This window comes from Mastigoproctus giganteus, chromosome 4 (genome assembly GCF_048544385.1).
Source record: "Mastigoproctus giganteus isolate SK-2022 chromosome 4, ASM4854438v1, whole genome shotgun sequence".
NCBI lineage: Eukaryota > Metazoa > Arthropoda > Arachnida > Uropygi > Thelyphonidae > Mastigoproctus > Mastigoproctus giganteus.
The window spans coordinates 96,900,117-97,188,474 of NC_143578.1; the positions used below are offsets into that span (position 1 = coordinate 96,900,117).

The 288,358-nt window shown below is 38.8% G+C and overlaps 1 protein-coding gene across 1 annotated transcript; it reads right to left on the reverse strand.

Annotated features, from left to right (window-relative positions):
* Positions 1-114,940: 114,940 nt before the first annotated feature.
* LOC150086928 (protein Wnt-2b-A-like) lies at positions 114,941-238,540 on the reverse strand. Its single transcript, XM_090372327.1, has 5 exons — positions 238,233-238,540; positions 159,438-159,673; positions 139,498-139,778; positions 130,785-131,049; positions 114,941-115,217 (listed from the first exon to the last, which is right to left on the reverse strand). Exons 1-5 carry the CDS (start codon positions 238,538-238,540, stop codon positions 115,003-115,005), a joined length of 1,305 nt encoding a protein of 434 aa, XP_090228453.1. The 3' UTR covers positions 114,941-115,002.
* Between the last annotated feature and the right edge of the window lie 49,818 nt (positions 238,541-288,358).

Genomic DNA, 288,358 nt, shown 5'->3' on the forward strand with positions numbered 1-288,358 from the left:
GGCTGGAGAACTGGCGGCGCTACTGAAGCAATCCTAAAAGGCTCGCTCACGATAAAGAGTTTCTAGAAAAAACACTTGGGAATGTAACGGAACAGCTCAGTTCTTAAAGGATATAAAATGAATCGCATGTGTGTGCATATATATATATATTTTTTTTTTTCCCTCACATTTGGACTGCAAAGTTATAGTTGTCCTTCGGCATTTTCAGTAGCAGCATTATCCTTACTTTAGAACACGACTAAAGCATTCCAGAACTTGACTTTAGTAAATATTAAACAACTACAAATGTTTTTAGAATCAAATTGAAATAATGTTTCCTTATCTATAAGATCAATATATTAAAAATAATAATAGACATTTCATTGTAAGATATGTACAGGGTCGAATGCGTCCAGACTAACGTTTCTCAAACTATTGTCTGTGGAAACTTGAAGGTTCGTAGAGATACAGGGAGACGAAACTATTTTCTACTCCCCCGCCCGATTGCCGAAATGCGTCACCTGATCTTTAATGACCATACCAAAACCAGACATCGGGAACCTGGCTCCTTGGGTCACCGCGTGGCGGACCTGGCGTTATGGTAGTTTTTCCACTGCTCCAATGGTCTGCAAATAGTCTGAAATTTCTTATAAATGTTTAAAAACTGGAATAATTTAAAGCATAAAAAAAGTTTTATGTTAAGCTTGAGAGGTTCGCGGAAATTTTTTTAAGCTAAAGGAATTTGGGGGTACTTATGTTTGAGAACCATTGGTCTAAACAAAAAATAATCGTCTACGACCCATAATGCATGTAAGATGCTGCCTTAGACCAGTGTCAATCAAACATTTTCGGCCATTGACCCCTTTTGATTCTTGGCTTTAGCACAAATTAAAATATTTTGTTTTATTGTTCTCAATAAAACATTCTGATCGATAAACAAAAATATTTCTAGTCCACCTTCAGAATTTCTTTCCATGTTTAAAAGTATGAAGATTTAAAAATGTCCACCTGTCTGTACACAGTCTGCTGCTCGATACACAATCGCTTACAATTCGGATCCCAGAAATGCTAAGTAAAGTCTCAACAGCTTAGCTCTCGGAATTAGCGTGATGTGTGGGATTCATCTTTTTTGATATGCTATAATGACCTTCGCTCCTAAAAACCAAATATTGGTGCCACACATAATGAGCAGAAGACCACCTCCTCCATAACCCCAAGTACAAGGAGATGTGCAAAAAGGTAAGGTAAGCAGCAGCCATTATCAATCCACTGCAGGACGAAAGCCTCCTCAACAATTCATGTTGAGGGAAATCGACCATAATCTGCCATGCTGGTCCAGTGCGAGTTGGCAGATCGACCGTATTTAACAGTCACGGGTTTGAACCCCGATCTACTCAAAGAGAGTGTGCTACTGCACTCCCGCTCCTGCCACTCGACTACTTGCAAATATATCCCCAATTCGGAAAAGGCCATCAAAGGGAGACGTGAGTAATTGCATGGATTTCTTAAGGGGCAATCTTGTCTGAGCAGTCTGACTGGATACTATTACAATATGATCACATTAGTAAATGCGAATACCAACGGTTCATTTTGTATACCGACGCTCTCAGCGTGTTACAGGCTTTAATATCTGTGAGATATAATTCTCATCCAGTTCTGTCTAGCATTCAGCAGAAGATTCACTTCCTCCGAGAACGTGAATATGATATCCGCTTCTGCTGGATTCCCAGCCACATTGGGATTAAGGGAAATGATTTGGCTGACAATGCAGCCAAATCAGCAGTTCCCAATAATAATCGCTGCCTGTCAGTCCCTTATACAGACTGCAGGCGAATAATACACGAAAAGATACACTCCCAATGGCAGGATTCGTGGAATAGACAGAATGCGAATAAATTATATCTTATAAAGCCTTTAATTGAACCGTGGCAGTCTAGTCTGCGCAGGAATCGTAAAGAGGAAGTTGTTCTCGCCCGGACCCGCATAGGACATAGTCATTTGACTCATTCGTTTTTGCTGAGGGCTGATGACCCTCCTATGTGTGAGTCCTGTGGCACAATTTTATCAATTAGACACATTTTAGTTGACTGTCCAGATTTTAGCAATATCCGTTTTACCGCTTTTAGCCATCTGACTGAGCCGTATACACTCAGTCAGATTTTATCTGACAATGACAATGTGTCTGCTATTTTTAGCTTTTTGAAAGCAATAAACGTTTTTAATCGTATTTAAAATTCATGTTATTATTATTTCGTTTATTGATTTATCATTGTAATTAGATCTGGACACGGTGGCCTAATTAATTAGGTCACTGAGATGTTAAATTTTTATATATTACCTGGTCTTGGCGCATTATAGCCTTAGATGCTAATGCGCCAATAAAACCAAACCAAACCAAACAAACTATTACAATAGGCGCCTCCGTAGCCAGGTGGGCAGGAGCAGCAGTGCGTAGTACACGCTTCTTGATTTGACCGGGGTTCGAGCCCGTGACCACCAAATACGGAGGATGCAGAAAGGTCAGGGAATGATCACTGCATATCCCCGGAGCAATATCAAGCCCGTGACTACTAAATACGATAAATATTTGTATTGACGATTTATTGTAAACTCTACTGATTTGGTTGTCGTGCCGGAGTATAAACAGAAAATTTATTTTATTTTAATATGGCCTTAGTTGCTAATGCTCCTAAAAACCAAATAACAACAACAACTATTACAATAACAAATGAACTGAATGCAGAAAATAATTGTGACTTCTGATACTGTTGCACATAAAAGGCTGCTGTTCAAATTTGAGCAGTGTGGCATTAAGAACACAGTGCTATTATGGATAAAGAAAGAGCTGAGTGGGAGAAGACAGAGTGGTTATCAATGGGTACTGCTTTTCGTGGACTAATGTTATTTGTGGAGTTCCCCAGGGTCAGTGCTGAGCCCATTGTTTTTCTGTATTTATTATTGATATTGATGATAGCATATCAGGCTTAATGCCTAAGTTCAGGTGATACAAATTTAGCAGGGTAGTTAATCACAGCAATCAGGGTATGCTACTGTAACAAAATCTAGGCAAATTAGGCAGATGAGCTGAGGAGCGGCAGTTGAAGTTTAACATTGACAAATGTATGACACTTCATATGTGGAGTAGTAATCCCAGATTAACATACCAGCTGTGTGTGGTACCATACTCAAGGCAGTGGAGAATGAAAAAGACCTGAGGTAATTGTGCACAAACAGATTGCCAGGACAGCTCATGGTGTGTGGGGGGGGGGGGGTTGTCAGAGTTATATAGAAATATTGCCAGCAAAGAAAAGGAGGCGATTATGCCATTGTATGAGGCAATGGTTGGTCCACATCTTGAGGACTGCATACAGGTCTAGAGCCCCAATTCAGGGAAGGGCGTGGATTTGTTGGAACTGGTGCAAAGAAGAGTAAAAAGATTGGTGAGGGGAGCAAAATGAAGCCTTTCCTCGCAGATGCCTAAGGGGCATAAATTCAAATTGAAGAAAAGGTGGTGAGAGGTCGGATGCGGAAATTTGCCTTCAGTGTTCATCATTGTTGGAACAAACTTCCATCTGGTATTGTAGAAGTGGGTAGTTTGAATAAATTCAAAGAATTAGATAAACTGTTAGAAGGGATGGAGGGATGGACAGGTGAAGTTGGAAATGTTGTTATTATTATTATTTATTTATTTATTTTCCTGATTCTGTAAAAGCTCGCTTTCTTGCATCATTTTCCATTATTTAAACTTTTCTTGGAACCACTTGTGGTTCGCGGATCACAGTTTGTTTGTTCCACCGTCTTAGATCATTACATATACTACAGATATTGTGCTGTTAAAAAAAAAAAAAAAAAAAAAAAAAAATATTGCCCGAAATCAGTGTTTTGGGCATCATTTTTTATTTATTTATTATTATTTTTTTATTTCTCCTTACGCCCGTGTTAAGAATCGTGTAGGGATATTTTGCTTCGGCCTTGTAAATCCGCGTACGAGTATGTAACTAGGTTTTTTAAGTGTGATTTTGTTATCGTTTAATGAGTTTCTTTTTATTTTATTTATGTAAACCAGTATAGGATCAAGTTTGACCCCACTCCTATACAGTATTCAAAGAAGGTCACTCTTCTTTGAAAAAAATAAACAATCTATGTGGTTCCCTCCTCACCTAGGTAACTAACCAGGTGACCTTTGAATTTCCACAAGTGTCAGCCTCATTTACTCACGTAGGTAACTTATTCCAGTAATTAACAGATTGCTGGTTAAAAGAAACGTCATACAATATTTGAATTTATGGCCTTCAGTTCTAGAATCAATTATAATATCGGAAATGTCGCCTTCGTTCACTTTACTATCCACTTTCAGTCACTTCATTGGGTGACAAAGGTCCGTGGTAGTCAAGCTGTGTAGCTCACATATTCCAAGTCTTTGTTCATATTGACACCCTTTTGCTTATCTAACCAAGTGAGCGGACTCTTTCAAGAAGCTTGGTATCTTTTTTTTTGGTTCGATCTCCGTTCTTAGTGTATTCCAAGTGCTGTCTTACAATTGCCTTATACAATGGGATTGTGGCCTCGCTATTTCTACAAAAGAATATTCATTTACATTGGTAAGAGAAATTCTCTTCATGGTAGGAGATGCCGAGGGATCGATATATACTAAAATGAATAATTAAAATAAAAATGTGTATTGTTTAATGATATTTAATCTAAGTATGCAGTAAGCAAACAACTACCCGTTTTGAGTCCTGGCGGTTATTGTGCGAAATATTCAGTTTATCTGTACAAACATTGTGATCGTGACGATCACACTGTATACTTAAAATTAATTATGCTCAACATTAAACTTCAGTTTACAAATAAAATGTTTAAACAAAAATTGTCCACATAAATCACGTGATCGACACTATATATCTTCATACGCTTTATGATTTGAGAAAGTTCAGATTTTAGCAGCATCGTAATAATGTGTGGATTTTGGCAAGTGTTTAAAAACATTAAGCAACTGTAGCCTGAGAAAACCACACCGTGATGTGCTTCCTATAGCGCGCATCAACCTGTCGAATTCAATTACAAATTTAAATAGACCTTGAATTGCTGAAGTGTCTTGGCTGGTAAATCTCTCCTCTGACCGTTTGGTCGTCCCTGAGTATAAACAGAAAATTTATTTATTATTCAGTGATACTTTTCCGGTCTCCAAAAAAGTTACCATTCAATTCTACTTTGAACTTTACCAAACTTTCACCTTGTTAGTTAATTTATTCCAGTAATCTGCAATACGTTGCCGAGAGATAAATTTCATGAGTTTAACCTTATTTTACTCAGTGTATCTCTTATATATAGGATATAACTGTGGAATGAGATCAGTTTCCTCACTCCTCCAAGATGCATAACAGCCGCGCCTTGAAATTTACACTTCTGGATTTTTATTCATACGAATATCGATTAGCCCTCTCCCCTCACCATCAGGTCGTTCTTATTTGAACCTACTCTGGAAAACTTTATATATACACAAGCATGCGTGTGTGTACATATACTTACACTTTACCTACTTGCAAAAGTCCTATAAAAAATAGGCAGGCGCCGCGTGCTTTCCTGACAACAACTTGATAGTACATCTTAAATTTCATATCTGGTTTTGTAATAACCCAGTCTTTTTGTCCTCAGCCACTTTTAATTCCTCTCTCGTAGCTTTTTTTTTTATGAAACCCAAAATACGAGAGGTATTAGAACCTATAGTACTTAGCACGGTACTAAGTACTATTAGAACCTATAGTACTTAGTACCGTGCTTGGGTTGGAGTTTGAGAAGACGAAAGAAGATATTTGTTGACATTAGACTTGAATTTCTGTAGACTGTAATTTTCAGGAAATACGTATGAAGGAAGGTTGTTCCAGAAAACGGCAGTTGAATGAATAAACGGGGAAGATGAAAAGTTTGTTCTGTGAATTTGAAGTTGGACAGTAAGTGGCTGGTGGCGGCACATGTTCGGACTGTTTTGAAAGAGACAGAGCGGGAATAATAGAAGCCAATTCAGAAGAACAGTGCCCCTGGAAGTATCTGTAGAAAAGGCATGCAACAGAAACAATACGTCTATGAGACAGCGAGGGGAGAGACTCTGTTAGAGAGAAGTCATTAATTAACCTAACTGCCATCTTCTGAATGGAATCTAGAAGCCTGAGAGAGGTTTTGGGGGCACCACCCCAGATGTGGGAACAATATTCCATGGCAGGGCGGATTTGCGATTGGTACAGAGTGAGCAGCTGTTTGGAAGAAAAGTAACTCCGAGAGCGAAAGAGAAAACAATGTTTTTTTTAGATGCAAAGGAAGCGATATGTGTAATGTGCTTGTGTCAAGAGAGATTAGAAGTCAGAGTTATCCCCAAAAGAGATATATCAACTTGCCTGGAAACCGGAGTGTCACCAAAGGTAAGCATAGGAGCAGAAGAATCCTTTTTGCGAGATATGAGACAAGACTGAGTTTTAGAAGGATTGAAATCAACTAAGTTGTCTTTTCCCCATTGGAGACTTACCTGGAGATCCTTATAAGTAACTCCTGAATTTTTGTTCCCAGGCTGCAAAACTTTAAATAGAATCATTGAACTTTAGTTGCATCTTTTTCAGCAGCATAGTCCTTACTCACATAATTCAGACCATATCTGCAACCAATCCAAGTCATTTTGAAGCAACATGACCTAGTTCTGATCAATAACTTTTTTTTTTTTTTTTTTTTTTTAACTTCAAATCACCACCAAACTTTGACAGCTTTTCCTGAAAGACCCCACTCGCTTCACCTGTCTGCCCACTATTGTCGATTTATGACTACTCTCTGCCTCCTATCTTTTAGCCTGCTTCCGATTCAACAAAGTATCTTACAGATAATCGGGATTTGTTTCTGTTCATATTATAGTCCTTCATGTGGAATCGTGTCAAAAACTCTACTGAAGTCAAGGTTGACAATGTGGAGTTGTTTCTTGCATCCAACTGTTTTATACCTTTGTCACAGTAATTTCGTCATAGTAGAAACACTTGCTTCACATAAAGAGGTCGATCCGAATGGGAGGAATTCTTGTGAAGGCCATGTTTCTCAGTTGTAGATACAAATTTGTATTCACTTCTTGTTTTTTTACCAGAACACGTTTCCGTTTTCTGTTGGAAAACATCTTCAGTACACTATTAGTCGGAAGCTCAAAAAGTTGTTATATCCTTAATAGCATTTTAATATTCGTTTTAAATACCGAAAACTTATCAGTGTAATGAAATTTTCCGTTGTTACCCCCACACGAACCTTATTTGATCATTTTAAAAGTACAGAAATATTGAAGCTATAGCACTTAAACTAAAAACAAATTCAGTTTTCTCAAAATTTCATTTGTTACGCAGCCTTCTCTAGAGTACCCCTAAGGCTATGAATACCTTATTATATTGTATAAAAATATAAATTATACAGCTATTTACAATTAAAAACTGTAAAATAATGTTACCTATTTACAATTAAAATTTAAACTGTATCGCGGGCGTTCAAAGCAGTTATATTTCAAAATGCATCTAACTAAAAACAAATGAGCTTTCGACAAACAGTTTTTCTCAACCATAATGATTTGTACCTGGAGCCTTCCTAAATTTAGATGCAGGCTGATTCATGATACCGCGTTTGAATGATTGATGTAATCATCATCATATTATCGTAATCCGACGTTATATCTAACAAATAGTTCGGTTAGTGCGATTAGAATTTCAACATGTAAATTATATTACAGTACATGCTAAATTTCACTACATTATATTATGCTGTATTACAATTTATATAACTGTATATAGGTTTAGATTTTTTTTGCTTCAAGTTTAGACAATACTAAAAATTACAAACATGCTGCAAATAACTGAACTTGCTTTATGAACTGTATCATGGTTATTGGGAACGTCGAAATTAAACCCCTAGCATTGTCGCTGTTGTGGGTATTATTGCATCAGGCAATCATGTAACCAATCACTACCTGCAATTAAGATATTTAGAAATTGGAATTCTACGACAAACAAAATTAAATTAAAAATGTTCCAAAGTGGGAAAAAAAAAATTAATCCCGTTGTATACAAGATTCGTTAGCTGGAATCATTAAAGGCGAGTTTGAAATTAGAGTTTTTTAAAAAAAGGCTACGAATCACTGTGCTATAGCTTTCGTATCAAAATTCATCAATCTGTATAAAAAAACCAATAGGAAAGCGCGAAAATTAAGTAATCGAGAGATTAATGGATTCGTAAGCAAAAAGCGACTTAATGATTTAAAAGTTGGTTTATAAAAATCCTCTGGAAGCATGTCCTTGTGAAGCCGCGTGTATATACATCTCTGAATGACTCTAATTATACCTAAGCAGAATTATTAAATGTAATCCAACTTGCAGTGATTCCTCCAACCTTGTGAAGGTTGGAGGGAGCACTTTCCTCCGATGCTGCACTTAGAAGCGCTTTTCTCCACTTTCCTTTGTCCCAGCATAGAAAATGCTGGGATGAAGCTTGTCCTTATTAGCAATCTGGGAACCAGAATTCAGCTGCAAACAGTAGTTTGTATTGAGAGAAGCTGATGTTCATACCTCGGTTGTATACCATTGTATACAAGATTCTAGCCTTTGACGTCTCAGCCTGCTCAGTGTTGATAAGTTCCATAATTCCTTCGGTATGTCTAGATTGAAATCTCCATATAGCATTGCGGTTATGTCTGGAACCGTATTAGTTATATATATGCTCATCTCATTTCTGCTCAGTTAGGTATGTGCTCATCTCTATGGAATAGAAGGATGATAAACATATATTTGACACTTAATTTTTGATTCCTGTGGGAACCAATTATTTATTAATGGCACTGGAGTTTGTCGCTTATATCTGTTTTGTATATTTGTCTAGAAGTGCGTGTTTACCGGCTGATTTGCTTACTTTACGGGTTGAACCCCAGGCTTTTGCAATTACTAATGACCTTGCACAGATTGTTCATTTACCTACAAGAATACCGGACAATCCTAATCATACAGCCAATACGCTTGATCTTTTTCTCACAAACAACCCTTCTAAGTACACGGTCGAAGTGAGAGGTCCTTTAGGCACTTCAGATCACAACTTGGTGATTGTCTCTTCTCCAATGGAACCTTTATCTCATGGCTATTCCCAACCTCGTATTGTTTGGCATTACAAGAATGCAAAATGGGATGACCTGCGAGACTTCTTTTCTTCTTTTCCTTGGTCTGATTACTGTTTCAAAACTTCTGAGGTCAACGTTTGCTCAAATCGTGTCAGTGAAATTATTCTTGCAGGAATGGAATCCTTTATCCCACACTCCACTTTAAAATCTCGTCCTTTATCTAAACCTTGGTTTTCCAATAAATGTGCTAAGGCTGTCCAAGAGAAGAATGTTGCATATCGTAATTGGCTTGTTTCTAATTCTTCAGTTTCATTTTCTGCCTACACCAAAGCTCGCAACAATTGTAAAGCAGTTATTAATCAGTCCAAACTAGAGTTTAAACAGGCTAAGAGTAGAAAACTTGCTTCTTGCCCTAATGGTAGCCGAGCATTCTGGTCTCTTGCCAAAGCTATTGGCCGCAACTTTTGCCCATCTCTGCTCCCACCTCTGTCCAAACCAGATGGTTCTGTTGTCACTTCAGCCAAGGATAAAGCTGACCTGCTAGCATCCCATTTTTCTTTGAGCTCATGTATTAATGATCTTGGTAAAACACCTCCCACCATTCCTAACACGCTCCATTCAATGCCTTCTGTGGTCTTCCGTCAAAAGGATATCAGAAGGATTTTGATGAATCTTGATGCTAAGAAAGCTCCAGGTCCTGATGGTATTTCTCCACTTGTTCTCAAAACTTGTGCTCCTGAACTTACTCCTATTCTTTGCCGCCTTTTTTCACTTTCTTATTCCAAAGGTGTTTTTCCTTCTGCTTGGAAATTTGCTCATATCCAGCCAGTTCCTAAAAAGGGTGACAAATCCCTCCCGTCCAATTATCGTCCCATTGCAATTACTTCTACTCTTTCTAAAGTAATGGAGAAATCAATTAACCGCCAACTCTTAAACTACCTAGAAACCTTCCGTCTGATCAACGATCGCCAGTATGGATTCCGTCAGTGTCGATCCACTGGTGATATTCTGGCTTATGTTACCCATTTATGGACTAATTCAATGGAAAGGTTCGGTGAAACACAAGTAGTTGCTCTTGACATCTCAAAATCTTTTGATCGTGTTTGGCATAAAGGTCTTCTAAACAAGCTTCCATCTTATGGTTTGCCAACTGTTTTTAGTAATTGGTTATCCAATTTTCTCTCTGATCGCTCACTGAGGGTGATGGTAGATGGCTCTCTGTCTTCTAACTTCTCCACTAATGCCGGTGTCCCCCAAGGTTCAGTTCTTTCCCCCACTCTTTTCCTCTTGTATATCAATGACCTTCCATTGACTGGAAAACCTATCCATAGTTTTGCCGATGATAGCACATTGCATTCAACTTTCCATTTTGAGAAACCTTGTCCTGCTCAATCAACTTCAAGTTCTCGAAAATCTGCTGCCAATTCCTTAAATGCCGATCTTCAGTTAATTCTCCAGTGGGGCAAAGACAACTTAGTTGATTTCAACCCTTCTAAAACTCAGTCTTGTCTTATATCTCGCAAAAAGGATTCTTCTGCTCCTATGCTTATCTTTAGTGACACTCCGATTTCTAGGCAAAATGATATATCTCTTTTGGGGATTACCCTGACTTCTAATCTCTCTTGGCACAAGCACATTACAAATATTGCTTCCTCTGCATCTAAAAAACTTGGTTTTGTCTTTCGCTCTCGGCGTTACTTTTCTTCCAAACAGCTGCTCACTCTGTATAAATCGCAAATCCGCCCTGCCATGGAATATTGTTCCCACATCTGGGGTGGTGCCCCCAAAACCTCTCTCAGGCTTCTTGATTCCATTCAGAAGAGGGCAGTTAGGTTAATTAATGATTCATCTCTAACAGAGTCTCTCCACTCGCTTTCTCATAGACGTACTGTTTCTGCTGCATGCCTCTTCTACAGATACTTCCATGGGCACTGTTCTTCTGAATTGGCTTCTATAATTCCCGCTCTCTCTTTCAAAACAGTCCGAACACGTGCCGCCACCAGCCAACATCCATTTACTGTCCAACTTCAAACCCACAGAACCAACTTTTCATCTTCCTCATTTATTCATTCAACTGCCGTTTTCTGGAACAACCTTCCTTCATACGTATTTCCTGAAAATTACAATCTATAGAAGTTCAAGTCCAATGTCAACAAATATCTTCTTTCGTCTTCTCAACCTCCAACCCAAGCACGGTACTAAGTACTATAGGTTCTAATACCTCTCGTGTTTGGGGTTCTCATAAAAAAAAAAAAAAAAAAAAAAGAATAAGTTACGGATGATAGCCGCACTTTCTTAGCACGAAATGGGCTGACAACAGCCTTGTTTGAAGAGTACTTTAGAAATTCCGCTAATTATTGGGAATGAAATCCAGACCTCTCCAAACTGATGACAGACAGCAATGTATCGTGAAGCGTACGCAGAGAATCTACAGTGTTTTTTAGACTGGCATTTTTGTATCGTCTATATTTCGTTAACGCTTCGATGGGTATATGCGAATTGCATCTGATTTGTTTCCACGGGCTTCGTATAACATTAGGAAGCATATGTGATATTTTGCGTTGTTGGCTATTACCAGCTTTTTTTTTTTTTTTTTTTTTTAACTCTGTTACCAGATTTGTAGGTCTCGGGCCAAGTTTTAGTGATAAGTTAGTTAATGTACGCATGTGTTACGATTCAGCGCGTTTGCAAATAGTTAATAATTCATGATTTGCAACAAAAGAGCCGAGAGCAACGATTTTTATGCGCGAATCCAGAACTGTTAATTTTTTTTCTATTTCGTTTCTGTTAATTTGCCATATTATCCAGTTATTCCAGCGCACGGAAACAAACGTAACTGGTGCTTCAGCTGCAATATACGGTACATGGATAGCCTATGTGATATGCATAAAAAGAAAAATAAAGAAAGAAATAATAATTGCCGAATTTTTGTTGGTCATTTTAATGGGATGTTAGATGACTCGACAAATCTTTCAGGGCCAAATATGAAATTTTATGAAAATCCAATCACAGGAGTCGAGTTGCTAGATGCGAACGAACAGGCCGACAGATGGACATGGTGAAGACAAGCGCTTTACGCAGTGCAGCTATGGTTGTCTTGAAAAATGACACACAACCTGTGATCATTTGGCATAAAATTACATAGTTAGACGGTCAAGAACAGGAGTTTCCAACACGTAATGTAACGTTTTTATATTTGCATGCAATAATTTTTATTTTATTTTATTTTTTTATGTACTAACGTGCTTTGCTTGCAGTTTTGTTTAGTTGGTCATAACAAATAGGAACAAGAGTTTTTCGATCCTGTCTATATGAACTTTGTTTTACACCTAGACTGCATCTATTACAGGCTTCCCCCGCCCCGTGGCGCAATTTGTAGGTCTCGGGCGAAGTTCTATTTGTTTAATAATGACAAATCATTACCCCGATTTTAATGTGCACTAAAAACTTAAACATGTTGCAAAAATTTATAAAACAGGAACACATTGCTGTTAATTCAAAAATTAAGAAATAAAACTAATCTTTAATATACACTCACTGAATTGTGACCACTCCATCCGTAATAGACTATGCCGTGTAGTAGTGGTCTCCAAGCTTTTTTGGTCGCGCACCCTTATTTTACTTAAAAGGACTAGCGCGTACCCGGGAATAAAAAATTAAATTTATAAGTTTAATATATATTTTTTATTTATAAATTATTTACATGGAAGGCATTACATCTAAAATCACATTTATAAAATCATTTGTTCAGTAAGTTAAACAAGGATGGAAGATATACTCCGAGCACGTGGTTGCTTCTTTTCGGACGTGGGCGAAACCGAAATATAAAAAAAACATTTATTTATAAATTTCATTTTCCATTACGTTTCGAAAAACTAAAGTTTTCATAATGAATTAATATTGATTTACTGGGGATCATCTGGCGCACACCATGGATCATCTCGCACACCCCTAGGGGTGCGCGCACCCAGCTTTGGAGATCACTGCCGTATAGCTCGCAATATAATAAGCTGAACAGCTTCGTATACTAAAACAGTGGTAATTTGCATCTGGTCGTACAAGTCAGTGATAAAGTAACAGTTATGGGACGCAGTAAAGATATCACAGCGTTTCAAAAGGGCATGCGTATGGGATCTCATGCGCCTGATACTTCCATATTGGAAACGGCACGTCTTGTCGGTTTCTCATGGCCCACTGTGGTTAAGGTGTTCAAAAAATGGTGTCCAATGGGTCAAACCACCTCCCGATGACAGAACTGTAAAGGATTACGCAAGATGAATGTTCGTGGTGAGCGAAGGGTACAACCTGAACGGCAGATCACTGTGCGACAGTTGACGTTGGATTACAATATAGGGAATGCAAGGACAATATCGCAAATGACGATGCACCGCACACTCAGAAGTATGAGTTTCCATAGCACATGACCAAAGCGACACCCTCGCCTCACCGCTGATCATTGTCGACGGCGAATGCTGTGGTGTCAACAACATGCTAGTTGGACACTGGAAACGAGTGTAAAAAAAGTTCTTGTTTATTCTCTCCACCACCAGGTCAGTGGAGTTTACAATAAATCGTCAATACAAACGTTAATCGTATTTAGCAGTCATGGGCTTGAACCCCGGTTCACTCAAAGAGTGCTTCCTACTGCACTCTCGTTCCTAGCCATTTGGCTACGTCAGTGTTGGGCCCATTGTTGTTTTATATATTTATCAATGATATTGAGAAAGGTACGTCAGTCTTAATGTCGAAGTTTGCAGATGATACAAAGGTTGGCCGGGTTGTTAATGACAGTATGCTACTGCCACAAGATCTAGAAAAGTTAGACAGATGTTTACTGGTCGGATGAGTCCAAATACCTGGTGTAACGCGCCGATGGACATCTTCGTGTGTGGCCCAAGCAACACGAGTCCATGAACCCATCATGCATGGTGCCCACTATCCAGGGAAGTGGCGGTGGTTGCTTATTATGGGGCTTGTTTTGCTGGTAAGAACTAGGACCCCTGGTGCGTGTGGACCAACGTTTCATTGGTGAAGCGTGGTCATAGCGTCTTTGGTTGGCCGTGCAAGTGGTTTCTCACAAAACCGCACTTAGTGACACTGTGAAGATGCAAAACTCTGCGAAGCCAGATGAGTCTGAGTTGCGTTGAGTACTGTGCGTTATGTGTTGTTCATCTCGCCTCTTAGTTACTGGGAGGCGCGATCACCAACGAAGGCACTTCCCAGCATCCATCCACTGCACGAGGAGCCGGACCAGGACAGTAGGAGAGATATCTGATGGAGCCTCCCTCCAGCAAAGCAAGAAAGGAGAAAGCCCAGGAAGAGAAATGGGGGAGGTAGTGAGTTGGAGGGGAAGTGGAAGGAAAGGAGGAGACATATAGAGGGATGTCCTCAGACGAGCAGGAGTGCAAAATCATTATTGAGCTTAGTGTATAGACTATACCCGCTAATGGTTTTGCATTCCTGCTCGCCTGGGAACATCACCAAAACCGTTAGTGAGTGGTTTATTCACACTATCAACTTAGTGCGTAGTCTATACACTATACTCACTAATGATTTTGCACTCCTGCTTGCTTCGCAACATCCCCTATATGTCTTCTCCTTTCCTTCCACTTTACCTCCAACTTACAAGTGCAAAACCATTAGTGGTAGACAACCCTATACAAGGGGTAATAGGTAAAAGTGGCGAAAACAGGGCAGCTAGACAGCTTAAAAGGTGGGCGCAGTTTCCAAGTGACTCTGCAATCCTGTCTCATAAAGGGGTTGGCAAGGGCTGGGTCAAAGACCCAATATTCCTACGCTCAGAAAACTCAGCATCAGCAGTCTAGTCCGGGGTTTCCATTTTCCTATTTTCATTTCTTTCAAAAAATTGATAAGAATTAAAATCCGTATGATGCAGAGGAAAAAGTTTTTAATTATTATAAACCTGAGTTTTGAAAGGAAAAATAGGACTTTTCATCTTGCAAAACAGAGAAACCAAACTTATAAATAATACAAATATTTGCAGGCATGGTACTCTGATGTTTCATGCATGACATTAATTATGTCACTCATTCAATAAATACATGATTTTTTTTTTTTTTTTTTTTGTTGTTGTTTGTATTTTCTGTTTGGGCGGCTCCTAGAACCTAAGTTTATATCCGCCTCATTTCCCTATTCATATTTTACAGACTCTGTTAAGGTTAGGCCATATGCGTGTAGTGTAAAAAAAAATCAAGAAAATCCGTGCCGGATGAAGATAGAGAAAGTGAGAAAAAAAAGTTTTTCATCCCGCACGGGAGCATTTCATCTCGCGCGGGAGAATAACAGAAAGGAAAAAAAAAAACCCAACAAAAACAACAAAAAAAATTCTGTGGCAAGAAATTCCATTCTTCCACACATGTGCCCACGTCATCACTGCACTGGGCGCGAATTTTATGCAGTATCGCTTTACTGTCGGCCAGGAGAAGATATCCTCCCAGCTATAACTTACCTGCAAAATGTTCTGGAGGAATTCCCGAACGCTAAAATCGTAGTGGGCGCTGATGCAAACTGCCGTTCGCCGGCGTGGTTTAGTGAAACCGCGGAGCGACGTGGCGCGGTAAATGGACAACACCTGGAGGAGTATCTGGCAAACAGTTGCTATATAATCCTTAACAAACCAAACAACCTACCAACATTTTCAAACACGATGTGGGAAGCCACGATTGATGTTACTTTGGCTACCAGATCTCTAGCGGACCACATTGCATTCTGGACTGTCAGAGAAGACTGGACCTCATCTGATCACCGAACAATTACCTTTCAACTAAACCGGAAACTAAATAGACAAATGGTACATAGACAAATGCAACACAGATATGCTGTTGAGAAGGCAGACTGGCCTCTCTTCCAGGAGTCATTACGTACAGCTGCTCAAGCACTTGACACAGAAGGACTAGACCCAGATAGACACCAAGCTAAAATTGTCAAGCTTATCACAGATGCAGCAAACAATTCCATAAAGCGGAAAAAACCTACTCCGGGAGCTGTTCCCTGATGGTCCCCAGAATTACAACAACTCAGACGTGTGGCAAACACCTGCCGAAAAAATTTTCAACGTGCCAGGCGTAACTGGCCTGCAGTAGAGGTGGAAGCACTACGACAACAGTACCGAACGGCCAGGAATCAATATACAGCAAAGATCCGTGAACGAAAACAACGCTCCTGGGAGCACCTAGTATCCACAGTTGGAAACGACAACCCCTGGGGAGTGGTCTACAGAGTGACCACAAATAAACTCCCCAGAGGCGAAGTCATCCCCACAACCAAGAAGCCACAAAGGGAGTACACCAAAACGTGGCAGGAATCCATCAATAATATCCTAGATGCCATGTTCCAGAAACACCTGGATCCAACCACCCCAGAACAAACATCGCTCTGCCTAAGAAATAGTACCTACACAACAATCGAAGAGGAGGAGCCCTTTACTAGGATCGAACTGGACATTGCAGCCGCCAAACTAAGAAACAGGAAATCACCAGGTGCAGACTTATTAGAGCCAGAAATCGTAAAAAAGGCAGTTGAGACTATCCCAGAAAAAATACTAAATTTATTTAACCAGTGCCTAAAAGAAGGCTATTTCCCACACACCTGGAAAACGGCAACGCTTCGGCTCATCCTCAAAAATCCAACAAAGCAGCAGGATCTCCCAGGGTCCTACAGACCCATAGCCTTACTGTCTGTACTGAGCAAACTGATGGAACACCTTCTACGAAATCGGATAGAAACTCACTACTCAAACGCAGGCCTTCAATCCCGAAATCAGTTCGGGTTCAGAAAAGGATACTCCACGTAGATGCATTGGAAAATATTGTTAACGCCGCAACCACAACCAACCGAAAGTACTTCCTCGTCATCGCAATAGATTTTGCTGGGGCGTTTGACACTCTCTGGTGGCCAAGTGTCCTCGGCAGGCTCCGGGAGGCTAACCTGCCAGCAAATCTATACAAATGCATCAGTACATACCTCTCAGACAGATCAGTCACAGTCACTACTCCGTATTGCTCCGTATCACGGTTGATACACAGAGGATGCCCACAGGGTTCCGTTCTGGGCCCTCTTCTTTGGAATGTCGTCCTAGACGGCTTCCTTGGAAACCTTGGACAAATTGGAAACGTCACATCCCAGGCTTATGCAGACGATCTTATTCTGATGCTTGCTGAGGACTCCAGAGCACAATTAGAGAACTCCGCAAATAGAGCAGTCACTATCCTGCAAGACTGGGCTGACAACAACAAACTCACAATTTCTCCAACCAAGACATGTTCAGTCCTACTCAGGGGGAACCTAGATATTAGGAGGCCTCCCCAAATCAAAGTCCAGGGGAAAACCGTCAAACTCGCAACGGAATTAAAACATTTGGGAGTCATGCTCGATAGGAATCTATCCTTCACACCACATCTGACATACATCAGGAATAAAATCAGAAACTATTCTGCTCTCTTTGCAAGAGTCACCCGTAAGGACTGGGGCTTGAGGAAAAGGACCCTCGCCCTCTTCTATACGACAGTATTCCTGCCAGCCATTTCATATGCCTCCGGAGTCTGGTACCACAAAGCGACCACCGCGGTCAACAGGAGAAAACTCGAGACGATACAAAGATATACCCTGCTAACGATCTCCAGAGCCTGCAGGACGGTGAGTACTCACGCGCTGCAGGTCCTTATGGGTGCCCTCCCCCTGGACCTGGAGATCGTTCGTCGCGGTATCCTACACCACCTCAGCAAAGGAAAAACGTCCACCTGCCTGAACTACACGATTGACTTAGCCAATGACCCTAAAATGGAAAAGAAGCGACTCACACTGCATCTCCAACAGACTTGGCAAACCCGCTGGGAAAATTCAATCAAAGGTGAAATCACTCGGAAATTCGTGCCGACAATTCAGACGGTATATCCAAAATATCCCCACTGGCTGTCTCCAGGACTCCTCGTCACATACCTACTCACCGGACACGGTGCATTCAGACACAAGTTATCAGGCTTCCGACTCAGTGACACTCCTCTCTGCCACTGTGGCCAAACAGAAACATGGGAACACCTCATGTATCACTGTCACCTGTATCAAGATCTACGCTGCCGGCTCATCACTGAAATTCGATTCACACTGCAAAACCAGGAACACCTCATCCTAGAAGAAGAAGACAGCTACAAAGCGCTAACAAAATTCGCCCAGGGCCTCTTCAGCAGAAGACGGACCTTCCCCCAGCCGCAACCACTGCAATGAAGAGAATGCAAGTACCCATCAAAGCTGCCCATAATCAGAAAAACAATTCGACACCACTAAGGACCACCAGAACAAATGAAACCCCCAGGGATCCGACTTCATAACAGAAGAAACAAAATGAAATCGCAAATGCACATCCAAGCTGACTGGACTAAATAACCTCGGATGGGATCTTAACCAATGAATGGCTACAAAATAAACTGGACTTTGTAAACCTCGGATGGGACAATGTCCCAAAAATGACATTCCACCGACTGAAGAAACTGCAGAGCCTCTCTGCACACTAGCCTTATTGGCGATCTGACCTGGCGCCCTTGCCTGGTCCACTTTTCTCCCCTTTCCCTGGCCGGGGGGGAGGTGATGGTCCCTCTATCTCCTTCCCTCCTTGCCACCCACACTTTCCCTTCTGGTGGGGCATGGGCATGCCCCACCAAATTTTGGAGTCACCCTCCCTATCGACTCCATTCTTCTGTCTGTCGCCCCCCCAGCCTTCAGTCTCCCTCCCACTCTACCTGCACGCAAGCGAAAGCCCCACACATCCAAACTTAATTACAGCCAAATTTGATTCGCCCACAATTTTCGGCCTCACAATTCTAGCACAACCACCACGCGATAACCTCTCAATTTTTTTTTTTTTATTTATTTATTTATTTTATTATTTTATTTAATTTTATTTTTTTATTTATTATTATTTTTTTTATTTATTATTATTATTATTATTTTTTTTATTTATTTATTTATTTATTTATTTATTTTTTTTAGGTCCTAGCCACTGAAATCTCAGGAAACTAGGTGGCAGGACCTGCCAAAGTACTTATTTAAAATATTGGTGTACCTGGTCTGCCTCCACGGGGCAAAGTGTGGGCAACGTCTGGCCTCAGCAGAGGCCTGGCGGCTAAATGGCCAGAAGAACAACGGTACACAACACTACTCATCTACAATATCCATACACTTTTAAATCTCTGGCCTTTACAGTGTACTGTATCACACGACAATGTAAACTACGCGGAGATGGGGGAAACCCCTGGTGCCGTTTGACCCCAAACACACTTTACACTTTACACAGCTTTAGTGTGGGTTCTGTGTTGTAGCTGGTTTTGTGCTTTTGGCTACTTAGAAGTAACAATCACCCGGAAGACCGCTTCCAGGCACTCGTCCCTAGTCGCGGAAAGGCAATGCCTCCCTTACTACTAGCTCGCCCTCCTCCCTGAGGAAAGAATTTCTCAGGGAGGAATTAAATTCCAGTTAATGAGGGGGAAGAGAGGAGGGGGACTTCCCAGTCCAGAGAAATCTCAATCCGGGACTGACTGTGAGAGAGGAGGGCCGCAGATAGGAAGAGAGCAGCAGCCAGGGTGCCAGCTTAAAAGAAAGTGTGGGGGGGAGGGGAAATCATCTCACACAAGAAAATCCCATGCCAGATGAAGACAGGGGAAGAGAAAGGGAGGGGAGAATAAACTTTTCATCCCGCATGGGATGAAAAAGGAAAGAGTAGCATGAGAGTGCTATTGCTACACCAGCTCCAGGAACAAGTCTCAGAGCCATTGCAGAACACGAATAAGCCTCTTCCTCCGATTTGATATTCCTGAAATCTAATTATAGGTCCACATATATTACCAAGCCAAAAGACCCCATGAGGTAAAATGTACTGCATACAATTTTCGCCATCACACAAAAAAGTAAGCTTTTTTTGGATCCACATTTATACGATCTTTCGAAATTAGTTTTGCACTGACGCTGCTCGACAAAATTAACAGAACACGTAGAAAACGTGATGTGTAACTCATGTAGCTTGCGATGAAGCTGGACAGAATTTGGTATGGAGGTGGTGGCGTACCACGGAATAAAGGAGGAGGCAGTGAGAAACTTCGGACAGGTATAAGGAACATCTATAGGGGTTGTATAATAATTACCAAAAAGATCACACTACGGAAGTTGATACAAGATGCTATAAAATATAGTCACATGACATCAGTAGGCGTATGATCCCCTCCAACGGCTAAACAGGTCTGACAGTAGTGAACCATGCTCGATATAAGAATGTTTTAGCTTCTGTGGCAAGAAATCCCATTCTTCCCCCAACGCAGACAGCTCACCAAGTGACCTAGAAATTGGCTGTCGGCATGCAATGCGACGCCCAAGGACTCCCCACACATGCTCAATTGGATTTTAGTCTGTGATCGTGCTGGCCACGGCAGTCGTTGGATTCAGTTTTCAGATCCACCACTTGAGCTCTATGTGCAGTGACGTTGTCGTGCATGAAAAGAAAATCTGGGCCAACCGCACACCTAAAAGAAGTCGCGGGTGGTTATAAAATAAGTTTTCCTATTCAGGAGACTCGTGTCAAAACGGTTAGAGTTAGCGCTGTGAAAATCGGTGGGTATGTCGTTTAGGGTATGGGGAAGCGATTTGTAGAAGGGAAAAAAAATTAGTTCAAATTTCGGCCACCAGGAGAAAAACGGCGCTGCACATATGTAAAAGTTGTCATTCACTTCAAGACACGCTGCTTACGCAAATGACGTCCTGTTAGATAAAAGCAGAAAGGCCAACGCCACCGTCAATAACCATTATGGCTCTTACAAAAAAGGAACGTGCTCTTTTAGGAAAACTGTTCTACCAGAATAATAGTAGTGCTAATGCAGCACTACGTGAATATCGGAAACTTAGAGGTTTGCATAAAGGAGCTTTGACGTCAGTGGGGCTTCGAAAACTAATAAAGAAATGTGAAGCGACCGGAGAATTACAGGCAGGGGACGACCACGTATCGGAACCGAGGTAGTGGATGAAGTGGCGGTTGCAATGGTCAGAATGCGAAACACTACTAGTCAGTAGTGCCAGAGGTGTGTCAAGAGACTGGAACCTTCCTTGGTCTACTGTACGTAAAGTGCCTCGAATAATTTTACGTTGGTTCCCGTACAAGATTCACGTAGTGCAAGAACTAAAGTCTTGTGATCAGCAACAACGAATAGACTTTGCTCTACGATTTCTGGCTCGTATGGAACTTGATGATACATGGGCTCGAATGATCTTGTGGTCTGATGAGGCACATTTCACTTTTTATGGGGCTGTAAATGCACAAAACTTCCGAATATGGGGAACTTCTCGCCCATCTGCTGTGCATGAAAGACCACTACAAAGTCCATACGTTACAGTATGGTGTGGATTCACAGCTGATTTTATAATCGGACCATTTTTTTTTTTTTTTTTTGAAGAGTCTACGCCTCATGCTTCTCCCCCCGTAAGGTGTACGGTAACTAGTGCACAGTACTGCGCTCTTCTAAGAGATCACATTATTCAACTATTCCATCTCATGTTTACAGTGCCAATTTCTCTCCTGGTGGCGGAAATTTCAACTAATATTTTTTCTTCTACAGATGGCTTCCCCATTCCCTAAACGATTATTGTGCTGCATTAGCATTACTATTATTCTGGTAGAACAGTTTTACTAAAAGCGCACGTGCCTTTTTTGTAAGAGCCATAATGGTTGTTGACGGTGGCGTTTGGCCTTTATGCTTTTATCTAACAGGATGTCATTCGCGTAAGCAGCGTGTCTTGAAGTGAATGACAACTTTTACATATGTGCAGCACCGTTTTTCCCCTGGTGGCGGAAAATTGAACTTTTTTTTTTTTTTTTTTCTCTTCTACACATTGCTGTCCCATACCCTAAATTACATACCCACCAATTTTCACAGCGCTATCTCTAACCGTTTTAGCACTAGGGTCTCCCGAATAGGGAAACTTATTTTATAACCACCCGGTATATGCGAACACTCCTAAAAAGAGGTCAAAGATCCTAAAAGTGTGCTAAGAACATAATGCAAAATTAATAGTTGTATTAAAATGCAAAGAAAAGCGTTGGAGCAATAATACTAAATGCAAAAAGTGATAAGTATTCTGCCAAAAGAAAAAATATAGTATACAAGCAATTTTTCTAGAATTTTTTTAAATAAAAATGATAATATACGTGTGTATAAAGTCGCATTGGAAAGGTAAAAGATGTGTAATACGTATATTATCAATTTAATTATAAATATGCCAGATGTTTCAAATGAAATATTTTGTTCATTTTCCTTGTTTTTTTTTATTAAATATTTCCTTACAAAAATTTATTTACTAAAAAAAAACAACGGTGCTGACATTATGTTACTATGTAGATATTATTTTTCTCATATTGATTGTATAACTTGTTATTTTGAGAGGGGAGTAGTTTTATGAAACATATTTCGGTTGACCTAGATAGAATTTCATGTACCTTTTTCCCAACCTCAGATGGGTTTTTCAACATAATATAACGTCATATACCACGTAATATAGTTTGTACATGAGCCGTACTATATAGTATATGGTTTCCAATACTCAATTAATTTGTACATACCAGAACTACAAAATACATGCATGACAATATTTGGAACCTGTGTTCCGTTACGTTCGTGAGAATCTCACTATTGTTATAAAATTTAACAAAATTTTATTGTTAAATTCTACCCCTGACCACTCTGCTACGGAGGCCCATTCACCTGCCACAGATCAAAGTGGGTGGGGGAGCGACAACGAGATTATTGTACGCTAAACGCAAAGGAGCAGGTTCTGCATCCGATAGAAATTATCCTAACAGAAATATCGGTAGGAGATTACTAGAATAGAGTTCATTAACAATATTATTGTTCATACTTATTTATTGTGCACGTTGTTCAAAACTCTGAAGAAGATGGGCCGGGGAGAAATGAGTAAAAAAATGTCCATTAGACAGCCTCAGAACGTACTACCTAGCCTTACTGCATTACTTTCAATGGGAAACTGATTTTTGAGATATGCTTTTCCACGTTTGGATTTCCTGGAACGGTTAATGGTGTAACTCAGGGGCACTTGCACTAATTTAATATTCAATTTGTTTTATTTTATGGGTACCTTAAGCATTCGCTATAAAACATTCCCACTAAAGGAAAATTAAACGAACATTACGTCTTCCATATTAAAATTTATTAGTCTCAGTTTGAAATGTTGGCGATTATACCCAAGTTTTCTATATTTTTGCATACCCTTTTCCAAAGTATTAAAAACTGGAATATATGCTAAAAGGGACCTGTCACTGATAGTTTTGTTTCGCCTTTTTTGCGTAATGTGCGCACAGGAAATAGGAAATGGGGCTAGTTGTTTCTTCTGATTATAACCAGATCTAATATCAGATTAGCGCCGCTAATTAGCGGCGAATCTGCAGATATTAGATCCATTAGTCTGTTTTGGTTCCATTTTTGCTGAAGAATAATAATTTTTAAATGTTATCGCTAATGAAGCTAGGAATAATAATCATTGACAGGAATGCAGACAAGCACGATCCTGGTTTAATCAGCCACGAGAAGGGTATTCAATACAATTATAATAAAGACTATTTTCGTTATTTCTAACTCAAAACTATTATGAATATGAATATAGGACGCATAAATTTCATCACACGAGAACAGTATTCTTTTCTTATTTACAAGAAGCCTCTTATAGCACTATTTTCATTACGCTCAAATAATATTTACCAGGTAATTTACCGCAGAAAGCCTTACACACAGTAAAACACTTATGCTTGTTTACTGAGTAACAGCAAACAGAATAACAGCTTAAATATAAAGTATATGAAATCTTCTAATTATATTAATAGCAGACAGTAAAAATGCAGTAAGTTTTATTTTGAATTATTTTTATTTTTCATGTTAATATATAAATTGCTTCTTTTTTTTTTTTTTAAAGCTTTATATTGGACGGATGCGTTCTTAAGAATTAAAACCATTTTACTTTAATGACAGTTTTGCACGACCGTTTCTTGTGTTCGTCTCAAATTTCAGGTTACGCAACCACCTGATTTGTTTTGTCGAATCTTGAATTTTGAATCCTTCTGTTAATATCTGACAGCTGCTGTGCACTGAGTATATCGCTCTTATCACATCTTTTAGAATGAAGATGTGTGTTTGACACGTGTTCTACCTCGGGCCGTGTCACTGACGCTTCTTCGCTTGTGTTGACGGAATGCTTGGTGACATCTCTCTTTATTGCTTCTTTGGCAGTCGTCGGATAGTGTACCACCTTTGGTCAATTATCTCTGGTCAGTGAGAGTTGCGACTGTCATCGACACGCCAACGTAGTCTGACACCCACTGCTCGATGTGAAAAACTGTCAAAAATATCTGTTGATGGAAGGAAACTAAATGTCCAAGTTTTCAAGTAAAGAAAATGTGAGTTTAGAAAGTAGATAGACTGAAAGAGAGGGCTGCAAAATCATCCGGAACTGCGATAAGCAATGTAAAAGCTTAGTCGACGGTTCACAAGCATAAGGAAATACAACTAATCTAGCCTTTTCCTAGTACACATTTACACTCGCCATTTTCCCGATATCGGGTAGGAAATAACGAATCTAATAGAACCGAATGACAAAACTTATTGTACTCATCATAATGCTGTTTTAGGTTGTTTGATGGATGGTGTTTTCTACCGAAGTATGTGGTATTCGCAGATCTTGATCAATAAATAAAAACTGGATTTTGTTTTTATAATATACGAACATAGTACAGTATATCCTTTTACCCCTGAGTGTCTAATTTTTCCATTTTCATAATACTAGTTATGCAGAATTTAACCACCTCTGGTATTAAACTTTACGTATTCATTTACGAATGAATTTCGTTCAAGAAATATTTAACGATTCTAGTTCATGTTTTAATAGACGTAACAGATGACAGTCTTGACTGTTATCTTCACGCAGTTTTCTTAGTTTTTTCCGCTACATTTGATTCAGTCTTGACTTCGGCCTTATTAATTTTATTGGAAACTTATTGTCATATCTTGTTTGTGACCATTCTTAGCTTTGAAAATTATTACTTCACTGAAACACCAAAGGTTTATCACAAGGCGCTATATGGTTTCCTCTTCTTTTTACTGTTATTTTTTATTCTTTCTTTCAAAATCATGTTAGCTTCTCATTTGCTGGTGAAATCTTGTGCCACTGTTTTTATCGAACATTTGCATTCCAGCCTTTTACAGTCTGTCCCTTTATTTTTCTTTTTGATATTCAAGTTGTTATCAATTATATTATGCTAACCCCTAAGTGTAGACTTAGTTCACTGAATTCTTGGGAGTCAGTTGGGATTGAAATCTGTTTGTCTTATTTTAAACATTTTACACAATAGGACAATGACTCCTCTATTTTAGTCCTTAACTTTTTTTTTTTATCTCGTTCTCATATCATCCATTCGTTACACATCTAAAATTTCCTCAGTCGCCTACTCATCATTAATGAAACTCTTAATTTAGTATGCTAAGTGGTTATATATATAGTACGTAGAAAGTGTGAAGAAGATTTTTGTTTAATTCTGTTGAATCTACGGTATACACCAGAAGTGATTTCGACGAAATGGATAAGAAATGTAGCGATATATGGTAAGATGATGTGTCCAGGCAAGATATGAAAAAGAGAGAGAGAGACAGATAGTTGGCAAGAAATTAAAATAAGAAATGAAAAGGCGACAAAAATAAGACTACATTGCAGTATTTTTCACAAGTCTCTTCACTCCACCCTCTATGATTACTTAGCTTCTTAATACTATTATTCTTTTATTATACTGTGTGTATATATATATAGCAGCAACGCCAGGGATTTTACATTGGCTGGTGGATAATAGCCTTGGGGAACGGGCCCCACATCGAGATTCCGGTTCATCCCCCAGAGCCAACAACAGAATCGGTTTCAGAAATTATTTCCAATATAGTCATAAAGATATTATACTTTTGACATTATTTACAATATGTTGAATATTATACTACCTATGTGGACATGTGTATGTAAGGGCGGCACCTAGAACGTATGTTCAACTCCGCTTCGTATCTCTCTGAAGAATAGTACCACTACGAAAGGGCCAGAAATGTGTCTAGTGTAGGTTCGTGTGTGTTCTGTTATGTTCTGGCCTCTTGGCTACCCAGAAGTCACCTGGACAGATGATTCTGGGTACTCGTCCACACCACGGGAAGGTGGATCAGTCCTAGTAAAACTTGTACCGTCTCAAAAGAGACTCTGACCCACTTGGTGTTGCCAGCAGGTGGGCCAGGATCCTGCTGGCAAAGAAGAGGAGGAGGAAAAAATCCCGTGGTGCCGGTTGTGAAAAAAATTAAATAAATAAAATAAAATAAAAATAATAAATTAATTAATTTAAAAATAATAATAATAATAAAGCTAGTGCAGGTAAAAATTTAAAAAAATAATAATAATAAGACGAAGTATGACAAATTTAGAAAAAAATAATAATAAATAAAATCAATAAATATAAAAAAAAAACCCTTTTTTTTTTTTTTTTTTTTTGAATTTATCCTTTCTTTTCACCAGTGAAATCTAAGAATCACTTATCTGGTTTTGGTTTGCATTGGCATACAAGGCTTTCCGCCGTGTAAAAATGCTAGATGTAAAGGCCTACAGGGAAGAAAGATTGTCTGGATTAGTTGATCCACCTGGTTTGGGGAGAAATTGGGAATTACTCTCCGAAGTTGATCTCTGAGATCCTCGTACAGGTCGCAATCAAAAAGAAGATGGTACCAAGATAAGTGGCTCCACAAAAGCATAGGTCAGTAGCTATAAGCCCAAGTTGGTATAGCTTTTCATTCAGGGAGCTGTGACCAGTCACCAAGAAGGAAGTCTCAAGGCTGAGAGAGAACCAGGATCTTATGGATTTGGTCATTGCAAACTTTACCTCGGGGAGGAATCTCTTCTTTACTGTGCCTTGTGGAGATGTATTCCTCCTGGTTTTTCGGATGTTAACCAATTTGTTGTAACATCGTGTTTTTTCACGCTTTACATCTGCAGTGAGATTAAGCTCAATATCCAGAATACAGGCTGGTATTTTCTTTTTGATTCTGAAACAAATCAAGCGGGAGAGTTCCCGCAATTATCTGAATAACTGTTGTTGTTTGTTGGATTTATTGGTGCAAGGGCTACTAAGGCCATAATGCACCATCTGAATAACTGCCGTGGAGACAGTCCTGCATTATACTGCCTGTGTTAATGTGCAGTTTACCTAAAAAAAAAATAAATAAATAAATAAATTTTCTGTTTATACTCCGGCACGACAACCAAGTCAGTAGAGTTTACAATAAATCGTCAATACAAATATTCATCGTATTTAGTAGTCACGGGGTTCATTTTGTAATAACTGAGAGGAAAGTGGAGGTGAAATTGTTGAGGATAAACATAACAAAAGGCACCTGGGGTGGATGGGATCTATCAAGTTATATTAAAGGAGGCAGCAAAGGAAGTAAGCAAACCCTTAGCCATAATTCTGAGAGCTTCTTTGGACTCAGGGGATGTACCCATAGACTGGTGATGTGAAAATGTGACCCTAATTCACAAAGGAGGATCAAAGGCTGACACAAGTAATTATAGACCTGTGAGTTTAACTTCTGTTCCAGGAAAATTAATGGAGGCAGCGGTTAAAGAAGCAGCACAGGATCATCTAGAGAAGACTTCAGTTATAGCTTGGACACAGCATGGTTTTGTTAAGGGAAAGTCTTGCCTGACCAATTTTATTGGATACTGTGATGCAGTCACAAAAGAACTGGATACATGGAATAACTTTGATATTATTTATTGGGATCTTAGAAAGGCTTTTGATACTAGTAACGAATGGGCCTAGAGTACTGGGGTCCATAGTTTATAATATACGTAAGTTAGTTATAATCCAGTTTAACACAAATATATACTAACAAAATCAGTAGCTTTCGAGACGCGTGTCTCTTTGTCAACTGACAAATTAAATACAAAAATACAACGAGCTGAGTAAGGCACGTTAATCATGCGTCATTGCTGTTGCACGGACGTGCGCTGCTTTCTACACCACTGATCATCCAGCAATAAAACGGTTGGCTCTAGGATGGGATGTAGACGTATGCCTTTCTGGCGATTTAATGCCTTTGGATTGTTTACTATGTTGAGTGACTCTAGCCATAGGCGGTGGCGAAAGTGTCGTGAGTGGTCTACTATTTCAAAGTCGCGTTTGGGGTCAAGATCGTGGTTGGTGGCCCAAAAATGTTTCGCGACCGCGGACTGGTCAGTGTCGGCAAGCCGGATTGCTCTGTCGTGTTCCGTGAGGCGATCCTGGAGACGCCTTGATGTTTTTCCTATGTAGTAACTGTTACAGTCTCTACAGGTGATGCGATATACCACATTGCTGCATAAGACAGGTGTGACAGGGGTATTCACGCTGGAGACAAGTGAACGTAGGTTCCTGCAGGGTAATTGCACACATTTGATGTTGTAACTTCTAAGGACCTTCGAGATCCGTCCTGACACGCCTGGATAATAGAGAATGTAGGCGGACGATATACCGACTTGGCTCGGTGGCCTTTGGTTGGATGTGAGTTCTTCTGCCTGTAATAGGCATCTGCTTAGTACATGGGATGGATAACCACATTTGGTTAGGTCCGCCTTCACACGGGAGATCTCGTTACGCCTAATTGTGTCGGTGCTGGAATGGCTCGAAGCCCTGGAGAATAGGGTGCGGGCAGTGCTATTGAGATGGCTTGGTGCGTGGCCGGATCTGTAGTTAGTAAATTGACCGCACCACATAGGCTTGCGGTATACTGAGGTCTCTAGATGTGGGCCTACGCGATGCACTAGGACGTCCAGGAACGGGAGCGTACCGTTCACCTCTGATTCTATGGTAAACTTGATGAAATTAGATAGGGAGTTGAGGTATTCCAGCAGTGCAGTTTCAGAACAACGTGGTATTACGGTAAAAATATCGTCAACGTATCTACACCATGTTGTAATAGGTGTAGGTTGGTTCTGGTGTATCTGCTTCTCTAGATCTTCCATGGCGATGCTTGCTACTACGGAACTGACAGGGGCACCCATAGCAGTGCCATGTACCTGCTGGTAGAGTGAATCCTCAAAAGTGAAGATGCTGCTTAATAAGCATAGGTTGAGGGCGGTACAGATGTCATCAGTGGATAGTGATGTCCTGGATTGGAGGCTTAAGTCGTTCTCGAGGAGCCTTCTGGCGCAGTGCACGGCCTGTTGGACGGGAATTGAAGTGAATAAAGAAACCACATCAAATGATGCCATGACAGTGTTGTCACGGATTGAAAGGTCCTTAATGAAGTGGATGAATTCACTGCTATTTTTAACGGTGTGCGAGGTATTACCTATAAGAGGTGAGAGGAGGCGCGCGATATGTTTGAACAGTTCATACGTTGGGGCACTGCAGCACGACACTATTGGTCTGAGGGGAATACCCGGTTTGTGGATCTTTGGTAATCCATAGAATTGCGGTAGTTGGCAGCCAGTAGCAAGTAGAAGACGCTGAGTTGTGGTCGAGATCTTCTATCTTTAAACCATGTTTGGGTTTAGTAATAGGGTCTGGGCTTTCTCTCGGTAGGTCGAGCAGTCCAACACAACGGTCCCGCGCCCTTTATCCGCAGGAAGTACGACGATGGAGTTGTCTTTTCTTATAGATGATAACAAAGTTTGTACTAAGTAAGTACTCAAAATTAACAAAGTTTGAGTACTTACTTAGCCAACGGGTAGTTGGTTGGTGGAACAGACTTCCATCCCTTGTTGTGGAAGTTGATAGCCTAAATAAATTTAAGGCTCAACTGGACAGGTATTTCTAACGAACGGAGGAGTGAAATGGAAGTGGTTTTTTTTTTTTTTTTTTGGCTGATGCTGCATAAGCTTGCTTTCTTGCATCATATGCCTCTACTAATGCTAATTCTGCAATTACATCAAGTGTTTTCTTTCAAGGATAAACGTACTTAAGTGTAATAATCTAACTTTCAACACCTTAACTTCGTCAAATGATACATAAACGGTTTTCTTAAACATTTTTCATGAACTTTTCTAAAAATTGTAGAATTTAATGACTAATATTTATTATAAATCATATCACGAAAAAATACTAAATAATAAAGACATTAACTAATATACCAAGCACATACTAAGACAAAAAAGTAGAACTCATACATTGCCGCATTTTAGCAAAGAATACTAACCCGTATAATTGTAACATGGAAAAATTGCACTTTATACATCAATGGGATCCAAAATTTTTTGCTCTCGTCACACTTTGATTTAAAAAACGCTATATTTGCGCCATCTCTAAAGAGTGATTTCCAGTGAATTGTGGGGGGGGGTGTAAATAATGAGGAGACGTTATATCTCTTTATGTGTTTATTATTATACTTTGTATTATCTATTACTTCATTGATTGCAGTGGGGGGTGTAAATGCTGAAGAAATTCTCTTTGTGTTTATTATTATTATTTATATTATCTATTCCTTCCATACCTTTCCTATTTATTATATCACCATCTATCTTTTGTATTTGTATATCTCTGTACACACTCATTACCTTAGTGTTGTTCCCAGACAGTTTTCAACTTTTGTGATAACAACTCCCCTCAAAGCAATCTGACTGCTGTGTTATATTTCTCGATGTGATCATGTAGGCATGTTCCGGAGCCGCTGTACATAGTATCTTATGTACAGCGCTCCGAACATTAGTTAAGCTACCCCCTCCCCCCATGTACTTTGTGATGATACAGAAACTCTGTAAAACTGCCAGATATCCGTGTAATGTTATGTTTGTGCTGTTTAGTTTTTTTTTCTGGCCTCTGTCACCAGGAAGGCGATCACCAGGAGGTGAATCCGCCCCCCCCCCCATAGTCTTTGTCTGTCTTAGGAAGGACGAAAATCACACCCACTGGAGGTAGTGCTATACCAGTGGGTGCCAGCAAATCCCGTACCCACAGCTGCCTAAACTGGCGTACCAGCAAAAAAGTAAAAAATAAAATAAATGTGACCAGAATTCCCAGAACTGAGGGTTATTTTCTATATGGATATGTATTTTGGGCAGTATTTTATATATCTCTTGAATAATTGAGGAAGACGCACAAAATAAAATAACAAAGGCACAAATTACAATAACAAAACATTTATTATGCATTAATGCTATTTGTATAAAAGCAATATATCTTCTACTCAGTTACTTCCTTACTGTAAACATATAATTTCATTTGTATTAACTATATATATATGTGTGTGTATGTATATATGTGTGTGTGTGTGCTGTAGTAAAATTTGCAGAAGGTATACGCTGTGACTGTTACATATGCAGAGAGCATATTGTGCTTATTCACCTAAAAAAAAAAATCCGAGGGTATACCCTCCACTACAGCCCTATATATATATATATATATATATATATATATATATATATATATATATAAAGGGGAAACATCCCTAAAAAAAGATTATTCTCAAAATATACCTTACCTCTACTTTATATTACCACCGCCTGCCTCGTAATGTTCCCGAAGTCAACTAAACCTGTTCACTATAAGCAGACATTTACTTATCATTCAAGGTTTCAAAACTTCCATTTCAATATATCTATAATTCTTAATCAATACCGTTATTATTATTATTATTATTATTATTATTATAACAACCAGTGTATTTCCAATTTAAGAACCTATCACTGTAACTGTATAGCGCAACCTTGCCAATATAAAATGCTCTAATCATACTCTAACCAACAGAATGCCTTCTAAACAAATTTGAATCAATTCATACTACATTTTTACAATTCTTCTCTCTTTAAGTTTTTATTACACTATATATCTATTATTCATAAATTGGTAATTTACAATACCTGTAATTCATAAGGGATGCACATATCATCCAATTCAATCTCTTCTACTCAATTACCTCCTTTACTCCATGTTATTAATGAAATTACTTTCCAGTTGTACATTTATTTTCAACTTATCTTACTTGGATATTTATCCTCAATATTTACTTTGCTCTTACTAATTACTTCATTAATCCTTTCTAATATATGTATCTCACATATTTTCTTTTTTTTTTTTTTTTTCATCTTCTGTCTCTATCATAGCTGTAATACTAATCTGGCACTCTTGCCTAACATTACCAACATACATTTGTCATGTTAATTGCAATATAAAAGATATAATCTGCATTAATATTCACTTTTATGTACATTAAACATTAATCAGACATTTGGCTATTCTTTCTCCTGTTATTTTATTAGTTCTTTCAAAATACTACACTGTGAATGGTATCCAGAGTATTTTTTTTCTCCACACATCGTCCTCTTTCTGCGGATCCCGTCTTCCATCTAATGCAGAAAATCTGAAGTCAACTTAATCGTGGAAACTATTCTCTAAATCAGTGTTTCCCAAACTGGGGTCAGCAGACCAAGTTCCAGGAGGTCTGCGAAATGTTCAGAGGGTATCAAGTAATATGTGTTTATTTTCTTAAAAAATATACTGATAGAATCACAACGAATTTCGTTATAGAACATTGCTTATTTTCGATACGATTAATATATATAATTGTTATACATATTTCAAATTATTCGTTAATTATATATATATATATATATGTGATAGGAATCGGCTCGCAGATTTAACTTTTCACCATTTCCAAGTATACTAGCTAATAGTGCTGGATTTTAGTTTGCAATTTCTATTCTCTTATAACCGGGTTCATAATACACAATAGGCTACAAGTCTTCCAATGGAATGCTCCATCACCATTCCAGTTGTCGACTTTTTCTTTCCATTTATTTATTATTATTCTCTTTAGCTGTTTTTCCCTCATCTTATTGTATCTAATCACATAATTGTTTTAATGCACTGGTCAACTACTAATAATTACTATACATTTCGCTATGAACGCTCTCACTATTAAACACTACCATATATTTTTATTCTTTACCTGAGACTAGGTCGACGGGCCTGCCCTAGGCACTTGCCAATGAGAACTCTTACTTCAGAGTGTCTGCCTGTTCCTATTCATCTAAACTTGAAACTTTGAGTATCCAAATTTGTTTGTTTATAGCATTTTTTTTTTTTTTTTTTGTTTACTGAAAGTTTTTTTATCATGTTTGCTTTCCACTCTGTGCTCAAGCCGCCCTGTTTTGATTTTTCTGGCAAGTGATTTCCCTGAATCCAGTCCCCCAAAAGCCTTATATATGCAGCCAACTATATATCTATTCCTAAAACTATCCTAATAGCTTTTAAAGTTCTGTTTTGTTCTGTTCTACTTAATCGTTTATGTTCCTCTTTCAAAGAGTAAACTCGCCGCCTTCCTTTACTTTTACGGAAATCGAAATCCCTCCTGTATAATTCAGTATATATCTATACGTATATATATATACAGTATATAATATTAATAATATTATATATCTTTAATTAATAATATCTTTCCATTTCTCACCTACATACAAATATAATACTTGGAAAACTAGAGAAACAACTGTTTTATACTACTGAGGCTAGCAAAGATCTCTTTGTGACTGTTAGGGAAAAAAAAAAAAGAAATATTAATTTACAAGTTAAATTAAGAAAAAACAAAGCGACGATCACCCTTAGCAATGCGAGCGCATGACCACACAATTTGTTTTAATATTGAGGTGTATTGGTATCCATTTAATATACCTTGTCTTGAATAACCCCCCCCCCCCCATTATACCATTAATTGGTTTTGTGGTAGTGTTTCTAGTTTATAGCAGCATTGAAGATATAACCATGTTAGTGTAATACTAATAAAGGCCTATTTAGTTTCATAAATTCATTATATCAGCAGTTCAATTTTTTTCTATTTAAGGATGTGGAAAATATCTTTTTAATACTCTTTAAAACATAAAATTTTCTAATTTTAACTCATGTCCATGTTAATTTTCACAAAACAGGCTGACACCTCCTAACAAGTAGATACGGCTAGAACTAATTACTACGAAATCATATCAGAACGTTTACTAATTTAACAGATTATCCAGAAGCAGATTCGTAATTATGCCCGAAGAGATTCATAGGACGTTTACCAATATCTGTGATATGTCTCTGAGACAAAGAGCAGCTGTGATTATGAAATCAATTCAGCCCTCCAAACTGTAATATGCTGCAGCTTAAAATATCCTTTATCGAATTATAAATGAAGACAACAGTTAAACATGTTGAAATATTTTCCAAGTACATCACAGTCATATAATTTTCGTTTTATTGTTCACTGACGTAATTCTACAAAGTATTTTTTATACCTCTGCCCTTTTGTTTTATTCTTCACTACTTAAAGATATATCTTAAAGCAGTATCTAGACTTGCATTGAGAAAAGAGGGAAAATTAAATGTCTCATTAATTTAATTTACGAATAGCTAAAGTATTATTCATTATTGTTATCACTCTCTGTAATTCTTCTTTCTTTAATGAAGTTGCTTAATGCTCGCACTCGAGAAAATAATATCCATAATTTACACGCACGATTTTATAAAGATCATCAAGCAAAACAACACTCCCTTCCTCTCAAAATCTATCTTTTAAATATGTTAAGGATATAATTTCGGCAAGAATCTTTTAAACACCTTTTAATCATCCGTCGGAGAGTGAGCGCTATCAGTAAAGAACAGCGGGCAGCCACAGTAACTTATAGATATCTTGAAATTTCTAACTTTAGCCTTATCTATTTCCACCTATTTTATTTTTGACACGAAAATAGAATCAATTCCGAAATGCAGACAGTTTTGATGGCAACAAACTCTGAAGATATCGCATTCTATAGCGATGGCCATTAAATATCATCTTTAACACAAAGCTCGTGTTCCCCGTTCTGCCGACCTGTCGACTGCTGTGTGCGTTAACTTCAGTTAAATGAACTGGCAGTAAGGCTTTTAAGCACTTGTCACTGTTATCAACACCGGAACAGTCGGAGCTAGCATGATGAAGAGAGAAAGAGAGAAAGTCATCAGCAGAAACCTATTATCTCTTTCGTGATTCAAGCGGAGTAAAAGAGTTAGCTGTCTCCTAGGACGTGAAACGCAAAATAAACTCCTAATATGTGTAAAATAATTATTAGAAATATTCAGATATCGTTGAAGGTTGGGTTCCCCCCCCCCATCTGGGAAGATATTAAATCTGTTGTGCTTAGTGTTTCGTGATCACTATGTTCGATGAACAAGAAAAAAGCGATTAAAAAGTTTCTCTCGAAATCAAATGGTTATAGTGTTTCAAGGGATGCTGTCGTCTTTTTAACTCCCATAAACTTTTCCGGATTCTAAATCAATATATTGGGGTGCTTCTAAAACATGGGTCTGCAACCTTTCAGGGATGATGTATGAAAGGTTCACACTTGTTACGAGTTTCGGACGACAGTGATGAATTTTTGAAATCAAGGTGTCAAGAGATAAGGAAACTGTCTGCTGTTATTTTCCAAAAATGGATCTACAGTGGAAATCAAGTAGGAGGTTTTGAAAAGCATTTATGTAACTTCGCTTTGAAATTAAATGTAATATCACATTTGTTTTTCTCTGCGACTTTCGCGGCGGCCTGAAAGATATTAATATTGTAATCGATTTTAAAACTGACTTGACTGCACATTAACCCATTGATTTAATGATAACACTAGTACGCATTTTTTTTTAAAAATCTGCTTCTTTAATGCAGATAGGTGAACTTTTGTCTACTTTTCAGGTGTGTATAGTTTTCATTTGGACATTGTATTGCAACTAGTAGAGTGAACCACAGATAAAGAGGGCATCTGTTTTCATACATAGCAGTTCATTAAAGAAATGAACTGTTAGGTATGAAGATTGACATGCTCAGTATGAACATTTGTATCCTCTATATGCCGGAAACGTAGCATGACATGGTCATCTGTTGCCCAAAGCATTTCACGGGGAATGTTAGTGATATGTCTTGCGATGCTTGTCTTTCTTAATAGTGTTTTATTTTCCTACTTTTATATGTAGAAATGGTAAAAGCAATTTTCTTGCAATGATAAGTTGCTGGCACCACCAGTCTTGCACTTCACTGGTAGGTGCGTGATTTTTGGCGCTTTTAATGCACAGACATTGATAGTGGAGCCGGCCGCGTCTCCTTGTGCCAGGGATGGGCACCGGGGGCATTGCACCATATGGCGGCTGTTCCCAGGTGGTGCAATGGCCTGCTATTTACATATTATACTACACTTACACACGTTTTTTAGAGGTCCTAGCCACTGAAATCTCAGGAAATGAGGTGGCAGGACCTGCCAGAGTAAAATGCAAACTACTGGCTACCTGGTCTGCGTCCACGGGGCGAAATACGGGCAACGTCGGGCCTAAGCAGAGGTCTGGCGGCTAAATGGCCAGAAGGACAACGGTACGTGACACCACACACTCCACTCCAAGATCCACACGCTTTTAAATCGTTGGCCTTTACAGTGTACTTTATCACACGACAATGTAAACTACGCGGAGATGGGAGAAACACACTTTACACACACACACACACACACACACACACACATATATATATATACAGGGTGATTCACTACCAGTGCGACAAACTTGCAGGAGGTGTAGGGGGCACAAAGGCGAATTGGAATCACATAGCATTGCGGGGTCCGAAATACCTTCGTCATGCGGTAGAGGGCTGTTGTTGTTGTTGTTTGGTTTTTAGGAGCATTAACGACTAAGGCCATATTGCTCCGAGAATATGCGGCGGTCATTCCCTGACCTTTCCGCATCCTCCATATTTGGTGGTGACGGGCTCGAATCCCGGTCTAATCAAGAAGCGTGTGCTACCCACTGCTGCTCCTTCCCGCCTGTCTACGGAGGCGCCCGCGGTAGAGGGCGTTGAACGGGAGGTCGCGTGAACAGCGATCCCGCTGGAAGTCAGCATTTGCGAACCGGTTCCCGAGGCAGTAGGATGGACGAGTATTCAAACGTTGAACTGGCCGACATGCACCTCGCGTATGGAGCTGCGGACTGTAACGGGCGCGCCGCTCTGCTCTTGTACCAGGAACGTTTCCCGCACAGGCGTGCTCCTCATCATACGATTTTCGCACGTGTGCACAGAAGGTTACGTAAAACTGGTTGTTTCACGAGAGGTACCATGAATCGAGAGCGAACGACGAGGACGCCAGACAACGAGGAGAATGTCCTACGTCTTGCAGAAGGCAGTACGAGTACTCGAGCGATAGGCCAACGATTGGGTATTTCCCAATCCACTGTATGGAGGATACTGTCAACAAATTTTTACTTAACAATTAGTCATTTACTAGATATGATTTATACCGATAGAAAGCATATGACTCCCTCCATCTGAATATTCCAACAGAAGAAGAAATTAATGCTCAGGTAAAGTTTTATTAATGATTTTCTGCATGTTTATCACTTGCTATTTCATCCTCGTTCACCTGCAAGTGTCCCTCAAGGTCACACACCCTGCTGCGCTAAAGAATTAGGCACTACCGCCTAGAGCTAAAGTCAGAAAGAGCTTTCCTACAACAGCCAACCCTCCCTGGAGGATTAAAGAATTCAGTTCGCTATTACAATTTACCCTTCAGCATGGAAAAACAACCAACGGATTCAACGGAACTGACGTGCAGCGTTTGTATGACAGCAAATAAATACACGATCAAATGTTCACGGTGCAGCATCATAATTGGAAGTTGCTGTTCTCAAGTGGATATAGTGCGTTTAAATCAGAAACGACGCAAGAAGTTTCTGTGCACAAGTTGTAAGTCCACAAATGAAAATGATAGAACGGAACAACTGAATAAAACAACTGAAGCGCCACAAGATATCATAGACACTAGTGACTCAGAAAATGAAGACCCCTCCTCACAGTCCGCTAGGAAGCTAAATCACTCCTTAGCTCAAATCTTAGGCTGTGACACATGCCCAGAAGAATGTGAACACAAGAAAACAAGTGACGACCCCCAGGATATTTGTAACATTTTAGACCACACTATAGAAGCGAGCTGTATTGCATTTCAGACAGAAGATAAAAACGAAGCGAAGCACAACCAATTAGCCAACGACATACGGAGGCAGGGAGACTTACTAGAAGAACTCCTTCTCCCCATTTTCAAAACTCTCCAGGACATCCAAAAGGAAAATCACGAACTAAGAGAGCAAAACATTAAACTAATTGCCAGTCAGAAAGTAATGGATAAGAAACTCGACACCGTCCTAACACAGCTACAACATATTAACAGACGACATAATCAGACAGCTGAAAAAAACTTACGAGCTGGCCCTGCTACCCATCCTAAAGAATCAAATAAAGAGCATGATACTCGTCTCAGGACTACTCTCCCAGGCGAAATAAAAACAGTATTGCACGAAGCTGTTCCCCGCAGAGAACAGATACGCCCTGAAATTGTAGAAAGTAGTGAAAACTACTCCCCGAACAGAAGAAATCCAGACTGCAGAACGGAAAACAGAGCAGTGACAACAGTCGCTAGCACTGCGTTACCCGCAAGCCAACCCTGCATAGATATGAATCGCTGTTCCAACTTAGAGCCATATGCACCGAAACAACCTACCTACGCACAGATGGTTACTCTCCCATCAAAATCGGCTGACCAAAGTTCTACTAAAAGAGAAAGCCACCCGCTACCTACCAATCAGCAACATGATGCAACGCGACCAAATGGAGATCCTATGCATAAAATCCCTGTTTCCTCGCCGAGGTTACCCACAGGATATCGTCCTTGTCTTGCCGAAAAGTACAACATCACTTCGGTTCAAACGAGAGGGAAAATATTTGTGTCGCGAATCAACCCCAATATTACTCCTGGTGTCATCAGAGAAATGTGTGTTGAGGGAATTGGTATCGATGTTGAGGTACGTCAAGTACGAACCAGACACCCTGCCTACTCCTCCTTCACCATCTCTTGCCCCATTAATTGTGAAGCCCAACTACTGAGCAGAAACATATGGCCCAGTGGCACCCTTGTTAAAAGATACAGAGAGCAATCGACAAGGCCCACAACTAGTGCAGTGAACACCCTGGCAAAACAATAGCAATTAACGAACACCTCGCCAGTCTTCAAAGAAGATACAAAAGTCTCCATTTTCCTACAAAATGTTCGCAGCATATCCAATAAACTCCACACCTTGCAGAGCCTTCTAATCAATTCAGAACACTCATTTATCTGTCTGACAGAAACGTGGCTCCAAAATAATAAGCAGCTGAACGCTCTGACAGACAATTTAGGCTACAAGTGCATCGGTAGAGGGAGAGAAATCAAAAGGGGCGGAGGAGTAATGATGCTATATAAAACCGACTTCCAGATTGGGAAAGAACACAGCTCTAATTCTGATAACTTTGAAGCTGTTATCGCCACATTCTCTGGTGAGAACAGCAAGGTACAGCTTTGTCTTATCTACATGCCACCAGAACATACGAGGGAGATCAGAAATGAGTTCTTTACCTGGCTGGTATCAAACTTAGACGTAAATATTGAGACAATCATCTTAGGAGATCTGAATATGCCGTTACCGAGGAATAAAGATGCAAAAGCAGAGCTAGACGCCACAGTAGAAGCACTCGGAATGAAACAATTAACAACACCTGCGACAAGAGGATTACAGTGCTTGGATTTAATTTATTACAACGCGCAAGATGTTAACTTAATAGACAACTCCTTACAGTTTTCCTCCGACCACTCTGCGCTTTCAATGGAAGTTGCTCTTCGAAGACCGATTGCCGATCAGAACTGCGACACACATCAGAGTGATGAGTCAAATTTGATATTTTCCACAAAATATATCAAATGCGAGGTCATATTGCAATTCTTAGGGCAATATAACTTTCAAAGTCTACACAAGATGTCCACTGAAGAAGCCATAGACGAGATTTCGAGGTTACTCTTGCAGATCGCCCGTATAGGAGCAGCAAAAGTATTAAAGATCTCTGACAGAGCGAACTCTTGGTTCACTCCACAAGTAAAAGTTATGTTTAAAAAGAAGCAAAAGCTCTACCGAAAGTGGAAAAGAACTGGGCACCCGACTGATCGGACTATGTACAAACGCGAAAGGGCACAGTTCATTCGACTGAAAAGACGAGCATACTTTGAGGTTATGAAGGAAAAATTAAAAAAGGGAAAGAGAATAGTTAGCAAGAAAAACAACAAAAAAGAAATGACGGACCAGCTGTTTAGAGAGTGGACAGAAGTCACATTCGGAAAACCTTTGAATGAAAAGCAGAAAAATTGTGAGGAAAACATCCGCGAGATGCAGAAAATGATTGAAAAATTGATGGATTCCACTGGCACTAACCGAATTAGAGATAGAAACATATTACGTGAAATTAATATCAGCAGGGAAAACTTAAAGGAAGCTATTAACTCGCTCCCCAGTAAAGCAACGATCGGGCCGGACCAGTTCCCGCTATTCATGATAAAAATATGTAGTGCTTACATAATCGACCCGCTCCACCACCTCTTCCAGCGAATACTAAGTGAGGGGGTTATCCCGGAAAAATGGAAGACATATTATGTAAAACCAGTTCCAAAAATAAGCAATCCTAAAACCAGTAAAGATTTCAGGCCCATCGCAATCGGATGCTCTCTGCAAAAAATATTTGAAAAAGCAATCCTGAGCACCATCAATCAGCACTGCTTTGGGGACAGGCCAGAATACTTACATTCTGTGCTTCCTCGAAGGTCGACTATTACTAATTTAATGGAGACTCTACTCCGAATACAGTTAGCTTTAAATAATAAACAACAGTTGGACATCGTTTTTCTGGATGTTGCAGCAGCCTTCGACAACGTCTCAATCCCAGCTATAACAGTAATCCTCAAGGAGTATTTCCTCATTTCAGGAAGCACTTTAAGCATTCTCACTAACACCCTTCAAGAAAGACAAATTATCGCAATAAACGGGAAACAAACAGCATCTTACTGTATCTCCAAGGGAGTACCTCAAGGGGGCGTATTGTCCGCCACCTTCTTTGCAATAGCACTAGCCCCATTTTTAGCTCAAAACTGTGAACAATTTATTACATATGCTGACGATTTGAAATTTTTTGTAACATCTAAAGAACAAGAAACTGCACCCCATCTATCAGAGGAAGCAAACAAGGCAATCAAGAAGCTAGAAGAATATCTGCACTACATTGGCCTGAAACTTAATGAAAAGAAAACTGCCCAAATGACCTTCACCAACAAAAAGAAGAAAAATGAAATTACGATTTTTGTGAACAATACCAGAATCCAAAATTCCCCCGCACATGTTGACCTTGGCCTTAAGTGGGATGAAGGATTAAACTTCATACCTCACTTCGAACACATTAGGAAAAAGACATACGCAGCACTGTGGAGCACTAGACAAGAACTCACCGGTCTCCGAAGCCCTCATCTTATAATTCAATACATCCTTAAATGCGTTACACCGATTCCGTTGTACGCATCGACTATCTGGTCATCAGCCCCTGAGAGCAACATCAAGGCCTTCTTAGGAGTAGAATACTGGCTCCTGAGATGGCTAAACAATATCGCCGGGAAACCGTTTACCATCTCAAGAGCGGTCTTGTCTGCCAATCTGGACATCATACCCTGGAAGTATATCATCACAACCAGAAACATCTTAACTCTGGCAAAGCTACTAACGGAGAGAATAGATGCGCCGAAAGTGGGAAACGTGATCACTCGCCCTCGGATGACACGACCGAGAATAAACAGAGAAGAACCAAGTCTCAAGTGCCAACTGACTCAATTGGACTCTCTGGGGAGATTTTTCCCAGCAAATACTGTGAATTATTTTAATAATTTAAATATAGATCCAGAGAAACTGTGTACAGACAAAATGTATAGGACAGAAATCTTTGGTAATGTGTATCGGCAAGTATAAATATAATAAGAAGACTAATTTAATAATTTATATAATAATATTTAGCATTTAACAACCATTTGTAATTAATTAAACCAACTTAACAATTAATTCATTAACCACATATTCTGTGTTTTCATCTCCAAATTTTGTAAATAAGTTCATGTAAACATGCTTGTAAATACTATAATGTAACCACACCCTCTAGCCACGTGCTGTCTATGGGTGTCTCGAAAGAGAAATAAACAGATAATAATAAAAAACCAAATGAGTTCATACCATCTGCAATGCGTCCAATCATTGGAGCCTGCGGATTGTCCACTCCGGAGGACTTTTGCTACTTGGTTTCCTTCAACAGAAATGGTTTGCAAATGCTGACTTCCAGCGGGATCGCTGTTCACGCGACCTCCCGTTCAACGTCCTCTACCGCATGACGAAGGCATTTCGGACCCTGCAATGCTGTGATTCCGATTCGTCTTTGTGTCCCGTACACCTCCTGCAAGTTTGTCGCACTAGTAGTGAATCACCCTGTATATATATAATTTTTTTAACACATTCCCGCCGTTTATACACAAGATTTTTATTTATTTATTTTATTTATTTATTTATTATTTATTTTTTTTTTTTTTGCTACAATTGAATACAGGTGGAGATAGGCGTAAACCAGGGTGCCACCGTCGACAGGATTATATATACATGTAACGATAAGTGGCTCATCGATGATATTATTGGTTTAGGCCTAGGAATAGTCATTTTTGACCACATCTTTCTAATACAGTGATCAACTCAATCTCCATTCCAGTGGATTGACGAAACCACTTATGTTAGTACAAAATGAAAGGGACATTCCTCCACGGAACGTAGAGAAATTATTTCTTTTTCTCTGTACCTATATCAATCAAATGCGCCAACAAATGCGCTCGGCCTACGCACTGTGCTAAATTTTTCTGTAGATCCTAGTTCCGCACCAGATTGTTCAGTTCAGCTTAGATAAATTATTGTAGCTTCAAATTCACTAAGCTTACTTGAGGAACAACCAGAATCAAAGCCTCTGATGCAAGTTTCAAAAGTGATGAGGTTTAGTTGGATTGGTACATCTTCACTGTAGAAGACAGGACAAATGGATGAATTCAAATTTGGACATTGTATTGCAACTTTGCTTGATAATATATACTCTATATTTTGCATATACAATATAATGTGTAGTCACTTGGTTCATGCCACACCAAATGGCATGGTGCGATGAACACATTGTCTTCCCTATAGGTAGCAGACATAGTGTGAGGCCCATGATTTTTCTTTGTCACGAATTCTAGCACTAAACTAAGTATGATACGCTATCTTGTAAAAGTCAGCGACTATTTGTTTCTGATTTGGTAATGTAAAATTTTCACAGATGCAGTAGCAGAATCAGGATTGTTGATAGTCAGTGATACGACATTTTCTGAAAAAAATATAATAAACACGCTAATGATAAATTAACAGTTAAGACACTTACATTATTCTCTCTGACATGCAGGAAAAAATGAGTGTTTTTCCGTAATTCTATTAGGAAGGAAAGGTTTCATTCAACAAAAAATCACGTTTATGCTAGTGTAATACTGTTAGACGTCTTCTAATAATCAGCAGCCACCATTTAATCTTATTAAAGTAATCAAAATTTATATTTCTATTTACAGAATTTAGCAACCGTTCATTTTTTTTTTTTTTTTTTTTAAGTACGTTCTCATGTCTATATGCATAAGTGTCTGTTGTCTTTACTCTATCCGCCCGTCCACATTTAATATCTCGACTCTTAGTGGACGGATTTTCATGAAATTTTGTATTTAGCTCTGATTTGTGTAGCCAAACCAAATTTCATCAAAATCGGACAAAAAGAAATCTGGCTGTTATTTTTTTGTTTCATACATGTCATATATTGTGACCAAAATACTAAAAAAAATATTGGTATTAACGGCCCCAGGCTTATGCTCATAACCGTATGTGTATTATTTCTAGAGGTGTACGTTCGTGTGCTGATTTGCATGTTCTGAGGGCTGAGAAACCCGAAGTAATTCTCAAGCAGGAACCCTACTCTTTCTTCCAGAGATCGACTAACTACAGTCTCGACTGAAGAAGACTAGAAATTCACCCAGAAGTATCTCGGTTCGATTCCCGCTGACAGGAATCGAACTGACCCTTCTGAGGGAATATATGCTTCGCTTTTGTTTTAATCACAGAGAAATAAAAAAGTTAATTTAAGAAATAAAAATAAAATTCTCCAGAAATATAACGCACTGCTTACATTACGATTTGTTGATTTAACATTGACTGCATTGTTAGATGAGCATGATTTAATATTTATAAATGAGACCTGGTGAAATGATTCCATCTTGAATAAAGAAATTCATTTCAAATTGTAATGCTCGTTTACACATTTTATTTATTTGTTGCCTTGGGTTGCACCTTCGAAAGTTTGGCAACACCGATCTATAATGCGTATAATTTAGATAACTATAATGTACTCCCTTCCCTGTTTTTTTTTTTTTTTTTCCAAATGAAGGGTGGGAATACCCTCTAAAACGACACATTTAATCAAAACAAAAATAGATACATATATAAGGCAGTAAAAAGTCCAGGTTATAAATTTATCTCTCTGTACATTAAAAAAGTTTTTTCTTTTTTTTCTTGATATTTATTGGAGCCAATGGGAGAAGGCAAGGTAATTACAGCACTAAAAATGCAATTAATTATTGACAACTGCCTCCATAACGTTCACTAACCTCGTGCACGTGCTTAAACATTTAATGTTCCGTTGTAACGTTTTTTGTATATTAATGAATATTAAAATTCAAGAATTACCTCTAGTTTTCTCCATAGGATTGCTTCTCTTCCAAACTCTCCTCGTTTTTTTATACGATTCGAAATGTAAAACATTTTAAATTTCGAAAGTAATTTTAAAATATTTAATAACGTAACACTTATGAATTTTAATTGGATTTAGACAGGACATATTGAGCCATGTTTGCTCTTGGTTCATAGTAAATTAATGTATATTTGTATAGTTTGTAAATATTTCAGTTAAATATTTTAGTACTGCTCTTTCGGATGCAACACTAAAAGACCTCATGCATTATGGAACCCGAAGCAAAAGGCCTTTTCCTAAGTGACCTATGTAAACTGAGGTAAATAATTACATAGTGATATACTGTATATCCAACCTTGAGAATGCCGCGTGGTGGGGGAAGTAGTCAACGGGAAAAGCGGGATGTGAGTCATGTGGTACAAATAGGCGGGGCAGTTACGTCCCTGTAAACGCACAGGTAAATAATTAAATAGGTCGTTTCCTGATTAGATATCGAGCAGATGTATCGACAGGGTGTGTCTTTTACGTGGAAAAGATTTGATATACTCCGTATACCTCTACATTTTATGTAGAAAAGCGTGCGCGGGAGTGGGCGAGCAGGGGGCGAAATCCCCTAGTTATTATTAATAATATAATTTAATACTCGTGACGGGTACTGGCACCAAGTACACAGGGTGGTTGTCTGGGAAATCTCTGTTTATACTGCAGGTGTTCAGGATTGCGACCTTCTGGAGTTCCTTGTAGGTGTCTCTGGGAGACCTATTGCTGCTAGGCTGTTATGCAGGGTCTTTGGCAACCATACTAATGGTTGACACGATGATCGGGATGGTCGATACTTGTTATATATGCCACATCTCTTTGATCTTATGTCTGTGTACTTCCTGATCTTTTCCTCGTGGGTTTTCTGGATGTTGCCAATGTTAGGCAACGCTACTTCGATCAGATAGAAGTAGTCTTTTCCTTGTTGTCGACAAGGGTTATGTCCGCTCTGTTGTGCGGAATTGTCGTGCTGTTAGAGTACAACTTGTGTGTTGGAGTCTTTAGTACGGTCTGGGGTTTGTACTTGCAATACAGTACACTTTCATTGATCAACTGGTATTTCCTCGCTAGTTTTTGATGTATTATCCTGGCTAATCTGGTGTGCCTGCGACTGTGCTCCATCTGGGTGATCACCTGGCATCCTGCGGTGATGCGTTGGATCGTTTCTGAGGCAAGGGTGACATCGTCTACATGTGTCATTTCACAATCCGGGCTCGTTGGCGGTGTATTTTTTATAGGTCCTGGTGTTGATTACCCGGTCCTGGATGGCGAGCATGAATCATCTAGTTTCAGAGAAGAGGCTTCCGCTCGTTAACTATTCATTGGAAGCTGTTTTATCTATGCGCTCTTGATTGTAGTGTCTGCTATAGAGTGTCTTTTTGCCAATCTTTCTAGCTTCGTTTGTTCCACGTGGGCGAGATGGGTCTCCTCGCTTAGGTTGAGTGACGTATGCTGCTTGTCTATCTTCCTTATGGCCTAGTAGAGTTGCTTCGTGTTTTTCTGGAGGTAATCCTCAGTTTCGCTATCGCATTTTCTGTTGCTCTATGATCTCTATTAATCCCCTTTCTCCTCCTCCTTTCTGAGCTATGGTCAGTTTCTCCAAGGCCAACCTCGGGTGGTATTGGTGGCCCTTGGTCATCATTGACTTTGTCTTTCTCATGCCACCCTCCAGCTCAGTGTTACTCCAATCTATGATCCCAAAGGAGTATGTTAGCACTGGACTGCATTGGTGTTTATGGGTTTTACTATAATTCCCTCCATTCAGCTTCGCTTTGAGGCTTCTAAGTCTTTGATGCTATTTTTCGGTCAGGCAGGTCTTGATCTCCGTGTATGCTGACTGCTGAGCCTGCATTATCTCCAGATATTTCTAAGTCTCTGTCGTGGCTTCGATCGCTTTACCAGTCTGCAGCTGGTAGTACTGGCCAACTAATTTCCATTGATGCATTTCGTGGTTCTTGCATTTGTCTAGTACAAATTCTATCGTGATGTTATTGCTGAATTCTTCAGTGATCCGGATTAGCTGTTATTCTCTGTTTCCGACTAGAGCTTGATGTCATCCACGTACATCACGTGGGAGAGGTTTTGTACAGGTTTTTCTTTCCTTCTTTGAGGATATATCCATATTTGCTGTTATTCCGCATGATGCATTATGGGTTGCTAGGCAGAACGACAATGGACTCAGGGCATCTCCCTGGAAAATTACTCTCCTGATGGGAATCAGTCTGATTGGAATGTTCTCGACCTTGATGGTGGTAATCCGTTTTCTCCATCCAATGTTGCTTCTGGGAAGTTTGTGACTGTCGAATTGACTTTGTAGATCTTCAGCTTTTCTGTTAGCTAGTTATAAGGCTTTGCGATAATCGATGTAGGCTGTGTATAGGTTGCGTTGCTTCTTGAAGGCCTGCTCTATAACCGGCATCAGTGGTTAATTGCTCCTTGCATCTTTTGCTCATCGCTTGCATCCCTTTTGCTATTCCCCCATGATGTTCTGGCTCTCCAGGTAGTCTGATAACTTCTTAGTTATGCAGCTGGTCAGGATGCTGTGCATTGTTGGGAGACAGGTGATCGGCCTGTATTTCGCTAGGTTTTGTGTATCTTGGCCATTAGTGTTCAGGTATGCGATTCCTTCAGTAAAAACCTGGAATTGTTGCTGGGTGACTTATCATCAAAAAAAAAAAAACAATACAATTAAGTTTTAGGGTCACGCAGAATTTCTCCCATATATATATTGTGTCTGTAAATTGCGTGTGTTCTCTGGTCAATCTGCCTGTTTTGTTGGGCGAAAAAACCCCAGTTTCTCGGGGTAAAACCTTCTATCTATGCTTGAGACCGACTAACTCAGCCATGGAGTGAAAAAAGCCCATTAAAATTAAAGCTCCTCGCCTCATCGACGGGATTCGAACCCAGTCTTTTTCCACCCGGTGTGGGGAGGACCATGACGATACCACTGTGCTACGCGCACAGACTGACTTATCATCATCATCATCATCATTGTCATTGTATATAATTGCCTACGATGACACCTAGACAAATATCCATCTACAAAATGGGCCTGTAAAAAAAAAAAAAAAAAAAAAAAAAAGCAGGCGACTCCACCACCAGGGGGAAACACCCACAGGGGATATTTTCCACCTTGTTCCCAGGCTCTAATGAGCCTGAGGACGGGGAACCAGGTGGCAAACATTACTACTTCAGTGACTGTGCATCGAGCACCAACTCCGCTCCCAATGAATCGAGTGCAATACCATTGGGAGCCATCACCACACACCCTGGCTACTCACACCAGGAAAAAATAAATTGATAATAAATAAAAAAATAATTAGATAAATAAATATAAAAAATATATATATATATATATATATATATATATATATAAAATAAATAAACAGATAAATAATAATATATTTAAAAAAAAAAAAAAAAAAAATATATATATATATATATATATATATATATATATATATATATCGTGTTCTCATTGAAATTATGTTAATGATATCTAGTCAAGTTTACAGAACGGGTAGGTATGAGACATTCCTTTAGTCTGGCTATCGTTCTGCTCAAAGTCCCCGATGAAGTAGCAGCTTGATGGCCAAGTGAGGGAATGTTATTGCATTTTACTTTGTTTATTAGCATTTTTATTGTTATTTTCATTATTTAACATCATATTATTTTTAATACCATTTAATTTATATAACGTTTATAGGCCTCCCAGGCTAAAGTTAGTCTACATTTGCTAACTTGGTAGCCTGATCCATATACGCCTAATTGCCTACAGATTAATAACATTTAATTAAATAAAATCGACCAATATATATATATATATATATAAAAGATAATAATAAATTAATAATATTAATAAATAAATGAAATAAATAAATAAAATATTTAAAAAAATCTGACTTATCATCAGGCTGAACTGCTCTGCTAGGTGCTTGTATGTGCAAATGAACTTCTTGCACCAGTAGTTGTGCATGTTATTTATTCCTGGGGTTTGCCAGTTGTGGGACTTCGTGATCGACTGTTGTACTTCTTACCCCCGCATTGCCTTTGTGGGTAGCACATTTGGTAGAATCGCCGTCCTACCCACACCTGGTGGAAAAGACCTAAGTTTGAATCCCTCTTTTTTTTTTTTCCTTTTTTCACAACGTGGCTGCGTTAGTCGGTCTTAGGCGAGGTTAGCATGGTATTTTCCCCTGAAAACTCGGGCTTTTCGTCCAGCAAACAGAAATTCGATTTCGGAACACACGTAATTTACGAACAATATACACCAAGAAACATGGCCTGTCGCCCATGCTCCTAAAACCAAACAACCAACGAACCTCTCGCATCTCCCGCCCTGTTATCTCCTGTATATCCTTGGTTTTCTTTCGTTCTAGGTCTATCCAGGGTCTAACCTAAAAAATTCCTACTGTTTATGTATTACTTCACTGCTCCATATGTTGCCCCAGAACTCCTCGATCGTCTTCTGCTCGGGTGGTCTGTTACCGCCTTTCCGATACGCCAGTAGAAGGCTCTTTGATTTTCATCAAAGCTCTGTTGTTTATTTTCCTCTGTGAGCTCTCTTTCTATCGGTGTTAGTCTCTTGCTAAGTGCGAGGAGGTTCTTCTTTAGTTTGTCTAAGTATTCTACTACTACTACATGTATCTTATTTTTGGTGTCCTGCTTGCTGTGGCCGTTCTCTCTTGAGGATGCTCTTCACTTTTCCGGTAAACTTCTTATGCCTGCTCCCCCGTTGATACCGCCTATCTTGACTTAATTATTCTGTCATTTGCTGAAGCCTTCTTTCCCAAGTTGGCGGTTCCTTGTGTTTTCATTTCTTCTGGTCTCTCGTTTCTCTTCCATTTATCACAGTGTGTGGATTGTTGTCTGCGCGTGTAGCACAGTGGTATCGTCACCGTCCTCCCCACACCGGGTGGAAAAGGCCCGGGTTCGAATCCCGTCGATCGATGACGCGAGGAACTTTAGTTGGCTTTTTTCACTCCGTGGCTGAGTTAGTCGGTCTCAGGCGTAAATAGCAAGGTTTTTCTCCGCAGAAACTGGGGTTTTTTTCGTCCAGCAAAACAGGCAAATCGACCATAGAACACACGCAATTTACAGACATAAATACGGGTTAATGTATCCAATTACGGGAAACCCTAAAATAATTTTTTTTTGTGTGTGAATTGTCGATGCAATATGGTATTATTTGCCAATTGAGGTGGTCTGTGACTTGCCAAAGGATTTTATTACGTCTCTGCTTCGATATGTCATGGGCGTTTCTTGGGTCCATTCCTTCGTATTCTGTTAGGGCCTTCTTTCACTCTTCTGTTCTGGATATCATGACCTCATCGGTGTCCACTTCAGCTGCTCTGGGTTGTATTTCTTCTTGCTCTTCCTCATCTGGTTCCATGTTGTCCATATTCTTCGTAGTTGGTTGCCTACATCCTGTGTGATTTTTTTCCAAAATTGTAGGAGTGCAATTTTGGAAAAATTGCATTCTTTGTAACGAAGGTCCATCTGTGGTCTGCTATTCTCTGTTCGGTGATCTTAAATCAGGAATCGTTCCAACCAGTCTCTTCCTGTATATTGTCATATCGGTCTCTTAACTTCGTTACTTTGTAGTATGTTCGCATTCATTTCGCTGCTCCACTTCATGCGTTGACGTTTTCTTCCTTCTTGGGTGATCAGTTGCGCAGGAAGCACTTCCAGTTGGATGTTCTTTCCCTTTCCCTGTGGTAGCCATACGGGGGACAACGCCATTTGCTCCACTTTCTTTCTCGGGACTGTCTCCAGATTTTGGAAGCCCCTGTCTGCGAGCGACTTTATCCTGCGCCGAACTTGATGCAGTATGTTCATTACTGCTCTTCGACATCATCATCTGTGTATTAGAGGTGGACCTGTTTAGCTTTGGCTTGCGTTTAGTGGTGGTGTTAGTTCTTCCCAGCGACACCAGATGGCGCCACCGCACGATCAAGCCTCCACTTCTACCTTGGGGATGGTAATAAATAAATAAATAAATATGATCTTTATTGTAAGGTTCCTAGGTACACGCAGGTACCCTACCTTTACGAACCCTTCACGGCACCAAGACATGGGGATAACAAGCGGCAGAGATATCATCTCGCCGGAAATGTAATAAATACATAATAGGATAATAAATAACATACAGCTGATTGAATTTAGTTAAACATAAATTATAATAATAACAATAATACATCGAATTAAAATAAAATAAATTAAAATAAAACATGACAGTTTTCTTGAATTCAAGTTTTCCTGAAATTCTTGCCGAGCCGGAGCGATCTCACATCAGTTGATGGTTGTGATGTGAGATCGCTCCGGCTCGGTAAGAATGGTAGGTATGCTGAAGCGACTATCGCGATTTATTATTACTATTTATTATGCCGATCTCCCATAGTGATGGACCCGCATTTGCTCCCGCCAAGGTGGAACTTGAACTTGGTCCATCAAGCTGGTAATACAGTGTCGCAACCACTGGACCATCGCACCCGTTTTATTATTATTATCATCATCTCGACCATAAACTTGAGCCTGTTCGAATAAAATTGGTCCAGTTACCAAATTCGCTGATGGATGTCACCGACCTCTATCTTTTCCAGAATCCATAGGACACTTACTTGGATGTGCATCAGTTTGCATTAGCTGTTGTGCTACATGGATCTTGTACTGGTACCAGTGAACGTGTGTGTTGTCTTGTGTAAGGCTGTCCTTGAACATTAGTTCAACTCCACGTTGGTACACTGTGATGATACAGAATTCTGTAAAATGGCCAGAAGTGAGTATATTGTATTTTATGCGGTCTGTGTGTTGCTTAATTGTTTATAGTTACTTTGTTACCTAGAAGTAGCAGTCACCAGGAAGACTGCTTCCCTATACCCATCCACGCCACGAGGATGCAGAACACAATTATACTCTTACTGTCCATAATAGACTGAATCCCGCACTCCCATATGATTGAGGCCGAATCAGTGGTACCAGCAAAAGATTCCGTCCCTACGAAAGAGTGAAGAAACAGGATCATTAACAGGATCACTGGTATTGCATTATCTCCAGCACCCACTGGAAAGATAGTGGAATACCAGTGGGCCCTTGCAAATTAGCTGTTGAACCCTTAAAATTTATTGAATGAATGTTTCTAAAAAGTACACTGGTTTGGGCGGAAGTACAAAATATATGTAAAAATATTATTGATATGGAATTTCAGTTTGACGAAAACGTATTACCTAATCGGTTTTCTTTGCTGAAAATCTTTGAAGAGCTGGAAGAATGGAATGATTTATGGCTTAAGAGCTCTTGTTTCAATCGATGGTCATTGTTGTGTTTTTTTTTTTTTTTTTTTTTCCCCAAATAGCTATTTCAATAGGATATCTCGGAAACTGAAAAAATTATCTGGCTATTTGTGTGCAATTACCAACATAATGGAAAATTAATGAATGATGTTGAAATAATAATAAATTTCCATTATTTTGAAATAATTGAAATGAAACCATTTAAATTTTTAAAATTAAATAAAAATTTGTAATTCATTTAAGATAATTTGTAATTGATGATACTTCTATCAATGAGAACAGAAACTATATATATATTTCTTGAAATACAGTTTTAACACAGAATATCTATTAAAACATGTTTTTTTAAAATGCTGTCTCTTCGTTCCAATGGTCAGATGGAAGAAATTATCTGGACGTAAAACCGCTATTGCTATTATTACTATGCAAATTTAAGAAAAACTTAAATTAACATGTATGTTTTTTTTTCATATGCTCACGATAAAAAGAAGTTAAATGAAATATGATTGGGTAAAGCTGCTGATTTATTTTATTGCAGTACTGCTTAGTTATTCCCCAGATATCTTAATGTAATTATTTTATAATATATGAAACCGTATTTTTTCAACTGCAGTTCAACGAAAACTTTGCATTACTTATTTATTACTTAAATATGTAATGTGAAGTTTTTTCTTCTTAAAAGTTGTCTCGCATTTTAGGCTTTAGAACTCACTTTGTCTCAGTTGTGACCTTCAGCATCTGTTCATCCTAGATATACTTAAAAGTACATCGTGATGTTCGGAAAGATAAAATGACATAAAAACTTCTTTGGTCTTTGTGCTGAATGCAAGTTTTCATCATAAATGATTTTTTTTTAACTTTTGGTTTCAAATTACACCGCTAGATGGAAGTACTATTCATTTTCTGGGTGGGATTCGAATTGAGGGCTGCATACTTTATCGCAAGTTTTTCAAACACAGTAGCATCCTCTCTGCTTGATAAAGATTTCTTAACCCCCTCCTCCTCCCTCCCTTAACTTTGTAATGCTCTCATGATAAGTCTATTATCCCTCATGGACTAAACTTCTGGGCATTTCCTTTGGATGCCTTCAATTACTTACCTCGTTTACCAATTTCTTCTAGGCACTTTATCCGTTTTTTTTTTTTTTTTAAATTTAGGTCAACTAAGTATCTCTGTTTGTATGAAGAATAGCTTTTTCATTTTTAAAATCAACACATTTAAATTTTTCACATTTCATATTTTAGGTTTTTTTTAATTGATAATATTTATCATTGTTTTATAGGTGTTGCTCAAATGATTCACTTCCGTGATTAAGTGCACATCAATATATAATCATTTTAAAAGAAACAGGAGTGAAGATTTCTTTAAAAACACAGGCAAGTGAAGTTTTTTTTGTTTCACCTTTAATTAAGTATATAATATGGCATTCCACTGGCACCTGTGCATATGTGCTGCTTGCGATTATCCATTTCTGTCTGCTTTTGCCGATAGATGAATTTGTTTTACAAGTACAGTAGAACCCGGATAAAAAGTTTTCCAAGGGACTGGAGGTTTAGCACTTCTTAAGCGGGAAACTTCTTAGAAGGAAAAATGACCTAAGGGTGTGAAATTTTAATTACACAAATAAAAAGGAAAAGATACACATACATAAGTTAAAGATGATTTTAAGTACTATTTCAGAATTTATAAATATTTTACTCTGCCTATGGGAAACACTTTTAAACTGAGGATTTCTAATTGCTTAACGTTCTATTCATTAAACTCATTACCAAGTTGGAAGAATGAGCTGCTTTGGAGTTTCAACATACCTTAAAACAGGGGTTGCGAACCCATGTCACGTGTGACCAAAGTGACACGCATACAAATTTTTTTTCGGCATGCGGAATTCAGAGCGTCCCAAAAAATTTCAAACGTCATGCAGTGATTTGTTTGAAGTCGGAGTGGTGAGATATATTGACGAAATTAAGAAAAAAAATTCGTATATCTCACATTTATTCAGAACGCAAGTTTATGGTAGAGTTATATGAGATATATTTATTATCCACATTTAGTGTGGCCTCCATTTCAATTACGGTTTGTATGTGGCGTGGACATTGGAGATAATTCTTCATTAATTCTCATAAATATTTTAATTGCTATTTGTCCTTTTACAGATTGCTTATAATGTTAGCTCAACCAGCAAAGAAACAAACGTTAAAATAAAGAGGGGAGTAGCAGAGAATTTCAAGAATCTTGCAGTGAAAGATTTGGTATGTTTAAGCGAGGGTAGTTTTTTTTAAAAGATTTAGTCAATTTTTGCACGCACCCTTAAAACGATTCGCCATCCTTAAAAGGTCACAATTACAATGAGACAGAGCAACAATCCACTAATTCAAAACTGTTCGCAACCATCAGAGCTTAATGTGGTCTACATATCCAGTTATGGACATCGATGAAAACCATTGCAACATGTCACTTCCATTATATCAAAGTGTTTATACTAAAAAGGGTCTTAGCGCTGAAAGCCTCAGATTACGGAAAATTCACTAATCGAACAAGTTCGGGCAAAGCATTGTTTTAGTTCGTAGTAAATCACCGACCGAAGTAGGTAAAATGGCATCGTTTCTGTTATATCTCATATTGTGAAGGTCTTCACAACGAGTTGCCCTGATATTGGACTACCTCGAATAAGCAACGCTTCGACAAATGGATTCTCGAATAGGCAACGCTTCGGCAATGGACTCCCGGCGGATACCACCACTACGAGATACATGTACAGTGTATATCAAAAACGATGCCATTTCACCTACTTCGGTGGTTTATGGACTAAAATGATGCTTGGCACTAATTCGTTCGATTACCAAATGTTTATATTGTTTAATATTAAAAATAAATAATTTCCATATTTAAAAAACGTATTAAGTGGGAAAACGTTATTATAATAATACACTGTGGTAGTCTTTATCATGAACTTTTTATGCGGGAAAACTTTTTACCCAGGAAACTTCTTACGCAGGAAAATAGTACATTACAATATATAAAGTTGAAATTGGGACTTAAGAAACCAAAGGGCAAAATTCTTATGCTGTAATTTCTTAACCGGCTTCTACTGTGTTTTAATTTTGATATTTTCTAAGCTTTCGAAAATATAATCGCCGCTGTTGGGAGAAATGAGCTGTTGTGTTTATAATTAGATTAAATTAATATCTGTAATAAAATGTAACATATTTAACATGCAGAAGAGATTACTCATGAATAATGAATATGATATATTACAAGGACTTGGAGGCTGCAGGTTGCTTATACCTAAAGTGACCAGATTCTTAGTATTCCAATGCGGAACATCGATTTTACAACCCACCCAATAAAAACTTATAAAATAAATTTTCTGTTTATACTCCGGGACGACTAAACGGTCAGAGGAGTTCACAAGATAGCCAGAATACAAGAAACAGCACTGTATTTAGCAGTTACGGGCGAGAACCCCGGTTACTCCAAGGCACTTGTACGTATGCACCGCGTGCCTAACCACTCGGCTACGGCATTTACTTCTTTGAACTAAACTTATAAAATAAAATATCATACTTCTTAACAAAAATTAAAGCGCGTATACCATGAACGCACGAAAGATGTTTTATGTGAAAACATCCTTGCCTTTAAGAGGTTAGCGAAATGCATTTGTATAATAGTATGACGTTACAATCATACCTCCTGCAGTAGTAACTGGAGGAACTATGATTGTGACGTCATGCTATTCACAATCATACCTCCTGCAGGAGGAGTAACTTGCGACATCGAGACTAAATCTTCACAATGACAAGGAAGGATGATTGTGACGTCACAATCATACATATGTCACGGAACGACGTTCCGTGGTTGTTTTCCATTAAGATTATTACTAATTATATTACCACTCTTATACCACGTGAAATTAATTATACAAAGTGTATAATTTATTAAGCTATTCGCCTAAACTACTATACATAAGGTAACGTGTCAGGTATCTTACCGTACTGCCGACAGACTCCTCTTACCGATGCTCCCAGAAACCTAATACATATGATTGTGACGCCACAATCATATTTTCTGCAGTTACTATGCTGGAAGTATGATTGCAACAATACAAATATTTGACCGCAACATTTACATTTCCGTTACATTCCATTGTTAGGTGCCGCTATAGATGTATTTCATATCAATACATAAAAGTAGGCATAGGTACCTTAACAATATAATATCGGTGTAAATACACCATATTACATAAACTACATAAGTAGTGTAAAGGTATCGTTTGATTTTATCTCATATTGTGGCTCCCTTCACAACGAGATATCAGGTATTGCGTTACTTCGAATTAACAACGCTTCTCTAATAGAGGAGACTACTGTAATTTATTCTCAGTGGGCACCACCACCACCCAGACGGCACCTAAACGGTGCCGTCTGGGTGGTGGTGGTGCCCACTGAGAAACGGCACTCAGAAGGCACCGTTTCGGAGCTTGTTGGCTCAGTCATCGGTGGGCATGCAGGTACCCTGGTAATGCAAACATGCCATCACGGTTGTGAAGTTAACAGTGATGTATAACTGCCCACCCACCGATGATTGAGCCAACAAATTCCGAAACGGTGCCGTCTGGGTGGTGGTGCCCACTGAGAATAAATAACAGCAGTCACCTCTATTAGAGAAGCGTTGTTTATTCGAAGTAGTGCAATACCTAGTATCTCATTGTGAAGGTAGCCACAATATGAGGTAAAATCAAACGATGCCTACATAAGTTTAACTACTTATGTAGTTAAACTTATGGGTAACTATGGTGTATTTACACCAATATTATATAGTTAATTTGAACCCGTAACATATTATTCCTTGTGCATTTAGTCTTCTAAGTACCTTAACCATGCAATTAACTGCTCGATTTGTAAAACATAGTCCCTTTTTTAATGCGCCTATTGCATTCACCACGCCCTAGCATGTAAAAATTCAACTCTCAGGACGGATTTATATTTTGGACAAATTTATATTTGGACCTTTTAGAAAGATTTGTTGAACATTACAAATATTAAAATCGGACTAATAGTAATGCTACAATTATTATTTCTTTGTCCGTTCGTCTGCAATGTAATAACTCTTCCCAGTGGATGGATTTTAAGGAAATTTTATATTTCGGTCTGTAAAAAAAGATTTGTCAACCTGTGTTTGATTAAAATCACACCAATAGAATTCTAGCAATTGTTGTTTTCTTTTTTTGGAATATGTATCGCATGGGGCTGTCCACATACTGTAGCTGAAATACTGGATGTTATGTTTACTCACATGCGGAGAAACGAAATTTTCTCTGTTCGCGCGTAAATAGTGATTTATTAACGTTTGCTAATGCGCCTGAAATGAAATGCTCTGCGCATGTTAACTACCTTTTTTCTTTTTTTTTTTTTTTTTTTTCTGTAATGAGTAAGTGCAAACCTCAGCAATTGATTTTTGCTGAACAGCAAAATTTTAATCGATGGATTTTAACTACAGCGAAATCAACTGCTTTAGTTCATGCAACGCATTCTTTTAAGGAGCAGAACATATCTGTTAAATAGACTGCCCGCAACTCACCTTATGGTGGTGGCGCGGCTGCCCCACTAACCCCCTTCCCTCAAGAGTCAAGTCCGCAGCGAAAACGCTGTGGAGTTTAGTCTACTCAATCCCGGTGAAAAACCTCACGACCACGGTTTGAGACCGCCAAACTCAATGCTGAATGCCCCTGGGAAAATTCCCACAAGGGTAGTGCTGGAATCGAACCTTCATCAGTTATTCAGCAAGCGGGCAACGTTGCCACAAGCTACCGTGGCCCCGTATGCTATCGCTTTAATTTAAGTAATGTATTTCACATACGTTTCTCGCCAGTTGCGTGGGTTGTATGACGTTATTGCTAAACTTCCGTTACATTCCATTGTTATGCGTCGCTATAGATGTTTTTCATATCAAAAAACCTATACAGTGTATAGATTAATTTGTTTATTTATTTTTCCCAGAAATATCTATATTATTTAGGTATTTCTGTGAAATAATAATAAAAATACATCTTTTAACAATAAAAAGAATAGAAATTAAATATATTTTTCCGCGGAGTGAATTTTTCTTAATTCTTCATGATTTGCTATTTCTTCTTAAAATTCTTCACAAGAATTAGCAAAATTGCACTTAACTTGCACCATCTATGAGACAAAAGATGTCGCAAGGATGCAGAATAAAATAAAAAATGCAAAATCGTGATTTATGATATAAATATGGAGGCTACATGTTCAATCCGGGAGGTCGGGTCACTTTACGTATACCTGTTTTTGTGCGATGGATGAGCTTACTTTTCGGCGTACAGCTTACCAACTTGTGGTGTCGTTGATAAAATGGCTTCTGGAAATTCTTTTTCCAACAGCAGAAAAGCCAGTTTCCCACAAATATGTTGTCATAAAGGAAGCAAATCCATAATAGCATTGTCTGATAAACTTGGATTCTCATTTTTCACATTCAGCCACAATTAAGGAAGCGCATCTGCATCAAGCATATCTTTTAAGGAACCGTTACAGGATATGAATTGTTCACTAGTCTGGGGAGATGTTAACAACAAATGAGTTTCTAACCCATTCAAAACTCGAAACATCGATATCTTTAAAAACTGCTTAAAGAAAAACATCCAGTTGGCTGATGAAAAGTTTTTGGTTAGCTTCTGTTTTTTTTTGCCAGAAAAATAGTTAATATGACAAAAACGTTTCATGCTTCTTTTTACATTTCCAACTTGTTCATTCTGAGTCAGAGTATTGTTTGATGACGTTGCAACGATTTGTTCAAATTACTTGTTTCAAAAATTTCTACTAAATAGACCAGTTTCAGAATAAAATGTTCATTGTGAAATTGCATCATTACTGTTACTATTTATCACTTATAAACTTGTCAGTATCTGCTTTTAGTGCAAAAACCCTGTTAAGCTCTTTGGCACGAGAGAGAGCTGTCTTGTTGCACCATAAAAAAAAAAAAAAAAAAAAAAAGCGCTGTGTATTTTACCTTCATATTTCTCCCAATCAACTGTTTCTGACATAACACTCTTATAACAGCTTGCAGTACAATCTGCAGCGCTTTATATTTTTGGATGTGATTGTCTCTCTCTCTCTCTCTCTCTCTCTCTCTCTGAGACCTACAATGTCAGAAGATAGTGTGGGGGGGGGGAATGTTTTTTTTTTATCAGCGCATGAAGTCTTGGGCTTCGTCAATGTAGTTTTCTCACTTTATTCTATTCTCTTCTAGAAAATGTTTAATTCAATTGAACACTGCTAATGTTCTACCGTCGTGCGTTTGCAAAACAAACGAGTTGCGTAAAGCATTTTCGGGCGCATTCGTTTTCTTTCTTTCTTTTTTTTTTAATAGCTGAATTTTCATTCTCTAATGAAATAGAAGTGCAAAGTAAATAATAGTAAATAATTAATTTGTTACCAATTAATTACTAATCGGTTACCTAATAATATTGCAAATTAATTTTGACTTCACTGCACATGCCCCATAACGTAATATTAGCTCAACTTTTTGTAATACTTTATTTATTTGGTCCTTGATTTTAATAAGAATTGAAATGCGACAAGGACTTTAGAGATCGTCTTTGATTTAATAAAATAAATAACTAACAACGCGTACCTCACATAAAGTGTATTTAGGAAATATGCAGTCAACATTTTTGTAATGTACCGTACTTTAGTTATATCCTCCTAGATTTTAATAAACACCGAAATACGAGTAGTTCGCATTTCTGCTGATCATAGGCGCTGATGCTGAGAAGGATTGTCTCCCAAGAACCTTTTGTTTATATTATATAATTATGCTGACGCTTGCAAAAGTTACCAGTATAGAACGAGTCCTCTCCACCCCACCTGAAAATTTCTGGATGCACCACTTATGATTATTATATTAAACTAATAGTATAATTCAAAAACACAATATACTGATGCTACGAGGCATCAGTATATTGTGTTTTTTTTTTTTTTTTTTTTTTTTATGGGCGAAAATCTCTGGTTTCCAGAGGAAAACCATGCAGCTCTCGCCTGGGACCGAGTCTGTGTTGTGTGAATTGACCAGTTGTAAAAGAAAAATAATCGTGAGGTGGGGGGGGGGATTGCAGGCCGAACGATTCCGAAGAATACGATAAAAATCTCTTTAGGCAAGCAAGAGTGAGTGCACACTATGAGTGGCTTTAATTCCTCTCGTATAGATTGAAAATTGTGGACATGCAGTACCTCTAACGGAATAGTTTCTTGAATCAACTAGATGACTGTTATTTATTTATTAGATAAAGCATAATGTGATTAAATATCCTTGACTAGACGTGGTTACGTATCCTAGATCTCACCACGGATTCACGCGGCATCAGAAACCCATCTTGTGTGTCTAAAGAAATATCGTTGGTCAAAGAGAAATATCATGGACATTGCCTTAATTACAGGAAGGAAGACTCGGTTATTCCTTGATCTATTTAACTGGAGTTATTATTATTATATGCTATTTGATACATATGCGTTATGGGAAGTTTTTAAGGATATTATCAAGAAGGCCACAAACATATTCGTTCCAAATGAGAAAATACAGTACTACAAACAAAAAATGCCAAATAGATGATGACAAGAGAATTGAAATACTGTACTTAATTGAACAAAAAAAAAAAAAAAAGCATGACATTGTTATACGCTATTGCATGAGAGTGCTTCATACGATACTATAAATATATACGTAATAAAACGCTAACGGAGTAAGAAAAATGGCGACTCTTTCCCGGTCGTCCAGTCTCCAGGAATGGTGCTCCCGTGCCCACTGCAAGCGGAAGTGTCGATGACGGTCGGTCAACATGGACACATGAACCGGTCGCTTACTCTGTAGGCATATCGACAGGAGCGTGCTCAGAAACGTTACTCTGTGCGTCCTGTTTCTAGTCTGTTATTAATTGAGGAATCGTGAGCCGTCTGTTGTTCCGGACAGCAGTGCCACCCATCGTTCACCTCTACTGTCAACCAGTAGTAGTCTCTCCTTCCCGGCATATTGGGTGGTTGTGTGTCCCTCTTTGGACCATTCCTACCACATCTTCACTACAGTGATTCTCAAATAGCCAGCAATGCCTGCGGTTACTGAGGTGCTGGCCACCGCCTTTCTAGTTCCACAAATCATTCCCCATTCAAACTCCGTCAGGTCTTTCCTTTCCTCCGTTGCATGGGATTTTAACTTATGAACTTGCAAGCACTACTGTGTCGTCACTATAGATGCTGCGCCGGTCGGTGACGTCACTCCTAGGTGGTATTGTGATGCGTCCACTCGTGGATAGGGGTGTTCATAATATTTTAGCTAATGAGTGTACGTATTACTGTATGATATCTGAAATTGGTGGTTCATTAAGTTAACTAAAATTTTAGTATATCTTTCAATGGAGATGTTACAGAAACATAATTTTAATATTTTTGGAATCAGAGGATCAATTTCCTTTATAATGTACAATTTTTGATGAGATTATTGGAGGACCATCTCGACAAGAGTGGTATCCAAAATAGGTCTCACTAGGAATGAACGCCAGCTGTTGAACTTGGAGAACAGAAACCCAGGTTAGGAGGATAATAATGTTCAGAAAATAGTTTGTGATTAAGAATCAAAAAGACATGAAATTCAATATGCAGTGAAAGCAGGCAGCAAGAAGGACACATGGTGCTCTATCTATGATTTATCGAAAATGCAAGTTTTGTCGCGCTTATATCTCGTAAACTATAAATGATAATCTAATGATTTAAATTTTGTTGGATATAGGGTTTATGTCCGTATCTAAAATGGTGGGTAGTAGGGGTGCGCAGCGGATGAAGGGTAGCGCTTGCGCGTGGACACTGAAAATGGCGATGCCGCGCGACGTTTGGGCAGTGTAACTTTGGATTGCGAAGAGATAGGACGTTGAAATTGGTGTCGATTTGTAGAGAATAACAGGATCTACAATATTATTTAGCAATAATAATCGAAAAAATAAAATTTGTAAAGTTATAAGCCGATAAGTGTGCTGAGTTGAAGAAAATTTTCATAATGTCGAAAAAATTGCAAAGGAAATATGAACAGAAATGTAAGAAACGTATATCATTGGAAAAAAAATTCAAAAGGAATCAGAAAAGCCAAAATTGACTAAGGCCGAACGATGTAGATTGTATAGAGAGCGTAAGAAAGCCGAGCGCGTCAACGCCGGCGCGAATACTTCGAGTGCGCCGTCCCCTCCGATGAATATTGACTTGGAATGTGATAACTTTGAAACATTAAACGATGGAATGAGAAGAAATGACAATATTATTGTCGCAGTTCGTTTTGAAGAGTTTGTAAACATATGGCAGTGGGCCGATGTCCATTACTTCACTTATAACCACCAAGACTTTATTCATTTACATCTTACCCTTCCTCTAATAACACAAAGGCGGATTCACGCCTTAAACGATTGCGGTTGTGTCCCCGTACACAACCCACCCCATTTTTTTTTGGAATATTTCTGTTTCTAAATTCCTTAGCTTTCTAACGATACGGTATACGTCCACATTATCCCGTTTATTTCTCATCCCGTGAGAAAATTTCCTTGATCACATGTTCATATTTTCCACTATCCTGGAAAAACTACTACAATTTTCAGAGGTTTGAAGGTTTTTCTTCTAGTATAGAGCTAAGATGAAGCTCTGTGCAAAATATCATTAAATTTGGTCCAGTAGAAGATAAATTATTGTTGCCATCATACAAGTATGATTCCAACGATACAAATTACAATAATTGGCTTCTGGTGGAAGCTGAAGATGACGTCACTTCTGTAACGCTTTTCGCATTACAGTTTTTCGTTACAAAATTTTTGGAATAATGCCAGTAAAAACGTTTCTAACGTCAAAATTCCTTGTCCTCATTCTTTACCCTCTTAGCCAATGCTTTTTCATACGCAGCCTTGCCCCCCCCCCCCCCACCCGACCTTATTTGTGGTATTTTCAATCCACTTCAGGATGCCTTTCCAGCAACTTTCCAGTTCCTTCTATTTTCTGCAATGGCCATCAATTTACTGTCCATGTGGTACTATTACAGATAAACTTGTATCTGTTGTAGGCTTTAGTACTTTTCATCGCTCAGTAGTTGTCCCATGCTATCTTTTTCTGCTCTATTTGACAGTTTCGCAATCATTTACTTTGGCATCCTCCTCCGGCAATATTTTCATAAAGCTATATATGCGTTCATGGCTTTTGTGATTTTTGCTTTAAACGTATTTCATAATTTAAATGTATTTGCCATCCCTCCCCAATCCACCCAGATCACAGATTCTATATAGCACTTTAAACTGTCATAGTACCCTCTTCTGAAGTTAAAACCCGTGCCTTTACCGTTAACTAATGCAACATCTTTATTCATCTTCCAACTGACGATTACGTGGTCACTTCCTGACTTTGGTTCCTGTACTTTAAGCTCTGAGATGTTATCTGATTCGTCAGTGATGATGAGTATATTCTCGCCCCTAGTAATTCCTGTAACTTGCCGTTACAAATAATAATAATTCAGTTTATTTAAAGTTTTTTTTTTTTTTTTTTTTTCTCATCGGGAGGTACCCTCCCACTTATTATTGGCGCCTCCGTAGCCAGGTGGGAAGGAGCAGCAGTGCGTAGCACACGCTTCTTGATTAGACCGGGGTTCGAGCCCGTCACCACCAAATACGAAGAATGCGGAAAGGTCAGGGAATGACCACCGCATATCCCGGAGCAATATGGCCTTAGATGCTAATGCTCCTAAAAAAAAAAACCAAAACCAAAAACCTCCCACTTATTCCAATCAATCTGGAGCAGATTAAAGTCGCCCATAATAAGTCATTCATGCTGGCTCACTCATTACATATGCATATAAAGACACTGATCATATGCTTCACAATCTTCTGGTCGGAGATTACTCCCTATCTCATTGTTCCTTTTCTTTCAATTAACTCACACCACACAGATTCTATTATTTTTTTATGAAAACCCCAAACGCGAGAGGTTGTTGTTGTTATTTGGTTTTTAGGAGCATTAGCAACTAAGGCCATATTGCTCCGGTGCGGTGGTCATTCCCTGACCTTTCCGCATCTTCCGTATTTGGTGGTGACGGGCTCGAACCCCGGTCTAATCAAGAAGCGTGTGCTACGCACTGCTGCACGGGAGAGGTAGTAGAACCTATAGTACTTAGTACCGTGCATGGGTTTTGAGGTTGAGAGCACGAAAGAAGATTTGTTGACATTAGACCTGAACTTCTGTAGACTGAAATTTTCAGGAAATACGTATGAAGAAAGGTTGTTTCAGAAAACGGCAGTTCAATGAATAAACGAGAAAGATGAAAAGTTGGTTCTGTGAGTTTGAAGTTGGACAGTAAATGGAAGTTAGCTGGTGGCTGCACGTGTTCGGACTGTTTTGAAAGAGAAAGCAGGAATTATAGAAGCCAATTCAGAAGAACAGTACCCATGGAAGTATCTGTAGAAACGGTATGTCTATGAGACAGAGAGTGGAGAGACTCAGATATAAGTCATTAATTAACTTAACTGCCCTCTTCTGAATGGAATCTAGAAGACTGAGAGAGGTATTGGGGGCACCGCCCCAGATGTGGGAACAATATTCCATGGTAGGGTGGATTTGCGATTTGTACAGAGTGAACAACTGTTTGGAAGAAAAGTTTTTAGATGCAGAGAAAGCAATATTTGTAATGTGCTTGTGCCAAGAGAGATTAGAAGTCAGGGTAATCCCCAAAAGAGATATATATCATTTTGCCTAGAAATCGGAGTGTCACCAAAGATAAGCATAGGAGCAGAATAATCCTTTTTGCAAGATAGACAGGACTGAGTTTTAGAAGCATTGAAGTCAACTAACTTGTCTTTGCCCCACTGGAGAATTACCTGGAGATAGGCATTTAAGGAATTGGTAGCGGATATTCGAGAAGTTGAAGCTGATTGAGCGGTGCAAGGTTTCTCAAACTCAAAGTGGAATGCAATGTGCTATCATCAGCAAAACTTTGGATAGGATTTCAAGTCAATGGAAGAAGGTCATTAATATACAAGAGGAAAAGAGTGGGGGAAAGAACTGAACCTTGGAGGACACCAGCATTAGTGGAGAAGTTAGAGGAAAGAGAGCCTAACTCAGTTACACTCAGTCACAGATAAAACTGGATAACCAATTAAAAAAAACAGTTGGTAAACCATAAGATGGAAGCTTGTTTATAAGACTTATGCCAAACACAATCGAAAGCCTTTGAGATGTCAAGAGCAAGGGCTTGTGTTTCACCAAACTTTCCATTTGAATTTGTTCATAAATGGATAACATAAGCCAGAATATCACAAATGGATCGACACCGACGGAATCCATACTGCCGATCGTTGATCAGACGGAAGGTTTCTACATATTAGTTTAAGAGTTGGCGGTGAATTGATTTCTCCATTACTTTAGAAATAGCAGAAGTAATTTCAACGAGTCGTTAATTGGATGGGAGAGATTTGTCATCCTTTTTAGGAACTGGTTGAATATAAAAAGGCGGCAAAGAACAGGAGTAAGTTCAGGAGCACAGCTTTTGAGAACAAGTGGAGAAATACCATCAGGGCCTGGAGCTTTCTTAGAATCAAGATTCGTCAAAATCCTTCTGACATCCTTTTGACGGAATACCACAGGAGGCATTGAATGGAGCGTGCTGGGAGTGGTGGGAGGTGTTTTATCAAGATCATTAATGGACGAGTTGGAAAAAAAAATGGGATGCTAACTGGTCAGCTTTATCCTTAGCTGAAGTGACATAGAACCATCTGGTTTTGACAGAGGTCAGAGCAGAGATGGACAAAAGTTGCGGCCAATAGCTTTGGCAAGAGACCAGAATGCTCGGTTACCATTAGGGCAAGAAGCAAGTTTTCTACTCTTAGCCTGTTCAAAATCTAGTTTGGACTGATTAATAACTGCTTTACAGTTATTGCGAGCTTTGTTGTAGGTAAAAAATGAAACTGAAGAATTGGAAACAAGCCAATTACGATATACAACATTCTTCTCTTGAATAGCCTTAACACATTTATTGGAAAACCAAGGTGTAGGGAAAGGACGAGATTTTAAGGTGGAATGAAGGATTCCATTCCTACAAGAATAATTTCACTGACACGATCTGAGCAAACGTTGACATCAGAAGTTTTGAAACAGTAATCCGACCAAGGAAAAGAAGAAAAGAAATCTCGCAGGTCATCCCATTTTGCATTCTTGTAATGCCAAACAACACGAGGTCGGGAATAGCCATGAGATAAAGGCTCCACTGGAGAAGAGACAATCACCAAGTTGTGATCTCAGATGCCTAAAGGACCACTCACTTGGAAGGGTTTTTTGTGAGGAAAAAGATCAAGCGTGTTGGCTGTTTGGTTAGGATTGTCCAGTATTGTGGTAGGCAAATGAACAATCTGTGCAAGGTCATTATTAATTGCAAAAGCCTCAGCATCTCGACCAGCTGGGGCTGTGTGACTAGATAACGAAAGCCAGCTGGAGTTGTGAACATTAAAATAAACACGGAAAATTACCTCATTGTTGGGAAAGTTGGACTGGAGAAAGTAAAGTTGCAAAGAGAGGAAGTCAAAAATTTCCAAGTGATTAATGGAATTGGGAGAACGGTAGAGAGAACAAATGAATTTGAAAGAATGAGGTAGAGAGATTTTAAGCCAGAGAAGATCGAAAAGAGGAGATTCCAAATTACCAAGTCTCTAACAAGGAATATCGGAACGGACATATGTACAAATACCACCTTTGAGGTGAAAGGAATTATACAGCGAATAATTTGGGCAACAGAGATGAGCAGTAGTTGTATCAACTGATAACTGAGATTCTGTCAGAAAAAGTACATGGGGTTTGGCAGACTGTAAGTGGAAATGGACATCATTGAGATTAGAACTGAACTGAACTGAACTATGCTGGCAGGCGTGACTTCAGACTCGGTAAAAGCTCTTTTCGCTCTCAGGCTGTTTTTGATAAGAAGTATGAACCCTCCACTCCTTATATCTTCGCTAAATACATTATACATACCGATTTCCGGGTGGAACCACCGTTCTGTTAACCCTATTATATCAGCATTAGTTGTCCTAACCAGGAGTTCAAATTCAGCAATTTTATTGACAACACTCCTGACATTACTGTAGACACAGTTGAGTCTAAGTAATCTTCTATAGTTTACTACCCTGACACACACACCCCCTTGAAGTTATTTAGGTTTGTATCTCAAGCTATATCTTCCCTCTGCCATTTGAAACATTGCTATCCCCAGAACATCTTATCAGCGTCGGCTGTTGTCGCAACGTATAAGAATTCATGAGGTGAGTGCAAGCATTAAAAATAAATAAATTTTCTGTTTATACTCCGGGACAACCAAACGGTCAGAGGAGTTCACAAGATAGACGGAATACAAGAAACAGCACCGTATTCAGCCGTCACGGGCTTGAACCCCGGTCACTCAAGGCACGTGTACTTATGCACCCGCGCGCCTGACTACTAGGCTACGGCGGCCTCATTACTTTAACCCATATCATCAGATAAACGCGGATATAAAAATTAATCTCCTAACTGTATTCAAATCCATTTTACTAGAGGCAGTTGTCAATCATTCACCAGGAAAATAAACTGCATTTCATCTTAATTAGAGATGTGCTATCTTTTCGATCCTCTTGGCAGTGGCATTTCTCTGCTCCCACACTAAGTTTGTTTCTTATGCTGATGATATGAAGGGTTTTTTTTTTTTTTTTTTATTGAGTGGGGGTAAAAAAAAAAAAGAAGTAAAGTGCAGCTATTATCAACCCACTGCAGGATGGAAGCCTCCTCAACAATTCATGCTGAGGGAAACGGACCATAATCTGCCACGCTGGTCCAGTGCGGGTTGGCAGATCGACCGTATTCAGCGGTCAGGGGCTTGAACCCCGGTATACTCAAAGAGCGTATGCTACTGCACTCCCGCTCCTGACCACTCGGCTACGGAGGCCGGTATCGGAGCGCATCCCGGTTATAAACGATGAAGCAGAACAACCGATTGATCAGTTGCGAGGATGCATAAGTACACGAGTGACCATGGTTCACACCCCCCATGGCCATATAAGAAATTCAATAAGGAGGGACCTCGCGGACACGTAGCACAATGCCCTATCTGATAGAGACGCGGAAATATGAATGACGAGTGTGAGGATACCTGTTCATGCATCGGCTGCACAAAAATGGATATACAGTATTAACTACTAGACAGGTCGGGACTGTCCCAGGAACGACGAACTTTCACGGCTTGGACACTTCAACTACTGGGACTACACGCAGCTTTGCTGCCGACGCCACAAGGCGATCCTGCACCTGTGCTCACTTGCACAGGGCTTTTACTCCAATTCCTGGGCGGGGGAGAGAGGGGACGGCTCTGCTGTTTTTCTCTCCCCATCGCCCACCCCTCTTTTCCTCCTGGTGGGGCATGGGCATGCCCCACTGACCTTCTCTGGGGCCGTCTTCCCTATTGACCCCATATTTCTGACTTTTCCCCCCAGCCTTCAGTCTCCTCCCCACTCTGACTAAATATCATAGTGTATGCCCCACACTACCAAAATTTTAATTGTTCAAATCAACGCATGCCCTTTTTCTCTTAGCGTCTTACCCTGAAAATCGCCGCGTGTTGCATTACATTTTTTTTTTTTTTTTTTTTACATAGGCCCTGGCCACTGAAATCTCAGGAAACTAGGTGGCAGGGCCTGCCAGAGTAAAGCTCCATACTACTGTGTACCTGCTCTGCCTCCACGGGGCCAAGTGTGGGCAACGTTGGGCCTCAGTAGGGATCCAGCGGCTAAATGGCCAGATGAACAACGATACATAACATTACACTTATACAAAATCCATGCACTTTTAAATCTCTGGCCTTCCCAGTGAACTGGTACATCTACAATGAAAGCAACGCGGAGATGGGGGAAACCCCTGGTGCCGTTAGACATCAATACACTTTACCCCCATGGCTGCCAAATAGAGTGCTGTTTCTTGTATTCCCTCTCTACCTAGACAAATATAGTCACATGCTGAAGAAATGCCGCGAGTTACAATGTCAGTGTCTGCAATTCTGCCCAGGCACGATAGGAGGGATTATATGTTGAAAGCATTGTGGATTAACTGAAGACTTGAAAGACTCTGCAAGGCTTTTGGGGGAAAATTTCTATCAGCTTGGCCCACACTTCTAGGTAGAACGAATTTGTTTTGTGGAGACGGGATACATTAAAACAAAGATGGTGCAAGAGTTTTTGCCTATATTATTGAGGATACCTTAAAGGTTCAGGGAAACTGCTAGTTTCAGGGGACACAGATAATAAAAATACGTGTTTATCTGATAATATTGGTCAAAGTAACACTTGCATATATCTCAAGAGTTCTTGTTTGTTACCGCAACAGAACATATTAGCAAGATGTTCTCAGAGCAGAAACGTTTCAAATGAGCGGGTAGCTAATGCCAGGGAAGCGAGCTTAAATAATTTTAAGGGGTGTGTCAGGGTAGTTAACTATACATGAACACTAAGTCTTAATTGTTTATACAGTAATGTCAGAAGTTTCATCAATAAAATGAGTGAATTCGAACTGCTGGTTAGGACAAGTAACGTTGACATAATAGGGCTTACAGAAACGGTGTGTGCCACCCGGAGATAGGGGATGATGAGTTTCAGTACGGTATGTATAATATATTTAGGAAGGACAGGGAAGATAGAAGGGGCGATGGGGTTATGCTTCTTATCAAAAGTAGCCTGAGCGCGACGAAAGCTTTCCCGGATTCAGACGTTTCGCATTCTAGTATAGAATCTGTATTGTGTGAAATAGTTGGAAGCAAAGGTATAATGGGAGTGGGAGTAATCTACAGGCCAGGTGGTTGTGAAGATTATGATGAGAGCCTCTACATGCAAAGGGAATGGGCAAGTAAGTGTTAATGTCTTATTATGGGTGATTTTAATTTGCCTCTAATTGATTGGAGCAAATGGGAAGGAAACTCCACATGGAGGACAAAATTTTTAAATCAACTAGATGATTGTTAGTTGTATCAACATGTCAGGGTAGTACTAGGGAAAACAATACTCTATACCTCATCAACACCCATGAACCAGATCATATAATAGGACCAACAGTACAGGAACCAGTAGCAGGAATTGATCACGGAGTTCTACGGTGGATGACGAACAGAGAAGTAGCAGCAGTTAAAGGCAAAGGAATGGGCTTCTAACTGGGTTATCTTTATCACACAGAGAGCGAATATAATTGAATTATGGTATACCTTTAAAATATTAATCACAGAAATCAGGGATGCCATTAAAAAATACTGCACGAGGAAGATTCCAAGTTGGATGAATAAGGAAGCCGCCAGATTACTTGAGCAGAAAAAGACGACATGGAAAAGTTACAGAGAAATAAAAAGTACTGAAGCCTATAACAGCTACAAATTGATCTGTAATAGTGCGACAGAAAAGGTTAGACTGGCAAAGGAAGATTGTGAGAAATCGCTGGCAAAGAGTGGGGATAAGGAATTCTTCATATATATATAAATGCAAAGAAGAGAAATACAGTACAAACCAGATCGGACCCTTATGTAATGAACTCAACAGTTACTTTGCACCGATAATTCACACTTTGTATCAATGAGATATTATGGGAGTGAAGTTTAAAAAAATGTAGTTAATGATGTTGAAATGTTTATACGGTATAATTACTATTATCAATTTACTTTTTACTATTATCTCTGTTGAAGAGACACCCCTGGGACAGCAATTGGCTAGAAGGGTGAGAGTTACACTCTAAGGTGTGAAGCGGACCCATGAGCAAAAGGTTACCAAGTCCATGGGAAGTTCACCCTGAAAGGTTGAATACAGAATTTTGGAATACATGAGTAATTATGATTTTATAATAGAATATTTAAATTTTTGGCATCTTTGAACATCATAGAACATTTAAAATTTTAACATCTTAGGTTGGTATCTAGAATATCGAGAATATAGTTAGAAGGGATCAAAATTAAATGCAGTTTTTGAGCCGAGTGGCTGTGCACTACAGTTATAGCAGACGATAGGAGTCAGCAAAGACTTGCAATCTGTAGGCTTTTTCGTTACAGAGCTTTTCCGGTTCAATTCTTAGTTCTGTTGTGTTTGCTGGAAAAAAGCAACTTAGGCTTAAAGGTTTTTTAATTTGCTTTGAAGGGGATGTCTTGTTTCAGCAATCATTTTTCTCGACGAGATCGAAAAAAGCCGTTAATACTGGGAGTGTCTAATCTTCCTGTTAGCAGTTGGGCTAATGTGAAAATGTTTCTTGTGGTAATTGTCTGTTTCCAGGGAGGAATGCTGAGATTTGAAAGTAGGATGGCTCTAGAGATAGTAAATGGGCGATTCGAGATCATGTTCAGCCATCTCAAGAGCCAGTATTCAATACTTAGGAAAGTTTTCAGGTTGCTCCGTGGGGCAGAGGACCAAATCCGTGAAGCATACAGTGGGATGGGAAGTATACATTTCAAGATATACTTTTAACAATATTTGGGTTCCTGATGCCAATTAACTCCTGTTTGGCAGCCTAGAGCGCTGCATATGTTTTAGCTTTGATGTAATCAAAGTGCTGGGAGAATGTTAGTCCCTCATCCCATTTTAGGCCAAGGTCTACATGCGATTTAACCTTTTGAACTTCGCATCCACTTATCAGCATAATGAAAAACTTTTCGAGCCTACAGGCCAGTAAGGCTCCTGGGGTTAATGGCATATACCTTATAATCTTAAGGAGGCGGCAAGTGAGTGCACTGAACAATTGAGGCTAATTATGAGAGCATCACTGGAATCGGGAGTAATTCCTTTGGATTGAAAAAGTGCCGATGAAATCAACACCTATCAGCAGTAAAGTTAATCCCAAGCAAGGCAAGGAGACCTTCTTCACCCAAGTAGCTTAGAATTGTGATGCAGTTATTGGCTGTAACCCTAACACACTGGGTATCAAAACGGTGCAACGTAGAGGAAGGAGGTCAAGGCCCTCCACCATTTTTATAAGTCGACTATGCCCGGGAACAACAGTAGAACAAATTGTGAAAACCTTCTGAAGCAGCTCAACATACCCGGTACCCCCATTAAGGTCCACACCAGGCATCCATCCTATTCCTCTTTCTGGATTAAGATCAAAAGTCTCAATATAGAAAGATGTCTAATCACAGCTATCTAGCCCGCAGGTCTCTTGGTAATGCCATCGTTTGGTAATCATAATGAACAACAAGCGATCTCGACATCAGAGATGGACAGTGTGCCTCTCTCTGCGTAGCTAGGCAGCGAACCAGACTGCCCCTTCCAACTTACAATCATGCAGATCAATGCACAACACTCTAGATGCGTTGCTGATGAGATCAGGCTCATTGCAACGGAAAATTTATTTGATATTATATGCATTCAGGAACCTTATGTCTCTAAGCACTTTTATGGGCAAACTTCCAAAGTTATGGGATATCCTATGACTACAAAAATCATTCAGTCCTCTGCAACAGATCCTAAATCTGCCATCATCATATTCAACAACAAGCTGGATATCACTGTTATCTCTGGCTTGTGTATCAAAATTCCACCTGTATTTTAGTCTCTACATCAACTTTCTCATTCTACTTACTGTCACTGTATTGTCCACCAATAGAAGATATTAATTTATCACAAAGATATCTAGAACAGGTGTTTGCTACTTTAAATCCCACATATTTAATAATTACAACTGATTCTAACTCAAAATCCTTCTTATGGTTCAGCAGTGTCTTGGACAACAGAGGTAGGATTTTCGAGGAACTTTTATTCACCTACAAATTAAATCTGCACAACTCACCCAACTAACCGCACACCTTCTCAAACGTCCACGGAGAATCAAACATTGATTTAACCATTTCAACGTCCGCCATGTCCTCGAGGATCTCTGATTGGACCATACATACTGACTACACAAACAGTGACCACCGAGAAATCACTTAAGTATCTCTCTTTCCAAATACTACAGGTCCCCCTTCTTCTCCTCCTCCAAAAGATCTTAGAAGATTTTCTATCAAAACCATCAAATGGCCTTTATTTGTGTCTTCAATTCACCAGGATTTTAATTTTGACACTCGCCGGTCTTTGAACCAGTTCAATGCCTCAGAATATGCATTCTATGTACAGGATGCCTTACTTCGTGCTACAGAACGCTCCGCTAAGAAAATTAGCAAGCATTCTACAGTTCCATGGTGGACAGCTGAACTTTCTATCCTACGCAAAAAAGAACACAAAGCACGCAGAGACTTTCAACGGAGAAGGTCCTGGCCTGAACCAGAAGTCACCAGACTAAAAAAATATCTATAAAGGCCAGCGGAAAGAATATGTAAATACAACTGCAAAACAAAAACTTGCCTCCTGGCAATACTTAGTTAAATTCACAGGAAATTCTGATCCCTGGGGTCTATTATATAAAAAGAACAAAAACAAGTTTCACTCTCATGAAGTGTACAACGATACAGAAACCACTAACTGGAATGACTCAGTTAACGCCATCCTGGATCGCTTGCTTCCCCTGGACGATCTCACCATAGAAACTCCAGAACAAATATCTATTAGGAATAGGAACTGAACCTACTACTCCTCATATGAAACGGATCTCTTCACTCTTCCCCAGCTAAAGCTAGTCCTAAGCAAAATAAATATCCATAAATGTCCAGGTTTTGATCTTGTGGAAAATGCTGTAATTATGAAATTTTCCGAAATCTTTCCAGAAATACTTCTATGTACAAAAAATGTCTTACTGAGGGGATATTTCATAATCTTTGGAAGGTAGCTTTGATCAAAATTATTCACAAGCCTGACAAAAATAAATCTGATCCCAAAGCATACAGACCCATCTCTCTTTTGGCAAACCTTGGCAAACTATTTGAAAGATTGTTAGCACCCAGAATAGCAGATTTAATTGAAGGTCAAAACTTAATGTCTCCATCCCAATTTGGCTTCAAGAAGGGGAAAATCCTGTGAACACGCCTTGGTCTCTTTAGTTCACCACATATCAGCTTCGAGGGCTAAATATGAATTGGCCATATTCGTTGACTTCGAGGGAGCTTTCGATTCCCTCTTGTGGGAGTGCTCTCAATTGTCTTACAAAAGCCAAGTGCTGTCAGCAACTATTCCAAGTTATTAGAATCTACTTCCAAAATAGACTCATCCAAGTAATCTCGAAACAGCAGTCTCTCTCTCAAGGACCATCTCAAGAGGGTGCCCCCAGGGATCAGTTCTGAGACCCCTCTTCTAGAACATAGTTTTGGACAGCTGGCTCATGCAAAAACCTGACAATATCTCTGCCTTCGCCTACGCCGATGATTTGGTTCTTCTATTTCCAGGTCGATCGCGTCTTCAACTAGAACAATCAGCCAATACAACTCTTTCTAAACTAATCAAGTGGTCAAGTATAAATAAACTGCGAATATCCAGCACAAAAACAAAACTGATGGTTTTTAAGGGCAAGTTAGATTACAGAAGACCTCCTAATATAAAGCTATACGGAAAGCAAATCCCCTTTGTACCCGAATTAAAACATCTTGGGGTAATTTTAGATGACAGGTTAACCTTCTCTCATATTAATCATCTCGCCTCGAAGATTAAGAAGTTCACTGCAGCAATTATCCGCATTTCCAAATCGGACTGGGGACTAAATAAGACTCTCTTACTATATTATACAGCAGTATTCGTACCAATAGCAACATATGCTTCAGGAGTCTGGTTTCATAGAGCCGTTAATGTTTAAACTCCTTTCCAAGCTCAACTCCATTCAACGGATTATGCTGCTGGCCATGCTCCTCGCCTACAGAACAGTGTCCTCTGCTGCTCTGCAGGTACTTGCTGGAGTCTTACCACTAGACGTACATATCATCTTCAAAGGACTATGCTATCGTCTAAACCACAGAATTCCTGGCGAGATTCTCGGCATCTCGTGCAACTTAACTGCTAACATCAAAGACGAATCTGGAATGAACTTATCAGTGTGTGTGGCAGTCACGATGGGATTCCACTACTACTGGTCAAGTCACCCGCTCTTTTGTTCCAGCAGTTACCTTCAGTCTCAACAAGAACGTCCGCCAATGGTTTTCTCCCAGATTAACAACATCGTATATACTTACTGGGCACGGCTCCATCAACTCCAAACTATTTCAATTTGGCTTGTCCGACACCAGTCTCTGCTTGTGTGGTGCTGAGGAAACCTGGACGCACATTCTGTATCGGTGCAGCCTGTACCACGACAACAGATCTACACTACAAGCTGCTGTCAGCAACTTCTCTGAAGGAAATGAAGTCGCACTGACTGAAAATTCTCAATCGTTCTAAGCTTTAAACAATTCTGCTCTGCTGTTTACCGAAAAGAAAGCAACTCTTATCAGGTCTATCAACAACAAGGAACGAACCCAACACTTGCAATGTCTATCGATATCTCTTAAAACTGATATCACCTGCCATCTCCTTTTTTTTTAGCTTGTGGGGGGTGGAATTAATGAAAATAAAATGAAGGATATTTTATATATTTAGTTTAATTATTATTCTGTTATTTTGTTTTGTTTTTTATTCTTATTTTTATTGTTCCCTTATGTGAGTGTTGTCCACCTTATTTTAATTTCCCCACTTACACATCTGACTTTACAGGAGAATTCCAGATTCAAGGGAACTTCTTAATTATTAATAATTCCCCTCGGACAGGCTGAGTGTTCAAGAATGACAAACAACACACACATTAATATATAACGTAACATTTTATTTACACTTAGATACACAATATAAAAATTATCAACTCTCAAGCACATTATTATTTCTCAAATTTGCCTATGTATTATCAGTTATATATGACAATTAAATACAGTGGTTTTACTCTAAACAAGGTTATCCACTTCAATACAACTCAATCAATATCATTACATGAACTTATTTTAGTTTCTTCTTTCTCCACACATGAACAATAATTACTTAAGAGGTTTAGTTCACACTCTTTCTCTTATGTAAATCTTATTCTTACCTTATAAATTGATTTAGGAATTTCACTCTTAATTTCTAATTTAATTAGTGCCCCATTTTGTCTTGGGGAATACAACTTCACAACTTTCTTTAATCAAGACAGATAGTACAATTGACATCAATTTCTGGACTAATGCTGGTCCCAAGGGTTAGCTATATTCATAAGGCTATTTCTTTCTCTGTATTTCTCTACCCTTCCCTTCCAAAATATATCATACCTATATGTTAGACAATAACAAATATCAAATTTCTCTCCTTTTCCTTTCTACATATGACTAATTATACATTAATCAAAACTCAAAACTATCATCTGACTTATCTCTATATTTATGTATATATTTATATTTTTGTATATCCTTCCTTTAACATCTTTCTAAACATTATACTAATCTGATATTAGGGTTCCAACAGTCCTTTATTTGTGAGGGAGAATACTATATATATCTAGTCACTTACTTAATTTTACGAATCGGATTTCTCCGTTTTGGGGCCTTCAGCTCCTTGTCTGGGAATGGCATCATCGTTTACCAACTGCATTCATCTCAGAACTTCAAGTTTCTCCATGGGCAGCAGTCTACGTCTGGACAGGGCATCATTGTGTCTTTTAGGAAATTTATGGGCTCGTCTTCGATACTGCTACTTAATCTTCGGTTCAGCTATTCTGGCGGACTAGGAATTACAACTTTATCTTCTCAGCTCACTTATCTGCGCTTTGCCTTTATCACTGTCTTCAGATGGTCGACTAGGGTTATTTCTCTCCGTACACAACACTTATTTGCATGCTGGCCACTTTCACTACCTTCCGATTACGGACTAGGCTTATTTTCTCCTTACCAAGGCTCCTACTTTCAGCTTCACAAGGCTGCTTCTTTCGGTTTACCAAGGTTCCTCCTTTCACTTATATGTACATGGCCACTTTCACTGCCTTCCGATGACGGACTAGGTTTATTTTCTCCTCACCAAGGCTCCTACTTTCAGCTTCACAAGGCGGCTTCTTTCGGTTTACCAAGGTTCCTCCTTTCACTTATTTTCACTCTGGCCACTGTCACTTCCTTCCTATGACGGACTAGGCTATTTCTCTCTACTATATTTCTTCCATGACCAACTACTCGACTGCTCTCTTTTATTATGAAACTCATCTAACCTTCTTAACCCACTGACTGTACTTAAACTTATCTAACCCTTCACTACTCCATCTTAACTTTGTCAGATCTTTCCCAGCTGGCTGACAGGATAGGACAGGACTTATCTAACCCTACACAACTTATTACTCATTTTTCCCACTAACACTGTCAAAAACTCACGTCTGTCTTTCCTAACTCATCTCCACAAACCGCCAACAAAAGCCCAACTCTGTGTTCTTTTTAACCCATTTTCACAAACACCAACGAAATCTCAACTGTGTGTCTGTCCCTAACTCATCTTCACAAAAACACAAACGAAATCTCAACTGTGTGTCTCTTCTTTAACCCATTTTCACAAACACTAACAAAAACTCAACTCAGTAACTTTTAACTCATTCTTTCCCTAACACCGTCAAACTCAACTCTGTTTTTACTAACCCATTTCCACAAACACCAACGAAATCTTCTCAACTGTGTGTGTCTGTTGTCTCTCCCCGTTCACTCACTTTTGTCATCTCAATTACGTACCGCCTCCTTATGTCGGGCCTGCCTTTTTTCAGAGTTTACCCAATCTTCTTATTTTGTCAAACTTTCTTTTCATCATTTCCTATTCATCCTTTAAAATTTCTCAAGCTGTATATTCAGAGCTCATTTTAATAAATTTCCAAATTTTTCCCAGGCAATCCGCTGCTTTGAAGTTCGCCGTCACCTTCGCCACCCCTCGTTAAACTTAGCAGATTTATTTTACATGCTCTAACGACCTTTGCCATCGCCGACAGTCAGACGCAAATACCTGGCCGATATCTTAGGTGTCACCGGACAAAGGGATGTCCCACAATGTTCAGTCTACAGCCCTTTTGTTCCTCAGAGCCATAGATATTCGCACCTGCTCGCCATTAGTCCTGTCACCATTCCCGTTGTTATTGTTTATTCTTTGCCACGGTGGGAACTGAAATGTATCCCTAATTGCTAATAGCTCACCGCTCCCTTGTCTAATTCAACCTTGTCTAATTTTTAATTCCTTGTGAGTGACCTAGAATAATATTTGTGACTGAAAATGTTTACTGTCCTATTTTGCTATTTCCTAACCTTTATTTTAAATAAAGCTCACTCATTTCTAAAATATTAACATGTAAGATTTTACATCTTACAAGCTGGTACCCCAGTTTGGGTAGCTGTGGGTACGGGATTAGCTAGCACCCACTGGTATAACACTACCACCAGTGAGTGCGCTTTTCGTTCTTCCTAGGACAAAAAAAGGCTGCTGTCTTGTGGTTTCTGTGCCACAATGTATACTGATGTGATTTGTATTGTAAACCCGTACAGGTTCATTACACTTATGACAGTGTAATTAATTAACATGATTATGTATATAATTGTATATCTATGTATGTCATTGTATATAATATGTATGTATGTACATAGCGAATTTGCCAGTTTCTGGCTGGGGGCCGCTTGTTTTTTTTTTAATAAAGTGACGTAAGGCGGTCACGTGTTCGCAAAACAAACACAATGTATCTCCAATAAGGGCAGTTCTAAGAGTGAGGTGGGAAATTACTGTCCGGTCAGTCTAACTTCAGTAGTAGTGAAAATCATGGAGACTGATCATTTAGATAGAAATGATCTAAATGATCATTTCTATAAGTTTTATTCATGATCATTTAGATAGAAATGGAATTCTGGAGAATACTCAGCATGTTTAACTAATCGGGTTAGTTAGATAGAAATGGAATTCTGGAGAATACTCAGCATGGTTTTGTAAAGGGAAAATCATGTTTAACTAATCGAGTTAGTTATTTTGACAGGATCATTCAAGCTGGACTTTGGGAATAATTTCTATATAGTTTATTTGGATTTTAGCAAAGCATTTGACTCAGTCCCATATGAGCGGTTATTTTATAAGCTGGAACAGGTTCGAATCACAGGGAAAATCCTTAGATGGATAGCTGGATGGCTTCACTGCCGGAGACAGAAGATTGTGATAAATGGTTATTTCTCAGATTGGGTTGATGTAAGAAGTGGGATATTATGACCACTGTTGTTTTTGATTTTCATAAATAACATCGATGAAGGGATAGAGGGTGTGATGTCTAAATTTGCAGATGATGTGATGATTGGTAGAGTCGTTAATGATCGCCGCCAAGCAGAGTTTCTTCAGAGTGACCTAGATAGACTTCATGGATGGTCAGAAAAATGGCAGCTATGCTTTTATCCAGAAAAATGTAAGGTATTACATTTGGTAAACAGTAACCACAAAATAACTTATATACTTGGCGGAGTTGAACTAAAGCCGCCAGTGGAGGAAAGGGACTTGGGTGATACGATACAATCAGACATGAAGTTTTCTGAACATTATAGACAGGCTGCAAGGAAGGCCCGTGGTGTCCTATCAATGATTTATCGAACAATTGCTAGTAGAGATAAGGATGTCATAATCCCATTGTAAGAGCACACTTGGAATATTGTGTTCAAGTATGGAGACCGCACTTAAAGAAAGACATTGTGCTTCTTGAAAAGGTCCAAAGACAGGTAACTCGCCTGGTAAGACTGAATATGTGAGTTGCAGAGCTTGGAAACTAGGCACCTTAGAGGAGACTTGATTGAGGTGTTTAAGGCTCTGAGAGGCATAAGTAAAATGAATGATGACAAAATTTTCACGGTTATAAATGATTCTAGAACTAGGGGTCATAATTTCAAGTTATGGGGGGGAAATGTTTAGACTGGACTGCAGGAAGTTTTATTTTAGCCAATAAATTACTGGAATAAGTTACCTACATGGGTGGTAGAGGCTGACTGTTTGGGAATTTAAAGGTCAGCTGGATATTTACTTACAGGAGGTGGGAAACTCATATGTTGTCTATTTCCTTTTCACTTTTAAGTATTTTTTATTTTAATTCTTCTTCTTATTGTTATTTATTTTATTTATTTATTTATTTATTTTATTTATTTATTTTTTTTTTTTGGCTGGTGCAGCATAAGCCATAGGCTTTCTTGCCTGACCATATAGTCGTCCTGGAGGATAAACACAAAAATGTATTTATTTAATTTTTTTTTTATTCTTATTTTTTTAGATATCCAACTTGGAAACATACCGTAAGTCAATTGGCCTCGAAGTAAATTACGCGAAGACAGAGCAAGCCCCTATAGGTAAAGGCGGTCTGGTAGAGGAGTTCCCCCCCCCAGTACCCATGGCGCTTTCGGACCCCCCCCATTAATTGTTGATAAGCCAGAAGACACTTGGTTAGCATGGGTGAGGGTAGTTAAAAGAAGTATTTATTTTTGTTCCAGACAATTGGTCGTGAGACGTCTCTATGTAATGACTGGAAATTGCATTATGCGTGTTTGCTTCATTTAAAAAAATAAACCGAATTCCTCGGTGGAGGAGCGAACCATGCACTCCCCCATAAAACTTCCTTCCTCCCGTCACGATGTGATTTTCAAATTTTTTACTTTATTGATTTTCTTAATTTCTGGTCCCTATATGATATACCGAATTGTATTTCACCAATTTGTCACATCCAGTGAACTGTCATGCACTTAACTGTTGTACTCTTCATACGACAATTCGTGTGTCTTACACCTAATTGATGTGATCCCTGAGCAGCATCCGTGGCATGCTTTGGACATCTCGTTGAGTCCATGCCACGACGAATCTAGGTTGTTCTGAGGGCAATAGAGTGATGCACTCGCTATTAGTTAGGTACACCCAATAAAGTGGTCACTTCTGTGTATATGTTGTCATTTTTTTTTTAATGTATTTCACAAAAACCCATACTTTCTTGCTTTGGCAATCTTCCTTTGTGTCAGTATCTATATTTATTTAAAGATATGAACAGTGCTGAAATTGGAAAATTCCACATTAAAATGCTTCAGTATAATAAAATTCTGGTCATTTAAAGGAGAATTTAACCACCAGATCTTTGTCTTAGTTCCAGCATCACAAAATATTGTGTAATTACGCTGAAATTAAAAGGAAGCTTTATTATGTAAAGTAAATTTCAGATATCAAGTGGAATTCTGAGGAGTGGACTTTCTTCCTGACGGCAAACACATTCCCAGCACAGTTGGTGCTGGAAATAATATCTTGTTTAAATATATATTAACGTGGTAGTGTGATTTTAATACGTTATATATTTTTAAAATTTCTACATGATAGGTGGCAATGAAGCGGCCATTTAAAGATCAACCATTCAAGTACTTTTAACAAAAACTACTCCTATAGGAAAGAATATTTGATCTTTCAGTGATCGAGTCATTACCACCTGTCACGTGTGTATTATAAATTATATATGATTCTGCGTAATTGGTAAAGCAATTTTGCGTGTTCAGATTACATCATACCCAAGGCTCAGAATAGAAACCTGAAAACTATTTTCCGGTTCGTCATATGCATCAGTAATATACATGTTAACTGCCTTCTGTTCTATTATCCTGATAAGCGGTCCTTTCGTAAAGTTTTCCATTTCGACCCCTGATCATACCGAAACGACACTGTGATTTCTTCTTTCATATTGAACTACCAATGAGAACCGAAATGGCACTCCCATCTAGGATGGACACAGCACATAAAAAACGAAAAACATGGTGTTTGGTATAACGATCTGTAAACCTGTCTGGAGTTTCTTCTGTGTCCGATATGAATGGGACAAAGCGAAGTATAGAACAGAAGACAGCAGGATGGAGAGAGGGAGCTAACTGCTGTTGTGCAGTAGGTACATTAGCGGTGGACTGCACATCTGGTTGGTCTCCTGTAATCGTGGCAATTATCGTACAATTACTGGCGGGAATCGTTGTGTGTATAGCAGTAGTAATCAGCCTCTTGCATGAACTCCTCTTTTCACCTCCACAATAGCTTCACTTCCGCAATGCGAACCCAAGAAGTAGCAGCACTTACGGACGCTAGTGGGAAGTAAAGGATGGTCTTTCACCAAGAGCGTCACTCTTCGCCCCACTATTCAAAGTCGGCGGTGGGAGGCCAAGGACAACTTCTCGCAACCATCATAAAGCTGCCATAGGCAGCTGTCCTGCAAACCTTCCATTAACTGTATTTCCTGCACAATGAATTTCGTAGTTTTCCCACTTTCATATAAAACTAAAATACATCACTGTGAATAGGTTTTCTTTCTTTTTTTTCGATGTTCACAAAATGTTTTTCCATTACTGGTAATTTGAGATAAAGAAGATAAGTTTTGTTCCTTACGAATTGCTCCTCGCTTTCTCACGCATGGCAGAGGAAGGAAAATAAATAACTTTTCATACCTTAAATCTAAGTATACAGTCTCTACACTAACAAGAAATTCTAATCGAAATATTTGATAAAGAACATACAAATATCTTGGACTAATGTTCGATCATAAACTCTCTTTCATTCAACATGTAAAGTATATTTTTAACAAGATTAAGGCTTTAACAGAGAAAATGCTTAAAATTAGTAAAAACGTTTTGGGTTTAAGATCAAGTATATTAAGGCTATACTATAAAAAGTTTATTTTTGCCTATCATATGCTATGCGGCATGTGCATGGGGCTTTAGGGTGGTTAATAGCATGGTGAAATGGCTTAATCCAATCTCAGCGTTTTTTTCCTTCTTGCCACCTCCAGAGCGTGTAGAACTGTTTCTACCGTTGCTCAGCAGGTTCTGAATGGCCGAATACCTATTTACTATGAAATAATACTGCAGTATCTATTATATCACCGAAGAAGGGATCCCCCCCCCCAGCTAATAATGGTAACTATACATTGAACATGGATTTATCTGAAAAGGAGGATGTTGCTAGATTAAGATCTGAGTTTATGAGAAACTTTGGCAATTGGAATGGAATGCTGCTCTTTTGGGCAGGGTTATATGTAGTTTTATTCTTAACGTCTTTGAATGCACTAAGCAATTAAAATGGTTTTGTCCCGGCTTAAATGTCACATTTATGATTACAGGTCATGGGAGTATAAACTCCAAATTAAATGCACTTGGTTTGTCCGCATCGCCTTCTCAGTCCTTGTGAAGCTGTTGAGACGGTCGATCATTTAATCCTAGAATGTAACCACTATAGAGATGTTAGAAATCAGCTTCAGATTTTGACAAATGTATATAGTCCCTCTGATTTTCCACGGTTGGTGGAAAGAATGGAGAATTTCTTGTATTTCTCTGATTTTGTGTTTAGGAGACGAAAATGCATTGTAAATTTTAATCCTTAATTGGGTGTTACACCAAAGAGTTTATAAGGTTTTCTTGGCTCTGAGTTTCACTGATTCTTATTGTAAATTGTTCGTAAGAACTGTTGTTGAAAATCAAATCTTGTGTTTATGAGAGGTTAATGGCTATGTCTTGCAGGAAAATAAGTCCTGTTAATGATATCCATTATATGTATCGAATTTTAATGACTATGTACAAGACTAAAAGGTATTGACTTTCAGGAAACTTCTTTCTAGAAGATAGTTTTGAAAACTGTTTTTTTGCTGTTCACATTTATTGTGAATATTTTTCTTTTGGAGACATATGGCTGTTAATATTACTTCCTGTCTATAGGCCGCTCTTGGGCAGGCCTATAGACAGGAAGTAGCATTTCATATGCTACTAAATAAGTACACCTGCCTTGAGTGACCGGGGTTCAAGCCCGTGACTACTGGATACGGTGCTGTTTCTTGTATTCTGTCTATCTTGTGAATTCCTCTGACCGTTTGGTCGTCCCGGAGTATAAACAGAAAATTTATTTATTTTTATTTTATGTGTATACAATTTTCATTAATACTGTTTGATTGCTAGCTTTGCAACTCTATTCAAATGTGTCTAAGTATCTATAGATTAGACTTAAATGTAACAGAATATAGTTCACTATACCCTATTTCTAAGCCGAGTGGGTAAAGTACCTGCCCGGCAACCCAAAGGTCGCGAGTTCGATTCCCGCCTCGGGCTTGGATCAAAGTACTGCAAAAACCTTGGGAGGTGCAATATGGCCACAGAAGCCGATGCGCCAATAACTACCAAATCAAAAAAAAAAAAAAAAACACTATTTCTAAAATAAATAAATAAATTTTCTGTTTATACTCCGGCACGACAACCAAGTCAGTAGAGTTTACAATAAATCGTCAATACAAATATCGTATTTAGTAGTCACGGGCTTGAACCCCAGTCCACTCAAGGAACGCGTGCTATGTACTCTCGCTCTTGACCACTGGGCTACGTCAGGCCTTTACTATTGTAAACTTTTCTCTTCTATTTCAGGGGTTGTTGTTGTTGTTTGGTTTTTAGGAGCATTAGCAACTAATGCCATATTGCTCCGGGGATATGCGGTGGTTATTCCCTGATCTTTCCGCATCCTCCGTATTTGGTGATCACGGGCTCGAACCCCGGTCTAATCACGAAGCGTGTGCTACGCACTGCTGCTCCTGCCCACCTGGCTACGGAGGCGTCCCCTATTTCAGGGGATGTCTATTCTTCTTCCCTTTATCTTCTATCCAACTTTCCCTTCCAGTCCCCTTACTTCTCATTCTTATCTTCACTTCCTTCCCCTAAACACCTTGGAGCTCCCAGGCTTGCCTGATAGCCCCAGTAAGTGTCTCTGGTAATAAAGTTCTCTGGCGTGCCTCCTCGTGGCCAAGGTTGGGCGTCAGGGGACCAGCTGTCCCCTGCCCCCTGGCTGTGAAGTCGCCAGGTGCAAACACTCAACATAACACCACACACACTTGCCGGCCTTGGCGTTTTGCCTTTTCATATGCTACAGCGATATATATAGGAGAAACCCGGGGGACCACAATTAAAATAAACACACGTTGACCTTGTTTCTGTTGAATATCTTAACAATGCAATAGATACAGTATTTAAAAGAATATCTTTAAATATCTACACTATCCTAAAGAAGTCATGGGACATCCACCTGCAGGAAATTGTGTGACTACGAAATATGCAAATATTTTGACCTATAGTAGGTGAACAGCGGTTAGTCCACAATATATTTGAAATCTGTACTGAACGATGAGCATACAAAAAGAGGTAACAGTTTCAGAGGCGACTACAAGCAAGCCTGTAACTGTTTCAGTGACACACAGAGAATTGCATGCTATGAATTTTCATGGAAGAGCTGCAGCCCACAAATCTTTGATAACAAAAAACACCGTCAATTGGCATGGTGCAAGGTACGAGTGCATCCAACTAGGACTGTGGATCATTGAAAATCGGTCGGTGGACCGACGAGCAATGCTGCATGGTCTTCCAGTTTAATTGACGTGTAGGGGAAGGTGGAATGCATTTATGATGAGTAAATATTTGCTGGTTGAATCAAGATAATCACAAAAGAAAAACTCATGTTCCCTTTGAATAAAGATGTTCCTGTTTATCCTCCTTGGTAATAACTGTACTCAAATGATTTGTTGTTACCTAGATGCTTTGAGTTTATTTTGATAAAGGATGTGCATTATTTTTCTGTAATTGATTAACTCAATAATAAACACAATTAACGTATTATATATTTCCATGCAAATTTAATTTTTTTTTTTTTTTTTTAATTTCTGGAAAATACGAGGATGCAGTTGTTGTTGTTGTTATTTGGATTTTAGGAGCATTAGCAACCAAGGCCATATTGCTCCGGGGATATGCGGTAGTCATTCCCTGACCTTTCCGCATTCTCCGTATTTGGTGGGATCACGAACTCGAACTCCGGTCTAATCAAGAAGCGTGTGCTACGCACTCCACAATGCAGTTAAACTACTAAATAAACAAATCTTTATTGAATTGCAATAATATGAATTAATCTGAATTAAGGCCAGAGGGCTTACATCGAAATCTTGTCCCTAGGGTTCTGGTGTAAATTTTACACCATATTTTAGAAGCTGATTATGAATATGACTAAGGTCGTATTCATAATGAGCGCAATCAAGCTTCGAAGGTAAACAGATTTTTTTAAAAATGTTATATTGATAATAAATATCAACCATCTAGCTTATCCATAATGAATGTTTATGAATTAAAACGCCAATTAAAAAACCTCCACTAAGGAATACAGTTATCCCTGTAATGGAATCCCTGTATTCCTAATTAAATGCGCTGGTGTTTACATTATCGATTTACTAATCTATAAAGTCAATAATTGCCTGTCGCAGCAGTGCCTTCCAGAATCTTGGAGAAGTTACCGAGTTGATGCTGCAAAAAGGTGAAAATTCAACTAAGATTAATGATTAGTTCCCCATATCAATTTCATGTTCTCCTTAAATTGTTTCAAAAAACATTGATGTTATTCCCATCACTTTCTGAATAAACTGTATTCAGAACAGATTAACAATGGAAAGAAAAGTGCATGAACAATTTCCAACATTATTTTCTATAATGTTTTTAGCCACTGCAGCCTTTGACCGAAATGCACAATTCGATGTATGAATTCTTATTAATGCTTCTACAGCTTCTTCAGGATTTCTGTTTCTAGATTTTTATCAGAAATTCCCTAATTACTACTCAAAATTAGTAGCAAATCAATAATGCAGTTAAATATGTCTCTAATTCTAAATCAATATTGGAAAAAACTCCGTCGGGAATTAGGGGGAAGGGTATTTGCATCAATTTTTCAATAGGGTAGCTACTATCTTATGATAATAGTTATAACAAATTTATGCTTCTGGCTGGCAATACACAATTATATTTAGATCAGGGAAAACAGATTTACTTGATGCGAGTATATGCCGATCTCTCTAGAGCAACTACGAGAAAACGCGGCTCTCCTGTCTTTACTGTGCTGCCGCGATCTAAATTTAGGAAATAAAGTCAACGAATAATTATTATAGTGCTATAAAAATATCATTAAACAATTTTACGTTGTATTATTGATAATACAACTAATACTTTTAATACGGAAATATAAATCAAACGAGTTTGATCCCTCATAAAAATAATTATCACGGTAATACAACAAAATTTTGTTGTATCCAAAGTGGTGTAAACTGCTGCGACAGGCAAACAAATTTTATTCTTTACGGATACAGCAAAATGGCGCCGTAAATGTAAACACTTTCAACCTTTTCGGAAATCTTATTTTATATATGATTAATAGTGACTTCCTCGATACTGGAAACTTGCCTAATTTGACGGCATTGGTCAATTTATAATGTCATCAATGATAAATAAATTTAAAAAATATACCATTTATAATGCAGCGGCAAACATTTTTCTTCCTGAATTGAATCTCGTGTCAAAGATTGCTGACCACTGAGCTATAGCCTTTATTCGGTTATGCATAATATTTTTCTCTTAGATAAATTAGAATTGCATGAAATCTGTAATTTTTTATGATATTGGTTTAAAGATTACGTTACCAAATCCACCTTCCAAATTGGCATTACTCATATGTTTTTAATGATGGAGAGAGGTATTTCACAGGGATCTGCCGTTAACATTTATCATCATACATAAATGACATGAAAGTCATTTTCGGCTATATCCTCCTCTCTTCTACATTTTTATATTAGGCTGAATTAACCTATCAAAACTACTTGGCTAACTGGTCATCAAATAATAAGTTATTCCTCAACATTATAACTTTATAATGTTGAGGAATTAAAGTTATGACCTTTATATATATATTTCAAAAATTAATTAATTCTGATGTGAGCTCCTGGCCTTTGGACATGACGGGACAGTTTCAGCTGTACTTATTTATCAGTATTGTATTCATCTAGTTGAAAATAAAGTCTCTCTCTCTCTCTATATATATATCATGGATTATTACTGTATTTACCAACGCGCCTGAACTGTAACACACATACGAGTATATAGATTCTGCACATCCGCCGTGTTGTACATTCATTACTCCAATCAGTGCACGGCAAGAAATAACATCCTTTGCTTCAGCTACAATGGATAACCATGTAATATGTTGAATAAATGAAATAATAATTCCTGAATTTATATTGGCCCGATTTTAGTGAAATTTGGGAAGGCTCAATTCTATTTTGTTTCTATTTTATTTATTTTGATTTTATTGTTTCTATTATTAATTACTTTTACTGTCATTCGGCAAAATGTTCTACATTACAGTGGTTGATAAACATCAGAACTGGAGTACTAGCGCTGTTGTGCATAAAAATTTAAATAAAAAAAAAAAAAAAAATAGCGTGATTCGAAGTTTCGGGTAATTTCTTATGAAATGAAAAAGCGAGGGGGGAAAGGAATCAGAACTAAGGCTATGAATCGTGTGTGCAGTTGCGTGTATTCTTCGGTCAGTTTGCTCGACAAATACCCCCCCCCCCCCGAAATAGTTTTTGGGGAAAAAAAATATAATAAGTACCCCTCGCCTGACAGCGGACTAACTCAACCACATGTGGTGGTTGAGTTAGTCCGCTGTCAGGCGATTACTAACACCACATAAAATTTCCTGCGACATATGAGGTGATTCAAACTACGAAAGAAGCCCATGAAGCCTGTGGTCATATTCTGCTGTAAATTAACAGTAATAAACTTGCCTCACAAATACTAAAATAAAAGCATTGTCTTTTTTTTTTTTTTTTTTAAACAAAATAAATATTGTAAGGTTCATAGGTACACGCAGGTACGCTAATTTTCCAAACCCTTCACGGCTTAGTCATATGAACGAACTATAGTTACCGTCGTAGCTGTATCTAGGGTAGATAAAACACGTAACATTTAAAAATTACACGCACACGCAGGGTGCCTCGGTTATTTTAAGATTTAGTCTATTGGCGTCTAGACTTTTTTTTTAATGTTTGGGCTGAAATTTTTAATTTGATGTTAAAATTGAGCTAAGTATTATCGTTTACATTTTACAATTCCTAAATTATTATTTTGTCTTAATGGAAAAGTTGTTTCCCATCTTCGGTTTAGCCCAAAAACATCATCCACGTATTTCAGAAACGAACTTAAAACATTTAAACTTAGAAATGTAAACGTAGATTAGATTAGAAATCTACTTAGTTCAATTTTAACATCAAATTCAAAAATTGCAGCTCAAAGATGAGGGGGGGAAGGTTCGGACCACAAATAGCTTAAACGTAAAAATACCTCTGTATCTTTTAATTGAATTTAATAATTAAGGAATATGTGTGCTGCAGAGAGAAAAGCGTAAGCCAAGAATGCCAATAGATATACGAGCCAAGCAAATATTAAATCTCTAGACCGAGCAAAAAAAAAATTGGACAGTGGGAGAAATGGTAAGAGCGTTGTAAGCAAAAAATCATAGAAAAAGCTCTAAAAAATTATATACGCAAATCTAATAAAATTATTGTTATTAGAAAAAGGATACGCTGAATAGTACTTTATCAAGGGCAAGCACCATCGGAATAATATTAGCAGACGTTACCTATTCCTGCCTGCCGGTAATCGCAGGATCTAATTAGCTTATTCTCATTTGATTTTATTAGTTTTAGCTTTATGTGTATACAATTTTTATAGGGCTTTCTCTTTGGTAGTTTCTTACAGCACTCTAACCATTTCCCCCACCGTTTATTTATTTCTTTTGTAATCTATTTAACCTATTTCTAGACCTTTAATATTCGTTGGGCGCTGAATCTTTGGCATTCTCGGCCTTACGCTCTTCTGTATGCTGCATACATCGTATATACACTGAAAGGACAGAATTCATTGTGTTTCTGGGCAACACGACGCTGTAATCCCTCTCGTTAATAGACGAACGTACCGCTTGGCAGGTATATAGGTACACTGCATTCACGTATATGGTAATTCGATGTCAGTATGGATAAACGTCGTGAGTTAACCGACTTTGAAAGAGGGATGATAGTGAGTGCCCAACGCATGGGTCACTCTATTGCGAAGATGGTACAGAAATTACGCTATCCCCGTTCGACAGTATCAAGAATGTATCGGGATACGCCATTTCTGGAATAACATCTCATCATGGACAGCACTGTGGGCGGAGAAAGGTGATGGATGAACGTGGCCGTCGATTCTGTCTCACATTGTTTCAGCCAATCAGAGAGCGACCGTGGAACAAATCACCGCCGACTTCATGGAGGTGCCAGAAACGCCTCCACCAAGACCATCAGGCGATCATTGACCGCAATAGGTTATGGAAACCGACGACCCACCAGAGTCTCATTGCTTACACCACGACACAGAGTTCTACGCCTCAACTGAGCGAAACAACATCGGCACTGGACCTTGGATTTTTGGAGAGGGGTCTCCTGGTCCGATGAGTCCCGTTTCCAGTTATTTCGAGCCGACGAGAGGGTGCGTATCTGGCAGAAACCGCACGAAGCTATGCACCCATCATGTCAACAAGGAACTGTTCAGGCAGCTGGACGATCGGTAATGGTCTGTGGCATGTTCAACTGGCGCACGTTGGAACCTCTGGTACGTCTAGACGCATCTCTGAACTGTCTAGGTTACGTGTCCATGTTTGCAGACCATCTGCATCCGTTCATGAGCATCGTGCACCCACAGGACAATGGACTCTTCCAGCAGGACAAACTGCGAATCCCCAGAGCCGTGGTGACTGGAACATTTCTGCAGATTTTACCACCATGGAATGGCCTCCCCGTTCACCGGACATGACCCCTGTGGAGCATCTTTGTGGAAAGGTCCTAATGCTTTGAATCCTGATGACATCATCTGGAGTGATATTCAATTCATTCCAGATGACTGGAGTGATATCATCACCGTGCTTCTGGCAGCTTTGAGTCGCACATCCTGCTATCTGGCGTAAGAGGCACCAAATCCCTGAAGATGAAAGCTAATAGGCTGAAGATGGCCGATAGGTTCATAACAGCCAAGGCGTTCGAATCAATCCACAACTTGTCTCAAATTGGAATTGACCTTGAAAGGCTAATAGCAGATCCGAAGTACAGGAGACAAACCGCGATGTGGTTCGCTGAGGCTACTGTCACCTAACAGTTCTGTGGTTTCTGGAATAACTGGGACTCAATGCTGTGCTTATGTGAACAAGTGTACCGCGTCTAAGCGTATTCAGTGGTGGAGTTGTTATTTTCCTTTATATTGTACTATATGTAAATTCCCTGCAGATATCACCCAACTTCTAAATTACAGAAAAGTCATCAAACGGATATTAGCCCTCCGCTTGCTCATGACAATTAAAATGATATGGAGATGTTACATAACGTCCAGGAGATGGATATACTGTAGTGAAGGGAATTTGTCTCTCACCAATGTAACACTTATGTATCTCGGTAGAACAAATAAAGATTTATTTTATCCTCTACCAGGAATGCGACAGAAATATGGACAGCGGTGCAGCAAGCATGGGTGGAAATACCTGTGGAACGCTTTTGTGAACTCAAGAGGTCAGCGGTTTTAAGCAATATTTTGGCTGTAGTTCATGTGACATAAAGAGCATCAAGCATAAACTGTCACCACTTACACATACTTCAGATATCACCCAACTTATAAATTACAGAAAAGTCACCAAACGGATATTCGCTCGTGTCAATTAAAATGATAGCAGGTGAAGTCAATACGCCAAGTTTTTGGCAGATGTGCAATTAGAGGATCCCCCCCCCCCCGAAATCTTTAAGAGCCCTCCCCTCTCTGCAGTATATGGCGTGGAGTCTCAGGATAGGCACTAGATTTCTGCTCATGGAGATGCTCCATAACGTCCAGGGGATGGATATGAACTACAAAAAGTACATAGGATACAAATCCTACAGAAGACGCTTCATCAGGGAACAGCTTTCGTCTTCAGTCTGGTGACTGCCATCGTCTTTTCATCTTCTTTCATTTCCCATCTTAATATTAATTTTATATGTAATTATTTACATATAATTACCTGCAATAAAGATATTAATAATACCTCGCCGTGTGACTGCTCTTATCCTGGCGAAAGGTGAGCCTACCCGTTACTAGGTTATCCCATAATTTCTGTCCATTCAGTGTATAATATTAGTTGTTGGTTCTATACCATTAATCATTTCTGGAGTACTCTTATTTTATATTCAAATTATTTATGTGGATTTATATTTTTTTGTAATTATGTGCATAATTGATGTCATAAGCTTAATTATGCAAGCCCACCTAGCCATTGTGGATTTGGACTTTTATCCATCGGGATAGAAGTCCAAATCTTGCTTAAAGACCGTTGTTTTGTCTCCTGTAATGCATGGCTGAAAGGACCAGTAAACTTACGATTATTATTTTTTATTATTATGAAAGATAGATGGAATGGCTATTGATATTTCGGTCAAAATATTGCACTGTCTTCAGTGAGTGTGGTGATTTCACCACTTGACACTCATTTGAGGAAATTGTGTTCTAATCTGGAGCCTTGGATTTGTAATGCGGTATGGTGTATGCTGAATTACCTAAAGTTCTGTGAAATCGTGGAGTCTTGAGTCTGCTATATCCACTGCAACTCCAGCTCCTTGTGCTGGCATTTCTTTCGAACAGATGTAGCTCTTTCCAATAAAGTTTGGGACTTTGTCTGAAATTTAATTATATGTATATTCTAATACCATCGGTGACTGTAGGAATTTCTCAAGTCCTCTTCAATAGAGGCTGTAGTTGTTGGTTCGATAGTAACTGTAATTAACCAAACTCAGCTGGAGGAAGTAGGGTTTTCCCGTGAGTTCTTCCGGAACCCATGCAAATCTGCTCGTGAACTCGCACTTTTACAGAAAACACCCATAAGGATTGGTTACGCCCAGTGACTGTTAAAATAATAATTATTTAACACACTGCGCCTTTTTTTTTTTTTTTTTTTAATTCGGATTTCGTCATATCACTGATATACACAGTCAGAGTAGTAACGTGTTGTCATTATATTGGCATTCGGTATTTGCCTTCTATTGGCAGTGTCAGTTTTACCGCTCGGCCACCCTGGCCGAGCGGTAAAGGCCAAATTAATCATAAATAAGACCATTTCCACCATTTTTCTGACAGGGTCTTATGATCAGATTCTTGATTTTAGTATTAGTATTGGCCGCATGGTGCAAGAAAGCCTATGGCTTATGCTGCACCCGCCAAACAAAAAAAAAAAAAAAAAAAAAAAAACCGAATAAAATAATGATAAAAAAAATAATAATAATTAATAAAAGAAAACTTTCTTCAGCATTTAATACTCACGATTTTCAAGTTTCGGTCACAATAAAAAAAAAAAAAAAAAAAAAATCTGAATTGCCATTTCCGCTTTTCTCTGCTAGTTTTGGCTATATCTTAAGACTGTACAGGCACATGTAGAAATTCCTTTCTTTGCAGATAATTATATACACTTTACTATAATTTTAAAAGGAAAGATGCTATAATTATAATACTTTCCTTTTTCAAGCAGTGTGTATTCTTCTTTTATGAGAGAAGAATGATATCGAAATTAGGAATCACTAATGATGGACAGCGAGGATGCATTTTCAATTGATAAGGAGAGCTGCATGTTCATTCACTTGTCCTTTTTGATAGAAAATTTGAGACATTTCCTACGGCTTATCTGTTTGTGGTACCCAGCAAGAAAACTGTACCAATGTCATCTTTGTCAGATCGCAATGCGGAGGGGACTTAACTTCCTGGGGAAAAAAATGCTTTATCGCATGAGAAGATGCGAAACAGGTGATGCGAAAGTTCAACAAAATAGAGCGAATATGCTTAATGAGATAGATATTAATTACAACTTTGATTCAATTTGAACCAATCCTGGCTGAAACCTTCTACGTGGTTCAATTCTGACGTAGCACGAGCAATTCCATGGTTGATTATCTCTACAAACCAGAAGCTCCACATCGTCGGTGGGGCAGTGCCAATTCGGAATTCTGTTTTCTTCCTGGGATGTGCTAATGGTCACTTTTTATGATGGAGTTCAAAATGAACCTCAGACTTTCTCCTACTACATTGATACATTTTTGTTCATTTTTATAGAATTAATTTGATCTGATTTATTTTATATATTTTTTTTGTTTATTCTCATAAATCTCATATTTTATTATTTTTATACACTAATTACTGACTTGTCACTAATGTAAACCCCCGCTAGAACTTTGCTGTCTAGCGGGGAAATTATTATCTCCAACTGAATGAATAAATAAATTTGGTCACGTTGCGAAAACATTTGATGAAAGTTCCTCTCGTGAGACAGGATTCGAACCTAGGCCTTTTCCACGATGAGGAAAGAAGACAGTAGTTGCCAGTACTAACCACTAGGACATATACGGGGGAGGGGATCAGAATTGCGCTGAACAAGTGTAAGAGCATATTCTAAATAAGAAAACGAAAGTTCTTATAAACATATGTCTCATAAATTACAAAACATAAAAAGAAGATAAAATAAACCTCTAAAAGGAAAATACCTATAGCAGCTGTTCAAAGTGAACATTTTGTTCAATACAGTATTTAGCACAACGAATCCACAAATCCTTGGTATGCTTATCGTTTGAAGACTATCTTTAACGGTTTTGGGCTTCCGATATACGATTTCTCAGTTTGTTTTGAGTCCTAATACGCATAGAGCAAACAAAGTAGTTCACACGTTACCCCGATCTTGCACTCTTATGTAAGGTCTTACACTTGAGGAACAGCACTCCTAAATAGCATACATTTGGCATAATATGGGCAGATAAGAAGTTTTTCAGCGGTGTAAACAAGTAGCCAGGAATGCTCGTGGTATCCTATCGATGATATATCGAACAATATCTTGTAGAGATAGGACGGTCATAATCCTACTGTATAAGGCAATTGTAAGACCGAATTTGGAACACTGAGTCCAAGTATGGAGACCTCATCTGAATAAAGACATTGAGCTTCTTGAAATGGTCCTAAGATAGGCAACACGCATGGTGAGATTGGCATCCAGACGCTTTAGAGGGGAGGGAGCCCTGATTGACGTTTATAAAGCTGTGATAGGAGTTAGTAAAATGATCGAAGGTGGAATTTTTCTATGTTAGAGAGAATTCCAGAATCAGGAGACATAAATTCAAATTAGAGGGGAAGAGGTTTAAACAAGTGGACAGTTTTCTTTTAGCCGGCGAGTCAATTACTGGATCAAGTTGCCCCCGCAGGCAATTGAGGTTGACAATTTGAAGAAATATAAAGGTTAACTGTATAGTTACCTATGTAAAAAGAGATGTTTGAGTGCGATTTGTATGGTGACCTACGACTACGCTTAATTAACGGCAATCCAATATATCCCAGACAACCACGAACTCAGACTGTTAGACACTCAGGAGGACTACAAGGCATTCAGTCAATATGCCTAGGATCTATTTTCTAGAAGGAAAACAATGATAGAAATATACCAAAGGCAACCCGACTAGAAAGAATGCAGGAGGTCAAACAAGTAAAAAAAAAAAAAAAAAAAAAACTCAGCATACCACAGAAAGACAAGACTCTAGGATGATTTGGATGGCCTACTGTCGACCCAAAACTGCACTCCCTTTTGCGGTTTTTTTTTTTTTTTTTTTTTTTCGGGGAGGGGGGGGCGAGGGGGTATTTGCTCTTCTCCTCTCCTCCCCATGTCGTGGGGCATGGGCATGCCCCACTGAAAATGGGGGCCGCCTTCCTATCCGACCCCCTCTTATTTCATCCCCCATCTACACCCTCCCTCCCATTACTTTCTCTTGTACAGCGACTGCTGTACAAGAGAAAATTTAAATCACATCAAATTTTGCCCGACCTTTTAGGCTCTCTAGAAATAGTTCTTTGAGCGTAAACCCCACGCAGCGCTTTCTAAATGCAATTTTACTTAAATAAACAGCGATAACTCCAACCTTTATTTTAGGTTCTAGTCACCGAAATCCCAGGAAAGTAAGTGGCAGGACCTGCCAGAATAATTAGTCTCTTGGTACACCCGGCCGGCGTCCCCGTCGCTAGGTATGGTAACGCCGGGTCCCACTGGGGGTCCGGCGGCCAACAGGCCGGATGAACAATGGGCACAACAAACTACATACCACATGACCCATACATTATTTTTAAACCTGTGGCATACACAGGGTACTGTCACTCGATACATAGAACATACGCAGAGATGGGAGAAATCCCCGGAGCCGTCAGACCCTCAACATACCTATACGTATGTAAAAAGAGAAGTGAGAGAAGAGAGAGCATAGTTTGTATTTCTTATATATTTTGATGTGAAAACATCTATAGGGGCACCTAACGGTGGAATGCAACGGAAGTTTAAAAATCACGTCACACTACCGGTGAGAAACGTATGTGAAATACTTAAATTAAAGCGATAACATACGGGACCACGGTAGCCTTGTGGCAACGTTGCCGGCTTGCTGAATAGCTGATCGAGGTTTGATTCCAGCACTACTTATGGGTATTTTCCCAGGGGCATTCAGCATTGAGTTTGGCGGTCTCAAACCGTGGTCGTGAGGTTTTTCACCGGGATTGACTCCGATCTTCCCCTCACAACAGGCAAACCGCTCTACGCGACGAGGGGTACACGAAAAAAATTTGATAGGTGCAGCGTTTTCGCTGCGGACTTTACTCTTGATGGAAGGGGGTTAGTGGGGCAGCCGCGCCGCCACCACCACCACCATAAGGTGAGTTGCGGGCATTCTATTTAACAGAAATTTTCTGCTCCATGTCTGTTAACAGAATGTGTTGCATGAACTAAAGTAGCTAAAATCCATCGATTAAAATGCGAAAAATTATGCTGTTCAGCAAAAATCAATTGCGGGTGTTTGTACCTGCTGCAAAATATAAGTTGAAAAGAAGGAAAATTAAAAAACTTAATGTGCGAAGAGCATTTCATTTCAGGCGTGGTAGCAAACGTTAATAATTCACGATTTATGCGCAAACAGAGAAAATTTTGTTTCTGCGCATATCTGCGAGCATAATTTCCAGTGCTTCAGCTACAGTATGTGGATAGCCCATGTGATATATATTCCAAAAAATAATAATCGCTGTGATTTTAATGAAACATAGGAAAGGTCGACAAATCTTTTTTACAGACCGAAATATAAAATTTCCTTAAAATCTATCCACTGGGAAGAGTTATTATATGCAGACGGACAAAGAAATAATAATTGTAGTATTTCCATTAGTCTGAATTAAATGATATTTGGAATGCTCAACAAGTCTTCCTAAAAGGTCCAAATATAAATTTCATGAAAATCAGTTCTGAGAGTTGGGTTGTTACATGCTAGCGGCAAGCTTGAAGCCAGTAGTCGCATTACATCTTGAAAACGGGACCATAATTTCCCCATCAGGCAGTTAATTGCATTGTTAAGGTACGTATGCTTCCTTTTATTTTTGATGTGAAAACATCTATAGCGGCAGCTAACAATAGCGTGTAACGGAAATGCATATGTTGTGGTCAAATATTGTATTGTTGTTATCGTACTTCCTTAATGATTGTGCCGATGTAGTGTCGATGTCACAATCATATCATACTATTGTACAATTGGATTTCGCTAACCTCTTTCAAGCCAAGGATGTTTCACATAAAACATCTTTCGTGAGTGCAGGGTACCCACACTTTAATTTTATTTATTTATTTTTTTTTTTTTTTTGTCCGGTGCAGCAAAAGCTTGTGTCCGCTTCCTTGCACTATATGGCTATTACTAAATTCAGGAACTGCCTCTTCCCAATAATGTTCGCGGAACCCCAGTTGAAAAATATTGATGTAGACATATCTCCGCTGTATTCAAGTCTCTAAGAAAATAGAATTCGATATAAACATTCAGAAACAAGGACTACCTGTTACTTGTTTCCTATGGAGGACATAATTCTACATTTTATATGTTTATTTAATTATATTTCCTGGTGTACATGTTACGTAGTTATAATTTTTTCTATGCTTTGCTCTATCACAAAACGTAAATCGGAACTGGTTTTCAAATTGCACATCTTAGAAAAAATAAACTTTTTTTTTATTATTTAACTTTCCATCCAAAATAACTTAAGGCTAACATTAATAAGTGTCTTCACATGACCTACGTAAAAAAATGTCATAGCAAAAGCATTTTATCATTCTTAGCGTTATGAAAAGATTTCTCTTTTATAAAAGCCAAATTTTATTTAAAAATTATGCATAAAACTTTACTATGATGGATATGTAGTGCTTAGTAACATAATATATATTTCAGTGTAATCACCTATCTTATCCTCTGCTTAAGAAACCTCAAGAACATACTGATGATCTTGAAAAGCTAAATCTTCAGAATACTTTTCGAAATTAGATAATCATTCGGTCAGGTAAGCATTTAACTTGAATTTTATTTTCTGAAATCATTAGTTAGATTTTGCCTAAAACCAGGGTACTTCTACATATAGTGTTGTTTACAGCTACATTTGGCGTTTAAGTGATACATTGTCTCTATGTATGTTTCAGGAACCTTGTAAAAAAAGTTGTTTAATATTAATTGTAAAACTGAATTTGTGTTTGGGCTCACTAAACACATTACAAAATTTTCTTAATGCACGCTAAGGTTCTTAACAATAAACTTCCGTTATAACGCTCCGGCTTTTAGCGGCTTTTTTTTTTTTTTTTGTTCCCAATGATCAATCTGTGAATTGCCATGCATTTCGTAACGTCTGCAATGCTCATTTTTAAAACCCTTTCCCGCTTTTTTTTAATGTACCGCTTTTTTTTAATGTACCCAGAAAGAATAAATGTTATTATAACATTCAGTCGTCTTAAGTTTTGGAAAACGGATGATAGCGATTCAAGTCTTAGAATCGCTTATGGTACAATTTCTTCATTACATGGAAATCGCTGGTGTTGTTTCGTTTATTTCCTATTTAATTCGAAGCTATAAAGGTAGGAAAGCCCCCCCCCTCCTTACAACTAATTTATATGCATTCGCACGCTTCACCTCAGCTTTCTCCTCTTCTTTCTTGTCCGTTTTCCTCGCTGAAGTTTGATTAATAACAGCATTATCATGGTAACATTAATTTTATACAGTAATACTCATGGTGTATTTAGTTTAATTTAATCAAATATTTTTAAAACTTTTCATTCTTTTTAACAGCGTGCAAAGAAAGGTTCAAAAAAACAAGCGTAGTATGCTGGAAAAAGGCTTGTATGTAGGTTGAAATCATGCAAATTAAGTGCAGGATTGTTAAAAAGCACAATTTAAAAAGTTATCTACTAAAATAAAATATTGATGAAAAATAGCCTCCAAACGGGATGGGGATTCGCTTATAGTGCTCTTTGAGACCGGGCCTTTCAAAAGCGTTATAATGGGTTTTATTATGTAGCCGAGTGATCACTCGCGAGAGTGTAGTAATGCATAAGCGTTCGATTGGCCGTGGTCTAAGCTCACGTAACTGCTAAATACGGTTAATGATGACATTCGTTGTCAACTTCTCTGATCTAGTGGTCCTGCCAGAGTATAAACAAGAACATTTTTTATATATCTACCATTTGAGATTTTATATTGTGTTTAATTTAAGAATTTTTAATTAGAATATAATGATATACTATTTTATTTTGCATATAATTTGTTGTCTATACTCGCACAGTATTATGAAAGTTGTAGTAGTATTAATTTTGCCATATCCGATCAAACAAAGGTATTCTCTATCAATTTCAAACAAACCTTTTATAATCTTATTCCACTTTCTCATGTTATGTTACGTTAAATGAAATTATTGATGACGCCTCCGAAAACCATTTCTCTTATTACTGGAGACTGCCTTCTGCTTTTAGTCCTGCTTAGTTATTTTGTTTGTAATTATATCAGATGCCATTCTCCATGGCCAAAAAGTTTCCAAACTCTGAGCACAGTCTTTCCGTAATCAGTTATTCAAGCTTGCCGGCTTATTCTCTACTGTCAGGCGATTTTCTCGTGCAAGTCTGAAAATTGGGATCCTTTTCTCTCCATTCAGAAAACCTACCTGGCCCGATTTCAGTAATACGGAAGCTCACCTAGTAGCTATTTACAAGATTTTTTTTTTTTTTTAATATAGTCCATCGCTTTGTTCCGGTGTCAGTAAGTTTTATCTCCTCTAGACTACAATTTCTTCATCGGATGTCCAGAGAGCTTATCTCTTTCATCAGAAAAAATAATGCTGCATATGGCAAACTTATTAAGAAATCAACCCAACATTTTTTTTTTTGTTTTTGTTTCTCAGAGAAGTTGAAAGACTTGCAAAAATTCTTTAGTAAGAAAAGAAACGGAAACCAGTGTCACCTGTGACGTAAACGTGAATCCTGATGACTTTTAAATAAATCAGGAAGTCGTTTCGCAACCCAACATTACTAAACTCCTTTTCCTTCGTGCTTTTTCCGAAATGGAAACTCACAACCTAACGGACTCAATTGTTCCTGATCTTGAAAATCAATTTTACAGTGCTACTTTGTAAGACGTGCAGTAATGTGCTTGTTCCTTTTTTTTAATCTATGCGATTTACCCGCATAGGACCGAACAGATTCACCTAACTTCTAAGTTTAAAAAGTGGACCCCCTAAAATTTTTTGAATCGCTAGTATTTGAATGACTAATTGATGCAAAGAAGCGGACCTTTTTTGCACCTTCCAAAAGAGGGGAAAAAAAGGAAACAGTATTTTTCTCCATTCCTGTACAATAACTTAGGTTCCGTCTTCACAGTTTCAAGCTGAGACTAATGCCCAAACATTCTGCAACCTCTAATTTATCTATCTTCACCCGTGATGTGTGTTTACTTGGACCAAGGAAAACTGAACAATGCTCTCCACCTATATTTAGCCGTAGAAATTCGGAAATTAACAGACGTGTTATATTTAAATTCCACGAGTTAAAACAGAGTTAACCCTAATCTCTTAAATACCTTCGCAACACTTTCTGGACTGTGCTGTTCTTCCTTGTCATCACAGCTCCAAATCAACTTCATTCTCAGTAACTCGAGCACTTCCCAGAATTGCAGCTAAACTCTTTTCAAGTCAGAACCCACCTGTTTGTTCTCTATCGATTTGAAAATCAATATCTTCTTCAAGGTGATAATGTCTCACTGCAGCATTTCACACAGAAAGTTTTCGAAATGCGCAGAGCAATTTCAGCCCCCCAGCAATTAAACAATAATCAATAGTAAAATTGCCCAAGTTTCCCACCACGCCCAGATGATGACTTAAAAACTGTTAGGATAGCAGTATTCTGCACCCTGACAGAAACCTGACATAACAAAACTCCCCATGACTACCATGCCATGTGTAGGAACCTGGGGCCCCAAACCAATGTAGGGGAGGGGGATGGGAATGCATGCAGAGAAAGTGAATGGGAGTGAGCAGAAGAGCAAATGTAATTGGCCGAAAGAATACAAAGTTAAAAATAACTTACATTACTTTATATATACTGTACCAACAAACATTTACAAACCACATAAACACTATCACTGCATTCTCCCCTGGCCTGCAAAAAAAAAAAAAAAAACCTTGCAGCTAGACCTGCACCACAACTGAAGAATAACAGTAAGTTGCGGTGCCCAGAGAGTGCAGTGCAGTGCAGAAAGAAAGAGGCGAATAAATGAGATGAGAACTAGAAGAATGAATAAAAGTGCAAGCGTGAGAGAAAAGAACACAAATGCTAAGTTAAGTACACACTAACCCTGGTTTTAATTAGTATTTAAATTTACGCTACCCATCATTGCATCCCCTCCTGGTGTGTGAGAAAAAGATGAATGAGTTGAGTGAAAAAGAAAAAAAAAAAAAAAAAAATTATAAAATAAGAAAAAAGTATAAAAAAAAAAAAAAAGAATGCAAGTAGAGTGAGAATGCACATTCCGAATGAAGTAAATGTGTGCGTCTCCCCCCCTTCACCTGGTAGGTTCCCCACTGCCAGCTAACATATCCCACCCCCAGAGCGGGATGGGCAGCTGGACCTTCATACCGGATTCGACACTCCTTGGACAAGACACCGACGAAGACATTCTGCGGCTTTGCTGCCAACACGCTATTGGCGATCCGAACTGGGTACTCTAACCTGGTTCCCTTTAAAACCCCATCCCCAGGCAGGGAATGGAGGAGACGGACCTCTGTCTCCTCTCCTCCCTGCCTACCCCCCATATTTCGCCTGGTGGGACTCGTCTCCACTGACCTCTTTGGGGATGCCTACTCTATCCGTCCCTATTCTTCTATCTGTTTCCTCCCCAGTCTTCAATCTCCCCCCCTCTCTCTCTCTCTCTCACTAAATCGACCGAGTACACCCCTTAACAATGCCGCCAAATTATAACCAACGTCTAAATTCTACCGGTTTTGTGCAAATCTCTAAGATATCTAACACTATCAGCTTTTATCTAGCGTTACATGTCTAAATTTAATAACATCAAAATTTTGCCCGACCTATTTGGCCTTTAACACATCTCTTTAGTGTTCAACCCTAACCAGCGATTTCCTAACAGCAATCCCATTAAGCATTAATGTCAAATGCATAAACTTTTATTTTATTTTATTTATTTATTTTTTTTAAATAGGCCCTAGCCACTGAAATCACAGGAAACTAGGTGGCAGGACCTGCCAGAGCAAAGTGTTGTGATACTGGATCCACGTGGCAGGGTATGGGCAACGTCGGGCCCCACTAGGGGCCTGGCAGCCAATAAGCCGGATAAACAATGGGCACAACATATCACACTGCACAGACACGACCCACACACTTTCAAGTCTCTGGCTTGACAGTGTACTGTCCTCGATACAGCGAAACACACGCGGAGATGGGAGAAATCCCAGGTGCCGTCTGACACGAACATACCTTATGCAGCATTGCCGGATTCTTTGGTGCATTCAGATTACTTCGTCGGTGGTTAAACTATAAACTAAGTCGAATCCGTTCTTGACTTATATCATATCTAAGGTTTGATGTGCATGATTCCTTTCACGGTCAGATGTCAACTCAAACTCTTCTTTTTGCTTCCTCTTCTGTAACAGTTATGGCCTAAGCATTAATATAACATAGACATGTTATATTTGAAATTCAAGTCTCTCGTCCCAACCTCCTACTATAGAGTTTCATCATCCGCAATGCACTCCTTATCAGGAATTCTGACAGACATCGTTATGCCACTTATGTAATGCATTTTCTTCTACAGCTCCTTCCCTTATTGTCCGCAAGTAGATAGTTATATTCACTCTTGATTATTGTCATAATCTGGCCTCATCTCAAACACATGTGGGTACTAGTTTTTCAGCCACGATTAGAAAATCTATATAACACCCGTCATACTGCTAAGCAACCCTTTGGTATTCGAATCCAAGGGCTAGTAAATGAACTAAACGTGACGGTAGACAATGTTGCCCAATAAACAAGGCAACTTCTTCCATTATGGCATGTTCAACTTCCAACTTGTGACTTTTCTCTCCAGATCTGAGGGTACGATCTTTGCCAGCAGCCCTTTGCAGATATTCTGATTTCTATTAGTCTACAGATGGCGAAGATGACAGTGTTGGATCAGCTGCTGTCCTCCTACGAGAAACAGTGTCCAACAAGATTCCACAAGAAACTAGCATATATACAGCAGAATTTCATGCAGTAGAACTTGCACTTGATCATATCAAATACGGCCATTGCCAAAGATAATGGTTGTATTTGATGTGATCTGTTAATGCATGTCACGGGCTTTAACAGAAGTATAATCTACACTTTATTTTGTGCGCGGTTCAGTAGATGCTCTGTTCTCTCTTGGAATCTGAATTTTATATCCGATTTTGCTGGAACCCAAGCCATACTGGAATCACGTGAAACGATCTAGCTGATGTCGCTGCGAATTCAGCAATACCATTGAAGAACATTTGACTGTCAGTAACATATACAAACTACAGGAAAGTAAAAAAATACGTAACAAACTTTATTCCCAGTGGCAAGATTCTTGGCGCGGACAGGCCCCAAATAAACTACGCCAGATTAAGCCTTTAATCAAGCAATGGCAGCCCGTTCTGTGCAGGGTCCGATGGGAGGAAATTTTTCTTAAAATAAAAATAAATTTTATGTTTATACTCCCGGACGACACACGGTCAGAAGAGTTCACAAGATACAAATAATACGAGAAACATCACTGTATTTAGCAGTCACGGGCTCGAACCCTAGTCACTCAAAGCACATGCACTCTTGTACCTTGACCTCTCGGCTACGGCGGCAGTCTAATCGGCCCCGCATAGGTCACATTCATTTAACTCTTTTTTTTTTTTTTTTTTTTTTTTTACCCTCCTATGTGGGAGAACTGCGAAACTATTGAACCATGTTTTCCTCGTGTATTTATAGAATGTCCCGTGTTTACATATGCACGATTTTTATGTATTACTGCTTTTACACTCAGTGACTGACCGTTTACACTCAGCCTGACTACAGATGACAGAACAATATGTCTGACGTTCCCCCCCCCCTCCAACTTTTTACAGATTGTTAATTTATGCATAAATATTTAATAATACCTTAGTATTTTATATTTACCTTTTTAATGTGGTCAGCTGTTTATAGGCGCTTTGGTTTACTACATCTCGCAATCGGGAAAACATTTCATGGAGCCCTGCTCAAATTTAAAATGCTTCGTTCTAAACTAAACTTATTTGCTCTCACACATACACAGTTATTATTATTATTATTATTATTATTATCATCAGTTTATTTCTCTTAGGAGAACACCCGGTTACAGCTACTGGCTAGAGGGTGAAAATACATATACAACTATGTTACAAAAATACATCTATGTTACAATTATAAAATACATGAAATACATAATATCTGATTTATAACTACATTTTATCTGGAAAATACACTATTTGAGTTATTAATTATTCGCAAATACTTTTACTATTTAACTACTGTAAACTGGTAAGAACATACCGTGACAATTGAAGCATACCTTCTGCTTAAACACCCACAAGTGGGAGTTTTACCATATTTACATAAACACAAATATTTACAGCAGCCAAAACAACGTACAGCATATGAAACAACAGGAATGACCATGATACGGCAAAATAAAAATTTTAAAGTTCAATGTTCCAGCAGTCTTCTTCTTCTTCTGTGGGGATTAGAGTTGTGTAGGTAGGCCAATCCTTACACATTGATGAGGTCGGTTTTCCTAAAGCCCAGTGGCTTGTGCCTGGCCTAACAAGGTGCTGAAACTGTATCCTTACATCTGTATTTGCAAGTAAGAGTTTCTGAGAACTTCCTTTCTGTAGGATTTGCAATTGCAGAGCTTTTCAGGATTGATGTTGAGGTTGTTAAATAGCTGGATGGTGTTTGCTGGGAAGAATCTTCCGAGGCTATTCAACTGCGTAAATGCCGCTTTCAGTTGTGGTTCTTTATCTGCAACTCGTCTTGATTTTTCGCCGGGTATTTTTATCCACTCTCGGGCTTTCGGTGCATCCAGTCGTCCCGTTAAAAGCTGAGCGAGGGTCATTATGTTCCTTGACGTGATTATTTGTCTCCAGGGTGTGACCTCTAAATTGGAGTATAGTATAGCTCTTGAGATGGTAAAAGGTTTAGCTGAAATTCTGTTCAGCCATCTCAAGAGCCAGTATTCGAGTCCTAGAAAGGCTTTGATACTGCTTTCGGGAGCTGAAGACCAGATTTGTGCCGCGTATAGGGGAATAGGAGTAACACATCTGTTGATGTATTGCTTCATCAGACCGGGGTCTCTAATACCGGTGAGCTCTTGCCTGGTTGCCCAAAGCGCCGCGTATGTTTTGTTGCGGATGTATGCGAAGTGCGGGCGAAAGGTTAGGCCTTCATCCCACTTGAGACCAAGATCAACGTGTGTCTGTGCCTTTTGGACGAGGATGCCGTTCACAAATATTTCCATTTTGTTTGGCTTTATTTTATTTGTGAAAGTCATATGTGCCGTCTTTTTTCCATTCAACTGCAGCCCGATACAATCTAGGTACTCTTGAAGTTCTTTTATTTTAGTATTAGCCACTTGGTTGTGGTAGTCAGCTGATTTCTGATCTCCTGAGGTAATAAAAAATTTTATATCATCGGCGTATGTGATGAAGTGCTTCTTGTTCTGGGCTAAGAAGGGTTCAAGGGCTATGGCAAAAAGTGTGGCAGACAAAACTCCGCCTTGCGGGACCCCTTTATCCACCTCATACATTGCGCACATGTTTTCGTTTGTCACCGCAATTTGTCTTCGCCGAAGAGTGCTCTTTAATAAATGGAGGACATTTCCTGCAATGTGAAAGTAGTCCCGCAAAATGACTATGAGAGCTGGGATGGAAATGTTATCATACGCGGAAGCCACATCTAAAAAGACTACGTCCACCTGCTGCTTGCTGTTTAGTGCTTCTTGGATCCTTAGCAGTGTCCCCATGAGGTTGGTGATGGTCGATCTCTGTGGAAGTACTGAGTGCAGGTATTCTGGCCTGTGCTTGAAGCAATGCTCGATAATGGTGTGCAGGATTGTTTTTTCAAAGATTTTTTGCAATGAGCATCCGATAGCGATTGGTCTGAAGTCTTTTACAGATTTTGGGTTTTTTATTTTGGGGATAGGTTTTACAAAGTAGCTTTTCCACAGCGTCGGGAAGCTCTCCTCCATCAAAATTCTCTGGAAAATGTGTAGTAGTACATCGATGATGTAACAGCTACAGATTTTGATCATAAATAGTGGGAAATTATCTGGCCCAATCGTTGCTTTATTTGGGAGGCTGTTGATTGCACTTTTTAGGTTGTCTCTGCTAATACTGATTTCCTTTAGATGTTCATTGTTAGTGACAATCCGATTACTATTGATAGATTCCTTAAACCCCTTGATTACATCTTGTATCCTGTTACTGTTTGCTTCGCTGTCAATTTGGTTTTCCTTGAGGGGTGTTCCGAAAGTGGCTTCGGTCCATTCCTTAAAGGATGTCTCAGTCATGTTATGCGCGAGGCTCTTTTTGCTGACAATTCTTTTACCTTTTTTTAGTTTTGCTTTAGCCATATCTATATGTGCCCGTTTCTTCTCCTTCATGAACCGTGCTCTTTCTTGTTTGTACCGGATGTGGTCCTCTGGATGCCCAGTTCTTTTCCATTTCCTGAACAATGTTTGCTTATTTTTGAAGATTACTTTCAACTGTGAGTTGAACCAGGGCTTTGCCCTGTCTGATACTTTTATTTCCTTCGATGCTCCTTCTTCAGCCATATGCATGAGTGATTGTGAGAGCGCTGATAAGGCGTCATCAGTGCCCAAACTGTATAGGTTTTGCCAATTATATGCCATCAGATGTTTCAGCATGACGTCACTTTTAATATATTTTGATGAGAAAATCATCTTTGTTTCCCTTTTTGGATGCCGACCAGTTTGAGGGATGTCCCGGATTCTTCTTAAAGTGGCTTCACACGTGAGTGGTTGATGATCTGAAGAGAATTTCATGTAGCTGTTCCTCAACTTTATATCTGGGGTATTGTAGTATATGAGATCTAGGCATTGAGTTCCTCTTGTTGCTGGTGTTTTCAATTGGATCATGTTTAAAGCTTTCATTGTATCGTCCAACTCGCTTTTTGCCTCCCGATGTTTTGGTAGTGGCATATTTAGGTCTCCCATTATGATTGTGTCAGTGTTCGTGCTCAGATTTGAGGTGAGCCACGTAAGAAGCTCGGCTCTGTTTTCTTTAGTGTGTTCCGGTGGTAGGTATATTACGCCTAATTGCAATCTCCTCGTTTCCGTACCAAGAGTGGCAATGATAGCCTCGAAATTTTCAGATTGCGCCTCGAGTTCTTTGACTACTGAGAATCCTTTCTTGAAAAGAATCATTACACCGCCTCCTCTTTTACCCTCTCTTCCATTTGCGATGCAGTTGTAACCGCAGGAGTGTGCAAGGGCGTCCAGGTGTCTGTTATTATGGAGCCATGTTTCAACTAAGCATACGCAATCATTCTCCGAGTTCAGTAGTAAAGTTTGTAGTGCGTGAAGCTTATTTGATATGCTTCTTACGTTTTGCAAGAAGATAATAATCTGGTTCGATTCTTTTGCGAGAGAAAAATTGACTGTTGATTGCTATAGGGCTCTTCTTAGGTTCGCGGTGCTGTTCCTAATTGTGGGCCTCGCAGCCCTTTCTCTGTATGTCTTCACTAGCGTTCCTACTGGCCAGATGTTTCTGTCCAAGAGCCGTCCTTCACTATTTAGTGGGCAGGAGAGTATGAAAGAGGAATATGCAGGATGTCTTGTGCGTATTTGCTTGACCTCTACGTCAATCCCTAATCCTCTGTCGCACATTTCTTTAATAAGATTTGGACTTGTCTGCGGGTTGAGTCTCGAGATAAATATCTTTCCTCTGGTTTGTACAGAGGATATGTTAAAACTATCGGCAAGCCTCTGACTGTTACCTGCGACACGTTTCATTGTGGTCTCGGTTCTATTGTGCTCATCATTGATTTGATTTGTTTTTTGAACCCTATAGCCCGCGAGATTGTTCTCAAACATGGATTGCTTTGTGCGGGAGGGTATCGATGGGGCAGGTTTACTCGCCTTATTTTGCTGCGGTTCCCTTGGGCTAATGGCCGCAATCTGTGCAAAGATAGGTTGTCTAGTAAACCCAGCATTTATTTCAGTCTTAAATGTGCTCTGGGGGTTGTCATGGGTTGATAGGGAGAAGGGACTAGCTTTGGCGGGGTCTATTCTTGTTTCAGGCCTAGTCATGTAATTATTCTCAGTGGAGATTTCAGATCCTGACACCGTTAGCTGCAGTTGTGACTCGCATCCCTCATTTTTACAGATATTATTCTTAGCATTCCTTGCTTTTCCCTTCGTATCCCTCTGTAAGTTGGATGTCTGCGTATGCTGATCCGTTCGTGCCTTGTCCGCATCCTTGTATTGGGCCCTATTTTCTTGTTTTTTAATAGCCATTACAGCAGTGTCAATTTTTCTATCTGTAAGTTGGAACTGGGCTAATAGTGCGTTCAATTTTTCTTCTAATAACTTTTGACTTCTGCTGATTTTAATGTTTTGCTCCCTTAGCTCATTGTTCTCCTCTTGGATCTCCCGTAGGGCCCTATACATCGGAGATAGGAGCTCTGTTAGGTAATACTCGTGTTTGCTCTTGTAGGGTTCCGAGCCGCAGTGTTGGTTTTTCCCAGTTCCGTTGTAATGAGGGTTTTCTGCAACACGCTGTACAACGAGGTTTGAAATTTTTTCAGTGTCTTGGGTTCCGCTGAGAAGTCTCCGATGTTCGCAGTCATCTGGACATGCGTCGCACCCTAGTATTTCCGTTATCGAGTCACCTATGACATTAATTGGTTCTTCGGCTATCCCAGAGCAGATATCTTGAGAGGAGTCCGTAGGCTCGCGTTCGCTGCCGGCGTCATCGCCCGACTCGCCTTCGCTGGACTCTCCTTTAAATGGCTTATTTACCTGTTCACCCCCACCGTTCTCTTTCTTGGATTTACAAGTAAGACAAAGAAATTTCTTCTTTCTAGTTCTATTAAGTCGAGTTATGTCCACCGAGGAGCAACATCTTCCAATAACCGCCTTGCAGCCACTGCATTTAATAGCGCATTTGCTCACTTTTTGGCATATATTACATATTTGATCGGTTGCTTCTAATCCCTGTTTATCCATATTTTGCAATCCAGACATGTGTTTTCCGTTAGTTTTTAAGGTCACTCTTTCCCCGAGGCAAAAGAAGTATAGTGAGCTACTGTAACTTTACTAAGGCCTTTCTGCCCACCTATTAAGGGGAAGTACAGCAGGAGGTATGACCTTGTAGTGATTTTGAAAGGCTCTACCCTCGGTAAGCGTACACGTTGCGAATTTAGAACTAGAAAATGTCCTATCAGGTATTCGCAGTTTCAATCTATAGAAATAATAGTTACCTGTATGCTTCAGTCTTCTGTTGGTACTTGTTTCAGAAGCTGGAGAAGAGAGCTACCCACTGATACCAAAACTATGTACTGTACGTATCATATTCCCAGCAACATCCACTAGGCCTAACTGTCAACAATGCGTGTTTGACTACAGCAAAGCGTTAGCAGAATGCTAAGCCTAAAGGGATTAGGTCTATGACGAGAGAGTACAGTCCAGATAACCCTCGTAATAACAAAAATTTTTTACCCACTTAATCCACTTGCGAAGTTCTTTTAGCTGGCACACTTTTCCAGTGGAAGAAAATACTTTAAACACATTAATATAACTCACCATTCAGGAGCTTCAGAACACGTGGCTACACTGAATTACTCGAATGACTTATCTGTTCCAAGGAGTTCATTCATGTAGACGTGTTACATTTGAAAATTCCAGTCTGTCGTTACAACCTCTTGCTATAAAGTTTAATCATCCACAAGCAGCAGCTTATTCACAATTATGACACTGATCTTAAAAAAAATAAAAAAAAGTAACTGAATTTCTTATTCATTTCTCCAATTAAATCACCCTATAAAGTACGTGTGCAATCCTCTGTCTCCCTTTTATTTTCATTAAACTGATATACAACTTCCTCCTGCTGTGAATATAAACATAATACTATGCAAATTGGAGAGAAAAATTCGAACTGCATATTTGTTACTCAACTTGTACTGCGCATTTATTTTTATGTTCATTACCACATGTAGTGACTGGTCTTTTATCACGCATTTTATTGGGAAAACCTGTCATCTGTTTATATGTTAGTATAGTGTACGTTGTAAATGTAGCTCATTCTCCGTAATGCATGAATAATAAAAAAATAAAATTAAATGATGCAAGACCAAATCATTAATCAGATGGCTCTGCTATTTTTAATGAGTTGAAATTCTTTGTTTTTACAAAAGATTTCAATATTGTTGATCATTTCATATAATATTCATCGGCCGACGAGTATCTAAGGTTATTCGAATTGAATTTTGAATAACCTTAAAATACTCGCCGATGACATTTTAATTTCTTCAGAGTTTTCGTTTCGTGATTGTATAATTTACTACATTTTATAATTTTTATTAATACTATAAACACTTACTTTACTACAGCAGTTTTTGATAATGATTTAAAATTTATGACTCCATTCTCTTTGTTTACAAAATAATGACCTGAACACACAAGAAAATTGTGTTCATTACTGAACAATTTGCATGCCTAACCTATATTGTTTTCCTCTGTTTCTAACATGAAGATTTATTTAAGAATTTATCGCAGAAAGATTTATCCCTGCGGTGATGCTTACATTATCTTCTCATATTACTCTTAATATACTGTTAATGTACACCCATGAGCTAAAACATTATGTCCACCGCTGTCTTCACGAATGGACACATCTCACAGCAGGTAGAGTGACGTGACTGACCGGCGAAGCATATACAGTCACGGCATGAGAGGTCTGTCAGTTCTTCAGTGAACGAGGAATGATTTACCGCTCTAGGAAGGCTGGGGTAAGCATCTTAACAATCGCAGACATTGTCGGCTGTTCGAGGACGGCCGTAGTGAAGGTGTGGTAGGAATGATCTGAAGCGGGACATACCACCATCCAACGTGCCGGGACGAGACCACCACTGGTTGACAGTCGAGGGGACGGCGGTTGGCACATGCTATCCGGGACAAAAGACGGCTCAGGGTCCCTCAGCAGACTACAAACAGGCGCACAGAGAAACGTTTCTGAGCACGTCATCCAGTGGACGCTCTTGCGAATAGCCCTGCGCAGTAGGCGACGTGTTCATGTGCCCATGTTGACCGTACCATTATCGACAACTCCGCCAGCTGTGGACTTGAGATTACCACTCCTGGACATTGGACGACTGGAAAATGTCCCTGGTCTGAATAAGGGTTCCTGCTCCGTCATGCCGATGGACAGGTACAACCAGACTGCGCGGTTGTTCGAAAACAGTACGGCGATGGTGGTATCATTGTTTTCATGGACGTCATTAGGGAATCTCTCATCCGCACTGAACACAACATCGCTGCCAGTTTCTATTTCGGCATTGTGTCAGACTACGTATTGCTCTACAGGGTAATCGGGTATCCAGATGGCACCGAAATCTTTCAACAAGGCTCTCATTGTGCAGGAATGGTTCTAGGATCATCCAATCTTTACGTGGGCTCCCGTAACCGCTAAATTCCGCTGACATCAATCCCATCGAACATTTGTGGGTTGCTGTGGAACTCAGCATTCGCCCCGTTGCCGAATTCCAGGATACCCGACGCCACGCTAGGTGGGCAAGCGGTTACCAGAACGAAAGGCGGATCTACACGCTATTAAGTAGTTGTTCATAATGTTTTGGCTAATGAGCGTACTAAGCTGTTTACAAGAATGTCTCAATCATTTTTCTTACCACCTTTCCTTGTTGCGAGCCGACTTTAGGCCCCCTCCCCTCATTGGAGGAACAAACGCATGGAAGACTTAAAATGAATGTAGAGATGCATACAAATTTCAAATTATTTCAGCGCGAATGAGGCATGATCAAAAAGTTCGAGGAATGACTCTGTATCTTTTAAGTTTCAGCGTTGTGATTTGAGAAAACGTGTTTGCTGATTCATCGAGACGTAACAATGCTGTCTGGATGAGTCGACGAACACCAGCATTTATCTGAAAGCAGCCTGAAATTTAGCATGCGTTGAAAGGTGCCTTGTCTTTTAAAATGAGTGATTTTATCAATAAAATTGCACTTTTGTTGCACTTTTCCCTAATTTGAAACAAAATTTGATGCAGCGAATTTGCATCAAATTTTGTTTCAAATTAGGGAAAAGTGCAACAGACAAGTATGAAATATTAAAAGGTTTTCGGAGAAGGGACCCTCTTTAAACTTTGAGAACCAGCCACAAAGTAGTTCGTAAGTTTTAAAGAGGATCGCTCGTCTGTCGAAGATAATCCTCGCTCTGGCCGCCCTTCTTCTTCAAAAACCAGTGAATCAATCGCTCGTGTTCATATGATCAGAAGGGATCGACGTTTAAACTATCTGCGAAGTTTCTGATGAAATTGTTATTTCTTTATGGGATATTTCAATTAATTTTAAATCAAAATTTGGGAATGCGACGCGTTTGAGCTAAGTTTGTGCCTCGGATGTCAGGATCTTCGTCAAAGTGCTGCTGCTGCCCAACACTTTGTTTCTTCCGCTATGACTGGTGACAAACCGGGAAAAAAGGCCCAATACTCTCAGCAAAAGATTCCTTCTCAAAACGTAAGATTTGAAGATCGTGTTTATCGTATTTTTTGACTCGCAGGGCATTATTCATTACGAATTAGTCACGCACGGTTAACCGTGAACAAGGAATACTATAAAAGTCTACAGCGGTTGCGTGATTCTGTTTTCGGAGAAAACGGCCGGAAAAGTGGACTTCGGTAATTGGCTCTTGCCTCATCACAACGCCCTGCATATTCGGCGCTTTTTATTCAAGAATTTCTTATGAAGTACTCCATCCCTTTGGTCTGCCAGACTTAGCTTCTTCTAAGCTTGTTTTCCAAGCTTAAAGCCCCCTTGAAAAGTCACAGATTTGCAACGACTGAGGAAATGACGCAACAACTATTAGCAATTCCAAAAGGAACCTATCAGAAATACTTCCAGTAGTTATAGATGCATTGGAATCAGTATATGCAGTGTCAAGGAGACTACTACAGAGGCGACCATCTAAATTTATAGGCCGGAGAGCTTAATCATTTCCCAAATATTAGTTCATTCTTCGATCTTTCTGACCACACCTCGCATAACTGCAGTCATTGCTACTTCGATGTGTAAGGAAAACGCCAGCCATTATCAGTAATTAAAGGTTCGTATAACGTTTGTTGCGATAATTGGGAGTTTTTTTTTTTTTTCTTCCCCTTCCATACATCGCTTGGCTGTTCACTTAATACACGAGTCGACACATTATTCGCAGATCAGCATGCGGTTTTTTTTTTTGCTAATAGAGGCCGCCGGTGTTCTGATGAGAAACCGCAAAGTACGAAACAGCTGTAGATGGAACCCCGAATTTTAAACAAATAGCGATTTCACGTTACGGTAATGCTATTTGAATAAAGCGATATTAGCATTTCAGACAAATAGCGTGATTTCTAGAGTAAGCATGAGCTTAGCCTTGATGGCCAAAAGTTGGCTTTTGCCAACGGAAGGACCAAAAGTCCCGAACATGGTGCGTAGAAACTATTTTCTTTCCAACTCGAGTTTTGGATTGTATCTTGCTAAAGTTTACACTTGAAGGATACTTAAATAGGGCCATCTACCCTAATGGAAGCAAGGACAACACAACGAAATTAAAGCTCCTTCGCGGGCACGAAGTGCTACAACTGGCACGTACGGGAAGAGGCAGTGATAGGGCCGACACTCAACGCATGATTGAACTGTTAACTCTGGTTAGGTCATGCCTATCTTTTTCAGCTTCGCGCAGTGTGTTGGTGACAGCGGCAGTAGAATTCGTATTTCAGTGACTGGTGTGTGTGTACGCGCGCACTCGACCATTCTATATAGGTTTTACGGTAATATTTTCGGTCCAGTTTTTTGGATAGAAAAACAACTATGTCGTACTGAAGTAACTTATGTGATGTTTTTAATTCCGTAATTTGCTTTACTGATTTAGTAATGACTGCTGTTTGTTGTCATTAAGTACACGCTAAAGGTAACTTTAAGCCTATAGGTTACTGGTAGAAACGTTCTATAGCTCAAGATTACGAAGATTCCAGAAAAGCGATTAGCAATAAATATATGTACATAACTTATGGAATCACCGCTCACTTACAGACAGGAAAGTCGATGATCGTCACGATGGCCTCCACACCATACCCTGTTTGCCGATCTGCCAGAGCTATGCAGATGTGTTTAATATTTTCCATGTTACAGGTTCATTATTTTTCTCGTATTTGTCCACTTATAAATTTCAATCAACTCGCGAAAGTTGTACTCACGGCGTGTCTTGTGAGTCGAGAGGCATGCGCTTGAAGGATTACAGGGATACATTTGTTATTGAGAAGTTGCAAAAGAAAGGGCTCGGTTTCCTACTACTCACAACTGAATGCCTATCTTTTTACAGGTGTGAATATCTTTCCACTCACGACACTCGGCACAGTGTACATAACAGCACCAACTGAACCTGCATCCACATTTTCTAACATCAAGTATACGGTGCGTATCATACCCCCTTCCGCAACACATGATGTCACAGCCATCTGACCCCATAGAACTCCTGTTGCATTGCCGACCAGCGGTGCCCAAGGTTCCTGAAATATATAACACAATTTAAGGGTCCTAAACTTAGCAATATAATTGAAATAATATTTAAAATATGCACTGGTCGAAACAATTAGAGGCTCACAGCAGGTGTAAGTATTGTATGTATTTATTTATTAATTCAGTTCAAAGTAGATACTGATAATATGATGACATACGCGCTTCATGTTGAAGCTAAGTTCCGATCAGTATATGTCAATAACGTTCAAAGCACTAGAGCGAAGGGTAATTACACCATGAATGACTTTAACTATGGTGTGTGGTCTCCAGCAACCGCAAAATATGCTTTGCACGTGCGATGCATCGATAAAATCGAATTATCAGAGTCACTGTGGAATCGGTCGCCACACTTGTTGCGTACGTGATGCTTCCAGCTGATCAAATCTCACTGCAATACGTCTTCTTACTGCGTCCCAGATGTGGTCGGAGAAGCAGGCAAGCTAATCCATACAGACAATATCCCCATCTTCGCCCTCTGGATTGAATGTTGTCGTGCATCAGAATGAACTCTTCGCTTACAGCATAGGAAAGGACCACGAATCACAAGATCTAATTTCTATATCTGCGTGCACTCAGGGTCCAGTTCTTAGTGATGTGAAGGTCTGTACAACCACAGGAACTAAGGCCACCCCACACAAGCATATGCTTCAACCGAAATGACTGTTACTGGGACGTAGTGAGTTTCGGGTTTCTCTTTCACGACAATTAAGACCCCCACGAGAATCAGATTGCTGGCTGTGTGAAGAACACACGGCATTATTCAGTCAGTTGAATTACGTTGTTTGAATGCCTACATTCTTCTAATCCTACGATGTCGGTTACTTACTGGAACGCACAACGTAGATCTTCTCGCAAAAAGTTCATGTCTGTATATAATTTTAAATGGTTTGGGCTGACACCCGTGTCCCTGAAGATGCTGCAAAGCGATCGCGTAGATGGGTAGTGTTCGAGCAAGCGTCGATTGCGACGGGCAAGGAGAGATCCTGCCTCAGCGTTATTGATGGTGTACGATCCTGAACTGGACGTTTATAAGGGATCAAGGTTTCTTGGAACCGATTCAACTGCTGATAACACTTTGTGGCACACCAAATCGCTCCACAACGTGCAGTTGTAACTCTCCGCCACCAATCTCCCGCTGACTCTCCAAGCAATAGATGCGAGCAAATCTGTGTTAAGATGTCACATATTCGGATGCTTCACGGCTATAATCGATGGATGTGTTGTCTTTTGCAGCTTTAGTTCACGAAGGAGATGTCTGCAATGTAGTAGAGTATTTAATGAAACGGTCGCCTGCCTGATTTTGCATGCTATCGTCCCCCCCCCCCCTTTTTATTGAGGAACCTAGTAATTTTCATCTACACGCTAGTCTGTGAACGCGTACAAATCGGTTACAAATGGATATCGAAATGGCAGGATGCTCCAATAGACTAAGTACTGATACTCTAATTGTTTGGATCAGTGTAGTTGAGTGAACTAAAATAAATGCGCTGGTCTTGCATACACTGCTTCCCTGGCATTCTTCAATAAACTAACAAAGAAAAGTAGGTGACATTCTCTTTTAAATAAATTCTCACTAAAACACAAAAAAAACATTTGTTAAATAAAAGACAAATAGTATAAAACCTCGAATAATTATTTAGATACAAAACTCTGGAGAGGTCCAATTTCTCAAATACAGGTTAGCAGATGGCTAAAAATATTTTTATCTGTTCATTTGCCAATACATCCTACAGGAATAACTCATAATTAGATGTAGCAAAAAAATAAATAAATAATAATAATATATATATATATAAAATGAATACATAAAACCACCTTCAAAATAAATAATAAAAATATAAAATATTATATATAATTAATATGTATCAATAACTATAAAAAGTGGGAATATAAAAATTAAAGAATTAATAAGAAATTAAGGGACATCAAAACTCTCCATAATTAATCCTATGTTTAAACCTGTCTTTGGGCTCAAAACATCTTCTGGAAACAATTATTTCTGTAGCATATCTTGGCGGAAGTCGAATCAAGTCTTTACCACATACTGTTGAAGAACAATACTGTACATTGTTTTCAAGTAGGTTAATATTTATTACATTACTGGTTAATGGCCTGTTACAAGATTCAAGCATACTTCACGCAGGAATGCTGAAGACGCCATAAACTCATACGATTGATTCCTTTATGCAGAAAAAGAATCTGGTAAAAAAATAATTAAGGAGGGGAATGATGGAATACTGGTTAGAGAGTTAAGTATAACAGCGAATCAGCTGCGACAAGCACGTGGTTAGAAATCGAGTTGCACGTTTTAATATACAGTATGTTTATTAAGTGACTTTTCTCAGTCTTTTCTTTTTTGTATGAGTGTTTTTATGTCGCTCCTTTCTTTAGAGCAGTGGTTTTCGACCTTTTTTTTAATAACGGCACCCCTCCGTAACTTATTTTATTTTGTGGCACCCCTACTCAATTTTTTGCTTGTTAGATCTGATTTTTTCTCTGTGTGTATATATATAATATTTAAAAAATTGTTATATGATAGTTATTACAATTCACATATATATAAATTGTTATTTATAAACATAAATTTATAGTTATATATATATAACAATTTTATTCTTTATATAGAGGCACTAAATAAACATCACCATAAAATTAAAAAGATACCTTACACTTTTTTATAATGAAATAAATATAAATTAAAAAATAATAATAAATAAGTTTAAGTAATTTAAACCCAACTTACATGGCACCCCTGGAATGTTTTTGCGGCACCTCGGTTGAAAACCACTGCTTTAGAATATGATAGATGGCATAAATTTATCCGTTTTAAAAAGAGAAAAACTGCCATGAGGCTATATTTATCTCTTATTATAGCGCGAGTGATTTGTGTAACGTAGGTGGTGGTTCGTAAGCAAACTGCCGTTCCCTTGCATGGCTCGGACAAGGGAATGGCGTAGTTCTGGTGCACTGCGGAGGTTCTTTTGAACTAAGGAGCCAGTGATGTGTAATGTTTGTGGCCTAATCTTAATCTGACTAGGATTACTTTGGTCTTGGGGCTTCTTTTCCCTGGTTTAGAGTATAGCAGTATAGAGTATATTGGTTTAATGTATAGCAGTTTATTTCCGTCGGTTTGCTAGACTCGTTATCAATATTTCATGCAATGTTTCCCTATTGACTTAGTTTTTCATATGGGCCGCCGTATCCTAGTGGTCAGGCGCGCGGGTGCGTAAGTACACGTGCCTTGAGTGACCGAGGTTCAAGCCCGTGACTAGTGAATACGGTGCTGTTTCTTGTATTTAATCTATCATGCAAACTCCTCTGACCGTTTGTTCGTCCCGGAGTATAAACAGAAAATTTATTATTTATTATTATAATAATTGTTTCCAGTAGGTGTTGTAACTGACCTGTCTGCTTATTCATTGACGAGAATTCCGACAGGATTGGACATCTTTTATATATACAGGGTCATCGAAAAAGGTGTCCGTGATTTCCCTTTTAATTATCTTAGGAAATATTTGATCGATTGCTGTGATCGTAGCAGCAAACAGTGTGGTAACTCACTAAGTTTTATTTGATACCTCAATAATGACCTTGGTTGCGCCGTGGGTGTGCGCAGAATGACTCCTACGCGCACCCAGTCAGTGTCAGTAAGATGGCCACCATCGACATGTGGACATGTAAGGGGCAGCTCCTAGAACGTTAGTTCAACTTCCCCTCGCTCTGTGAAGAACAGTATCACTACAAATGGGCCAGATGTATGTGACGGAGGTTTGTGTGTATTATGTGTGTGCTCTGTTGTTGTGTCTGGCCGCTTGGCTACCCAGCAGCATCAATCACCTGGACAGATGATTTTGGGTACTCGTCCACACCACGGGAAGGTGGGCCAGTCCCAATGGAACACGTACTGTCTCAATACGAGACTTTGACCCACCTGATGTTGCCAAAAGGTAGGCCAGATTCCTCTAGGGTCCTACTCCAGAGGAGGGAAAAAAATGAATTTATTTTCCCGTGTTGCAAAAAAAAAAAAAAAAAAAAAGAAAAAAAAGTGCTATCACTGTAGAACGCGTAACATCGCGAAATTTAGATAACAACAACAACCAAAAAAAAAAAAAAAAAAAAAAAATATATATATATATATATATATATATATATATATATAATATATATAATAATAAATATATATAAAAATTTTAAATAAATAAAATTATAATGCATTAGGGCTTATGCCTCAAGCTGCGAGAACGTTATTAGACTATGTACAAATTAGTGCAAAAGCATCATGTTAGTATACCATTAGTAAATTAATTCAATTTATACACCACCATCAGGCATCTCTCATATTGTAGAGTTATACTTCATAACTGTTTTGCCATCATTACATCACTTGGGTAGTGTAGTCTAGTCTGACCATTTTTGTGTCTTATTTAGATTAGTATTTGATGTTAAATTTAGATTAAGTAATACCGTTTACAGAGTAAAAGTTTGCCTAATCAACTGCTTTTTCCTCAATGGGGAAAGCTTTTTCCTTTCTCCTGTTGATGTAAAAACATCCTCACAGTACTTTTGAAAATAGAGTAAGCCATTTTATTTGAAGAGGAGGAGGATAATAATAACGGGCGCAATAGCCCGGTAGTTACGACACTGGACTATTGTGCCCATTACCCTTGGCCTGTTAGACCCGCCTTTCCAGGAGCGAACCCGATGTCCATCACGCTGTAAGACCGGCGTAATAGCAATTAATAATATATAAAAAAAAAATTGCGAAAGTAGCTTCAGCGGACATACTTCCCCCAAGTTCGAAGTGACGGCTGAAACATCTGGTGCCATTCCGAAAAACTACACCACCACTGGAAGCAAGTCGAAGCTAAACGGGTCCATTTCCATAGTTGGATGATGATGTCGAAGAGGTTTGGTTTGGTTTTTAATGGCGCATTGGCAGCTAAGGCCATAATGCGCCAAGTCAAATTTAGAATGCTACTAAACATTTTGGTAGCCAAGGCTACCGATGTCGAAGAGAAGTGATGAGCTTACTGCATTGAGTGTGGCACAATAAAGTCACTCGCGTTCAAGCTTTAGGCCTAGGAGTAGTTCGAAAAATAGAAGACTATTTCTCGATGAAGACAATAGAGCAAGTGGCGCTGACCCTCCGTATGGCTACCGCAAGGGAAATGCAATGCCATCCAGCAAAACCAACTGGAAGTGCTTCCTGCGCAACTGAGCTAGTGCCCACCCAGGAAGGAAGAAAAAGCCAACGCACGAAGTGGAGCAGCGAAATGAATACGATCAACGTGCAAACATACTACGAAATAATCAAGCTAGAGCCCGATATGACAATGTACAGGTCGAGTCTACATACAAAGTGGTTGGAACGATTCCCGGATGTTCATATCACCGACCAGAGATGGATCATCGTCACGAAGAAGCTGATAGCTCCTGCAATCTTGGAAAAAATCAAGCAGGATCTGAGCGACCAACTACAAAGAATGAAGAATATGGACAACATGGAACCAGATGAGGAAGAGCAAGAAGAAATACAACGCAGAGCAGCTGAAGTGGAAGAAAGCACGAACCGAAATCGAGGGAATGGACCGTACAAAGACCATTCCATTCCATTTATTCACACACAATTTTATGTACATTCTCAGGATATATATACATTAATTTATATACAAGATTATATACAGTTTTATACACATCATATACATATCCATTCTATATAATAGTAATTCAAGGTACTGTGTGGGTTCTTGTATCGCGGTGGCTCCTAGGCGTTAGACCACCTCCACCTTTGTACTCTGTTATGGTGCAGAAACTCTGCATAACGGGCCTGAAAAAAGTGTAAGTGTGTTGTATTGTTTGTGTCAGGCCACTTTGCCACCAGGGTGCAGCCAACAAACACATGGGAAGCTGCTGCCTGGTGCCCATTCCTAGCACCGGCGTAATTACCGCCGAAAATCTCGCACCCGCCAAAGGTAGTGCAATACTGGCGGGTGCCCGCACAAAGACCAAACAGAATCCTGTGGAAAGTCACAGACCACCTCAATGGAAATAATACCACATTACCTAGACAACAACGGTGCAACGCTGTTGGCTATCCTCACAGCCATATACTGTGCTGCCGTAACAGCCACTAGAACAAATGGAAGAGAAACGAGAGACCAGAAGAACAAGGAACCGCCCGCTTGGGAAAGAAGGCTTCAGCAAATGATGGAATAATTAGGAGTCAAGATAGGCCAATGAACTAGTATCAACGGAGGAATAGGGGTAAGAAGTTGTTTGGAAAAGTGAAGGGCATCCTCGAGAAAGACAACGTCCATAGCAAACACGAGATCAAAAATCAGAGAATAGGAGAGAATACTTATATACAATAAAGCAGAACCTCCTCGCACTTAGCAAGAGACTACGCTGATACAAAGAGCTCCCAGAGGAAAATAAACAACAGAGCCTTCAATGAAAACCAAAGAACGACAGCTACGAACCACCCGAGCAGAAGACAATCGAGTTCTGGGGCAACATATGGTGCAGTGAAGTAAGACATAGCAGCCGAGCCCCTTGGATTCAATTAGAACAGAAGAAAGCCAAGGACGTATAAGAGATGACACAACGGGATATTCGGTAGGAAGAAATACGACAGTCGATTAGTCCCACAACTGGCAAACCCCAGGAACAGATAACATCCAGAACTACTGGTACAAGAAGCTACCAGAGCAGATCACCTAAATCGTCTTACTCAATGAATTACATATCTGAAGACTAAGGACCAAGATGAGAATTCCAGCAACATATAGGCCGATCACCTGTCTCCCAACGATGTAAAACATCCTGACCAGCTGCATGACATCATAGCTGAACAGCAGAAAGTATGCAAGAGCATGAGCAAAGGATGCAAGGAGCAATTAACCATTACAGGCATATTCTCAAAGAAGAAAGAAAAAACCTCTGCATCCTCTCTCACCTGATGTATGTGGATGACATCAAGCTCTACGCGGTAACCAGCACCGTACTTATGAATAGGCATATGAGGCGCATGGCCTCTGTAAGCTCAAAATTTTAAAGCGATTTCTTTTTTCAACACCTTGATCTAAACTAGGGCCACTTTTACCTAACATGTAAACAGAGACAGGTGAAATTTATTGAAAGTGTGGATGACTTATTTCTGCGAAAGAACAGATTAATTTCCAGATTAAAGGGAAATCACTCTCTCCTAATTCTCTAATAGGGTGTAACAGTATAACACTGGTTGACCACGGCGTATTATCCACGTAGGGAATATGCTTTTGGCTATGAACAAAAGAAAACAGTTGACCAACGCGACTTCTCGGTACAGTATGTGGGAGTCGATCGTAAATATGTTGCGGACACCACTAACTTGTGGAATGCCCATTTAGTTCTTAATTCGCGCATTCTACAGCAGCAGCTCTATTGCCTAAAGGCACGAACAATGCGCGACACAGAATTTAGTTCGGTTCTTTATGTTTCGCAGTATTGCAACGTTTGTGTTTAAACTGATAAGTAAAAATAATTTTTTTTTTTTTTTTTCTGATTATATTTGTATATTCAAGTTTTTTTTTTTTTTTTTTTTTTTTTAACTCTGATATCTTTAAAGAGGCCCCGAGAAGTTTAAGTACGGTCCTGGCGTTAACCGAGACCAGCAGCTACTCCGAATCACTGAAGAACTCAGCAATAACATCAGGATGTAATCTGGACTAGACAAAGCCCACGGATTGCATCAGGGGAAATTAGTCGGCCAATTCGAAGCTTTGACAGAGGGAGAGATCTACAAATACCTGGAGATGACGCAGGCTTAACAGTTGAAGAGCACAAGGAGACCAAAGCCTGCCTGACCAAAAAACACTTTCAGAGACTCAGGAGCCTGCTCAAAGTGAAGCTGAATGGAAGGAACACAGTAAAACCCATAAACATCTATGCAGTCCCAGTGATAACATATTCTTCCTTGGGGATCATAAACTGTACTAACATCGAAATGGAGGTTAACATGAGAAGAGGAGAAAAACAAAGATAATGATGACCAATAATCGCCAACACCACTCGAAGTCGGTATTGGACAGACTGATCATAGCACGGAAAGGAGAAGGGGGGATTGATAGACGCCATCGAGCAACAGAAGAAAGCGATAGCGAATCTGAAGGATTACTTCCAGAAAAACAGTGCCACTGAACTAGGCCATAAAGAAAGTTCATGACAAGGTTATCAACACCAGGAACTATGGAAAATACATCGCCAACGAACTCGGAGTAACAGATGACATATCAATGATGCCACCTGGTCTCAGAAACTATCCAACATATCCCCCAGACAGGGTACACTCGTATACATGACCAGGTAGCCAGGATAATACATCAGAAACTAATGAGGATATAGCAGTTGATCAGTGAAAGTGTACTATACTACAAGTACGAACCCCAGGCCGTACTGAAGTCCGCAACCCACAAGTTGTACTGGAACCATGCCATAATAATGGACAAGACCATCCTACACAATAGACCGGGCATAACCCTTGTCAACAAGAAGGAAAAGGCTACCTATCTTATCGACGTGGCGGTGCCCAACACTGGGAATATCCAGAAAACCCACGAGGAAAAGATCAGGAAATACACAGACGTAAGACAGGAGATCAAAGAGATGTGGCATATACACAAAGAACACCTATGTGTATATGCCACAGAGAACACCTCAAGGAACTCCAGAAATTCGCAATCCTGCTACCTTTATGAGAGTCCCTCGACCAACAGTAACAGAAGACATAAACACCCTATGCACTTGGTACCAGTACCCGTCACGAGGTTAAACCCCCCCATCAGGACAAATTAATATAATAACGCAATGGTATTATTATTATTAGCGCGTAGATGCAGTACAACTAACAAACACGAGTGTACTGAAGAGCGAACATCACGTATAACAGTTTTTTTTTTCTCTTTCTCCAAATAAAATTGATTTACATTCGTTTCAAAACAATCAATTCTGATTTTTAAGACTAAACCAAAGATGGAGGAAATACTGTCCCCTATGAGAAAGGTGAATAGGCAAAATTTCAGTTTAAAAATTGTAAGATCTAAACGGTAATACGTATTAGGTTTAACAACAAATTCAAAATTCAACACAGATATGATAAAAAGAAAAAAATTTCATTTAACTTCATAATTTCTCCATGTTCAGATAAATGAAAAAATATTGCGTTCAAATAATAACACTAATTAATTTAAAACTGTGTTCAAAATAAATAATGCTCATTAAGCAGTTTAAAAATAATTTGTTACTAAATACCGTTAATTAAAAAAAAAATCTGCGTTCAAATCAAAAAAATGAAATAAAAAGCCATACATTGTGTTCAAAATAACAGAGTTCTAGTTGCATTCTAATACTAGTTTTGCAGTGTTGTAGTTAAATATTTCGGTGGCCCAGTGGTTAAGACACTCAACCTCTTTCAGAGGTTGAAAGAGGTTCTGGATTTGAACTGAGACACTCTTTCAACCTCTTTCAGAGGTTGAAAGAGTGTCTCAGTTCATGCAACCTTTCAACACCTTTTCAACCTCTGAAAGAGTGTCTCAGTTCAAATCCAGAATCCAAATCTCTGGGGGGGGGGGTTATTTGTTGTTTGGTTTTTAGGAGCATTAGCAACTAAGGCCATATTGCTCCGGGAATATGCGGTGGTCATTCCCTGACCTTTCCGCATCCTCCGTATTTGGTGGTGACGGGCTCGAACCCCGGTCTAATCAAGAAGAGTGCGCTACGCACTGTTGCTCCTTCCCACCTAACTATGGAGGCGCCTGGGGGGGGGGGGGTCGTTGACCATAGTTCAACAATTTGAACTGAGGTGAAAAGAGGTTGACCTCAGTTCAAATCCAACCAGATTATTTTTATGAAAAAAAAAAAAAAACCTGTGGTGCCATCCAGCAGCAAAATTTAAAATAAAAATAAATAACAAAGTTCAGCCAGCACAAAGCATCATGGGCGTAACACATCTGGAGTCTTGCCACATGCAAAGCATCATGGTTGCTAGACATCACAGTCCGGAGAGATCATGCAAAGAATCATGGAAGATAGACCGCCCCAAAGCAAAATCTGTTCAAAGTGCCTCGATGGCTACGGCCCTAGAGGCAGCATGGTGAGGAGGGGGCTGTGGGGTATGTTTGGGTTCTAGCGGCACCTGGGGTTTCTCCCATCTCCGCGGCGGGGAGGGGAAGGGCGGGAGAAGGTATACGACCCCCACTGTCAAAATCGGTTCAAAGTGCATCGATGGATGTGCCCTCTGGTGGTGATGAATGCTATTAAAATCAGTTCAAATCACCCTGTTCCCTACTAGCACTGATGGCAGAATGTAACTATCGGAAATTACCTTTGAGAAACGGATGTTTTACTCCGCGTTTGCAGTTGGAGATTACATTTGGGCGTAGCTACTTCTCGTGGTGGAGAAGGAATTGCAATACCCTTTACTAATTTCCATAGGTTTGGTGGGATGCAACTTCAAATTCAAGGTCCACGTTTATACCTAAAGGTCGATTGACATGTGGACACACTTGGTAGATATTCCTCTACTATTATAAAAAATATATACAATATTTGGTGGTTTGACATAGATTTTATTTTGCATCTGTACTGTACTATTGTCCTGTAAACTTCGCTGGATGACAGCTCTTGGAATATCAAGATGCTTCCTTTCACTGGGTGTTGATGTGACACGCTCTTAAGTATATACTTTGTTAAACAGACGAGTGCATTTCAACCGGAAGAGGCCGACAGTCTTTTCATTCATTGCTTGTTTTTCAATGCCCTTTATTCTATTTAAATACAGTGAAACTTCTCCTAACGGACATCTATCTACAACGGACATTTTCAAATTCCACAACTCACCTCTATTGGTTTTAACGTGTTTGCAGCTTCTGTCTATCGGACATTCTCTGTAACGGTCGCAGACAGGCATCTCCACTGTTTCGTTTAGATTAGCACTTGATTTGATCTCCCCATAACGGATAGCGGGCGAGCTCACGGCCCTTTTTCTAGGAACGTTTCTTCCACGTATTGTGTCTCAATCGTGTGTTTATTTTCTATTTCCGATTCTCTGAATTTTATCAAGGTTTACGTCGCTGTTCCAAACCCTTTTTCAAGAATTTTAAGGCACGTGTAAAACTTCTGATGAATTCGGTGTGTGCAGGGGTGGGGAATATGGTCGGCCTTTCGTCTTTTCAGTTTCAGTTTTGTTCAGTGTCGTGTGAAGTGCACAATGTCTTCTCGTAAACTAAAGATAAAGTCGAACTCATTAATGCGTATGATCGGCAAAAAAATAGTGTTCGCAATCTCGCTGCAAAATTCAAAATCGGGAAGATGCAGTAAGCGACATCCTAAAGAAAAAAAATGAACTGCTCAAACAATTTTGGCAACACGGAAATGATCAGGTTCAAAATCATTCCCGAAAACTGTTGGACTTCAAATTGACAATGCTACGCACGTGATAAAAAAAAATTCCCATTAATGGGCCTATTATTTGGGAAAAGGCTTTGGAGGTTGCGAAATCTATGGGAGTAAATGAGTTCAAAGCTTCTGTGGGATGGCTAGACAAGTTCAAAACTCGGCATTAAATTTCTTGGAAAACCGTAAGTGGTGAAGGTGGATCTGTTGATACTGGGATTGTAACAGAGTGGACCATCAAATTGGAAGATTTATGTCGTGATTTTGAAGCTAAGGATATTTACAACTGTGACGATATCACAGGGTTGTGTTTTAAAGCTCTTCCTGAAAAAACAATGAGTCTAAAAAACGAAAAGTGCCAGGGCGGAAAAATTTCTAAGGAACGCTTGACTGTACTATTGTGTACAAATATGCTGGGAGACTTTGAACAACTTCTTGTTATAGGAAAACCACAAAATCCTCGTTGTTTCAAGGGCATAAAGTTGAATCTTTTGAATGTTGACTGGAAGTCTAATAAAAAAGCGTGGATGACACGAGATATCATGAGCGAATGGATAAGTCACTTTAACCAAAACATGATCCGTCAAAACAGAAAAATTATTCTTTTCATGGATAATGCTGCATCTCACCCGCACACTGAATTGTCCAACATTCAAATCGTTTTTCTGCCACCAAACACATCTCCAGAGTGTCAGCCCTTGGATCACGGGATAATAAAAAAATTTAAACTTCACTACAGAAAACGTATTTTAAGACATCTCATTGCAAACATGAACGATGTGACATGTGCGAGTGACCTTGCAAAGAAAATCAGCATCCTAGATGCGATTTCCTCTTCAGTAAACGCAATTAGAAAACAAACTGTCGTGAACTGTTTTGTAAAGTCTGACTTCTCAAACGCAAAAATTGAAGTTGTGAACAGCAATGTGGAGCACCAAGAAGAACAAGAACTTCAACATCTATTGATAATGTACGATACTTCAGCTACAAAGTGACCCTGGCTACAAAGGTATAGACTCGAACCTCACTACAGAAGATGGTGCTCTAGATATCAACGACATTATCATCGATATTTTTCAAGAAGTTCCTCATGAGGATGAAGAAATGGAAGGAGGTCATTCTGTCGAAGAACATATTAACGACGAACCACCGATGAAAATAGAAGAAGCGCTCATACAAATCAATCGTTTAAAAATGTTTTTCGCCGCTGAAGAAGATACTGAAGGACTTTCGATGGTTTCTTCACTCCAAACAAATGTTGAAAACAAAATTATCAGCCGGAAGACGGTGCAGAAGAAAATAAGTGATTACTGTAAGTATTTTTCTTAAGATAAAGTCATAATATGCATAGCACAATTGTATGTATATTATTTACAAAAATATTGTGCAAAATCTGTATATAATTTAATTTAATTTTACATTAAACGTTTAACGATTTTTCTTTCTTTCTGTTTTTTTTTTTTTTTTTTTCTCCCTCAGACTTCTTGTTAGCGGACACTTCTCTCTAACGGACACATTTTAGTTCCCCGTGGCTGTCTGTTAAAGGGAAGTTTCACTGTATTAGCCATTTTCTATATTATGTTTGTAAATACTCTTTACCTCTTCATTTATAATTTAAATGCGTTGATTCCTGAAAATGTAAACCCTGGCCTGTCGCGTAGGTTGCAACAAACTGTATTTTGTACATATTATTATTGCAATAAAGATTCTCTTCTTGTTCTTCTATTACTTGCTAAACCGTACTACGAAGTGCCATAGTGAACGCTCCATATCATCAGTGCTTTGTACAAATAAAGCAGACTATAGCAATCAGCCCCCCCCCCCCGGACCCATTTTGCTATATTTAAGTTTTTCATACGGTTAAATCTTAATTTTTGATATGTTCCAAGAATTTCCATGAATCACATTGTCTTTCACCGTCGAAATTATGGAGCTCTTTGTGGTCACTTCAGAATCATTCCTTTTCACTCTAGACGACAACTGCATGGGTCTCTTTTTGTTTACAATATCATAAATTCTGTTATCGATTCTACATCTCTTCTTGAACAAATACCTTTCGCTATACCCAGTTTGAATTCTCGTTATAAAATTAATTTCTCACTGCTTGTTCCTCGTGCTCATCACTTACTTAGTAGACCTCTGTTTCGTTTCCTTCAGGTAATGAATTATTACAATATTAATTTTACTCTTAATCAATCTATCTATAAGAATTTGCCCTTTACTCTGTTTTCTTAATGTAAATTTTGTATACATTTTAATTCTAGTTCTATATTGATTACTACTGTTTCGTATTTTATGGAATTCCTAGCTTTATCACCTTTATTTAGGGTCTGTGTGCCCTGCGTGTGAGAAACGTGTATATAAATAAATTTTAATTTTGCCAAGAATAATGCTAAGGAAACGCTGCTTGACTATACAAGTATTTCAATTCTGGATCAGGATGAAGGTTACGTTTTCTATAAAAAATAATACAATTAGATTGTGTGGAAAGTCTAAATCCGTTGGTGTTTGCCCAAGTATTTACTTTTTTGATGGCGCCTTGTAATTGTCTTTCAACTTGTCTCGTAATTTGAGAGTGACTATAAATGCTGAAATCGTCTGCATAAAAAGTTGAATCTACTATTTAATTTATTTTGGCTAATGGGGGAAACCGTGGGGTCCACAACAACTACACTTAGGTAATTTAATTTATTTTGATTGCGAACATGATGGCACTAGGTAACGAGGTAATTCCTTCTTTTTGGTAGAAGCCTTTTGATAATGAAGTTTTCACTCGGACCTGGAAAAAAAAAAAAAAAAAAGAAAAAAAGTCATATTTCTGTGCTTCAGGTTGAAATTGGAAGTTTATAACATTATTCTCCTCAAACAACGTTGTGATAGGAAGCGTTTCCGTGCCAATATAAATACGGCCACTCTCCAAAGAATTTCCACGGCGTACGTACAGCAGAATTGTTCAGATGTCAATGTAGGTGGTAGATGACTTTCATCAACCGGTGAAATACCACCACTTTGCTTATTGGAGGCTGGAAGTGGTAAAACCCATGTTTAGTCTCTAGAGCAAAGTTACCGGCATTCCCCTCCCCCCATACTTCTTCTTCAACCCATGCACTGTACCTAAGTACTATAGGTTTTGATACCTTTCGTGTTTGGTGTTTTCATAAAAAAAAAAAAAAATATATATATATATATATATATATATATATATATAGAAAGCTTGATTTGCTGTTAGGAGTTACAACCAGTAGCCAACTCTAATACAGGCCCGTAACACCACACTATTACCACCGAAATTCATTGTTGGTGAAACAGTCTGGGTGAAACCGTTCTTTGGGCTAACGCGTAACAACTCAGGTATCTACATCCGGTGCACCCAAACATCTCGTTCTGCCACTGCTGTAATGTCTATTGCTTCTCTACCCAAGGCAAGCTCTGGCGTCATTGCTGGAAGACAGCTTACGAGCAGCTGCGTAATGGTAGTAATCCATTCGAAGTATTTTTGACGACATATTCGTATTTTTTTAGAAATACGTATTTTTAGGCCGTTCTACATTGTATAGGGTGCAAAACCCGGAACAACGCACAGGGAAATGGTAATCTATTGGACGAATATGTTGAGGTGCCCCCATTAAATATTGGCATAGTGTATATTTTTACCTGTGACATTTTATACATGGGTCGCCGCCATCAGCACTACATGGAATTTCACCTTAAGCGTCTAATGATGTAAAAAACATTATTTCAGCAGAGTTTAACCATCGTAAGACCTCAACTGTATGAACTCTAAACAGTCGACCAGAAAGTCCATGAACTTTCTGGTCGACTGTTTAGAGTTCATACAGTTCACGTAGCCTTGGCTACATAAACTGTATGAACTCTAATAAGGTGAAAAGGGCATTTCATTTTACAGAACGTTTTCCGCCATGGCCAAATCACTTTCGAAGTTGTAGCGTTTAGTAACTTAAGGACAAGTAGTGTCATCAAACACATTTATAATGAAATAGTTAAGCGATGGTACAGTCCTTAATTTATGTTAACCTATTGAACACAAATGACTCTGCTCACAAAGTGTAGATCCTAATAAATAGTTACATAATAATAGATTATTGAATTCCTTTCATTGCACTTACCCCATTCACCATCCTTTAGACAGTAATCAGGTGATGACTCCAAATAAACGAGATCACTCTTTGATGGCGCTTTATGGTCTTTAGGTACAGTCATTAAACGAGTGCCACCCTTATTGGTTGTAACTTGAATAGCACCGTCGTATTTTTGCTTCAAGTAATAAGCTATTCGTCGGAATTCCAGCATAGCTTGCCAACAAGTGCGAATAGCACAAGATCCACTGACGCCGTGACATTTGCATTCCAAGCGAGTATTTTTCTGAACAGCCTACAAAATAAATAAAATATATAAATTATTTATCTTGGATGCATGGCTGCCTTTGGGCTTCCTCTTTTTTTTTTTTTTTTTTTTTTTTTTTTTTTACAGCTGAATGTTATAACTACTCTAAAGAGATGCTTCTTGTGTTAAATGTGTGCATTTTTAAAAGGCAATAAAGTAATAATATTATTTCTAGTACTAATCAATAATGTCTAGTAACAATAATAGATACAAGTATCAAAACTTAAGTGTATATTCAGGAAGTACATATGAACAACTTTTTTCCGGGGCGTACTTGGGGAAAGGGGGGGGAACCACGAGGTACAGCCAATATTTCATTAGGATCTTTGAAAACATTAAAACGCCAACCTTGCGGATGATCATTAGACTAGTTAGCCCACTTAACTACGAAAAACAGTATCTGATTTTGGGGACCCTGGACACGAGCCGGGTGGATTCTTACGGAAAGACTACTGTGAAATAAATGGAAGTTAGCCAACCTGCATATCAGTGACAGGGATGCACAGCAGCGCTTGAATTGTAAATTATTAATAACCGAATATTTAGCAATAAATCGAAAAGATTCAATTTTTTGAAAAAAAGATTCAATTCTTTTTATTTCCAAGATTTATATGAATATTATCATCAGGTCTAAATGGAGAATAGCAAATGCCTATAGCCTCTTGATTTTTTAAGGAGTCTATAGTTGTCCAAATGCCTATAGTTAATGAAAGAAGGTAATAATTACTACGAAATAATATTACAAATTTTGTCATCTAAAATGATACATTACTTAATCAGGTGTTTTTTTTTTAAACAAAAAAAGGGAATATCTGTTCCCTATTCTCAATTTGAAACCAAACTGAGAATAGAAAACAGTCAAGGGAATCTAGTGACAGAAATGTAGAGTGTAGTACCCTATATACAGAACAGTTTTCCATTTTTTTGTTCATGCTATCCCCAAGACAAGTACAAACAGTACAAACTAAATAACATAAATTGGTTACGGAATAAAGTGAAAAAAATTCTGTAGCAAGTACATAATGTGTCCTGCCGCTAGCATATTTAACGTGTTTTACAATTAAGAGTCATCGGCAGGCGTTAAAAACGTTTTAATTTTAGATATTAATAAAATTCATGGATAATAATATAACAAATGTTTTCATTTTATTAATAATAATTACATATCGGTTACTGAAAGTATTGGTCTGTGATGACTAAAGTAGGATATATAATTTTTACATTGAAGAGATTTTAATTTTTTAGTTCACGACTAAATATACCATCTATATTTGTTCCATTGCGTGTAGTATTTATCGAAAGATCTGATGACATGTCCAAGTTGAAGTATGTTTTCATAAATGTGCAAAACTCTTTTTCAGCCTTAGAGTTTGAATGTAATTTTTTCCTTTACAATTAATCTGAAAGCACCAGGTGACTTGAAACCAGATGCGTTTTCGAATTAACGCATTTCCCAGTTTCCGAAAGTTTTTTTGTATCTTATAAAACCTTAATATTTCTGTTTCTAAATTCCTTAGCTTTCCAACGATATGCTATACTTCCACATTAACCCGTTTATTACGTGAGAAAATTTCCATGATCACATGTTCATATTTTCCACTATCCTGGGAAAAAAAACCTACTGCAATTTTCAGAGGTTTGAAAGTTTTCCCTCTAGTATGGAGCTAGGATGAAGCTCCGTGCACAATTTCATTAAATTTGGTCCAGTAGAAGATAAATTATTGTTGACATCGTACAAGTATGATTCTAAACAATACAAGTTACAATAATTTGCTTCTGGCGGAAGCTGAAGATGATGTCACTTCCGTAACGCTTTTCTCATGACGGTTTTTCGTTACAAAACTTTTGGAATAACGCCAGTAAAAACTCTAACGTCAAAATGTTTTGAAGAAAATAAAAAACCGCGTGTACCTTGTACGGACGAAAGATGTTTTATGTGAAAAAAATCCTTGGCTTGGAAGAGGTTAGCGAAATCCAAGCCAATAGCCTAATAACCCGTTTGATTTTAGCGATTTGTTGAATAGTAGTACGTCACAGTCATACTTGTATGATTGCAACAATACAAGTCCGCCATTTGATTGTAGCCATTCAAATGGATAATTAGGTTATTAGCGTCATTACGGACGTGATGTAGTTTGTGTCATTTCTGCATCGAATTTTTGTGACAAAGTGGTTTTACTATAGCCCGAAATTTAGTAGGTGCCGCCAAAGATGTTTTCACATCAAAAAGCTATAGTTCAAAGAGTCGACTGTCCCCTAGTTGGCGGAGCAGGCTTAAGCATATTTGTTGTGATTCTATTCAGTAAGACTGCTGTGCTCATTGAATTCCAATTGAGGGCAGCAACGGGAGAAACAAGCCGAATTGGTAATTTGCTTGTATCACATCACATCACGAATCCTGTGCATGCCTGGGGTTCATAATTTTTTTCCTAATCAATGCGTCAAAGCATCTTCTCTATTCAGAGAAGCTAGCATATGCTTCGAAATTAACCTTTCAGTTAGTGTAAGTCTGTTATTGTGGGCCACTAATCCAGGTGTCGCTCTTAGGCAATGGCTGGGAGACAGCAGCAGGCGTTCCAAATGCTGTGGAATAATATGTGGCCGCTGAGTAGCTCGGCTGTAAAAACTAGCCTCCCCCTCCATGATTAAGGACTTCTTTCTTCTGATCCTAAGCGATTATGCACTCGGAATCAGAAGAATGCTCAAGTTAAAGCTAATAAATTCACGAAGACCAGTCATATAACTTGGTGAGATAAGGAAGGACGGATAGCTACAACTATGTAGAGTTCAAAGTTAAAATACACTATACAATCAAAAGTTAATTTCTCCCAAGTCCAAGAGATAGTCTGGGACTAGGAAAAAATGAACCATACGCAACACCGACGTGTCATATTCTGACAGGTAGGTTCTGGCTATTGGATAATTCATTCTAGAAACCAGCAAGTAGATATTTAGGAGTAGTAAACACTCGGGGTTACCGCTGCCTGAATTCCAGTAGGTATTATCACTTTAAGCAGGGGAGAGAAAAGCTGATCAATATCTAATCAGCATACAGGTGTTGATCTGGGAACCAGTCAGGTAAGTTATCTAATTAGCACAGGTCAATATACTCCTTTTTAGTAAAGATTAATTTTTCTTCATATTAATTATTTATTTGAGAATGAGAATACCCCTAAATATCTACTTGCTGGTTTCTAAATTTTGACTTTAAATCTTGGATGTCATAGATTATTCGAAAGTTGAAATAAAAGTTTGACATCAAATTAATTATTCATTTGAGGTGTACAGAAAACTGTATCATTTTTAAAACTTATTCAAATTAATATTTCTCTGAGTATAAATAACATTGTTCGAGACATGTTAATGAATTTGCGCATTCTTGTTTTTAAAAACTTCTTTTAAATTTCATCGTTATTTAAATCTCGTGTGTTTGATATTCAAATTCATTGATATATTTCACATACATTAATGAAGTCAATTTTGTGTACTACTTATTCAATTGTCTGCTTTGCAACCTTTTTCAAATGCTTAATTATTATTCAAATAAATTATTTTACGTTGAGAGTGAAAACAAACTAAAAAAATGTAAAAATGAAACTTATTAAAACTCATTCAAACGTGTGTTCTAACACACATTTGAATAACGTGTCTGTCTTTAACTTCAATTCATTTTTAATCAAAAACAATATTACATTCCTACTACAATCCTGGCTTGATCATTAAAAAATAAGATTATTCAATATAATCTGTAATCCCGAATTCACTACCATTTACTGGAGGGGAGGGGAGGGGAGGGAGAGAGAGAGAGAGAGAGAGAGAGAGAGAGAGAGAGAGAGAGAGAGAGAGAGAGAGAGCTTTACACATCAAATATCATCACCAGAACAGAAAAAGTTATAACAAGTTAGTTAATCATGCAGTATGTTACATTTAAGGTGCGTTAGTAAATAATAAGTGATTTATTTATTTAATAAACTGATAAGAAAACGAGAAAAAAGACAAGCGCGAATCGAGAACATTTCATTTTTGTGCATCCTTCAACATTATCCATTCATTCCTCTAACCAGCACATTTGTATCAACATAATATCCAGTACAGTACTTCAGCTACAATATGTGATATATGGATAACCTATGTGATAACAAATAAATAAATAATTACCGTATTTTCTGTTGGTCTGATTTTAATGTAATTTGGGATGTCTCGACAAATCTTTTTAAAAAGCCCAAATGGAAAATTTTCTTGGAAATCCATTCACTAGAAGCCAAGTTACTATATGCAGCGGAGAGACATGAAAAACAATAGGTACATTACCCATATGCTAACGCGCCTAGAAATTGAGCATCAAAGCATGCAGTTTAATCTTTTGTGTTACGGAGTTTTTCTACAACCGTTACACTTGGCGTAAGGTATTTATTGGGCGTAATTGAAATGTAAAGCACAATAATTAAACCTACATTGAGTTTCTATTGGTGGCAGATCAACACCTTGGATCACCCAGTGACTGAGTTATACAAACTCCTGATCTTCCTTCACAAATATAGTTTGATATTTTTCGAAAGCATCGAGAAATGAGTCAGCGATCTGCATGACGTTTCACTCACTGAATAAGACAGCCCAAGAATAGAACTTTCGAGGTACAAGTTCCTTGCACGTGCTCGTAAATCTATTCCCCTCTTCAGACGAAACTAATATTAGTACAAGAATATTATGTGGGGAGCTACATAGCATCGGATTTTACAGAAGAGCGGTCAAACACAAACCACTACACAATGCTCAACGTCAGCTTGCCTGGCACAGCCCATCTAGTTAGTCCTCTGAATACTGGAAATGGTCAAAGGACAAATTGTTATGGAGTGATAAATCACGGTGGCTGTTTGGTTTAGAGGTTGCCTGAAGAAGCATGTTCCATTCAGTGGAGCATGCTATCCCAACTGTGCAATTAGGTAGAAGTGCTGTTACTGCCGGGGATGTTGCTTATGGTTTGAATAAATCTTATCTTGGCTTGGTCGTTATTTCTGGAACAATGAATGCCATGTGATACTTTCTGTATAATTCTACTTTTCTACGCTGTAGCAGCAGCAGTGTGAGGAGTGCCTTTTTCTATTTCAGCGTGGAAAAAAAACCTTATCACAGTGTGGGGCCTGTAGTGATTTCGAAGACTGGGGCGTGCAAAACTTTCATTAACCTGCACGAGGAACTATCCCTCCTTAACAGTGTTGAGATGATCTGTAACTTCAGCTTCCAGACGGATCACAATCAGTAACTTTGATCGCTGTGTTGAAGGAAGAATGGACCAAAACACCACCTTCCTGTTATCACAAATTAGGTCGGCGTCTACAACGAGGATAATGCATAATTAAGGCCAAATATGGATCAACAGGTTATTAAATATTGCATCAATAAAAGATTATTTGAAAAATGCAGGAGCCTAGATACTTCTTTTGCATATGGAATAATCAGTTCACAGCTGTAACGATAACATTAACTTAATGTATTTTCGGAAGATTTCTGTCCTCCCCTAGGGAGGCGAGCGACCATCGTAAACAACATTTGATATAGAACAATACTACATTAGGTTGAGACTTGGAGCTGAAGATTTTCTGAATACGGGAAGAGAGTACTCGTAGTCATAAATTTTCCATGGACTACAGTATGGAGATAGGAGGCCTTGTAACCAAAGCAGTGATTGACGATCAATGTTGATGGATGACTTTCAAAAATCTTAAGCAGTAAACATCCAACAGAGATGAGTTGCAGATCTGTTGCAATGTTACTTCTTTGATATTCGAAGTTTGATTTCGTTTGGCCATAATGGATCTTGTCCATATGTGTTCCAGTGCTATAAGTAGAGCGAATTACACTGAAAGGACAGAATTCATGGGATACCTGGTTCCAAGGAATGTGACGATGTCGCCCCTCTCGCTAGTAGACGAACCCACAGCTTGGCAGGTATATAGGTTAGGTACACTGCATTCACGTAGATGGTAATTCTATGTCAGTATGGATAAACGCCGTGAGTTTAACAGACTTTGAAAGAGGGATGATAATGGGTGCCCGACGCATGGGTCACTATCGCGGAGTGGTACAGAAATTGCACTATCCTCGTTGGACAGTATCAAGAGTATATCGGGAATACGCCATTTTCGGAATAACATCTCATCGTGGACAGCGCTGTGGGCGGAGAAAGGTGGTGGATGGACGTGGCCGTCGACGTCTGTCTCGCATTGTTTCAGCCAACCGAGAGAGAGACAGTGATGGGAGGGTGCGTATCTGGCGGAAACCGCACGAAGCTATGTACCCGTCATGCCAACAAGGAACTTATCAGGCTGGTCGACGGTCAGTAATGGTCTGGGGCGTGTTCAACCGACACACGTTGGGACCTCTGGTACGTCTAGACGCATCTCTGAACGGTCTAGATTACGTGTCCATCCTTGCAGACCATCTATATCCCTTCATGGTCGTGCACCCACGGGGCAATCGACTCTTTCAGCAGGACAATGCGCCTCCCCACAGAGCCGTGATTACTAGAACATGGTTCGAAGAGCATTCCGCAGATTTTACCACTATGGAATGTCTTTCCCGTTCACCGGACTTGAACCCTGTGGGGTATCTTTGGGATGTTGTGGAAAGGTCCGAGTTTTTTGATCCTCCACCCAGGAATGCGATGGAATTATGGACAGCGGTGCAGCAAGCATGGATGGAAATACCTGTGGAACGCTTTCGTGAACTAGTGGGCTCAGTGCCTCGATGTGACTGCCCTTATCCGGGCGAAAGGTGGGCCTACTAGGTAGGTATCCCATGATTTCCGTCCGCTGAGTTTATTTACATTATAAATTTTCTTGACTTGAATTTAATCAAGCTTCAAAGAAGCCGTTTGTATTAACCCTTGTGTTTAAACTTGCATTTTGAAACTGAATCTACAAATTCAGTTTGAAATGCAAGGTAAAAACAGCTGTTCGTAATAATTTATATAATTATTTTTTATAATTATTTATTAACTATATAATATCGGTGTAAATACACCATAGTTAACCCATATATTTGAGCTACGGTTGTAGCGTAGAAGGCATCGTTTTAAATGTATCTCATAATGTGGTTGCCTTCACAACAAGATAGCTACTATTGAATTACTTCAAATAAATAACGCTTCTCTAGTAGAGAAGACTACTGTTATTTATTTTCAGCGTACCACCACCCAGACGATCGTTTCGAAGCTTTTTGGCTCCGTCATCAGTGGGCGGGTAGGTAATACAATATGCCATCTCAGTTGCGAAGTTATATCCACATTATGAGAGATGCCAGAAGGGTGTGGTGGTAATGTATTTGGAAAATTAAATGCACTAGGCATAATCCTTATGGGTTTTGATAATTAACTATATAATATCGGTGTAAATACACCATAGTTAACCCATATATTTGAGCTACGGTTGTAGCGTAGAAGGTATTGAAGTAATTCAATAGTAGCTATCTTGTTGTGAAGGCAACCACATTATGAGATACATTTAAAACGATGCCTTCTACGCTACAACCGTAGCTCAAATATATGGGTTAACTATGGTGTATTTACACCGATATTATATAGTTAATTATCAAAACCCATAAGGATTATGCCTAGTGCATTTAATTTTCCAAATAATTATTTATATATAAATTTATACTATATATAATAATTTACATAATAAATTTAGGCCATTAAATTACTTCTGCTAGTGTTACGGCTACGGATGCTTAGTCTTATTTCTTTACTAATCCTTGGATTGCCGACCTGCCTAGCCGGGTGGGTAAAGTGCCTGCCTGGCAACCCAAAGGTCGCGGGTTCGAATCCCGCCTCGGGCTTGGATCAAAGTACTGCAAAAACCTTGGGCGGTGCATTATGGCCACAGAAGCCGATGCGCCAACAACTACCAAAACAAAAAAAAAAAAAAAAAATCCTTGGATTGAATATTGTAATAAAGTAATGTTTTGCAGTCATCTTAAATTAGAGCTTCTCACGGCCCTGAGAAAATGTGTGTTACAAAAGGCATAAGCATTGTGCGTTCGAATCGACACTACAAAAATACAATACTGTACCTCTTGTTAGCGTTAGCTGAGTGTTGTGGTGTGACTATTTTAAAACAGTAAGCTAGTCTTGTCATTAGGAGTATAAAACATTTTATTTAAAGGCAGATGCTTTCATAGTTTTTCATTTACCATTTGTTTTGACTGCCTTGTTTTCTTGAGTATTCTGCCCATAAATTTAATATCTATTTGAAAGTGCTTAAAAGAAATATCATAGAAGGGATGACCACAGATATTTCGTTTAATTATACTCGTAACTACAAGTGATTGTTAGTTTATCGAGCAATTCATGCCGTAAATCTCAATACATTATTCAATATTTCTAAACTTACATTTTTATTATTACACTACACACTTCTTGAATATAAGTGAGCTCACCTGACGTCCAGCACGATTGTTATGGAGATTCATTAGTGCCTGGGCATCCCGTTGTCGATGCTCTCGTGCATCAATAAATTTCCTAGCAAACGTACTTCCATGTCTGATAAAATCGGAACATCCACCCCAAGAGTATTCTCCAAAAGAATCCCAGGTGGTGCCCTCTTTGGAGGGATCACAGGCACAGTTGTTCAGGTCACCTCTGCTACAAGAGCGCGTAATGGAGTGAACCACGCCAGCTGAACTTATAGCATAAACAAAAGCAGTTTCTCTACTCGATCCTTGGGAACAGAAAAAAAAAAAAAAAATATATATATATATATATATATATTTTATAATTCTACATCCTTAATTCAAAATTATTTTCAGGATTTTATATAAAGAGACACAATGACAACATTATGGCTAGTAACAGATAATATATATTACTTTAAATCAGTAACAGAAGGTTAAAGCCTGCACAAAGCAAAAAGTGAGGGCTGTCATTTTCATTACTTCCAGTATACGTGGTAGCCATGCTGGCTCTATATATATATATATATATATATATATATATATATATATATATATACGCATACACATTTATATATAAGCTTTATATATATTTATTTAAATAAGCAGAAATTTATTTTTCAAAGTGCTTCAACTTTTCTCTTTTCTTTATAAACGATTTAATTACAATCTGTTATTATACATTATCAAAATACTTCAATATATGTATACCCACAATCTTGCCCTCCAGTTTTGCATCTACAAAGGAACATCATTCGAAAGATTGAAGAGGAAGACAGTTTGTATTAACCAGAATTAAACAGATTAAGTTTTAATTATAAACTTAAATAATTTAATAATCTTCTTTACTGAAAAACTGCCTAATTAGGTTGCTGACTATTGTGGCGTAACAGCATATCTCAATAAAGGTATGAAGAGAACGAACGAACAGTACAGGTAATTTTTCAGTTTACGCAGCGGATGTGTTCCTGTGAATGGCGACGTATACTGTTGAGGGTAAGGCGGGACCGGTGGTTCCCCACAACCTCAAAATCGCCATCAGTACTCTTGTGAATTGTCTTCAGCCAAGGTTACACAGTTATGGAGGTTTCCTCAACTATCGAACTTTTAGGATAAGGATTGGTGGAGGTCTAAAATTCTATCTTCTTATAGGTATCTATCATCACCATATTTCTATACTTCTTATCGCTACATAGTTTTTCATAGTCGAGGTTAAGTGTATCCCAAGGTGTTTGTGGGAAACACACCTTGCAGGAAATTCAGGTGTGTTTTAGCTGGAGAACCGGACATTGTCCGTCTTTGACAGCTCGCCTGGGCTGAGCTAGATCTGGACACTTCTATACATATGGTGCATCCATTTTATGCGAAAGAGGTTGAGATAGGGTGACGATATTTCTGTTTGGCCTATTTTCATGGGGTGATGTTGAGTGTTGCAAAGGGGTCTGATTTTTGGGGTAAAAAAGGAATGTTGGTAGCTCCATTAATCTATCTCAGGACCCAGTACTCCATGACAGGGAATTTCCTAATAAAAACAACCGGAATAAGGTATCTTCGTACATACTGGACTACTAGTTTTTGTTAATTAGCTGTAAAAGTACCATTAACAAGTGGTTGCATGGACGTATAGATGGGGTGCACAAAATTACCATTGAAAAGAAACGTGAAAGTTCCCAAAATAATTAAACTATGAATCAAAAACAGGCAAGGAGACAGCGTGATTGGCAGAGATTATTTGTCGTCTTTTACGACGGAACCATCAAGTAATGATGGAAGTAAAAAAAAAATATTAGTAGTTATTTTATAAGAGAGCCTATTTAGGCCAGAAATTTTACCAGTATAATAAGGTTTTGTATGACTGCTAGTATTACAAGTATTATTTTTTATATATGTCAAAAACTATGGGGAACATATGGCTACAAACGGTATCTCAAATTACTCAAGAAAGATTAGATTTCAATAAAAGTAAACAACCGAAAAAAGGACGGAACGGCGAGTTTGGACTTTAAAATTGGATTAAGTATCAAACTTACAACATCACAGCAGTGACTTCGCGGGCCGAGCTGTTCATCACTAGGCTGGCGCCTACTACCCCGGCCACTGCTATAAAAAGGTTCCTGGACATAGAGCTTGGGGTAAGGGTAGATGTTAGAGCCATTAAAACAAAATACCCATCATATTCCTCGTTTGTTCTGTCTTTTCCTCGGGCACATCTGCACGAGGTGATTAACCCAGCAGTATGGCCGACAGGGGCCTTAATTAAGCTATTCATCGAAACAAAAAAAGATACCAACCACAAGTCCCCTAGTATACAACAATTTGGGTTACATCCATTTGCAATCAATTGACATGATGCAAATGGATGTAACCCAAACAACACTAACATTTTTTTTCTACAAAATGTTAAGAGCCTTACTAACAAGCTACATACCTTGCAAACCCTGCCCCTCCAGGAAGACATTGTTTCATATGCATCTCGGAAACATGGGTTGATGAGGGAAAACAACTTGGATTTCTCCTCTCCTCCAGTCATTATCAATACATTGCAAACTCCAGAAAGGATAAGAGAGGAGGTGATGTTGCCATCTTCTATACTTTTCATGAAGCAATCACTGCAATTTTCAACAAAAATGAAAAAAAGGATCCAAATCTGCCTTGTATATCTCCCACCAGGACACGCCTCATCAATCAGAGAGGATCTTATCTCATGGATGTCTGCTCATTTATGCCCCAATATCCAAACAACCATTTTAGGAGAATTCAACCTGCCTCTGCCAAAGTACAAGGATGCAAAGCAAGAAATGGAAGATACCATGCGGACCTGGGGGCTCATACCACTGAATACACCACTGACCAGAGGAAATCAAGTCCTGGACAGCGTGTACCACAATTTTGAACAAATACAAATCATACGCTATAACTCCAAATTCGTGTCGGGCCACCTACAGTGTTTGAAATTGCACAGACACCTGCAACCTCAGTCGCTGTGACCAAACCAGCGGACCAGGTACAAACAGTAACTACGTTTTCAACCAACCTAGTCAGGCCAAATGTTATCCTCACTGAACTCAAAGCATTTAATTGGAATAACCTCTGCTTCAAACTAGTGGAAGAGGCAATTAATGCCATTTCTAACGAATTGAGACACATTGCTCTCATTGGTGCGTCGAAGACAATTAAAATCTCAAACACTAAGTGGTGGTTCAACTCCGAAACGAAAGATTCTTTTAATCTAAAGCAAAAATCCTACAGAACCTGGAAAAAGTCCGGTTCCATGCTAGATCATATCGCTTACGACAAACAAAGAGCGAATTTCCTGCGTGCTCAGAAAGAGGCACATCGTATATGTATATATATCTAGAGAAGACTTAGGCATTCCAAGCGTATCGTTTCCACACGGGGTCGTCAGGTGGAAATGGATGAAGACACGATCAAACTGTGGATACAGTCAACCTTCGACTCTGACCAGGAAAAACATCCGCCCGTCCCTGTAGCGACCATCGCAGATAACGCTAGGACCGAGCTTGCGCATGTTAAGGTATCAAGGGAGTTGATTATGAAAGCAGTAAACAGCCTTTCCAATAAATCTACAGTTGGTCCTGACGGATTTCCAATCTTTATTCTCAAAATATGCAGTTTCTGTGATTGACCTGTTACATCACCTCTTCAACCGCATCCTCGAAACAATATGGAATGTCTACCACGCTTTACCAGTTCCTAAAACTAATAAACCAAAAGATCCCAGAGACTACAGAGCAATCTATTTCCTGTGGACTACTAAAAGTGTTTGAAAAAAACGATACAGTCCACCTTAGTCGATCACTGCTTCAATGGGCGTCCAGAGCATCTTCATACTGTTAATTCCTAGGAGTTCTATGCTATCAAATCTATTAATGACCAGCTGTGAAATCCAAAAATCCCTTAACTCAAAGAAACAACTTGAAATCTTATTCTTGGACATACAAGCAGCTTTCGACATACTCAGCACAACAGAGCTAGTTAAAATTCTGAAGCATTATTTCAGAATCGAAGGTAATCTTCTTACTGTCTTCTATCAACTCCTCATCAACAGACAAATATTTATCGAATATGACCACAGATTGGAGATGACCACCACGACCTCTGTCGGCATCCCACAAGGGGGAGTTCTCTCATGATGGTTTTTCGCCGCAGCACTAGAGCCCTTCCTTGCAAAGCACCCAAACTTCATTTCATACACTGATAATCTTAAGATGCTGGTCACATCCGACGATCCAGCAAAAGCTGAGGCAGTCGCCTATGAAAATTAGATAGTACTGTTCGAGATCCAGGATTATCTAGGACGTCTGGGACTTAAACTGAATCCTCAAAAAGCAGCTCAGATGACTTTCACAAAAAGGAGGACTATTAATGAAATTATGCTCACAATAAATGGGACCACCATTAAAAAGGTTCACTCTCACACGGACTTGGGGTTGAAGTAGGATGATGGGCTTACTTTCAAAGACCACCTCAAGATGGCCAGACTAAAAACGCTTGCGGCGTACTGGGCAATCCGACAGGAGTTAGTCGGTCTTAGGCTTCGGGAGTTCGTCTTGGAATACGTCCGAAGAAATTTAACACCCGTACCGCTCTACGTTTCGGTACTCTGGTCAGGAGCTTCCTCTACTCAACTGAAGAGATTCCTGGGGGTTGAATATTGGCTCCTGAGATGGCTAAACAGGGAGATGGGCTACCCTTTCCCCATCTCAAGGAGTGTGCTCTATACAAACCTGGGCATGAAACCCTGGGAAACCATAGTCAAAGAGAGGAATCTACACACCTTGGCACAACTTCTATGCGGCCAAATGTATTCTCCTGATATCTGGGATGTTTCTGCAAACCCGCGGACCCCAACAAAGAACCCGGTGCAGTTCAACACTTTGTCTGCAAAATGCGCAATACCTTAGGTCAGTGTTCCCGGCAAATACGTTCGGAATGTACAACTTCCTGGGAATTGATGCTTCATCTTTCTGCAGCTCGAAGCGCTATAGACAGGACATAGTGAAAGAACTCTATAAACACGAACAATAAGCGCTTTGTGAAAAGAATTCCCTGCAAAGGCTTTCCTGGATTCACCACTGTTTATTATTGTTTGTTATTTATTTATTTATTTTGTTGTTTATTATTTGATGTATTGATTTTTACCTTATGTTTTTGCAATCTGTTTTGATCTCTTGCAATTCCAATGAATGCATTCAACTGGAATTTGCATAATGTACACCCTTCTAGCCGAACCAGGCTGTTCCAGGGGTGCCCACTGATGTGGAAATAAAATGATATTAATAATAATATAAGCCGACAGGTGAAAATTTCGGTTAAAAATCTGAAATGTTATGGCAGCGGTTTACATAAAAGTGCTCTTAAGGGAGTGTTTTCAAAACAGGTAGCTTTTTATATCAAACGTGGTTATTTGAGTACAGAGTGGGAAACGCATTTCAAACAAAAAAGAATAAAGACTTTCAGTAGAGAAAGTGTGCTCTAAACAAAGAAATTTGAATACTCATAGAATTTAAAGTTTAGAAAAACAGGAAATGGTAGCCACTTTGTAAATAACAGTTTTCCAATGGGCAGAGAAATAGTATTAAATTCGAAAGAGAAAATATGCAAGTTTCTGAGCGGAAATCAGTGTGTGAAATTTAAGTCTTCAAGGAAAATATGTAATTAATACGTGAAAAGTAAAGTTTTAAAGACACCTATCCTTCCCGGTCTCGCTGAATCAACATGTTTATTATTCGTGAAGTTGTTGTTGTTGGGTTTTTAGGAGCATTATCAACTAAGGCCATATTGCTCCGTGGATATGCGGTGGTCATTCTCTGACCTTTCCGCATTCTCCGTATTTGGTGGTCACGGGCTCGAACCCCGGTCTAATCAAGAAGCGTGTGCTACGCACTACTGCTCCTGGCTACGGAGGCACCAAATATTCGTGAAGTAGTTAAAGAGAGTTTTAGCTGTAATCGACGGTCATAATCGTTTATATAACATTCCATTGGCGGACTGCGAAGGTTGCATGTTATGGACCAGAGCTTTTTATTTCTTGCTCAGGCAAGATCTATCTCCATTAGCTAGATTTGGAAATGGTGAATTGAAAAGCTAAAAATTAGACTATACTTCAGAACTTCCTTGATAAAAACCTTTCTTGTATTTGATGGGAGACGGATCTGCAGAGAGACGACGCCACAAGGGGAAAAAAATGCAAGTCCTCATAACTTACAAAAGTAATATTGTAATAGAACCGAGATAAAATTTGACAGAACAGACTAATATGATTAATGCTTACAGTACTGGAATGCGAACGTTAGGGAAGAAATAAGTAATGGTAAAGATAAATTCAGAGAAAATGTCATTATTAAGGTAAGTAGAAAGGATTGAATTGAACGAAAGATTTATGAATAACAGGTATGAAGTAATGCAGTGTCAAGAATTTAAAAGGGAGAAGAATTAATTGTGAAAAGGCAGTGTGAATTGAGTAGCAATTATATAGACGACAGTCCATCGGAAAGAAAATATGATTAGAGAGCATTTTATATTAGCAAGTTGGTGTTACAACTTACAAGAATTGAATTTTATATTGGAGAAATAGTTGTTTGTAACGATAATTGTGTTCCTTGAGACGTATATTTGAATTTCATAAATTGAAATATATTTCTCGTAAAAGGTTGAATAATAGGTATTGTTGTTATTAGTTTGTGCTACAGTTTTGTTGAATTATCATTTATTAGTGGTGTTCTAACATGTATGTACTTATGTAAATAGCCTCGTGTAATAAATATGGCTATGGTAAAGAAAGCCTGCACGAGAAGCATGCAGAAGTTCGATGAAATTTACCGGTAAAAGTACTTTGCCGTAACGGCATTGGTATTGTTGCTCGCTTGGTAAAGAGACGGTGGGTGTTATTATCGGTCTGGAGTAGAAGTTGAATCTCACGGGAGCTTGAAACCCTCTAGAAGTTGGGGGGGTAACCTGACCTTTTTTCTTTAGAATCACTAATTGAATTAACTAATTGAATCACGAACAGAGTCATATTGGAAGTTCTGGCGTCGTAAAAAATGTTTGTAACGTAGTTTCACCGGTAAACTTTTTCGAAGTTTGCCGCGCTTCTCGTGTGCTTCCTTTGCCTTTTTTTTTTTTTTTCTTAATAAGAAATTTATCCACTAGTCCACCAGTGATTCTAAAGAAAAAAGGCCAAGTTATCCCTCCACTTCGGGAGGGTTTCAATTTCTACTCTTGACCGATAACACGCACTGTGTTTACTGGGCGAGCAACAATACAAATGCCGTTACGGCAAAGTACTTTTACCGGGAAATTTCATCGAACTTTTGCGTGCTTCTCGTGCAGGCTTTCTTTACCTTCGCTATAAATATTTTGGTATGCTACTCTGTGTGTCGGCTGGTTTGATTTCGATTTTATTAGCGCAAAAGCGACTAAAGCTATGATGCGCCACGACTACTGTGTGTCGGCCTCAATCAGATATATGCAAATTTGCTCAGATAAAGAAAATGACTTTAGATCCTGAATCTTCTCATCATAGTCAGAATTAGTGTTAGCAGTAGTATTAATATTGGAAAAGAAATGATGCAAGAAAGCAAGCTTAAAAAACATTAGCAAAAGAAAAAATAACCAAACCTTCGCATTTCACTTGTCCATCCCCTTCAAGTTTGTCTAGTCCTCCTTTGAATTTTCGGCAATCAACCACCCGTTAGCTAAAGACAATCTTCCGCACATCTATTCTGCAACCACCTTTCCTCATTTGAATTTATGCTCTCTCATGTGCATAATCTGAGCAAGAGAAGAATCCCATCAGCACTGAGTTTTCTCAATACATTTAAAGCCTTAAGCACCTCAATCAGTTCATCTCGCAGGTTTTTAAGTCTCCAGACGCCTTGCAATTTGCAGAACTGAAGCCCTTCTTGATAATAGCTCCCCTTTGTTTCCCCTCGCCAGTCTCGTTGCCCTTCTCTGTACCCGTTCTGGGAGCTCTACATTTTTTTTTTTTTTTTAGTAGTTGTTGGTGCACTGGCTTCTGTGGCCATAATGCACCTCCCAAGGTTTTTGCAGTACTTTGATCCAAGACCGAGGCGAGATTCGAACCCGCAACCTTTGGGTTGCCAGGCAGACACTTTACCCACCCGGCTAGCCCGGTCGGCTTACATCTTTCCTAAATGAAGCCTCCAAGACCTGTATGCAGTACTCAAGATGTGTCCTAACCATTGCCTTTTACAATGGGATAATCACTTCCTTCATCTACTAGCAAAATGCCTGTATATCATTGGCGAAACCCCATGACCTGACCTGGCAACACTGCTCTGAGGACTTCATATCAGAATGCACAATTACCCCCAGATCTTTTTTCATTTATTACTACCCTGAGTGTAGTAGTACTACATAGTTAGTACGTTAATCTGGGATTACTACTACCCATGCAGTACTTTGCATTTGTCAATGTTAAACCTCAAATGCCATTTCTCAGCCCAACTGCCTAATTTTTCTAGATTGTGTTTCAGTAGCATATCGTCATTAACCACCCTGCCTATCATCTGCGAACTTAGATATTGAACCTGGTATACCTTCATCAGTATCAATAATAAATGTAGACAACAACAACAATGGGCCCAGCACCAAACTCTGTGGAACTCCATTAATAGCATTAGTCCACTGATTACCATTCTCCCACTCAATTATCCTTTTATCCATAGCAGAGCAGCAACCTGCCTTTAATACCACATTGCTCCAATTTGTACAGCAATCTTTTATGTGCAGCGGTGTCAAAAGCTTTTCTTAAATCCAAGTATATGATATCAGAATTATTTTATTTTTTGTATCATAGTATTCAATCAAACTGGTCAGACAAGATCCCCCTCCCCCGACAAACCCATGCTGTGACCGAAGTATAACTGCATTTCTGTCTAGATGGTCTTGCATTACTTCTTTAACCAGTGTCACCCATTATTTTTCCTGGAACAGAAGTTAAGCTAACAGGTCTGAAATTACTCATGTCACTCTTTGATCCCCGTCGTTAGTTGGAGATGCAAGGATGCTCTCATAATGCAAGGAATCCAAGGATGCTCTCATAATAAAGGATTTGTTTACCTACTTTGCTGCCTCCTTTAATATAACTGGACAGATCCCATACACCCCAGGTGCCTTTCTAACTTCAGAAATTTCTCTTCCACTTTCCTTTCAGTTATTACAAGATCATTTATCTCCACGTACAGTTTGATAAACTTCTGGCATTCCTAAACAGTTGGGTTGCATTATGGGCTTAAGTGTGTGGAACTCTTGTCTGAGAACAACACCAAGATAATGATAATCAGTGGTTACTAATACAAAGGAAAATGGTGTGGAACAAACTTAAACGGAAAGGTTAACAAAGGTACTAAAGAAAGATATTGAAGGAATAGATAATACATATAATAATATAAAGATAAAAGCTGTAAAAATCTACGCCCCACAATTCATCAATAAGAAAAAAAGAATGACAACGACACAAATCACTGAAAAATTAGTAGTAGTTCTAGCCCGGCAGTGGTACCTCCCCATTTTGGTGCGATCGAGTCGCGCTACTCCTGCGAGGTGACCAACCTTGTTTATTGTTTTTTTTTTTATGGAAAACGTTTTTGGATTTTTTTTTTTTTTTTAATTCTTCATGCAGTATACCAATATATCTGCTTTTCTTAATTGATTTCCCTACTTTATTGTATCTTAATATATATTTTTTAATAAGAAAATTAAATATTTAATAGTACCTTTCTCTTTACATGTTATTTAAAAAAAATAATTCTACTGAAGATGGAAAAAAAGTTACAGCAATAAAATATAAACATGAAAAAATTAATAGTTTCTTTTATTTTTCCAGTACAAACAATGATCAGGAGCATAAAATTTCAATTTTGCGCATGCGCATATATTTCTGCTTATATATTACATATGAATGCAGCAATTTCTATTTAAGAAAATAAAACATTTAACTTCACAATGAACGGACACGCATACTAAATGACATAATAAATGTAACTGCAGTATTAATTTGCATTACATAAACGAAGTACTTGGAAATCTAGGTCTGGTTAATATCAGAAGAAAATTTTTCGGAAATAGCTGTTGTACAGAAAACACTTGAATTTTGTACAGTGGTTGCAAGTGATATTTTGAAATAGTCAAAATATCACTTCATATTTTGGCAGTAGTAAAAATATCACTTGCCCTATTGCAATGTCGTATATTGTATATTTGTATCATATACGACATTATAACAGGGCAAGTATTGTAATTTCAAATAATGGAAGTTTATTTGAGGCAATTCATCGGTTATGTTTACAACCACGGGATTCTTCTTCTTCCAGTCATATAGTTCCCTGAGGAGCTGTTGTGGCCACCAACAAATTCCTTCAACTGCATCGATCATGTGCTATACGAGCGGCATCGCAAAATGTCACACCCAAAAGTTCACTGAACTTTTGGGTGTGACATGTTGGAGGTCTTCCTTTAACTGTAGTTTTTGGAGTTGGTTTTGTTATGGTCTCTGTGACATCAGATAATGTGGTGCCATTGCCTACCACATGTCCGATTTTGAAAGGGGCCGGCTTTAAATTGCTCTGATGCTGATCCTTAAATCTTATTGAAGGCTGCATGGATTGAACAGGAACTTGGACAGCGAATGGTGTTGGAGCATCTGAGGATGATGCTGGCTGAATTGAGGGAGGAAGGGGAAGAGTCTGTACTACATGGTAATGAGGAGGTATGTAGCTATCTGGAGGAGCTGATAAGACTGTACCAGGTGCATAACCACGGGATACATCTAGCAATAACCGAAGTGCTATATATTACTGAAAACAGTTCAGATGCATACAGTGAGAATATGAAGATGGGGTACTCTCTGAATCTCGTGATGAGTCTAATCATATTTTGCGTTTTGGGGACATTGAATGTTCCGATTTCAAAAACTGTGAGTACATTTTCTTCGAGCAAAACTCGGAAGATGATCAAATTATTTTTAAAAAATCACAATTTCATATCATTAAAAAAGGACAGTGTTATTCTCTACTGTAAAACAAGTTGTAATAGCCAGTAACCCATGTTAAACAATTTTTTAAAATAAATGTTGCATCAAAAATGTTTCATCAGATTTGAACTAAAATTATATGGATGACAACCACATATCTGTTAACTGAATGTGTGAAGCAGAAGTATAATAGTATACTCGTTTGAGTGGACTGTAGCTCGAATAAATCACCATAAAATACAGTAATGGTAATAGTCTTGTCAATGACTAGTTAGAAACTGGTGTGATCTACATAGTTGTTAATTTATATTAAAGTAATTATTGCAGAGTTATCTCATATATTTTGCAATCAGTGAGACTCCGGTAGAAGCACACGTAGTGATATAAACTTGCTATCTAATTAATGGAGGTTTTCGGCATTTATTTAAAACTATTAACAAAATTAACTATAAATTAAATAATTTATATAAAGAACTAAAATTTTATTTGGGAGAAAGAAGAAAAAAATAGTGCCACTGATAAAATATTTAAATAAACCCAGAGGGTGTTGTATCACATTCGGACAATGACTTTCGAAATAACCTCTCAAAATAAAATAAAAAAATATGCGAACTGTTACCTTTATAAGGAAAATAATGATAAAAACGAATAAACTACATCAAAGTATCAAGAAGATAATGCACTGGATGCTGGAAATTCAGTCTCGCAGAACAATTAGAAACGCCAAATTCGTATTTCTTTACGTTTTCTGAACCTTTTAATGATTATAGTAAACATTCATTGATAAACTAAACATAAGTGAAAGGACGGGGGAAATGACGCAGAACATTTTATTTCTGTTCAATGCACTGGTATAAACAAATAAAACCGGCATTGACTGGGAGTGAGCGTGTTTTTGTTAATGCTATTTACCCCCCCCCCACAAAAAAACATGATTAAGTAACAAATCCACTGTTGCGTTGTAAAAAGTTATTTTGAAACACGAAATGCGTTTTAATACATGCTTAGGAGAGCCAATAGCTATTATTCTGCATCTGCCAAAACAAAATAGACTTTAGAACAAGGCTCTTACCCATGGATGTTTGCAAAAACAAGTGATGGGCAGATCTAGCTTCGCAATGGTTGGCTACTAATCATGATTTTGCGTTAAGAGTGCTGTTTCGCTATCTATTCCCGTTCGTAATTTTGTTTCCCGATTTAAAACCAGCGGCAAAGGGGAGAAAATCCCTTCCCCATTATTCCCTGTCGTGCTGATTTAAAATCGGAAGGGGCTTTTCTCCCTTTGCCTCTGGTTTAAAATCGGGAAGCGATTATCCTCCCACGACTAGATCTTCCAATAACTGCGAAGCTAGATTTGCCCATCACTTTATATCGCAAAGATCCATGCTCTAAACACTGACAAAAAACTATCATTCATACTGTCGTCAAAAAGTCTGTCCAATTCCGCTTTGAACTTCACAAACTATCAACCTAGACCACTGTTGCAAGTAATTCATCCAATGATCTGCAACATACTTCCAGAGTTTTACTCCCCAAAATTTTGTAATTGTGTTCCCCGGTTCTTCTCTCTCCTAACAGTGAAATTATACATACCTCAGTCATTTTACTGATTCCTTAAGGGCCTTATATACCTCTATCAGATCTTCCTTAAGATGTCTAGTTGCCAAGCTTTGCAGCCCGCACTTTCTAAACCGTTCTTCATATGGGCATCGATTAGCATCCCTCACCAATCTGGTTGCCCTTCTCTGAACCCTTTATAGAAGTCTTTTCTTTCTTTTAAGTGTGATCTCCAGACTAGAACAGAATTTAAAAACTGTCTCCGACAGTTTTTAAATTCAAGGAATTAATCGTGGAAGCATTCAAGGAATTAATCGTGGAGGCTACTAAAAGTTTCATACCTATTAAGAAATATTGTTCAAGGTTTAGGCCTAAATGGTTGTCAAATGAACTAATGAGACTCGTAACAGAGAAGAAAAATGCATGGGATGCATATAAATTATCAAGCGACTCAGAAGCCTATGGCAGATATAAGTTAATCTGTAATCAAGTCACAAAGGAGGTTTGGCAGGCAAGGCAGATTACGAGAAATCCTTGGCAAAAGATGCTAAGAAAAACAGCAAGGATTTCTTTACTTATATAAACTCTAAAAGGAAGGGGATGAAACTGATTGGTCCACTTGACATCGATGGTTCGACTGTTGATGATCCTGCTCAGATAGCAAACAAACTGAATGAGTATTTTGCATCTACATTCACACATGAGGAGTTATTAAGGTTTGAAAATGGCAGAAGGTTATCAAATTGTAGCAGGGTGCTTAATGATCTTGTAATAACTGAGAGCAAAGTGGAAGAGAAATTGTTGAAGTTAAACGTAAGAAAAGCACCTGGGGTGGATGGGATCTATCCAGTTATATTAAAGGAGGCGGCAAAGCAACTAAGCAAACCCTTAGCCATAATTATGAGAGCATCCTTGGACTCAGGGGAGGTTCCCACGGACTGGAGATGTGAAAATGTATCCCCAATTCACAAAGGGGGATCGAAGGGTGACACGAGTAATTACAGACCAGTTAGTTTAACTTCTGTTCCGGGTAAAATAATGGAGTCGCTGGTTAAAGAAGCACTGCAGGATCATTTAGACAAGACTTCAGTTATAGCTCGGACACAGCATGGCTTTGTTAAGGGAAAGTCTTGTCTGACAAATTTGATAGGATATTATGATGTGGTTACAAAGGAACTGGATGCAAAAAATAATTTTGATATCATATATTTGGATTTCAGGAAAGCTTTTGACACTGTTGCGCATGGAAGACTATTGTACAAATTGGAGCAGAATGGTATTAAGGGTAAGTTGCTACAATGGATAAAAGGATGGTTAAGTGGGAGAAGACAGAGGGTGGTAATCAATGGGTACTGCTCTTCTTGGACTAATGTTATTAGTGGAGTCCCACAGGGTTCGGTGTTAGGTCCACTGTTGTTTTGTATATTTATCAATGATATTGATGAAGGTATATCAGGCTTAATGTCGAAGTTTGCAGATGATACAAAGATTGGCAGGGTTGTTAATGACAGTAATGGCAGTGTGCTACTGCAACAGGATCTAGATAATTTGGGTAGATGGGCTAAGAAGTGGCAACTGAAGTTTAACCTTGACAAATGCAAAGTACTGCATATGGGTAGAAGTAACCCCAGAGAAACGTACCAACTGTGTGGTACTACACTTAAGGTGGTAGAAAATGAAAAAGACCTGGGAGTAATTGTGCAGTCAGATATGAAGTTCTCTGAGCAATGTAGACAGGCTGCCAGGGCAGGTCATGGGGTTTTGTCAATGATATATAGGAATTTTGCTAGCAGGGAAAAGGAGGTGATTATCCCTCTGTATAAGGCAATGGTCAGGCCACGCCTTGAGTACTGCGTACAGGTCTGGAGGTTTCATTTTAGGAAGGATGTAGATTTACTTGAGCGTGTACAGAGAAGGGCAACAAGATTGGTGAGGGGAATGAAGGGATCCTCTTACCAAGAGAGGCTTAAGTTCTGCAAATTGCAGTGGCTGGAGACTAGGCACCTGCGCGGTGATCTGATTGAGGTATATAAGGCCTTGAATGGGTTGAGCACGCTAAATTCTGATGGGATCCTTCCACTTGTTCAGATTACGAACCTAAGGGGGCATAAATTCAAATTAAGAAAAGACAGATGTATAATAGATGTGCGGAAATTTGCCTTTAGCCAGCGGGTGGTTAATTGCTGGAACAAATTTCCATCTGTCGTTGTGGAAGTTGATAGGTTGAATAAATTTAAGGAGGAACTGGACAGGCATTTGGAGGGAATGGTGTGATTTTTTTTTTTTTTTTTTTTTTGGCTGATGCTGCATAAGCTCATACATTTGCTTTCTTGCATCACATGCCACTACTACTACTATTGTAAATGCGATGTCGCTATTATCTTATACAAAGAGATAATGACATCCTTTCTTCCTACTTGCAAAGGTCCTGTCCTGTATATCATAAATAAAACCACTAGCCGCCTGTTTACACTTCATGGAAAGTTTCATGTGTGACTGAATCGTAATCCCTAAGTCTTTTCTTCCTGGATCACTTTTAACTGCACTTCCCCTATCTTGTAACTCCTGGACTTTGTTCCCTAGGTGCAAAATCTTACATTTAGAAGCATTAAACTTTGGTGCCATTTTCCAGACAATTCCTACACAGTTGGTAGAATCGCCGTCTTCTCCAACCCGGGTGGAAAAGAGCCCCGACGATAACGTGAGAAATTTCTTAATGGACCTTTTTCACAACGTGGCTGAGTTAGTCGGTCTCAAGCGAGGTAGCATGGTTTTCCCCCTCCCGAAAACTCGGGTTTTTTGTCCAACAAACAGAAAATCGACCACAGAACACACCCAATTTACAGAGAAGTATATACAGAGCATATAGTTTTAGTCGCTGATGTTCCTAAACCCTACTACTACTGTCATTTTAAAACAAAATGTCTCTTTCTTTCTTTCTGGTCTTGATTTAGAATCATATACATGGCTGCTAACGACTCTTCCATACTTAAAATACAATGTGGGCTGCTAACTTTACTAATGAACTGAGAATTTAACCTGTGTTTTCTAGGCTTGTCATGCAAAATTAAGTCAGTTGAGAGAATTTATTTAAGATTATACTGAAAACATTTCGATGATATACTTATCTGATATCCCATAACCGAGGCCGAATGAACTTATCAAATATTGTGAAGCTGAATTAAAAGAACTTCTGTTTGGCTTAAGTATTTCAATGAATTTTATTGAACAAATTCACTTAGGAATTTCCAGTTTTTCTCTCTCTTTTTGTTTTTCTTCCCTCATCTAATAATAAGCAAGCATTCACTTTCCCGTTTTTAGTCTGCGAGGAAATACAATATATCCCCTATGTGTTATTGGCTAAAAATCGGTTAAAAATACAGGCATTTTTACCTATAAGCTCTCGTACACATTTACACTCACTGTGCAGGGTTCAATTTACTGTGTTCGCAAGAATCAAGCTGCCCCCTTCCTTGGTATACAAACACAGGTTGACACCGACATAAAAGCAGAGAGAAAACGCATTTGGGCCGAACTCGTCTCCGTCTGGCACTCTTTCGTCAACTGTGGACAAGGGTCATATTACCAGGAACTTTCTTCCCTTGGTTTCTTCCATTGATAAGAAGTGCCTTAAATGGTTTACATCAAACCTAGAGACCTCATATCTCTTAACTAGACATGGCTCCATCAAGTAAAAGCTGCGTGACCTGGGTCTTTCTGAAGATGATCAATGTTTCTGTGTTTCTGTGAAGAAACTGAATACTGGGAACACTTAATCTCTTCTTGCACCATTTATCTTGACCTTCGCAACGACTACTCACAGATATCCTGACTACTATGCAACCTATTAGTGCATTAATCAATTCCAAACATGTTTTCACAGCTTTTTCCACATTTGCTCCATCAAGAAAAAGCTGCGTGACCTGAATGTTTCTGTGAAGAAACTGAATACTGGGAACACTTAATCTCTTCTTGCACCATTTATCTTGACCTCCGACAACGACTACTCACAGATTTTAACCCGACTACTATGCAATCTGTTAGTGCATTAATCAATTCCAAACATGCTTTCACAGCATTTCCCACATTTGCTACTTCTCTCTTCGAGCAAAGACGCCTTATCCTGGCATCAACTCCTCCACAAACCATCCAACATCCAGCTCCCAATCACCTATAATGTTTCAGCCTGCTTCTCCAAGTCATTACTCGATGGGTCCCCATTCCCTTCCTTCTCATCCAGGTGGGATTTAAGTGCAAACCTTGGCACAATGCAAAACTCGGGCCGTCGCTCCCGAGTAGGATCTGCTGACGACGAACTCTCCGTCGTGGAATTTATATGACGTCATGCTAACCTCTTCTGGGGTCAGGATTGATACTGACCTGTGGGAGCATCTGTCTCCCATGACTTTCTACCCCTGGGGCCAGCCCCCTTCCCCACTCTTCCCATCTCCAACAGTCCCCCTTCGCTGTGGCCTGCTCTTTTTAACTACATTCTAACCCACCTTTCTCCGCTATTGCCTTACTCATTCTTCCAAACTTTTTTTTTGTCTCTGTCAGGAAGCTCAGGCGACTCTGGCAGAGGCCAACCGGAGTAAAATGGGCAGCCTGGGTCACCTCTCAGTGGTGGTAGCGGGCAACGTAGGGTCCCACTAGGGGCCATGCGGCCAAGAAGTCAGAGACACAACAGAACATAACGCTACTCTGACTCAAACCAGACATTACACTTTTTTTGGCTTTCAGAGGTTCTGTGCTTCTCCACAAAGTATAATGGCGCAGATGTGAAAAACCACCGGAGGCGCCTTCCACAAAACACTATGCCACTATTTACACTCACTGTGAGTGTACAGTTTGGTTGAATTTACTAGAATGGTATAGTGGTCAGGGGCAGTTCCAGGTAGGAGCTAAAGGTTTTGATCATAAGAGGAGAGGTATTAGCCCTCCCCTTATGATCAAAATAAGGTGGCCTTTTTATTGCTATATGATGATTAAATCTTAATGATACCTCTGAACAATGCTTTAATTCCTTTTAACGTACTTAGCCTTAGCCACTCTATTTTGAAAATTCTGGGATCCCTGATAGTGGTTGATCGACGAATACGCGCAACAGCCAATAAAACAAACATACGTCAAAGTGGTTGACTGACAGGTTCATTCGGCCAATGAGCGAATGTCAGAAAATTATGTTGTCGTCGAAGCGTTTCCCATGTACTTTAAATCAAATTCTAGCAGTCAGTCTTTTCTTATTTACTTTCACGCGAATTTTCCTACATCCTTTTAGTCCCCTTTTGCAGTTTTCTTTCTTAATGTTAAGTTTTTTTGTTTAGGAGCATTAGCAACTAAGGCCATATTGCTCCGGGATATGCGGTGGTCATTCCCTGACCTTTCCGCATTCTCCGTATTTGGTGGTGACGGGCTCGAACCCCGGTCTAATCAAGAAGCGTGTGTAAGCACTGCTGCTGCTCCTTCCCACCTGGCTACGGAGGCACCTAATGTTAAGTGCATCTTGGTTAATTATGCGTTGCCAACATGACATTTCCTTGTAATAATATTTCAATCTGCCCAAGATGACTTTTCCATCATGATATCAGATGGTTTTTAATCATCAACGTACTGAGTTGTCTATGAAATTTTATTTGCTTGCTGTAGTAAAACTGATCCACTTTCATTTTTATTTGTACAATCTGTGTGTGAAAATACTTATGCCCACTATTTCTTTAGTTTTAATATGGTATTTTATCTTTCAAAGTGTACTTTATTCGGGTTAATATTTTCGCTTATTCAATGAGCATGGTCGAATTTATGCCTAAACAAAGCCAGCAACCAATTCCGGAATAATTAAAATAAAAAGAGCGTTAAATAAGGTCCACCGATTGCATGGTTTTCTATCTGTGTATTATCCCCATACAAATCATATTTATTTTAATTGAGAAGAAGACACAGATAGAGAACTATGAATATAAACTTTACTCGCAATTTACAGTAACTTTTATGGGAGATATGAACAGCCTTTGATCGGGCTTCGAATAACTTGCAGTACTCTCTCGATTATCTGGATTGCTGAATAACCGGCGTCTAGGGCCCCCGGAACCCTAAGTCAAGTCAAAAAGAAATTCATTACAGGTGTTTGTTTATATTTTGTAATGTTCTTGTAGACAAGACTGTTGAATTTCTCAGAAACCTCATCCCACTGCTTTCTGCGTCATAAGACTCACGAAGGCTTACATATTTCAGTAAACCTTCGGTTTTACTATTTATATAGAAATTTTAACATCCTTTCCCGACATTTTTTATATTGAATGTGTGAATCCATGTGAAAAGGAACATTGTTTTTGTCCTACTGAAAAGAAATTTAAGCTCATCAATAAATATGACAAAGGTGCTTAACTGTTAATTCTAATGAGGCTCCACTCGATTACATGGAACAATAAAGGGACGCCGCGCTTGTTGACATGATGATGTTTCGCAATTTACGCTTTATCATTTGCAAGAAATAAAACTAAGAGAAACTTCAACTGTTTTACTTTTTTTCAAAAAAAATAATGTGGGTTTTGCCAAAGTTTCTTACGCCGTAGCATATTTTTACTAAATATGAATAGAGTAGTGGTGTGTGTATATATATAATAATAATAATAATAATAATTATTATTATTATATATATATATATATATATATATATATATATATATATATAATAATTATTATTATTATTATTATTATTATTATTTTATATATATATATACACACACACACACACACACTAACTGTAATTATATATATATGTAAATAAATTTACATCTGGTTTTTTTCCCCGCATTTACATTTTTTTCCCCATCACATTTACGAGTTGTTTCTTTCCTTTTGCAGATTATCTAGGGTTTAGATTAACTGAATAAATTTACTTTACATCCTTCCTTCCCCCCCCCCCATCCCGGATAATCTTCGGTGTACTGTATTTCATAGATACGAGCAGGGGTGTGCCGCCAGGAGCTCGGTCAGACTCGCGCAAGCCAGTTTTAAGATTTTGAATGGTTCATCGAACAGTGCGTAAGACCGCTAATTATGCTTTATAAACTGTTAATCCCACGTGTTACCGACAAACAACGACACTTTCAAAGCTCCTCAACCAACGAACATAATTCCGTGCCGGTGGCCAGCTATTGTAGTTGCGCAATTAAAGAAACGGCCATCTTCCTTGTGTGGAATATGGGAAAGTAGAGCAAGACCAACATTAGTGAGCCCGATGATATAGCGAGCTCATTGATTGGCAGCACACCGCTGGATATGAGAATAATTGCATGTAAATGAAATGAATCAAGAATTTGGCAGGAGATTAATCAGTGAGAGGAACTCTTACTCTTGAGCATTCCTTTTCCAAAAATTGTTACATCTCGCTCGACCGTAGAACAGTTCCAACGCTGATTTCGAAATTGTTGTTGACACTCCAGTATGCTAAGTCTGATTCCTCTAATTATGCTCAGCATAACGTCTGGATATCTCTCGCATAAATATCTCTGTCGTCTTACTAAACCAGGCAAATTATCGCAAATCACTTGCAGTCCAGTCGAAGAGACGTGCAGCTGACTAAGAAGCCTAAACAAAAAGAAACACGTCAGAGTACTGGTGCGCCATCTTATGATCTTAAAATTACTGATAAATGGTTTATAAAATGTGTTTAAAGTCAGCAATGTAAGACTGTGGTGAAGAACGAAAAAACTAAGCAAATTCTCTCATAATTATAATTACGGCAGCTGCATATCCTCCGAAGGAAGAAGTTTACTGACTTTTCTGATAGATTATAGTTCTTCATAATAATATATATTTTTTTAATATTATAGAATCCTTTGGAAGAAAACACTCTAAATGGAACTGGATGCCAAAAATAATTATGATATCATATACTTGGATTTCAGGAAAGCTATTGATACTGTTGCACATGAAAGACTACTGTACCAATTGGAGAGCAGAATGGTATTAAGGGTAAGTTGCTACAATGGATAAAAGGATGGTTAAGTGGGAGAAGACAGAGTTGTAATCAGTGGATACTGCTCTACGTGGTAAAGTGATGTTCCTCAGGGTTCGGTGTTGGGCCCGATGTTGTTTTGAATATTTATCAATGATATTGATGAAGGTATAACATGCTTAATGTCAAAGTTTGCAGATGATACAAAGGTTGGCAGAGTTGATAATAACAGCGATTACAGTATGCTGCTGCAACAGGATCTGGAAAAGTCGGGCAGATGGGCTGAGAAGTGGCAACTGAAGTTTAACATTGACAAATGTAAAGAACTGCATATGAGTAAAAGTAACCCCAGAGAAATGTACCAACTGGGTGGTGTTACACTCAGGGTAGTGGAGAACGAATGAGACCTGGGAGTATTTGGGCAGTCAGATATGAAGTTCTCTGAGCAGTGCAGATAGGCTGCCAGAGTAAGTCATGGGGTCTTGTCAATGATATACAGGAATATTGCGTGCAGGAATAAGGTGGTTATCCTCTTGTACAAAGGCAATGGTCAGGAGACACACCTTGAGTACTATATACAGGTCTGGAAGCCTCATTTTAGGAAGGATGTAGAGTTGCTAGAACGAGTACAGAGAAGGGTAACAAGACTGGTGAAGGGAACAAAGAGGTGCTCTTATGAAGAAAGGCTTAAGTTCTGTAAATTGCAGCTTCTGGAAACTAGGCACCTGCGAGACGACCTGATTGTGTTGTATAAGGCCTTGAATAGATTGAGCAGGCTCGATGCTGATGGGATTCTTCCTCTTGCTCAGATTACAAACCTTAGGGGGGCATAGATTCAAAATGAAGAAAGACAGTTGTAGAATAACTGTGCGGAAGTTTGCCTTCAGCCAGCGTGTAGTTGATTGCTTGAACAAACTTCCATCTGTTGTGGTGGAAGTTGATAGCTTAAATAAATTCAAGGCAGAACTAGACAAACATTTGGAACGAGTGGATCAGTGAAATGGGAAGTTATGCTAATGCTAAATAATATCCAACAGTCAAATGTAAAAATTTGACTATTGAATATTTTTGGAACAATAATTCGATATTATTCATAAAAATAATATCCAATAATCTGCATGTGTGTCATACACAGATTACCGGATCGTCCCCTCACATTATTATTATATTATTTCTCCCTGACTGGGGGTTCCACCTCGTGACGGATATTACTACCAAATACACAGGGTTGTTGTTGTTATTTCTGGTGTTATTTTTGGTCGAGGAACTCTGACTATCCTACAGGTGTTCAAGGATTGAGACTTTATGGAATTCCTTGGTGTTTGCTGGGAGACCTATTTGCTGCTATGCTGTTATGCAGGGTCTTTGGCACCATACCGATGGTTGACACAATGATCGGGATGGTCGTTACTTGTTGCATATGCCACATCTCTTTGATCTCCTGTCTTAGGTTCGCGTACTTACTGATTTTTTTTCCCCATGGGTTTTCTGCAGGTTACCAGTGTTGGGTGCCGCTATTTCAATCAGATAGGTAGCCTTTTCCTTCTTGTCCTCAAGGGTTATGTCCAGTCTGTAGTGCGGGATTGTCCTATCCGTTATTATGGCGCGGTCCCAGTACAGCTCTAGTATTGCCTGGGGTTCGTACTTGTAGTACGGTACACTTTCTTATTCTTGGACTAACTGGTATTTCCTAGCTAGCTTCTGATGTATTATCCTGGCTACCTGGTCGTGTCTATGAGTCTACTCAGTCTGGGTGATCACCTTGCATCCCGCGGTGATGTGTTGGATCGTTTCTGAGGCCAGGTGGCATTGCTGACATGTGTCATCTGACATTCCGGGCTCCTTTGCGATGAATTTTCTATAGTTCCTAGTGTTGAATGGCGAGGATAAATCCTTTAGTCTTTGGGTAGAGCGTCCCGCTCGTGAGCCATGCATTGGAAGCAGTTGTATCTATATGATCTTGATGAAGATCATTGTAGTGTCTGCCATGGAGTGTCTTATCTGCACATCTTTCTAGCTTCGTTTGTATCTACTGGATGGGGGTTTGTTTGTTTGTTATTTAGTTTTTAGGAGCATTAGCAACTAAGGCCATATTGCTCCGGGATATGCGGTGGTCATTCCCTGACCTTTCCGCATCCTCCGTATTTGGTGGTGACGGGCTTGAACCCCGGTCTAATCAAGAAGCGTGTGCTACGCACTGCTGCTCCTTCCCACCTGGCTACGGAGGCGCCTGGATGGGGGTGGACTCCTCGCTTAGGTTGAGTGGGATTATACCGTTTGTCTATCTTCCTTATGGCCTTATTATTATTATTACTCATATTTTTTCTCCCTGATCGGGGGTTCCACCTCTTGACGGGTATTGCTACCAAGTACACAGTGTGGTTGTTATGTCTGGTGTCTCCAGCTTCGTTATTTCGTATGTATGTACGAAATGAATACGTACATCATTTCATGATGTACGTATTCATTTCGATGCTCCACTTCATGCGTTGGCGTTTTCTCCCTTCCTGGGTGATCACTAGCGCAGTTGCGCAGGAAGCACTTCCAGTTGGTAGGGCTGGATGGTCTTGCCCTTCTCTTGTTGTAGCCATACGGGGGACAGCGCCACTCGCTCCATTGTCTTCCTCGGGAGACCGTCTCTGATTTTTCGAACGACCCCTCTGCTTAAGGCTTGAACGCGAGTGACTTTATCCTGCGCCACACTCGATGCAGTATGATTAATATTTCTCTGCGACATCATCCATCTATGGAGGTGGACCTGTTTAGCTTCGGCTTATGTCCAGTGGTAGTTCTTGCGAGTGAGGCCAGATGGCGTCACAATCTGCCTTAGCTGCACTCCCACCTTGGGGTAGGTCCTTGGAGCAACTTTCACGATGTTTATTTATTTTATTAATTTTTATTACTATTATTATACCGGTCTCCCAGCGTGACGGAGTCGCGTTCGCTTCCGTCAAGGCGGCACTGTGACGGAGTCGCGTTCGCTTCCGTCAAGGCGGCACTCGAACACGGGTCCATCAGGCTGGTAGTCCAGTATTATTATTATTAATAGTTACAAAAACAGCAATATAAAATTTCCCAAGAATGTACATAAAGAAAACAAAACAGTAAATTGTAATCTATAGATAAAAACAAATAAATGAAAAGAGGAGGGATCAGTCAGATTTAAGCGAGCAGGTAGCAGAAAGGTTGAGCACTGATATTCCTTCACACACATTACAGAATCAGAGTCTTAAAACTTGCAAGATGAGTCAATTTTAAGGTTCAGGTAATGGATGAGGTTAGCAATTTCAGTTGTCTCTTGAAGTGTCCAGGGGTGTCAAATATCTTAATAAAGAATCTTAACACGGTATTACCCCTCAAACATCACTGAAAGGGATCAATATGGCGGTCGAGGCGTTCTCGTCTGGGGCAGAGCCACCACAAGTAGGTAGGCGAGGTAAGCGTCGCTGACGGGCGGGCAGTTCGGCGCCAAAATTTTTTTGGACATATACAAGTCGGACCTCGGTTTAACGAACTTCTTTATAGAGAAATTTTCTATTTAGCGATTTTTTTTTTTTTTTCAAATTCCTCTGGGTAAATTACATTTATAATAGTTTCAGTCGAACGAAGAAAATTTCCATTTAACGAACAGATTACGAGACTTGACTGGAAACGCATAACCTCTGGCCTTCGGGCAATTGAGTCAATTAGTGCTGCTGCTAAGCACGAATTAAGAACCAAAGGGATTATCATTCTGCAACTTAGCGTTACTCTTAAAACCTAACCAACCGCCTGTCCCACATACCCAGAAGTCGTGATAGTCATCTGATTGCTTTTATACAATCAGATGATCAACGCGACTTCCATCATTTACCAGTATTCAACATGGCAGGCAAATAATTCATTTGAGATAAATACAGTACATGAAATTGCAGGCATGTTAAGTTGCTTATCTGGATCTGTGTTTCATATTTATATTTTGCAGTTATAAAACCTTTTTCTTCCAGTTCTCTGCCCTCAGGCAGGTTCATAGCTCCATTGGCGCGATGCTTCTTTATCTTGTGCTATACTTTTAATTCCTGCATAATTTCCTCTTATCATCCGATCCATCATTCCAATTCTCCTCCTCCCAACAGTTCTCTTCCCACACATCTTCCCTCAGTCCCTTTCCTCTACATGCATTCTCTTCTCAATACATATCCAGTATATGTTATTTTGTCTCCTTAATTCTTTACTAACGTTCTCTCTTCTACTTTCCTCAAAATCTCATTACTCACTCTTTCTACCCAATTCACCCTTTCCATTCTTCTCCTCTACACTCACATCTCGAAAGCTTCTAGGCATCTAATCTCCTCTTTCCCAGTGTCCGTGTCTCGGAGCCATAAAGTACAACAGCCCATATTAATGTTTTCACCATTTGCTTTCTTAATTCCTTCTTGAAATTTCTTCTCAATAGTTCTTTTCTATTACTAAATGTCTCTTTGCCCATTGCAATTGTTTTTATTTCTTCCAGACTTTTTCTATTTTCTCTCATTATACTTCCCAAGTATCTGTCGACCTGTTGCAATATTATTCCATCTAATATTACGTTGCTCCTTCCTGGCCTCTTTGAAATTAACATTACCTTGGTTTGATTGCTGTTAATCTTTCATATTTTACTCCTTTATTACTTATACAGAGCAAGGAGCTCTGTAATTCTTCATTATTAGCAATCAATATCTAGTCATCTTATTATCTTTATCTTCTCCCCTCCTATATTTACACTTCCTTTCAGCTCTTCTTTAAATTGATTCATCATTGCTTCTGCGGGGGACATGGAACATCCTTGCCTTACTACCAATGGGAAATCACGGAATAATTTCAAAAAAATAGAACAGAGGAAGCATCCCAAAAAATTCTTGATTCGCCTAATAATATGGTTACTATCACTGGCATTGCCGCTTAGTTTCCAGAAGTAAGCACTGTAAGGAAAAGATTAAAAATACGTCATTTCGATTATGAAGGTAGAGAGGAAGCTATTCAGGATCCGCAGCAAATTTTCAAAATTAATTTTTTCTTTCAAATTATGGACACAACCACTTTCTCGTTAACTGAAAGGTTTAGAAATATGAAAGAACATATAGAAATATTTAAAATATTTTATAATATTTCTGAATTTAAAAAAAATGGTCATATAACGATTTCTTAAAAAAATTTGCAAGGTTTACATATTAAATTAAGTGACATTGAACGTAATGAGTCTGATATTGATGGTTTAGCATTACTGAAGAAAAGAGTACTTCAAATTTATATTAAAGACAATATTACTCCATTTGAAGTGTTACAATATATTTTTAAAAACAAGTTTAAAGATACTTTTCCAAGTGTAGCAATTGCATTAAGAATTTATGCAAATGAGGGGAACAAAGGGGTGATCTTACCAAGAAAGGCTTATATTCTGCAAATTGTAGCGTCAGGATACTAGACGCCTGCGAGGTGATCGGATTGAGGTGTATAAGGCCTTGAATGGGTTGAGCAGGCTCAGTTCTGATGAGATTCTTCCTCTTGCTCAGATTATGAACCTGAGCGCGCATAGATTCAAATTGAGGAAAGACAGTTGTAGAATAGATGTTCGGAAATTTGCATTTAGCCAGCGGGCGGTTGATTGCTGGAACAGACTTCCATCTGTCGTCGTGGAAATTGATAGCTTAAATAAATTCAAGGAAGAACTGGACAAACGTTTGGAGCGGAATGAGAGGTGAATGGGAAATGGTTACCCCCCCCCCCGCTTTTTTTTGGTTGATGCTGTATAAGCTTGCTTTCTGACCTCATATGCCACAACTAATGTTAATACCCTTTCTGACTTTACCAGTTTCAGTTGCCTCATGTGAACGGATTATTCAAAAATTATTTACGATTGACAATGTCTCAACAACGACTCAATAATTTCAACAGAAAATTATCATTAGGAACAAATAAACATAAATGAAATAATTAATAAATTCGCATCTGTTAAAGCAAAGAAACAAATTTGTGTAATTTTTAACTCTATAATTTTCCTTTTATTTTATTATTGCGATAGAGTACGATTACAGTACTATGATTTGAGAATTTAAAGTTTATTTCCAGAATTTCTGAATGATTTTGTTATTTTTATTTGTTGTTTGATTATATATGTGAGATTTGTTGTAATTCTTTTCTTTTTCAATAAATTAATAATAATTATTTACGCCTCATTTTATTTTTTAATCGAAATATTTTGGGGCGGCAAATTTCATTTCGCTTACTGGCGGCACATAGGGTCGCAGCGGCCCTGGTCTGCGGAGGCGGCGTTATCTTGGATGGAAGTACACAACTCCAGATACTGGAAAGTGGCACTGTAACCGGTGCGCCCACAAAAAATTGAAAAGACAAGACTGCAAAAACACCTGATGCAAGTTTGGCAGGAGCGCTGGGCCAACTCAAATAAGGGAAATATCGCCAGGAAATTCATTCCGAACATCGAAAGGATGTACCCCAGTCCCCCAACTTGGTTTCAACCTGGCTTATAACACCACCTATTTACTGACTGGTCAATGGGCCTTTAAAGCCAAGCTGACAGCGCTGGGGATTGAGGTGGATCCGAGCTGTGCCTGTGGGGACTTGAGTACTGGGAGTACATTACAAATATGTACGATTGCACCATTATGAGGACCTCAGGTGCAGACTGATCACTGCAATACACTACCTCCCCAAGAACTTGGAATTACATCTATTGGACTCACTAGAGGAATACAGGGAGCTAAAGGAATATGCCCAAAAACTATTTGGTAGGCGTAAAACACTGATAGCCATCTACAGAAGAAGAAGATAAAAATAAAAAATAAAATAAATAAATAAAAAGAGACACAGAACACGCATGGAGAGGACTCAAGGAGAACCTCCCTCAGGAACCTGCTCACTACTAATCATCTAAAACCAGCAAGAATAACCCCATAGAGAAGCGAACCTTCATATGATGAAGAGAACCACAGCCACTGATAACACACTAACAACGGACCTGACCAGTGTTCATAGCTGAGGACAAATCTGGATACTAAAGGCTACCGATGACAGAGAAGACCGACGAAGATAGAGAAACTCCAAGTTGCTGCCTTGACGGAGCCATATTGGCTCAAGGCTCTGCACTCTCTTGTGCAGTGCAATTCCTTTACTCCACACCCGGCAGGGAAGGGAGGTGACGGCTTGCTGTCTCCTCTCTTCCCTACTATACCATTCCTTCCCTCTGGTGGGGCATGGGCATGCCTCACTGAATAATTGGGGGTCACCTACCCTATCGACCCTCTTCTTCCTATTTCACCCCCAGCCTTCACACTCTCCCCTCCCAGCACTTTCTCTTGCACAGTGTATAGCCCCTCACGTACAAATTTAAAATACACCAAAAAAATTTCGCCCAACCTTTTAGACACTTCAGAAACAGGCCTTCAGCGTCAAACCCCATATTAGCGCTTTAATGTAAGTGAACTAAAATCAACCGCGGTTGTTCCAATTTTATTTTAGGTCCTAGCCACTAAAATCCCAGGAAAGTAAGTGGCAGGACCTGCCAGAGTACAATTGACTTAATGGTAACACCCGGCTAGCCTCCACGTGGCGAGGTATGGGCAACGTCGGGTCCCATTAGGGGCCTGGCGGCCAATAAGCCGGATAAACAATGGGCACAACATATAACACTACTCATGACCCACACACTTCTAAATCTCTGGCTTTGACAGGGTACTGTCACCGATACACAGAACATTCGCGGAGATGGGAGAAATCCCAGGAGCCGCTAGACCCCCAATATACCTCATGTAACCGGTGCGCTACTACTGTACTGAGGTAATCTTTCCCCATGTGCGTCTGTTCCGAGGTGCCATTGGCTCCGAGTTCGTGTTTATGGATGATAACGCCACACTCCATCGCACTGCAGCTGTCATATGCTTTTGGAAAGAGAGGGCATTGTTCGTATGGATTGGCCTGCCCGTTCCTCCAACTAAATCCCATCGAACACATATGGGACGCTCTGGGAAGACGCCTAGCGGCACGTCCACACCACCAGAAAATGCTCACAAGCTGAAAATGGCGCTGACAGAGGAATGGACCATGTTACTGCAAGAACTTATCAACAACATCGTTCTAAGTATGGACAGGCAGTGCAAAGCCTGCATCGACATTAGGGGTGGCCATATCTCCTACCGAGGACCACCTCTTCCCTTTGTCCCATCTTTGGCAGTGATGCATCTGTATCATGGCAGCCAGTGCTATGTTGCCATTTCTGAATAAAGTCCCTCTGTAGCGTTTTGTTTCCGTTGTGTCGGAGTTGTTTCCTTCATCATTTCTGTACCTCACGAAGTTCCTTTGGTATGCTTTTCCCATTCCGAGATGCTTTATTGCATCAATCTTCATTTTAACATTAATAATCAAATATGCCGCATTCATCCTTCAACTCTTTGTTCTCACTCAACTGTTACAATATACTTGTCGACCAATCTTCAGTAACCTAATTTCCCTCCTCGTTACTAATCATTCAGATAAACCAATTGTACATAAACCTTCATCAATTAAAGCACTATATTCAGAGTTGCTCATATAACTTAATTACCTATCATTTAAAGCATATTCAGAATCTTTCTTTATCCTAGTGCTACCCTTTTCATTAATTACCCTACTATTTTACTAATAGTCCTACTTGTTAACTTAGAATATACGTAATATATCGCTCACCTACTTCTTTCTCTTCTTCTCCAGGGAGGTTTCAGGCTTTCATCTTAGGCTCTCCAGGCTCTCATCTTGGGCTTTCCTTTCTGGTTTCCTTCATTTGCTTCCTCCTGACTCTGCTTCAGATAATTTTCCCGAACTCTTGGCTGCTTAGGTCTGGCATCCTTGATCACCTGGACTTCCTATCTGAATACACAACTCCTCCTTTATATGTATCCGTCTCCAAGAGGTCGTTACTTTTCCTGGTTCACTTAACCGTCTTTCATAACTTTTTTGCTTATCATACTTAAACTTCCCTTTTCATGCTATTCTTGACTATTTTCCCCTTGCTGTCTAGGGTCCTTTTTTTGCACTCCCTACATTTCTGCACTGCCTGACTTACTTTTTTCACTCTGTCTCCACGATCACTCTTTTAGCCACTTCTCTCTTCTCTTCACACTGACGACCCCCAACTTTTTCTCCATCGTTTGAACCCCTCCTCCCACAGGACTCTCCACCAATCCCAAGAATTCTCCTAACTTTCCCTCTTTTCTATTTGTTAAAAATTTACCATAAGCCTTTTACCTCGTGTGCAAACCAAGCCTTGTTCCCGTAATTTTCTTGTCTAGTTCTCAGGGCAGCACAAACAACTTACCAAAAAGTCACCACAGTGACATGGTCTTTTCCGACCCGAACGCTAGCTCATCAGGCCATCAAACGTTTCTTAATCACCCGCATTTCACTGTCTCGTTTTTCTGCTTCTAATAACTCTTTTTCCGCCCATTCGCTAATGACCACTCCTTCCCTAGTACGGGCCGCTGCATTTTTTTACTGTCAGTTCTCCCCCTTTTCCCACGCATTTACATTTATATGTTACTTTCTCTTCCATTTCTCTTCAATTTACACATCTATAATCGCTTATTTCTAAATCCAGTATTCTTGCCATATATGCATCCTTTAATGTCAAAAATTTCTCTTTCCATATCAAAGAAAATTTTATTCACAAACCACAAAAAACTTTCCCATAAACTAACTCTCAATATTTGTAAGATTCACATCTTACAACCCCAACACACAAGCTGTACTCTAACCGCACCATAATAACGGACAAGACAATCCCGCACAACAGACCGGACATAGCCCTTGTCGACATGAAGGCTACCTAACTAATTGACACAGCGGTGCCGAACACTGGCAACCTCCATAAAACGCACGAAAAAAAAAAAAAAATCAGGAAGTACAGGAACCTAAGATAGGAGATCAAAGAGATGCGGCATATGCAACAAGTAACAACCATCCCGATCATTGTGTCAACCATCGGAATGGTGCCAAAGACCCTGCATAACAGCCTAGCAGCAATAGGTCTCCCAGAGAACATCTATAAGGAACTCCAGAAGGTCGCAATCGTGAACACCTTGAGTAGTCAAAGAGTTTCTCGACCAACAGTAACACCAGACATAACAACCACCACCCTGTGTACTTGGTAGCAATACCCGTCACGGGATGGAACCCTCAGTCAGGGAGAAATAATATAAGAGCAATAATAATACGTCCAGAATAGTCAGCACATGTTCATGATATTACCCATGTAAATTTAAAAATGCGTCTTTTGTAATAATAAATGAAAAACAAAATTTTTATAAATTTAAGATAGTATGAAAATGACATAGTGATGCAAGGAAGCGAACTTATACTAAGCAACGGCTAAAAATAAATAATAGACTTTGTTATTCCCAGTTACAAAGCACCTATCGAATTCTTCCTTGAATTTTGCCAAACTCTTACAAGCAACTTATTCCAATGTTCCACAGACACGATGCCCAAAAGTAAAATTCATAAGATCAAGTCGACTGTTATTCCCTATAATTTTAGGTTTGCGGTCTCTGGTTATTGTTCCACTTACCAGTGAGAATGTTCCTCCTTCATTCAATTTACTAAACCCCATTCAGGGACTTGTGCATTTTAGCCAAATATCCCTAAGATATTTAATAGCTAAATTCAGGCCATATCTTCTAAGCCGCTTCTCATAAAGATAAAGCTTAGCGCTCTTCGCCAATCTATTCGCCATTCTTCAGAACTTCTATATCTTTATTTAGATGCTCGCTCTCTCGCGTTCGCGCTCTCTCTCTCTCTCTCTCTCTCTCTCTCTCTCTCTCTCTCTCTCTCTCTCTCTCTCTCTCTCTCTCTCTCTCTCTCTCTCTCTCTCTCTCTCTCTAGATCTGGATACAATATTCCAAGTGTGATCGCACCATCATCTTATAGAGAGGGACAAGGACAACGACCTCCTATCTACTTGCAAAATTCCTGTAAATCATAGACAGAATACCATGCATTGTATTCATCTTGCCGTCTATTTACGCTGCATGTTGAATATCGCGCCTTTCTGTATCGTAATCCCAAAACTGTTCTCATCCTTTAATTTCCTATTCCAATCTATAAACTACTCTTGGGTTTCTGTTCACCAAGTGCATTTGGAGGCATTAAAATTTAGTTGCAATTTTTAAGCCCATACTAGCAGTCGGTCTCTGGAAGCAGCATAGCCTGATTCTGATCGGTAGCCACCCTTCAAGTCATCATTAAGTAAACTTCGACAGCTTGTTCTGTATTCTCTCATCAATATTTAGGAAGATAAAGAAGGGAGGTCGGAGTACTGGTCCCTGAGGGAAATCGCTAATTACTCCATTCCACTCTGAAAAAAATACTCATTTATGACCATCTTCTTCGACCAACCCTAATCCACGGATGGATAATCCCTGTTGTCTAATTGATAGAATAACCTGTCATGAGAAGCCGATCAAATGCTTTATTGACATCCAGATATATAATGTCAGTTATTTCTTTCATAAAACTGCTTTGTAACCTCATCAGAGTAATTTGAGACAAGATTCACCCTATCACGCGCTACGCTGAGATCTATTTAAGATACTTTTCTTGTCCAGATGGTCCGTACTGTATCTTTAACCATATATTCTATATCTTATCTTCAATCACAGAAGCCAAACTCACTGGTAAATTTATTATCGAGCTCATGCCTTCGTGGGTAATTTCTATCAAGATAAATTTAATCACCCACATAATTAACCCACCTTCATTGGTCTATACGTACCCATCACTTCTTTAGCTCTTCCATTATGGATCTCGGAGATATTGGCACTTCTCCAGTTTAGGGGAATAATCCCTGAATACAACGATTCCATTAACATTGCTGATTGGTTGAATACCCGATTTTCCACCTTTTTAGCATAACTGGATGTACAGTATACCATCTGTCGATTTACACTTTCTCAGCCCCAGGGACTTTTCAGTAGGCGCTTCTCCGATATCATTGTCACTTATTTTACAACTGTTCAACGAGGATTCACTACCTCCACTGGCATGTGGATTCAGTAGTAACGACAGTTGCAAAATACCTGTTCAACTCGGTCGTCATTTCTGTTGAATTGTCGATTATCCACTGTGACCATGCAAGAGACTTACTGAATTTACTCCCAATTTTTTTCTCCCCCCCCCCCATTCACATATTCGGACAAACAGAAATCCGGCAATTATTATTTATTTTTTCCAAAATTTGTACGAAAAAAAAATTACAGATTCAATGTAGTTATTATTATTATCTGTTTATTTATCTACAAATGTAGACCACGCCAGGATAGCTATGTGGCAAGAGGGCATGTTATTTTGAATCTGAGATTCCAGGTACCACATATACAACAGGTTACATGTAAAATACATGCCGGCATTTGAAATGTATATACATACTCCGAAGTTATACAAATTGTTTGTAGAAAGGCATTCACTGATCAAGCGAAAGTGTCCTTCACAGATTCATCAGCTGGCAACAGTTCTCTAGGGTTTTCTTTCCGTAAAGCTTATCTTTGTAGAAATTATCCGGATGGATAAATTCTGCGAAGTTTTAACGCAGTATTGTTAGCTTCAGACAGTCCGTGCACGCTTAGCGTGTTTTGTTATGCGAGACTGTCGCTTGTGATGAGGTACATAGAGAGAAAAGGGACGTAAAAAAATAATACGAAAGGGGACTAATAAATATTATAGTTTTAATTAAACTAAATGACCCAAGTTTATAGAATGTAAACCTATGGAGTTTGTGTTCTACAAAGCTATCTTAGTAATTAATTGATAAGGAGATAACTATATTTACTTCTCATTCCTATTAATCACAGAAAATGAAAATGTCATTTAAGAAAAAATGGAATGTACCTGAAATGTAACACACTGCATACATTAACTAACTTGTTTCCCCATTCTTAGTTCTCCTTGCCAACTATTTTTCGGCCTTTCCAAATCATATCCGTCAGTGGTTTTATTATATATTTACTTATAGTTATCGTATGAAAACCGTTCACGCAGTAGCCTGTAATTGCACCACTTTTTTTCTTTTTCTCAATTAAGTCTTTAAATAATTTAGACTAAAAGACATCTTTTTGGCTACAGCCTTAGACTACGAAGGCATTTACTAACCAAATGTCTCTTAGTCTAAACTATTGCACACCATCAGGCATCTTCTCATATTGTGGAGTTGTACTTCATAACTGGGTTGTCACTATTGCAACACCAGGGTACCTGCCCACTCACAAAAGAGAGGCCAAAAAAGTCTTGAAACGGTGCCGGTATAAGAATAAATAACAATAGTCTTCTCAATTGAAGCGTTACTTATTCGAGATAGTGCGATTTCATGGCAACTCGATATGAAGGCATTCACAATATGAGTTATAATTAAAACGAAGCCAATTCATCATCTACCTTGGTAGTTTACTACATATAAAAATGATGCGACTGCACTAACCAATATGTCTTTAAATAATTAAATAACAATAAAGTATTAAATATAAAAAATATATAATGCATGTAATATTACAAAAAATATTTTAAAAAATAGGAAATATAATCATCACTTGTAAATAAACTATCATTACGTTTTATTTTTGGTAATGTAGTTTTTATATACTATTAACTATAAATGATAAAAATACTTAAATTTAAATATTGATATTAATTAAATTTACAGTTCAACCTTGCTTTGAAAGGAACATCCATGACTGTACTTATTATTAAGACATGTTTATTTTAGGAACTAGTTAATTTTCATTGTGTCCTGCTTTCGTGGGTAGCTAGCACCCTCTGAATAATGAAGCCTAACAAATGATTAGGTTTTGTTGCTGATGTCATTACAAAGGCGATCATAGTCTTCGTTTAGTGATTAATTCATATAAGGTTTAAGTGTTTTTCCTTGATAATGGTTAGAAAGTGTTCCTAGGTGTCCAGGTAATTACGACAATTTCCTAATAACGGAAATTTACAAGAAAAATGAATAGCATATTCACTGACGAGAATTTTTAACTTCAAAACATTCAGAGGTAAGTTCCGCACAAAACAAATTTCGTCGCTCGCAGTTCTTTTAAGTGTTCCTCCTTATATTTTATGATTACTTACTAGAATATAGGATCCTAAACAAAACCTATTTTATTCGTAATGCTATAAATAATGCAGATTTTTTACTTGTGATAATGTACTTATGTCGAGAAATTTGTTTTCCGTGCTTTATTCTTAATTCGATATTAAGTGAAAAATTTTAAATATTTCAAATTTTAAAACGCGAATGGCTAAAAATAAATGCAGGTGGTTAAAAAATAACACTGGTCGGGAAAAAAAAACGTTTTTTTCGCCCCCTGTTAAAATTCAGGGTGATTCTTGTAGATTTGACGTTGCTGAATCCAAATATGGCATATTGCTGCAACATCCACCAATTTTAAGGGAGGATGGATTAAAGTCAAAAACTAAGTTTGTAGTAAAAAAAGATTTTATATATTTTAATGAAATGTTACATACAGTACTATTCCTGGACTTGCCCATTTTGTGGACTAGACCTACTATTAGTGGAGTGGATACGGACTGACTCCGGACTTACCCAGCCTACGGCAGGTACATGTTAACCTAGCTATTAGACAGGTGGGACTCAATGGCACATAAGCCAACTGAATCGCCAAAAGAGACCAATACGTAGCTCTCTTGCTTTGTGTCTTTTCCTCCCCCCCAATCGGGGTATCACAATTTCCCCTTTCGCCTGATAGAACCCATGGCCTCATTGCTTTACTTGGAGGATGCCTTCCCCTATCCTCCTTACTTCTACCTGTCCCCTTCCCTCTTCTGTGTACACTGTACTCCCCATATACCCTGCTTTCTGTCCAGGAAGCTCAGGCGAGCCTGAAGGAGATCATTACCATCATCATCACTAAAACTCTCACCAGCCTACGCGTTCCTGAGCCAAAGCTCATCTGCGCTTTACAACTTTTTTACAGAAATTTCCATCTCAAACTGATCCTTAGCCGTGTCTCCAATTGACTAGTCAGGTTTTACGTTACAGCCATGCCCCGTGGAGGCGAAAATCTACTACCTTACAATATTCTTTAACTCAACTTGAAACTAAGCATTTATATATCTTTTTATATCTATCATTGTTGTTCTTGTTAATCATAAAATTAAATTATAAAATCTCAAACTATAAAACTTTTTTATACAGATAATATCAACATAAAACTAAAACTCAATTCAAAAAGTATAAAAATAAAGTTTCTAAACGTTTCAAATTTAAACTTATCAATTCAGAATACAATAAAACTGTAAACTTTCTAAACACCGTATACACTATTTGCAATTCCTCCTTCTCCATAAACTAACTTAATTCTATAAAAATATTTACAATATTTGCGCATTCTCCTCCTCCTATATGCTGCATCAGCAAACTCCAAAAAAGGCCTTTCGCAGTCCCTATTTAAAAATAATTCGCTGCAGGTGTACGAGTCGGTGCCAATTTTACTTATCATTTGATTTCTTAAATCCAAATATCGAGATCAGTGCCTTAGCCCATGGTCAACACCTTTCAGTTGCCCAGATTGACACATTGTATCATCCTCTACCTCTAACGTAACGAATTGTTTTCTCATACCATGCCTGGTTACCAGCATCATCGCAAGTACGCCTAAACTTGGCCACTTCTTTCCTATTTTCTTGGCAGTACTTACTCCAGGCAAAAAGGCATAAGTGATACTACTTAATGCAAAACCGTCCCATCGCTCTTACCATATCGCCTTAACTTCCTTTTGTAATATATGTAATCCCAAGATCTAAAAAGATCTTGTCTACTGTATATCCTTCATTTCGGCAAGATCTCATTCCCAAAATCTTTATTTCTATATTCTTTACGGCATACGTCAGTGTTCTCCTCGCAACTAATAGATCTACAGGTTCCCGACCTGCCACAACTTGCAGAGCATCATTATAAATAAATATTCATTTATTGCAACTACAGCAAGCCCATCACAGCACTGGGCTAGGGGCATAAACTCAGTACAAAGGAGACAAATATATATATAAAAAAATACATAGCATATTCTATATATACATTAATAACGAATATGAATTATAATTATCAAAAATATATATTGAAGAACATCACATTTGGCTCTCGGATGTAGTTACTGGGTTGCAGGCAGACAGCTGTTTGTATTTTTCATAATTTGTTTGGATATGAGACTCCTGTAGGCTTCAGAGTTGAGCAACCTCTTACAATCAATGTTGTGATAATTTATGAGGTGAAGGGATGCATTGGGGAACATCCTGTCCATTTGTTTTAGTCTGGAGAGTTTGGATTTGAATTGTTGTTGGTTTCTTGAGGTTTCTTTGTTGGTGGGAGCTATTATGTTGGCTAGGTTTGGTGAATTGGTTGCAGAAGTAATTATACACAGTTCTGCAGGCCAGGCTGGTGTCACCGCAAGAAGGGCAAACCTCTGAGTCGACAAGAGACTCCTCCTAATACGACTATCGTTGACTATGTCCCCGTCGGAGACCAGCCAGAGAATAATGGGCAAGCAGCCTGGTTTACCTCCTAGCGGTGTGTACGGGCAAACGTGGGGGTCCAATCGGGGGTCCTCGGCCAGAAGCCAGAACCCAACACTATTTTCTCTCTCTCTCTCTCTCTCTCTCTCACACACACACACACACACACACACACACACACACACACACACACACACGCTTTTTTCTGATTTTTACAGTGCTACTGTATTTCTTTACAAGAGTTCGTATGGCGCAAGTGTGGGGAACCACCGGTGCCACCTGACCCCAAACATATATACACTGTCCTTTCCAGGAAACTCAGGCGACTCCGACGGAGACAAGCCAGCGAATAGCAGACAACACTTCTTGTCGCCATACCGTGCAGAAGTGGAAACCACCAGAGGCGCCACACTCCCTAACACTATGCACATTGTCCTTTCCGAGTTGTCCCCCGTGAATGTATAGGTATATAAAAAAAAAAAAAAAAAAAATATATATATATATATATATGCTTTATGTATCTGTAAGAATGATAGATGAGTGAATGTTAATGCAGTGTGTTTTACTGACAGTGTCTCCCACCCCCCCAAACTTCACTCCGGCAGTGAGGCAACCTACACAGGAAACCCTACTTGCTGACACCGTGGGGCACGCAGAATGGTGTGAGATTTGCTGACGCTGGTTGCAGCTGGTCTGGCCAGTGTGGGATTTTCTCAAATGCACCGGTAAACATAGCGGCGATCCTCTCCCTCCCCTCCCCCCAATAGGGCACCCTAACCCTTTGACTTCACCTCTCCTTAACACCTACCATCACCCCGCACCTCCCATTCCCAAATTTTGGCCTGGTTAGCCCTACCACCCTAAATCATTTCCTGTTCTTAACAGTCACCCCACATGGGATGCCCCCTCTGTTCCTTTGACTTCCGTTTTCATGGTGAAAGCCTTCCTATCATCCATCTCCGGATTTATCTTAACTTTTTCTCCAAACCAGAGATTTTATCTATACCCTACGCCGGGCCAACCCGCCGAGGTGCTGGACGGGCAACGGCGAATCCCACTAAGGGCCCCGCGGCTAAATGCGCGGATGAACAACAGACCAATACAATAAACTTACATTCTGTGGCCTTCAGTCTTGTACTGAGACACAGAGTATACTACGCGTTGAGAACCCCCCCCCCCCGCCGGTGCCGCATGACAAGTGACACTATACTACTTCCTTTCCTACAGTCTTCTACAGTCAGAAGATACTGACCGCTCCTGCGGCGCCAATGAAGATTTGGCACGTATACTATATGACTCCTAAAACTATGAAAATCATAGAGAAATTCTGATTACGAAAATTGGTTCCCTACGGAAAGATTATAACTTAGTTATTAACTTTAGATAAGATACCTTCATAGCTCAATAAATCAGGTACAGCTCTGATCTAACACCTTACAAGATTTGACCTTTTCCCTGACATGACAAGTGTCTATTCCTGTCCCAAACAAACATGGAATTGACTGCTGATATCACACCTAAGTGGTATTGTGGGTTACAGGCCTAGGCCAGTGTGAGATTTTGCACAAAATCCAACATCACACCACAGCACAAACCGAATTAGATTACTGACACCCTGCTTTATCATTGTGTGGAATTTTCTTTATTGCTGACACTTGAGACCAGTGTGGGATTGGCCTAACGACCCTAGTCCAGCTGTGACCCCGGGGATTTTGGGGACAGAGCCCCCTACCATAGACCCACAATCAACGGATCGTGGGTCTATGGTAACAGATACAAAAACCTCTCGCGAACAGAACAGCTGACGCCACGCTGTCTTATTTCAGCTTAGCGTGAATTGCTGATACCGGCCTTTAGGATCAAGTGTAGGATTTCGGCATTTTTGAGGCCCACAGCAGTACCTCTTTTCGCCAGATGGCCATCAGCTCCACATAGGGCACCCTAGAAAGCCCATGGCGACCCCTGGGTTCGCCTGCCAGAGACCTGATAATTACTTTCCTGGCCCGGCTCCACGTTTTTTGTTTTTTTTTATGAAAATTCCAAACAAGAGAAGTATTAGAACCTATAGTACTGGTACCATGCATGGGTTGGAGATTGAGAAGTTATTTGTTGACGTTAGACTTTAACTTCTGTAGATTGTAATTTTCGGTAAATACGTATGAAGAAGGGTTGTTCCAGAAAACGGAAGGTGAATGAATAAATGAGGAAGAATTGGAAAGTTGGTTCTGTGAGTTTGAAGTTGGACAGTAAAAGGATGTTGGCTGGTTGCGGCACGTGTTCGGACTGCTTTGAAAGAGAGCGGAAATTAAAGAAACAAATTCAGAAGAACAGTGCCCATCGAAGTACCTTCTTAGGGAACCTCAACAACGGTCATAAACCTTATATGTACCACAAATTATCAGTACCAGGCTCACTCAGACCAGTTAACCCTGTCAGTGCCTGGGCCTAGGGCACATCTGGTAGGTATAGGTAGCAGTGAATAATTGTCCTAGATCATGGTAGTAGTGAATAAGTGTCCTAGTTCACAGTATGAACCACAAACTATTAGTGCCAAGCTCACTAAGACCAGTTAACCCTGCCAGTGCCTGGGCCCAAGGCTCATCTGGTAGGTATAGGAAGTAGTGAATATTTGTCCCAGATCACAGTAGCACTGCAAGAACAAGAAGGAATGATTGAGGCATAGAAGACAACAAGAAGGGAGGAAAGGGAAGGAAAGAGAGTAGAAGGAAAAGGGGAAGAAGAGAGACTGAATAAAATCAAAGGGCAGGTCACTGAATCACATTCCCAGTGCCCATGCCTCAGACATCTCACCCTGCAAGCAGTTAAGTGCCAATGAGAACAAAGCAGGTTGACTGCAACACTGACATCACAAATTACACCAAGGACCAAAAACTTTGTACCTCACATCAACAGTACCAGGCACAATAAGGCCAGTTAACCCTAACATTGCCAAAGCCAAAGGCACATCAAGTGAGCAGAGGTAATGGGGTGAAATTCCCAGGTCACAATAGTATGACATGGACAACAAGCAAAGATTGAGACATGAACAACAACAAAGAAGAAGGGAAGGGGAAGAGAAGGAGAAAAGAGGAAGAAGGGAAGAGAAGGGGAAAGGAGGGAAAGGGAAAGAAGAAGAACAAGAGGAAAAGGGAAAGAAAAGACTAATACCAAGGGGCATAACACTGAACAACATACCCAGTGCCCATGCTTAAGACATCATAGTATACTCACCCTACAAGCAATTAAGAGTCATTGGGAACAAAGCAGGTAGACTACAGTTCAGTTATCACAGATAATCATACCAAAGGCCATAAATTTTGCATGTGCCATAAATTAACAGTCTTGGGCACAATAAGACCAACTAACCCTGACATTGCCTAAGCCTAAGGCACAACAAGTGAGTACAGGTAATGGTGTGTACCTATTAGATCACAACAGTAAAACATGAACCAGAAATATTGATCGTGATATGGAAGACAACAAAAATAAAATCAAGGGGCATGGTATTGAACCACACTCCCAGTGTACGTGTTCCAGGCAACACAGTGCTTTTACTATAAGTAGTTAAGTAATATAAAGACACACAAAGGCCAGTTAACCCGGTCTTTACTAAGCCTAAGGCACAACAAGAAAGTATAGGTAGTTCCAGGCATTACAGCACTCTCACCCACAAGAGGTTATGTGCCAATGAGAACAAAGCATGTTGATGTTACCTACAATCCTAACATCTCAGAGAACCATAACAATGGTCATAAACTTTGTATGTACCATAAATCACAAGTGCCAGGCTTAACAAGACCAGATGAATCTGCCAGTGCCTGAGCCAAAGGAATATCTAGTGTATAGGAAAAGGTACACACAAGGGCATATCCAGGAGGAAAGAAAAGAGAGGGAAGAAGGAGGGAAGAAGGGAAGAAAGAAGAAGAAGGAAAATGGAAGAGAGGGGAAAAAGAAAGACAAGAAGAAATGGACACTACCATGCCAGATTGCGTACCAATATGAACTGATCACATCATTCCCACTCTTGGTCAGGATTGAGCCCTGCAAGAGATGGAATAGTACATCCCTCCCACTCTTGGCCAGGACTGAGCCCTGTGAGAGATGGGGTATAGGGATATCGAAAAGTAAATGATAGTCCTTATATTATTATAGTTTAATTTATTTTATTTTATTTATTTTATTTTAATATATTTTACTTTATTTTATTTATTTTAATTATCTTATTTTATTTTACTTTACTTTATTGTAATTGTTGTATTTATTTTATTTTACTTTATTTTATTTTAATTATAAGATTAAAGTATAATCTTAAGAGAGGCGGCAAGCGAGTGCATTGAACCATTGAGGCTAATTATGCGAGCATCATTAGACTCTGGGGAGATTCCCTTGGATTGGAAAAGTGCAAATGTATCTCCCATATATAAGGGTGGCTCTAAAAGTGAAGTTGGAAATTATCGACCTGTCAGTCTGACTTCAGTAGTAGGGAAAATCATGGAGGCAATGATCAAGGGTGGAATTCAGGATCATTTGGATCGAATTGAAATTCTCAAGGATACTCAGCATGGTTTCGTAAAGGGAAAATCATGTTTAACAAATCTGGTTCGCTATTTCGAAAGGGTCACTCACGAGCTGGATTTAGGGAATAATTTCGACATTGTTTATTTAGATTTCAGCAAAGCTTTTGACTCAGTCCCACATGAGCGGTTGCTTTATAAGCTGGAACAGGTTGGAATCACTGGGAAAATCCTTAGATGGATAGAAGGATGGCTTCAGGGCAGGAGGCAGAGGGTTGTGATAAATGGCTATTCCTCAGATTGGGTTGATGTAAGAAGTGGGGTTCCCCAAGGATCAGTATTAGGACCACTGTTGTTTTTAATTTTCATAAACGACATTGATGAAGGGATAGAGGGCGTGATGTCTAAATTTGCAGATGATGTTAAAATTGGGAGAGTAGTTAATGATCACTGTCAAGCTGAGCTTCTTCAGAGAGACCTAGATAGACTTCAGGAATGGTCAGAAAAATGGCAGCTGTGCTTTAATCCAACAAAGTGTAAGGTATTACACCTGGGAAACAGTAATCCCAAAAAAACTTATTCACTTGGTGGAGTTCAGCTAAAGCCAGTACTGGAGGAAAGGGACTTGGGTGTTACGATACGGTCAGACATGAAATTCTCTGAGCATTGTAAACAGGTTGCAAGGAAGGCCCATGGTGTCCTATCAATGATCTATCGAACTTTTGCAAGTAGAGATAGGGACGTGATAATCCCATTATATAAGGCTTATGTTAGACCACACTTGGAATACTGTGTTCAAGTATGGAGATCGCACCTGAAGAAAGACATCGAGCTTCTTGAAAGGGTGCAAAGAAGGGTAACTCGCCTGGTGAGATCGGCAAAAGGGCGTCCTTATGAAGAAAGACTTCGAATATGTGGGTTGCAGAGTTTGGAAACTAGACACCTTAGAGGAGATTTGATTGAGGTGTTTAAGGCTCTGAGAGGCATCAGTAAAATGAATGAGGACAAAATTTTCAAGATTATAAATGATGCTAGAACTAGGGGACATAAATTCAAGTTACGGGGGGAAATGTTTAGATTGGATTGCAGGAAGTTCTATTTTAGCCAGCGAGTTATAAATTACTGGAATAAGTTGCCTTCATGGGTGGTAGAGGCCGACAGTTTGGGGAAATTCAAAGGTCATCTGGATAGTACTTTCGGGTAAGGGAAGCACATAGGATGATAGGTTTAATTTCCTTTTTATTTATTTTTTATTTTATTAATTATTATTATTTAGTTATTTATTTTTATTTTTTTGTTTTTATCATTGTTTTGTTCGGATTTATTTTTTTTAATTTTTTTTTTTTTTTTTTGGCTGGTGCAGCATAAGCCATAGGCTTTCTTGCACCATGCGGCCGTTACTAATACTAATACTAATTGTTTTATTTATTTTATTTTATTTTATTTCATATCTAAGGGGAAATAAAACCAAAAAAGTGTGCCCTGGTAATTCTGAGGGGACCTTCCCTGATGCATTACCCGGCCACACAGGATTAACTTGATGGGACATCAGACGTCCAAAAACTTAACCACAGGACCGGATCAGTCCGTGTCCTCTTAAGATAAAGTAGATCCTGGCTGCCTCCATGTGGCTAGGGATGGGAGTGAGGGGCTGTGACACAAACCTGCCACAGCCCCCTACTGCTAAATGCCAGGTGCCGGCTAACACACAACGCAAACACAACACTAATGCACACCTAATTACATATTTCATCTATCAGATGCAATTTTTTTTTTTTTTTTTTTCTTCTCAAAATTCAAAAAACTTAAAAAATTTAAAGAAATTTTTTTTTTTTTTTTTTTTGTGTTAAATATATGTGAAATTTTGATGCTCTTTTAAGTTCTTTTCTAAGCCGGCAACTTGGCAAAAAGCCTAACAAACGGCGGATATAGGGGAACCCTGGAAGCCGCTAATAACTTACAAATACACTTTCTGTATACATGTCGCGAATGGATATATATGTGAGAATGTATGTAAATTGTATATAAATCTTGTATCATGTATATATAAATGGATGTATATAAATCTTGAGAATGTATATAGAATTGTGTGTGTAAATAAATGTAAATGTAGAAAAGGCATGCAGCAAAAACAGAACGTCTATGAGCAGAGAATAGAGAGACTGTTAGAGATAGTCCTTAATTAACCTAACTGCCCTCCTTTGAATGGAATCTAGAAGCCTGAGAGAAATTTTGGGACATTTATTTATTTATTTATTTTATTTTATTTTATTTTTTTTTTTTTTTCATTTATAAAACGCCCCTAGCCAAAAAATCTGGCAAATCCGCCATACATATAGACATGGTACAGTATACAAATATTAACAATATTCTTATATACATGAAACATTGTATATCATCAATCAATTCAATTATCACATGACAAATCAACTATACTGTGCATGATAATCTCAGCTACAGCACAACGAGCTGGGCCAGCAGGCTCCATGAAAACAACTAAGGTTTCTTGCCAACTGCGTTGGCAGGAGCAGAAGCGGACACCCATCCATGAAGGAAACAGAGTATCAACATCCTGTCCACCTCTGCAAAGAATTTTCTCTGTTCCTATATAAAAAATAACATACTGTTTCATGTAAAGAAGAGGGTACAGTCCACCAATTAATCAATTATTCAATCTAACTCTCCAACTGCAAAAGTATATCTTCTCACGGAAACTGAATTTGAAAAATTTTGAAAGGCAATAAAATTTTCCCTAGTTTTAATAAGTAATGGCTTAATCCCATCCACCAGACGAGTTAACATCATCAATATTATTCAGTAAATCAGCATATTCCAAACAATTAAAAACGTTTCCAGATCACAACACGTACAGTTGCATCTTTCTACGATTCCAAGAATATTCAGTTTAGCAAAAAATAATCAGTGACTTGTTAATAATAATGTACAACGTAGATTAGGTACTAACCAGATCGGTTTAATATAATTTACACCATTAATTTAAGGGAGGTTTTGGGGCACCGCCCCAGATGTGGGACCATGGTAGGACAGATTTGCGATTTGTACAGAGAGAACAACTGTTCGGAAGAAAAGTAACACCGAGTAACGTGCCACTGGACGGGCAATATGATGAACTGTGGTGTTTCCATGGGCCTCCGGGTAAGAAGCCAGATGAACAACAAACCAACATAGCAGAACACACTAACTCGCCTTTACAGAGTTCATATATGACATAACCCAGTACAAGAACGCGGAGTTGGGGGACGCAACAAGGTACACAAACGTAGAGTCGGAATATACAGTACAATGTTCCATGTCAAGCTGCACCGAATACTGCTTAACATGTGGACATGTGTTATTGTTAGGGCGGCTCCTAGAAAGTTAGTTCAAATCCGCTTCGTATTACTGTAGGTTTTAACAGACTCTATAAATTAGACCAGACTTGGAGTAGTGTGATGTTTGTGTATTTTATGTATGTTGTGATGACCTCTTGGCTACCTAGAAGCAGCGATCGCCAGGAAGGCTGCTTCCAGATACTCGTCCACACCACGGGAAGGTGAGCCAGTTCCAGTAGATAGGGATGCCTTAGGTCTCAGTTTATGAGAGGGGTGGGGTGATTTTTTTTTTCTCTCGTACTGCTTGACAAAAAAAAAACCTATTATATTTAGGCCACCCGAATAATTAAATTAATCTGCTGTGCTGTATCTTATGTCTGTTAATTGCGTGTGTTCTGTGGGCGATTTGTCTGTTTGTTGATGAAAAACCTTAATTTTCTGGGGAAAAAAAAACCTTGCTATCTACGCCTGAGACCGACTAACTCAGCCACGGGGTGAAAAAAGGCTATTAACGTTCCTCGCGTCATACGGGATTCGAACCCGGGCCTTTTCCAACCGGTGTGGTGTACTGCTTGACATGGAACACTATACATTCCGAGCCGCATGCTAAATGAGAGATTAATGGACACTGCTCTTCATGTACTAATGTTACTAGTGGAGTCCGCTGGATTCGGTATTAGCCCTCTTACTGTTTTAATATTTATTAACGATACTGATGTAGGCATGTTAAGCTTAATTTCTAAGTTTGCAGGTGATACAAAGGAGAGTGGGGTGGTTTAATGACAGTAATCAGGGTATGCTACTCTAACAAGACCTGGATAAACCAGGCAGATGGAGTGAAAACTGGGAATTGAAGTTGAACATCGATAAATGCAAGATTCGTTTTTGTAGCAATAATCCCAGAACATACCATTTGGGTGGCACCAAATGCAAAGTGGTGGAGAACGAAAAAGACCTAGGGGTAATTGTACAGTGCAACATGAGAAGACTGAACAGTGCCGACGGTTGCTAGGACAGCTCATGAGGTTCTGCCAATGACATACCGGAATTTTGCCAAAATAGACAAGAAAGTAATTATCACGTTGTCACTGGTTCAGCTGCATCTTGAATATTGCATACAGCTTTGGAAGCCTCATTTTATTCAGTTTCCCAACTCCTTAAACTATATTTAAGACAGACTTCGGGAAAAGTATTAGAAGGGTTGGATAAACCAAATGGGTGACTTTATGGTTTATGCTGTAATATGATTGCTTCCTTGCATCATTTGGTCACTATTAATACTAAATACTGTCATTTTGGGCCCATCAGTCCTTTGTACAATTACAGTACAGTTTATTTTTCAGGGCAGTGTGGTGTTATATTTTTAGCAGTGTGTACTTCACACAATTACGATAGCATGACAATTAGTATGATCATTTTTGTCACTAGGAGTGAGACAGTAAAATGAAATTTCTCTTCCTTTTGCCAGATCTATTACTGTTGCTCTGAATGTAATTATTCCTATTGTCCCGAGATGGAGCCACCTGTGGATAAAGCAGTATGACACTTCTAAGGCGTAAATTTACAAGCCGAATTTATGCCTAGAATTAAAATAGTTAAAAAAGAATTTAAAAAAAATTAATATTAAAATTGTTTAGGATACGTAATCTGGAAAAGGTATACGGAAACTCCCAACTCGGTTTCTGTTGGAAAATTCATTTTGTTATATTTTAATGTCTTATCTACTCCACTCTACTCCCACAGAAGAAACAGGCTGCTGAAAACAGTAAAAATGAACTTTTACGCTTTTTGCTTTTATTCTGTATTAAATTGTATTCTAATATCCGCGCTAATGTAAATATGGTGATATTACGCTTTAAATGCAGCAGTATAAATTTTTACTCGTTTATTTATTGTCTTAAGCCGATTACAAGTTATTAATGTATCGTATAATTTAGTAACGAGTGTTACATATAATCTAAAATTGCATATAATATTATTCTCTGTTGCATAACAGAATATGTATCTACACCCCCTAGTCAATGGCTGTAACCGGGTGTCTGCCAGGAGAAATAAAGATAATAATAATTAGGCGCGTGTAATTATTATCTTTAATAATCATTATTATCTTAATAATCATTATTAAAGATAATAATAATTGTTAAAGAAATGTATTTACGATACAATACAATTTATTTATCAAGAGAATATGTTTACAATAAACGAACTTATTAATAAAAGTGAATTTCTTGACAAGTTGAAATTCTTCATTTACAACAGTTTTGTATACAAATTCTTTTACTACCAGAAAAGACAATGAAGTCACTACTCATAGTTCATTCCACACTGTAAACAGAGATAGTAATTTATCTGTATAGCAATTTTAATCCACTGTATCATTGAGTATCAAGAATTTTCTTATTAGAAATTTTAATTTGGAGATGGGATAACTTCTCCTGAGCCTGAAATCAACACTAGCCAGCAAGTTGTTTATTATGTTCATTGTGTGCCTATCTCCAAATATATTTAGTACCCTAGGGTGAGGCAAAGTAATTGCTTTTGGGTTCCTTAAATTATGTGTGCCATTCGATTGCAGATTTGATTCTTCATAAATAGTGTTAAGATTTTTCAAGAATAAATTTAACTTTAGTTTTTGAACTGGATACAGTATTTTGTATTTTAACAAAAATTGCCTTCTCTTATTCAGGTCATTCCAAGAGTTTGCCCCCATTAAAAGTTTCAAAATCCTGTTAATTAAGTTGTTTATTACCCTTATTTCTGTTATATTTGCTCATGCCCATACACTTACTAAATAATTAAGTTGGGAGTCCACTAATGCATAATATAAGGTAACTTTTGTTCTAAGATTTAACTTATTCTTAATGCAGTAAAAAAAAAAAAAGTATACATAAAATCTCATTTTTTGTACAGATTTGTTATATGCATTGCCCAACTTAGACTTCAGTCAATCCATAACCCAAGGTAACAATGATTTGAAACTTCTTCCACAGTTAGACATTTGCAATTCTAGAAAATCTGATCATGTAGGCATTCGTGTTTATGTAATTTAATAGAGGGATGAATGTCCAAGGTTTGATGAGGAGGTCTAATTACCAAATATTTTGTCTTTTCAAAGCTGAGTGCTAATTTATTATCATGCAACCAAGTTTGTAAATGTATTACATTCTGCTGTAAATCTTTTGCCATTTTTGTCAGGTTCTTTCCAATTGTATATAAGATTATATCATCTGCATAAATTTTTATAAAGGAGTTCTTTATTACTTCGAATATGTCATTTATAAAGATGTTGAACATGATTGGCCCAGCATGAGTGCCCTGCGGTACTCCTCTCTTTACATTGTATGATTTTCTCTTTGTATTTTCTACTTCAACTGTTATTTTTCTATTGGTTAAATATTGTATGTATTATCTTTCTCTGTGTTTGAAACACAGAGAAAGAACCCCAGCATCTTGAAGTCCCCCATAGACATCCCACTTATCATATTAGGCCACCCGAATATTTTTATTCATCTGCCGCGCATTGTGTATTATGTCCGTAAATTGCGTGTGTTCTATGGGAGATTTGCCTGTTTTGCTGGAGGAAAAACCCGAGTTGCCGGGGGAGGGGAGGTGGAACCTGCTATCTAAGCCTGAGACCGACTAACTCAGCCACGGAGTGAAAGAAGCCCATAAAAGTTCCTCGCGTCAGTGATGGGATTCGAACCCGGGCCTTTTCCATCCGGTGTTTTCCTAGCAGACTAATCAATTACTGATGGCGCAATGGCTAATTCTAGAGTTACCATATGTTCGGTTCCCCCCCCCCCTCCGATGCCGTCCGTCGGAATTTTAAAACGCCCGAGTTTTAATAATGACAGCTGTCAGTGTTTAAAGACTAACCTAAGCGGACACTAGCACGTACACTGAAAGTTCCAATCCCTACACAAAAAGTAAAGATTCACTACTAATTGTTTTCGCCAGCTTATCTATGAAGTAAAACAGTTACAATGAAATTGCAAGTTTCTCTATCTATGGTAACCATAAATAAATTTATTTTACGCATCGCAATATATACTGTATGGTGAAAGCTATGTAAATATATGAACATTGACACAATTATTACCAGTCGGTTGGTGGAGCACTAGGCAAACAAAAAATCGCTAGACACATTGACTTGTTTCGGAGTACTTTGGTAAGCTTTTCGTTACTCTTACCTACTTTTCTCAGCGTAGCCGACATGGTACATCACATCTGCCACTCGTTTGGAAAAGTCTAGATTCTATTCCCATCGAGAACCGGGAAAATTTCTAGTCCTTTCGTAGAGGTTATTATTATTATTATTATTATTAGCCATATGGTGCAAGGAAGCCTGAGGCTTATGCTGCACCAGCCAAAAAAAAAAAAAAAAAAAAAAAAATTCCCGAGTTACCCTGAGAGATAGAGAGAGGGAAGTAGAAAGGAATCATCAAGAAAGAGAAGAATGATGATATCCAGCTCAGTACCCTGGATTTGCCAAGCCCATACTCACCAGATGTGAGCCCCTGGGGTAGTTGTAGTTAGCCAATCATAATTGGAGGGAGTAAGGTTTCTCCACCTGAATTATGCAACTTTTTCAGCCCTCAACAACGCGCAAATCGACCAGTGAACGAACTTCAACAGACAAACAGAATATAAGCGTTAAAATAACATTATAACTACACTCAATAGCCAAAAAAATTGAAACCTTTTGCAATTGGAGTCACCAGATAATTACACGTACATATCCACATGTAAATTGTTATGGCATGATTACAGTTGCTTGTTATCAGATAAATATTGTACACTTTCTTGGTGGTTTTTGGTAAATCCGGTCATTGGGAAGACAGGTCATCTTTCCAAATTTCAGGAAGGTGCTATAGTTGTAGCACATATAGATGTTGTTGTTTCGGGTCATTGGCGCAGTATTATATCTTTAAATTGCACGTGTTCTCTAGCTGATTTGCCCGTTTTGCTGGACGAACAAACCCGAATTTTTGGAGAAAACCTGCATTGCCTTCGCCTGAGACCAACTCACTCAACCACGCTCTGAAAAAGAGCCCATAAAAATTCCTCATGTAATCGGCGGGATTCGACCTCGGATATTTTCCACCCGGTCTGGTGAGGTTGTTTGTTATTTGGTTTTTAGGAGCATTAGCAACTAAGGCTATATTGCTCTGGGTATATGCGGTGGTCATTCCCTGACCTTTCAGCATCCTCCGTATTTGGTGGTCGCGGGCTAATCAAGAAGTGTGTGTGCTACGCACTGCTGCTTCTTCCCCCCTGGCTACAGAGGCGGCTGGTCTGGGGGAGGATGGCGATTCTACCAACTGTGTTGCTCCCACGAAGGCGCATGTTTAGCAGGAGCCACAACTGAGAAAACAAAGATCACTGGTGTGTCGAAAGCAACTATCTGAAAAGTATATAATCAGTGGGAATACGAAAGGAGAGAGCAACTCTTAAAGGAAGAACTGTGGAAAAAAGTTGGGAATCCAAGAAGGAAATAAGAATCCCAGAAATTTAAACTGAATTATGAGTCAGAATAGAATGTCTAGTGTGCAGCGAATGGCTGAAAAATTCGATTTGGACAAAGAAAGACCCATTTCCAACCGAACTATTCAGCAAGTTGAAGAATCTGGGATCTGAGACATTCGTGTGCCTATACGTAAGCCACTTTTTCTTTAAATAAAAAAAAAAATCGAAATATTCACCTGAAATAATGTCACTAATGGTACGTTCAATAAATCTTTATTACCAAAAAATGACACAGGAAGAGGTACATTATGTCCCCCACTGCAGGAAGCCAGAGACTTATAATTCTAATAACATTTGATTTATTACTTTCTGTACTGAATAGAGATTAATCTTTGCTGAAAGTAAACTACAGGCTAAAAATTCGCGAATTAAAAAGTAGAAACCCCTCGGGTTAATAAAATAAAATCCTTAGGGTGTACATCTGAACGTTATGTCCTGGTGGAGTCTCTTCCATTGCTATTCACTAACATCGCACACACACATTTTATGTGAAGAAATACAAGTGAGAGTAAACACTCTCACTTGTATTTCTTCTGTCAAGTTGACAGAAAATGTTTTCTGTCAACTTGTCAAATAGTTCTTTGTAATTTTCATTGAATGTTACCAAGAGAGCCATTGACTACAAGGCGAAACGACTGCCAGGCATTTCCCCTCTTCAACGGCCTATTTTCTTCAAGTTCTTGGGAAGCCGACTTTGCTTTACTTGTGGACCAATAAATATACCACTTTTCACTTTTGCATCAGACAGTTTTGGAAACAGATTGTATATGCTTGAAGATCCAATACTTTAACAAATTGTTTGTTCAGTCTCAGCTTGATATGGAGTGATGGAGGCAAGACTGTTTTGTTCTTGGAACCAAGAAATTGTTTACTACATTGTGTGCGCCACTTCTGGCATATCATTCTCTTTTGTAGTACTAACATGCTGCCCTACTGTTCCAAACACAGAGAAAGAACCCCAGAATCTTGAAATCCCCCATAGACATCCCATTTATACTGCTCGTACTTGATCTTCTCTAACACATGCATCACGTTTCCCTAGTCTTCTTTAATATGAACAGAGTGGGCAAAAAGAATCGATGGGTGTATATTCCCATTGTGAATCAACAGCTTTCACTTTTACTTGAACTATCCATGAAAAGATGCCACTCTTCGAATTTGAGTAATTCAATTTTGTTCATAAAGAACAATCAAATCAAAACAATAGCATAGGGATCTCGCTGCAGTATATAATCGTACATAAGTGACGTCTTCGTCTTTTTATGTATGTGGAAGCCTTGCAATCCAATAGATTTCACATCTTTTAAACAAGATGTCAGGAGCTCTGCACTTGATTTGGTTAGACCCATGATCATCACTAAGTTACCCAATGCCTGCTGATTAGGAAATGTATATTAGGATACTCTACAGCTATTCGATTCGCAGACATTTTAAAAACTTTGATATATCGACTATTAAACATAGAACTCGTTATGGTTTGTGGGTGGGCTCTCTCTCTCTCTCTCTCTCTCTCTCTCTCTATAGCCGACGTACAGCAAAACGCACTTACCACAACCACACCTCTAATGTGACCTACAATTACCACAGCAGAAATGAGATGAGCAGAACTTGTACTGATCATCCATAGGCATTCCAATATAGTCTTCGTATACACTGCAAAACTTGGTGCCATGAAAAATGTATGTTTTGGACATATATAATATCCACAAACATAGAAGAACGAGTCTGGACATAGCGCATACCTTCGTTTGGTAGCCATAGCAAACTGCAAAATCTTATACGAATACTTCGGGTTCTTACTGTATATCACAGTATTGGTATGTACTTATGTAATATATCAATAAATGTCGAAAAAACATAACATTCAATTATCGCCAAACTACAGACACCAAAGAAAAACAAATTCTAATTGGAGATTCACCACGCAAAATACATATAAGAAAGAGTTAAATATAAACGAACACTTTTTTGTTATACATGTATTGTGTAATCTGTATATGGTATTCAAGGGTTTAACGCATTTTTAGCTGCAGAATCGGTTTGTTCATTTCTTAGAATTGCTGAAGTGTCCTGGAATACGGGAACTTTTAATATCCTGCTGTTTTTCCTTTTGAGTCTTCATAGCAAATTGAAGATTTTTTACAAGTGGATGTTTTGGGAATTCACACTGGTTGGTTTTTTGTTATAAGGTTTTAGACTCATTAGCAAGCAACCTAGCCATATTTATCCATATGTAATATGGCTTTAACAGCTAGATGTAATATGACTTTAATTTGTGTGTATGTGTGTTCTATGGTCGATTTGCTCTCTCCGAAAAACCCTGATTTCAGCGAGAAAAAACCATACTACCCTCGCCTAAGACCGACTAATTCGTCTACCTTGTGAAAAAGGCCCATAAAAATTCCTCGCGTCATTGACGGAATTGGAACTCGTGTTTCCATCCGGTGTGTTAACCACGAGAGCAGTTTACATTGAAGTTTATACATAGAACTTAGAGAATCAGTACGTATTAAGTGCTTCTTATGAATACTCGATATGTTTCAAAGCTAAGGGGGATAGCATACAAACTGTGCAGTGAAAACACCGCATTCCAGTGATATGTGTTGCTAAAAGGTGGAGCTGGAAAGGATTGTGGCTTCTTTGTCTTGTCTGTTTTTTTTTTTTTTTTTTTTTATTAGGAGTATTAGCAACTAAGGCCATATTGCTCCATGAATATGTGGTGATCATTCCCTGACCTTTCCGCATCTTCCGTATTTCGTGGTGACGGGCTCGAACCCCGGTCTAATCAAGAAGCGTGTGCTACGCACTGCTGTTCCTTCCCACCTGGCTACGGAGGCGCCTTTTGTCTTGTCTTTGAACCGTCAGTACACAAGTGTAATACGGGGACTTGAGTGAAATGCATGAAACCGTAGAGCGCTCTCATTTGGGAGAGCATTCTTTCCTCATTGTTCGAAGTATTCATCTATAATAGATAAATGTTTTCCATGTGGCTTTGCTAAGGATATACGTGGGAGTATACTTACTAAGTTCAGGTTCCACTGGGCAGACAAATGTTGCGATTGCATAGTAAAGGGTCTATTAATTTGTGGTTTACTTCTGTTAATGTTTTCCCATTTCGATGCATAAAAGTATTCCCACACTAGGTGATTTGGGAGGCTTCTTATCTTTTCAGCACTGTTCAGCAAAACAAATTTCTCCGCACAGAGCAAGTGAAGGCTCAAAGGCTTCTTACAAGGAATGAAATCGCTGGTGTTCGATAGACTCCTTAATGAAATTCTTATGCCATTATGATTGATTACATCAAGCCATCTGAGAACATTTGGTCTAGTTGGAGCACATAGTCCAGTTAATCTAATTAGAGTTCAATATAGATGCAAAAGGGGAGTAAATATCGGGCTTTCCATTACATGGTAGATATTGCTCTTATAATTATTTTCTTTAAGCAAACTGTACATAAATGTTGACTTGCGAAGACTTGTGACAGAACAAACTGCACGTTTTTTCGGTCACAAGTACATAGTAAGCCACATTCGGCTATTAACCCCAATAGAGGTGTTCAGAGTGACAGAGGTGTGACTTCCGTAGGGATTCCACCGAAAGTAAAGATTTTCAATGGCCGTTCTGAATGTCGATGTTCTGTCAATTCCTATCAATAAGTCACCTGAATGTATGTATGTCTGCGGACCATCCGAGAAGGACCAGCAGTATTCTCCAATAATTTCGCACGTAGAAAACATTGCTGATCATCCTCATTACTGATCGTCCTTTGTATCGAATGCAGAATGAATGTCTTTTGGCATTAGATATTATGGTATCTTCTCTGACCCTTTGATCAAGATCATCACAAAAAAAAAAAAAAAAAAACTCCTATTATATTAAGGTCATCTGGAAAGTAACTTTCAACTACCCTGTGTACTGTGTCTGTAACTTTGCTGTAGGAAAGACAAGTTTTTCCGGGGGGGAAACCTTGCTATATACGCCTGAGACCGACTAATTTAGCCACGGAGTGAAAAAAAGTCCATAAGAGTTCCTCGCGTCATCGAGGGGATTCGAACCCAGACCTTTTCCATACGCTGTGGGGGGGACGGTAATGATAACAGTGTGTTACCCGCGCAGACATCAAAATCATAACTATTATTACGGTCACCCGAAATGTTAATTCAACTACTCATGTGTATTGTGTCTGTAAACTGCGTGTTCTCTGGTCGATTTGCCTGCTTTGCTGGACGGAAAACCTCAGTTTTACCGGGGAGGGGGAACCTTGCTATCTACGCCTCAGATCAACTCAGCATCAAGATCATAAGAGATCTATATGGTACTAGTCTGCTCCATGCTTGCTCCTTTTAGCCCTGAAGTCAGGGGTAGCTTTGCCTCCCAGGCTTCAGGCCTCGCCACAGGGAGGCACCTGCGGTGCAAAGTGGTGACCAAGCAGCTGGAGTGTTAGTGCTTAGTCTTGTTAAAGAAGAAAAAATTAATAGAAGGCGGATTTCCTTATAAAATTTGCCTTTTTTATGTTTGTTTTTTTTTATATGAGAGAGACATTTGCCTTTAAAGTCCCTTCTCAGACGAGAAATTCTTTCAACACTCAGTTCCTTGAGAGCCTGTTCCTAATGGGATGGTGAGCATGGCTACTTAGAATTACCAACACGTTGGTTGCCTAAACACTTGATCACCTTTCTTTTCGTTTTAAAAGCACGATTATCAAATTGAATGTTCAAACTACCCCTTGTCATCATTTTACATGCATTGTATATAAGATTTTAAAATATAAACAAATTAGTATATAACAAAAAATAATATACAGGGTGTTTACAAAAATGGTCAATAATTTAAAGATGAAAAGTACAAAAAAAAAAAAAAAAAAAGTCCCAGTGAACATCGGGCCGCAAATGAACTGTTTTCGAGATAACGCACATTTTCTGTTAAGATCCGCCACTGACTATGGGAGCACTAGTTTAGCAAAAAGCTATGAATCCTTTGCTAAGGGTGGTTTTATTAAACATAAGATAATGTATTTTTAATTTTTAGTTTCAACACCACAGGATTTTACAGATGTTACAAAAGGTGTTCAAAATGCTGTCCTTGCATCTGTACGCAGCTTTGTAGTCTCCTCTGCATTGAGTTGCGAATCCTCTCAGGCATTCCTGGGTCATTTCTGCTTTGCTGAAAGGCTCCTTCAACCTGATGCTGAAATTCCTCAACTGTGTTAATGTCAGAAGTGTACATCGAGCTTTTTACATGACCCCAGATACAAAAATCCATAGGATTTAAGTCTGGTGATCTGGAAGGCCACATTACAGGCCCACCTCTACCTATCCACCGTTGACCATACCTTCTAGTTAGATATCGAGTCACAACTCGAGCAAAATGTGCCAGTGCACCATTATGCATAAACTACATGTTCTGGCGTTGCTGAAGTGGAACGTTATCACAATTAAGGAGATCTGGAAGAACATTCTGCAGGAACTGAAAGTACAATCTCATGTTAGCCTGTTTGACAAAAAGTGTGGTCTAATTAGATGGTCTCCTAGTAGTCCTGCCCAGACATTCAACAAGAAACGTTGCTGATGACGTGACTCGTGAATTACATTAGGATTTTCATCAGACCAAACGTGACAGTTATGAAAATTAAAAATACCATAACGAGTAAACCCAGTTTCGTCAGTAAACAAAATGTTGTTTAAAAATTGGGGGTTCAGGACACACTGTTGTTGCATCCACTGGCAGAATTTCATTCTGGGAGTGTAGTCTGTATTGCTGAGACCTTGTAAATGCTGGATATGGTAGGGGTACAGTAATTGGCGATGTTAAATTCGCCACACACTGCTCAGTACACGCTCTTGCAGAGCAACCTTCCTTGTCGAAATTCCTGGATTCTGTTCTTTTCTTTCTAACACCCTTTCCTCAACATCAGGTGTTATGCTTCTGGGGCTACCTGATGAATGTGAGCCTATTGGGCTGGGAAATGCTTCTTGGTACAAACGTGCAGCCTCGAGTGCACTGCCGTTGGCTTTACCATACATGAAGTGCATGTCTGCATACTCTTCGTTGCAGTAACTTCTTTCCATGTTGACTATCCTTTGACAAGTACTAGTATGCCTGCTATGTCTCAGAGCATTGAGAGAGGGGAAAGGGAGAGAATGCGCATAACGTAACCTAAACAAACAAGTCAGTGGTGAATCCCAACTAGAAATGTGCATTATCTCGAAAACGATTCACTTAAGGACCCATGGTTACTAGGCTTTTTTTGCATATTGTAGTCTGTACAGTTCATCTTAAAATTATTGACCATCACTTTTGAAACACCCTGTATAGTGAATAGACATTAACATTGCAACAGTTTTAAGGAATGAAAAGTGTGTATAAAACATCAACTAAATCCAGTTTACAAGGGCTGGCATCCATGTGAAACGCTTACGGTACTTCGGAGTTTCCGATCTTCTGAGAACTAAACTAGGTGCTACACACTATCGAGTATTTGTATCTAACAACTAACCACTACGTAAATATTATTAATTATTATTATTATTATTAGCCAGCTCAGGACCCTGGGTGTGCCAATCCTATACTCGCCAGATGTGAGCCCCTTGAGCTTTTTTTGAGCCTAAAGTCTCTCCTTTTATCAAGTATTGTGTTATTTTTAACACCCTTCCATGGAAATCAAAATAAAATTTCCTGTATAAAACTAGTTTTAAAAAATACCGTGCGGTAAAAGAATTTAATAAAAACTGTTTATCTCAAAGGTGTATGTCTTTACGAAGTTATAGATGAAGTACTAAGAGTTCAGGGTAAAACTAATTAAAAATAATAATGAATAAATAATAAAATATATATTTGACTCCCTTCTGACCAAAACACCTATCCAGCTGACATTTGAATTTCCCCAAGCTAGGGAAGATCACATAATGTGGTTAAGAATGATATTCAGGATTCTGGTTCTTTAAAGGAAGGTCATGCGTATAGAATCTGGTAAATTACTATAACGTAGTCATAGGCAGTTGGATGCAGGTAACAATTTTGACATTAATACATCTAGAGTTTAGTAAAGATTTTGATGCGGTCTTTCATGGAAGACTATTATATAAAATGAAAAAACTGGGATTACGGGTAAGATCCTACACTGGATCACAGGCTGGTTGAACGATAGGAGACGGGGGGGGGGTCATAAGCGGTCAATCTTCAGAGAGAACTAGTGTAACAAGTGGGCGAAAAATAACTTAAGTTTAATTCTTCTAAATATAAGGTTATGCATTTGGGGGCGCCTCCGTAGCCAGGTGGGAAGGAGCAACAGTGCGTAGCACACGCTTCTTGATTAGACCGGGGTTCGAGCCCGTCACTACCAAATACGGAGGATGCGGAAAGGTCAAGGGAATGACCACCGTATATTCCCGGAGCAATATGGCCTTAGTTGCTAATGCTCCTAAAAACCAAAACAACAACAAATGCATTTGGGGAACAGAAATCCTGGAGTTAAGTATAAGCTATGGAACGAAGATCTAAAAGTAGTTCTAGATGGAAAACGACAGACTTTGCGATTCAATCTGACACGAAATTTTCCATGCAGTATAAAAGCGGCTAGGAAGATGCACATTGACCTGTCCATGATTTATAGAACATTTTTCTAGTTGAGAGAAAGACATCGTTATCCCTCCATACAGGACGGTGGTTAAAATGCATTTGGAATATTGTATTCAGCTGTGGAGCCCGCGCCCAAAAAAAAGACAGAGCTTCTAGAAAGGGTTCAAGGGAAGGGGTGATGAGTGCAAAGTGAGCATACGAAGAACGGCTTAGAAACACTGGACTGAAATTCAGAAACTAATGTTCTAATGGGGAGATTATATTGAGATGTACAAAGTGCTTAACGGGTTCAGTAAAATGAATGGAGAATGTCTACTCTCTCACGTAGTTGAGAGAAGAACTGGAGAACACAAATATAAAATCTCAGAGAATTACTGAAGCCTGTATCTCATGAAGTTCACTTATCGGCACATGGTTGTGGAATACTGGAATATGTTGCTTCCAACGTGGCAGAGGTAGTGAGTCTGAAGGCTAAATTTAAAGCAGAATTGAATGGTTACCTTGTGGGAATGAGAATAGTATGAACATTCTCTTTTGTTTTATTATTAAGAAAATATGGTAATACCTCCATTTGGTTATGCTTTCTGCTATTTTTAAAGAAATGACCTTAAAAATATTCATGTTTATGGGAAATATAACATATCTTGTTGCTACATTTTATTTTTATGAACCGAAGCTCACATTATTTTATTGTACTGAATATACTGCACCCCTCACAAGATTGGTGAGGGGAACGAAGGGGTGGACTTACCAAGAAAAGCTCAAGTTCTGCAAATTGCAGCGGCTGGAGACCAGGCACCTGCAAGGTGATCTGATTGAGACGTATAAGGCCTTGAAATAGGTTGAGCAGGCTCAATTCTGATGAGATTCTACCTCTTGCTCAGATTGCGAACCTGAGGGGGCATAAATTCAAATTGAGGAAAGACAGTTATAGAATAGATGTGCGGAAATTTTCTTTTAGCCAGCGGTTTGTTGATTGCTGGAACAAACTTCCATTTGTCGTTGTGGAAGTTAATAGCTTAAATAAATTCAAGGAGGAACTGGAATGGATGTGTGAAATTATTTTTCACACATCCATTTTAACGTTTAGAATGGATGTGTGAAATTATTTTTTTTTATTATTATCATCATATGCCTCTACTAATGCTAATATTCATCAACTAATCACAGCAACAAAATATGTCAGGACCATTATATACTAGCCGCTACTTTATGCAGCTGAAATCTGGGCGCAGCAGCACCTATGATCAGAAAACCTATCTAGGCAGGGGAATACTGGCTCCTAAAATAGCTAACCTATAAGCATATATACCACTCCATGTTTATACGACTGAAATGGCCCGGGCCTTGGGAATTTCCAGGCTGCCGTCTCTCATTGATGAAAAAAGATTGGTAATCACGGTAAAGATGTTGGCCAGTCTCATCACGTCTCGTTCATTCCGGGATCTCTGTGGCTGGAGGATTCCATCTGCCCAGCTCAGAGCCACCCCAACTATTTGCTCTCTTCATTCACGCCCTCCAGTTATCAGATCGTTTCCTACCATACCAGATGCTCGGACGAATACAGGACATCGATGCCAACCTTCAGAAATTTGCTGTCAACCGACGATATAGACGTGGGATACTCGGCCCTACACACCCCATAGACCGCGAACTGTCAACTGTATCTGCAAATCACCAAACTGCTAAAGCTGGGATTGGCGACCCCTGGAGACGTGGCGCCACCATCCTTTTACAAAGCGTTACAACCAATTCCAACCGTCTAAACAGAAGTGAAACTGCTCCGGTTGCTTCCCAGTAAGGAATACTCTACATTGGTCCAGACAGTGTGCGCAAGGAATAGCCTTCTTTCTTCACATCCAAAGACAGCATAACCTTCATCGCCACTTGGAGATCCCTGTGAATTAAGTAATGAATATAACTGGGAAATGAGCCTGGCACTGCTCCTGTCTCCCATGAACTGTGAGGACAATAGTATATGCAAATCGTATATGTATCAGTTGTCATTTGGTTATTTAAGTTTAATGTTCTAAATCTCATGGTAAGATTTAGTAATTTTTGTAATATAATTTTTTGTTTAATGCCAGTCTCGTCACCTTAATGTCTTATGTAAATTAACGGCACCCTATGTCATTTAATGTCATCTTGTTTTCTTATTTAATACCTCTTATCTGTAAACCCCTGGCCTTTTGGCCGTGAAGGGAAAGTGCAACACTATTTAACCCTTTAACCAATTACAATGAAAGGTTGTTGCAATAAAGATTTTCTGTGTGTGTGATTAAATAACAACATATTACTGCTAAGTAAATATAAATATACAAATAATATATGACATTATAACGCAAAGTAAAAAGCAAGACATAAAATAAATGAAAATACATTACAATGATTCCGAAGGTTAATTTTTAATAAATTATTAAAATTAATAAGATAAAAATGACATCCGTTTCTATTCAAGTATACGAATCAATATGAATACCAAGTTGAATTAACCGTAAATTATGATTTTATATTATATACAGGAACCTTAAATATCAAAATTGAGTAACAAATCGTCTTAAGACGATTTGTTACTCAATTTTGTGGCTCCGGCACAGAAGGGAACCCACAAAATATCTTAAATGGTGTAGCATATTTATAACAAAAGAAAGCCAGAGGGTTTAAACCAAAATTCAAAAGGTCTCCCGGATATCATTACACACTCCTGCGTCTTGGAGTAATAAATATTTTATCATCTTTGACTGAAACAATTGAATTTTGTCTTTATGTGAGTGAATGAATGCATATTTCACAAAGGACATGAAACTATGTGTGGCGACAACAATCACTTAAAATAACAGCAGGAAGGTAGTTTCGAAATTAGCTGAAAACGTTTAAAACGCAGTTTAGTGTAATAAAAGTAGTTTGAGGAAAAACAGTTATTGTTAAAACTAATAGCAAGATTCCGAATAGACATTGTTTTATTAATTCAGGATAAAGTACGGGGAATCAAAGTAATAGGCGAATAACATATGTTGCTTTTTTGGAATCGATTGAATGCGATCCAACATGTGAAGATATCTAAAGTTGATCGAAGAAGTGATACATCCAGCATATTCCCAACTACACACCATCTGAATATAACAGCACCATGATTCCCACCACCCATATACGCTTGAATACAATGATAAGAGTAGATCATTGATGAATACATTCAAAAGAAGGTGCTTTAAAAATGATACGCCGAGGAACTCCTGATGCAAAGTTGACAATTCGTGAAGAAGATCTGTTTAATTTGGTAAAATATACTATTTTAACTGCTGTATATAATCATTCTATTAGAACATAAAAAATACTCTATTATCAATAATTTAGTTTTGAATAATGCATGGTTTACCGAATAGAAAATCAGAGAAATCCGCAGACAGTATCAACCGAAAAAAAATGAATTGCCTAAGGTAAAAAAACAAAATGTTCTATTTATACTCTGGACGACCACGCGGTCAAAGAAAGAGGAAATACAAGAAAAAATCCTTATATTTAGCAGTCATGCGAGCTTGAACCACGGCCAAAGTACTTTTATTTAGGCACCCTGGGCGTCTGATCACTCTGCTACGTTGGTAAACACGGATCCTCCTGGAAGAATGCTAGCATATACATAATCACGTATTATGTTTTAAATTTTGAAATGTTGTTAGTTTGTTTATTGTTAGATAATTTTGAAACGAATTTGTAGTATCGTTTATTCATGGGTTAATGAATGCTGATTTAAAGCATTCAAGATCTTCATTAATTAGATTTATTGATTAAAGTATTGATAAACCTCGGAAAAGAGCATTATGTGGCATTTTACATTAGTGTTATCCAAAAGTGCAAAAACGCCCGAGGCTTTGGCCACAGACAGATTTTTTTTTTTTTTTTTTTTAATAATAACATAAAATACTTGCGTAATTCTCTCCTCACGGAGTATTTGTCCAGATGATCTCTAAATTTCCCTTCGCTGAACTCAACCACTCATGAAGGTAACTTATTCCATTAATTAACAACTCGCTAAATAAAAGAAAACTTCCTGCATTCCAGTCTATGCCTCTTTCCAGGTAATTTGAATATCATAGTTATAGTATCATTTATATCGGCGAAAATTTCGCCTTCATTCAATTTACGATTCCCTCTCAGACTATATAGATCTCAAACCAGGTTGCCAAGCTATGTAAGTCCACATATTCAAATATCTTATATTTCAACTTTTAATCCTGTTTAGCTCACTTACAATGAGCCAGACATCAACAAAACAGCTCTCACGAAATGGTACCTTATTATAAATAAATAAATAGCAATAATACTTCTCTGTGCTGAAGTACTATTTATCTGTAGGGCAATACAGAGACACAGAGCGCATTACAGTCAGTAATATGTATATCAATGCAATTAAGGTGAATGCTGCCGCTTTCTAATGTAAAGCTGTTTTCAAAACTAGTATAGAGACAAACAATATCCAGTTATTATTAAAACACAATGTGTCTATAAGTCCCGAGACAAGATTGTACTGTATTAATAACACTTTATTCTCAAAGTAATGCATTTCCAATATATGGTTTGTTTTAGTTTATTGTTAATCGGTATTATTATTTATTATAGGGTATAATAATACAAAGCATCTGCGTGCAGGACATGATCGTTACGGCACAAATATAATTCTCCTACATGCGAGAAGCGCCACATGTGGTTTCGTAATTGTGTTGAAGGCTATCTTTTTTTTTTTTTTTTATGAGAACCCCAAACACGAGAGGTATTATAACCTATAGTACTTAGTACCGTGCTTGGGTTGGAGGTTAAGAAGACGAAAGAAGATATTTGTTGATATTGGACTTGAACTTCTGTAGATTGTAATTTTCAGGAAATACGTATGAAGGAAGGTTGTTCCAGAAAACGGCAGTTGAATGAATAAATGAGGAAGATGAAAAGTTGGTTCTGTGGGTTTGAAATTGGACAGTAAATGGATGTTGGCTGGTGGCGGCACGTGTTCGGACTGTTTTGAAAGAGAGAGCGGGAATTATAGAAGCCAATTCAGAAGAACAGTGCCCATGGAAGTATCTGTAGAAGAGGCATGCAGCAGAAACAGTGCGTCTATGAGAAAGCGAGTGGAGAGACTCTGTTAGAGATGAATCATTAATTAACCTAACTGCCCTCTTCTGAATGGAATCAAGAAGCCTGAGAGAGGTTTTGGGGGCACCACCCCAGATGTGGGAACAATATTCCATGGCAGGGCGGATTTGTGATTTATACAGAGTGAGCAGCTGTTTGGGAGAAAAGTAACGCCGAGAGCGAAAGAGAAAACCAAGTTTTTTAGATGCAGAGGAAGCAATATTTGTAATGTGCTTGTGCCAAGAGAGATTAGAAGTCAGGGTAATCCCCAAAAGAGATATATCATTTTGCCTAGAAATCGGAGTGTCACTAAAGATAAGCATAGGAGCAGAAGAATCCTTTTTGCGAGATATAAGACAAGATTGAGTTTTAGAAGGGTTGAAATCAACTAAGTTGTCTTTGCCCCACTGGAGAATTACCTGAAGATCGGCATTTAAGGAATTGGCAGCAGATTTTCGAGAACTTGAAGCTGATTGAGCTGGACAAGGTTTCTCAAAATGGAAAGTTGAATGCAATGTGCTATCATCGGCAAAACTATGGATAGGATTTCCAGTCAATGGAAGAAGGTCATTGATATACAAGAGTAAAAGACTGGGGGAAAGAACTGAACCTTGGGGGACACCGGCATTAGTGGAGAAGTTAGAAGACAGAGAGCCATCTACCATCACCCTCAGTGAGCGATCAGAGAGAAAACTGGATAACCAATTACTAAAAACAGTTGGCAAACCATAAGATGGAAACTTGTTTAGAAGACCTTTATGCCAAACACGATCAAAAGCCTTTGAGATGTCAAGAGCAACTACTTGTGTTTCACCGAACCTTTCCATTGAATTAGTCCATAAATGGGTAACATAAGCCAGAATATCACCAGTGGATCGACACTGACGGAATCCATACTGGCGATCGTTGATCAGACGGAAGGTTTCTAGGTAGTTTAAGAGTTGGCGGTTAATTGATTTCTCCATTACTTTAGAAAGAGTAGAAGTAATCGCAATGGGACGATAATTGGATGGGAGGGATTTGTCACACTTTTTAGAAACTGGCTGGATATGAGCAAATTTCCAAGCAGAAGGAAAAACACCTTTGGAATAAGAAAGTGAAAAAAGGCGGCAAAGAATATGAGTAAGTTCAGGAGCACAGGTTTTGAGAACAAGTGGAGAAATACCATCAGGACCTGGAGCTTTCTTAGCATCAAGATTCATCAAAATCCTTCTGATATCCTTTTGACGGAAGACCACAGGAGGCATTGAATGGAGCGTGTTAGGAATGGTGGGTGGTGATTTACCAAGATCATTAATACATGAGCTCGAAGAAAAATGGGATGCTAGCAGGTCGGCTTTATCCTTGGCTGAAGTGACAACAGAACCATCTGGTTTGGACAGAGATGGGAGCAGAGATGGGCAAAAGTTGCGGCCAATAGCTTTGGCAAGAGACCAGAATTCTCGGCTACCATTAGGGCAAGAAGCAAGTTTTCTACTCTTAGCCTGTTCAAACTCTAGTTTGGACTGATTAATAACTGCTTTACAATTGTTGCGAGCTTTGGTGTAGGCAGAAAATGAAACTGAAGAATTAGAAACAAGCCAATTACGATATGCAACGTTCTTCTCTTGGACAGCCTTAGCACATTTATTGGAAAACCAAGGTTTAGATAAAGGACGAGATTTTAAAGTGGAGTGTGGGATAAAGGATTCCATTCCTGCAAGAATAATTTCACTGACACGATCTGAGCAAACGTTGACATCAGAAGTTTTGAAACAGTAATCAGACCAAGGAAAAGAAGAAAAGAAGTCTCGCAGGTCATCCCATTTTGCATTCTTGTAATGCCAAACAATACGAGGTTCGGAATAGCCATGAGATAAAGGTTCCATTGGAGAAGAGACAATCACCAAGTTGTGATCTGAAGTGCCTAAAGGACCTCTCACTTCAACCTTGTACTTAGAAGGGTTGTTTGTGAGAAAAAGATCAAGCGTATTGGCTGTATGATTAGGATTGTCCGGTATTCTTGTAGGTAAGTGAACAATCTGTGCTAGGTCATTAGTAATTGCAAAAGCCTCAGCATCTCGACCTGCTGGGTCGGTGTGACTAGAAAACGGAAGCCAGCTGGAGTTGTGAACGTTAAAATCACCAAGGAAAATTACCTCACTGTTAGGAAAGTTGGACTGGAGAAAGTCAAGTTGCAAAGAGGGGAAGTCAAAGAGCTCCAAGTGATTAGTGGAGTTGGGAGAACGGTAGAGACAACAGATGAATTTTACACAATGAGGTAGAGAGATTTTAAGCCAGAGAAGATCAAAGAGAGGAGATTCCAAATTTCCAAGTCTTTGACAGGGAATATCAGAACGGACATATGCACAAGTACCACCTTTGAGGCGAAAGGAATCATACAGCAAATAATTTGGACATCTGAGATGAGCAGTAGTTGAATCAACTGATAACTGAGATTCAGTCAGAAAAAGTACATGGGGTTTGGAAGACTGCAAGTGGAAATGGACATCGTTGAGATTAGAATTGAGACCACGTATATTTGTGAAATGAATTGGGAAGTCCTTGGGAGGTTGAGATCTTTTCGCAGATAAGCTTGCTCTATTATTTTGACAATTCATGGTGTATTGAATAGTAAGAAAAAGTGGGTGGGACATGCTGTATGAAGTAATGAAATTTTTGGATATGGCGTACATGTGGTAAGAATATACCCAGATCCTTGACATAACGTGGCCTCGACAATGCTCCCCGCATACACACTACTCGGACTCCCTCCAGTCACTATCTGGCAGAGTAGAGGTAGCAAGATTATTCACTAGCTGATCCGGAAGCTTCCTAGAGAGTTACCAATAGGTTCAGTCCGGTGTACTAACTAGCGGCCGGCCTGCGAACACCGTTTTAGAGCTGTACCCTCGAAATGTAAGGAATATTGGATCTCGCCACGACATTCATTATAACCTCAAAAATCATCAATCATACTGCATGATGGAAGAGATAGGGAAGGGTTGGCCGGAACTTAGCTCTAGAGACTAAACATGGGTTCCACAACTTCAAGCCTCCAATAAGCAAAGTGGTGGTATTTCACCGGTTGATGAGAGTCATCTACCACCTAGTACTGCCTGGTAACATAGAGGGGCGGCGTTCCTCCATGTGGTGTGGGCGCCACACCTCGACCCCTGCTTACGTTGGTTCACACCTGGGTGGTCACCCACCATGTACTGTTGCATGGAGGTTATACCCAGGATTACTAACAGTCCCACCATCGTGAAGGTGCAAGCAGAGGATTTGGCTGTCATAGACGGTCCGGACTTCGCCGAAATTGGGTCCACTTTGACTTGAGTGTCACCCGAATAACAGTTCCATCAGCGTTTTAGACTCTCAGGTAGCAAGAACAGCATGTCTGGCATATCTGAGAGAATGTCTGTGACAACCTCAAGGACCAGGATCTTGAACTCAAGTGCTGGGAAACAGTCTTTAAATAAATCCCACAAATAATAACAACTGTATAGTTGGCTTAGATTATGTACTCCGTTTCAAATCTTCTGTCATAACGAGTGCACGACGCATTTTTAATTCACCTGACCGTTTGCATGCAGATTTCTTTTCTTTGCCTCAGGACATCGTTCAATGCGTGTCAGTTTTCTCCCGAAGACGTCCTTTGGGTTTGCTGCTCCGCTTTGCATCTGTCACTGATGCAGTGGAAAATGCTTTCCCCTCCTTTTCTCCCATACGCGCAAATTCCTTGGGCAAAAGAAAGTTTGATGACGCTGCTTTACCAAACCGTCCTCTAAAATGATTTTGAATCTTCGTTATTCATATTCTTCAGTCGAAAACGGACTATGAACCACTTTTAGCACTTCACCAGAAAAAAATAATAATAATAATAAATAAATAAAAATTTAATACACGCAAAAATATTGGGGTTGCAGTGAGCGTTCTGGGACTTACGAAACATATTAAAATAAAATAAAATAAAAAATGTACTGGAATTGTATTGCATAGAGTATCCTTATATTATTACTGCTCATATTATTTCTCCCTGATTGGGGGTTCCATCTCGTGACGGGTATTGCTACCAAGTACACAAGGTGGTTGTTGTTATGTCTGGTGGTCGAGGAACTCTTTCTCCCTATCCTACAAGCGTTCAGGATTGCGACTTTCTGGAGTTCCTTGTAGACCTATTGCTGCTAGGCTGTTATGTAGGAGCTTTGGCGCCACACCTGTGGTTGACATAATGATCGGGATGGTCTTATTATTATTATTATTATTATTATTATCCATATGGTGCAAGGAAGCGTGAAGCTTATGCTGCACCAGCCAAAAAAAATTCCCGAGTTACTCCGAGAGAGAGAGAGAGAGAGAGAGAGAGAGAGAGAGAGAGAGAGAGAGAGAAAAGCAGAAGGGAATCACCAAGAAAGAGAAGAATGATGAGTCATGAGACATTCTCTAGAAACCAATTTTAATTTCATGATGATAAAAACCGTAATAAAAATATTAACAGCCTAAATTTGTGTGCATTTCTGATTTTGATTCAATATTTGAAATTATAGTAAAAGTTGCATAATTAACTTCTAGTTATTCTCTAATTCGTTATCCAGCCTTGGAGGAACTCTTTCAAAAGTGGTTCATATGGCAGCCACCAGAGGTAGCTGCACTCATTCGCGCCATTTTTTATATATTTGTTAAAAGCTGAAAGGTCATATTGATGAGTCTACGATTAAAATTTAGTTGCATTCCACTCATAATTTTATCCAATGGAATAGTAATCCAAATTATTCGTACGCGTCAGGCAGTGTTACAACGAAAAGAAAAATGGAGGAAGAGATTAAATTTAACTCACTGTTTAAATGAGATACTGTTTCTATGGAAACAAGATCTCATGCACAACTCATCGGACATTGCACGTATATTTTCATTTAGACAGAGTTCCCGTTTTTTTTTTTTTTTTTTTTGCTCTGTTTAGAAGATAAGTTTATTACATTAAATGACCCTTTATATTGTAACAATTAAACACTCACTGGAAGCATAATTTTAATGAATGTGTTTTTTTTAATCTAAAATGATACATTTTTGATCTTCATTTCGTAAAATGATTGTAACTATATAGGTCGCTGTGTAGCATATAATAAACTGTTTTATAAGGAATCTATAATAAATAAATTTGACAATAAAGTCTGGTAAACTTAATTTTAAACATGTTTTATAAGGAATCGATAATAAATAAAGTCTGATAAACTTAATTTTAAACAGAGTCAAATTAAATTAAATTGTTTGTGAGTAGTTTAAACACTAAGGGAATGAAGTCAAGGCAAGGCATTCCTTCTCATGTTATATGGTAGTATATAAAGGTAAAGGGAGCAAAGATGGGGATTAGTGAACCTTAATTTTCAGTAGGTGGTTGACAATTTAAGAGAAATGGAATTATGAAAATAAATGAATTAGAGGAAATCTGAACTGATGAAACATGCCGATGACTGCGGTACGGAATTTTACAGGCTAGTTATAAGGAGTACGATTAAATGTCTTCATCCACTTTTCTACTTTAAACAAGAGAATAATCATCCACTTTTCTACTTTAAACAAGAGAATAATCATCCACTTTTCTACTTGAAACAAGAGAATAAAATTATTTTCCACTAAATTTCTGCGTGATACTGGAATATTTGAACTATTTGAAATTCAGGCACATTCTAATTTATCCGAATCACGTGTTTTCATATGAAGGAGGGAAAAAACTCAGTTTGTTCAGTGTTAACTGCAATGAAACGGCGTGTGAGTGAGTCCTATGGCGTATGAGTGAGTCCAAGTTCCTGATCGCAAGCTAAACCAAGTACAGGCATGCAATAAGACAGTTTTTAAATTCTATACATTGGGACCAACTAATGATATTTGTTACCATCAACAAATTCTAAATGGGAAGCATTCAGGAAAATGATCATAGAAGCACTATGCTTTTCATACCAACTAAGAAATACTGTTCAAGACTGTCAGATGATCTCATGAGACACGTGACATGCCCTTAACAAGATCTACCCTTAACATGCCCAAGCTGTGACTGAAGTCACAGCTTGGGCATGTTAAGGGTAGATCTTGTCAGATGTTCTCATGAGACACGTGACAAAAGAAAAATGCATGGGATATATATAAATTATCAGGTGATACAGAAGATTATGGTAGATATAAACTAGTTTGCAATCAAGTCACAAAGGAGATTCGGCAAGCCGAGGCACATTAAGAGAAATCTCTACTTATGTTAAAAGTAGAAGGAAGGGTTGAATCACATTGGTCCACTAGACATCGATGGTTCATAATCCAATCCAGGCTGCTGACAAACTGAATAGGTCTTTTGCATCTACATTCACTCATGAGAAATTCTTTAGGGAAGTGGACACCAGAAGTTTATCAAACTCTAACAGGGAGCTAAATGATTTTGCGATAACTGAGAGGATAGCGGAACAGAAACTGTTGAAGCTAAACATAAAAAAGTAAACTGAGATGGATGGTATCTATCCAATTATATTAGAGGCAGCAAAGGAGGTAAGCATACCTTTAGCCATAATTATAAGAGTTTTAGATTCAGGAAAGATCCCTATAGACTGGAGATGTGTGATGTATATCCAATTCACAAAGGGGAATAAAAGGGTGATATGAGTAATTATAGATATGCTCGCTTAACTTCTGTTCCAGGGAAAATAATGGAATCACTGATTTAAGAAATAATTCTGGACCACCTAGACAGGAAAGCAGTTATACTTCAGTCACAGCTTGGGCATGTTAAGGGTAGATCTTGTCTGACAAATTTCAGTGGATACTACGATGTAGTCACAAAGGAACTGGATGCAAAAAATAATTTTGATATCATAATTTTTTTATGATACAGTTGCACATAAAAGACTGCTGTACAAATCGGAGTAATATGGCATTAAGGGCAAATTACTGCTTTTGATAAAGGGATGGTTGAGTGGGAGGAGACATAGTGGTAATAAATGGATATTACTCTTCGTGGACTAATGTTATTAGTGAAATTCCACAAGGTTTGGTACTGGGCCCATTGTTGTTTTCTGTACTTATTAATGATATTGATCAGAGTATATCATGCTCAATGTCTGTTTGCAGATGATGCAAAGGGATGGCAGTAACGAAGTTATGATGATGCAACAAGATATAGAAAAATCAGGCAAAAATTGCCTGATTTTTCTATATGCTGAGAAATGTCAATTTAAGTTTAATATTGACAAAATGCAAGGTACCGTATTATGAGTAGCAATAATCCCAGAGTAACGACTATGTTTTACGATATTCAGGGTCATGGAAATTGAAAAGGAACTGGGGGTAACTGTGCAGTCTGATATGAAGTTTTTCAGCGCAGGGCAGACAGGCTACCAAGTGAGGTCATGGGGTTTTGTCAATGATATGCAGAAGATTTTTCTAGCAGGGATGGATGGTATCTATCCAATTATATTAAAGGAGGTAAGCATACCCTTAGCCATAATTAGGTGATTATCCCATTGCATAAGGAAATGGTAAGGCCACATCTTGAGTAATATAGGTCTGGAGGTGTCCTTTCAGCAAGGATGTAGAGCTGCTGGAACGAATACAAAGAAGGGCAATGAGATTGGTGAGGGGAACAAATGGGGTGATATTACCAAAAAAGACTTCAGTTCTGCAACCTGCGAGGTGATCTGATTGAGGTGTTTAAGGCTTTGAATGGATTGAGCAAACTCAACCCTGATGGCATTCTCCCGGGGGGGGGGGGCATACATTCAAATTGAGAAAAGATGGTTGCAGAATAGATGTGCGGAAGTTTGTCTTCAGCCAACGGGTGGTTGATTGTTGGAACAAGCTACTATCGGTTGTTGTGGAAGTGGATAGTTTGTATAATTCTTTGAATTTATTCAAATTATTAGATGGGATGTATACGTGAAATGGGAATTTTTATTATTTATTTATTTTTGGTTAGAGCTGTATATGTTTGCTTTTTTACATCATTTACCGCTATTAATACTAATATTCTGTGTTTAAGACGATGCACTGCCACGCTGTTGCAGTTGGCAGTGCACTCTTGATCAGTGTTTCTCAACCTTGGTCCGCGGAACATGACAACATAGTAGGTTGGCAACAATCCTATTAACGGTGATGGGAAATATAGGTACACCTGTAACAACCTACTGTATAGTACACATGTTAAATACGACTGTATTTTTTTAAAAAACGTATTAATCTATGTTTATATATAGTTCAGTATTTTTTCGTGGCTTCTATCTCAAATACAAAAGTGACCCGTATATCAAAAATATTGGGAAACACTGCTCTAAGTCATTTAAAGGTCTCTGTTTTTGCTACTTTCTTCCCTACTACTAGTTACTATCTCATTCAACCAGTTGGACGAATAAGTGAATACGTTCGATTACAAGTTACAAAAAAAAAAAAAAATAATAATAAGTACTTATTTGTTGTTGTTGTTATGGGAGTTTAATGGCGCATAAGCTACTATGACTATAATGCACCTTAAGTACTTATGTAGCCTAAGAATAAAATTCTGCATTATTTTTTGAAGTATTTGAATGTGAAAATTGATCTCTGGTATTTTGTTTTCCAATGTGTGCAAGTTCAAGAGAAGTTCCATCTACGCCTTCCCCCCTCTGAAAGTAGACAGAGAAAGTCACTTCTGAAAGTAGACGGAGAAAGTCATCACATGAAAAATAATGAGGTAAAAGTAATTTATTTTCAGAAAAATAAGTAGTCAAACACAATTAGTTTGAATTTATAAATGGTTTTAGTAAGTTTCTAACAACAGTTGTTCGTGAGAGCCTTAGAGGTAATCCCAACCAGTAACCAATACCAAAGGTTTCAGAAATACAAACAGTATTTACGAACTCCCTTGCCATAACCTAACTAATGACATCCCAAATATCTCTCCTCACCATCTTGTGCGAATTTACAGTTTTTCATTCGTATAAAATATAAGATTATTTTTTTTTTTTTATGTGACACATATTTTGCTACCATAAAAGAATGTATTTTAGGAGTTTCTGACTGTTATTCTACCAAGGAGGTCAGATATAAAGATTTTTATTATATATAAAAAGGAAGGTACATAGTACAAACAAATATTTAAAAAACTGTAGTGTGATAATTCTCTCTCTCTCTCTCTCACACACACACACACACACGCACAGTTCTTGACTATTAATTGCATACAACCCGTTTTATAATTAGTAAATGCAACCGAATTTATCGGTGAAGTGGAAATGTTTCCGTCTAAATTACACCAAGTTTATAAACCTGTCTACATATTGATAAACCACTTTTAAACATCATAAACAATTGGGGAAGGAGGGGGGTAATTTATTCCTGAATTTCTGAGAATTTAGATCTCCTAGAAGTCTACAAGTCATTAGACAATATGCAATATAAATTATGATAAAATAATTTTACCTTTTAAAAAAAGCAGCAGCGCTAACAATCCATGAACATCATCAAACATCTTAACGGTACTAATTCTTCCGAAACGGATAACTGGCAAAGCCATAGACAATATCAAAACTTATTAGTATTAGTTAGGCCTATCTATCTCATTATTGGAATATCCCAAAATATTCTACAACAGCACTAATAAGCAAGGCTCGTTCCATGAAAAGTTAGGTTACCTCCAGTAATATGAATAAGTAAAACTTTCTATGTAATATTTTATATGACAGAATTGGCAACAAAGCAAATAAATCTGGAACGGAAATACACTTGTAGGATTAAACAAAATGAATTCCATAAGTTACATCTTTGATTATACGTTCACTCCGTAATTATATCAAAACTCAACTATGTGATGAATTCCCAAGAAATTACCGAGTTATTTACAGATTACTTAGAACATAGCGATGAGCATACGCCAAGTAGCCATGTTGATTTGCGTCGTTAGCTAACCGCTGATTAATGGTCTATGATACGTTTCGTTTTAGGGGAAAGTCCTGTGAGGAGAGGATAGACTTACTTTATCTGTGTGACAATAGATAAAAGAACTATTGAAGTTATTATATCATCTCAAAATTCTGCTTGGACGTTTAGTGTCCGCAACTTACCACCAACTAGTCCATGAACAGCGGAACATAGAAATAGTTACCGACAACCAAAACAGCCGCGAGATGTCAGTTTGCATTCCGACTTCTACTGCAATACAGGTCGGAAGGTCAGCAACCATCAGATGATCCCACGAGGATCAGTGTGCCATTAGGTAGATTCAATATGCGTCCCAGTAGAACAGAAAACCCTTCCAAACATCTACCTTCAGTTTCCTAATACAACCGAACCGAACAGATTTGGAATAGTCACAAATACTTTACCGACTCGCACTGTACTCTGATTGGTTGTCAGTCTTGGAGAACCACGTGAGGGGATGGGAGGACTATAGTGGGAATCAAATCACCGTAAAAAAGCTATGGATAGGCGCAAACGCCTTGTTCTGTGCTACTGGACTACTATTCTAACAGAGAGGCGGTAAAAGAGATTTACCTTCGGATTTTAGGCGATTAGTAGGGCCAGCTGTAGTACGTTGAGTGGCTTTCTAGAAATTCTAGACACTGTAGTTTGAGTTATACGTAAGAAAGTTACACAAGAGAATGTGAGTATCAAATTTTACATGTCTTATTCTTCTCCACAATCATTTTGCTCAAGCTGGTATTAAAAATAATTTATGCTGTAATTCTGCATGATAAGAATGTTATTAAAATTTGTTTAACCTTGTGATCAGTGAATTTTGGAAATTAAAGAATGAGTACATATGATATTCTTATCTCATCAAACTCCTCTTACTTATCTCCTAAAATTTCATCGAATATGAAAAGCAATTACATAATATCGCAAAAATAAAAGAAACAGAACTGTAAAGAATACATACTAGTAGTAGAAAATATTCTGTAGAGAATTAACGAAAGAATTAGGCAATCTTGATTTGAATAACTGAAAATTATTGTATATTTAATTATGTAATAAACTTGTCTTCAATTTATCTATGTTTGCATGAATACATCTCCGTGTTCAAAAAAATGAAATGGCGCAGTACGCCGGAATGAAAAAAAAAAAAAAAAAAAGGGTACGTATTCAACTAGACCCGTTAAATAGTTTACATCAATGTAAGGCCATTCTGAAAACAATGAGATCATAATTCAACAAAACTCGTGAATGCTGTTGTGTTTTCACTTACTCAAAACAGAAAGTGAAAACCCAGAAATCTGATGATTTTGCTAGCCAGTTTAAATACCTTACCAACCCCTCGTGTTCTTCGCGCCAGTTTAAAACAGTAGATACCCTGTGAACCGGAAAGTTGTAATCCTGAAATACAAGAGTATCGAAATCATGAGCGCCCCTCAAATGCTCAATAAAAGACACAATCTCATCATCCAGAACATTTGTATAACCGGCCTGACTCATCTTGGATAGTATTTCAAGTACGATACCCAGTTCATAATAGGTAAAACATCTCGTTCTTCGAGACCACTAGATCCTGAAGCAAAATACAAATTACATTAGTACAGAGAGGCTGAAACTACTGCAGGCTCACAGTTCCAAAAGCTAGCTGTTTCCTCTGAATATTTGGTGTATCGACTATTCAGACAGTTATTGGGGTGTTCCAGTTTAAGCAAATTATTGTGTATTAAATCTGCGCAAGTGTGTTAAAAGGGCCAATTTGCCCGTTGCTCGGGCTGAAAAAAAAAAAAAAAAAAACTCTCCTTCCATCTAACTACAGCTCCGATTGAAGAGACTTTTAAGAATTTCTCCCGCCTTCAATGGGATTCGACCCTGGACTTCTCGGAAAAGGGTGCCAACTGGCAAAACCGCTATACTGAAAAAGGATTGACACAGTTGGCTGTTAAACAAAGCAAACTGGGAAAATGTTTGATATCCCGGGAAAATAATAAAAGCAAAAAATGCAAAATCTGAGCTAGAGTTCCTCCTGTAGAATATACAAAATAAGATGAAAGACGACACACATTTTAATCCAAAATACACAAGACTTGAGTCCCATAAAAACCAACCTTAGATAGTTTTAAAAGTCGGCATTGTGTGTCTTTCAAAAACCATACCTATACTCCCAGAAATACACCTGGATTTTCCTTATCAAAACTGCTCGAATTCGGTTGGAGCGGGGTTCCGATTAATAATGTTACTCTTAAATTGATCTCGAAAGTTCCCAGTTGTTAAACTTCCAAAACGTTTTCAAAAACGTTATAGAATTATAGATTCAGCAAGTTCAGCATATTGGCATAAATCGTGGCGTTCAATTTTAAAAAATGATCAGAACTAGCGTGTAACGTTAATATAAAACTAAATATCGTTCCCCCCCCCTAAATATATATTAGCGTTCCGGTTGTTAATATTTTCCAATTCGAACACTGCTTACCAATATACAAAGAGAGGTCCCACCAGTCTGTTCTGCTTTTAAGAAGGCAGATAAAAAGCCCATGTGAAGAGCCAGTATTATTTTTTTACGAGGAAGTCCTATTAAAATATTAAGGTTTCTCTTTCTTCTAATCAATTCCTTTGATCTCTTCACGTTAAATATTCTCTTTGTGTTAATAATGCAATATCTAGCTAAGATAATTTGTGGACCTGTCATTGTGTACATTCAAGTTAAAAGTGTTGTCCTTTTCTTTTTAATCTTATTCTGATAATATTGCACGTAGAAAACCGGTTTACATTTTGCATTCATTTTCTTAGGATATAAAATTTATAACTAATTTTATTTTAATTTTTTTTTCAATTTTATTTGTTTCACAGATAACTTTAATTCGGGTCCCCTTCCTCACAACTTAGCTGTCTCTGACAGTACAGTATTACTTTCGCCATTTGTTAAGAGCGGCCTGGATTCAAATCCTCTAGGAAATCGGAGTTCTAAAAAAAACTCTTCAATCGAGATTTTTGTAGCTGATTTCAGGCTAATAGGTTCGAATTTGCAGTTTGGAGACCAACTTTGCAGTGGTCTCCAAAGTTGGGTGCGCGCCAGATGATCCATGGGGTGCGCGAGATAATCCGCAGTAAATCAATATTTATGAATTATGAAAACTTTAGTTTTTCGAAACGTAATCGAAAATAAAAATTATACAGCAATAATGAAAACTATTCAAGCACATTCTCACTAAAGAGTGCTGTTGATTTGATTTATACCACTTTGTACTTTAATTTCAATTTCGTTTTGTATTTTTGCATCGAATTAGATTGTGATCTTCTCAAATTATATGTGATTGTATATATTGTATGTGTGATTCTAGATATAATGCATACCATGTAAATTATTTATAAATAAAACAAATAGTATTGCATTACATTTACTGCGCTTGTTACATTAATGATTTCTTAGAAAATGAAATGCACAAGGCATAATTTCTTATGGGTTTAGGTAATTAACTATATAATATCGGTGAAGATACACCATATAAAATTAATGATTTCATATCATTTAGTACTTGAACTTCAATTTAATATTGTTTTGTATTTTTTTATTTTATTTGTGATCTTTTAAAATTGTGATTTTATAACTGTGATTTTAGATATAATGCCTTCCATGTAAATGTTTATAAATAAAAAAATATATATATATACAGTAGAACCCGGATAAGAAATTCTCGCATAAGAAGTTTTCCCCTGTACTAGGCTTGGTTTCTTAAGTCTCAATTTTTCAATTCTATATGTTGTAATGCATTATTTTCCCGAGTAAGAAGTTTCCCGGATAAAAAGTTTTCCCGCATAAAAAGTTCCTGATAAAGAATACACAGTGTATTATTATAATGACGTTTTCCCACTTAATACGTTTTTTAAATATAGAAATTTATTTTTAATATTAAAAAATATTGAATATAAACATTCGGTCAAGTTAGTGCCATTTTAGTTCGTAGTAAACCACCGAAGTAAGTGAAATGGCATCGTTTTTGATATACATGTACCTCATATTGTGAATGCCTTCACAACGAGTTGCCCTGATATTGCACTGCCTCCAATAAGCAACGCTTGGCCAATAGAGAAGACTAATGTTACTTATTCTCGGCGGATATCATTGCCCAGGGGTTATGGGATGACGGTGTCTGCGGAGAATCCATTGGTGAAGTGCTGCCTATTCGAGAATCCATTGGTGAAGTGTTGCCTATTCGAGAATCCATTGGTGAAGTGTTGCCTATTCGAGAATCCATTGTCGAAGCGTTGCTTATTCGAAGTAATTCAATATCAGGGCAACTCGTTGTGAAGGCATTCACAATATGAGATATAACAGAAACGATGCGGCCCTCTGTAGCCAGGTGGGAAAGAGCAGCAGTGTGTAGCACACGCTTCTTGATTAGACCGGGGTTCGAGGCCGTCACCACCAAATACGGAGGATGCGGAAAGGTCAGGGAATGACCACCGCATATCCCGGAGCAATATGGCCTTAGTTGCTAATGCTTAGTTGCTAAAAACCAAATAACAAACAAACAGAAACGATGCTATTTCCCCTACTTCGATGGTTTACTGCGAACTAAACTGATGCTTGGCACTATCTTGGATTAGTGAATTTTCCGTAGTCTGAGGCTTTCAGCGCTAAAACCTTTTTAGTTGAGAAACATTTTGATATAATGGAAGCGACATATTGCAATTTGTTTTCATCGATATCCATAACTGTTTCGTAGACCACGTTAAGCGTTAAGTTCTGATGGTTGTGAACAGTTCTGAATTACTTAGTGGATTGTTGCTCTGTCTTATTGTAATTGTGACCTTTTAAGGTATGTTGAAACTCCAAAGGAGCTCATTCTTCCAGCTTCGTAATGAGTTTAATGAACAGAATGTTAAGCAATTAGAAATCCTCAATTTAAAAATATTTCCCATAGACAGAGTAAAATATTTATAAATTCTGATATAGACTTAAAAATTATCTTTATCTTATGTATGTGTATCTTTTCATTTTTATTTGTGTAGTTAATATTTCATACCCTTAGGTCATTTTTCCTTTAAGAAGTTTTCTCGCGTAAGAAGTTCTAAACCTCCAGTCCCTTGGAAAACTTCTTATCCGGGTTCTACTGTATATTAAACTTATATATTTATTTTTTTTATTCGGAGTGTGCGCTAGTCCTTTTAAGTAAAAAAAGCTTGCGCGACCAAAAAGGTTTGGAGCCCACTGGCCTAAAGCATGGTTTTTTGACCTTTTTTCTGCCCGCGTAACCCTAAATATCTTTAAAAAGTTTGCTACAGACCCATCTTTACATTGAGAAAACAAAAACAAACGAAACAATTATCGTAAAATATCTTCTCTCTCTCTCTCCTCCCCTCATAAAAATTTCCATAGAACCTAGTTTGAAAACCTATGAGTACCATACCATAGGAATTGACCCAGTTACCTATTTGCAAAAAAAAAAAATTTCAAATACAAGATCCACCTACATGTTTAAACGCAGCTTACAATAATAGCAATCTTCTAGTAAGGAGAAATACAACAGGCCTATCCACTCCATAATCACACTGTAGATTTTGTGAGAAGAGACAGCCTGTCGAATGACCTTGAGCTGTCTATTGTTTTTTCTCTTTAATATAATGTAATTTCTATTATGGTTTAGCCGCTCTCAAATAGTAAAGCACTGCCCATACATAAGTTCATTTATTTATTATGGAATTTATTCTTTTATTTCGAAATATAATTTTCATGATAAATGAAGAAATCTAAATAAGTTAACGTAAAACAAATAAGTTTTAAAAAAATAACCGAATAATATTAGTAATGGCAAATGATACAACGAAACATGCTTATTATAGAGCACCAGCCAAAAAAAAAATTAAAAATACCCATGTTATCTGTCCATCCTCTCTCTCTAATAATTTTTCTAATACTTTTTTAAATTTACTCACTTCCACAACACTGGAAGTGAAGTTTTGTTCCAACAATTAATTACTCTATATTCGGCAACCACCCTTTCTTCAATTTAAGTTTATATTTCCTTTTGTATGGTATCCGAGAAACACTAAAGGATACAATCATCATTTATTTTACTCAATCTGTTTGAAGCCTTAAACACTATCTTCTCCCTAGTCTCCAGAAGCTGAAATTTACAAACTCGAGTCATTCTTAATAAGAGTATCCTTTGGTGCTCACTAACAAATTTTGTTGCTCTTCTCTATATATTTTCCAACAGATCCACATCCTTCCTAAAATGAAGCTTCCAGACCTGTATGTAGTACTCAAGATGTGGCCTAACCATTGCCTTATGCAAGAGTGTTTGTTTGTTATTTGATTTTTAGGAGCATTAGCAACTAAGGCCATATTGCTCCGGGAATATGCGGTGGTCATTCCCTGACCTTTCCGCATCCTCCGTATTTGGTGGTGACGGGTTCGAACCCCGGTCTAATCAAGAAGCGTGTGCTACGCACTGCTGCTCCTTCCCACCTGGCGCCTCCATAGCCAGGTGGGAAGGAGCGTAATTACAGGAGAACCACAAGGAGGATGCAACATATGCACGGACGTCAAATTATGATGGCCCTGAACCATCACGGTATTGTATAGTGGCGATTTATTTAATTCCGCAGTGTGTGTATATATATATATATATATATATATATATATACACACACACACTGCGTGTATGTATATATATATATATATATATATATATATATATATATATACACATACATATACACATACACATACACACGCAGTGTGTGTATGTGTATATATATATATATATATATATACACACATACACACACTGCGTGTGTATATATATATATATATATATATATACACATACCACACTGCGTGTGTATATATATATATATATATATATACACATACACACACGCAGTGTGTGTATGTGTATATATATACACACATACACACGCAGTGTGTGTGTGTATATATATATATATATATATATACATACACACACTGCGTGTATATATATATATATATATACATATATATACATATATACATACACACACTGCGTGTATATATATATATATACATATATATACATATATACATACACACACTGCGTGTATATATATATATACATATATATACATATACATATATATACATATATATATATATATATATATATATATATATATATACACACAGGGTGATTCACTACCAGTGCGACAAACTTGCAGGAGGTGTAGGGGGCACAAAGACGAATCTTTAGCTGGTGACTGATAGTAAGTTACCTGAAAAGTGATTGTATTTCGATCTAAACGTAAATAAATTGATTTTACTGGAATTGTAGGTTTGACTGGCTTTTGGTTTATTATGAGGTGTATTATGCCAGAGGGGTATCAAATTGTTTTTCCCCCATGAACGTGTTCTACATGTTCCAGGAAGGTTGAGATTTGGAATATATATTACTCCTTCTCTTTGTAGTCACCATCCAAAACGACGCATTCTTTTGCCATTTTTACAAGGTCTCACGTTCTCTTGAAACCATGCTTCTGTCGCAGAAATTGCCTCGACATTGCCAAAAAAAAAAAAAAAAAAACTTTCCGCGTAAAAATAATTAACTGCGGAAAGAGGAAGAAGTCAGACGGTGTCAAGTCAAGAGAATAAGGCGGGTGTGGCAGGATAACAAAGATAGCAAAAACAGGAATTTGATAATGGATCGATATTCAACTTTATCCATGATGACACTGTCACACATTCAGCTCCGTAACAAAAGAAACATAAGAGGTTAGAGCAACGACGTTCATAGAATACACAGAAGGTCAGGGGGAAAACTTTTTTGATACCCTCTCGTATATAACATCACACACTGAGATTGGTGTGTACTGCAGCGATTACCCAAAAACATAAAAGGAATCCGATTTTTTTATTTTTTATTTGTGTGTGTGTGTGTGTGTGTGTGTGTGTGTGTGTGTGTGTGAACAGAAAGAAAGTCTGAAAAATGAATGGCACGAAAGTAGTTCGTGAAAAGTCTGAACAGAAAAGAAATCAACAGCCACATCGCTTCCTATCCTACACTTCCATTGAATTCATAAATATTTTAATGGTTTAAAACTGACGATAGTTCATGAGTATTACATATTTCAAGTACTTTGATAAAATAAAAATACTAGAAATGCTTCTTCTATCCTGAAGGAAGAAATGAAAAACCAACTTTAATAATCGGCACTAATGCAGAAACACTGCTGATGACAAACATCTAAAACGGTTCTTCATAACATTCACTCGCCTATGCTTTAAAACAGTATCGTGTATGGTAAGGGTACAGAAATTGCATACACCCGAACCCGCATTGCAGTTATCGGGTTATCGGGAGAGTTATAAGCAACTTGTTTCTGAAACAACTTCTCGTATTAAACTGTTTTTTTTTTTTTTTTTTAGTAGTTGTTGGCGCATAGGCTTCTGTGGCCATAATGCACCTCCCAAGGTTTTTGCAGTACTTTGATCCAAGCCCCAAGCGGGAATCGAACCCGCGACCTTTGGGTTGCCAGCCAGGCACTATACCCACCCGGCTAGCCCGGTCGGCTGTATTAAACTGTAATAGCTAAACAACTTATTAATGACGATACAAAAATATATGATTTTAAAATAGTCTTTGGTTTAATTCGACTATTCGCAGACAATTTAGAAAACTATATCTATTCAAGATAGAACTTAATTACAGAGGAACCACAAGGAGGATGCAACGTATGCACGGAAGTCAAATTATGATGGCGCTGAACCGTCACGGTATGGGATAGTGGTGATTTATTTAATTCCGCAGTGTACATATATATACAGGGTGATTCACTACCAGTGCGACAAACTTGCAGGAGGTGTAGGGGCCACAAAGACGAATCGGAATCACATAGCATTGTAGGGTCCGAAATGCCTTCGTCATGCGGTTGAGGACGTTGAACGGGAGGTCGCGTGAACAGCGATCCCGCTGGAAGTCAGCATTTGCGAACCGTTTCAGTTGAAGAAACCAAGTAGCAAAAGTCCTCCGGAGTGGATAATCGCAGGCTCCAATGATTGGACGCGTTGCAGATGGTATGAACTCATTTGGTTTGTTGACAGTATCCTCCATACAGTGGATTGGGAAATACCCAATCGTTGGCCTATCGCTCGAGTACTCGTACTCGGATTGCCTTCTGCAAGACGTAGGACATTCTCTCATTGTCTGGCGTCCTCGTCGTTCGCTCTCGATTCATGGTACCTCTCGTGAAACAACCAGTCTCACGTAACCTTCTGTGCACACGTGCGAAAATCGTATGATGAGGAGCACGCCTGTGCGGGAAACGTTCCTGGTACTAGCACAGAGCGGCGCACCCGTTACAGTCCACAGCTCCATACGAGAGGTGTGTGCGTGCATGTGTGCGATGTGTGTCCGAACTTGCAGCAGTTGTAGCATTTGATGATAGCCACATGTTCGCGGAATCGGTGGCCGCTCCAATATATATAGACTCTAGTCTGATTTATGAGTATTTGCCAAGCCAGCGGGCTCAGTTCTACCGACCAGTTGACTGTGCTCGAGGACTTGGTCTTGATGGTGTGCTTGGGTATCACATGATCATTTCGCATGTCGCATGATGCATGTCGGTCAGTTCAACGTTTGAATACTCGTCCATCCTACTGCCTCGGGAACCGGTTCGCAAATGCTGACGTCCAGCGGGATCGCTGTTCACGCGATCCCGCTGGACGTTCAACGTCCTCTACCGCATGACGAAGGCATTTCGGACCCTGCAATGCTATGTGATTCCGATTCGTCTTTGAGCCCCTACACCTCCTGCAAGTTTGTCGCACTGGTAGTGAATCACCCTGTATATACACTGCGGAATTATAATTTTCATCAAAGATTCACTCACAATTATTGTATTGTTAAATTATATAAAATAATTACATAAAAATGTAATTTTTATATAATTTTAAAAAAGATGAACCAAAATCAAACATTTTGTAATTTTTGAATGGTTGCGATGGTTTCGCAACCTTTCTGAAAGAAGTGGGTTCTTGGTATAATTGTATATATCGGGAGTTGATTTTAATGGTGCAGTGCCGACAATTAACTGAAAATCTGCTAAATCTTTTTTCTAGAGCTAGAATAAACAACGAATTGTCAGATGTATTTGATTGGATGTCTGAGGGTGGAATGGGTGAATAAATGTAGTTTTGGTGCACTGACCAGAGAGAGAGAGAGAGAGATAAGAAAATGCAAATTGTTTACCTCCCTCCTCACATAGGTAACTATCCAGTTGACCTTTGAATTTATTCAAACCGTTAGCCTCAACTACCTGTGAAGGCAACCCGTTCCAGCAATCAACGACTCGCCGGCTAAAAGAAGACATCCTACAACCTAATCTAAACCTCTTCCCCTGTCATTTTAATTTATGGCCCCGAGTTTTGGAATTCCTTATAACAGCGAAAATTACACCTTCATTCATTTTACTAACCCCTCTCAGAGCCTTATAAACCTCAATCATGTCACCTCTGAAGTGCCTGGTTGCCAAGATCTGTAGCCCACATATACGTAGTCTTTTCTCACATGATCGCCCTTTTGCTAATCTCACCATGCTAGTTGACAGTCTTTGAACCTTTCAAGAAACCCAATGTCTTTTTTCAGATGATATCTCCATACTTGAACACAGTATTCAAATATGGTCTTACAACTGCCTTATATGTGGGACTATGACCTCCATATCTCTACAGGATAATATTTAATAAATCATCGATAGGACACAATGGGCTTTCTTGGCTGCCTGTTTACACTGCTCAGAAAACTTTATATCTGCCCGTATTATAACTCCCAGATCCCTTTCTTTCGCCACCATTTTTAATTCAACCCCACCAAGTGTATAATTTATTTTGGTGTTGCTATTCCCCAAGTGTAAGACTTAGCATTTTGCTGCATTAAAAAACAAATCTGCCACTTTTCTGACCATTCTTGCAGCCTGTCTGTGCAAGTCATCCTGAAGGAGCGCTGCTTGATAATTAACTATTCTACCAATCATTACTTCGTTCGCAAATTTTGACATTAAGCCTTCTTAACCATCGTTGATGTCGTTTATGAAAATCAGAAAGAAGAGTGGCCCAAGAACCGATCCTTGTCACTTTACACCAATCCGAAGAATATCCATTAATCAAACCTTCTGCCCAATTTTCAACCAATCTGCCAATCACAACCAGCAATCCATCAGTTTTATTTCCAGTAATCCCAACACGTTCGAGCTTATACAATAATCTCTCATTCAGGAGCCGAGTCAAATGCCTTACTAAAATCCAAATAAACTACGTCGAAATTGTTCCTAAGTCCAGCTAATGAGGAACTGTGTTAAAATAGCTTACTAAGTTAGTTAAACATGATTTTCCCTTAAAAAAACCATGGTGTGTTATTCAGAATGCCATATCTATCTAAATGTCCCTGTATTGCAGTCTTAATCATTGTTTCTAAGATTTTCCCTACCACTGAAGTCACACTAGCCGGTCTGTAATTACCAACTTCGCTGTTAGAACCGCCTTTATGTACTGGTGATACGTTGGTACTTCTCCAGAGTCCAAATATGCCTTGATAATCAACTTCAGTGGTTTAATACATTCCCTGGCGGCCTCCCTCAAAATTACTGGGCACATGCCATCAACTCCAGGAGCCTTACTTGCCTTTACGCTCGAAAGTTTTTCTAATAAACAGTAATCTGTAATTTCGAAATCACTAAGTTCATATGAATTCTGCCTCATTTTCACAGCCTCTTCTCAGCATGAAGGGCCTTTTTTCAGTAAAGACAGATGTAAAGTACCTGTTCAATTCATCTGCAACATCAGCTGAATTGTCTAAGACCTTCCACACCCAATGCACAAGGGTCTGATCTGATTCGCTTTTTTTCTTCCTTGTATTCACATAAATGAAAAATTCTTTGTCTCCATTCTTTGCTTTCTCATACACGGCCTTCGCCTCCCTAACCTTATCTGTGGTACTTCACTAATTGTAAAGTGAAGTTAGTTTTAGACTGAGTTAACGTTAATATTGATAGCTGCTATCTTATTTTTATTTCACGTAATATGCTTATTGAAATTAGATTGTTCTTGTTGTTTCTTCTTTATTTAAACGGACATCCAAGCTTTATTGGAACAGTACGAGGATTGTTTAATAATTTTATAACTTAGCATAGTATTTATTTGATGGTTACTTATAGTACTGTAGTCTCCTTGTAACTCAATGCACTTTTCCTGGCGATGCTCCGAATTCATGATCCCAGTTTTGTAGTAGTTATCTTGAAGAATGGAACGAATTATATTGGGAATCCGACTGTTAGATAAGAAGAGAAAAACATGGATTAGGCAGCAAACTCAAGTAAAGGACATTCTTATCAAAACTAAAGAACTAAAATGGTCTTGGGCAGGACACATAGCTCGAAGACATGAGGACAGATGGACTAAGAAAATAACAGAATGGTACCCAAGAGGAGAGCTAAGAGAAAACCTGGAAGACAACAACGGAGATGGACAGATGAAATTCATGAGTTTATGGGTAGTAAATGGATGGCCATCACACAAAACAGAAGGAACTGGAAAGTTGCTGGAGAGGCCTTCATCCTGCAGTGAATTGAAAATGGCTGATGATGATCTTGAAGATCCCGAAAAATGGAGTGTGCAGCGGCTATCACATCATCCAACCCAAATTTCCTTTCAGACAAGTTAGTTTTTAGTTTAGAGAAAGATGGAAATCAGATAGTGCTAGATCTGGTGAATATGATCAATTCATGGCCAGTTTAATGAATTGCAGCCATGACAACAGTCGATGTGTGAACAGGAGCAATGACCTGGTGAAAGTAAACACTTTAGTCAGCTTTCCTAGCCTCTGATTTGACTACATCTCGTAATGTGGTTACTAAGTTAGCATAGTATTGGCATTTTGATTTTTATCCCTTTAGAAGATAATCTACGATTATTATTATTATTTTTTTTTTTTTTTTGAATCCCGGAAAATAGATATCATGATCTTGCTTGAAGATGAAACTGAACTGGTCTTCTCTAAGAGAAAGCGAATCAGCTTGCTTCCATTGTTTTGATTACAGTTGGTAGTAACGAAGCCATGTTTCATCCATAGTTGTATATCTGACAAAAAAATTAGCTTGATAACAAGCAAAACGTTTATTTTAAGATTTGAATGGAAATCGTTTCTGATTGCGTGCCAAAAGGTGCGTACCAGCGTTGAGAAAGAAACCTTTTTTTTCTTTTTTTTTTTATTATCTTTAAAAAAGTTTAATAGTAAGAAATAATTTCACGGCTTTCTTCTTTACAATGGAGGGGGGGGGAATCTTTCATTGTTTTTGATATTTGATTTTTGGTCGTAAAGATGCTAAGGAAATGAGTATTGCCTCCTCAGTTCGGATAGTTCTGGATCCCTGATTTGGACAAGCGTTAAGGTAATAATGAAACAAAAATCGTGGATCATCAATCTGAAGAGTTTCGTCAGCACCCACATTATATTCCAAACCTTTCAGGCCACCAAATACAACTAAGAGATGTCTATATCTAACTTGACTGTTACTCTAACACCAGGTTGAAGGGCTGTGTTAATACACACATTCTTTGTAGTCCTACATTAACAAAGCAACCCTTTCCACTTTTTACAGGCTTGTTTAACAACACCTTCTCTATATTCAAAAACATCTGTTACTCGCTGATGGTATGGAGCATCCAAAGGATTTAATAAACCAGCATATTGTAAATCTTTATGAATGGGGAAAAATTCTTTCTTAGTTATTGTGGGCATTCCAGATATTGAAGTATTCTAGTCAACTGAACAATTCCCTTTTTTTCACACCATTGAAATTATTCAGTCATTTGCTCTATGCTTGTAGATGATCCACTTTCATCAAAAACGATAACGTCATCAACATTAAATACAGCTGCTGCTCGTGCCACTTTTTCTTTCCACTCTTTCCAGTCTTTTGCCTGCCCACCATCGAATGTATTCATCATTGTATACTTCTTTCTTTTATATACTATAAACCACAGAGTAGCATCTTACTTTTCTGTGGTATAAACAAACAAACTTTGTCGAACCAAATTCATTTGACAGAATTTTTGCATCTGTTCAAATTAAGATGCCCGTAGCCTCTACTAGTTCTATAACAGTTACTCTCCGATCATCCATCACCATATCATTGACTTGACTAATGTTCTCTGGGGCGGTTGCTGCTGTTGATGGACATCCACTGTGTGTTCATCTTTTATGCTGGTTCTGTCATGTTTAAATTCAGCCACTCAATTTTTGACAGTTGCATATGATTGGTCAGATTCTCCTAATGTATCTACTATGTCTTCATGAATATCCTTACTAGTAACCCCTTTTTGTAAAGACAGTTCATTATAGCTCGATGTTCAGTTTTTTTACATTTATTTGATTGATGAATTGCAGCCATGACAACAGCCGATGTGTAAACAAGCGCTTTTTGTTGTTAACTTCAATAACCTGAAAAAAAAAGTAAGTTATGAAACTATAACTCTGCATTCCTTCATAGAGAGGTTCAATTTATTGAAATATTGAAAAAAAATGAAATTGTTGACATTACACTTGGATTTATAACTTTGTGTGTAATTCTGGAAAATACATGTGAAGAAGGTTGTTCCAAAAAAATATATGGACCAAAATTACATCTCCTTTTTATATGAGACTATAAAATCATGAGACAACCCTCGTAAATATTCTCTAATAAAAGCCATTTTATTAATCATTTGCTTATTACCTATTACGTAATTTATAAAAGGTTCCGTAATAGATGTCAACTGAACCAATAAAAAAGATGCCGGGCTTTCAAAATTCACAATACAAGGGACCGAGCTTTCAAAATTTACAAGGGGAGGGAGGTAAAAAAAGAAGAAAGTCAACAAGTTACTTGGAAAATTAATGTCGATGGACTAAATATAATTTAGTCCATCGACATTAATTAATTAGATTTCCTTTACTTTTCCAAATATTGTGATTTCTTTAAGAATGCTTTTAACTCTTCCTTTCTCCGTTCCCACTGGAGAACGTTCTTTCATCAAATTAAAATTAATAAAAGATCATTTTTGATCTCGTTTCAGAATAGGTTATCAGATTTAGCAAACTATCAACAGAAAATATGCAACAACCTTGATCTGCACAGAGTTATTAGATAATTTTCGTTAGCCAAAGACAGAAAAATGTGCTTTCTTTATTTAGATAAGATAATTGATATAAATATATTTGATTTGATTCATTATAAATTTTATATACTTATAATTTCATATCCAGATATATTTTTTATATAATTAACAGTTTTTTTTTCATTGCTGTTAAGTTTTATCTACTGTACGTGTGTGTGTTTATACAGTGGCGGTCCCAGGATCTTCTAAAGAGGTGGTGAGTCAAAGTACTGTTCAGAGAGAATCATTCAGCTTTAATCATCGTATAACAGTAAAAACATTCTCATTACTGTACTTTTATCAATGGGGGAACTATAGCCCCTATAGGGGAACGCTGCTGTGTGTGTGTGTGTGTGTGTGTGTGTGTGTGTGTGTGTGTGTGTGTGTGTGTGTGTGTGTGTGTGTGTGTGTGTGTGTGTGTGTGTGTGTTCTAAAGTACATTTTTAGTTATATTATAATTGTAATCTAATGTATATTCACTGATTTATCTAATTAATAATGAAATATTAATTAGATAAATCAGTTAACAGCTTTTCTCCAGTGAAAAAGTTTTTAATGTGTTGGATTAGTAGATTTTGAAATTCAAGAAAAGTAAAGGGAAGGGAACGTTAAACTTATTTTGCATATAAGTAGGGCAGTGCGAAGTGGGGCGGTGCAGTATATGGAGCTTACACGGGACCCCCCAAAAGGACAGGAGGGAATGCCTTAAAATATGGGAAATTAATTTTGCAGAAGACTGGTTTCTATGAAAAAAGACGAACTCTCAGCTTCGGGAACCACACAACTCTGAAGGGAAGGGGGCATAATTAGGCTCCCCTTTTAACAGAAAAGTCCCTTTTAGGTAGAAAACACATAGCAGAATTTTGCAATATGATGTTTACACCACTGTATACAACTGGCAAGAAAATAAATATGAGGACCACAAACACATGTTCTTACCAGTATTTCGTACGAATACTGTATGAATATTTTATTTAATATACTATACTTTTTCACCATAATAATTTGCATAAAACATTGTATTTTTTGTACATATTCCAATGCTTATAACTGAAAAATAATATTAAAATTATTTTTTTATTTAAATTATTGAGAAATTAAAATTCTCAAATGTGCTCGTTTTAATGAAAAGTTCAAGCACGAAAGACATTAGAACTTTACAAGTACTTAGTACCATACATGGGTTGTCGAAAGCTGAGAAGGCAAAAGATACTTGGTGACATTAGACTTGAATTTATGTTGGTTGCAATTTTCGGGAAATACGTGTGAAGGAAGGTTGTTCCTAAAAATAAATAAAAATAATAATAACAATAAAAGATAAATGCAGAAGAGAAAAAGTTAATTCTGCGAGTTTTGAGTTGGACAATGAATGCCGACTGGGGCTCGGCAAGTGTTCAGACTGATTTGGAAGAAAGTGGGAGAAATTACAGATGCTAATTCAGAAGAACGGTGCCCATAGATGTATCTACAGGAAAATACATGCAGCAGAAATTGAACGTTTATGACGCAGAGAGTGGAAAGACTTTGTAAGAGATAGGTCATTAATTAACTTGGCAGTCCTCTTTTGAATGGAGTTTAGAAGCTTGAGAGAGGTTTGGTGGCACCATCTCAGATGTGGGAACAGTATCTCAAGGTCGGACAGATTTGAGATTTGTACACGCTCAGTAGCTGTTTAGAAGAAAGGTAACGCCGAGAGCAAAAAAAAAAGTTTTTTTGGATGCAGAGGAAGCAATATTTCTGATGTGCTTATGCCAAGAGAGATTAGAAGTCCGTGTAACTTGATTAAAGATTCGCATCTTTATTAAGGTTACCCGGACTTCTAATCTTTCTTGTCTAGAAATACGAGTGTCATCAAAGACGAGAAAAGGAACAGCAGACTTTTTTGCAAACAAAAAATACAGGACTAAATTTTAGATGGACCGAAGTTAACTAAGTTTTCTTTTCTCCATTGGAGATTATCTGGGGATCGGCATTTAAGGAATTTGTGGTAAATATTCGAGGAGTTGATTCTTTATGGGCAGAACTGTTTCTCAAACTGGAAAGTAAATCTCTATCGCCAAGCATGTACATACACAAACAGCAAAGTTTGTGTATGTACATGCACAATAAAGGCAATGTTCCCTCCATGGCCGGAAATATAGCCAAGGGAAATTACAGATGCTAATTCGGAAGAACCATGCCCATATCTAATTCGGAGGTGGTGTATTATCATCAGCAAAACTATGGAAATGACTTTAATCTATAGAAGGTCATTAACATACAAAAAAAAAAAAAAAAAAAAAAGTGGGGGAGAAAGAACCGAACCTTCGGGAACACCAGCTTTAAGTTGCGGAAGAACTATCTAATAAATGAATTGACAATTTTATATCATTTTTCGAGACTTGCTTCCTTTAACGCAAAGTTTGATGCATATGGAAAAGTGAATTTTCTTTACAACTTTCTTTTAATTTCACTATTTTAAGTGCATCGACCTTTGCGTTAAAGGAAGCAAGTCTCGACAAACGATATAAAAAATCAATTTACAACCAATTCTCTCATTTCCAGAGATATTTCTGTAATATTCATTTTTATTAGTGAGTATCCAAAAGACTGTGGGCCCTTGATATTTATTGGTCTATTCGGACTCTTTCAGTATACGGGGAGCTTTCTGTGTTGGCAACGATACAACTTTGATTTTTTCTCTCCCCGAAAAATCTAAAAAAGTGCTGTTAAATAAATTAGATCAATTTGTGCATCTAGAAAACTGCAGCCATGTAGATTTCTGACTTTTGATTTTTACATTTTAAAACAAGAAAGAGAAACACTTACATTGTTTTTTGAGATTGTTCATTAATTTATCAAGTTCAGTACTCGAATTGGTTTGTTTAAATAAAATTTTAAAATTTAAAAAAAAAAAACAAAAAAAACTGAACGATGGCCTTCAACGTTAATATGTGTGTAGTCCCTATTTGCTAAATCCCTTCATTGTGTCATAATTATAGTATGACCCATAAGTATAGTTGTTTAATGAAGTTATCAGAATTTCGTGTCCACTGGAACTGTCGGTTACAATTGAAAACAGAAAATTGCTTCACAAAACCATAAACAGTTTCAAAGTACCCAAAAATAAGTTAGAAGCATTTGTTTAATGTTTGAAATGCAATGATTCCACGGCCGCAGTCAGCCTTATGGTCTTTTGAAGAGATGGGGCACAATGGTCAGTATACGATTATTTAATTTTGTTGCGCTAATGGTTTGCTTTGGTTGGTTTTCGTTTCCATTTATAGTAATATTTTCACACAATTTGAATCTAGTGCCATCAATGGAGCGCCGCAAAATTGATTAATTGGCATTTTTTATAAATTATGCTGATTGGTATATTTTATTAATTAGCAATTCTTGTAAATTATTTTTGGAAACCATTCCTTCTGCAACACCTTAACTCGATTTATTCCAACTCAGTCTTCTTTTATTGCTATATTTATGTTATGCTATAGCAACGATCAGTTATGTTCTAGTTTAGATTTTGCTACTTACTTGGCATTAAGACTGTCATTCTTATGTTATGTAAATTAATACACAAAACATTCAGAGACCTTTGTCTAATATACAAATTAGGTTTAAAAACAAACTGTTTTATACTTTATTCACCATATAAACACTTAAGACTATGGGATACCGATTATTTGGTCGCTTAGTGGATAAACTTTAAAAAAAACGAGCATACAGATGTGTTATATAACTAAACAGTGCTTGCAACCTCAGCTTTTAGCTAGCGAATTCCGAAATGCGAAGTTTATATATTACCAGCAAAAAAAAAAATCATTTAATTTGTCTATTCCCTCCAATAATGTGCTTTAACGTTCTTTAAACGTATTCAAGCTACCCACTTGTACAACACAGGTGGAAGTTAATTCCAACAATCAGTTGTTCTCTGGCAGAATATAAATTTCCGGAAATATATATTTGTATGTTCTCTTGCTGGCATTTCGTATTTGCAAGAATGGCCTTAAAAGACTGTCCTCTGATAGCTGGTGATTAACACAATGAAGTGTATCCATCGATATTATTATTAGCCATATGGTGCAAGGAAGCCTGAGGCTCATGCTGCACCAGCCAAAAAAAAAAAAAATTCCCAGAGAGAGAGAAGTAGAAAGAAATCACCAAGAAAGAGAAGAATGATGATATTAAGCTCCGGACCATGGGTGTGCCAAACCCATACTCACCAGATGTGAGCTCCTGGGAAAGGGCGATGTCCTGTATATCGGAAGCTACGCTCTGTTATGAGCAATTTTAGATCAGTAATTTACTAAAGTGTAAGACTATTGAAAGTCTAGTGATAGGAGGTTAATATAATGTTAATAATGTGGAACAAAAATCGTTTTTCAAATCCACCAGGCTGACGCCAAAGATACTATTCTGAAGGAAACGAGATAATGCATAATCATAGCTCTGCGTAGACACAACATTCATCCCTTCACTACAACCTCCATAACTGATGGTCATCTCTAACAAGTTTATATCCAACCTATTTCTCCACATTAATTTTCAGAACCCACTAACATGGGTTCCGAAAAATAAATGTGGAGAAACTCAAACATGGTGTCGCAAAAAATAAGTGATGTATTCCCCTTGGTATCGAGTCACATGCATTTCATTTGCAGGACTAGCTTAATACATCACTATAGTGTCAGTTTTTCGAATTTTTCTTGTCATGCATTCATTACTTTATGATCTGTCACGAGTTCGAAATTTTTTTCCTGTTTTTAACTCTCTCTCTCTAAGCTACCAAAATGGTACATTTCAACGCTAATTACACTTTGTACGGCCCTCAAAAGTTCCAGGACTGACTTGATTTTAACGCGAAACTTCCCAGCTGAATTGAAGTTACTATTACTATGACTAGTCATGTGTGAGAATGGGTTCCAAAAAAAGTAATTATTAAATTGTGTTTCATGTTGGGTAGAAATGCTGCCGGGACTCGCAACCTTTCGTCGTGAGTAGGAAGATTTCATTATCCATCTCGTAATTGAATTTACAATTAGTAAAGTTCATTCAATTATGGCCAAACTTTTCATACATAACACTTTACTGGCAACATCTTGGCATATGGCCTCTAAGAACAATTAACTTAATTATGTCAAGGTATTAGAAATCTAGAAGCAATTACAATACATGCAGCTAATGTTTTCCTGTTTCTTTCCTCATTACTCAATTTTCGTGAGTTTTCCTTTAAAAATCTAGAAATAAGAATAATAATGGGCACTTTGAAACGCGAAATGCTAACTTTTTGACTAGTTATATTGTTCTAAAATCTGCATTTCAGAAAAATGAAATACAGTATTTTACAATGTTTCTACAGTAAATATAGTAAAGAATATAAAATGCTTATTTACTATTGAGAGACATTATGCAAAAATGTGTACATTTTTTCCAACGCATCAGTCTCAAAAAATGTGCAAAATGTAAAATGTTTGCTGAACTTTCTAAAACGGGACATGATGTCTTTGTGTGTGTGTGTGCTAGATGCCTACAGTGTCAAGAAATTAGGCACCAACTTAGCGTTCTGATTGGCGTCTATGACAGCTTGAGGTGTAGGGTAAATGTCCTCGAAGAAATTAATGAGGGGCCCATCAAGCTCTCAGCTACCCAACTCAACGGCAAAGCTCACTCCTGTGCATCAGGCAACACAGAGGCAATCTCCAAGGCAGAATGCGCTGGTCCCAAAATAATTAGTTATTATTGGTGATTCTATTGTCAGGGAGACGGGGAATATACTATTCAAAAAGGATAGGTGGAACAGGGCCAGTGTATGTCTGCCAGGGGTAAGAGTTGATGACGTTGTAGAGCAGATATCATCTTTTAAGGGCACAAAAGGTGATATTGTTGTACACGTTGGAACAAATGACATTAAGAGTACGAGATCTGCAGATTTACTCAACAAGTACAGGTCAACGTTGAAAAAAAGTCGCTAGTTAGGGTTGAATGGAAAAGTGTCTGCAATTCTGCCCAGGCACGATAGGAGGGAGTATATGATCAGAGCCTTGTCGATCAATTCGGCCCTGGAGAGATTGCGTAAGGCTCAAGTGGTACAATTTTTTTTCAGCCTGGTCTGTGCTTGTTGACCGGAGAGGGACGGAGTACACTTAAGGAGTACACTTCTACAGGGACGGAGTACACTTAAATAGAAAGGGTGTAAAAATATTTGCTGATGCTATCGAGGCAGTGCTAGGTGGGTCGGAAAAACTGCTAACTAGGGGGGGGGATACACAGACTAAAAGGTTAACAGTGGTCGCCGGCAGAGGCAAAAGTGATTCTTGCACTGCTTCTATTCAGCTGCTGCTCATTTCCAGGCTGCTGCTCATTCAGCACTGCTGAATGAGCAGCAGCCTGGAAAGCAAGGCAATGGAGATTTCCAGGACTGTTGGGAGTCATAGTGGAACAAATAAATACATGGGCTGTGTTAGGGTAACTAAGAACAGAAACAGGTGCATGTATACTTGCATGCACACCAATGCTAGGAAAACAGTTAATAAATTTGATGAGCTTGAAGTGCTAGTCAAGACATCAAAGGCAGATATTGTTGGGATATCAGAGACGTGGTGTCACACAGATATAAGCAGTGCAGAATTGGAATTTGGGGAGTACAATGTCTACAGAAAGGATAGGAAGGGAGCAGGGGCTATGGTGTTAGTCAAGAAACACAAAATCTAAGGAAGCGGCATCCAATTGATGTTGGTGGACAATGCAACATTGAGTCTGTTTGGTGTGACATAAGCACTGGGAAAGGGAAAATGAGAGTAGATATGTGTTATAGGCCTAATGAATTTGGCGAGTATAATGAGCAGTTGTGCAGAGAAATAAGAGTGGGCTAGTAAATCAGTGTCTTATAATAGAGGATTTTAACTTTTAGAATGAGTATTTCGCACACTAGCAAGACTTTTGGGGATTTATCGGATGACTTTTTTCTACAGCAACATGTTCGAGAGGCAACTAGAGGGAGTAATACTCTTGATCTGATTATCAGATCAAGATAATCAGATCAAGAGTATTATTCATGCATCAGATCATATTCATGCATTAAGAATTTAGATAAAGGAACCACTGGATGACAGTGATCACAATATACTCATGTGGGAATTACAGATGTAACTACCATCAAGGCTAAAGGGAAGGGCTTTTGCTTTCGTAAAGGTGACTACAGACAGCTTTTAAATTCTGTACAGTGGGATTAACTGATGACGTTACTAACGTTGAATTCTATATGGGAAGCCTTCAGGGACTTCATTTTGGAGGCTACTATGCTTTTCATTCCAACTAAGAAATACTGTTCAAGATTTAGGCCTAAATGGATGTCAGATGAACTAATGAGGCTCGTGGCAGAGAATAAAAATGTATAGGATGCATATAAAGTATCAGGTGACACAGAAGCCGATGGCAGATATAAACTAGTATATAATCAAGTTACAAAGGAGGTTAGGCAGGCGAAGGCAAATTACGAGAAATCGTTGGCAAAGGATGCAAAATAAAAACAACAAAGAGTTCTTTCCTTATGTAAACTCTAGAAAGAAAGGGATAAATCAGATTGGACCACTTAACACAGATGGGTTGACTATTGATGATGATATTCAGGTAGCTGAAAAACTGAATGAGTATTTTGCATCTACGTTCAAACACGAGGAGTTATTCAATGAGGGGGAGTGCCAGACATTTATCAAACTCTTACAGGGAGCTAAGTGATTTTGCAATAACTGAGAGCAAAGTGGAGGAGAAATTGTTGAAGTTAAACATAAAAAAGGTACCTGGGGGTGGACGGGATCTATCCAGTTATAATAAAGGAGGCAGCAAAGGAAGTAAGTAAACCCATATCCATAATTATGAAAGCTTCCTTGGACTCAGGGGAGGTCCCCATGGACTGATGTGTGCAAATGTATCACTAATTCACAAAGGGGGTTCGAAAGGTGACACAGGTAACTATAGATCTTTCAGTTTAACTTGTGTTCCGGAGAAATAATGGATCACTGGTTAAAGAAGCATTGCAGGATCATCTAGACAAGACTGCAGTAATAGTTAAGACACAGCATGGGTTTGTTAAAGGGAGGTCTTTTCTGACCAATTTGATTGGATACTATGATGTGGCCACAAAGGAACTGAATGCCAAAAATAATTTTGATGTCATATACTTGGATTTCAGGAAAGCTTTTGATACTGCACATGGAAGCCTGCTGTACAAATTGAAGAGGTATGGCACTGAGGGTAAGTTGCTACAATGGATAAAGGGATGGTTGAGTGGGAGACGACAGAGAGTGGTAATCAATGGACACTGCTCTTCGTGGACATATGTTATTAGTGGACTTCCTCAGGGTCCAGTGTTGGGCCCATTGTTGTTTTGTGTATTTATCAATGAAGGTATATCAGGCTTAATGTCCAAATTTGCAGATGATACAAAGGTTGGCAGGGTTGTTAACGACAGTAAAGACAGTATGCTACTCCAACTGGATCTAGATAAGTTGGGAAAATGGGCTGAAAACTGTCAACTGAAGTTTAACATTGACAAATGCAAAGTACTGCATATGGGTAGCAATAACCGAAGAGAAACGTACTAACTGTGTGATACTACACTCAGGGAAGTAGAAAGTAAAAATACCTGGGGGTAATTGTGTAGTCAAATATGAAGTTCGCTGAGCAGTGCAGAGGGGCTACCAGGGCAGGTCATGGAGTCTTGTCAATGATATATAGGAATAGTGCTAGCAGGGAGAGGGAGGTGATTATCCCTTTGCACAAAGCAATGGTCAGGCCACACCTAGAGTACTGCATACAGGTCTGGAGGCCTCATTTTAGGAAGGATGTAGAGTTGCTAGAACAAGTACAAAGAAGGGCAACAAGATTGGTGAGGGGAACAAAGGGGTGCTCTTACCAAGAAAGGCTTAAGTTCTGCAAATTGCAGCGCCTGGAGACTAGGCACTTGCGAGACGATCTGATTGAGGTGTATAAGGCCTTGAATAGATTAAGCAGGCTCGATGCTGATGGAGTCTTCCTCTTGCTCAGATTACAAACCTGAGGGGGGAGCACAGATTCAAACTGAAGAAAGACAGTTGTAGAATAGATGTGCAGAAATTTGCCTTTAGCGAGGAGCGGGTAGTTGATTGGTGGAACAGACTTCCATCTTTTGTTGTGGGTGGAAGTTGATAGTCTAAATAAATTTAAGGCTCAGCTGGACAGGCATTTGGAAAGAATGGAGGGGTGAAATGGGAGGCTTTTTTTTTTTTGGCTGATGCTGCATAAGCTTGCTTTCTTGCATCGTATGCCTCTACTTATGCTATCTCAGCATGATAGTACTGTTTAAAGCGGAATACCAAAGCAACTTGTGAAGAGAAAGAAGAAAGTGTTGCAAAGGACAATAAACAGCACCCCTGATGTATGAAAAAAAAATGTTTATCTGAAGTGGTGAAATTAAGGAAACTCCTTTCTTGATATGATACGAGGGTTTTAAGTACATTTGTAAGCGTAAATAGGAAAAGGGTTCCTTTCCTTGTTTACAATCAAAAAACCAAATGTTGAGTTAATTGCTAAATGGATGCAATACCAATGCAACTCATTGAAGGTACATGTAATATATGTGGCATTTTTTTAAATTTTGCTTTTTTTCTGATAATCAATAAAAAAAGCTTAGTTTCTTCAATTGAAGCAGTGCAATATATAAGGTAGGTAGGCAACTTGTGCATCAGGCATGCTGTATTTTCATTGAAACGCAATTTACGAAATACCCCTTGAACTTAAATGCAATGAACTTGATAAAAATATTTATTTACCATTTATTTTTAATTCTGTAAAGTTTTTAAACGGATAATATAAATGTAAAATAATTATTCGTTACCATTTAACTTACTTATTTGGTTAAACGGGTATGCCATGTGCACGTCTAGATCGGATATGTGCAGTAAAAGCAGGGTTGGGCCGTCTCGAGGGTGAAAGGGATGCACTGCACCCGGGCGCACACGTTTAAGGGGCGCCTGAAAATCTGAAACTTACATATACACATATGAAGAAAATTTTAAAGGAGGCGCCAAATTTCATTTGGCGCCCGGGCGCAACATACTCTAAGAACGCCCCTGAGTATAACATTCACTATTCTAATATCAGCCCAGGAATCAGTCACTAGTCATCCTGAAGCAGCAGTATCTTGTATATTTCCCGATTGTCAGTGTCTTAACTGTCCATGAATAAACGTAACAGCCAGCACGAGAACCTCCAAATTCCAGAAGGTTAAATAAGGATGCTTATGAATGTCAAGAAAGATTTAGAAGCAAGTCAGCAAACTAAAGCTAAGCAAGAGTTAGAAAAGAGTTTATCAGATTTGACTGAGTTTTAAACTCATTTATGTAACTTAAATTCTTTTGAATTGGAATACTGTCCACAAATATGACCAGTTTTTTTGCATATTAATATATAGAAGATTAACACATCGTTTACTACGGGGTTGGAAAAAATACTGGTAACACCTGTGCAAAGAGTTACAGGTATGCACTAATACGATGTTGGGCCACCCTCTCCTTTCGAAACAGCTTGTATTCTATGTGGAAGAAATGCATATAAATCTTGAACTGAGTTAAGAGAAATACTTGACCATTTTTCATGGAGGAATGTTTCAAGCTCCTTGGGTGATGAAGGTGGAGGAAATCCGCTTCTCATCCTCCTCTCCACATATGCCCACAGCGGCACAATAACGTTTAAGTCTGGTGATTTTACAGGCCATGGGAGGGGCTTAGTCTCAGTTTCATGCTTCTCATCCCAAGACGGACATATTTGGCTGTGTATTGGAGCATGATCACCTTGAAACATGGCATCGTTTGTGGGAAACAGTATTTGCACTATGAGATGAACATGGTCACGCAGAATATCAAGGTAGTTAGCAGTAATTTGTCCGTTTAAGTTAATAATAGAACCTAAAGAATACTAAGATATTGCTGCCCAAACCACTCTTGATCCTCCTCCTCCTCCATGTTTGACGGTTGGCACAAAATAGTCAAGGTGATGCGCTTCCTTTGGCATTTGCCGAAGGTAAATTCTCCCTGATGTTCTAAAAAGTTTGAATAATGATTCATCTAAAAATATTATTTCCAATCATAAGTGTCCAGTTTTTATACTCCTTACACCACTGCATCCTCTTTATAGTATTACCATCAGTAATGGGTGAATTGACAATAGCAGCTCTTCCTAAATTTCAGCTTTATGAAGTTCTAGCCGAACTAATTTGGTAGAAACTGAATTTCTGAGCCTCATATGCAAGTTCAGTTCTACAGTTATTTTTGAGGCAGTAGTTTTATGTTTTCGAGATACAGTGCTCTGCGGTCTCTTTCAGTCAGTTTAGATTTTTTGCCACAATTCTTATCAGACTGTTTTTCCATACTTAGTGAATGCAGACATCACTTTCGATGGAGTCACTCTGAATACATTAAACAAGTTTTAGTCATCGATGCCCAGCTAAAAGTGCACCAACAATTTGACCTCTTTGGAATTCAGACAGGTCGTTCATTTTCTTCATGTATATTTTTACATCACCTCTAAATAAATATCAGTTGTTATCATTTTTTCTTCACAGCACTACCTGAAAGAACCAAAAAAAAATCATTACTGCATACTCATAAATACGTCATACAGCCATTACAAAAACTGCTACTTTCATATCATGTTTTTCCATTATTTTCGCACCCCCTGTATGTTGTGATAAACGACTTGAAAATCTCATTTTTCAGGGAAGAAATGTTTTCAAAAAGTATTCCATCAAATGTTAAACTGAACTACCGAAAATGAAGATATTTTTGAGTACTATGATAAAATAAAACATCTGCACTGAATTTCAAGGAAAAGTATAAAATAACCATCAACCTTATTAACAAAGCAACTATGGTTATTTTTCTGAAATCTCAATCAGCATGTTGACTATGGATAATGAGAGACTAAGATATGATACAGATATGGGTTTTTTTTTTTTTTAATTGTTACGTTTGATGGCGTCCACTACATGCAGATTCATAAGAAATTCAGGCTTTGTTGTTTCACCTCATTCAGTGACTATGAAGAAAATATGTTCAAATTTAAATTATTTGAAGGCATTTTTAAACATTTTAACATAATTCATGGAAAAAGTTAAAAACCGAAATTCCATGTACGATTTCTTAAACTTATGGTTTATGAAATTCATATTAAACTTTTCATGGACTATATGAAGGAACTATAATTGGGTTTTCATTTGATAGTTCAAAATGCAGCAAAGCAATGTACATGTATTTATGATACAGTCTCTATTATCACAGTACACGAATGCCACCCACATACTCGTATTACCTGTGTGTATAAACTGACTTTAGGTTCACTGCACAAGTGATAAAAAAAGTAACTGTAGATTTGGAAGCCACTGGATTTAATGTTGTCTGTATCAACTACTGATAACTCAATAAATACAAAAGCAATATCCAAATTTACAAGTTCTCTTGAACACAGCATAGTGTATCCACACCCTGCTAACAACGAAGGACCTTTATTTTCTACATATCACAGCGTCCACCTTTTAAAGTGTATGGCTAGATCAGAAGAAAAGACAATATATGATACTGATGTACCCCGATTTCACTAATTCAACTATTGCAAATTCATTCACCACATTAATGACTGCATATAATTTAGAAAGTAATGAGTTATTGAAACACAGCTATAAACTTTCATTAGGCATTTGGCTATGAAATGTTGAAGGGCAAAATAAAGAGTTATCTGAGCTTTTGAAACAACTGTCGAATATACACTGTGCAATACAGTAAATATAAAAACTCCATTTAAGAGTGTTAGAGATGATGTAAACAGTGACACGCAAAGTCCTTTGACTAATAATCAATATGATGAAAGGCTCTTGTTTTAAAATCAATTTATAGACTCGTTAGATGAACGTGAAGCTTTCCCCTCAAGCAAATTTTCCAAGGAAACACATAGAACTCTAAGGATGACAAACTATGATTTAGCCAGATATCGCACAAAAGAGCTAAAAGTGGAATGCATTAGCTATTAAGTTCCAAACCGACAATCCAGAGGCGAGATTTGGATAGTATAGACAAGGATCAGGTAGTCAATATAATACATCCGTGAGACAAGTTTATGAAATCGAAACGAAACTTAGATTAAAGAATGCAATAAAATTTTCTTTGTATTAATTTACCATTGGAAAATCCCTGTTGAAAATTTAAATTTCGTTTCTACAATTAGTTATTTACATATTTCGGGTAAACCCCACAGAAAGCGGGTCAGAAGACCTTCGCAAAAGAGAAGGCAAAAAAAAAAAAAAAAAATTAACATTTACCATCAATGAAACTACAGTTGAGAACATCCACTCTCGCACCAATTTTGGGCTGAGTGAAAGGGCAGACCACCCGATATAATTTCAATATGACCAGACTAATAAGTTAGAGATAAAATCAAGAAGAATCGAGAAAGATTAAAAAAATTAGATTTTTTCCCTAAGATTAATAGAAGCGAATAGTAAATAACTAATCATCTTATCAATTAATTATAATTAAAGAACATATAGAAGTAATTGTTTTCACTTCACTGCACATACCCCAACTATATGATTACCAACTATAATCCATTTCTGGTCCAGCTGATGAGCTGTTTTCCGTCCAAATCGATCGACAGCAACTCCTTCAAACCATCAACTCGATGCATCCGTCATGCACTGCTGGCGTGGATAAAATCTTGCATTTAATCGTGGAGTGCCTCCACTCCACTTGTTCAACTCCATCCCCTCACATTGGGTTTCCTGCGTCCTGGAGCAAATACGCTGTCGCCCCACTGCCAAAATTTCAAGTATCAAGCCAGCCGAAGCACTATAGACCGATATCTACTGCATCCACTCTCCTAAAACTACTGGAAAAAGCCCTTCTTCCGCACATAACATGCCATCTTCTTCCACATCCACCAAAGCAACTCTATTATGTTCTCCCTAATAGATCAATTGTCTCCAACCTTCTGGCAGTCCAAACAGCAATTCTAAACGCATTTGAGTCTAGAGCAGAAATGGCGGTTGTTTATGCCGATATCAAAGCTGCTTTTGATAACCTAAATATCACAGCCCTTCTGAATCTGATAAAAAGGTGACGTTTTTGCTTTTCTTCATTTACTCCTCCGGAATAGAGCAAGTGTACCTCACTCATCGAAGCACCTCCTATACCCGATCGATCCATCCATGCAGGCGTGCCGCAAGCGGCGTTTTATCGGGGCTACTATTCACCGCTCTCCTTATTCCGTTTGTGTGTAACAGAGATGATGTAGTTATCTATGCTGATGATATAAAGCTCGTCACGGAAATGCCGCCATCAGCCGACAGAGGAGTGATCACAACGGAAATCTGTAACAGAATCATAGCTTTCTCTATCTCAACCATTTCGGTCCTAAACTGAACCCCTAAAAATCCATAATTATGGTTTTCTCTCTGAAGCAGTCTCCCACACTCATACAATCCTCAGAGGAGGGTGCAGTTATTCCAAGTGTGACTAAACACTCGGTGTAACTTTCGACTCAAAGCTAAAGTTCAACTGTCACATCGAATCTGTTCTACCCAAGAGAAGCAGAATGCGCTGGATTGCCCGTCAAAAACTCCTTCATATTACGTATTCAAAAACTACAATAAGACATCTGCAAACCGTTGTGTGCTCCACTGTCCTGTATGCCTCCGAAATATGGGCATCTGCGGCACCTTCTCTCATGAAATCTATCCTCGCCAGCGAATACTGGATACTGAAGTAGGCAACCCACAAACATCGCCTTCCCTCCCAACAGAGGACCACCAGCATGGCCGATCAACTTCAAATCCCACGGCTGCCTCAAATAATCCGCATGAGGAGAACTGTGACCACTGTTAAAATACTGGTTGACAAGATCAACTCCCCTGACTTCTGGGACATATGCCAGTGGTATGTGCCACCTGCTTCCCTAAGGGCCACTCCTCTTCCTCAGCTGCAGCAGAAAAGGCTGAAGATCGGCGACCGATTTCTACCAGGCCAAGTACTTCCTACAATACAAGCCCTGCTAATGATCGGTATCAACCTCCAAAAGTTCGCTTCGGATCGCAACTACAGGCGTTCGCTGGCCGAAGTTGTTCCGCTATTGTATGGCGCCAGATGTCGACTCTCAAACTGATATCTGAGGCGCAGAACGGGCACCTCGCATGTACACTGACGAACTCTTTCACATGAAAATGTTAAAACTGCTTACAGACCAACTCAACGCATGCCTGCGAAATATGATGTCTTATGAGCATACATGTGCTTTGCAATTACTTTGTACAAATGGACGTGTATATACTTCTGAGTACTGCCAGCCTCAGAACTTGTATATACTCCTAGTTATACACTTGGACATTCATTGATCTATAGCATGTTTTAGCGTCACGTTTTATTTTGACGTATGGTAATGAAATTTAATTTAATGTTTTAATTCTAATATATTTGTGATACACGTTTTTATGTTACCCCATAACTTTGTCAAGCCTCTAGCCTCCTGGCTGTGGTGGCATATATTGTATCTTTGCTGTATATGGACGATCTGTGTAATGTGGTTACGATGTTGTTATTGTTATTTGGTTTTTCGGAGCATTAGCAACTAAGGCCATACTGCTCCTGAGATATGCGGTGGTCATTCCCTGACCTTTCCGTATTTGGTGTTCACGGGCTCGAACCCCGGTCTAATCAAGAAGCGTATGCTACGCACTGCTGCTCCTGCCCACCTGGCTATGGAGGCTCCATGGTTACGATGTACGCAATATAGTACAATAAAAATTTCTTCTTCTTATAGTCACTCTACGTTTTTTTTTTAATACATAATCAACAGTGAATGAAATTCAACATGTATTTAATAAATTAAATGTGTTGCATTTAATAATATGTATCGTAGAGCACCTTAACACTTTCGCAATGCAATCTTACTAATTTCTTCCTGCATTTTAGTAATAATTACAATATAACATGAAATTCAATTAATCATTTTGTATTTAACGTTCTGCAAAAGTCAACGATTTTGCTTTGCTTTTTTTTTTTTTTTTTTTTTTTTGCGAATCGAGAATATTTCGTTTTTGAGCATCCGCCATATTTCACATTCATTCTCCCCATTAACATATGACAACAGACAATATTCAACACTTCAGCTACAGTATATGTTATATGAATAACATACTGTACCCATGTTACGTATGAAAAAAGAAAAAAAAAAGAAATGGCAACTGCCAATTTTTACTGGTCCGATTTTAATGAAATTTGGGAAGACTAGACAAGTCATTCTAAAAAACCAAATATAAAGTTTCATGAAAATACATCTACCTTGATGCAAACAAAATACTGCCGTCCCGCCAAAACTGAAATTCTCACTGATCATTTTGTTACTCCTAACCTATAAACCAGACAGTAAGCCAGATTTAACATTCAAATTATCTGGCAGGCCACGATGAAAATATAAGCATTTATGAAAATAAAAATTACCAATGAAAATAAAAATTCATTGTAAAGAACCTTTTACAGACAGCATCTCTATGATCGTCTCTTCTTTTAAATTCTACTCTGACCACAGCCCTATCACATGTGGAATCGCCCTACACAAAAATCACAATCATCACTTGCCCAGAAAAATAAAACCAACCTGAGAGAGAACTAACATATTGTAAAAAATTCCTGAAACCAGAAATCATCCTCAGACGTCTCAAAGAATTCAACTGGACACACCTGTTTACTGTCCCTCCTGACGTAGCCCTAAGCCACCTAGCCAAAGAGCTTTATGGAATAGACAAAGAGGGAGCTGCAAAACGCATCACCTCCAGAACCTCTGTATTGTTTAATTGAACAATCAAGCAAACTTTCCTACAGAAGCAGAAGGCCTACCGAAGATGAAGAAAATCATCTGATGCCGAAGACTTCAGCGCCTATAAAAAGGCAAGGGCTCTCTTCTTAAGACAAAAAAGCTGACATCGGATTAGCAAACCAACTTGCCCTAGATAAACTGAAAAGATCTAAAAGTCTCCAGAAACAGAGCCACAAGCAAATCACTATGAAGGAAGAAATATTTCAAGAATGGACTAAGCTCACTTTTCAACAGACCGACCAGACACATGCACAACCCCCAGTTACACTTTTTGGCACTCCCTGCAAACCTCCAATATCACTCCTAACCATAACCCGAAGCCATCTGATGGAGATCGTCAAAAAACTTCCACTGAAAGCTGTAGTGGGTCCCGACCGGTTTCCTCTATTTCTAATCAAAATCTGTAGTTCATATATTATAGACCTCCTAGTCCACATTTTCAATAAAATCCTAGAAAGTGGAGAGATTCCAAAGATCTGGAACACATACTTTGTTCGTACAGTCCCTAAATGCAGAGACCCCAAGCGCCCTCAAGATTTTAGGCCTATTGCCATCAGCTGTGGGTTCCTCAAGATATTTGAGAAAGCAATCCAGCCCACCATTGCAGACCACTTTCAATCACAGGCCTCCGTACCTCCACACCGTGATTAAGGGGAGATCTACTAATAGCAATCTCCTGGACACCCTTACCAGAATACAGAAAGCCCACAACAACAGGACACAGCTTGATGTTATCTTCTTTGCCATAAAAGCTGCCTATTACAAAATAGACATAACAGCTCTAATCACCATTCTCCAGCATTACTTCAACATCACAGGAAGAACTCTCAGCATCATTAAATCAATCCTGGAGCATAGACGTCTCATCATCTCACATCGCAACTTTAGAACAACTTGAATTACTAATAGGGGTGTCCCACAAGGGGGGGGGGGTCTTATCATCAACCCTATTTTCCGCAACCCTGGAGCCCTTCCTGGCATCCCAAACTGACTTCCAATCATATGCTGATGACCTGAAACTTTACATCACATCTTCCGACCAAACTCAGGCTCTTAGCACTACCTTGCAGGCAAGTAAAACTATCCATAACCTTCAACAATATCTGGCTTCCATCGGATTACAAATCAATCAAGCAAAGACAGCTCAAATGTCTTTCACTTGGAAGAAGTCACACAATGATATCAATCTTACCATCAATGGATCACCCATTCAGAAAGTTAAAACACACAAGGATCTCGGATTAGTTTGGGATGAGGGGCTATTCCAGGCTCACCTCCTGAACACAAAAACCAAAATGTACTCCGCTATGTGGGCGATCCGCCAGGAACTAACTGGAATTCATGACGCCGACCTGGTAAAGAAATGTGTTGTCCGATGTGTCTATCCCATACCTCTGTATGCAGCAACCATTTGGTCCTCTGCTCCCACAATACACTTCAACAAGTTCCTCAGCCTGGAATACTGGCTCCTGAAATGGCTCAACTGGCGGACTGGAAACCAATACACCATTTCTAGGGCCCAACTCTACATAAATCTGGAAGTCACCCCATGGAAACAACAGATTGTGGCAGCAAACCTTCTTACACTTGCCAGACTAATCACAGGACGACTCGACGCCCCCGACATCACTGATCTGATAAAAACTCCCCGAATCGCCGGAAGAAATCAAATGGACCCAAGACTCCCACTCAGGATCAATTTGAACGACTTGAAAAGTTTGAGACGTATGTTCCCATGAAACACAGTAGATTTGATCAACAGTCTAGCCATCGACCTGGACAAATACTGCGAGCAGCATATGTACAGACGCCAGAAGCTAACGGACACACATACAAACTTACAGTTATGACAGACCACCAGAATGAAAATTGTCACGACAATGCTTCCCATGACACGATGAATTTAAAATAAAAGGAAGTGGAGACGTCACTGGTCCCCTCTCTTGGCATCTGTTACTCCAAAGACAACTGACTGTGAGCACTAAGACAGTGAACATTGAAGAGATACCACGGGCAACAACCGGTGATTGACTGCTTCAATCGTTTATATTTTTGTACAGATTTCCCATTTTGTAATTTACAGCACTTTTGATAAATCAATATCCTTGAATTTAGGACACTTCGGTATTCCACAACTTTAAATATGTAAAATAATAAACACTGTAAACCTGTACCTTTCAGATTAAGTATACATGTGGTCCATGTAACCGCCGGACACATGTCCCTGCCCTAACCTCAATGTATATATCACCCTCCCCCCTCCCAGCTTACCGCTGTCCAGGGAGTTGTTCTTGAGCAGAGCAACAAACAGATTTAATAAATAAATACATTTATTTAAACTGTAATTCATATGATAATAACATTCTTGAATATTTCAAAAGTTCAGTCTCTTTCTGTCTTCTCAGAATTGCTACTCATTGCGTCAAATATAAAGTGTCTAAATTAAAGCTCAGTTTAAAATGCTTGTGACTTTTATTCACTCATATATTGACAAACGAATTGTACGTCATAACATTCACATTTACAAAATGCTGGATGTTCATAGTTCTCCCACTAGAGGCGCTACGGTGAACGTGTACTGCATTTTGCTGTTTTGAATTTGAGGATACACACGTTCAGCAACCGCTTAAGTTGTCGTTTCCGAATGCGATTTGCAAAACAGCCTGCTAGCTGAACGACCATAACTAGGTTTACAAACACTATTATTCACCGCAATCTTGACAAAGGTTGCAAACGTGAACGAGAATGTCGTGGAAGCGGTGCTAGTATCAAATAAGTTTTGAGTAATTATTATCAATCAATAACAGAAAACGAACGGTTCATTTAAAAAAAAAAAAGTTAGGCCCCTGAAATAGGAAAAAAAGTTAGGCCCCCTATAGAAAGTCAATGAGCCGAGGTAGTCGGGAGCTATCGATTCCTAGAAGCACTGTCCACAAGGTGAAGCACAGTCCACAGGATGCAATTTCCGCTGTCTCGTCGGAAAGCGACATTTAAACAAAGAAGGTAAGATTTTGTGAAGAGATGTTAACCCGCGTGATGAGGACTTCCTCCGGAAATTCGTCTTTAGTAATGAAACAACGTTTCACTTAAAAGTGGGAAGGCGAACAGACGAGCAGATATAGAACGCAAAACAACACCTAGCCTTACAGCATGTGCACGACTCTCCGAAAATGAACGTCTTTTGTGTTCGGAAGCTCAATGATAGGAATCTAGACTTTTTAGAACTATTCCTAGTACCACAAATGCAACAAGACGCTGAAATAGACATTTTCTTCCAACAGGATGGTAGTCCGCCACATTATCAACAAAAGCTGACGTCTTTTCTTTATGACACATTTACCAACAACTGGGTTGGCCGCTACGGTTTCCCGACCATACAACCCCTTGATTTTCAAAAGTTTCTAGTGCTACATCAAGAACATGGTTTACGTTTCTCCTCCTCTGCTAGTTCTTACAGGAACTGCGAAACAGATCCGTCAAGTGGTAACAAGCGTGGATCAAGATACAGGAACTGCGAAACAGATCCGTCAAGTGGTAACAAGCGTGGATCAAGATATTTTGCGTAGTGTAGGACAGGATTACTTCTAGATGGTAAAGTGAGCCGTACCACCTGTGAAAGTTACATTGGGCATTTATGAACAATTTCGAACTAAACTTAACGTTGGGCCAGTTTTTTACGACAACATTACTTTAATAAAAAGTTAAAAACATTTCAAATTGAACTTTAATTTACGTTGTGCGTGTGTTCATTATGCCACTCCTGAAAGCAGTTCAGTTGATACCAAACTGTTGACATAATATATATACAAGGATGGTTCAAAAAAAAAAAAGATTTGTATTCGCCCAGAAGTAGTTGTGATAGACGACTGAAACGAACACCATGTATTACACTTTTTCTGCATAGTCACCAGACAAAATGACATTTTTTCCACCTCTCGATACATTTCTACAGGCCAGTTTTGTAGAATAAAAGTCCTCTGAGTTTTGTTTCCCACAAAGAAATGACTTCGGGGCAGGAAATAGGAAGAAATCCAAGGGTGCGAGGCTTGGGGGGGGGGGAGATAAGCAGGATGCGGCAATATTTCAAACCCACATTCTTGGGCACAAGCCTCACTGCAGTATGTGAGAATTCTTAGGGGGTTTAGTGTGAATAATAGCTATAAATAATGATTGTAAATTGTCTGCCCTTCCTTAAAAAAGTAACTAAAAGCTCTATATACAATATACAAATTCAAGAGGAGTGCCCCAGCAAGCAACTGAAGGGCATTACACAACAGCACAGTCATATATGTATATGACTAATCTTGTCGTCGGTGGCACCCAGGCTTACGCCTATCTCCACTTGAGTTCACTGTATACAAAAACAAAAGAAAATTCCCTGTAAGTGTATGTGTGTAATATGATGTATCAGCAGGCCTCTCTACTGCCAGGGAACAGCCATCAATTAGACCAACGCAACCCGGCTCTATTCCTTGGCACGAGGAGCGGGTCCTGGGTTCACTATCTGTAAGTGCGGTTAAACACAATCATCCCGCACCCACCAGTGAAGTTCTGGCTTTTCTGGCATGAAAAAATACAGTAGCACTGTATTTTTTCACAGCGTATATATGGCGCAGATGTGAGAAACCACAGGTGGCACCTGACCCTAACAGTATGAAACACTTCACTGGTGGTTAACTCCACCGTAACCCCGGAGGGTACAATTACAACCACTTGGCACGAATCGATAAATAACATTTTGCATACCCTGTTCCCGCCACTGGGGGACACCAGATCAACCGATCAGCTGGAAGTCTGCCATCAAAATGATACCTATGACAGCCCAGGATGAGCAGCCTTTCACCATTGAATAACAGCAGCAGGTCCTAGCCAGAACCAAAGATAACAAATGTCCTGGACCCGACCACATTCAATTTGAAATTCTGAAAAAAACGATAGAAGTACATCCAAATATTTTCCTTGATCTGTTCAATAAATGCCTTTCCTCTGGTGTCTTTCCAAATGAATGGAAAATCGCTAATGTCAGACTTCTTATCAAAACCCCAAAGAAACCTCCAGAAGAACCTCAATGCTACCATCCGATCGCTTTGCTCTCTGTCAGTAACCTTCTTGAAAGGCTCCTCCTCATCAGAATAGATCAACACTACACCAAAGCAGGTCTTAAAGCTGAAAGCCAATGTGGGTTCCGTAAAGGTAGATGCGCTGAAGATGTCCTCCAGAGCATGACAGCTGCCACCAACTATACAAATAAATATTTCCTCGTCATCTCAGTGGATTTTTCTGGGGCTTTTGAACCCGAAGTTCGATGGGTTGGTTGGTTAGATAATTGCTGAAGCAGTTGTAGAACTGCCTCACTATTACCTAACTAACAGAAGAATTCAGGTCATCACTACCTACAGCAGTGTCACTCGTCAGTTCGACAGGGGTGCCCCAGGGCTCTGTTCTGGGTCCCTTCCTGTGGACCACTGTGCTTGATGAGTTACTCAATATGGATTTGGGCCTGGTCACAGCACAAGCCTATGACCTTATCCTGACCCTCGCTGCCAACTCCAGAGCGTCTCTCAAAGCCTCAGCAAACAGTGCCTTACAACACCTTCAAGACTGGATGAATCTTCATATGCTCTGAATTTCCCCAACAAAGTCAGAATATATACTTTTAAAAGGCACCCTGCAGACAATAATTATTTAGTTATTTTGTTTATTTATTTTATTACTTTTTTTCCCCTTTGAATGATTCGAAACTCGTTTTGGGCATTCAGTACGAGCTACTCGAGGTCCGCCACATTACATGCGTAGTTGCGGCCCACCTCCCCGTGGTGTAGATGGACAATGGGCAGACTTTCCAGGTGATCGCCTGCTTGGGACAAAGAGGCCAGAAACAACTAAACAAACACACTGCACAAACATAATATTACACACATTTCTGACCTTCTACACTACTCTGTAATTATCACAATGTACAAAGGCGGAGTTGAACTGACGTTCAGGTGCCGTCCCACATAAGATACTATACATGTCTACATCTAAGCAACAGAGGCCGTTCAGTTATTTAACGTGTAAAGTCTGGGCAGCAGATGTTCTAAATGCTCCTGTAGCAATGCAAATAGAACGGTGGTGAAATGGATCTAGTCACCGCAAAACGCTGTTTCCAGCCGAAGTGTATACCTGGGACCCATAATTAAGTTTACACAAAACAAGTGCACTTAAAGGCGAAGTAAGGTGGAACAATCTGCTCCCCATTGTCAAATGAGATGGAACAAAAGATTAAGGCCTGTCATCAATTACGATCTGACAGTTGACATATACAGGGTGTTTCAGTTAAACGTTTCAGAACTTCTAAGAGGGGTAGGGTACATCCTGACAACTCGAAATCATATACCAATGGGCAGAATCGAAAATTCCGAGCTTTAGTGCAGGGAATCTTAATTTCGCACTAGAACGCCAAGTTAGTAGGATGGATGATTACACGAACGCAGAGTTAGCCGATATACATTTGGCGTACGGGGCTGCAAATTGTAGTGGGCCAGCCGCACAGCGTTTGTACGCGGAACGATATCCGACGAAGCGTATTCCCAGTCATAATTTCTTTGCAAGACTGCACCAGAGGTTAGTTGAGAGAGATTCATTTGAAAGAGCTGACAGGGACAGGGTAAGAACAGTACGGACTCCAGCCGTCGAACAGAATGTGCTGCAGCATGTACAGGGGAATCCAAGACTTCAAGTTTGCTAGACTTCGTGTACAAGGGTACACGAAGTCTAGCAAACGCAGTCGGGGTTTCCCATTGCAGCGTCTGGAGGATTCTCCGAGAACAAGACATGCATCCGTTTCACGTGCAGCGTGTCCAGACACAGCAACCGGAGGATTATGCACCTCGTATTGCTTTCGCACAGTGGTACCTTGGAAAATGTGCTACAAATCCCCTTTTTCCTGCTGAAGTGTTGTTTTCCGATGAGGCATCCTTCACAAGGGAAGGAATTTTCAACACGCATAACGACCATATCTGGGCGGTCGAAAACCCGCATGCAATACGACGTCGTGCAGCACAGATTCGATTTTCGGTCAATGTATGGGCCGGCATTATGGGAGATCACCTCTTCGGACCTTACCTGTTACCGTGTCATCTAACCGGACCTATCTACTTGATCTTTCTGCAGCAAGTATTGCCACAACTTTTGAGAGATGAACAGATTTCTGCATCGACGCAACAGACAATGTGGTTCCAACACGATGGAGCCCCTGCCCATTATAGTGGAGATGTTCGTAACTACCTGGATGTCACATTTGGTCAACGGACGTGGTGGTCCCGTGAGTTGGCCTGCTCGGTCACCCGACCTATCATGTCTTGATTTTTATTTCTGGGGTCATACGTATGAAATCGCTAGTTTATGACACCCCTGTTGACAATGCTGAGGAGCTGGTTGCAAGAATCGCAGTAGCTGCCGAAGAAATTCGAAATTCGCCTGGAGTATTCCAGAATGTTCGGATGTCCATGCGTCGGAGCTGTGAGGCGTGCATTGTAGCCCGTGGAAGAAACTTCGAACACTTACTTTAATCCATGTACCTTTTGCTTCTTTTCATGTATTATTAAAACGATTTCTCACTTACGGTCTCTTTTCTTTATGGTGCTTCTGTGTACAACACCGCTTCAGGAAAGCATTTCCGACCCCACATTGCTATATGATTTCGAGTTGTCAGGATGTACCCTACCCCTCTTAGAAGTTCTGAAACGTTTAACTGAAACACCCTGTATGTTGGAGGAATGCTACCTTCTTGTCAAATGTAAGGCCTCAAGAAATGAGGCTTACATTTGACAATTTTTTGAGAAAAGAACCTATTTAGGTTCTTATCTCAGAAGACTGAGATAAGAACGTAAAACCATTAACCAATGCCTAGAAGTTGAGGAAGTCAAAGGCTTGCTGTAATTGCCATTCAATGACCTCATGTTACATAGCTGTGTAAAAATATGGAAGTCATCCCCAAAGAGGTTAAATAGTTTTAAATTTGATAGCAAAAAGCCCAACACAAAACTGATCTTTCGGGATCACCCTCCTTTCTGGCTAAATGGCCAAAGAGAAAATGGACCCAGAAACGAACTTTGAATGAGCAGCTTAAAGAGAGGGGGGGGGGGATCTCTTTTGGTATTGAAATGTTGGCATTCGAGGTGAGCGGACGCGCTTCGTTAGGGCTCCTCAGTTAAGTGGATTGGATTACTGTTGATTAGACCTTTTCCATATTTGATTTATTTAGATATTGTTGGATTATTTTGTTATAGGTTTTCCTGTAACAGTTTGATTTTAATAATATTATAGATATAATTTTTTAAAGTTAATTTTCATTGATATTTAGCTAATTTTATAATGGTAGTTACGAGATCTACCTTAAACACGTCACAGGGTGTAGTGACTCACACGGATATAGCCGATGGCGATTTACGGGTGATTCATGATTTAATCCGTTGCGGATCCTGTGGAATGTTTTCCAAGGTCGACCTGGTGATTAATCATAGCTCACCTGGGGATTCTTTTCTTTGTGACCGATGTAAGGAGTGCACCGATCTTAAATTACAATTTGGTGCAATGATGGAACAATTTGAGTCCCTGAAAAAACGGGTGCTTGCCCTCGAGAATAATGCAACTGGGAGCTCGTCAGAGACTCAAGACTCCAGCAACCTACCAAGTGATGCACACCCGATTCGGGCCTCAAAACAGAAAAACCAAGTGCAAACTACTCTGGTTAAAAAAAGGCATTGTATTATTAGAAGACTCCATTGTCAGGGAAACGGGGAATATTTTTGTAATAAGGATAGGTGGAGTAGAACCAGAGTATGTCTGCCAGGAGCAACTATTAATGATGTCACCAACAGATTTTCAGAATTAAAGGGGGGTAAAGAGGATATTATTATTAATGTGGGGACTAATGACATTAAACGTACACGATCTGACGATTTGTTGGGAAAATATAGAACCATGCTGATGAAATACCGCGAGCTAGGCCACAATGTCTGTGTCTGCAATTCTGCCCAGACACGATAGGAGGGATTATATGTGTTGTTATTTGGTTTTTAGGAGCATTAGCAACTAAGGCCATATTGCTCCGGGATATGCGGTGGTCATTCCCTGACCTTTCCGCATCCTCCGTATTTGGTGGCGACGGGCTTGAACCCCGGTCTAATCAAGAAGCGTGTGCTACGCACTGCTGCTCCTTCCCACCTGGCTACGGAGGCGCCTAGGGGGTTATATGTTAAAAGCCTTGTTGATTAACTCAAAACTTGAAGGACTCTGCAAGGCTTTAGGGGAAAAATTTCTATCAGCATGGCCCACACTTGTAGGTAGAAGGAATTTGTTTTGTAGAGACGGGATACACTTAAACAAAGGTGGTGCAAAAGTTTTTTTCCAGTATTATTGAGGATACCTTAAAGGTTCAGGAAACTGCTAGTTAGTGGGGATGTGGGTAATACTGACCCGCGTTTATATGATAATATTGCATATATTGCATGTTTATATGATAATATTGCATCGAATATTTTGCATCGACATTCACACATGAGGAGTTATTCAGCGAGGGGAATGCCAGAGGTGTATTCAACTCTAGCAGTAAGCTACAGAATCTTGAAATAACTGGGAGTAAAGTGGAGGAGAAACTGTTGAAGATAAACACAAGAAAGGTACCCTGGGTGGATGGGATCTATCCAGTTATATTAAAGGAGGCAGCAAAGGAAGTAAGCAAACCCTTAGCCATAATTATGAGAGCTTCCTTGGACTCAGGGGAGGTACCCATAGACTGGAGATGTGCAAATGTGACCCCAATTCACAAAGGAGGATCAAAGGCTGACACAAGTAATTATAGACCTGTGAGCTTAACTTCTGTTCCAGGAAAGTTAATGGAGGCACTGGTTAAAGAAGCACTGCAGGATCATTTAGACAAGACTTCAGTTATAGCTCGGACACAGCATGGTTTTGTTAAGGGGAAGTCTTGCCTGACCAATTTTAATTAGATATTATGATGCAGTCACAAAAGAACTGGATGCAGGGAATAGCTTTGATATTATATACTTGGATCTTAGAAAGGCTTTTGATACTGTTGCACATGGAAGACTGCTACACAAATTGGAGCAGTGTGACATTGGAGGCAAATTGCTGCTATGGATAAAGGGGTGGTTGAGGGGGAGAAGAAAGAGTGTGGTAATCAATGGACACTGCTGATCGTGGACTAATGTTATTAGTGGAGTCCCTCAGGGCTCAATGTTGGGTCCATTATTGTTTTCTGTATTTATAAATGATATTGATGATGGTATATCAAGCTTAATGTCCAAGTTTGCAGACGATACAAAGGTTGGCAGGGTTGTCAAGGACACTACTGACGCTATGCTGCTGCAACAGGATCTGGAAAGGTTGAGCAGATGGGCTGAGAGGTAGCAAATGAAGTTTAACATTGACAAATGTAAAGTACTACACATGGGAAACAGCAACCCCAGAGCAACGTATCAACTCTGTGGTACTACACTGACAGTGGTAGAGAATGATAGGGACTTTGGGGTGGTTGTGCAGGCAGATATGAAGTTCTCTGAGCAGTGCAGACGGGCTGCAAGAGTAGCTCATGGAGTATTGTCAATGATATACAGGAATTTTTCCACCAGGGATAAGGAGGTGATTATTCCCTTGTATAAGGCAATGGTCAGGCCACACCTGGAGTACTGTATACAGGTCTGGAGGCCTCATTTCAAGAAGGATGTAGAGCTGCTGGAACGAGTACAGAGAAGGGCAACAAGATTAGTGAATGGAACAAAGGGGTGCTCTTACGAAGAAAGGCTTAAGTTTTGCAAATTACAGTGACTGGAGACTAGGCACCAGCGAGGTGATCTGATAGAGGTGTATAAAGCCTTGAATGGTTTGAGCATGCTCAATGCTGATGGGATTCTTCCTCTAGCTCAGAATAATCACCTGAGAGGGCATAAATTGAAATTGAGGAAAGACAGATGTAGGATAGACGTGCGGAAATTTGCCTTTAGCCAGCGGGTGGTTGGTTGGTGGAACAGACTTCCATCCCTTGTAGTGGAGGTTGATAGCCTAAATAAGTTTAAGGCTCAGCTGGACAGGTATTTTGAACGAACAGAGGGGTGAAGTAGAAGTGGTTTTTTTTTTTTTTTTTGCTGATGCTGCATAAGCTTGCTTTCTTGCATCAAATGCCTCTACTAATGCTAATTGGTCAAAGTAACTCTTGCACATACCTCAAGAGTTCTTATCTGATACCCCAACTGGACATATTATCTAGATGTTCTGGGGGCAGAAATGTTTCAAGTAGCTAATGCCAGGGAAGAGCCTAAAAAACTTCAAGGGTTGTGTTACGGTTGTTAAATATACAAGGACAGTAAGTCTCAATTGTTTATATAGTAATGTTAGAAGTGTCTTCAATAAAATGAGCGAATTCGAACTGCTGGTTAAAACAAGTAATGCGGACATAAATAAGGCTTACGGAGATGTGGTACCACCCGGAAATTGGGGATGATGAGTTTCAGTCCGGCTTGTATAATGTATTTAGGAAGGATAGGGTAGATAAAAGGGGTAGTGGGGTAATGCTTCTTATCAGAACCAGCCTGAGTGCGACGATAGCTTTCCCGGATTCAGACGTTTCACATGCTAGTATAGAATCTGTATGGTGTAGATAGTTGGAAACAAAAGTATAATGCGAGTAGGAGTAATCTACAGACCAGGTGATTGTGAAGATTATGACGAAAGCCTCTACATTCAAATGGAATGGGCAAGTAAGCGTCAATGTCTTGTTATGGGTGATTTCAATTTGCCTCTAATTTATTGGAGTAAATGGGAAGGAACTCGACATGGGGAACAAAATTTTTAAATCAACTAGATGACTTATTTGTATCAACATGTCAGAGAAAGTACTAGAGAAAAGAATATCCTAGACCTCATCATCACCCATGAATCAGATGACATAACAGGGCTGACAGTAGAGGAACCAGTAGCAGGAAGTAATCACGGAGTTCTACAGTGGATGATGTTGAGAGAGGTAGCAGCAGTAAAAGGCAAAGGAATGGGTTTTAATTTCAGAAAAGGAAATTACGATGCCTTAAGGTACTACATGGCCTATATTAACTGGGTAGATATCGCACAGAGAACGAATACAATTGAACTGTGGTATGCTTTTAAAACATTAATCACAGATGCCTTGAATGCGTTGTATTTACCATTAAAAAGTACTCCACGAGGAGGATTCCAAGTTGGATGAATAGTGAAGTTGCCACATTACTTGAGCAGAAAAAGGTGGTATGGAAAGGTTACAGAGCAATAAAAAGTACAGAAGCCTATAACAGCCACAAGATCATCTGTAATAGAGCCACAGAAAAGGTTCGACAGGCAAAGCAGTTTATGAGAAATCACTAGCAAACAGAGCAAAGAGGGGAGATAAGGAATTCTTCACATATATAAATGCCAAGAAGAGCAGGACAAACCAGATCGGACCTTTACGTAAGGGAAAGGGGATAGTATTAAATACACCAGCTGCCGTTGCAGATGAACTCAACAGTTATTTTTCATCGATATTTACAAATGAAAAACCTTTTGTGGCAATGGGAAATTGTGGGAGCAAAGCTGAAAAATATGTAATTAATGATATTGAAATTTCGCGATTTAATGAAAAAAACTTTCGAGCCTACAGGCCAGTAAGGCTCCTGGAGTTGATGGAATATACTCACTTGCCGCCTCACTTATGATTATAGGGAGGCGGCAAGCCTCCCTATAATCATAAGGGAGGCGGCAAGTGAGTGCATTGAACCATTGAAGCTAATTATGCGAGCATCACTAGACTTTGGGGAGATTCCCTTGGATTGGAAAAGTGCCAATGTATCTCCCATACATAAGGGTGGCTCTAAGAGTGAAGTGGGAGATTATCGACCTGTCAGTCTGACTTCAGTGGTAGGGAAAATCATGGAGGTAATGATCAAGGGTGGAATTCAGGATCATTTGAATCGAATTGAAATTCTCAAGGATACTCAGCATGGTTTTGTAAAGGGAAAATCATGTTTAACAAATCTGGTACGCTATTTTGAAAGGGTCACTCACGAGCTGGATTTAGGGAATAATTTCGACATTGTTTATTAGATTTCAGCAAAGCTTTTGGCTCAGTCCCACATGAGCGGTTGCTTTATAAGCTGGAACAGGTTGGAATCACTGGGAAAATCCTTAGATGGATAGCAGGATGGCTTCAGGGCAGGAGGCAGAGGGTTGTGATAAATGGCTATTCCTCAGATTGGGTTGATGTAAGAAGTGGGGTTCCCCAAGGTTCAGTATTAGGACCACTGTTGTTTTTAATTTTCATAAACGACATCGATGAAGGAATAGAAGGCGTGATGTCTAAATTTGCAGATGATATTAAAATTGGTAGAGTAGTTAATGATCACTGTCAAGCTGAGCTCCTTAAGGGAGACCCAGATAGACTTCAGGAATGGTCAGAAAAATGGCAGCTATGCTTTAATCCAACAAAGTGTAAGGTATTACACCTGGGAAACAGTAATCCCAAAATAACTGATTCACTTGGTGGAGTTCAACTAAACCCAGTACTGGAGGAAAGGGACTTGGGTGTTACGATACGGTCAGACATGAAATTCTCTGAGCATTGTAAACAGGTTGCAAGGAAGGCCCATGGTGTCCTATCGATGATCTATCGAACCTTTGCAAGTAGAGATAATCGGATGTGATAATCCCATTATATAAGGCTTTTGTTAGACCATACTTAGAATACTGTGTTCAAGAATGGAGACCGCACCTAAATAAAGACATCGAGCTTCTTGAAAGAGTGCAAAGACGGGTAACTCGGCTGGTGAGATCGGAAAAAGGGCGTCCTTATGAAGAAAGACTTCGAATATGTGGGTTGCAGAGTTTCAAAAAACTAGACAACTTAGAGGAGATTTGATTGAGGTGTTTAAGGCTCTGTAAAATGAATGAGAACGAAATTTTCAAGATTATAAATGATACTAAAACTAGGGGACATGAATTCAAGTTGTGGGGGGGAAAATGTTTAGATTGGACTATAGGAAGTTTTATTTTAGCCAGCGAGTTATAAATTACTGGAATAAGTTGCTTACATGGGTGGTAGAGGCTGACAGTTTGGGGAAATTCAAAGAACGTCATCTGGATAGTACCTTCGGGTCAGGGAAGTGCAGAAGATGATAGGTTTAATTTCCTTTCCTTTTATTAATTATTATTTATTTTTTATTTTATCATTGTTTTATTAGTTTTTTTTTTTTTTTTTTGGCTGGTGCAGCATAAGCCATAGGCTTTCTTGCACCATGCGGCCATTACTAATACTAAGATTCTGAATCTCAAACCTGCATGATTTGCTTTTTTCATATCAAAGAAAACCGACACAAGGTGGTCGCATTCAAGAAAAGTATCTTGAATAGATGTTTCCAGTAGAATTACATCATCGAGTGTTGACCTGTTTCTTCGGAAACCACACCATGTTCTGGAAAGGTTATTAGCTTCTAAATTGCAAAAGCTGCTTATCAGAACAATTGGCGGCAATTGTTCAGGATTTTGGAACCTTTCATGGTTTGTGAAAGGCAACTACGATGGTCTTATGCCAGGAATCCGGAACCTGCTCTTTGAGAGAGATTCTGTTATACAGACTAAACAGACGAAAGATGTTTAATCATTTCATAATCAATGTTGTCTCTCTGGTTGGCACGCCCCTGGGACAGAGATAATGTCTCAGCAGACACTTTAGTGAATATCTCCACTGGAGTGCTGGTAATTGCAGTTGTCTGAAATTGAGCATCCATTATTTTCTAAGATGGATTAAGGGTGCTATGTGTATTTACTCTTCATTTTCAGAATTTTGTCCGAAATGACCTTAGGTCTAGCTGCCGGGTAGATGTGAAGTAGATCGAAGATTTTTAACGTCTGTTGTCTGATGTAACGTACTTCGGCGCCTGCAAGTTTCATGGCTATTAGATTATCCTGTGGCAATACTGTATATCGACGAAATATCCCTCATGCCTTGTTTTGCATCTTTCTTGCCGATGTGCATTCTGCATTCAGCCATGTTTTTTTTTTTAATGTCTGACTTTGGAATTACAATTGCTGCTGCTCCTTGGACAGTACTTTCTTTGCTGTACTTAACTGCGTCATTCACTAGTTGACTCTGGTGGCACTAAACGTTTCCAGATGTCTGAAGGCATTCCAGCCAGTCTGATCAATTGCCGTAATATCCTCGATTGTTTATATGTTTCCCATTCCAAAGCGTCGGTATCAAGAGGAAGTGATCCCTACAGCACAGGTTTCTTCAATCTGCCATGTACACACAGGAAGGAGAGAAAAGGAGGACGTAAAAATATCAATGGCAGTAAATGTAAGGGTAATATGTAAAAGTAGGTGTTACAATCCATATTTAGAAGGGCTTCCTCATTGCTTTCGAACACACGCTCCATGGGCTGAGCCCTTCCATTGATATCAGCACTTCTTCACAATGTATTATGCCCATTAAATTCCTCAGTAGAGTCACTGCACGTGTCGGGCATAGCCTCTTTCTCTACATAGCTACTAGAAAAGTAGATTTTCTGCTTAATGCATCAATCTTATATTGTGGTGGAACTTCACTAAGGTTCTATTATCTTTATTTTCTCTTAAGAGACTCCTGCTTATGGCCATTGACCAGGGGGTGCGCATTCAGATATACAAATATAAGTTATATATATAATTTTCCACTTAAAATTTATACATATCACTATTCTATATAGTGATAATTCTATATAGAAAGTGGCACTATTCTAAATAAATGCCACTGCTCCACTGGAAAAGTATATTGCTTCTTATTTAAACGTCTAGGCATTACCTAAACACAAGTTCGACTGGAGTCTCATCAGTGGGGACAGATAGGCATTGTGAAAACTTAGTACTAAGTCAAGAGATATAATATTACAATACATAATATAATATGACAGTGATATGTATAATAGTATTATGATATGTATAAATTTTAAGTGGAAAATTATATATATAACTTATATTTGTATATCTGAATGCGCACCCCCTGGTCAATGGCCATAAGCAGGAGTCTCTTAAGAGAAAATAAAGATAAAAATAAACCGCAATATGTAAGATGGTGCAGCAAGTGAAGTAGGCATAGTTATATCAGCATAGGGCCAAAGCCTCAAGCTATATAGAGCCATTGTACAGGTCGGGTATAGCCTCTTTCTATATATACACTGCTCGAAAAAATTAACAGAACATGCAGAAAGCGTAGTGTAACTCGTGCACCTTGCGATGAGCGGGTCAAAATTTGGTATAGTGGTGTACCATAGAATAACGATGAAATGAGACAGCGAGAAACTTCTGACACTATAAGAGACACGTAGAGAGGTTGTATAAGAAATACCGAAAAGGTCACATTACAGAAGTCAATACACGATGCTATAAAATAAGGTCAATGCCATCAGTACCACGTATGATCCGCTCCAAAGGCTAAACAGGCCTGACAGCGGTGAATCGCACTCGATATAAGGATGTCTATAAAATCCTGTAGCAACAAATCACATTGTTCCACAAGCACAGAGACCTTAGCTCACAAAGTGACCGAGGAGTTGGCCGTCGTCGTGCAATGCGACGACCAAGGGCATCCCACACATGATCGACCGGATTAAAGTGTGCGATCGTGCTGACCACGGAAATCGTCGGATATCTTCAATTTCAGGATGTTCCTCCACCACTTGAGCTCTATATGCAGGGGATATTCATGTGTTGTTGAGGCGGATCCCAGGGTTCTCCCCCCCATCAGCCGCCGTTGTACATTTTGTGTAGAGGTTTACGCTAAAACCGGCCATTTTTATGTAAAGTGTGTTTAGTGTCAAGCGGCACCAGGGGTTTCCCCCATCTCCGCGTTGCTTGCATTGTGATGGGTGTGCCAGTTTACTAGAAATGCCAAAGATTCAAAAGTGTATGGATATTGTACATGTGTAGTATCGTGTACCGTTGTTCATCTGGTCATTTAACCGCTGGACCCCTACTGAGGCCCAACGTTGCCCCACTTTCGCCCCGTGGAGGCAGACCAGGAAACACCAGTAGGCTAAGATTTACTCTGGCAGGTCCTGCTACCTAATTTCCTGAAATTTCAGTGGCTAGGACCTAAAAAAAAAAAAAAATAATATATATATATATATATATATATAGTGAAACTTCTCCTAACGGACACCTCCCGTTAACGGTCATCTCTCTACAACGGACATTTTCAAATTCCCCAACTCACCTCTATCGGTTTTAACGTGTTTGCAGCTTCTGTCTAGCGGACATTCTCTGTAACGGACGCGGACAGGCAATCTGCACTATTTCGTTTAGATTAGCACTTAATTTGATCTCCCCATAACGGACAGCGAGCGAGCTTACGGCCCTTTTTCTAGGAACTTTTCTTCCACGTATTGTGTCTCAATCGTGTGTTTATTTGCTATTTCCGATTCTCTGAATTTTATCAAGGTTTACGTCGCGGTTCTAAAACCTTTTTCAAGAATTTTAAGGCACGTGTAAAACTTCTGATGAATTCGGTGTGTGCGGGGGGGGGGTATGGTCGGTCTTTCGTCTTTTCAGTTTCAGTTTTGTTCAGTGTCGTGTGAAGTGCGCAATGTCTTCTCGTAAACATTTAACTTTAAAAGATAAAGTCGAACTCATTAATGCGTATGATCGGCAAAAAAATAGTGTTCGCACTCTCGCTGCAAAATTCAAAATCGGGAAGACGCAGGTAAGCGACATCCTAAAGAAAAAAAAATGAACTGCTGAAACAATTTTGGCAACACGGAAATGATCATGTTCAAATATCATTCCCGAAAACTGTTGGACTTCAAATTGACAATGTTACGTATGAGTGGTTTTGTCGCGAAAGTGATAAAAAAATTCCCATTAATGGGCCTATTATTAGGGAAAAGGCTTTGGAGGTTGCGAAATCTATGGGAGTAAATGAGTTCAAAGCTTCTGTGGGATGGTTAGACAAGTTCAAAACTCGGCATAAAATTTCTTGGAAAACCGTAAGTGGTGAAGGTGGATCTGTTGATACTGGGGTTGTAACAGAGTGGACCGTCAAATTGGAAGATTTATGTCGTGATTTTGAAGCTAAGGATATTTACAACTGTGACGAAACAGGGTTGTTTTTTTTAAAGCTCTTCCTGAAAAAACAATGAGTCTAAAAAACGAAAAGTGCCAGGGCGGAAAAATTTCTAAGGAACGCTTGACTGTACTATTGTGTACAAATATGCTGGGAGACTTTGAACAACCTCTTTGTTATAGGAAAACCACAAAATCCTCGTTGTTTCAAGGGCATAAAGTTGAATCTTTTGAATATTGACTGGAAGTCTGATAAAAAAGCGTGGATGACACGAGATATCATGAGCGAATGGATAAGTCACTTTAACCAAAACATGATCCGTCAAAACAGAAAAATTATTCTTTTCATGGATAATGCTGCATCTCACCCGCACATTGAATTGTCCAACGTTCAAATCGTTTTTCTGCCACCAAACACATCTCCAGAGTGTCAGCCCTTGGATCAAGGGATAATAAAAAAATTTAAACTTCACTACAGAAAACGTGTTTTAAGACATCTCATTGCAAACATGAACGATGTAACATGTGCGAGTGACTATGCAAATAAACTCAGCATCCTAGATGCGATTCAATGGATTTCCTCTTCAGTAAACGCAATTAGAAAACAAACTGTCGTGAACTGTTTTGTAAAGTCTGGCTTCTCAAACGCAAAAATTGAAGTTGTGAACAGCAATGTGGAGCACCAAGAAGAACAAGAACTTCAACATCTATTGATGTACGATACTTCAGCTACAAAGTGACCCTGGCTATAACGGTATAGACTCGAACCTCACTACAGAAGATGGTGCTATAGATATCAACGACATTATCATCGATATTTTTCAAGAAGTTCCTCATGAGGATGAAGAAATGGAAGGAGGTCATTCTGTCGAAGAACATATTAACGACGAACCACCGATGAAAATAGAAGAAGCGCTCATACAAATAAATCGTTTAAAAATGTTTTTCGCCGCTGAAGAAGATACTGAAGGACTTTCGATGGTTTCTTCACTCCAAACAAATGTTGAAAACAAAATTATCAGCCGGAAGACGGTGCAGAAGAAAATAAGTGATTACTGTATGTATTTTTCTTAAGATAAAGTCATAATATGCATAGCACAATTGTATGTATATTATTTACAAAAATATTGTGCAAAATCTGTATATAATTTAATTTAATTTTACATTAAACGTTTAACAATTTTTCTTTATCTCTTGTGTATGAAATTGTATATTATTTACAAAAATATTGTTCACAATCTGTATATATTTTAATTTAATTTTATATTAAACGTTTAACGATTTTTCTTTCTTTTTTTTTTTTTTTCTCCCTCAGACTTCTTGTTAGCGGACACCTCTCTAACGGACACATTTTCGTTCCCCATGGCTGTCCGTTAAAGGGAAGTTTCGCTGTGTATATATATATATATATATATATACACCCTTTATGCGCTCGCGTGGAAGGGAGGCGCTAGGAATGAGAGGCCGAAAGTAGTGGGCGAAGGTGATTTTAGATAGTTTAATTTAGATTGTGTGGGCATTCACTTGCGTGCAGGTAGAGTGGGGGAGTAGATTGAAGACGGGGGGGGGAAGGCAGAGACATGGAGCCGATAGAGAAGACAGCTCCAGTTTACAGTGGGGCGTGCCCATGCCCCACCAGAGTAAGAATGGGAGTGGAGCGTGGGGGATGGCGGTGGAACCGTCACACTCCCCATTTTTATGTAGTGGGTTGAAGTGTAAGTGTAGTGATATGGTGTAAAGTATTATTATTATTATTATTATCATCAGTTTATTTCTCTTAGGAGAACACCCGGTTACAGCTACTGGCTAGAGGGTGAAAATACATATACAACTATGTTACAAAAATACATCTATGTTACAATTATAAAATACATGAAATACATAATATCTGATTTATAACTACATTTTATCTGGAAAATATACTATTTGAGTTATTAATTATTCGCAAATACTTTTACTACTTAACTACTGTAAACTGGTAAGAACATACCGTGACAATTGAAGCATACCTTCTGCTTAAACACACACAAGTGGGAGTTTTACCATATTTACATAAACACAAATATTTACAGCAGCCAAAACAACGTACAGCATATGAAACAACACGAATGACCGTGATACGGCAAAATAAAAATTTTAAAGTTCAATTTTCCAGCAGTCTTCTTCTTCTGTGGGGATTAGAGTTGTGTAGGTAGGTCAATCCTTACACATTGATGAGGTCGGGTTTCCTAAAGCCCAGTGGCTTGTGCCTGGTCGAACAAGGTGCTGAAACTGTATCCTTACATCTGTATTTGCAAGTAAGAGTTTCTGAGAACTTCCTTTCTGTAGGATTTGCAATTGCAGAGCTTTTCAGGATTGATGTTGAGGTTGTTAAATAGCTGGATGGTGTTTGCTGGAAAGAATCTTCCGAGGCTATCCAATTGCGTAAATGCCGCTTTCAGTTGTGGTTCTTTATCTGCTACTCGTCTTGATTTTTCGCCGGGTATTTCTATCCACTCTCGGGCTCTCGGTGCATCCAGTCGTCCTGTTAAAAGCTGAGCGAGGGTCATTATGTTCCTTGACGTGATTATTTGTCTCCAGGGTGTGACCTCTAAATTGGAGTATAGTATAGCTCTTGAGATGGTAAAAGGTTTAGCTGAAATTCTGTTCAGCCATCTCAAGAGCCAGTATTCGAGTTCTAGAAAGGCTTTGATACTGCTTTCGGGAGCTGAAGACCAGATTTGTGCCGCGTATAGGGGAATAGGAGTAACACATCTGTTGATGTATTGCTTCATCAGACCGGGGTCTCTAATACCGGTGAGCTCTTGCCTGGTTGCCCAAAGCGCCGCGTATGTTTTGTTGCGGATGTATGTGAAGTGCGGGCGAAAGGTTAGGCCTTCATCCCACTTGAGACCAAGATCAACGTGTGTCTGTGCCTTTTGGACGAGGATGCCGTTCACAAATATTTCCATTTTGTTTGGCTTTATTTTATTTGTGAAAGTCATATGTGCCGTCTTTTTTCCATTCAACTGCAGCCCGATACAATCTAGGTACTCTTGAAGTTCTTTTATTTTAGTATTAGCCACTTGGTTGTGGTAGTCAGCTGATTTCTGATCACCTGAGGTAATAAAAAAAGTATGTTAGTGTCTAATGGCTCCTGGGATTTCTCCCATCTCCGCGGGTGTACATTGTATCGGGGGCAGAGATTTGAAGTGTGTGGGGGGGGGGGGTCATGTGCTGTATATTGTGTTGTGCCCTTTGTTCCTCCGGTCTATTAGCCGCCGAGCCCGGACCCGACATTACCACACCATGCCACGGGGAGGCTGACCGGGTGCACCACTGATGCTAGAGTACTCTGGCGGGACCTGCCATCTACTTTCCTGGGATTTCAGTAGCTAGTCCCAAATTTGAGGATGAAATGATCGCTGTTTCTTGAGCAACGGTTGTAATTTTAACAGAGCGTACGGTTGTTCGGTGATAACTTGTTCTAGGGCAATAATTTTGATGTATTTAGATCTGTGGAATGAATATATATATATATCTCCACCGTAGCCGAGTGGTCAAGCGCGCGGGTGCATAAGTACACATGCCTTGAGTGAGCGGGATTCAAGCCTGTGACTGCTAAATACGGTGCTGTTTCTCGTATTCCGTATATTTTCTGCACTCCTCTGACCGTTTGGTCGTCCCGGAGTATAAACAGCCAATTTATATATATATATATATAAAACCGTTGTGCAAGAGAAAAGTAAGGGAGGAAGACAGAAGACGGGAGGGTAGGAAACAGAAGAAAGGGGCCGACAGGGAAGATGGCCCTATGACAGTGTGGCATGCCCAGTTCCTCACCAGAGAGAAGAGTGGGGTGGCGAGTGGACAAAAAACCAACACCCCACACCAAAAAAAAAATCATTGTGTAAAAGAAAAATAGGGGGGGGGGGTAAAAGGACGGATGGTAGGAAACAGAAGAAAGAAGCCGGAAAAAAAAAAAAAGAGAGAGAGCCGCAAGTGCAGCTTAAGGTACAGCTAGCACGGCCAGTCAGTTGGAGCCACAACTTGCTGGAAATCCAGCAGGGTGAGTGCTGCTATGGTGGATGGGTCATGTTCAGGAAGGTCTAGTCCAGGTGTCGTCATTGGGACTCCATTTCGTGAGTCTGTGTCGCATCCAGACTGAAGGCTGGTCCAGTAGTCCATGAATACGAATAGTGGGGTGGTCAAAACTGGGAATCCAAGATATGATGGTCAAGTCCAGAGATCGATGGTAGATCTCTTCTTGATGAGATGTGTCACGTCTGGTCGGGAGAAGTTGGTTCAGGAATCAATGATGAGGAATTTGTCAAAGTATGTGTGGACCCTGTTTTTGATTGCACTGCTAGTATTGTCCTAACCAAGTGGGGAGACCAGTTGACTACTTTAGATGTGAGTGATCTAGTTGGGTTCTGTACTCCGGATGGTTTGTTGGTCAAGTCTTGTGTAAGTTGGTCCAAGGCGTTAGCATCCGTGGCTCAGTGATGCGCAGAAACAATCGGCAGTCATGGTTGTTAGGACCTATTTATTCGGATACTAGGGTGGTGGTAGCGCTTTCTGCCTGGTAAATTGGTCCACTGCAAATTGAGCCAGGGCTCGGTAAGTTTCTTCATTCTGTAGGGTGAGGTGTTCTTGATTTTGGTAGTTGAAGCGTAGTTTCGTGACTTTTCCCCATCCATTTGGTGGTCACGGGCTCGAACCCCGGTCTAATCAAGAAGCGTGTGCTACGCACTGCTACTCCTGCCCACCTGGCTACGAAGTCGCCAACACCAGAGATATTAGAACGTATAGTACTTAGTACCGTGCTTGGGTCGGAGGTTGAGAAGCCGAGAGAAGATACTTGTTGACATTATACTTGAACTCTACAGACTGTAATTTTCAGGAAAGACATATGAAAGGTTGTTCCAGAAAACGGCAGTTGAATTAATAAACGAGGAAGATGAAAAGTTGGTTCTTTGAGTTTGAAGTTGGACAGTAAATGGATGTTGTCTGGTGGCGGCACGTGTTCGGAATGTTTTGAAAGAGAGAACGGGAATTATAGAAGCTAATTACGAAGAACAGTCCCCATGGAAGTATCTGCAGAAAAGGCATGCAGCAGAAACAGTATGTCTATGAGACAGGGAGTGGAGAGACTCTGTTAGAGATGAATCATTAATTAACCTAACTGCCCTCTTCTGAATGGAATCTGGAAGCCTGAGAGAGGTTTTGGGGACACCGCCCCACATGTGGGAACAATATTCCATGATAGGGCAGATTTGCGATTTGTACAGAGTGAACAGCTGTTTGGAAGAAAAGTAACGGCGAGAGAAAAAGAGAAAACCAAGTTTTTTAGATGCAGAGGAAGCAATATTTGTAATGCGCTTGTGCGAAGAGAGATTAGAAGTCAGGGTAATCCCCAAAAGAGATACATCAACTTGCCTAGAAATCGCAGTGTCACGAAAGATAAGCATAGGAGCAGAATAATCCTTTTTTGCGAGATATAAGACAAGACTGAGGTTTAGAAGGATTAAAATCAACTATGTTGTCTTTGCCACACTGGAGAATTACCTGGAGATCGGCATTTAAGGAATTGGTAGCGGATATTTGAGAAGTTGAAGCTGATTGAGCAGGGCAACGTTTCTCAAAATGGAAAGTGGAATGCAATGTGTTATCGTCGGCAAAACTATGGATAGGATTTCCAGTCAATGGAAGAAGGTCATTAATATACAAGAGGAAAAGAGTCGGGGAAAGAACTGAACCTTGGGGAACACCAACATTAGTGGAGAACTTCGAAGACAGGAAACCATCTACCATCACCCTCCGTGAGCGATCAGAGAGAAAACTGATAACCAATTGCAAAAAAACAGTTGGCAAACCATACGATGGAATCTTGTTTAGACCTTTATGCCAAACACTAACCGTTAAGATGTCAAGAGCAACTGCTTGTGTTTCACCGAACTTTTCCATTGAAATTGTTCATTAATGGGTAACATAAGCCAGAATATCACTAGTGGATTGCCACTGATAAAATCGATACTGGCGACCATTGATCAGACGGAAGGTTTCTGGTTAGTTTAAGATTTGGCAGTTAATTGATTTTTCCATTACTTTAGAAGGCGTAGAAGTAATTACAGTGGGACGATAACTGGATGGGAGGGATTTGTCACCCTTTTAGGAACTTGCTGGATATGAGCAAACGTCCAAGCAGAAGGAAAAACACCTTTGGAATAACAGAGTGAAAAAAAGGCGGCAAAGAACAGGAGTAAGTTCAAGAGCACAGGTTTTGAGAACAAGGGGAGAAATACCATCAGGACTTGGAGCTTTCTTAGCATCAAGATTCATCAATCTTTCTGACATCCTTTTGACGGAAGACACAGGAGGCATTGAATGGAACATGTTGGGAATGGTGGGATGTGTTTTACCAAGATCATTAATACACGAGTTGGAAGATAAATGGTATGCTAGCAGGTCAGCTTTATCCTTGGTCGAGTAACAACAGAACCATCTGGTTTTGATAGAGGAGGGAGCAAAGTTGGGCAAAGGTTGCGGCCAATAGCTTTGGCAAGAGACCAGAATGCTCGGGTACCATTAGGGCAACAAGCAAGTTTTCTATTCTTAGCCTGTTCGAAATCTAGTTTGGACTGATCAATAACTGCTTGACAATTGTTAGGAGCTTTGGTGTAGGTAGAAAATGAAACTGAAGAATTGAAAACAAGCCAATTACGATATGCAACATTCTTCTCCTGAACGGCCTTAGCACATTTATTGGAAAACCAAGGTTTAGATAGAGGACGATATTTTAAAGTGGAGTATGGGATAAAGGATTCCATTCCTACAAGGATAATTTCACTGTCACGATCTGAGCAAAAGTTGACATTTATTTATTTATTTTTTTTGAAACAGTAGTCCGACCAAGGAAAAGAAATCTCGCAGGTCATCCCATTTTGCATTCTTGTAATGCCAAACAACACGAGGTTGGGAATTGCCATGAGATAAAGGTTCCATTGGGGAAGAGAATCACCAAGTTGTGATCTAAGGTGCGTAAAAAAGGACCACTCACGTCAACCATGTACTCAAAGGGTTCTTTGTGAGAAAAGATCAAGTGTGTTAGCTTTATGGTTAGGATTGTCCAGTATTCTTGTAGGTAAATGAACAATCTGTGCAAGGTCATTAGTAATTGCAAAAGCCTCAGCATCACGACCAGCTGGGTCAGTGTGACTAGAAAACGGAAGCCAGCTGGAGTTGTGAACATTAAAATCACCAAGGAAAATTACCTCACTGTTAGGAAAGTTTGACTGGAGAAAGTCAATTTGCAAAGAGAGGAACTCAAAGAGCTCCAAGTGATTAGTGGAGTTGGGAGAACGGTAGAGACAACAAATGAGGTTGAGAGATTTTAAGCCAGAGAAGATCGAAAAGACGAGATTCCAAATTACCAAGACTCTGAGGGAATATCAGAATGGATATATGTACAAGTACCACCTTTGAGGCGAAAGGAATCATAGAAGGAATCACAGCAAATAGTTTGGGTAACTGAGATGAACAGTAGTTGAATCAACGGATAACTGAGATTCCCTCAGAAAAAGTGCATGGGGTTTGACAGACTGTAAGTGGAAATGGACATTGTTGAGATTAGAACTGAGACCCCGTATATTTGTGAAATGAACTGGGAGTGTTTGGGAGCTTCAGATTTTTTCGCAGATAAGCTTACTCTATTAGTTTGGCAATTTATGGTGTATTCAATAGTAAGAAAAAGTGAGGGGGACATGCTGTATGAAGTAATGAAATTTTTGGATTATGGCGTACGCATGGTAAGAACATACCCAGATCCTTGACATAACGTAGCCTCGCCATTGCCTCCCGCACATCTGGCGGAGTAGAGGTAGCAAGATTATACACTAGCTGATCCGAAAGCCTCCTAAAGAGTTACCAATAGGTTCCGTCCGGTATACTAACTAGCGGCCGACCTGCGAACACCGTTTTAGAGCTGTTCCCTCGAATGTAAGGAAGATTGGATCTCGCCATGATGTCCATTATAACCTCAAAAGTCATCAGTCATACTTCATGATGGAAGAGATAGGGTAGGGTTGACCGGAACCTAGCTCTGGAGAACAAACATGGGTTCCACCACTTCAAGCCTCCAATAAGCAAAGTAGTGGTATTGCACCGGTTGATGAGTCGTCTACCACCTAGTACTGCTTGGTAACATAGAGTGGCGGCATTCCTCCATGTGGTGTGGGCGCTACACCTCGACCCCCTGCTTACGTTGGTTCACACCTGAGTGGTCACCTACAGTGTGCTTGTGGGTTATACCCAGGATTACTAACAGTCCCACCATCGTGAAGGTGCAAGCAGAGGATCTGGCTGTCACAGACTGTCCGGACTTCGCCGAAATTGGGTCCACTTGACTTGAGTGTCACCCGAATATCAGTTCCATCAGCGTTTTAGACTGTGACAACCTTAAGAATGTCTCATTTGTAACAGAGACTCCATGTCTCATAGACACAAATTTCTCTTTATGCTGCGTGCCTTTTCTACAGATACTTCCATGGACACTGTTCTTCTGAAATGGCTTCTATAATTCCCGCTCTCTCTCTCTCTCTCTCTCTCTCTCTCTCAAAGAATTCTGAACACGTGCTGCAACCAGTCAACATCCTTTTACTATCCAAGTTCAAACTCACAGAACCGACTTTTCTTACTCATTTATTCGTTCAACTTCTGTTTTCTGGAATAACCTTCCTTCATACGTATTTCCTGAAAATTACAATCTACAAAAGTTCAATTCTAATGTCAAAAAGTATCTTCTTTCATCATTTCAACCCATGCATGGTAGTAAGTACTATATGTTCTTAAAAAAAAAGAAAAAAAAACACAAAAGTACCTATACATAATAATGGTCCTTGTGAATGAAAAAAAATTTAGTATGGGAAACATTTATTTAACATGATATACTAAAAGATAGTAAACTAATTCTAAGGAATTGTGGGATATGTGGTTTCTTTCTTTGGCAATTCTTTACTTTTTATTTAATTTTAATTCGCTTTATTGTGTATTATTAGTAATATTTTGTAGTTTACAATAATATACCTATGTAAATCTAAGCAGACGCCATTACTGATTTTTTTGCGTGAACCCACTGGAACACTTTCGCGAACCACCGGTTGGGAACCGCTGATTTAAACCATGATGGTTTGCCATCCTGAGTACTGGAGATGTGGCTGTCCCACGGGGCAAGTCAAAAATAGGAATGAAGTGAAGTAATCGTAACCAGTGTTTTTATATGCACGAATAATTTCCATAATGTGCGGCTCTGTAAGGGGTTAGATCGATTTCTATCGGATATTCGGAATTTGCATGCCAAGATTCCTATTATATAAAATATTCGCATTCGGCGACACTGTTTACAATAAAATATTCATGAAAAACATTTTGTTCTGTTAATTTTGTCCAGCAATGTAGTTATGAGCAAGTCGCGTTTTCTATTTAACGCTCTCATATTGTGGAGCCACTCCGTTACGAGTTTCCTTGGTATTGCATTACTGTAAATAAAATTAATATATCTGACCGTTTGGTCGTCCCGGAGTATAAACAGAATTTTTTTTATTATTTTTTTTTTTATTTAGACTAGGCAGACGAAAAATCTGAGTTTCCGGAAGGAAATAGCATGTTATCCTCGCCTGAGACCTTCACTACACAAATTTGGCCACGTTGTTTAGTGAAAGAGGCCCACAAAAATTCCTCACGTCATCGAGGAGATTCGAATTCAGGTCTTTTCCACCCGGTGTTGGGAGGACGGCGATTCCACCAAAATGAGCTAGCGCGATATCATTTAGAGTAGTGTAATATTCTAAAAATATATCCTAAAATTAGTTAACTGTAGAAATACTTTTTTGTACATATAAACGACGAGGTAGAACAAGTTCCAAGGGTTTGCAAGTACTTCTCAGATAACATTACAGTTGAGGATGCTCCTCCTTTCCCAGTAAACGAACAAACAAATCTGATATAATCAGATTTCCTTGATCATATTGCATTATATGTAAAGTTAAGAATAGATGATTGTATTCACAAGTTTTATTAGGCAGGGCCGCATTAACGCTATGGCCAAACCGGCCTTAGCCGGGGCCATAACCCGAAGATGGGCCTCATTTTCAGTGTAAATATTTTCCAAAGTAGTGATAAAAATTTCTAATAATAAACCAATAAAATGTGTAATATAAAAGCAATCTTAAACTTAACTTTAAGTGTTTAAATTTTATTCTTATACCTTTTTATTGTACAATAAAAAAGTTATGTTTCTATACAAATTGTTTTTATTATTACTTTATTTTTCAAGTAAAAAACAAAAAAAAAATGTTTGACCTCTTAGTTTACATTTTTAGCAAGGAATTATTATATGTACACGTGCGTGTATATACAGGGTGATTCACTACCAGTGCGACAAATTTGCAGGAGGTGTAGGGGACACAAAGACGAATCACATAGTATTGCAGGGTCCGAAATGCCTTCGTAATGCGGTAGAGGACGTTGAACGGGAGGTCGCATGAATAGCGATCCCGCTGGAAGTCAGTATTTGCGAACCGGTTCCCGAGGCAGTAGGATGGACGAGTATTCAAACGTTGAACTGGCCGACATGCACCTCGCGTATGGAGCTGCGGACTGTAACGGGCGCGCCGCTCTGCGCTTGTACCAGGTACGTATCCCGCACAGACGTGCTCCCTATCATACGATTTTCTCACGTATGCACAGAAGGTTACGTGAGACTGGTGGTTTCACGAGAGGTACCATGAATCGAGAGCGAACGACGAGGACGCAGACAATCAGGAGAATGTCCTACGTCTTGCAGAAGGCAATCCGAGTACGAGTACTCGAGCGATAGGCCAATGATTGGGTATTTCCCAATCCACTGTATGGAGGATACTGTCAACAAACCAAATGAGTTCATACCATCTGCAACGCGTCCAATCATTGGAGCCTGCGGATTATCCACTCCGGAGGACTTCTGTTACTTGGTTTCTTCAACAGAAACGGTTCGCAAATGCTGACGTCCAGCGGGATCGCTGTTCACGCGACCTCCCGTTCAACGTTCTCTACCGCATGACGAAGGCATTTCGGACCCTGCAATGCTATGTGATTCCGATTCGTCTTTGTGCCTCCTACACCTCCTTCAAGTTTGTCGCACTGGTAGTGAATCACCCTATATATATATATATATATATATATATATAATAAAGGGGCTTCAAATTTAAATATGGCCGGGGTCCTATTTTATCCTTAATTAGGCCCTGGTCACAGGGGTCCTTGAAACACAATAAATATACTATCTAAATGCCCTGGTGGGTAGCACATTAAAAAAAAAAAAAAAAAAGTTTGACTGTAAATCTAGATTGTTGCACCGAATTCTTATTTGTTAACAGTCTTCCTAACACCTCCCGTTTCCAGTCAACGGTAGTTAAATATGAGAAACAATAATATTAATTTCTGCACAAAGCAGGAGTAGTTGCCATTCATTACCAGTAATATTGATACACAGGGGAAGTCCCAGGTAAGAGCTAAAGAGGCTCTTGATATTTTAAGAAGTCCTTATGTGCTGTAATGTAATAACTAGATCGTATGTATAGTATAGCTTAGCTTAATTTTCAGCACTCACCTCATAGTAATCCGCTTAGCTGGTGGAGGGTTTTACCACATACATAGTGGTTATAGGATTCTAATACTTTACAGGGATTATGGGTTTAAAATTAAGTTATGGGCTGTAGAAAATTTTTTAAGAAAGGAAAGTGCACCTTCCATGGTTGCCTAATTAAATTAAATTAAATGAAGAGAAAAAAGAAAGGAAAATATAAGCTAAATATATAGTTAAAGGATTTGTGTTAAATTGACTCTTGATATTTTAAGGAGTCCTTATGTGCTGTAATGTAATAACTAGATCGTATGTATAGTATAGCTTAGCTTAATTTTCAGCACTCACCTCATAGTAATCCGCTTAGCTGGTGGAGGTTTTTACCACATATATAGTGGTTATAGGATTCTAATACTTTACAGGGATTATGGGTTTAAAATTAAGTTATGGGCTGTAGAAAGCTAAGCTATACTATACATACGATCTAGTTATTACATTACAGCACATAAGGACTCCTTAAAATATCAAGAGTCAATTTAACACAAATCCTTTAACTATATATTTAGCTTATATTTTCCTTTCTTTTTTCTCTTCATTTAATTTAATTTAATTAGGCAACCATGGAAGGTGCACTTTCCTTTCTTAAAAATTTTTCTACAGCCCATAACTTAATTTTAAACCCATAATCCCTGTAAAGTATTAGAATCCTATAACCACTATGTATGTGGTAAAACCCTCCACCAGCTAAGCGGATTACTATGAGGTGAGTGCTGAAAATTAAGCTAAGCTATACTATACATACGAGCTAAAGAGGCTTAATTTCCTTACCCTTTATGATAAAATACAGATTTTTTACTTTTACATGATGATTAAAGTCTAATGATCCCCGGCTTTAATGATTAAATCATTAAAGCTCATTAGGCTTTAATGATTAAAGCCTAATGAGCTTTAATCACCCTCTTAGAAAATCTTGGGGCCGCCTTCATTGATACATAAACTTGTCTGAGATTAATGCAAACTGCATCATCGCGCAAGTCTGTAACAGCAACAAGCTCAGTCTATCGCATTGTTCGATTTCCTGTCATAAAGCGCCTAATTCAAATCTTGGATTGAAGGAGAGTTAAGAAAGTTTTTTTGATTCATAAATGCGAAATACTGCTATTTCCCCTTCATAAATAATTGAAAACAGCAGTAAGAAAAAATTTATATATTTCTTGACATTAAGGTAGCTTTTGATAATGTTTCCTTACTTGCCCTTGAAAATATTTTGGCAGTTTACTTCGCATTGAAGGCAAACTATTACAGATTATCAAGACCATTCTGAAGCGAAGCCACCTAATTGTAAAACAAATAATTCCGTGCAGAATACACCCTCACCTGCAGCATCCCTCAGGGAGGTGTTTTATCAGCGTTGCTGTTCGCTGCAGCACTGGAACCTTTTCTAGCGTATAATCAATTTTATTTCTTATGCCGACGATATAAAATATTTTATCTCTAACGAAAGAGTTCTTGTGTCTGACGTCAATATCTATGCCAACGCTAAGCTTTATGAACTGCAGTCATACTTATCTAAAATAGGTTTATGGCTAAACTGACAAGTCAGCACAACTGACAATAACTAATAAGATAAAAGAATCAAATCGAATTATCTATTAATGGAGCAAAGGTGAAAAAAAGTCAGCTCCCACACCGACCTAGGAGTGACGTGGGATGAGGGACTCACCTTCCAAAGGCATCTTCAGAATACCAGATCAAAAACTATTGCTGTCATATGGGTAGTAAGACAGGAGTAACTGGGATCCGAAACCAGCAAATAGTGACCCAAAACATCCAAAAATGTATTGTGCTTGTATCCCTTTATGTTTCAGTAATTTGGTCCTCTGCCCCAAATACTTATATTAGGAAGTTTCTCAGCCTGGAATACTGGATGCTTCGATGGTTGAACAGAATTGCCGAAAACCCATTTACAATTTCAAAAGCCATACTGTATACAAACTTAAACGTAGATCCGTGGATTCAGACGGTTACCTTAAGTAACATCTGCACCCTAGCACAACTTGACTGGGAGTTTAGATGTCCCTCAAACTAAAAATCTTGTGGTCAGGCCCCACCCTGGAGCCCGCCTCCACTACCCTCATTGTCTCCGTAGCGCTATCCATAACATGGATAGATTAAGGCGGCTGTTTCCTGCCAATACTCTGGAGCTCTTCAGAGACTAAAATAGCCCCAGATAGGTACTGTAATGGCAAAACTTACAGGAAGCTCATTGCAGCGGATCTGTACACTAAAGTACAAATATAATAAAGAACGTAATTCAAGAAAGAAGAGTACTCATAGGTTTTTGTGAGCTCGTGGGCACTTGGTCTTTTGCTATGAGTCACAGCAAAAGACTTCAAGTGCCCACGAGCTCACAAAAATCTGTACTGAACGCTTTATAGGTGTCAGTCCTATAAATGTCTTCAAGACACTTATAGGACTGACGATATTCCTTTTTGGTCAACAGAGTGACTATCAGATTCAATTCTTAGCGTAAATGGCTGTAATTTTTCTATGTATGTATATAATATTTTGTAATTTTTAATTTTTCTATGTATGTATTGATTTCTGTGTCTGTAATTTTTCCTCTATTTAATGTATTTTGTGATATTTTATTCTATGTTACTCTTTAATAAGTGTTGTTGGATGTACGTATGAGCCACCCTCCTAGATAATTTCTGTACAGGGTTATTATTAAATCAACTGATGATAATAATAATAAAAAGATGCCATTAAGAAATTTTTCTTGTAAGTATTCAAAATTTGTGTCTGAATCCCTAGAGGTTCACAAAGCACCGTTTAGGATACACTACTGCAAACTAGCATCTGTTCCCGTTCCTTATTTCTAACAGCAACTGTCAGTCGATGTCATTCAGCGTTTAAATTATTTAGCATAAGGAAATATCTTTATCTTGAAGAGTTTAGGCGTCTTCGAAGTGATCCTCTGCTCTTTTTCCATAAGTAAAAGTAAAGTAAAGTGCAGCCATTATCAACCCACTGCAGGATGGAAGCCTCCTCAACAATTCATGTTAAGGGAAATGGACCATAATCTGCCACGCTGGTCTAGTGCGGGTTGGCAGATCGACCGTATTCAGCAGTCAGGGGCTTGAACCCCGGTCTACTCAAAGAGCGCGTGCTACTGCACTCCCGCTCCTGCCCACTCGGCTACGGGTGCTCTTTTTCCATAGCCAATGCCAAATATTCACGCTTCCATAGCCCATGCCAAATATTCACGTAAGCTCTTTTTTTTTTTTTAACATCCATTCATATAGGTTACCTATATTCAGTGTCAGATTATTTATGTAACATACGTTTGGTTACTTGTTTCCTCCCCCCCCCACCGCTTTTATGCAATATTTAGGAAAACAAATATAACTGTTAGAATTTATAAACTGGGATAAAACAATAACTTTAGGCTTATTCCTTGTTTTCTTTTTCTCTGATTTTTTTTAACCTTCATCGAATCCATAGTAGTTGCAAAATTTTCATAGATTTTGAAATTCAATTTACGTATTCGCTCCACCTTATTTACAATATGCAAAAGCCAGAGGCAAAAACTACAAATTACGGATCCCCTCCACAGCGATAAACTCGAATGGTCCCCCCCCCCTCCAGGTACTTAATAAGCGTGCCAAACCAACTCAACCCCTCTCCCAAGGTGGCCGATATAGTAGTTTCACTCCTGAAAAAACGCACACGACCGTTTCACCACAAAAAAAAAAAAAAAAAAAATGCAGTGTGTGTACCCTGTACGAATGAAAGATGTTTTATTTTATGTGAAAACATCTATGGCGGCACTAAAATAAAGCCATTTAAATTTTTGAACGGTTTGATCGAAACTTACACACATGGAAGGTTGATGTACATCAAAATCTTGAGAAGCAGATTTTATTATTAAAGGCTGCATTTCATTCTAGCATAATATTACTACCCGCTTTCTTGAATAATATTCTGCTTTTATTCTTTCATACTATTACTACTAGCTGTTTCATCTACCGAATCAACGTTAGCGACTGAGTTAGCATTGTTAACGCCATTTAGGAAGTGATGTCATTTGCGTCATTTCAATTGTAACAGCCACCTAATAGGAAATGACGTCAATTGCGTCATCAATCGATTTTACTCTAGTGCCGCCATACATGTTTTCGCATCAAAAAGCACTACTACAACGACAATCTTGGGTATGCACTGAGAATGACAGCAAAAGTCAATCACTATCAGAAACAACCAATGAGACTAATTATTATCATTAGCCATATGGTGCAAGGAAGCCTGAGGCTATGCTGCACCAGCCAAAAAAAAATTCCAGAGTTACCCTCAGTGAGAGAGAGACAGAAGTAGAAAGGAATCGCCAAGAAAGAGAAGAATGATGATATGCAGCTGAAGACCCTGGGTGTGCGAAGCCCATACTCACCAGATATGATTCCCTGGGGCCATGGTGGCGAACCTATGACACGTGGGTCAGATACTGACCCACGAAGGCATTATAAGTAACCCACGCGCACGCGTTTATTGTAATATTGGCCTACTTTTTTTAATTATAACAGAGAAAAGGTAATCGAAAATATTAAACAATTATAAAATATAAATATGTAATGTCAGATTTATATAAAAAAAATAATAAATAAAAATAAATAATAAAAAAATAACAAAAATCCAAGTGGAATGTGGACGTCGTGCGTCGGCAAACAGTGTTCTATTGTATTAAACTATGCGTGTGGGTGATTCATTACATTGTGACATAAACTTGGTGCGATTTGTCGTTGCATCAAAGAATGGAGATGTATCGGGCTAGCACAAAGTTACCAGCTCGCAGTATTGGACTAAGAGGCAGACTTGACGTACGCGTATAGAAGTGTTAATAATAAATTGATTATAACTTAATTTTTCTATTGTCAAATTTTCTCATCTACATAACCGATGTAAATATATTAAGTGGGCCTATGTTTATAAAAGTTCATCTAAAATTATTGCATCCTACATATATATGTAGGTTATAAAAATATATATATATTATATATATTTTTTGAAGGCGTAGCCTTGAACTATGTCAGTGGTTAAAAAAACGAAAACTAACGGTACAAGCTCCAGACCATATCAAACAGAATGGTTTGATAAATATTGAAAAGAATAAAACTCTGTTATTTGTAATGAAAAAGTCACCTCTCGTACATTCAATGTAAAAAGACATTTTGAAAAGTTGCATTCAAATCTCGGCTTCTCAACAGACGAAGAAAGGAGAGAATATTTTTTACAAAATAAAAAACAGAATGATTCACAAACAAGTGTTTTAAAAACTTTTTTGACTCCGAAAAATAACATTACAGCTGCTAGTTTTCAAGTAGCCCATTGAATTGCTCGCCATCATGGGAAACCTCTTTCAGAAGGAGAGTTTGTAAAACAAGCATTTTTAGAATGTAGTGTTACTCTATTTTCAGATTTTAAAGAAAAAGACTTGATTATAAAGCGTATAAATGAGTTACCTATAAGTCGCAATATTATTAAAGATCGAGTAATAGAATTAGAAAGAAATTTCTTCTCAAATACATAACGACTTAAAGTCTGTAGAAATGTATTCGATTGCTTTAGATGAGAGTACTGATGTAAATGGTTATGCACAACTAGCAGTTTTTGCTCGATATAATGCAGGCAATATAATGAAAGAAGCGTTAATAAAACTAATAACATTGAAAGGAAGGTGTACCGGTCTTGATATTTTTAAAGAATTTGATAATGCATTTTAAAAAAATGGAAATTGACCTACAAAAAATTGTTTCTGTAACAACAGACGGTGCTCCCAATATGGTGGGAAAAAACATTGGTTTTATTCAGCAGCTTAAGCAAAATATTAGACATTCTCTGATAGAATTTCATTGTATAATACACCAGCAAGTTCTATGTGCGAAGCAAGGTTTAAAAACATTTTCTAATGTAATGCCAGTTGTAATTAAAGTTATTAACTTTATAAACGCAAGAGGTCTTAATAAGCGAGAATTTGCACAATTATTAGAGGAAATTGAGTGCCAATATTCTGGGATTTTGACATACAACAATGTTCGATGGCTCAGTTCCGGCCAAGTTCTTAATCGGTTTGTCATTTTATTAGACGAAATAAAGCTCTTTTTGAATGAAAAAAAAAACAATAGTTATGATGAATTTTCAAATATAGATTGGTTAAATGATTTAATGTTCTTATGTGATATCACTCAGCATTTCAATGAACTGAATAAAAAACTTCAGGGACATGGACAAATTGCATTAATGATGTTTAAAAATATCAAAATATTTATGAAAAAACGTGACATCTTTACTAAAGATTTGGAAATGAGCACCATGAAATATTTTCCTCAATTACAAAAACATTTTCAAAACACTAAAGATTTTGAAAATATTCTTGACATTCAAGAAAATGCAATTAAAAAATATTTAACCATTTTGCAAGAAATAAAACAAGCTTTCCATGAGAGATATAATCAATTTAAAAGTTTGGAAAATACATTTTGCTTTATTTTATGCCCACATAAAGCAGAGTATGATACAATGCAGCTAAACGATTTTATGTGGCTAGGTATCACTAACTTAGAAATGGAATTAATTGAATTCCAAAGCAGCATAGTGTGGAAAAATAAATTTGAAAACTTGATTTTCGAAGTAGAAGGAAAATTTTCAGAAAGTAATGCAGATAGGCCTAATGAAGATCCCACACTAAAAGTTGAAAATATTATATTAAACGCATGGTATTCTTTACCAAACAATTTTACATGTATGAGGAAACTGGCTAACGCTCTTCTCACAATGTTTGGGTCCACATATTCATGTGAAAAATTGTTTTCCTCAATGAATTTTGTTAAGTTAAAATAGGAACGATAAAGAACTACGGAAACTGAAGTTCAAAATTACCCATAAGAGCTTACCCCCCTCTCCCTTAATATTAAAATAAAATCCCGAAATCCTTAAATTGCTTGGCTTGTGCCTAGTTCACGCCCCTGTACTCTACTTCATAACCTACCCGTTTTAATCAAAGGTTAGTTATACAGTTAGCACTTTACAAAATTTAATGCTAACAAAGATATTGTCTGAGGATATCATGAACAATATGTATACACTTGAATGGATCTATGGAACAGACGACTTGCAACAGTGCACACTTCCTCTGTCTAGATTCTATTGTACAAGCAATTATTGTCGTAAGCAAGCAATTATTGTCGTAAGCAAGCAATTATACAATTAACTATTACAGTTTACGAACAAGAGGTTTTGGCATCTCAAACTGAATTTATCGAAATAATATAAAAAAGAATAAACAAGTAGTAGTAGTAGTGGCATGTGATGCAAGAAAGCAAATGTTTGAGCTTATGCAGCATCAGCCACAAAAAAAAAAAAAAAAATCACACCATTCCCTCCAAATTCCTGTCCAGTTCCTCCTTAAATGTATTTAACCTATTAACTTCCACGACAGATGGAAGTTTGTTCCAGCAATTTTAACCACCAGTTTAACCACCCGCTGGCTAAACGCAAATTTCCGCACATCTATTCTACATCTGTCTTTTCTTAATTTGAATTTATGCTCCCTTAGGTTCGTAATCTGAACAAGTGGAAGGATCGCATCAGAATTCGGCGTGCTCAACCCATTCAAGGCCTTATACACCTCAATCAGATCACCGCGCAGGTACCTAGTCTCCAGCCACTGCAATTTGCAGAACTTAAGCCTCTCTTGGTAAGAGGATCCCTTCATTCCCTCACCAATCTTGTTGCCCTTCTCTGTACACGCTCAAGCAAATCTACATCCTTCCTAAAAATGAGGCCACCAGACCTGTACGCAGTACTCAAGGCGTGGCCTGACCATTGCCTTATACAGAGGGACAATCACCTCCTTTTCTCTGCTAGCAAAATTCCTATATATCATTGACAAAACCCCATGACCTGCCCTGGCAGCCTGTCTACATTGCTCAGAAAACTTCATATCTGACTGCACAATTACTCCCAAGTCTTTTTCATTTTCTACCACCTTATCTGTAATACCACACAGTTGGTATGTTTCTCTGGGGTTACTTCTACCCATATGCAGTACTTTGCATTTGTCAAGGTTAAACTTCAGTTGCCACTTCTTAGCCAATCTGCCCAAAAATTTTCTAGATCCTGTTGCAGTAGCACACTATCATTAACAACCCTGCCAACCTTTCTGTCATCTGCAAACTTCGACACTAAGCCTGATATACCTTCATCAATATTATTGATAAATATACAAAACAACAGAGGACCCAACACCGAACCCTTTGGGACTCAACTAATAACATTAGTCCACGAAGAGCAGCACCCATTTATTACCACCCTCTGGCTTCTCCCACTCAACCATCCTTTTATCCATTGTAGCAACTTACCCTTAATACCATTCTACCCCAATTTGTACAATAGTCTTCCATGCGCAAGTGTCAAAAGCTTTCCTGAAATCCAAATATATTATATAAAAGTAAACACCGCCAACTCCCAAATCCAGTAACCTTGATGCCAACATGATCGCCAGCTTGCAACATGAAAGCTTAACGACAGTTGTATCAGCTTTTCTATAGTTACATAATATAAATAACATAATACTGTACTACGCTTTATTTTTACCCCATTTCATATTTAGTACGATAAACAAAATAAAATCAAAGTTTTATCTTTACAGTATTACTGTGCACAGTTCTGGTCCTATAGTTCAAGGCACCTGGGTGAAAGTAATGCTGGGACCACCCGAATATCCTTGTGGGAAAGGGTTTCTCATTGTTTTTTTTTTTTTTTTTTTTTATGTAAACCCCAAACACGAGAGGTATTAGAACCTATAGTACTTAGTATCGTGCTTAGGTTGGAGGTTGAGAGGACGAAAGAAGATATTTGTTGACATTGGACTTGAACTTCTGTAGACTAATTTTCAGGAAATACGCATGAAGGAAGGTTGTTCCAGAAAATGGCAGCTGAATGAATAAACGAGGAAGATGATATGTTGGTTCTGTGAGTTTGAAGTTTGACAATAAATGGAGGTTGGCAGCACGTGTTCGGACTGTTTTTAAAGAGAGAGCGGGAATTATAGAACCCAATTCAGAAGAACAGTGCCCATGGAAGTATCTGTAGAAGAGGCATGCAGCATAAACAGTACGTCTATGAGACAGCGAGTGGAGAGACTCTGTTAGAGATGAATCATTAATTAACCTAACTGCCCTCTTCTGAATGGAATCAAGAAGCCTGAGAGAGGTTTTGGGGGCACCACCCCAGTTGTGGGAACAATATTCCATGGTAGGGCGGATTTCCGATTTATACAGAGTGAGCAACTGTTTGGAAGAAAAATAATGCCGAGAGCGAAAGAGAAAACCAAGTTTTTTACCAAGATCATTAATACATGAGTTGGAAGAAAAATGGGATGCTAGCAGTTCAGCTATATCCTTGGCTGAAGTGACAACAAAACCATCTGATTTGGACTGAGGTGAGAGCAGAGGTGGGCAAAAGTTGCGGCCAATAGCTTTGGCAAGAGAGCAGAATGCTCGGCTACCATTAGGGCAAGAAGCAAGTTTTCTACTCTTAGCCTGTTCAAACTCTAGTTTGGACTGATTAATAACTGCTTTGCAATTGTTGGGAGCTTTGGTGTAGGCAGAAAATGAAACTGAAGAATTAGAAACAAGCCAATTACGATATGCAACATTCTTCTCATGAACAGCCTTAGCACATTCATTGGAAAACCAAGGTTTAGATAAAGGACGAGATTTTAAATTGGAGTGTGGGATAAAGGATTCCATTCCTTAAAGAATAATTTCACTGACACGATCTGAGCAAACGTTGACATCAGAAGTTTTGAAACAGTAATCCGACCAAGGAAAAGAAATCTCGCAGGTCATCCCATTTTGCATTCTTGTAATGCCAAACAACACGAGGTTGGGAAAAGCCATGAGATAAAGGCTCCATTGGAGAAGAGAATCACCAAGTTTTGATCTGAGGTGCCTAAAGGACCATTCACTTCGACTGTGTACTTAGAAGGGTTATTTGTGAGAAAAAGATCAAGCGTGTTGGGTGTATGATTAGGATTATCCGGTATTCTTGTAGGTAAATTAATAATCTGTGTAAGGTCATTAGTAATTGCAAAAGCCTCAGCATCTCGACCAGCTGGGTCGGTGTGACTAGAAAACGAAAGCCATCTGGAGTTGTGAACATTAAAATCACCAAGGAAAATTACCTCACTGTTAGGAAAGTTTGACTGGAGAAAGTCAATTTGCAAAGAGAGGAAGTCAAAGAGCTCGAAGTGATTAGTGGAGTCGGGAGAAGGTAGAGACAACAGATAAATTTGACACAATGAGGTAGAGAGATTTTAAGCCAGAGAAGATCAAAGAGAGGAGATTCCAAATTGCCAAGTCTCTGACGGGGAATATCAGAACGGACATATGCACCAGTACCACCTTTGAGGCTGTTATTTTTTGTTATTTTGGTTTTTAGGAGCATTAGCAACTAAGGCCGTATTGCTCCGGGGATATGCGGTAATCATTCCCTGACCTTTCTGCATCCTCTGTATTTGGTGGGCACGGGCTCGAACCTCGGTCTAATCAAGAAGCGTGTGCTACGCACTGCTGCTCCTGCCCACCTGGCTACGGAGGCGTCACCTTTGAGGCGAAAGGAATCATACTGCAAATAGTTTGGGAACTGAGATGAGCAGTAGTTGAATCAACAGATAACTTAGATCCAGTCAGAAAAAGTACATGGGGTTTGGCAGACTACAAGTGGAAATGGACATTGTTGAGATTAAAATTGGGACTACGTATATTTGTGAAATTAATTAGGAAGTGTTTGGGAGGTTTTAGATCTTTTTGCAGATTAGCTTGCTCTATTAGTTTGACAATTCATGGTGTATTCAATAGTAAGAAAAGTGGGTGGGACATGCTGTATAAAGTAATGAAATTTTTTGGATATGGTGTACACATGGTAAGAATATACCCAGATCCTTGACATAACGTGGCCTCGACAATGCTCCCCACATACACACTACTCGGACTCACTCCAGTCACTATATGGCAGAGTAGAGGTAGCAAGATTATACACTAGCTGATCAGGAAGCCTCCTAGAAAGTGTAAAGTGTGTTTAGGGTCTAACGGCACCAGGGGTTACCCCCATCTCCGTGTAGTCTGCATTGTCGCATGTTACAGAACAATGTAAAGGCCAGAGATTTAAAAGTGTATGGATATTGTTGGATGTAGTGTCGTGTACCGTTGTTCATCTGGCTATTTAGCCGCTGGACCCCTACTGAGGCCCAACGTTGCCCACACTTAGCCCCGTGGAGGCAAGCCAGCTACACCAGTATTTTTAAATAAGTACTCTGGCAGGTCCTGCCACCTAATTTCCTGGGATTTCAGTGGCTAGGACCAAAAAAAAAAAGTGGGGGGTGCGCTAGAGGTTGGGTCAGGCCAAGGAGTTTTAAGTTATACAGTGTGGAATTAAGAATTTTGGGTGTAGGGCTAGGATAATTTTGATATGGGATGAACACTAGTTGGAAAGCTAGAGGGGGAGGGGAGACTAAAGGCTGGGGGGGGTGAGAGACAGAAGTATAGGGTCGATAGAGTAGATGACCCCAAAATCAGTGAGGCAGGCCTCCTAGAAAGTTACCAATAGGTTCGGTCCGGTGTACTAACTAGCGGCCGACCTGCGAACACCGTTTTAGAGCGTAATGTAAGGAATATTGGATCTCGCCACGATGTTCATCATAACCTCAAAGGTCATCAATCATACTGCATGATGGAAGAGATAGGGAAGGGTTGACCGGAACTTAGCTCTATACTAAACATGGGTTCCACCACTTCAAGCCTCCAATAAGCAAAGTGGTGGTATTTCACCGGTTGATGAGAGTCGTCTACCACCTAGTACTGCTTGGTAACACAGAATGGCGGCATTCCTCCATGTGGTGTGGGCGCCACATCTCGACCCCTGCTTACGTTGGTTCACACCCTGGTGGTCAGTCACCATGTACTTGTGCCTGGAGGTTATACCTTGGATTACTAACTGTCCCAGCATCGTGAAGGTGCAAGGAGAGGATTTGAAACTAAATCCACTTGACTTGAGGGTCACCCGAATATCAGTTTCATCACCGTTTTAGACTCCCAGGTAGCAAGTACAGCTTGTCTGGTAAATCTGAGAGAATGTCTGTGACCACGTCAAGGACCATTTGTTTATATTTGGGCCCTATTCAATCGGTGAGGAAGAGGGGAATTAACGTGTTAAATAAAGGCATCCCGGATTAAAGTCATTAGCGCATAAACAATGCATTTGTGACACACAAAAAAAAAAAAAAAAAAAAGCAGTCGAAATCATTTTTGGCACGCATCTTCTTATTCTTTAGTTATATGTACCCCAAATCAATCCTGATTTATGTACAACATATGTGGCGTTTGTAAATCGGTAGATTTACGAAAACCCTCTATGACACTTCTAGACATTTACCTTTTAACCTGTTACTTTAATTTATATATGTGCCCAAGCTATTGTGTGAAACAGGAAAGCATAGTCGGAAACGACCTCCAAGTAAGACTTTCCAAAATCTATATTTTTGTTCCATTTGGGAAGCAGAATTCCCTTTAAGTACTCCCCTCCCCCTCATTGTGGTACGATATTTACGCTACAAATGTCAACTGAACCTTCCATTCCCTGCTTTAATTAAAAACGTAAGATATTTAAGCTACTAGTTTCAACTGAACATTCCATTCCCAGCTTTAATTAAAAGCACCATAACCACATGTTCAAATAATTCTCCAACGTTACCATTTCCTTTGATGAAATAAATAGCGTTAACACACTCGGTACGGCCAATAGCCATAAGAGTTTAGGACTAACATTTACCGCAGCGAATATACTCATGCAACAATGAACCATTTATTTATTTACTTTTTTGGGGAAGGGAGGGTAGCGAGTAGGTTCAACGTGGGCAAGTGCGTAACCAAATGTACAGATGAACACATCTCTTCACAAATGTTGCATTGTGTTCCTATTTTTATTTTTCTGTATACTACGACACATGATGGAAATGTAATGAAAAAGGTAAATGTTACAAAACAGCGAGACTCTCGTTTCATGAACAAAGCGCCTGACTGAAAAAAAAAAAAAAAATCATTCAAGTATTCTTCGCTGAAATTATGTATACTGTAAAATAACTGTTAATAAATAACTTATTTTTTTACTCAATTCTGTATTTCATGTAATTTTCATCAAAATCTTCGTCTTAAAAATAGGCTTACGATTTTTCTTCTAGTAGTTCACAATTACGCATAGGCTTTTTATTATTATTACTGCATATTATTAAAAACTTCTTACCTTCATAAAAATATTAAGTCAGTACGGCAGCTGGAACAAAATCTTTACTTCTATATACTGTATAATAAAAGTTTTTAGACACAATAACCATTTCAAACTTCAGCGTCACTTAAAACTTACGAAAAAAAAAACCAATTTCAAATACGCAATATCGTTTGGGATAAGCTATCATGTCCCTCTAGTGATGTTCAGTTTAAGCTCATAATTTTTATAGATTGACGAATTTATTTATTAATTCGTCAATTTATAAATAAATTGATTTTTTTTTTTTTTTTTGATTTGGTAGTTGTTGGCGCATCGGCTTCTGTGGCCATATTGCACCTCCCAAGGTTTTTGCAGTACTTTGATCCAAGCCCGAGGCGGGAATCGAACCCGCGACCTTTGGGTTGCCGGGCAGGTACTTTACCCACTCGGCTAGCCCGGTCGGCTAAATAAATTGAATAATTTATTTCATTCAACTAATTTATTAATTAACTGACATAAAATGAAAATTATATCATCTATAATATGATGCTTTCTTGCATCACATGCCACTACTACTATTAAAATTATATATATACTCACACGCACAAAGGCTTAATACCTTTACTCATGAAAATCGCACACCTTATTAGGGTATGTTTCCATACTAAGATAAAATGTGCCATTTTCGGCCACATTTTACATGTATTAATTTGCGAAACTTTCTAATTTCATATTGA

Coding starts and splice junctions, on each gene's coding strand:
- LOC150086928 (XM_090372327.1), bottom strand. CDS start 238,540: ATGTTTCAAGGTGATCATGCTCCAATACACAGCCAAATATGTCCGTCT. Junction 139,779..159,437: donor TGGAAAAGGAATGCTCAAGA/GTAAGAGTTCCT, acceptor TCTGTTCCCAAG/GATCGAGTAGAGAAACTGCT. Junction 115,218..130,784: donor TCTAAAGGATGGTGAATGGG/GTAAGTGCAATG, acceptor TATATATTTCAG/GAACCTTGGGCACCGCTGGT.